General features: G+C 41.3%; 7 protein-coding genes across 10 annotated transcripts; 2 read left to right on the top strand and 5 right to left on the bottom strand.

Annotated features, from left to right (window-relative positions):
- Nucleotides 1–28,922: 28,922 nt before the first annotated feature.
- Nucleotides 28,923–185,653, bottom strand: ptprn2 (protein tyrosine phosphatase receptor type N2). Its single transcript, XM_085362286.1, has 22 exons — nucleotides 185,542–185,653; nucleotides 163,968–164,018; nucleotides 152,085–152,198; nucleotides 145,730–145,986; nucleotides 142,667–143,120; nucleotides 142,255–142,551; nucleotides 141,953–141,993; nucleotides 140,993–141,417; nucleotides 136,794–136,880; nucleotides 129,722–129,801; nucleotides 88,999–89,063; nucleotides 56,404–56,619; nucleotides 53,361–53,564; nucleotides 47,673–47,820; nucleotides 44,609–44,682; nucleotides 40,602–40,679; nucleotides 37,646–37,765; nucleotides 36,653–36,819; nucleotides 34,077–34,130; nucleotides 33,000–33,064; nucleotides 30,985–31,058; nucleotides 28,923–28,994 (listed from the first exon to the last, which is right to left on the bottom strand). The coding sequence occupies exons 1-22, from the start codon at nucleotides 185,651–185,653 to the stop codon at nucleotides 28,923–28,925; spliced, it is 3,255 nt and encodes a 1,084-aa protein (XP_085218412.1).
- Nucleotides 76,558–79,288, bottom strand: LOC146625553 (uncharacterized). Its single transcript, XM_085362558.1, has 5 exons — nucleotides 78,431–79,288; nucleotides 78,125–78,322; nucleotides 77,401–78,028; nucleotides 76,817–76,851; nucleotides 76,558–76,725 (listed from the first exon to the last, which is right to left on the bottom strand). The coding sequence occupies exons 1-5, from the start codon at nucleotides 79,286–79,288 to the stop codon at nucleotides 76,558–76,560; spliced, it is 1,887 nt and encodes a 628-aa protein (XP_085218684.1).
- A 1,556-nt stretch (nucleotides 185,654–187,209) lies between the features above and the next one.
- Nucleotides 187,210–198,319, bottom strand: ncapg2 (non-SMC condensin II complex, subunit G2). Of its 2 annotated transcripts, none has more exons than XM_085362284.1 (26): nucleotides 198,242–198,319; nucleotides 195,633–195,815; nucleotides 195,334–195,445; nucleotides 194,882–195,039; nucleotides 194,614–194,748; nucleotides 194,401–194,495; nucleotides 194,167–194,323; nucleotides 193,973–194,065; nucleotides 193,628–193,753; nucleotides 193,319–193,498; nucleotides 193,005–193,157; nucleotides 192,649–192,871; nucleotides 192,460–192,557; nucleotides 191,550–191,723; nucleotides 191,388–191,458; nucleotides 191,116–191,266; nucleotides 190,488–190,661; nucleotides 190,269–190,385; nucleotides 189,636–189,788; nucleotides 188,763–188,862; nucleotides 188,194–188,396; nucleotides 187,958–188,092; nucleotides 187,729–187,832; nucleotides 187,548–187,648; nucleotides 187,358–187,457; nucleotides 187,210–187,261 (listed from the first exon to the last, which is right to left on the bottom strand). In XM_085362284.1, the coding sequence occupies exons 1-26, from the start codon at nucleotides 198,317–198,319 to the stop codon at nucleotides 187,210–187,212; spliced, it is 3,426 nt and encodes a 1,141-aa protein (XP_085218410.1). The 2 variants fall into 2 exon arrangements, with proteins under 2 accessions (XP_085218410.1, XP_085218411.1); XM_085362285.1 differs by having other exon boundaries at nucleotides 191,550–191,720.
- A 1,646-nt stretch (nucleotides 198,320–199,965) lies between these two features.
- On the bottom strand, nucleotides 199,966–238,800 carry esyt2b (extended synaptotagmin-like protein 2b). 3 transcript variants are annotated; one of them, XM_085362870.1, is made up of 23 exons: nucleotides 238,141–238,800; nucleotides 230,509–230,550; nucleotides 229,862–229,996; nucleotides 229,554–229,630; nucleotides 229,093–229,165; nucleotides 226,718–226,807; nucleotides 221,561–221,616; nucleotides 216,789–216,909; nucleotides 215,287–215,463; nucleotides 214,997–215,079; nucleotides 214,582–214,630; nucleotides 213,509–213,598; nucleotides 213,315–213,410; nucleotides 211,814–211,915; nucleotides 207,730–207,804; nucleotides 206,381–206,467; nucleotides 206,122–206,271; nucleotides 203,407–203,759; nucleotides 203,046–203,144; nucleotides 202,709–202,840; nucleotides 200,587–200,692; nucleotides 200,408–200,457; nucleotides 199,966–200,288 (listed from the first exon to the last, which is right to left on the bottom strand). In XM_085362870.1, exons 1-23 carry the CDS (start codon nucleotides 238,540–238,542, stop codon nucleotides 200,219–200,221), a joined length of 2,715 nt encoding a protein of 904 aa, XP_085218996.1. In that variant the 5' UTR covers nucleotides 238,543–238,800; the 3' UTR covers nucleotides 199,966–200,218. The 3 variants fall into 3 exon arrangements, with proteins under 3 accessions (XP_085218996.1, XP_085218994.1, XP_085218995.1); XM_085362868.1 differs by lacking the exon at nucleotides 211,814–211,915; XM_085362869.1 differs by lacking the exons at nucleotides 199,966–200,288; nucleotides 211,814–211,915 and having other exon boundaries at nucleotides 200,404–200,457.
- Nucleotides 238,801–239,464: 664 nt separating this feature from the next.
- Nucleotides 239,465–250,852, top strand: dync2i1 (dynein 2 intermediate chain 1). The gene is made up of 23 exons (XM_085362282.1): nucleotides 239,465–239,479; nucleotides 239,706–239,759; nucleotides 239,861–240,521; nucleotides 240,598–240,665; nucleotides 240,762–241,028; nucleotides 241,136–241,201; nucleotides 242,011–242,064; nucleotides 242,309–242,540; nucleotides 242,679–242,781; nucleotides 242,935–243,064; nucleotides 243,159–243,270; nucleotides 243,353–243,447; nucleotides 243,532–243,661; nucleotides 243,837–244,009; nucleotides 245,321–245,483; nucleotides 246,690–246,803; nucleotides 247,572–247,633; nucleotides 248,131–248,182; nucleotides 248,288–248,348; nucleotides 248,776–248,881; nucleotides 248,985–249,116; nucleotides 250,250–250,473; nucleotides 250,568–250,852. Exons 1-23 carry the CDS (start codon nucleotides 239,465–239,467, stop codon nucleotides 250,740–250,742), a joined length of 3,249 nt encoding a protein of 1,082 aa, XP_085218408.1. The 3' UTR covers nucleotides 250,743–250,852.
- Nucleotides 250,853–253,128: 2,276 nt separating this feature from the next.
- Nucleotides 253,129–257,257, top strand: wdr97 (WD repeat domain 97; the record flags this gene model as incomplete). Its single annotated transcript, XM_085362194.1, is given in 22 exon segments — nucleotides 253,129–253,225; nucleotides 253,328–253,443; nucleotides 253,446–253,563; nucleotides 253,566–253,642; nucleotides 253,645–253,822; nucleotides 253,825–253,921; nucleotides 254,043–254,150; nucleotides 254,243–254,281; nucleotides 254,283–254,386; nucleotides 254,458–254,529; nucleotides 254,532–254,709; nucleotides 254,782–254,868; nucleotides 254,980–255,112; nucleotides 255,426–255,578; nucleotides 255,661–255,831; nucleotides 255,906–256,107; nucleotides 256,179–256,245; nucleotides 256,247–256,285; nucleotides 256,360–256,525; nucleotides 256,707–256,879; nucleotides 256,959–257,017; nucleotides 257,109–257,257. Coding segments are annotated over 22 exon segments (2,583 nt in total), but the record flags the coding sequence as incomplete, so codon positions are not given.
- Nucleotides 256,988–260,798, bottom strand: LOC146625547 (leucine-rich repeat-containing protein 14). Its single transcript, XM_085362281.1, has 3 exons — nucleotides 260,373–260,798; nucleotides 259,448–260,296; nucleotides 256,988–259,136 (listed from the first exon to the last, which is right to left on the bottom strand). Exons 1-3 carry the CDS (start codon nucleotides 260,648–260,650, stop codon nucleotides 258,569–258,571), a joined length of 1,695 nt encoding a protein of 564 aa, XP_085218407.1. The 5' UTR covers nucleotides 260,651–260,798; the 3' UTR covers nucleotides 256,988–258,568.
- Nucleotides 260,799–261,181: the final 383 nt, after the last annotated feature.

The following is a 261,181-nucleotide window of genomic DNA, read 5'->3' as shown; positions in this document are numbered from 1 at the left end:
CTCCCTCCATTGCCTTAAATTTCACAGCTCTCCTCCTCTCCTCCTAAAGTCATCACAAAAAAAACTGTGAAATCCTCCTATCGACTTTCACTCTGAGGACAGCGACGGTAGCGTGACAGCTCACCGTCAAGCTTCCTGTCAGTCACTCCTTTTAAAGGAAAAAGCACCCGTACCAAGCGGAGCACCTATCGACACCCATCTTCAGCAGACAAACGATGTTCAAATGTAAGTATGAACACTCAATAGAGTAGACTGAGGGAGTCTGACTGTGAAACAAGTAGAAAGATAGCTACACAGATGCTATGAATAACATATAAAACAAAACTGTAGCATGACAGGATAAAAGCAATCAAAGTTATAGACTGTATAGCAATCAATACGGTTGAGAAAGGCTCAGAAAAGAGGAAGGCTCCGTATTTGTTTCTCTTTTCTGCTGAAAGGGTAGTCCATAAGCCTTCAGCGGGCACCTTGCAGAAACTAACAATGATTAGAAATGAAATAAATACGCAGAGTATACAGACGATAAAGAGAAAATTGTTATATTTGAAACAGAAACATTATGATGGAGGATCGCAATCAATGAAAATTTTAGCATGGAAACTTAAGAAGAAGATAGCGGAGAATACTGTAACTAAAATCAAACACCCAGAGACGGGGAATATAATGACTCATCCTTGCAAGATACAAAACGCCTTTGAGTCATTTTATAAAACATTATATGCGGGAGTCCCAGGGGGGGCTGAACACGAAATGGACAACTTCCTGAACTCTTTATGCCTACCAAGCTTTAACGAGGAACAAAATAAAACGATGATAGCGGAGGTGACGGAAGCTGAACTTATGAATGCCATCAATAGGCTGAAATCAAATAAGTCACCAGGCTCCGATGGTTACACCGCGGAGTGGTATCGGGAATTCAAACAGGACTTGATCCCTACACTACTTACTACTTTTAACTGTGTGTTAAAAACAGCGCAAATTCCACCGAGTTGGAAGGAGGCAATTATTTCGGCTATTCCGAAAGAAGGGAAAGACAAAATGGAGTGTGGCTCATATAGACCTATTTCTGTCCTTAACATAGATTATAGATTGTTTACTTCGATAATGGCCAGGAGAATGGAAGAATTTTTACCTGACTTAATTAGCAATGATCAAACGGGGTTTATAAGACGACGACAGACCCAGGATAATATACGTAGAACTCTTCATGTAATACATCAGATACAGACATCTAAGAGTACAGCCATGCTTATGAGTATTGATGCAGAAAAAGCCTTTGATTCTGTAAATTGGGACTTTCTATATAAAGTCCTGGATAAATTCGGCTTACATAAGGGAATTGTTGATACGGTGAGGGCACTATACACTAACCCCACCGCAAGAATTAAAGTTAATGGTTCTCTCTCAAATAGCTTCGTTCTGCAGAGAGGAAATAAACAAGGCTGTGCTTGGTCCCCGCTCCTGTTTGCATTGTACTTAGAACCCTTGGCACAATCAATTAGACAAAATAAAGACATTAAGGGGATCACTATTGCAGGACAGGAACACAAGCTCGCTTGTTATGCGGATGACATATTGATCTATTTAGATCAGCCCACTAACTCCTTGCCTTCGCTGATGAATCTGTGTCAAAAATTTGGGAAACTCTCTGGATATAAAATTAATATGTCTAAAACTCAAATTCTCAGCTATAACTACAACCCCCCAGCTCACATGGTTGTTCAATATCCAATGAATTGGCAAGCACAATCATTGAAATATCTAGGAGTTGTTATTCCCAAGGATTTAACTAAACTATCTGAGGAGAATTTTGGTTCTCTACAAAGGAGAATAGTGGGTGATATTAGGCGATGGAACATGATCCCCTTTCTTTCTTTACACTCACGAGTTGAATCTATTAAAATGAACATCTTGCCAAGAATATTATATTTATTCCAAACACTACCAATATCCATTGATCCAAGTCGTTTCAATGAATGGGATAAAATAATATCGCGGTTTATATGGGGGGGGGGGGGGGGGGGGAGCGGCCGAGGGTTTGTTTTAAAACTTTACAATTACATAAGAAGGTGGGAGGATGGGGGTTGCCATCACTAAAAAATTATTATCGGGCTGCTCAGTTGAAAACGGTGGTTAATTGGTGTGATACAAGCTACCAAGCACACTGGAAGACTATAGAGGAGAATATGTTTTCCTCCCCAATACAAGCTGTCCTGATGGACTCGAATATTCGAAAATATATTGACAAGATTCATAACCCCTGGGTGTCGTGCACACTTAATATATGGAGAAAAGTCGTGAAAGAATTCAAACTTGAACAGGATTTGGCTTTATTCAAATGGTATGCATATGATTCTGACTTTGCCCTGAATAAATTGGACTCACGTTTTAAAAGCTGGCCTGCTAAAGGGTTATCTACATATGATAGTTTGATAAAGGATGGGAACCTTATTAGTTTTGACACGCTGAAACAGAGACACAATCTAGAAAAACAGGATTTTTTTCGATACTTGCAAATAAGACACTATATAAAGACAACAATCGGTCAGATGTCAAATACTAACGTGGAATTGGTAACTTTATTTAGACAGGCGTACAGTGGGGATGTTGACACAAGACTCATTTTTTTTTGGTACAATTTTTTTATGAATAAGCTTCCACACTCAACTGATTATGTGAAGATGTTATGGGAAAAGGAGGGAGGGATGTGTATTTCTAGGGAAGAATGGACTCAGATGTGGGAATGGCAATGGAGGAGTACTTCCTCCAAAAGCTGGAGGGAGTTCGGATGGAAAACTCTGATAAGGTTCTTTATCACTCCATGTCAAAAGGCTCACTATGATGGGAATCCTCCCGTGTGCTGGCGAAACTGTGGATACCAAGGAGCCCATCACACCCATATTATGTGGGACTGTCCTGTGCTACGGACTTACTGGAAAGACATTCATGGTATATTACAAGGCATTTTTAACTGTACATTCCCTCAGGATATGAAGACAATTTTTTTTGGCTGTATACCGCAGAACTGGTCCAAAAATGACATATGTCTGTTAAGAGCTTTATTGGTTGCAAGTAAGAAATGTATAACAAAGAAATGGTCCTCGCAAGACATACCGACTTTGTCATTATGGTGGGAAATTACGTTAGAGATATATAGGATGGAGGAAGTAACAGCTCATGTTAATGACAGGATGGCCTGGTTCCATCTGTGCTGGGATAAGTGGGTCCAATACGTTAATACCTATAAACCGAATTTTCTCTTTAAAGCTTGAAACCACCAATTTAGTTAATTGTTTACTCCCGACAGAGCTTTCTCCTTTTATTTTATATATATATAATTTTTTTTCCTTTTTTTTTTTTCTTTCTCTTTCTTTCTATCTGTCTTTCTTTCTTCTCGTTTTGTTTCGTTTTTCTCTTGTAAACTGTGTTAATTAATGCCTGTAATCATCTTTATGAGGTAATATTGTAGAAATAAAGAATATAAAAAAAAAAAAGAAAAGAAAGGGTAGTCCAAATTTTGAGGGAGAGAGAGGGGGAAAGTTTGATGCCATTTGCCTCTAATACTAACAGAACTGTAAAAAATAAGGAAAAATGTAAAGAGCAGTGAAATATCTTGGTTTAAAACACAAATATATGGATTGAGTCACTTATTGGTCTGCTATGCTCACAGTAAACCTCGCAGTGTGAGTTTTTAGTTCTTACCTTAAAGTTAAACCTTAACTTCTTACCTTAAATAAGATCTTATCTTATCTTAAAGGAAAAGTGATTTTGCTTTGGTGTCCCCTAAATAACAAGATGCTGTTGAGCAGTTTAAAGGTACTCCGTTGGATTGAGATCTTGTGACTGTGGAGGCCGTTTGAGTACAGCGAACTCACTGTTCAACACTGCCGTCTGTGATTATTTGAGCTTTGTGGCATTTTGTGTTATTCGGCTGGAAACAGCCATCAGAAGATAGTTAAACTGTAATCATAAAGGGTTGAACGCGGTCAGAAAGAACACTCAGGTAGGCTGTGGCGTTTAAACGATGTTCAGCTGTTGTTCAGGGTCCTAAAGTGTGCCAGGAGAATATGCCCCACACAACTGTACCTCCACAGGCAGCCTGAACCATTAATACAAAGCAGGATGGATCCATGCTTTCATGCTGTTTACATCAGAGTCTTAACCTGTGTCGTAGCAGAAATCAAGACTCATCAGACCAGGCAACATTTTTCCCAATCTTTAGTTGTACACTTTTAGTAAACCTGTGCAAATTGTCGCCTTAGTTTCAACATTGGAAACCGATATGGTGTTCTGCTGTAGCCCATTGGCTTTGAGGTTGGACATGGAGATGCTCTTCTGCATATCTTTGTTGTAATAGTGCTTATTTGAGTTACTGTTGTCGCCTTCCTATCAGCTCGAAGCATTCAGACTGCTGTCATCAACAAGGCATTTTCACTGAATATTTTCTCTTTTTCTCTGTAAACCCTAGAGATGGATGTGTGGGGAGATCCAGTAGATCATCAGTTCTTTAAATATTCAGACTAGCCTCTCTGTCACAGACTCAGTTGCATGTGACTGGCGAGCAGTTGAGCAGGTGCAGCTAACAAAGTTGCCTATGAGTGTAACTGTCCAAATAACTGCCTGAACACAATATTTCACGATGGGCTTTGAGCAGAAGTTAAGTTTACTTAAGTGTAATTTTAAACAATTCATTTTAAATTAGGCCACATTTTGCTGTCTCTTGTGCATCAGGTTACTGGTTGCTTGATGGATTCAAAGCAGCCTGTTATAAAGTCATCAAGGGCTGCAAGGTGCTTTAGTTCATGAAAGAAAGGGGTTAGTTAGTTAGACAGCAGTGCAGGTTCATTACAATCCAGATTCATTAACATAATGCAACCTTTAACTGATTTATTGGAGATCGTTTTCTTTTCCTTTTAGGAAGGTAAGGTCTTGATTGAGGTGGTGTTGCAGGCCTGCTGCAGCTCTCACGTTGTATTTCGTCGATGCGTTTTGCAGAAGAACTTTCATGGAGGTGGGTGCTACGTGTCAAAGTTACATCAAATCAAATCAAATCAAATCAAATCACTTTTATTGTCACATCACATGTGCAGGCACACTGGCACAGCACATGCGAGTGAAATTCTTGTGTGCGAGCCCCACAAGCAACAGAGATGTGCAAACACAACAACACAAACGAGCAAAATACAAGAATGGCCAACCTGAAACTAATAAATATATGTACAATATATAATAGTGTATGCATTTCTGGATGTGTATACTAAATATTTTCCTACGTGTGTGTGTGTGTGTGTGTGTGTGTGTGTGTGTGTGTGTGTGTGTGTGTGTGTGTGTATACACATTTTTACAAATTAAATAGTAAAAAAAAATAAATAAATAAATAATAATAATAATAATAATAATAATAATAATAATAATAATAATAACTAGAAAGTGCATTTTCTGAAGAAACTGCAGTGTGAATGCTTGAATCTGAATGTATGCACTGAAATGAATTAATTGCTGAATTTTGAGTTAAAAATATTGAATGAGATAAAAAAAAAAGTCCGAATTTAACCTGAAAACAAAGGTGCTGAACTGCTAAAAGCTGAAGGTTACACAGCAGCAGAAGTTGGAAAAAAGCTGAAAATGTTTTAAATGTAAATTAGAAAACCCTAAGAAATGAGAAAAGAACATTTAGAGTCAGAAAACATCTGAATGAATATTAAAAGGTCATATTCTTTGAATCACTGAATGACTCAAATGTGATCCCTCCACTTTGATCCACACAGTTTAAAAAGTTTAAATGCCTGAGCTTTGAAAGATACGGTGTTGGAAAGAGAACAATAATGGCGACAATTTGAGGGTAAAATGATGGCTGTAACACTGTGGACACAGCAGCAGTTGAAAGAGAAGTGCTTAAGATGAATCTTGGTACAGTGGCAGGCAGAGCTCGTTAAGCAGGCAGGTGTGAGCCTGGTTGCTATAGTGACCGCACCCAATGGCTCCATACACACGTACACAGACATGCGCCTCACTTTTGCTGCTTAAAATGAACAGAAAAGTCAGGCCGAAACAAATCGTTCCCAAATGAAAAGTAAAAGTCGTATTGACAAAATTCTTTCACCGTGAGCGACAGCAATGTCTAGTCTACTGAATTCTCAGTTTTCATGCCTGTGGAGTTTATTATATGGACGTGGTGACAGTGGAAAGACACCATGCTCTTCTGATTTTCAAACGAACCTTCTGAGCCATTTTAACATTAGAGTCTATGGAAGAGTTGGAGGGAGGAGGCTGTGCATTGGTGACATTTACGAAAGAACCATAACACCTAGGACAATAGTAAACACATTGGATGAAAGAGGACAGCGATGGCTACGTTTTGAGGGTAAAATCATACCTGTAGAGCAAACGCTGTGGACACAGCAGCAGTTTTAAAAAAGATTTTAAGATTAATTTTTTTGCTCCTCTCACTCTAGCAGTTGAGCTGCCTCACTCTAGCCCCAACATTCCGTCCCATACACACCCATTATAAACTCTGAAACGGGTGAAAAAACATCATGAAACTTAAACTGGAACTGAAGAAAAAGTATAATAGATATTGAAAAGATAAATACAGGTTGAATAGTTGAATGTCTTGTCTTCGTTTTAAAGTTTGAATGGTGGCTCTATGTCAATGTATGTGGAAGTAGTAAGAGTTTAAAAATGAGTAAATTGAATGAGAATTTGAAGGGTCTCCCCATTGAAATACATGGGAAATTTTTGTTGAATAAAGTTGAATAAAATTAAAAATATAAATGTTAAAAATGAGAAAAATAGAAGCAGTGTTGTCCAAAAGAATAGGAATCTAACGGTGTTTGAATGGTTTTTCTAAGTTGAACGGTTTTGAAGGAGTAGGATTACAAAAAACGTACGGAATAGATAAAATATAATAATAATAAAGATTAGAAGAACAATACTGTGAATGCTTTTCAAGCATTCACACTAATAATAAAATATATAAAATATACAGAGTTGAATATGTGCAAAACAAGTGGCATTTATATACAGTGTGGAGTGCATAATGTTGAAGTTCCAATAGTGAAGCTGAGGTGTCTATGACGTGTTCAGCAGTCTGATGGCCTGATGGAAAAAGCTGTCTCTCAGTCTGCTGGTACGGGACCGGATGCTGCAGAACCTCCTTCCTGATGGAAGCAGTCTGAACAGTTTATGGCTGGGGTGACTGGAGTCCTTGATGATCCTCCCCGCTTTCCTCAGGCACCGCTTCCTGTAGATGTCTTGGAGGGAGGGAAGCTCACCTCCAATTATCCGTTCAGAGCACCGCACTACTCGCTGGAGAGCTTTGCAGTTGTAGGCGGTGCTGTTGCCATACCAGGTGGTGATGCATCCAGTGAGGATGCTCTCAATGGCACAGTGATAGAAGGTCCTGAGGATGCGGGGGCTCATGCCGAATCTTTTCAGTCTCCTGAGAAAGAGGAGGCGCTGCTGCGCCTTCTTCACTGTTTTGTTTGTGTGTACTGACCACGTAAGATCCTCAGCCAGGTGTACGCCAAGGAACCGGAAGCTGCTCACTCTCTCCACAGCAGCGCCGTTGATGGTGATGGGGGTGTGTACTTCTCTGCACCTCCGGAAGTCCACTATCAACTCCTTTGTCTTTGCGACGTTGAGGGTGAGATGGTTGTCTTGACACCAGTGGGTCAGGGCGCTGACCTCCTCCCTGTAAGCCGTCTCATCACCGTTGGTGATAAGACCCACCACTGTAGTGTCGTCCGCAAACTTCACAATGATGTTGGAGCTGTTAGTGGCTGTGCAGTCGTAGGTGTAGAGTGAGTACAGGAGAGGGCTCAGTACACACCCCTGTGGAGCACCAGTGTTCAGTGTGATGGGGGATGAGGTGATGCTGCCCAGTCTGACCACCTGGCATCTGTCAGACAGGAAGCTAAGGATCCAGCTGCAGAGGGAGCTGCTCAGTCCTAGATCCTGCAGTTTCCTGTCCAGCTTGCATTCTGCAAGAATGCCAGGGTCCAAGGTTTCAAAGCAGAGCATTGCTTTTCATTTCAAATGCCAGAACAAAAAATGTAGCCAATAAAGAAAGTGGGGTATGTAGAGCAAACTTTTTGATTAAAACTCAGACTTTGTCATCTATGTTGTCAAAGCCTGCATCTTCCATATTAAAAAATCCCAAACAAACAAGAAAACAAAGCAGGGAAGTGTAATGTTCAGCCACTTAGCGTTGATGGCTCTTTATTGTTTTTATAGACTAATAAAAAAATGCTGCAGTCATTCAAACAGGAGGTCATATCTGCAGCAAATGCACAGCGTGGTTAAAATTAATAAATGCAATTCGGTTTATAACGGCTCTTGATTGGATTAAATCAGCATGAAACTGAATTAACCCTGAAACACAGATGTTTCTTAAATTTTATTTGATTTTTTATACCACCGGCGCCTAATTGGTTTGGTGCAGAAATTGCTAATAAATCCTTGTGCATCAAACAAGCTTTGAACAGTCGTCACCGCAGAGAATTTGTTGCTCATCTGCTCGTCAGAGGGCTTTTGTCGCCCCTCAAGGACTCAAGACTTTTAGTGAATAATGACAAAAGAAGCAGGACGCAGGAAGATTTTTTTAAAAACAATTTTCAAAATCTTGCCTAATGGCGCCGGAAGGAGGAAAAAAAACATACAAAAGTGAAACAAACAAAAAAACACGCCACCTGAGTGCAGCTGTCAGACGGGGATTTAGGTGGAGTTTTTTTAGGGGCGTATTCAGCAGCTTATAACGAGCATCCATTTAGTAAAGTGGCAAAGAGAGCAGATTCACACCTCCACCCACGATAACGGCTTTGCACACAATTTGTATAGCATGATACATTTTTTTTCTAAATGTCAAATGAATAACTGTGTCACATAATTTAACTGTAGAAATTTGGCAAGCAGCTTGTTTTCTGAGACTCAGCCAACTGCAGCATAATACATCTCTAAATTCTTCATTGATTGATTCTTTGTGTCTTGTTTGTGTACGTTTGCTTGTGCTGATGATTATTGCATTAGTGGTCTTAATACTGTTTGTCTTGGGAATGGAGAAGGGATTTATGTGAGTCCAAACAAAATCCTCAAGGGTTTGTGTACTACTTGGACCGTAATCACCACAAATCCAGCACGGGTAAGGCAATTTTTATGACTGCAGAGCAGCAAACGACAGCCTGCAAGAACTCTGACTGTGGCAGAGTACAGTTGTCATCTGACTCAGGTGGCATCTTTGTCGACAGCGACAGAAATCTCTCTGGACATTCTTAGTGTCACTTTATCCCAGGATAATGGAGCTCAGTGTGGAACAGGAGGTACAGTATGTACTGTTGGAGGGTCAGAGCTTGGAAGAGATTCAGAAAAAGGAGTTTAGATTTCCTTGAGCTACAATATCAGTTTAAACGAAGAATGAAAGTGCCACCAAAGTACAAGAATTCCTGTTTCCCCCTCCCCTCCAAACAGTTACGGCAGATGGCTGCTCCTCCCTCACTCTGCTTCTGCTGGAGGTTTCTTCCTGTTAAAAGGGAGTTTTTCCTTCCCACTATCGCCAAGTGCTTCCTCATAGGAGGTTATGTAATTCACTAGTTTTCTCTTTAGTATTGAATAATCTATAGCTTTCATATAAAGCACCTTGAGGTGATTTGATGCTATATAAATAAAATTGAATTAAGCTATTTCTCTGAGTCACCACAATAGGAGTGAATTTTATTGTAGTGCATATTTTTGCTGTAGGTTACAACTCACTTTTCTTGGCACCCCTCTGCATCCATAAACTGGCCTCATTAAAATTAATGAAAGGCCTGAGCAAGGGCAGTAGAAGAAAGGGGCAAAGGACTGCTTTAAATCTCTGTTACACATTCCTATTAAGTTGCTATTCACAAGGCACGAGGTCCAAGGTATCAAAAAAAAAAAGATTAAAAAAGCAAAGCAGTGCAGTTCTTTTGTTGATTCGAATTAAAGTTCATGAAATATGTGTCTCATTCTTATTTTATATCTCCGCATTGTTTTGTTTTTGCACCATTAACCAATACGAGATTAAATTACAGCACTGCATTTTTTCTTGAAGGCATTTTGCTCACAATTTAGATATTTCTGTCACAAAACTTTCATTCATTACAGCAGCAGAATACAATACAAGTTTGGCATCTACGATCCCCGTCACTTTCTGCAAATTGGGGAGTGATAGGTAATTATCCCCCTGGGGCTTAGGGGTGGATTGTGGGGTGCCTGAGGTGTTGAAACAGCAGGCAGCGATGCATCACAGCAGCAGCACTGATGTGTTAGAGGGAAAAACCACAAGACTGAAAGGGTGTATTTGGTATGTGACCGGATGAGGATAAGGCATGACAGGATATTCATATAGACCTAAAGGGGTTAAACTTAGGGCGCTGAACTGGTATGATAGTGAATTGGTGTTCATTGCATTGTTAATTTTGGACCTAACCACATGTCTCACATGTAATCCATTGTACATAAACCCCTAAGAGTTCCTTTGTGATGCTAGCCTTGCTCTATAAATCTGTACAGCAGTGAATGCTAATATCAGTGTGCAAGCATGCTCATTGTGACAATGGAATAAGATATGGAAGTAAAACCAATCATTTTAAGCTAATAATAATGTGATAGATTGGTAACCTGTCCAGGATCTTGCCCTTGGACTTTGGGATGGGATCAAGCCTCCCCGTGACTCCAAATTAGATAAGTGCTTAAGAAGATGGATTGATTTTGACCTAATGTTGTACTAAGTTACCAGTTTCATTAGAACGGCTGCTCTACAGACCTTAAATATCTTTAGAAAATCTGAAAGCAATTGTTTTTAATATTTAGTAAGATATTTAACTTCAAGTTCATGGTGGGCATAGATGCAAAGTAAGGATCACCAGTGTTACTGGCATACAAAAATGTTGATACGGAATTTCATGGCAAACTGCCTGAAACTTCAGTAAGAATGTAAAAAATGCAGATTAGAAAACAAAACTTTCATAGATACAATAGTTGCATAGAAAATTAACGCCCACCTCACAGCATTTCCTTCATTTCTTCAGTTTTAAAAAAATATCTATCTACTTTTCCATCCCCCCCAGGGACTGCATGATATCACCTGTTTGTTGATGACATCGATCATCCCATCCCATCTTTAACTCCTTGTCTTCTTCACCGTTATCATCTATCATTTCTTATTTGATGGATTTCCAGAAATGTATCACTCAATGTCATCACAAGGAAAGAAGTGCAGCTTGAAACGAAATCCTACAGCTGACGCTATGAGAAAAGGTATTGGAAGTGCAGTCAAAATCCTTCCTGAAATGCAGCCGGTGTTGCTTTTACCTTCACGCCAGCGAAGAGGAGAGGTCTCTCGTCTCAAATGTTAGATTCTGTTTGAGACAGAGTAAAACAACAGCATGCTGATTGGATCCAGAAAAAGTATAGGTTCAGGCTGTGAGACAAAAATAGAGATGAATACTGTAAAGGCTACTTCAATGACAAAAAACAGTCCCTTCCTGCTGTGCGCAATCAGCACACGCGGTGAGATGATGAAATGAGAAAGGATGTGTAAGTTGCTTTTAGTTACGTCTGAAATAAGGCGGAAATTTACACATTGTATGCAGAGGCTGTTGTTAGAGCTATTGTGTTTAAAATTTCAAAAAAGGAATTATTTATGGCTTTTGGATCCTACAGTTGGAGAATGTACTGAACATCACACAGAATAGACACAGACAGGCTTTTATCTGCAGTTTGTACCTCAAAGGAGTGCTCAGTCTGACAGGCAAAAAATAGCTGTGATGGAGGATTTTGGTTCATAAACCTCACAAGAGTAAAATCCAATATTTTACTCTATAAAAGAAATAAAAATTATTTAAGTATTGAACTTATTGTTCAGTTATATTTATCTCTTCTAGTAAAAAGCAGCCCTTTTATTCAGTGATTCCCAAAGTGTAACTAAGCTACAGGGACTACTTACACATCAGTCAGGATGTATTTGACTGCTGTATTAAAAAAAAAGAGAACTAAGTGCACATAAGTATGTTTACATTGTAAGCAATGGCTAAGAAGTATAAATACAAAGACAATAAATAAGTACTGTTAAAACAGTAGATAAAAATGGTTCAAAGGGCTTGCTAAAAGCATGGTTAACAGATGCAGAAGCTGCTAATTTTAGTGGGTTCAACAGCTAGCTAAAGTTAGGATTGAAAAGTCAGAATTTATTAGCAAATAGTATGGCTAGCAGCTAAATCTGTTAGCTAAAATTATTGACAAAAGACTGGAATAGATAAAGAAAATATGTTCAGGCAAGCCTCGAGATCGACTGCTGACCCCCTGGTATACTTGGGAAAGATGTGCACTCACTAGCTAGCTGGTAAGTGGTTCCTGGAAGTTGCTAGCTGTTGCAGGGTAAAAATATTCACTAATTATCCTCGGGGAGGTAGCAAAAGTTGAAAAAGTACAACAGAAACAATAAATAGAAACTTATTGACTTCAAGGCAAAAGTTGTGCCTTCCCAGATCGCACAGCAATGTATTTCAGACCTACATGCTCTGTGTAGGTAGTGGTAGGTGCTATGTAGCGCAGATGTGTGGGGAGAATACAATCTATCTCTCTTTGCACCATCCACACAGAGAGGGTCTCAGTGGTGTTAATGTAGCTTCCTCACTGTCAAGATGTCAGTGCACCGTTTCTAACTTCTGCTTCACCAATGTTTTTTCACTGTCTGAAGATCCATCGAGGAATAGCAATAGGTAGTGCAGATGTTTTCCTGCCGAAAGATATAGCGTTGATGTAGCTTACTGCAAATATAATACCTGAATATTTCTATAGTTATATGCTAAATTCAGTGCACAACAAACATCTGCACCATATACAACTTTCCAGTGGGTTCACTGACTGCTTTCCAGGCCTGCACTGGGCTTTAGCAACTTATTTCACAAATAATTGCAAGCAACTACTCATCAGTCAGTTCGGGGATACATTTGTCCCATCATGACTGGTGCTGGTTAGATAGTATCCAACCGGAGGGCGTGGAGCAAAAATAATGGATAAAATGTGGTTAATAAATATAATAAGCAGCTGTTAAATTAAGACAGTATAAAAGACACAGAAAATTCAGCTGTCTGGGTTGGGACACCTGTCAATCGTTTTGGCCATACTCCTAACTCCAGTATCCAGGTTGATCAGTTCTAGGATGACATGTATTTTAAAATTTATTCAAACACTTATAAACTTATAAACAAACATATGTTAAATCCATCTGACAGTACTTTTGTGATATGACAGATTAAAAACTTTTGGGATCACTCCATTAGTTATCTGCCAGAACAGAGAACATGTAAAATTGTTTCCTTTATGGATGTTTTAAACATTTTGTGTGTACCTTTCTTCATTTTCTAAAGGAAATGGGATCTCAGCCTTTAGAAAAAATAGTGAGATTACTCAAAAGTGGAGAGGAAGACATCAGCTTGATGTATTATCACACTGAATATTATCAGAGCATTTGGACCTGCTTAGAGTCCCTTTGAAGTGAAGATCAGGCCTATCTGACATCAGATGATGGTGGAAGGTCTCTTTGAAAAATGATGCCTGATTACAGTGAAGCAGGTGAACAAACATCCCACACTTTTGGATCATTTACATGTGAGAGGAGTCATCATCATTATGTTGCATGTGGGCAGCCTAAGAGACATTTGTAACAAAGTAGAAAAGACACAAAGACCTTTTTAAAAACCTTTTGCATGCACTAAATTAAAATAAGAGAGGTCTTTTTCAGCTAATCAAATAAGATCACCTTTTCCTCAGAGACTAACTATATAATCACCACAAAATGTCTGTGGAACAAAGACAATTGTGTGTTTATATGATTACATCGGGCAATTAGCATACAGCCAGTGCATGCACGTTCACATAAGGTTTGTGAACATGGGAGAGACTTGAACTCCTCCACTTGGGGCAGCAACTTGGGCTTGGAGGTGCGATGAGACTGGAATTGAAGGACCAGTGTGAGGAGACTACTTCTCAGTGAAGCCAACAGAATCACATCATCTGCAAAAAGTGAAGACTTGACCCTGAGGCCACTAAACCAGACACCCTCCTCCCTTGGCTACTATAAATTTTGTCAATAAATGTTATTAACAGAACTGGTGGTAGAATCCAGTGATAACTGAGAATATGTCTGAATTACTGATGGTGTTGCAGACCATCACCAAGCAAGAAATATATTATTCTCTGTCAAGATGAAACCGCACTGATTCAGTCTAAGCTCCAGGCTCTGGGGAGGCCAATCCATGACTGATAGTTTTCCATTGTGTGCTTTTCTATCCAGGTATGCGTTTACTGTATTGGTGGTGTGTTTGGAATCCCCGTCGTTCTGAAAAATTAAACCGTTGCCGATCAGATGCTTTACAAAGATCAAAATTAGTGCGGCAAATCTCCGTTAGCGAGTTAACATGGATCGCCGGCACGGCGCTAACACCTTAGCGAACTAACCCTGCTAATGCGTTGACGCCGTACAGTAGGGCTGAACGATTATGGAAAATAATCTAATTGCGATTTTTTGCCCCAATATTGCGATTGCGATGCGATATGCGATTATTTTTTAAGGTCTTTGTCTTCTGTATTATTAAACAAAGACAAGCAATACATCATATAGTATGGCCAATACTATATTACATTAATTTTAAACTGTTCTTTCCTGGAAGACAGACCTCTGTTATGATGACATGAGGTGATGCATGAATTGATGACTGACATTTTTATTTAACTTCTTCAATCACAACAGTATATTTGAACATACACAATAGTTTATTTTTAGCTTACAAACATCTGAACATAAAGTGCTGACAAGGAACCCTGGTGTAAACATTAAAATGAAAGTCAGTACAATGTGCAGATTGCAGAAATATACATAAACAAAATCAGTGGCTTTACCACACTCAGTTTTTCGACATCTGTGAACTACTAGACAGTCATTCAATTAAAAAATAATATTAAATAAATAAAACTAATAAATAAAAAATACACACATCTTACTGATCTCTGCAGTCAGTAACATTACACATAAAGTGCAAACATAATAGCAATTGTATAAACACACACACAAACACGCCTTTAAAGTTTAAAGGCGTGAAATTGGACGGTCTAGCCTTCTGAATCAGAAGGCTAGTTCTGATTAGCGTCACCGCTGTCTCGGTGGAGTTTAATAAACTCGGCCGTCTGCTTCTTGCTATCTAAAATATAACCAGACACTGGTGTAAATTCTCGACTGTCTCATACTTCTGTTTAATAAGTTTTCTGTTTGACGTTTAGTCAGCTGTGTGAAAACCAAGGAGGAACCCACCCGGGGGATTAATAAAGTTTTATTTTATCTAATCTAATAACTTTAATCTCAGCCAAACCGATTTACTCACGAACAAACAAAACACTGAAAAAAGCCCAACAATAACATTTTTAGGTTGTCTAAGTGACTTATATATTACGTTTAACCCGAGCAGCGAAACTCCGCGGTGATCTGAAAATGATGTGCCGGGAGTTGTGCCGTTCTCGGCCGCATCAGTAACCCTCGAGCTCCCGGCTAGCTGTCGAGCTGGTGGGTAGCAGACGCCTCTGAAAACGTCGAAGCACTTTTGCAAATATGGGATATCTTGATAAACCGAGCAGATATTTGATGTTTACACAACTACTTTCTCGCCTGAAAATATGTTAAAAGTTTATTTTGTGACCCAGAAAGATTAGTATGAGTAATTTTAAAACTTAGTAGCGGCTGCCATTGCTGGAAACTGGAGTTTGGCTGGGCCGCGCTATGAATTCTGGGATATGGTAGTAATTTGGACAGCCTTATAATCGCAGTATAATCGCAGCCTTTGCGGTTAGAAAATTGCACTTGATCATGTCGCGATATTATCGCAAATGCGATATATCGTTCAGCCCTACCGTACAGCCCTCGCAACTCGCTAACAGAGATTTGCCGTGTTAATGCGGTTATAGTGTTGACGTCATTTTAGCGAGATTAAGGCTGACAGCACTAATCAAAATATGACTGTACTTTTCTGTGTTCACAATTCCATTAACTTTTATCCCCAACGCCACTGACTAAAATGGAGACCCAAAGCATCACAGAGACTTTATCCTGACCATATATATCAACAATTATTTGAACCAGAAATATCAAACCATAAGACATATTGCCACTGATTTGCAGTCCAGCCTATACCTTAGCCTTTTCGCTCCCTAAGAATTGTTTGATGACAGCCCCCCTTGTTGCTATTACAAAAATACAATTTTATGCCCATCAAATTGTGTTATCTTTGCCAGTGTTCATAGATTGAACTAAAGAAATGGTAACAAATTGTGTTTTTGTGACAGGCTGCTACTATTGCTCAAGTTTGGGTCCTTGGAAGCAAAAAAAAAAAAAAAAAAAAAAGAAACATGAGGTGGCTCAAGAGATTTTGCACAGTACTGTGCTGTAACTGCTACGACTACTGCACAGAAAAATGCTTCTAAAACACCATCACGTAATACTTCACTTTATCAGAAGGATAAAGTGAGGATTTTAGTATTACTTTTTCACACATATACGTTTTACAAACACACCCCAGTCTCACCAGCTGCACAAGGAAATGCATCATCATGCTTTCCCAGTGCCCTCCCCTTTTCATTGGCTAAATTTTGATCAGGCATCAAAGTTCCTGATTGGCTGCTGCGGTGGTGGAGAGTTGTTGCTGTTGCTAGGATCCTGTTGCTAGGACAGTTGCCATCGCAGAGGCTCAGCAGGAAACATGTAATGAATCATGGATGGTTGATTTTTCTCTAAGCGCCCTAATTTGTGATTCAGATGAGCCCAAAGCTTGCCTCCCCCGACTCCACCTCTCAAATGCGTACCCACCCACCCCCGCTCCCCCACCTCTGGTTGGGGTCATAAAAAAAAAAGAAGTTTGGGTTTCAAGGGCTGACATTTGAGGTTGCCATAGTGGGGTTGTGGAATACTGATGTCAATTCTCATGCAAAAACGAAAGGTCAAAGGTCATTACCAGTTTATTTGTTGAAGGAAAGCCAGAAGGGAGACCACTGACGACCCTGCCTGACCCCCGAGATTATTCTCCAAGCTGTGACTTGCTGTGAAGTTTGGACAGGCTCCTGAAAAGGGGGCAGACAGGTGCAAACAGCTGACGTGTTAACTACAACACGCAGAGTGCAACTTGGCCGCTGTATCGATGCAACACATCGTTTTAATTGCAGTCAGAAAGATAAGAGAAACGCAGCTAAAGAGTGCAGCCAAAGACTCCACAGAAAACTGTGATTTACTTTTCTGCTGCTCACATTTTTCACGCGGCTGGTATTATTCTACACTCCACCGTATGTTTTGCTTTTGAAACTCGTGAAAAAGCCTCGTTAAGATTTACCAAAAGGTCATCCATCGTGGTGCAAATGCGCCGCCGTGACTTAACAATCGCTGTGGGCATTTTTAATATCATGCTATTAGACTGTGCAGACGGTATACAGGCCTGTGTTTAGCAGAGAACGCAGGGAGGACATTTCAACCCCCAACTGAACCGTAGCTTGCTTGACTTATTTATTCCTGTCCTTTAAAAAGAGTGCAGCTGTTTCATATAAAGTGGCAAACAGTTAAACTATTCACACGAAACACTTCTCGTATAGACGATGAACATTATCCACAGAGGGTAAGACAGTGTAAAAAGTGGTAATTACCGACAACAGATGACAGACAATATGGGCCTGCTGCTTTAATGGTACACAGCAGAAATGCTGCAATGAGCAGCTACAGTGACTCTGCTGTATGTAAACATCTTGTGTTGTTCACCACTGTGGATTTTCCTTCTACTGGAGCAATATTTTCTTTGATGTAATTATATGTTATATTTCAGGCTCAGCTCCTCATCCTGCATCCTGCTGCTCCGCCACTAAACTTAAGTCCTTCGGGTACTCTCTTCACATCTGACTGCTATTTGTTTTTTGCTTTCTTCCCTTTTTATATTCTTTCTGACAACACTTTTAGCCTCTATGCAGCCTCCTTGTCAAACAACACTTTAAAATACAAAACAACATCACTACCTCTATATTTTCCATCTTTGGCCTTTTAATTAACCCCTTCCCTTTATGCAAAAGTGTCTCCCTTGACAGTCTTGTTCCCAAGACTCCGTTTTTCTACCCTCTGCCCTCATCTTTCCTCACGTCATGTCACTGAAGGGATCCTTTAGAATCTAGTTGTATACTCGATGCTAATACCTTCTGACACATTTGTTCGCCGTCTCTTTATCATTAATAATTATGCAAAGGAGATGCGTCGAGCAAAAGAAAGCAATCTTAGTATGCAAATGGTTAAGGTCCCTGCGGAGTGTGGCGATTAGATGTGTGTTGATAAACTCACTTATGATGAGTGACAGTGAGCAGGATTGAAGTCGTGCTGGTCATCACCGCCGCAGACACTGATAAAAAAAATAAAAAATAAAGCATTGCAGCCAAATGCCATGGTATCCCCAGATGCATGATGGGACAGGGATTAAACTGTGTAAAATGTCATTGTGGCTGCTGTACATTCATTAATAGCCACAGAGAAGGAAGCAATGAGCGCAATAAAAGGAGATTTGCTTCTTGATTGTCTTTGCATTTTCTACTCGGGCAGACGTTGACTGTGACTGCTCACCTTCATCTCAGAACCTTTCCCAAAATCTCTTTAAATGTCACGACTGGACCATGAATCCTTTAAAGCACCCATCTGCCCCTGCTACACCTGGACTGGGTTGCACAAGCAATTTGTGACTCTTTCATTTAACGCATTTGATTTTGGTAACAAATGAAGCCAAACGTGCAAAAGTGCAGAAAACTGTGACCACTTAAAGCTGATGCCAAAAGTGAATCAATCCCTATAGACCCCCATCTTGAAAAGTCTAGATTTACAGTGGAGATAAACATGTTTACAGCCCACCCCTGTCTGCCCATAACAACTATGCAGGGTTGATTTCTTTTTATAACTTACTAGTTCAAGTTTTATTGAGGCCTAAGGATGACTTTAGTGTTTATAGAGACTAGTGTCTATGTAGGTTCCCAGTCATCCACGTCATGGTAGTCATAGTTGCTTGAATTGATGGTAACTGGACTTTTTAACTGGTAATTTTGGGAGAATTTCTGGAGAAACCAGGGACAAGGCTGAAAATCTATATTGGCTGATGATCTCTTGACCCTCATGTGGCACTGCACTAAAAACAGGCAGATTTCTGTCATGGAAATCACCGCAGGGGCTCAGAAACACTTAAAGAAATGCAGGTTAAAGCTCTATCATGCAAGAAGGTGTGAAGGTGAAATATCTTCTTTAAGCCAAACCTCATTTAAAATGGACTGAGGCAAAGTGGAAAACCGTTCCTTGGTCTGATGATCTGAAATTCTTTTTGGGAAAACATGGACCTCTGGACTAAACCACCGGGCTTGTTATTCATGCGTCATACTACATACAAAAGTCTCTGATGTATGAGGGTGCATTAGTGCCTGAAAAGGCATCATCATTACAGAAAGATATATGCAGATGTTAGAGCAATATATGCTCCCATTAGAAGATGGTTTCAGGTGAGGCCTTGCATATTTCAGCAACAAAATGCTAAACTATTACAGCATGATAATAAGTATAGTAGGAGAAAATTGGCTTTCATGCAGTTTACCAACTGTAAACTGTCCCAACGTTTTTTAATATGCATTACTACCATTAAATTCAAAATGAGCTCATAATTTTCATTAAATAGCATCATTTCACTGATTATTCATTAGATATTTTCTCTCTTCTCTTGTGAATAAAATATGGATTTATGAAATCACTGAGTTCTGTTTTTGTTTATTTTATTTGCATTTTACAAAACGTCCAAACTTCATGCAGTTACTGAAGTTTACCTCTCAAATGCGTTTGTGGCGTAGCTTCTTCTTTAACATTTGTAATGCAATTATCTGACAAACAAAATCACTCGCGCTGCGGTTATTTCACTAACAGCACATTCAAGAAGCCTGCGCTCCATTTTTGGCACGTGAGTGATACTTGGCATGTGTGTGGATGCATCTTGCTAATCAAGTTTGCCAGTACTACCTGATAATTTAAGCTCCTTTTCCATTAGTACCTACTTGGATTGACTCACCACTGATCACCACGATTCGACTCGGATCAACTGGTTTTCCATTGCAATCCAGTACTACCTGCTCGGATCGCTTGGAACCGTGCAAAGTCGATCCGAGTAGCACTCCTAGTAAATTAACGAGTCATTGCACAGTCTCACAGTAACCCTGATAACATATGTGGTTAAGAAAACAGATGGATGACATTTAATAATTCAGATTGCATCATTATAACCTAATAAAGAAAGAGGAGTTAAAGACAGAACAAAACATATTTCTTTAAAGATTTAGCCTGAAGCTACAGCACACTACTGCAGTGTTAAGATGTAATAAAATCAGATCTGTTTCCATCTCACTTTATGCGCATTGCTGCCAAACATCACACTTAATAAGGTTTTTAACATTCATATACACTAAAAAAAAAAGAAGCTTGTGTGACTCGGCGGGGGTCCATATTTTAGACCACAATTTCGTGCATGCGTTAACTATGAGTGTTAAAGAAGATGAGTTTTCTTAGGATCAGCAATTTGAGGAGCAGCAAAAGTAGAAGAGGAGAGTCGCTAGCCGGCAGTGCCAAGTTAAAAAGCTTGTTTGTTTCTTAAGAAGATCAAAGGTATTGAGGCCTTGGACAGACATGAGAAGAACAGCCTCTGCAATCTGCTCTCCATTCACTCCCAACAACACCAGCAAAGAAAAACAAGGCTTTTCTCTTTGGAAAAATCCTGGAAATCATCCCAGACAGTGTTTTAAACAAGCAAACGCTCTGGGACTTCCCAACCCCTCTCCACGGGGAAATGACATGTTGGTCAGCATGTTGTTTGCTATCACTCAAAAGTCCAGTAATCTGCAGGTGTAGTTTTTGCAGACAGGAATGCTAAATTAGCTTCCAAGCCTTGCACCCCAAAACCGATATTTTAAAAAATATGCTGCCTCAATATCCATTTGTCCATTGAGCCTATCAGAGCTAATAAAACAAGTCTGAATTTCAAAGCATCCGATGCAGCTGTTCCCAATACATTTCTGTAACCTCTGAGTTTGGATTTGCATCACTACCACTTAGGCTGGCAAGTACTTAATTTCATAGGTTCATACAATATGCCCATTTTTATGCAGTCATCAGCTTTACTCTTAAAAAATAAAGAAGCATCTTGATGCACGTGGTAGAGGTGGAGATCGATGCAGATATCAATGCCAACGCATGTAATGGTACTGGATCGATACTTTCTCTCCTCTTAGTTCGGTATGTAGCTCCCTAAATTGTGTTAAATTAATTATTATTATGGAAATGAAAAAATATACCACAAACATGCACTGTGACAGTCATGCTGACTTTATTTACAGCCTATAGCACACTTAAACAACAAGAGCCGACCCAAAGTGCTTCAGAGACAGACACATTTACGTTTCAGTTTCAAAATATGCAAAAAGCTGAAAGGTGTGTTTTGCTGTATTAAGTCATTATTGTGGAAAGTAAATATTACAGTGATTTAGTCGTCATTAAAAAGTGTTCAGAATTTGCAAAAAGACGACGATTCATCTTATAAATCATGACACAAACACACATAAGCTGCACTTATGAGTAAATGTAAGTATCAGCAATACTGGCCCTGTATTTACTTGGTATCATAGGAAGACCAAAATTTGCAGCATCAAAGAGGACTAGCATGCGGGGCGCCAAACTCGCTGATCTTCACTTTTAAAAACAATATTCATATATATATATATATTTTTAGCCACTTGGGGCAACAATCAAGTAAATCACGTGAAGAAGCACCCCATCCTGGGAAATAGACAGCACACAGAAATATTCCTTTTTTTAATTAGCGAGAATGGTACCAAAATAAGAAAAATAACTGAAAAAAACTCATGGACAGCTAAAAATATAGCTACACAGACAACATATTAGCATATTTTTACCTTTTATGGCAGCCTGTTAAAACAGCTATTGATCAATTGGCTGTAATTTTGTTCTTCACCATCTTGAAAAAAAACTATTTGACTTTGTGCTGTTAATCTGCTCGTTTCTAACCTAAATTTGATGGCAGGTACATAATTGTTTCATACTAGTTGTGATGTGTTAAAATGAAATACTTAAGCCTTTGAATTATGACAAGTAGAAAGATGCTTTCAAAGCTCTTCAAAGCTGAGGGAAAATCCAGTTCAAAATAATTTGTAAGACTTTAATGTAAATAAAACAGCTAATTAAGGCCTCACATTTAACTGACGCTATGAGAGGCAACATATTGACTAAGAAATGTTTTTGTTTATGTGCTCACTTTGAATTTGACACGAGCAACTCATAAGTTTGAGACAGAGACAACAGAAGACTGGAAGACTTTATAATGATTTAAAAAAAAAAAGCACAACTACTGGAACAGATCAGAGCTAATTAGTGTAACTGGAAACAGGTCAGTAACATGATCGGATGGAGGGTTCACCATAAGCATTTTAAAAATACCTTTTTGTCCTCATCATCAGATTGGTAAGAGTTGGTTTTCAGTAGTACCTGTTTTTTGCTATTTGTTTTGAAATAATACATTTGTCCCGTTACAAAATACGTCCATCTCACTTGAAACATTTTGTTATTTATTGACATTTGACACACCAGCTGCCCGTGTGTCTCAGTGCTTACGCGCTACAATATTAATTACTGTTAGGATATTATTGGTTATAAAACTACAGTGTTGGACGTGTTTGTTTACTGTCAATAGCTTCGTGATAAGTACTTTCTGAGTAACTGGTGCAAAAATGCTTAAAAGTTTAAATGTTAAAAAAAACACTCAGTGAAAAAAAGCTTGTTGGACAACAGTCTACTGTCTGTCCCCCACTCCAGATTTAAACTCAGAGGAGATTGTGCACTCTCTGTAACTGTGAAGCAACACAGTCAAATTTGATCCTTTAAAACTAGAATATACTTAAAACTTAAAATGTATTTTTATTCATTGGCACATTGGTCTGATTTGCTTACCGTGTCTCCTTCTTTTTTGACCATGACTGTACATGTTTAGTACTTACTTTCATGTACTTTCCTTATTTCTTAAGTATTCCCTTATTTATTTATTTACTCGACTTCTTATACATTGATGACAGATAAGCTAAAGTTAGCTACAGGTCCTGCGCTAGATTTAGCTTTCAGGACATCAAATGGAGACCATGGCACTGTGACATCTGTGAAGGGACCATTAGGATGAACAAACTTGCTGGCAATATTTCCCCCCACCCAAAATGATGTCTTTGTTCCAGTGAAAATACATCTATACATCCACCCATTGGTTTTCTTCCACTTATCCCACTCATCCTGACCCTATCTCTAAAGAAGAGGCTAGCCACCCTTTGGAGAAATTATCATAATTTGTATCCACAATCTCGTTCTTTTGGTCACTACCCAGAGTTCGTGAGCTCAGGTGAGGGTAGGGGCGTAGATCGACCGGTAAATCGAGAGCTTCGCTTTTACACTCAACTCGCTTTTCAACACAGCAGAGGAGGAATTTAAGTATCTCGGGGTCAATGACTATCTGGGTCATTTAACAAAGACAATTCCAAACTACAAGGATTGGTGGTAAGAGTCCAGGTAGAAAAGTGCTTCCTGCAGTCCAAACCCATCCAGACCCATCCAGACCCATCGTCCACTGAGAACATTTAGTACAATAACAAATGTAAATCCAACAAAGGAGGCGCTGAACTCTTTAGAATCTGTTTTGTCTTTGCAGGTTGTTCCAGCGTTTTGGGAAACAGGGACCTATAAAAATGTTAATTATGGCCATTTCTGTGTCTGTAGGAAATAGAAAAGTGAGCCAGGCTTGTTGCTTATTCTTACCACAATCATACCGCCCTTGTGTAATCCTTTTTTGTATAATTATTTTGTGACTGAACATAATGTATGCATATCTAATATATCAATTATGTATAAAAGTCCCACAAAAAAGTAGCTCTGTGTTGGGAATACAGCTATCCAAAGAGAAACTGATGGTAGGACTTGCATTTTCTTCTAAAACGCCATGAAGTGTGTCAGAAGCACTGAGAGCCAGCAGTGATTACAATAAACCACAGAGACATCATCAAAGAGTGGGCAGGAGCTGTAAGACTCGCTGAGGTCCGTGGCTGAAAAGGCCTACTCGACGTTGTTGGCGGTGTAGAGGCCTCTCCGAGGGACCGGCGCTCTGTTTTAATCTGCTCGTTTCAGGACTGAGTGATTCATCGGCTTTGAGATGGCTTCACTTCAAAAGTCTCTCCTACAATATGTGTTTCCTCATTTCATGCCTGTGACTTTTCACTTTTGTGTCATTCCTGCAGTTCGCCTTACATCTTTTCTCTTTGGTGGCAGGAATTTAGCGTCTTGCCAGGGCTGGTATGCGAGTATTTTCTGGTGGCATCATGATTACACAGTCGTTTGCCTACTTTACATACATTTATATCCCTGTGATATGCCAGCACTCTTTTACAACAGCCAGATATGCTGATTTTGACGGCTCTCACTCCAAAGACTTATCCGAGCTTAAGCAGCAATTTAGAAATCCCTAAATTAAAAATCACTTTGAGTTAAACCGAGCATCCAAAGAGGCGATGCACAGTATCTAATTTTGACTTTTTCAGAACGCATTAATCCTCCCAAATGGGAGCTGACAGGATATCACAAGCTATTGTAGCACACCAGATACCTCAGGAAGCAATTACCATGAATACATTTTCTAATAAACTTGTACCCATCGGATGATAAGCAATTAAACATGCGTAATTATGGCTTCCATACAGTAATTTCTAAGCTGATTAGGTTTGTGTGCTTTACAACCTGAATGGGAGAATATTAATAGTGCTTTGGTTTGGGGTTGCTGGTTAGTGGTGGCAGCTCATCAGCGAATCATATGCAAATGAGGCCTCAGGAAGTGCATGAAGCCTCATTCCCGGCTATTAGAACTGTCAGGGGAGGGAGGGACATGTCAACGGGCAACGCACGCATGCTTGAATATCCATTCACACTTAAAGAACCCCACGCACCCATTGTTGAAAGGCAGGAAATTATATATTCTCTTTGCATGCTTCTCTATACTTTTTGTAGACTAATATAATCCTTATTGTACTTTCTGCCCAAGTCCTCTAGTTTTACAGTTTTTAATGGGCTGATAAGCAGCCAGTGTGTTGGCTGATTTATTATAAGCAGCATATGGATACTTCTTGTTTTGTTTTGATATTTATTTAGGTATCAGTTTCTAATAAAGTAACTTTAACATAAAGTTCGTAAACCGTGAGCAATGACTTTATTTGGATCAGTTATAAACCCTTAAGGATCCTGATCTTTGGATCATCACTTGATGCATGATTACTTATGCCCCACCCACTTCCTGTTCAAATCTCCTCTTTGAGAGGGGCAGCAAATCAAATGACAGTTGACTTAAAGTGGACATGAGACACTACATGTGCTAAGCATGGATTCCCACCCTAAAAATGTATGACAGCTTTAACACTGTCTTTAAACTGGGTTAAAAAAGTAATTGCAGTTACATCTTTTGGAGGAAGTATACCATCACCTCATGCAAGTACAGAATATGACGGCACTGTGTTGGTTAGCTGCTGTTTATAGTCCTAATGGTAAATGGACTAATAGTGTCTTGTACTCAATTTGAGTTTGAATTTCTACTACAAGTCTCATTTACCCACACATATTGATATGGTGCTTTTATCTATATCTAAACACTTTTGTCTAACATTTACACACCGCACTCCGATTGGTGCAACAATAAACTACTAGGTGTTCAGTATGTTCCCCAAGGATACTTTGACACATGGACAGGAGGAGCTGGGGATCCATTCACCGATCTTCAAATTGGTAGACAGCCCACTCTATCACCTGACCCTGCCACAGTGGTTTGTATTAAGCCTCAGTCACATCAGCCTAGTGACTGGTCGTTGACACCACTGGTGACCTCAGGTGGTTAAGGAAAATGTGTATTCTCCGTCTGGCTCGTTTGCTGGAGGTTACCGACTGTTTCCGAGTGAAATCAGCCCTTCTTGTAAGTGCTTTGGTTGAGAGCAGATTAGCACAGTCGTCTTTGGATTTTATCTACACTTGCTAACACTTGCTAACTAACCAGCGAGTGGCAGTTAACCTTCCTCAAGTGTTCATCATTGGGCAGCTGCACTGAAATGATAGAACAGCTCAAATGTTTGTCATGATGGGTGATCAGAGGGCCTGTGTTAAAAAGGTTTTCTATGGGGACGTGTTAGGCAACCTTAGCTTGATAAAAATCATATTAATCAGACCTCTGATAGACCAGTATCAGCTAAATCCTTTGAGAGGGGCAACCAATCAAATGAGAGTTGGGGTTTAGTTAAAATTGATCCATAAAGCATTTTTTAAACTATGAAACCAATCATAGTCACCCCTAGTCAACATTGCCTTTTTAGAAAGAAAGACTTTTATCTTATATTACTATTATTTAATTAAAGACTCATGAGGTATACATGCTACTCATGTGTACTACGTATCACACTCTCTGTGACTTGTAACATAACACTGTTGCTGCCTCTTTAAACACACTTGTATTATTGTCCCTGTATCACTGTTTATTGTCAAAATTCAAGATGAATTCAAATGCAGTAAACAATCATTTGTAATCACATGTACTTAAGCTACACAATAATGGATAAAGTTAGCTCTTTGGTGTGTATCAATTGACTGGGGATCTCTGGGAGATGTGGCCAAAAGCTTCTGAGAACCAAGTAAGTGGAGATTTTAAAGATTTTTAATCCAGTCTGTGTCCTTTAGTTTGGCATCAAATGATTCTTGAAGGGCTCCCTTAAAGATTTAGCGTGTCACCAATTTGCGTTAATATAAGAAAGAAAACACAAATGATTGAAAATACCCCGAAAGGCACACTTACGATTGTGTGACTGTCGTATATTAGGAGCAAATTTGTCTTCACAAAAGACTCTTTGAGACAGTTTTATCAGCCATTGTTTGCAGGTGCAGCTGTTTGCAGCGATTATGGTCTAATAACAGATTGTACTCCACCTCCCATTTCTAACAGCAGACAGACAAACCCCTGCAACAAGAGAAACTGCAGACAAAACACACAAAAATAAGAAAAGAGGCTGTCTGTTGTCAATTAGCTGAACGTGGCATCCTCCAGTAAACACTGATTGAGGTGGACTCTGACTGACTGAACTTTCTCCTCTCTGTAATATTGCAGGAGGACCTCCGTGGGTGAAATACATGACTGATTTCATTTCAAATCCCAGCCACTTTCTCCGCTGACAGAGCTGGTGAACCAAACATTTCATCTGTACAAACCTGCGACTCTCTCCCAGATACAAACCCTCGGGGAGCACCGTATAGCTTTTTCTCTGTGACTTTACCAAGGCCGCCATTCAATCAAGTGACTCTGGCTGTGAGGGCGGCCTTCTCGCTGCCGTTTGTGCGTGCGCGAGTGTAGCAGACGTAACATCACACACGAGGCGGCAGAGCGGTATGGTCCGTTCGGATTTATTATCAATCTGAATATTACTTCTCACACAAAATATATAGTTCTCATCTTCAATAGCACTATGTAAGTTTTCATAAAGTCATTCGTGGTCTATACATGGAGGGATTAATCGCTCATGTTGCACAAAATGTCACAATATACCATACCAGTGATGGAGGGACAAAGAAATTTAGCAACAATCCCAATATAAGGTCTTCTTAAATATATTATTACTATCCATACAGCATGACAGTATTTCTAAATAGAAGCAATAACTATCTCAGTTAGTATATTTCACATTTACTGTTAACAGAGATGTTTATGCAACAAACAGTTGGTGGCGTCCGATGTAAAAACAATACAATGAGGAATAAGAGAACAGCTGATGTGTTTCACAACAATCATGACGTGTGGGGGGCTCGGAGTCGGATAACCTGCGGTTTAGAACGACAGTGAGATGTCTCGACCCAAAGTACAACAACGCACACGCTTCAACGTCTGTACACACGATGTAGTAGCTGATTCAGATCACAGAGGAGAAACGTGTGAGGAGCTACATCGATTCATTTAGAGGGTATAATCTGTACAATAATACGGGTTTTACAGGCAGGAAGTTCATTTAGTTTACATAGCACTATAGTTTAGAGCTGCAGTGATTAGTTGGGGGAGAAAGCAAAAAAAAGAAGAAGAAGAAAAGAAATGCCAATAAAACCTTTCTCTGATAAAACAATGGTTTATATCTCAAGATTTCAGACTGTTAGTCATATTAAAAAAATACATTTTCTTTTTTTTATCAACATTTCCTAAACTGAACGATTAACTGGGAAAATAACTGTTAGTTGCAGCCTTACCGTAGCATGTTTTAATTGTGCCGGAGATCATTTTCTAAGCTTTTTGCATCAGTTTTTTTCTTTTTTTTTGCTCATTTTGGAACAAAAATCTTCACTTGACATCACGTAAACATCTCGTCAGTGGCACTAGGATGGTATGTTCAAAAAAACAACGTCACAGTTAAAGAGGACCGGGGTTCATACTGACAAAAAAAATCTCCCAGCGCAGCCGCTGATCGGACAGCACCGACTGACCGCGGATCAGCGGCCGTACGCTGAGGGAAATTTTGTGTATATGGATCCAGCTGAGATATCTGGCACGACATTCATAAGTATACAGTATATATAGAGGTGAAGAGGAGGCAGAGGGAGAAGAGGGAGAAACAGAGCGAGGAGAAGGCAGGCCAGAGAGAGATGTCAGTCTTGAGTGGGCAGAGGAAACCGGTGCTCAGCGAGCGAGAGGAAAGCATGTGTGTGTGTGTGTGTGTTGGGTGTGAGGTGGTGGGGGGAGTGGGTTGCGATGCCTTCACTGAGGAAGTGCTTTCAGGATGGCGTTCACCTCTTCTGCCACGGCTGTCAGCGCGAACTCAAACTGCTCCTGAGGAGGAGGAGGGGGAAGGAGGATGAGGAGGAGGGGGAGGAGGAAAGGACGCAGGGAAGGAAAAGGAAGGATAAAAGTTTTACTGTGTGACCAAGTGGAATGGCATTTCAGAATGACTGGCAGCTCCCGACCCTGCCCCTGATGTGCTTGGCCACAGTCTAGAGGTGAAGGTGAGCCTCTCTCCGAGCTTTCAACTTAAAGTGTGTGAGCAGCTGGGACCAGCATCGATCCAGCCAGGTGTGTCTTAAAATGGAGCTTTTGAGTCAAGCTGTCTCTCAGCTTTCTCTGCTTGCCTGTGTGTATGTGCGCGCGCTCGTTTGAGTGTGCATTTGTTTGTGAAACCGACTCATAGTTTTCCCCGAGGAGCGCAAAAGAGGCCGATTGATGTTTGCCCCATGGACCTGGTGTTTTTATATTCCTCTCCTCTCTCCAGGCTGAGGGGCCACGGGGTCCTCTCACAGAGAAAAGGTACGTAGGAGTTTGGAGGGAACAGCCTTTAGATGTGTCAACACACAGGCTGCCATAGTCTGGCCTGAGGATAGGCTAAATCAATACAGAGGAGTCACTGGTGACCGTGCCTCTCGCTTTGCAGTGGAGATTATCTGGAGTGCTGATGTTTTCTATTTTTATGTGTCTTCTGAAGTTGTGATGGGGCCAGAAAATATGTAAGTACATCCATGTTTATCTCCATCGCAGTTACAGGTGCCCACATCTATTCCCAAGTTAGGTTTAAAGTTTTGTGCATTGGAAGAGAAAAAAACTAAGATACTTCTAAATATGAGGGTTTGTGCACGCTGTTCACCTTTACGCCACTGGGGGGAGATCAATCTCTGCTCGACAGATCACAAACGGATGTTAGTGAGGAAGGGGAAAAAAACAAAACGGTCACACATGTTGTAATTACTGCGTGTTGATGTCTGTCAAAAATTAGTAACCAGAGAAAGGGGAGAAATTAATGCCCCTTTTGTGAGCTTTGTCCAAAAATAAAACGGCAGCATCACGAAGAGGAGGGAAAAACAAAAAAGAACACGACTGGTTGCTCAATCGTCGAAACCTAACTGTGAATTTCATACCTCATTACAATGTAATTTCTGTGTAGACCCAGTATGAAGCCACAAAGTGGAATCAACAATAGTCTGATATAATTTCACTTAGACTCTTTTGAAGAAAAGAAAAAGCAGAGAGTGCCCGGAAAGCTTTCCTGCGCTGAGCAGAGCAGGGCCGTAAAAGCAGCATTAATGAACCATCGAGGAACACTCGAGTCTGTTAGCATAGCACCGGAGTCCATAAATATTATCACCCGGCTCTGCGTGGAGGTTCGCCTTTATTATTTTTATTATTATTATTCCTTTCCAATTACAAGAGAGAAACAAAAGACCCTTCCTCCCTATTATTTGCATTAGTGGATAAGAGGAAACGCTTTGTTCACACCCTAAACTGCTCCACATAATAGTGAGAGGTGAACGACCCGCTGTGTTAGGAACTGTTTGGACTAGACAGACAGATGCTGTATGAGACGAAGAGAATCTAAGAGAACATTTTTGATTACTTTGTTGCCATTTTTTTTGCAATATCAGCTGATTCCTCCTAAAAACTGACTCAATATCTTCTCATGTCTATTTAATTTGGTTGTATATTCTCCATGTTCTGGTTTTGGACTTTGTCACACTTTCTGATGGACATTTCTTTTGACATTTGAGATGTTACATGCTCAAGTCATGAATCTTACGATGCTGCAGTTTGAAAAATATTTCCGTGAGACATCTTGGCCATCCTTTTATTTTTGCAGCTCGTGAAATGTGGACTGTTGTTCTAATCCTGACGCGGTTATCAGTTACCCCATCGTTTCCCCAGAAATGATCCCATGTGCACGTGAAGCAGACAATCCTTGGTGTTGAATGGCTGCAAACCCTCCTCCCGCTCTCCTTTCTCTCTGCCCCCCCTCCCCCCCACACACACTTCTCTAACTCAAAGCCGGGGACCTTACCTTTGTCTGGACCATGCCAGCTCTCTGGTCTCTCAAGTGCTCCAGGGTAGCGGCAATATCAATCTCTTTAGCACCTGCAACAGACCGAAAATTGGACTGAGTTCAAAGCAGTGGAGTAATCCAGCTCACATCTGTCAATCTCTCTTTATACTGGGCTCCCTTTGGAAGAGCGCAGCAATTGAAAATTATTACATTCATCCCTCGAAAGACTTGGACAAGAGCCACTGACTGTTTCTCGATAAAATATGCAAGAGGATATTTTTGGGCCCTGGTGCAATAATGCATTCAAACACACCACACACTGGCTTCCATGTGAGAGTCGTGTTCAAAAACTGGTTTAGATGATGTCCATGTAGGCAGTCCACTAATATCCAAGAGTGTGCACGTGCACATATCAGCAAATTAATTACAATGATTTATAGCAGATCTGCAGCAGTCATTCTGATGATTAACCCATGCAACAGTTGCCTGCCTTCAGCAGGGATCAGCTGCTGTTGAGCCTGTTTTGGCTTCACGAGTCTGTGAAGTTAATCTGGAAATCTTATTCCACTTTCAGATTTATGGATTGCGAGCAGCATGCCAGAGCTCATTTGAGGAAACTGACATAGAGAGATGTAGAGAGCAAAACCCGAAGAGAGAAAAAGGGAGAGAGCCCCTGAACTCTCAAGATGGTTTTCAAAGTGAGGCAAAGAAAGGAAGCAAAGGAGATGGAGCAAGAGCGTGAATGTATGTATGCGTGTGGGTGAGCGAGAAAGAGACAGAAAAAGCGGGATTTAATGCGGCTGGACTTAGTACTCAAAGTGCTCCAGTGCTTTGACAAGACTTTCATGTCTTAGATGGGCTGAATTCCAAAGTTAGGCTGGAGAGAGGCTCTCAGAGAAAAAAAAAAAGCTTTGGAGAGCGAGATTATGTATATTTTATATATCTGGTTCAAGAGCAGAAAAGAAAGGGTTAAAAGAGACCAAGTGGCACCTTTCATCAGCACGGACAACAGCGAATTCATCACCGAACTACATGAACATAGTGCTGTTTTCCAGAGACGTGAGGGGAAGGTCTGCGTCCGCCTAACCTGCTCTAATGGAGCTGGATTGCAGGGGGAGGGCGAGCAGGCAGCGAGGGCAGAGGTCAAAGGATAAAGGGCAGGCTAACCTACGGGGGGGGGGGGCTTAAGGTGCACAACAATAGATGTTTATGTCTCAAAAGAACTCAATAGACAAAGCTAACTGAGCATTTTTTTTATTCATGAACACTCTCTGGTCGACTCTTCTTATGCTGGCGTAAAGATTCAACTAAAAACTAAAGTTTTCTTTGTCACAGCGAGATTAAAAAAACAAATCCATCCTCAGACTCTTCCTGTTTTACATGTAATGACACATCCACACCACAAGGGTCATTTTCCTGTTGTTTTTTTTTGGCCGTTTTTAATATAAAGTACTAAAATTTGTGATTATATTAGAGACAACAAACACAGCCTGAAGTCCAAATGACTGACACTGATGATGTTCACAGTTTGTGGTTCACATCGGTATCAAGCGGGAACAAATGTCAACAATTCTCAGAGTGAAATTAGAGCGAAAGCCGCAGACCGCTAAGAATAAATCAAATCAAATTCAATAAGCACAATGCTGCCATTAAATATTAAATATTGATTCAAACCACTGGAGCAAATTGCAGATTCTGATTTAAAATGTATTTTGCCTTTAAACATTTTATTTCCATGCATGTGCTATCTAAATTCATGTCGCAGCTGCTGAAGCAGGTCAGCGTGGCGTGGAGGTAGCTTAAATAGATAATTACTAATGTGGGTTCCTTTCTCATTTCCCTTTTCTCTGTTTTCTCTTTGTTCTGCTCTCTCCACTCCTCTCCACGGCTTCGGTCTTCGCTGCCTTTCCAGGCCTCAGAAAAAGTCACCCTCTAATGCATCCCCAAGACCCTCTGTGGAAAATGAGAGGCTTTAGTGTTGCCGGGGCAACACTTCAAGCAGAAAGAGTGAAAGGGAAGCCATTGATCGTTACCTTTAGCCATCCTATTGAGGACCATGTCAATCAGAATGTAAGTCCCACTCCTGCCAGCTCCATCACTGCAGAGAGTCACAGAGAGAGAGAGAGAGATCATTAAGGCGGCAGAGTGAGATGCTTTAATCTCAGAGTGTTTTTCTTATAAGGAAACAAATTGCTCATTTACATCTGCATCTGCGCAAAGACTGTCGAGTATGTTTAAGCACAAATTAGCCCGAGCACACAGACGTGCGTTTCTCCGTTCGCGCGTCACGTGGTGGATAAAAATCTAAAAGGCAAAAATCAATAATCACACTTAACATTCCTGCGAAAATACCTGAGCAGATCTGAATATTTGATGATGCAATGAATGTGATTATGTTAAACCTTTGCACACAAGCGTACATGTGGTCTTGAGAGCTGCATGGCAATTGGAGAGAGGGGATTGGGTTTTCTAAGGCACACTGGGGACAAAGGCTTTTAAATGCATGCACCTCAGGAGCAGAGGAGAGGTTGAGAGGCCAGGGGCGGTTCGAGAACAGCTTTTTGGAGAGCCTTGCTTTTCCATTACTCCAGAGATAGCCCCATGAAAAGGCTTCCTTTGTGCCCACCGGCCATTCAGCGGCTCTGCATGTTAATTGCAAACAAGGCGTGGACATCGCTCTAATAAAGGCAAAGCCAATAAAACAGGAGAGCGGCCCGAGCGCCACAGCTTCATTAATCCACTGCTAGACACTCAGTCCATACAGCTCCTTCAGAGGGAGAGCAGGCTTACTGGCCCCACACATGACTTAACAGGATGTGACTATTAAAAGTGACCAGACAGATACCTGGTGTTTAATACGAACCAATCAAGGCCAGTTAACTAACTCAACCAAATGGGAAATGGGAGTGTATTCGGCTGTGCCATGTTATTTACATAAGAACACAGTGAGCGGAATAAACAGCAGCTCCGGTGGAACCAGACAGAGTGAATGGACTGAGCGGGTTTAAGTAAACAGCCTCTCTCCTCCAACACATAGGCCACGACAAACACTCTCTGTCCCAAAGCAGCAGGGTCAGCCGCTGTCACAGGGTTCAAACGGTTATACTTGCCTGCAGTGGACAATTATCGGGCAAGATCGACCTCTGTAGCACTTGTTAACCTTTCTGAAATAAAAAAAAAAGAGAGAAAAGTTATTGTCATTGCAAGCTTGGCATTAAGCTGTCTTAAGTGCACAGGCTGCTACATCGATTCAGGAAACAATTCTTTTATTTATTTCTTTTTCTTGAATAATAACAATAATAATCAAAACAAATGTGACTCCTGAGGGACTTGGGGCGCTGTGGCCTGGACGAAATTAATGACGGCAATAATCAAAGGGCCAAACACAACCACGAAAGACGCTCCCTCATGTCAATCAATCCCGTTAATTTGAGCGCAGAGAGAGAGAAATCTGTGTCGCACCCTCGTAAATAAATTGAGCATCATTTCAGGCGGCGTTATTGTGACATGTGGGTGATGGATGTGGTGGTGCGATGTTGTGATTTGCCGACCGCCGACGCATTAACCCGAGCCAATTACGAATGTTATACACCACGGCGAAGGCCAACGAGCCTTTTCACACCCCGCCGTTGCCATGGAAACTGACTACACCGAGAGCTTCCGCGTCTTTCCATTTCCTCTCGTTTCCCACCTTTCGGTGACAAAATGAGAAGTATCTCATGGTATCTATAGCTGATCTAAGCTTGCGTGCACTAATATGTTACATATAGTAAGTATAATGTTTTGCATGAATAGAAATATTGATAGCTTGTGCTATATTTTTGTAGTTTTGCCATCTGAATGCTGTATTTGTGACCAAAATTCTTAATAGCACTTAACATGTTTACCAGTATTGAAAAGCACAGGTGTGTTTGACGTAACATCATTGTGAGCTGTGCTGTTTATCTGTGAAGGTTCCAATTATAGAGGACCAAAGCAGCCAAAATTACAGCCCCCCCCCCCCCCCCCCCCCAAAAAAAAATAAAAAAAAATAAAATTAAAATAAATAAATAAATAAATATTCATTATTTCTGATGCCCTCTTTGCCAAAACAGTGATTTATGGAAATCTGATGAAGATTATCAACGAGTTAATATCTGAGAATAAGTCAAAATTTATCAAAAAACAAAATATTTAATAAAATACATAAAATAACACAAATATGTGAATAAATATGGATATTAATACAAAGGTAAAAAAAAATGCCCAAGAAAAGTAAAAATCTTATAGGTTTATTTTGGTGCATTTAATGGCATATTTTGTTTGTTTTACCATATTTGGTCCTCCATACTTGGTGACTTAAAGTTTATTAAAATACATGTGCTAAAAAACTGGACATGATAGAACTCTTTGCAATATAATTCGATGCTTATTTGGGAGTAGAAGTGTTTTCTTTTTGATGCTTTTTTTCTTTGCACTTTTATGTGAAATCACATTGCATACTAATGCATACATTTTAATAATCTTGTTTGATATCGGAAGCATGACTAAATCAGAACACGCCTTCAGTGTAACAGCATACAGAGACGGTTGGAGTTCCCATGCAAGCCAGAGGAAGGAACAGTGTGAGGCAGAGTAGGAGGAGGAGGAGGAGGTGGAGGAGGGAGACTTAGAGTGGAGTGAGAGAAAGACAGTTTGTGCACAGGCCTGGCTGAGGAGACACAGTTTCCAATGATCACTTTTGTGACTATGCAACTGGGCTCATATTACTAGCTGCAACATCACAAAAATGACACTGGCAACCGCAAAATACAGAGTTGGCCAAAACCACAAAACCGTGAGTGTTGAGTGCATCGTGCGGATCTGAGACCTCTGAATCGCCAGAGAGCTCTAGATTCCCAATAACCTTCAGCAGCATTATCGGAGTTCACGGCAATTTAAGCGTGAGGGAGATCTCAACAGCAGGGCAAACAGTGTATATGTAATCAAAACACAAGAGAAACCATTACAGTAGTGTCTTAAACGTAGCTGACTGCAAGCAGATTAATTTGGAAGAATGGCAGCAACTCTGTCGAGAGAGGATGACACGATAAAACTACAGCTCCTCTTTTTCTTTCATCTGCATAACAAACCAGAGGGACAGGTTTCCATCTACAAATCAGATGCATCTATTCTTGCGTGGAGGGCTTTTCCTATCCCTCCTGGGTATTCCCAGAGGTGCTACTGCCGCTTTTCTGCCAGAACATATTATATGGAAAACATAGTAAGGTTATTCAGTCACTAGCTTTCCCCCTCTCCCATGTTTTTAGTGAGACAGCTCTCGTTTAATTGGGTGTTTGAATTAGGTGGTGTTTTTTTTTTTCTTTCTTTCTTTCTTTTCTTCCCAAGCCAAGCCAGGCAGTGCGGGGCTGTTAATTTGCTGCATCACATGTGCTGGAGGGAGGTGAGGGAAATAGGCCCAAGATGAAAGGGATAGTACAGAAACACAGTCCTTATTAGAACAGCCATTCTCTAGGACACCAAAAGGCAGTGGGGCAAAAGGGAGAGGGACCAGAGAGGCGCTGACAGAATACAGAATATAAGGGAGGGTGATTAAGAACAAGCTCGGGACAAAGGCTGCTTAGAAAAAAAAAGGTGGAAATCTGTCTGAAAATCTGCTGAGCTGCAGTGTTTGTTTGAGGACCAACCGGCTGGATCTCCACTCTACCTGCGGAAGTCTAAGAGGGTCCTGGCTGAGCTGGGGATCCCACGGTCCATCCAGGACAGGAAGTGGAACTGAGTGACGGTGCGGGTCTCGTTAGTCTGCAGGTTCTTCAGGTAGAAGCTCCGTACCAGGAAGTCCTCACACCAGATGTGCTCAGACACCAAATTCACCTAAACGCAGACAAACAGAAAATCAGGTTAAGGAAGGAAATGAGGAACATGGACACCTTCTTATAGAAATGTCAGGGTTTGTTTTATGCCAAATATTTCAGTTTTCATTCACTTTTTAAAGAAATTAGAGGTGCACCGGTGTAACTCACAGACATAATAATGACCTCAGCCTGTCAGCAAATGGGATGGTTTTGGTGTCAGTGGGCGATTTGTCATCTATTGCATCACATCGCTTCCACCCAGGCTAAATATTCAAAGATGGTGTAACGATTGATGAAGGCGGGGTTGTGACTGTGAAACATCAGTATTGGTGTCATCCCAGAATTTCCCTAATAGAAAATAATACAGGAATCACAGTTTTGTGTGCTTCCTGCTATTAAATTAGAAACATTTTGTGGTGAAATGAGATGTGACTAAGACACCAAAGCACGTGGGAATAATTTGGCCATTTTGATTGAACTGGGGCGTTGTTATTGTCGGTATTATTATGATAAAATAAGAGATTATTATGTTTTATAACCCTTTATGATTTTAAGTCTAAGATCCTGGAGGGACAGGCTCTCATACTGCTACCACAGTTTATAAATGCTACCGCTTAGCATGGAGTTTTAAGAATAGTATGAATAGATTTGTCTTATTTTTTAATGCTTCTCTTTACTTTTGGAGATTTACCCCCATAGCTTGCTCTTTTTCGCCCTTTTTTGATTGCTACTCTTCACACAAATTTCAGCACGTAAAATCCAAACCTAACTGCGTGGTTAGACACCAGCTGAAGTGGGAAAACATGTCTTTCGTGACCTTTCTGTTTAACCGCTTTCTCAATCACCTCGTATATGTGGTAGACGTCGGATCCCTCGTCGGGCCAGTAGTGGTGGCACTGCTTCACTCCATTCTCCGACAGCGGGGTCAGCATGACGATGACGACGCAGCCGCTCTCCCACACCATCTACACGCCAGAAAAGAGACACCCATCAGTCACACCCTGAGATGACAAACCCTTTCATATGCAACGTTCCAGTGGTCCTAACCCGCAGCGCCGAGAGCAGCGCGTCGAGCGTTACTGATACACGGCAGCGTTGTATTACAGAGAAATTGATTTCTTAATCTTCATCCAGGAAGTATGAATAAATGTCACCTCTCCGTGTGTGACAAATGATAAATGTTGGGCTCGAGCAGCAGGAGGGCGCGTCATGTGTCGCCCTCTCTCTCACGCTCTCAGTCGTCTGAGCGAGATCACAACATCTACTGCTCTGATGCTCCATTTCATCTTATCACAACCTAATGTGTCCTTGGGGAAAAAAAAAAAAAAAAAAAAACAGGCCCACGGCAGCCATTAGGAAAATGAGGAGGAAACGTGGGTTTTATGATTGCTATAAAAACACAATGGCCTTGACTATACACTAATCACAAGCTTCTGTGATCCAGCCCAGTGGACACATTACACGCCAACTGTGCCAACTGTGCCAGGATGTGATGAGATTAGGCAAGGTGATAATGTGTGTGTGTGTGTGTGTGTGGGGGGGGGGGGGGGGGGGGGGGGGGGGGTTATTATCCATTTAGTCTTGTACAATTTAGCAAATATTTGATGGTAGTATTCATATTTTCCACCTCCTATCTTCCTTTTTTTGTTTTTGTAATGGGATTAGCAATTTACAGGCTCCAAAAAAGACATACACCAGCTACACTTGATTTGCATAGACAAAAAACAAACTGAAAATGACCTGAGTTGTGCCTCTGTGAACTCATGCATGGCTTCTTTTTTTTTTTTTGCATTCTGAGAAGGAGGGGAGGAAGGCCCAGCAGAGCTAAGGTAATAGCCAGGGAGGTGGAGATAGATGGAGGGGCAACGGATGAAGGGATGGAGGAATGAGGAGTGGAGGATTAGAGCAGAGCTGCCTTTCAGAGCACTGCCTGGGGCCGGTGTGGATTAGATAGGACACAGCAAAAGATTTGCACTGAGAGTTGCCAGTGTTACCCCTGTTTGTTTACTTTTAATGGGGTAAAGAGTGTGTTTTTCCCTCATGCCACAATCCAAGGTTAACCATACTGAATAATGAATGGCTGCTAAGCATTCCCAGACACAGAGCTGATGTTCAGCGTGTCAACGTGTGGCTAATTTTCTATTATTTTTGCTTAATTGGGAAAGATTTAAAGATGAGTTAATGGCTAAGTAGCATTAGATAATGGAAATGGATTTATTCACCTGTACGGGAAAAAAAACAAGCAAACAAACAAACTAGCAGGCATATGAGAAAAAAAACGAAATTATATATATTATATAACGCCTTATTCATTTGAGGCACATTTTATTCCTATTTCAGCTGATGTGGCAATTAATGTACAATTTTCAGATAAAAGCCTTTGAGTTTTTCCTTTTTAATTAGTTTAAACACCACATGAGGGCAAAGCGTGTATGCGTCTACATTTTGTGGGGAGGTTTAAGAAGTCATTTTACAACAAGTAAATATTCTCTGTTTGGTGTACAGCACCAGACCATGCTAAGCTTGGCTTCTCCACCCACCGCACAAATCGCGAGCAGCCTCCAACGTCTGTGCAAACACAAAGTCAGCACTATCATAATGATTCAAAATGAGTATCCGCTCAGTACAAGATGCAGAGTGCAGAGTGCAGGGCCAGCTGGTCTGTCAGGATTTATGCGCCACACTTTTACATCCTGGTCACGGCTAGCTGGAGTTACTTCACCATATGGAGGTGATGGGCCCACTAATTACAACAGTGCTGTCCTATTAACACATAAGACTGCCATTTGGCAACCATGCATCATTTAAGGCACACTTCCGCACAAGTTGACACGTTTTACAATAGCCTAGATCTGCTGATTGATTACAGGTCCCGCTGACATTTATGGACATGGAAAAGAATGCAAAATAGGCTTGAGGGGGAAAAGCCCCACTAATATGAGCAAATATCAGGATTATTTTAAATAACATTAGGTCTCCTGAGGCGTGTACAACTAGATCCTTATATAAAACTAAAAAGCTTCAGGTCTTTTCAGCTGCTGACACTTTTTGATTGATGAGTAGGAGCAGCAGCAGCACCATTACTTCTCTACCAAGTTTGTGCCTCTCATGAAATAACATTACATTTGAATGTAAGCATGCATTTTTCCTAAAAATATACAATTACCCTTCATCTTACCTCTGTTTGAGGGCTGATTATGCTGTGCTGGAGCCACGGCTCCTATCACTCTTTTCAGTGTGTAAAGTTTGTTTCCGCAGACTGAGTGGGGTGAGAAGTGACTATGGGCTACAATTTCAAGAGTTTTCTCACCTTTGCTTGCTTACATTTGGGGCAAAGTGACACCATTAAAAAGACATCAAATTAGGGATCACACTTGGATCACTTGGATACAGATAGAAATCTGGCAAATCCAAGGAAAAACGGGAATACAACGACCTCTTTTGCACCAACGTGGTGCCAATTCTGCACACATTTCTGCAGGTCTGAGACCCGTGGTTTACAGAATCTGCGAGCTGAATATGCCAATTATTGTTGGATTTCTTGTGGCAGACCCTCACGTAGCCAGCTTTTTGGCACCAGCACTGGTCTTTTAATAGTAAAAATGAGTGGGACCAGTTCTAGATTGAGCTCTGGCATTGTGCCAGTGGAAAGAGCAAAGGAGCATCTTTTATGATTTCTAAATAAACTTAAGGATTCTGAATTATTAACAGAAACTGAGTACCTCTGCTGTGGTTCTTCCCTCACAGCTGTAGACACAAACAAATAAAAAGATGAAGGATGGACAGTTAATAGAGTTTTACCTGCCAGAAGTCTGCCACGGTGGAAGCTAGGGGACCCTGCGACGCGATGTAAGTAGGGTTGCGAGGGTCATGGTCCATCTGGGAGAGAGGGAACAGAGTGTGACGTAGTGTGTGGTTGGTGACTGGTGGATGAAAACATATTGTCTGGTTAAGACTTCCATGAAATCGTCCATCTGGATGCAGAAACGAAATGAGATCAGCATCTATTGATGTAAACACTTGGCTTTCATTCCTCCTGCAAACCCTGTCGTATTCAGGATGCGAGTATTTTTACGGGGGTGATTAGAGGAAACTGGGACATGGAAGTAACTGCATGCTGTTCGCTGGAAAAATGTGGATGTTAACACAAGCTGAACACATATTTGAAGGATAGGTTTGTAGCTAAAAAATGCTTTTAAAAAATCACTCTTTTAAATAGATTTGGACCTTGAACTTTCCTCTTTATCTGCTAGGCAACAGGCACCTCTAATGTTGAACACAACCCATATTCAACGATTTTCTATGCGAGCAAATAACTGAACCTCTCTTTTTAAAAGCTATATATGTTATGAAGAAAGATTCTGTAGCTTCTCAAGGGGATTAGTAAAAAAATCTTATTTCCAACTAACCTGAAATTTGCAAAATAACTTCAATTCACTGTCGTTATTTTTCACTCTTACAATATCTTTGTGCCCTCAAAGACTTGATGAACTGCTTTCAGAGCTCTTTCTTTTTCATGCTTAGCTGTGTTTCTACATGAAACACGACACTGCCGTGGACTTTAACGCCTGGAGTCTCCTAACACGAGGGCGCTGAATGCCCAGGTGGGGTGATGGACACAGTTTGAGGGATGTGATTGAGATTTGAATGAAAATAAAATCAGCAATCAGATTTTACTGAATTAAGTTTCTATGGTTAACCTCTCGTGTCAGGCATACCAGTGGGGAACATGGTGACTTATTTTGAAGGGAAAGATTCACAACAATGCATTCTTAATGTATGTTTGACATCATAACGATAGATGACTCAAACAGTGCTGTATTTTTTGCACATGCAGAATAATATCAAATGTTGCAGACTTTCTAAAGAGTGCAGGAGTTTTTCAAAATTGACGCTGGTGCTCAGCACTGCCTCCCTTAAGTAAGAAAGTTTTGGGTTCGAACTTCTTCTTGGTTAGCTGGCTGAAGGTTTAAATGTGAGCATGAATGGCCTATTTCTCTCTGTTAGCCCAGACTGGTGACCAATTTAGGGTGTATCCCATCAAGCTACCCTGCTGGGATCGTCTCCTGCCCCCCTGAATTGGATAGGCGGGCGAATGGATGGTATAATTGAGTCATTGCTTAATTAATCTTCCACTGACTGACATCCACCAATGGAACTGAGTGCTTTTTTTTGCAGCACCGCCCTTAAATCTAACTGGGAGAGAGGGAGACACCTTCAAGCTGAACATCACGGTGACAGCAAGCGACAGGGTCGACTTTAATGGCGTTTTGATTTTTTTATGAAATCCCTTTTTTATGTTGAAGAACAAATTGTCAAGGACACTTGACATGGCCTTAAATGTTAAAGATCTAGTTTTCTCATTTCACATCTTTGCAAATTTCTTAAGCTCATTTGTCTCGCTCATGGACCTTGACACACACCCTTAAAAGGAAAAATAATTATGGAGGATTTCGCCATGGCTCTAATACTACCATGACACTTCTCTCATGCTTAATATCCTGAACGACAGGATTAATTCCTAATGCTTTGAAAAGCTGATAAAAAAAACAAGCACGCAAGTTTAGTTGAATTGTTAAGAAAAATCAACTTCTTTGTTATTAAGAGTTTGGAATCTATTTTTTGTACTTTTTCGGAGGATTAAATGCGTTAAATTGTTTTGTTTATTTAAATCTACTCCCAGGCAGTGACGTAAATGTAACTCAACCTCAACAGAAGCAGCATTGTCAGACGCCAGCTGTTGAAAATCATTCGTTGTGTAAATGATTATTTTGGAGATTTTGGTTTTTTGGAGTAGTGAAATGCTTAACGCAGCAGATTCTCCCGGGATTCACAGTCGATGTTTATTTATGATTTATAGTTTTTATCTGTATAAGATGTCAGGCAAGGTGTCAGTTTTCATTGTATATGTAAGAAAACAACCACTGGGGAGCAGAAACGAAGCTCGGAGCGGAACATGCTCGCCAACGCACGCACACGGACCGGCTGAAATTGAAAAATGTTGATAAAAAGGACTCATCGGTGAAAGAAAAGCTGCATTCATTACCTGCTGTTACACGTCAATTAGCCATGTCCGCTTTCTTTTTGTCTCTTTTTTAAATTCCTCACATGGTTTGGTTGAAACAAAACAAAGTAAAAAACAAATCTCACCCGCAGAAATAAAAGGGTGATGTCAAAAGCTATTTCCTGCACTCCGTTTAGCCAATCTCAAGGACACAGACATGCTGTAGCTGTGTGCTGACATCCCTGCATGAATACTAAAGCGCTAACATGAAAGAAAAGTCCTGCATTTCAGCTGTAGTCTCCCTGCCATTGTGGCAAGAAGATAGACTACAGTAAGAAAAAAAAAGAACCAACGAAAGAAAGCAAAAAATGCAAAGAAGTGCTCTTTGGTTTGAAGTAAAATAGCTTGTTTGAAAATAGCTCGCACAAATATGTGCTCACCGTGAAGCTTCAGCTTTCAACACCTCGCTGTAGTGTCTTGATCCCTTTTTTAAAAAATATAAGATTGAGAGCTCAGAAGCTAACTGCCAGCTCGAGCTCATCTGAGTCTGAAAACAAAAGCGAGAACATGCAGGAAATCGGGAAAAGCCAGAAAAGGCCAGACGAGACAAAGACGAGCGGCCTTTGACCACTTCTTGCCGCTGCGCATTCCTGCAAACCATTCCTCGCGCTAATGATGATGTACATCTGGGAGCGCTGGCACCGTTTGTGGTCAACCATTAACCATTAGCCGAGCTTTTCACCGAGTGTGCGTGTCACCCGGTGCTTCGCAGGGAGCTCAGATCGCCCCCTTCCCTTTGCCTCTCTGACCCCGGATTCCCAGAAAGAAGCGACAGATTATTTACTCGTAGGCCGCTGCCCCTGAAGCTAATGAGGAGGAAGAAGCCGCATTGACAGACATAATTATCACAGTTTTGCTGGGCTCAGCCAGGGGTCCCTTTTGTGGTGTAATTACTGTCCTTTCATCCACACACCACTGCATCTGCCATTACTGTATTTCACCCATCTTCAACATCCGCCTGCATTTCTGCTTTAAGCCGCACCAAAACAGTCTTGCAGAACTTTTTTTAATCGAAAATCTTTCCCTACCTTCTTCCTCTGATTGATCGACGTTATTGCGACATTATTCTATAAGACGTTGCACTTCAGTGCTGTTTAAATAAGCTAAAAACCTCTATGAATATGCCATTAGTGAATATGGAGAAATAAATAGACCACCTAAAAGTCTCCATTGTTTGTTTCTGAAGAGTAATAGGCTTTTAGCGCAGCTGCGTGCACCCCGCCCCTCCCTCATCTATCTCCTCGGAAATTTTGGCACTGTATTTGAAATGCATAGTTTCCTGTTTCCCTTTGATGGAATCCCTTTTCAGCAGCCTCGGGGGAAATCATGACTGGCAATGTTTTGGGGGAGAGATATTTAAAAAAAACATAACCATAGCCCTCTCCAGTAGTCAGATCTTTCTGGATTTGTATGGGATACCTTTGCTTAGTCAAAAAAAATGCATAATTCTTTTTAGTGTGAATGAAAAAAAAGAAAAAGAAAGATAGGTATCTCCAGGGAGCAGCCATTTTGAAAGCAGTAAAAGTAGCAAGGCAGTTCAGCAAGACACAAGAAACCCACTGAGGTTCTCAGCATGGAGAACAAAGTTAAAAAAAAGATCAATGGGCTTGGATCAATCACTACTTTTCTCTCAGAGTAAAATCCAACCACAACGGGTGCTCTTGATACTAAAAAAGGGGTGGGGGGGCTTCAGAGAAAACATATTAGCCAAACTCTAGAACCATAATGAATAAAGAATACTCACAATTGGACTGGCATTGATGTAATCAGAGTTGCTGTGGTTGTTCTCCGCTTTCAAGGTGATCCTGGAATGATCGTCTGTAATGGAGATGCATAATTCATCGGTAAATATTTCCCCCCCTTTTACTCCCTGCACAATAACAGAGTTTTGAGCAGCAACACAGGAATATGAAGCTGAAATGGCTGCGGGGACTGCAATTTCACCAGACTTTCATCATGCGCACGCACGCTGTTCTAAAGTCCTGGATTGCTTCACCTTAACCGAGGAATGTTCCAAGTGAAATAATAATAAACTGTTTCATCTTAAGAAGTGTGCGAGTTCTGAACTTTCAAATCCTGTTCGTTCTTTTTTCTTTTCTTTTTTTCCTAAACAAGTGAAGCTGTTGCAAGAGTCATATAATGTATATGTAATGGCCCGGAACCCACTTTGATTTGCTTGGAATTAAAGTTCATGATTTAAAATATTTTCATATATTTATGAACAAAAAGGCGAAATCAAGGAAAATAAAACATCTTTATGTGTTATTTAAAAAGAGTTTAACACTTTAGGCTCGTGAGACCTGCCCAGGTGAGGTCAAATTTGACAGTAACCAAGCAACACGCCGCCTGTCATCAGATTGCAGTTCAAATGTAGCTAAATCCTGATTGGTGCATGACACCGTGTGATACATAGCTACTGTTGCTATGCCCTGAGCCCTCTACAGAGTGGGTTTCCTTCCTATTTATCCCACTGCACTGAAATTGGCAGAAAGTCACCTGGAGGGTGTTTGTGAGAGATTCCCAGATATATATATATATATATATATATATATATATATATATATATATATATATATATGTGTGTGTGTGTGTGTGTGTGTATTTAAAAAAGGCACTTGGAGAATCCTGAATGGAAATTTATGGGACAGTTGTGCAACAAGTAAGACGGTGTCAGAAATAAAGCTTTCTCACACCCAGAACCTTATTTTGGGTCAAAGTCAGGAAGATTTTTCAGTGTTTAGCATCACATTTGAATGGTGGGTGTGTACATGCAGGTTTTATGTTCTGGTGATTATTAGAATATATATGACTCATAATAGATTAACTTTAACTAACTGGGAAATCCCAGCAAAGCGAGCTGTGACACAACTTTCACTGCTCTGATTTCACTCTTCAAATAAGGAGGCGTCACTGATGCTACTTATTCACATGTTAACCTCCTGTTTTGACTGAGATTCCCAGTGTTCGTAGTAGTTGTCGTTTCTCTGGCTCTCTTTCACAGTGTGTCTGTTTTTTCCCAGTCTCACTCCCCTCACTCCTACCCTACCACCAAATGGCCGAGCCTGGTTCTTCCAAAGGTTTCTTCCTATTAAAAGCGAGTTTTTCCTTACCACCGTCGCCAAGTGCTTGCTCCGGTTTGCTCTGTATTATTGTAGGGTCTTTAACTTAAAATATAAAGTGCCATGAGGTGAATGTTGTTGTGAGTTGGCACTATATAAGTAAAATTGAATTGAATTTCAAAACTGTGCTGTCAAGGACGGACATCGAGCTGTAAATCCTTAACTGCCATAATTGCCATACATCAGCACACTGCTCACAACTTATGGGCCAACTCAGCTCCCACGTAAGATAAACAAACAGACATAAGTATAATGTAATTTCAGTTTGTCTAGAAGGAGGCGTAAACAGTTAATTTTGCTGTTTGGCTCCATTCACCTTTATCTCAGGAGCTTCATTTGGGTGAATTACAGCAAATTTTGGTGCAGGTCTGCTTGTGTTCATTTATTTTGGTGGTCACATTTTAAAGCATGATTTACATTTACTTCAATAAAATTATAGGCTTTTGTACAACTGTTACAAATACTATAAAGGGCCAAAGTTTCAAAAAATGACATCGCTTTACGTGCATGTGACCCCTCTAATCCAGAAGCCCAGACTTCAGACTGCTCTGAGCATTTTCTTTCTAGTCTTGGAGCCTATGTTTTCAAAGAGAGAGGATATCCCTAATATGGTCATCTAAGGCACACACAGCTGTGAACAGAGGTTATTTGTGAGGTGCAGCCAATCAGAAGAAAGCTGGCTTAAAGCGAAAGGAGCTAAAATGACTTGTTGCAGACTGAGATGCTGCATCAAAGCACCGCATAAGATAATACTTAATATTCATTTTGAACTGTGAATCATCCAAAAAATCTAGAGTTTAAAAAGTAAGCAGAGCAGCTCGGCTTTAAAGAAAGACTTATTCACCCTCCAGTGTTACGTTTTTGGGTCCCAGTTCATTCTGAACTAACTGAAAATCACAGTTCAGTGAGTGGAATTTCTCCACTAATGAGAAATTCTCAGCTCTGCCTAACAAACCTTTTGTCGTGTTATTGCGTCTCTCTCTTCTTTAAAATGTGTGAACTAATGCTAAAATGTAGTGGTGGGCTGAAATAAAGCAAAACATTCTCATGAAATAATGTTTTTGTCCTTCATGGTAACGCTAGCTAGTAATAATACTTTAATTACAAGGGATCAATGTTCATTTCAACCTTTGGATGGTTTTGATGCGTCCTTTGGATACACTTGCAAGAATTAGCCAAGAAAGCAGTTATAGTCACATTCAAACTGCTTTAAAATCATAAAAACATCACTTCATCCAAATTTTTTGGAGATGCCCAGTCCCAGTACAACTTTTAACTTTGATATTCGGTGACTCTCAAACAGGTATGCATTTGTCCCCATTGAAAATCCTCTTTGGCTTTAATCGAGAGGATGCGAGAGATGCAGCAGGGAGTCTCCTCTCACTACACTGACAGACACTTATGGGGTTTCTGGAAAAAACAGTTTAAATATCGCTCTTTGGCTAGATTACTAATTACTAATTATTTGTTCATGTTTGAAGCATATTTTCCACAGTGTTGTTTTGGCATGTTTACCCAAATGGTTTTATGTTCCTCTTTGGAGCATCTGTTCACAAATACATCAACAACATTTATGAAGCTACATGACCCTGCCTGGACTGTTCCAGACTTGAGGATCGTACTAACATTCCTGCAGAAAAAAACACTAAAGCAGACAACAAACAAACCAAACAACCTGAATGGACTCACATGCGACCACGGCGTCAGAGCGGTTCCTCTTGGAGTTCTGCTCGCCTTGGCCCACGCTGCAGGCGCTGGGCTCTGCCTGGTAGGAGCACAGCGCCTCCCACTCACGCTCCAGACGGTTCTTGTTCTTCAAGTGGTCCTCCATGTATGACTAGAGGAAAACAGACACCACCTCAGCCACCACTTCAAACGACAAGCCAGAACCGTGCAAGAGTTCAGCTCGAGATATGGCTGCAACAAAGAAATCTGATTTGTTTTTGCACTGAATTTGGTTTAATTAAGTAAAAATAACAAAAAAAAAACCCCACTTCACCTTTACCTCACTGGAGGTTTCTGGTTAATGCTCGATGTTAATGCTTCATTGTATTTTCTAACCCATAAATAAACTAGAGCAAAAACACTAAACCTTAAACAACAGCATCCTCCTTCAAGCATTGATCAGCTGTCATGTCGCATTATTATTCTAAGCTGCTGTACAGCACGGCAGCTAAATGAAGAGGAGGCTGCTGAAGATCTAGGTGGGGAAGGTGTGCTAATGCTGGCATCTTTGTGTGTTTGTGTGTTTGACCGAGAAGAAACAAAAAACACACACAATTAAGACTCCCTGAAAGGTTCGTCTGCATTGGAAATACTTCAGGGGTGTTTCAATCACGTCCCTCACTGCTTGCACAGCCGCTGATAAGATTGTCTGCATTTAAGCTGTCGCTTGGAGAAGACAAAATTGAATTCGCTAGAGAGACAAAGATGGAAAAAGAGAAGGGGGAGGGGTATAGGCCTCTGTATGTGCGTGTGTGTGTATGTATTCACCCAAACCAGGGCAAGTCTTAGGGAGCTTAGAGGCTGTAGCTGGCAAGAAGAGTCTTTTTTAGCATAGCACAGTGTTGCACTTTCTCTCCTGTATCATGGCTCCCCTCTCGGCGGGGTTAAATGGTTTAGTCCACTATTGTGTGAGACAGAAGATTACAGACTCATAAACTGATGTCAGGGATCAGCTGGCTAATACAATGAAAGTGATACCCAGATGTGCCGGGTTTTCATCCCGTATTAAAAGCAGTATAGGTAGGCCGAGCAGAGAGGCGACGCTCCATTGTCACAAATCCGACTTATTCACTTCTGCCTGTCATCGAGAATCCAAGTCTTTGCAGCATAGTATACATTAATATATATATATTCATAGATGATAATCACAAATAAGCTTGTCCAAAAACACAATAGCCAATTATTCTGGTGATGAATTCAGAAGTCCTCTGCATGCCTGAGAAGGATATTAGCGCTTAAAAGAAAATTACAAATCCTGCACACAATGGAAATCAGAGTTTATTGTTGGCCACAGAAGCAAAAGGTGTTACACACGACCAGGCTGAGAACAATAAAAAAAAGCAGCTTTTGTGGTTAATGCAGCTGCATAATGAGAGAAAACGGTGGCACAGTATGCCCTATCTGAACCCATTAATGACAAGAAGTGATCGTCCTAAAATACTGCAGTAAATTTCTACTCTTCTACTTCCCAGTCTGAATCTGCTGTTTTATGCATGCAAAAAAATTCAATTATTAAAAAAAGTCAGTTCTAACACATGTATATTTGCATGTGCTGAGATGTGCATCGCCTAGAACACACACACACACATATACACATATACAGCGCTGTCTTCCCAGGAAAATGACAGCATGCCATTATGGCCACTTGACAGAGCCTGTCACCACTATGCTCTTGTCACCCTGTACAAGTACTCTCTGCTTGCCAGCCTGACAGCATTCCACCTCCCCTACCAATATTACATCTCCATGTACTTGATATATCCACTCTGAATTGCATCCCATTCTATTCAAACGATGCCCTGAATCGATTGCATTCCAAATTCATATTTTCGCAACTTAATGCAATACAGCCAGCAGGCCCTTATCGAGGCCTCCTGCTTCTAGGAGGAGGCAGTGGACCACGGCGTATTCCAGAGACAGGGTAACGAAGGTTTAGTGAATGGGGGGATTATGTCTGCCAATCAGAGGGCTGGGATGGGAGGCCTGGGTGTCAGGGAAACAATGTCTAATCCTTCCTAAGCAGTCTCCTCAGCAGCAGAGGGTGCTGGGTGAAATCAGGATGAAGGGACGACCAGGGGAGCCAGACACAACAGGTAACACATTACTGTCAGGCTCTGCTGTCAAATTAAAACAAACAATGGTGGGAACAGTTTGTGCAGGGACCTTTATGATATGTCGAACAGCTGCGAGACGTGAAAAAGAGCATTAACGTGTACTGTGATTTGTGTGACTAATATTAGCTACATGAAAAGAACTCATTGTGTTGCTTTAAATGAGGCAGCAAATTGCCCCCCCCCAACTAAATATAAAATTGCAAAGAAAAAAAACCCACAAAAACGCTGAGGGCAGAACATGTTGCACAAGTCAGTGGCTATTTTTCCTTTGCCTGAGTCTATTATCCTGTTGAGCAAATAATTTATCATTTAAAAAAAATGAACAATAACAACTCAACACAATAATGAAAAAGGGCCTCCAGCTACTTAATTATTGATTTCTTTCCCCTCTTTTTTCTTTTTTCAGTTTTTTTTTAAGAGAGAGGTGATTAAGCCAAGGGAAAACTACAACAACAGCAACGGCATCAACATTTTGACCCTGTTCCTGCACAGCAGGAGAACCTGCTGAGGGGTGTTTTGCTTTGCAAGGCCGGAAAACAAGTTTGGTGCCTGTGAACCCCTGTCCGTGGTGCTGAAAAGCTGCAGAATCACAGAGTGGCACATGCTTCCTTTTTACACATCTCTTAATTATTTTACATACATAAAATGTAGAGGTTATGGCATCACAGTGTAGCTGAAACAGAAGAAAAAAAACAAGTGTAAGACACCAGAGGTGTGCCAAAGCTCTGGAAAGCATAGCAGATGACTCAGCACACAGAGGCATCCAATTTTGGTTTTGAAGTTGGAAGTCGTTATGCAAGTCTTAAGGTGGGCCACACAGTGGGACACAACATCGTAGTTCATTTATCCTGACGGCACTCTCGCAGAAGTGGTGTGTGTGCGTGTGTGTGTGTGTGTGTGTGAGGTGTTTGGGGCTCAAGAAGGAAAAAAAAAGAACCCCCAGCATGTGTGCTTTGGAAAGCTGGGTATTCATCATCCTTCTCCACACGGTGTGAGCTCCAAAGAGCGGGAGCGGCGAGATGAGAGGAGAGCAGAGATCGGAAAATATAGGTCTGAGATCAGTGATAACAAGGCAATCTCACACATGGTTTCATGTGAGATGGTGGAGGAATTTTAAAGAAGAGGCCCCTATAGGACATCTCCATGTCAATCACGGCCATGAAAGAGAAGTAAAGGCCCCAGAGTGTTTTACCTTTCCACAGCGAAGCGCTTGCGTTGCTGCTGCGAAGAAACTAGGGCTAATAATAACAGCTCCTAGAAATGATTCACAGTGGCTCTTTTGTTATTTGCAAGGCTAAATGCTTTTCTATTGTCAATGTTTTCAAAAGAGGCTTCACAAACAAGCCTTGACGAGTGCAACAAAACCCATCTATTACCAGCAATACAAGGCATTACTCAGATTCACTCTCATTCATTATAGCCTCCCAATATAAAAGCTAGACATGCAGTGTGATGAATGCTCTCTCCATTAATGGAAACACTGCAAGGCATCTATCCATCTCTTTTATCAAGCTTGTTTCAAATGAATGAAGCAAAAGTTGTGCAAAATCAAACCATGCATTGTGTGTTTGTGGAAGTATTGGCAACCAAGAGCTTTTTCAATCAAACGAAAAAAAAAAAAAAAGAACAATATTTCTAAAACATCCAAATGACAATCAGATGGGTAATGATATTTCACTTTTGTGCCGCTCTCATCACGCGAAACATTGTCTACCTTATTTTGCTGCGGCGGTAAGAGAAAACGGAGGCGGTAAGAGATGAAAATGACAGAGAGGAGAGAGAACCAGGACGGAATGATGAAGAGGGAAAATGAGACAGAAGTAGGAAGAAAAAGTTGGAGGAGGAGGAGAAAAAAATATATAAAGACGCCAGAGCCGAGATAAAAGCAGGAGGGAGAAAACAGCAGGAAGAGTAATGAAAAAAACAAAAAACAAAGATAACAGGGTTCTGAAGGGAATGAGGTGAGAGAGGGATGAAAAACACCATCCAGACAGATAAACAGAGAGAAATAAAGCTGTTGGTATTCATACAGGACGTCTTAAAATCAGACACTAGCATACAAATTCATCAAACAAATAAAAGGAAGTGACAGCAAACATTTTTCTATACTGGATTGGCTCCAGTATGCCAGAATATTCCAAATTAGGTGTAGTACAAAATACATTACACTGGCAATCTTCATTTAACCATGCAGGCACTCTAAGCGGCGTGACGTATAACAGACATTACCTCATGGCTCCTCAAGGTGGAGCTAAAAAGCGAATGAGTGCAAGGGTCTTAACTGGCTTGCAGCAATAAATGCATAGCTGAGAAGCAGCAGGCAGCCAGAGAAAGCAAATCAGGGTGCTAACCGATTGAAGCAACACACAATGCCAACACTTGTATATTAATCCCACAATGCAGTGAGTAAATTCTCTCTTCTGTGCGAATATCGCGATGTATCGTAAATGACTTTATGGCCATTTATCGAGTATCGCAGAATCACATACATATGACATCATAAGGTACTTGAGTCAGTGTTCATTTTTTAACATTAAAATTAGATTTTTAAACCTATTAATTATATAAAAGTAGATATTTCAGTCACTGATCACTCATTTTTGTTGTTCTTTCAAAGAATTTTAAACAATTTCTTTAGTGTCAACGTATTTATTTACTTGAAAATATCATCGGACTTCTTCCCACCACTATTAGCTGTCGATTTGTCTATTTAATGACCCGTAACAGTATTTTCCCAAGCATTCATTAGGTACCACTAACCCTAACCCACTGGCTCTCAAACTGTGGTGAGGGACAGAAACAGGTGGATAGAGTTTGCTGATGCTATTGCACTTTCAGCTTGGATCTTTTTTATTTTTTATGACTGTTAAAAACTGTGGGGTGTGTGTGTGTGCGTGTGAACGTCCTTCTGAAGTGGGGTATGCCAGGAAAAACTTGAGAACTGCAGCCTGAAACCATCACTCTCAGCTAACAATTTTCACCTCTCAAGTTCTCTTGCTAGTTTTCACAACAGTCTGCGTTCTGCATTTGATCACAGTTATTTCATTAGACAGACATTACTAAACGATCACTCAGATCTCATTAAAGACATCCCGCGTGCACTGTTGGAGCAGGTATTTGTGGATGCCATCTTTTTCGTGCTTTATGGATATCCTGATTTGTACTTTTATGATTAATGTAGCAACTCAACACTCACCATCCTCTGGTGAAGTGCAATACCAAAGGCTGGGAATGTCTGATGTAGACTTGTGACTGTCTACTGAAAGCTGACCCTACTTACATAGCTTAGGAGTCTCACACACTCGACTAAACCCACCCTGGCAGGTTAAGTGCATATTTATGAGACATGAAGGGATGTTTGTGCTTGTTCAGTTGAAACAGTCAGACGCTAAGAACCACAAATGCTCTCTGAGGGCTGGACAACAAGCCATGTTACCAGCCAACCTCCATTTAATAACTCATCTCCTTCTTTACCCCCTTTTTCCACCTCATGAATCATTACTTAAATTATTTCTGGAGTCAAGGCAAAGCTTCTTACCAGTATCATGTGACCAGTGGAGATGTCCATGTTGGATGGGACTGGCTCTTCACACCAGGAGGAGGTGCTGCTGCGGGTCGACGGGCTGGCTGCGGGGCCATCGCTGAACTGAGATGACACGCTGTTGAGCCGAGAGTGGCGCAACGTCTCCGGCCGCTCGACGCGCTCCGATGTTCGTATCGCCATCCGCTGACGACACAACTCCTGGGGATTACAGGAGACGACGATGGTGAAGAAGTGGATAATGAAGAGCGCAGTTCTTCCTCTTTGCAAGCTCTTGTGCATTTATCTTCTTTTCATGCACGTAACAATAGCTTTATGTGCTTATCCTTGCTGTGAGGGGCTGGTTTCTGTAAATGCACCTTGTGAAATCCTGCATCTCGGCTGAGTTGATCTGTCCTCACTTAACTGTAGATTAATGGCTTATCCTCGTGGATTATGGAGCTTATACTAATTATGTCAAAAATACATGGTTGAGGAACCCTTACAGAATAAATTCAGTATGTCACACCTTGCTGCCACACAAACAACTCCCTTCAACGCTAAAGAATGGATCTTTCACAGCATAATCACCCCACATCCACACGGTGAACTCAAACTGCACAGCAAAAAGTGCTCTACTTAAAAAAGAAGAATCTTTTTTTAAAGGATTTTTTTTTTTGCAGAGAAGCAAAGGAGATACAAAATGAAGTTCCACTATTGCAAAATAAATGAATAAACATTTCCTGTCGCTTACAAAGCCACTTCTATTAAGACCACACATCTTTGTAGTCTTAATGAGTCAGTTTTTCTCCAATCATGCCTCAGTGCAGAGACAGAGGATTAACCCTCTGAGATCTAATTTGTCATCCTAGCCCCCAACACTTAGCCTAACTGTACCCTGATGTTATAGTGACAAAATTCAATTAAATGAGTTTTAATGCATGTCAGTTAGAATAATTATTATAATAATAACAATTATTCGTGTTATTTCCCTTATTTTGTTTTCTAAAATGACATATTCTGATGGTTAGGACCATCACTATTGGTTACTTAGACCTCAGGGGGTTAAACAGTTCAAGACTGAGCATTAACTACTAAAATGACCAGCACAGGGTTGTATACCTCGGCCAACAAGTTACATTGGAGTTTATATTCATGCCTGTTTAGACCCATGGAAGACTTTTAAAGGTGGATGCCAAAGATCAATTCTGCATCAGTAAATTCCAGAAATACAGTCACAGTCTCTTCCTCCTTTTCCCGAGTTATGGCTGGAAAACCTGGCTGGTTATAAAATGTTGCTGCATTATGTATTTGTTAGACATTTGTGTGAAATTCTGTCCCTAAAAGTCTCTTGTGATGTAACCTTGATCTTTGACATACGACCATCAAACTCTCACAACTTCACCCTCTACCGCACGTTTGCGCCACATGTAATGAAACTCCACCCCGTGACGACGCTCTATCTCACTCAAAACACTCCGATGATAGTTTATCAAATTTGAAGAAATTCGCCAAGAGCGTTCCTGAGCTATTGTGTTCACCCAAAAAAAGATGTATGAATAAATGGGCAACGAGAAATGATAACGCCTCTGGCCATGCATGTTGACAGCGCTGAAGCATAATAAAAAAATATATAAATATATATATTAGAAAGAAAATCTGCTGAATTTATGCAAGCTTACATATTACATCTGCTTCCCCACAATAAGGTGTGGCTTCACTGGATATTTCCACGTTAAATTTATAATCTGTAAGCCCCACCGTGTTTAAATTTGGGAGGCAAAGCAGTCAGCTCCACAGAATTCATTTCCATACTCAATTAATAACAGTCAGGGCAGGCGGGCCAGTGAAAATGCCTCGTGAAAGCACATGCTATCTCATGATGAATCATAGCGATATTTCCCTCTGGAGCACAGGCCTCTCTAAGCTCTGGTCTTGGATCAGCTTTTCTGCCATCGGACTTTAATGATTAGAGGCATGAAGCAGTGCCCTGGGCCTTGGCCCCAGGGCACAGTCCAGGTCCACCTCATAATTCATCCTACTTCTCAACATCTCTGCAAAGCCCTGTGCTGTACCAGCGCTGAGAAATGGTCCCATAAGAAGGGAGTGGGATGCAGTTAGTGCCAGAGGAGAGAGACACACGGAGCCCAGGGAGAAGCACAGGTCGTGAGATTACACTCTCCCCGTTAGCCCCTTCTTTCAGACAACTAATCAGAATGAAAACAGGGCCAAGGGGAAACAAAATCTACAGTCCGTGCTGCCATTTTACAATAACACCCTCCCACTGCAGACAGCTCTCCCCAAACAACTCTGTATGTTAAGCATAGAGTACACACCCACAAGACAGCAGAGTGGCTAGCAGAGGACGAACAGGTACCGGATTTCACCTTAAATTTGCACCGATTTTCATTAATTTATGATAATCAAAGAGTGGAATTTCAGAAAGAATATTTTTGCATCTATTCTTAATTTGAATATTTTTTTATTTGATATCTTTTTTAATGGTCATCACCATAACACCTCAGCCTTTGGAAATCAGCCTCGTGAAAACCTGATAAAATATTGAAAATGTTAACGTGACATGCAGATAAATGTGTTCTGAGTGCCACGCTGGGCACAGCTGAGCCCCAACTCTGAAAATCAATACAGCCCAGGCTGCCTGTTGCCCTGGAGGAACTGAGGGAATAGGTCACAGTGGCGGTCTGCTCCCTTTCTCCTACGCAGACACACACAATTCACATGAAAGGGTAAGCATATCTATTGGAAAAATGCTACTGGCAAAGAAAAAGGAAAGATTTAAATACACATGACAATATTTTCCTGTTAAACTACTAAAACATTTAATAGCACATAAAATAAAACAAAACAACAAAATCGCTGCATCAAAAAATGGTCCCGAAAAGCAGGTGGAACAAGAGTCACTCAAACATGAGCAGACAAACTCTCACAAACCAATTGGATGATCGGCCGTATTTGAACAGAGGGTGCTTCCCTCCAATAGCAAAGCACAGGATAAGAATCCCGGCCTCTGACTGGCTCATAGCAAGGAGGCTGGTCTTACCTGATAGGTTGCAGTGGCATCAGTACTGGTGTCAGTCCCCAGACTGGCTAGCTTCTCCTTCATGTGTAGGTGCGAGCGCTGGCGCACGCAGAAGAAAGTGGCCGACACTGCCACGGCCACCAGGATGAAGAGCATGCAGAGGACGGAGAGCAGCAGGAACTGGCCCGACTCCACCCTGGTCTCCTTCACCACGGGGATCTGGGTCAGGCTGCCCCTCTGGAGGACACGCACACAAACAGAGAGAGAAAAACGCTGTCAAGAGCGGTAAATGATGCCAGTCTGTCTTTTTCCCAGACTGATGCAGTCGCTTTTGATTTACAGCAACCTCCATATCAAGTCTGCAGTGCATCAATTTTCACCTGAAGGCTTGTGTTGGGGAAAAAATGTGGATGCAGAAGTGATGCAAGTGCCTTGTCACCTTACCTCCACTTCCTCTCCCACTCTTTCCTTCCACCCACTGCCACTGTCTGACTGGCCATTCTCATTAGAGAGCTCTAACTCTGGCTTGATAATATGCATTCAGACTCAGTCAACCCCTATTACAAGCCCCTGTCCAGTCCTGTCTCCTCACTGTGCCCCACTATAGATATTTACAACCCCATTTAGTGCTGGCATGGCACGGGCTGGCACTGTGCAGCTTCAGGAGGCCTGGATACTAAAAGCTGTTGCTTAATTAGCTCCTTTGGTCCTGAGTTTGGCTGGATTAGGCCCTGGCCCAAGCTGCACAGCTAATGGCTACCAGGACTGGGGAGACACAGGCGGCGCAGACTGGACCCTCACACATACACTACTATCACCAGTTCAGTAAAAAACAAGAAAAAAAAAAAGCTTTTCAAAGATTCACACCAACGCTGCATGTTAATTTAGACAGTAGTTTCTACAGCAGACCAGGTTTAATGTGGTGTAACATCATCTAAGAGATTTTTATCAGTGTAGGTTAAAGAATAGGCCCTATGTGTTGATAATTGGTCCACTTGTGGCCATTTACTATAACAATAAATCCCCTGTAGGCCTCGCTGATACATATTTTGAGAGCATAACAGTGATAATTAGGAGCAATAATGCAGACGGATAATTAAAGATACCTAAAATGTGGCTGCTAATAAGACTGCCTGTGCTGATTGCATAGGCATCCTGTCAATTTGTCTTTGCTTTGAGCTCTGCAAAACAGAGGGGTGCAATTTGGCCCAGCACAATTTGCCTCACATAAATCATCCTCACTGTCCTCTGCGATTGACGTAAAAACATGGCGTTTCTGTAAAAGCCAGATCTCTGCAGATTTTGATCAAATTTTACCAGCTGCACACATGCCAATAGCTATGCATCTGCAAAAGGGCAATATCAATAACAGTGCACGAATACATCAGCAGGCTCCTAATTGTCTGCATGCAATATTGAAAGATTGATGGGTGGAATGAATCAAATCCACACACCCCCCCCCCCCAAAAAAAAAAAGAAATAAAAAAAGCAGCCAGTCGTGCTCTGACATTTAGCCTGAGGGGTCTAATGGGCCGGCTGAAGGATGACTACATCTTGTTATACCATTTTCAAAACAAGACACTTCACCTCACACCAGTAACAATGCGGTTTGACCTTGTGGCTCGTAATTGCCAGTGTTTTAGCTGTTGTGCCGATGCCCGGGTCTTTTCGATTACTGTGTTGGGCCTGACGACAGTTGCTGTTGATTGCAATTGCGGTGACTCGAGCATGTAGTTTCAATCAAGCATTAAGAGGTTGGACAACAACCGAAAGGTTTGAAGAGGCTCATATACGGTTAGAGAGGGGAGAAATGGCCTCCATCCAGTGAATTGTCTCTCGTTTTTAGTGATTGAAATGAATACACGGACAGCAGCAATGTTTTAGAAATGAAAACTATTTTCATTTGCTAGATGCATTCTAACATAAACACGCACACAAAAAATAAAAATATCGAAGCTTAAAAAGCCTCCTTCCACTTTGCATCCAGCATATCTGGCACCATAGGATGCTACACTGATTCAAGCCTCTGAAATCAAAGTGCCTACTGATTCAGATCTGCCTCAACCGATTTCCAGCAGTAGCACAATAATACAACTCTATCTTTTATTTCGAAAAAAAATAAATTAACATTTATTATAAAGTTCATCACGGACGTGGCCCTTCGTAATACGTGGCTTATTCTCGAAAACGATTTACCTGGTCAGCTTGAAATGAATAAAAATGTTTGGGAGCGAACAGACTTGAAATGCAGTGTGATCTTAAAAGAGTGTTTGAAGATGGCAATCGAACTGGAAGGAAACTAGAAGAGAGACAGAAAAGGGGGGGAAAAGGAGGAAAAAAGGGGAGGAGATGTGCCGCGAAGAATTACCTTTTGAGTTTTGTTCCTCAGCTTTTGTTTTTTCAGCTTTTTATAAATTACATTTTGTATTAATTTTTCACCCCATGATTGGAGTCTGGTTCAACTAAAAATTGCATCAAGATTTCCCTCATAACTAAATGAATATTTTTAACCGAGATTATTCTTTTAAAAAAAAATCACAAGCTATCACATTTAGAATTTTACCCCCTTTTGTTTTATGTGCATTTAATAAAAAATATCACCTGGTTGAAGCATCACAGAATAAATCATCAGCTTAGTTTTTTTTATATCTTTTTGGAAATGTATTTGTTAAATCTCTTGAACACACACACACACACAAATGATTTTAACACCATTCCTATCTCTGGTTATAACTCTGCCTCTAACAGGCTCTCTCCCTCTGCTCTCCTCTCTGCTCACATCGCCCCTGTCTGGTGTGGTGAATTAGCCAATCTGAGAGGAGACAAGGGGCAGATGGATTTCGGTGCTCTGGATTATTCACATAATAAGAGGGAAGGTCAGGCAGAGTGGTGCTGTCGGGGCAAATGGCCATCCATTCACTCACGCCACAATACCTTTAAGAAGTACGAGAGGAAAATCCTTCCAAACACCACAACGCCAGACCTTAAATCAAAGTCTTTTCTTTTTGAAGTTGCAGCTACTATTGCAGATTTGAATGGTATGAAATCAGCTCCATGTAAGCTGTATTCATGAGAGAACCTGTGATTAATAAAAGAAAAAAAATCTCCCAAAATAAAAGTGTCTAATGTTGTTTAAATTTGGCAACATTGAAAATAATTTTTAGACTTACTTTTATTCATTCATTTATATATACAATATATGTGATTTTTTTTAAGTCAGCCAGTCCTAAACTAGACTTAAACGATGAAAATAAATCTAGGAATTAAATAGATATTTATGTCACAAAACACATGATTAAAAATGAATATTTGAGCAGTCAAAGAGGGGAATTACCAGTTCTAATTCTCAACATTTAAGAGTTGGAGCTGTCGGCACCAAAGAAGATGAGCCTGCTTCGAAACTTTGTCCGCTGCAGCCAGATGTGCTCCCATCAAAGCAGCAGACTCAACACACCGCTTCCTAGGATTTTTTTAAATCTTTTTTTTTCTTTCTGTAAGATTAGATTTATTTTTCCATACACTGGAAGCCAAATGCTTTCGATTCTCGATCACATTTATGCCATCAGCTTTTCGTGATTCGGTCTTCAGCAAACTATCGCGCAGAAGGAGCGAAATTAAATGTGCTCAGACTGAAACCAGAGCTCCTAAATTATTCTGCATCTCGATGAAAAACCATTTTCGCTCACGGGCTTTCACCGTGATTGTTCGCAAGTTTTTTTTTTCTTTTGTTATTTTTTTTCCCAAAGCCAATCCTTCTCTCTCTCTTTAACCGTTAAAACTTGCACACTGATTACAGCACAAAACAGACACACGCGTTTTCAAGCCAGGAGATAATTACCCAAATCCATGTCGCCGGGCAGAGCACGGAAGCTGATGCTGCGTCTTGTATTCCAGAGAGCACGGATAACCACTGACGCTCGCCGCAGCTCCAAGAAGCGTTTGCGCGTCCCGGCCGCCCACTCAGTCCGCTTCTCCAAAAGTTCCCCTGCGATGGTCCCATGCGTGCCCCCTCCCCAGCGCCAACAAAAGACGTAGATGAAGAAAAAAAAAGAGAAGGGGGCAAAAAAGGGAGAGTCGAAGAGAATAAGAAAAGGGAGAAGAATGTGGGATATGCCCGCCTGATTTTCCGAGCCTCGGAAGAATGTGCAGAAGCCCCACTAGTGAGTCCTTTCAGCGCCTCTGTGCCAATGAAAAGAGATGGGGAGGTGGTGGGGTTGGGTTTTTTTTTTTTTTTTTTGCGATCATTTAGTTAAGGCTGAGCCCCTCCTTATATTCAGCCGCTCAGGAGTCCCCGTCCATTGCACATGTCATATCCACTGGTTGCTATAGCGATGCCTCCACATGTTGTCGACAGTGAATGTTCAAGGAGCGATGCCTGGCTAATAGGCTTGCGGGCCGAGGGGCGATATGAATGGACATAGGGCTAGTCACTCATTTGTTGAGCTACTAGGGGTCTCTGTGTTTGGTGTGTGAATTGCTGTTTTCTCAGGCTCTGCTTTTCCTCTGCTCCCTCTCCCAGGGATTCAGTTATGTGAGCAGAATAAGGGAGATGGGGTAGTCTATTCTTCAAAGTAGGCTTTTGCATTTAAAGCTGAAGTGAGCGCTATTATTGGAGGCTACCACACCGTACAGTAGTTGTAAACTATATGAATGCTGCATCGGAGATAGATTGGGTGCATTCTGGAAAAAAAAAACCCAAACCTCAACCTAAAGTAAAATTGCTTATAATTGGCTGAGTCTTTTCTCCGCTTCCTTCCCAGTGCTGCCAAAATGAAGTGAAAAGGAGGTGGAAATTGCAAGTTTAACAAGTTTTAAGGATAAAACTCAATAAAATGCTATCCTAATTAGCAATCAGTCTGAAAAAAAAAAATCCAATGGAGAGTAACAGCTGCACTTAGCAGGGAGAGAGAGAGCGAGAGAGAAAGGGGGATTATGGAGAGCACAAGCAGAGAAAAGGAGAAAGCAAAAGAAAAGGGGCGGTGAAGAGAGGAGAACGGGGGTCCTGTCAAATGCAGATGACGAGTCGTGGGGAGGGGGGCTGTGTGACGGGGCGCTCTCCAGTTTATTTTTTCCATTCAGAGAGCACCCCCTCCTCTCCTCTATTGTCCCTCAGTGTGACAGCTGGAGTTGGCAATGTGAAGGGGAGAACAAAAACGAGCTTGCTGTCCAGCCTGGGTCTGTGGCCACATCGGACGCCACCACATCTCCCCCCCCCACCCCCCAAAAAAAGCAGGGCCAACCAGACGGGCCCCGCGGGGATGAAACCTGAAGCAGAACACACTCCGATTGACTCGACAATTTTACAGCATCCCCCAAAAACTCTTAAATGCGTAATTGTACCAAGCAGGATTAGCTGCAAAACTAAAACTGTGAGTGCATTTGGCTTTCCCCTTTTCTCATGGCCACAATACGCTTGACACTTCTCACGTCGTGCTCTCTGCACACTTGCATCTGCAAATATCAGAAAATTATTCAGAACCCAGACGCTGTTTTCTCTCCTCCCTGCGAGAGGGCATGCAAATGCTCATGGAGGTAAATTTTTCTAACTTGCAGGATTCTGATTCAGTTTTGAGCAGATTAACTCATTCTTTCTGCAGTGGCTTGCTGTTGCAGCAATGCACGACAGATGCAGAAGTAATGCAAGGTGGGAGACTTTTATTACGACTGCCGGTGTGTGGGTTTTATTACTGGTAAGAAATGAATAGTGGCTCCTGAAGTTAATCCCCAGAAAATCAGTCCCTACATTAAGTCGGCAATCATATCTGTCTTGGTCTCTGGTGGATTGGAAGAGAGACCTGTTCATGCTTTTTCATACAAGACACCCTGGTTACACACCTGTCAGCCCTATCTAAACCCATACTCACCCAAACAAGAGTATTCCCCTGACGCTCAGAGGATGAAACCTTTACCTTTTCTTTGAAGGAAAGCCTGACTTTGGCACATGCCATTTTCCTTTACTTGAACTCTGCGTAAATGGACACATTTTCACACATGCCGTCTGCTACGTGCCGCACAGTGCCATTTGACAACTCGTGTCACATCCCCCCAGTGAGGCCAGCGCTAATGGTTATCTCACCAGGGAGGTCTGACGTGCATCGATTCATTCTTTCTCTCTCTGTCACACACACACACAAAACCCTACAAGCAGTCAAATTCAGGATCGTACTGAAGTAAGTCGCTCTCGTGGTCACTGGTGATAATCGTAGATGCTGTCTCGCCTGCGTGTCCCTCCTGTAAGTACTTCCTCGGGGTAACACATGTTCCAACAGCCGCCTTGAGTCCTGCATGGCTTATCTGTCCTCCTCTACTCTCGCTGCTAGGCTGTTTGCCTCTGTGACACATTTCACATTTCTAATAAAGAAAAAAGACGGAAAAGCAATGAGTGTGTTTAAACAGTGGCAGACAGAGGTATGCGGCACTTCACCATGTCACCAGGAGAGAGGTGGGGATGAGAAATGTTAAACAAATGCCAGGATCAAGTGCGCTACCTGCGATGGCAGAGCAGAGACATCCACTGATGCCTCTGTGTGAGTTCAGAAACGGGTTGAGGAGACAATAACTTGCTCAGGTATTATCTTTGCACCTACAGGCTGCAGACATCTGGGCATATTGACATGTCTGTTGGAAATGTGCAGGTATGCTTCAACAGTCCATCTAACGGTGTAGGAAGACCTTCATCTGGACACACAGACGTCTAAGCTTTTAATATTTCTATTTTAGCAAACAGAATAGAAAGCCACCTTGCAGAGGACAGGGAGGCAGCACATTGGTGGTGCACACATATACCAATCACACTATAATGCTATCAGTGAGAGCCTAATGTCATTTACAGTGCTGCACAAGAAACCAACAGCTGCAATGTGTACCTGCAAACTTAACTAATGTGAGAAAGTGCTACACCAGAAATAGTTAGGGGGATGTTCTGCAAGGCTTTTTGAAACAGGGTGCAATAAATTATTCATAATAATATGTGAGAGAAGTGGTTTCTACTGCTCAATTTGGGAAGGTGTTGGAGGATTAGCTTCAAACTGTAGCGCGGAGAGAAATGTATTCAGTACAAAATACATTTGGGTTTTGTCTTCCTTTTTTTCCCACCCCTCTCCCAGATCCACCAGCTGTTATCGTTATTGCCGAAGTGATATTACACGATACGTGCGAGAGGGAAATCTCGAGGCTCATCTGGGTTTTTAACTCTTCTGTTTTTAAGCGTTTGATTTACACATTTACCCTTATGCTGTTTGTCATGAAACAAAGCTCTCATAAAGGCAGGGGCAGAGATGCGAGGACGAAAAGTTTGGTTTGAAAGTCTGTCTGCTTGTATTCACAGTACACCGATGTCATTCTGGGATATTGTTAGTCGCTACACTGCACTTTGATTTTGCCCCCCAGACATAAAATTATACGTACACAGAGGTAGACTATAAAAGGTGACACTTTGCGCTCTTGTCTAAGCCTCTTTTAAAACATCACTTAAGGTGCAGAAAGTTGACAGCGAGGTGAACGTCTTTAAATGCATTGTGTCTGTGTGTGTGCGAGAGAGAGAGAGTGCGAGAGAGAGACCATGTGTTCCAATGGAAGATGTTCAAAGACCCAAAAAGGTCCCATTTCTGGGTTTTACTTGAAACATTTGAATTGCTGTGTCTCATGCTCATCACTTGCTCAGAGAGGAACCATTCAAAACCCGTGTGTGTGTCAGCCATGTCATTCTGGTATTTTCCCCAGATGAGCTTGTTCAAATAGGCCTCTTTCTTATGTGAATCCCAGCCCAGGCTTTACCAATGCCAAGTAGTTCAAAGCAGTAAACATCAAGGTAAATGCTATGCCTGTCATCCTGACTATATTCAAAGCACAGAGGCAAACCCACACACATGCACGTCAGCGCGCACTTCAAAATGAAATAGTGTTGTGGCGTCACAGCCTGGAGTATGAAATCACAGCACATCTGTGAAATTATAGAAAGTGTTGTAATCTATTATGATATAAGCAGAGTGATACATATTATGTCTTGATTTAAATGGTTTATAAATACTGATCACGTACACATACACTACTGTATGGATTCCAATCGCTACAGGTGAGGGAGAATAAAAAAATCCTGTAACTGTTTTAGTCGAAATAATATAACACAGAACCGTTTCTCGTCAGTCCCCCTGCACTCAGCTTTTTAAGGTACTTGGCAGGTAGGTTATTCTAGACTACTGGACAAGTTGAGACAATATGTGTGGATTTTGGCTGCCTCCCTGTGTCTTTCTAGACATCCCAGACTGACTCCAGGCTCTGAGATCAGGGCTTTGTGTGGGTCGTATGAAGGTTGCAAGACTCCTTGTTCTCCTCACAGATGAAGATGGTCACACCATGGACAGGAGGACACTCTGTAGCTTGTGTTGGCATTGCCATGAGTGGCTACGTATCCTCCTACTGTCTGAAAATTCTTTGGTGGTCTCGCTGCTTTGGCTCCATATAGTACACTAAAAAAACTTCAAAACAAAACAAAAAAATCTACCAAAATAAAAAAATAAATAAAATAATGTCACATTATTAAGGTATTAGTAAGGTGTTAGCGAGTTCTTAATTCATCATTTATACAGGATTACTCCTCCTTAGTATGCCACTTATAAATACAGGCATAATATTATGACTATGAAAATGATTATTACTAGCAGTGATAACATTCTTCTTGAGTCTCTCTATGCTGTCTGTTATGTCTCATAATGGATGGCTGCCTCTTTCTGAGTTTGTTCTGTTGTGAAGGACTTCCTGTTAACTGGGAGTTCTTCCTTCCCATTGTTGCCAATTGTTGCCAAGTTATTGCTTATAAAGGATAATCTAATTGTTGGGGGTTTCCATTCTGTAGTGTAGGATCTTTACTTCACAAATTAACCTCCTAGGACCTGGCGTCCACATATGTGGACATCACATTTTGGGTTATTTAGACCAAAATATTCAATTTTGCTCTACAAGGGCCTGATATCCACTTACGAGGAAATTATACTGCTACTATTCTATTGAAATTTTAAACGAATATCCTCATATGTGGCTCTCATTTTTCTTAGAAACAAAAATCAGGTTAAAAAACCCCAAATCTGGTAATTCTTTGCTTTTACGGGTCGCAATCAGCCCAAATATAAAAGAGAAATTAAAAATGCATGCCGTGGAAGAGTTCGGGTCTTAGGAGGTTAAAGAACAATGAGGCTACTTTTTTTTGAATAAATGAAATTAAAATGAACTGCACATAATTGGAAATGGTAACTATTAAGGTAACTAGTGTACTCATTTATTAGTGTATAGAAAAGCATGATTTCAGATGCAGTCTGAAGCTCTGTGTTTTGGCTTGTTCGCTTGCACTGTTTGTTCAATCAGCATTTAAATCTAATATTCATTAAACCTTTTGTATGTCGAGCGAAAGGCAAGTCAACATTGTGGATAATCACGATCTGATGGCACTAACTGTTTATCATACAAGTCAGATGGCAGATTACCTAAAATTGTCAGTAATCTTTGAGAAAATTGTCATTGATTTTAGAAAATGGTAAACAGAAGCAGTTTCTCCTTTCAAGGCTGCAGTCATTGATTTGTCTGCTGCAAGGACATGTGTTAATATCAGAGTTTGATTGCTGTAGTAAGCTAATTCAACTTACTATATTTTAATTATTGTATCACTAACACTGCTCTTTACAGTGTTCATATGAAAATGAAGACTCTGCAAGAGTTGCAAGTAACTGTTTTCTTTATATTTTTGTTCCAAGGAGCCAGACTCTTGTAATTAAAAAAGAGAGTAATAGTTCTTCAGGCTTTCAGGGGTCTGTCAAAGCTTTTCTTTCCTTCCTCTAACCATTTTCAGAGGATTTTGTTGTTGTTGTTTTTTGTTAAACTACTTAACACTGACCTATGGATCATTCAAGCATAAAATAAGCACCTACCCCAAGAGCTGAACCAGTGTTGTATTTACACATCACATACAACATACAGCTGGATATACTACTTAAAGAAATTACAAGAAAGCGTGCCTAAGAGAGTTCAGGCTGAGTTGAATACTAAACGTGTTCATACCAAATATTGAGTTACAGAATTGCTAAAACTTGTTTTTGTGTTTATGTACTGCATTTGTACATGTCTCAGTTTAAATCACTGCACATATTTCCCATTTTCCTAGCAAAATATAAATGAATAAAGGGTGGGCCAAGACTACACAGTAATGTGTATTGTATTCTTAAAAATCTGTGCTAAAGCTGCATATCATAGTTAGCATTCTAATTATTTAATGGCACTGAAGTAATAATACAGCTTGGTTCTTGTATGATGTTAGCTTCAAAGCTAGTTAGCCTTAGAGCTACATGCTAATGATTACAGCTTACATTAAAGCACATACCACTATCAAATACTTTTGTTTAACTTTTGACCTTGTTTTTAGGTTTTTAAAAAAGGCTCCTCTCTAAGCTCTAAAGTTACAATATTTTTGTTTGTACACCAGTTTATTTGAATAGCTAGTTACTGCTAAGCTATGACTAGCTAAATCTGTCTGAATGGTCTCTTAAACTGAAGTGCAGCTTTACATTTAAGCTCTGATCTTCTTTTAAAAAGCTGGCTTGTTAATTCCAGACAAGACAAAGCTGTCAAGTGTCTGAGAAAGTTGAGCTGATTTATTTTAACTTTCTATTTTTTTTTTTATTTGGTCAAGGTGCAGCTTTAATTCCCAACTGGTTGTAGCTGACAATAATGATCCTTTCTCCCTGCAGCTGTGATGACAATAGCAATATGTCTGACAAGGATGATTGTGTTTGCTAAAATGCCAGCCAGAATTAATTAAACAAGGTCACCAAATGGTGCTTGTTGCTAAAACTTACAAAAGTCTGCTTGGTATCAGTAAAGATGTTTGCACTGTGGCCCGAGACAAAGTAAATTATGCTCAGATTTGCATTAATCACAACGACAAGAATTATTTTCAAGATGTAATGAGCTTCTGACAGGGGATATTATAATACAGTAGGTGAAAAGTCATTAGACACCAAATAAAATGGCCATGCCCAGAGTGTGATCTGAGTTTGCTAAAACAGAAGCCAATCAGGAAAAGTAATTGAAGGTAATACTTCATTCTCTTGTGGCAAAAGATAAAAGAAGAGCCACCACTAAAAATCATCCGCAGTCAAAAAACAGTGAGGAAAAAACACTGTGGTTTTAATTGTTTTGTTTGAATAGAATCCACACTACTTTTAGACTATTGTGTTCTCAGCAGGCTTTTTTTTTTTTTATCTTGGAGGGAGATAAAACTGCAATTAATTTTGAAAGGGGCGAAAACAGTGAGACAATACATCAAGTCACACATGAGTGGTGGCAGGCAGGGATATGTGGGCTGCAGCGGAATAACAGAGGTAGTCAAAGGTAGCATTCATAATTGAAACCCCTGTCACAAGAGACTTAGTGGGCTGGGAACCTCTGATACTGAGACTGACAGTAAAGGGACAAAGGGAAGTGTTCAGAGGAGAGCACTGAGTGACTTCATAGGTTCAACAGGATGGGTTTCCTCCACACCTGAGTCCACCTACTATCTTAAAGCCCCTGAAACATTTTACTGCTCTATAGCTGCTGCACCATTGCACAGTGGTGCTCAGTTTCATAGTCCAAAGAGTTAAAATTCACCCACAATCTAAAAATAAGTTGAATTGTACTTTTCAGTAGATCACCCTTGAGCCAAAACCTGCACAACTAAACTTACTTTTCAGCTGAAATGTGTTTTCTCCCGGTAAGGTAGCATTATCGTGACTTTTGCAGTATGATGCAGTTTAAAAAGAAAGCTTACATTTGAAACACGAGGGAAATGCTGGATTTTCACAAAGTTCACTGGGGGTCAAGTCCTGTGTGGGATAGTTACTTTAAGAATGTTGTTTGGGCCAGAGGTCTTGAACATTTATCTGTTTTCAGGCTTGAGGAGACCTTGACAAAAAAAGAAAAAGAAAAAACAGATGAACAGGTTTTTAAATGATCTATCCTTGGAGTAAGCAATTCTTTGGATTCTTTAGAGGTGCCTGGTGCCTTTATCCTCTTAATTTCGCTGCAGGTGGTTAGCACGGATTTATACCGGTTAGTGCCGAGTAGTATAGATTTAAAATCCCAAAAAGAAGGAACGTTGTGGAGAAAAACGAAGAATTTAACAGTGTGTGAAAATTACTGATATGCCTGTTCCAAAACCAGCCTATTTCTTTTACTCTTTTTAAAGTTATTAGGGTGCTCAATACTTTTAAAAAATTTCTTATCAAAGAGAGCTACTTTCACTTTGATTCATTTGCACAAACACCCTTAGGACTCAAAGTGGCCTTCGAAGCTTTAAAGTTACTGTTTCCTAATAGTGCCCAAGGTACAAAGTAACAATATGCTCAGCTCCAAATCTTTGAAGGCGTACAGGGTGCCTGGTTTTAAAGAAACAAAGAAGGGAGAGAAAGTACCACTACTCTCTGATGAATGTATCTCACTATATTTGTTAAAGGCCAAGCTTAATAGTTTCCTAAAAGACCTAAACATGCTAATAGATATTTTAGATTTTAGATAGATGTGTTTTGCAGCTTTTTTAAGGTCAAATATTACTCATAATTTGGTGTGACACAAGAAGATGACAGGGATAGGGTGAGATGGAGGCAGTCAATCAGAGATCAACATAAGCGACAACTGTTTTTGCAGTCAACAACAAAGTGTTAGCAAGAACCATCGGAAATATGATGGCATAATTTGACATAATAACCATTTTTAGTTCATTTTCCCTAGTTTCTGTATAAATCTAACTTTACTTGAGGCTGACATGCACAAAGTGGTACCATAAACTATCAGAAACTACATTTATATATACATTTATACTGAAGAGTATTTGACTGTGTAAATGACCGCACTATACCCATAGTTAAACAAATGTTCACACTGTGGCCATCAGTGCACTTCAAACGAATCAAATCTGGCATGGTCTCAAACGCTACTGGGCCGCTCTTGAATATGGCGTCCCGAGCAAATGCCAGCACACTCAATGAAACCCTGGGCCTGTTTGTTTAATGGCATCCACGCCTGATAGAGCACAGACAGAGCAAACAAAGCAAGAAATAAACCAGGACAAGCATCCCAAAGTGAATAACCAGCCTTGACACTATTGGTCAGTTGAAGTGCAGGGCGTACTGGCAGGTGGTGAGAACGAGATCGGCCACCCACCCGGCCTGTGCACGTTGTGGCAATCGGCGCTTTTTTATGGTCACATTTCTGCCGTTTTGCCTGTCTGAAAGCAACAAAATAAATATTGTTTATAGTAAGCAGCCTCCCTAATACAATTAGATTTTAAATTGGCCCTTTGAGAATGCCTCTCAAGACTTTAGTAGACAATTATTCCTCTAGTTTAAATCGAATGAAAACAACGCACATTTCTGATCACGTTTGATTACGTTTATTGGACAACCAAAGCCTCGTGTCGCCGCCTGAGCTGGTGCTGGTGGACCCGCAGCATATTGAGGCCGCCTGCCTGAGCATACGCCCCGATGATCAGCTACAACTTGTATAAGTGAAGATATAGATGTAGAACCACAGGAGGCAGCGCGTGATGGGCTAAGGGTCATATCCCTGTAAATGCACAGAGCCACAGCCTCATAAATTCTCATCAGTGTCTTCATTAAACATTTTCCCCTGTTATCACCATGACAACAGCGGGCCAGCGTGTGCCCGCAGGGAGAGGCGTGTGTGTCTGTGTAACCCCGGGGGTGACTTTGGGGGGTAACTTGGCACAGACACCAACAGCCCATGCCTCTCCTCTGGACTCGCTAGTATAGGGACCGGGGGGGGGGGGATTGTGGAGTGGCAGACAGCCAGGAAGGCTAGAGCTGTTCCACAGCGATCACACTTGACAGGCACTGGCTGTGTCTGGACTGGAGGCAAGCGCTCTGATTTCTCTCTTTAATTACTGCTAATCGGAGGAGCCACAGCCCATGCTAATGAAGCCACACCAATCAGCTGGGGGAAGAGTCATGGGCCTGGCGCTGCAAAACAATCCTCTGCACGGAGAGAGCTGACACTGCCTGCCCAGCACCGCAGCGTCCCTGTGTGTCTCGCTGTCTGTCTGTCTCGCAGCTCCGGCAGCTTTATACGAGGTGTCTGCCCTCGAGCCAAACCAAGCAGCACCGCTCGGCAAAAGAAACCTCTGTGAATCCCTAATGAGAGCACTGCCACAGCTGTAGTACGGTATCAGCCGCCTGTTTTCAGCTCACGTCTCCCACAGCTTCACACCAAAACCTCTGACAACAATGCGAAGTATGGCTGATAAGAAATTCTGAAGGCAAAATTAATTATGATTTATGCCAAGATTTTGATGGTTCTGTAACGTAATAATACAATTGACGGCTCATTATTATAAATGCATATAATCAATCTAGCCAATTTTCACCCACAAACATAATTACACTCTATGGCTTTTTTAGCGAGCCAGTGAGGACGTCTTTTTTCTCTTTCTTCAAAAGGAATAAAGTAATGAATAGTGACAGACATGTGATTGCATGTCTTTGCGGACCTGACTTGCAGAGATACTTCTGTCTTTTGTTATTTCCAGCATTAAAATGTAATTCCTTCTATTTGTCCTTCATATTGTTTAAGCTGTGAAAAATTACTTTGTCCTATATTGTTTTTTTTTTTAAATTTGTTGTCCAAATGTCAGATAAAATACACAGAAATATACAGATATTAGATTAAACTCTAAGTATCTGTTATGAAAATCAAACTAGTATATCGTAATTATTATTAACTGCACATTACTGTTTGACATACTATATATTTTTCAGTTGTGAGCATGTAACTATTTTCATGTGTTACATGAATTATTTTGATATTTGGTATCAAACATACAGCCCGTAGACTAGAACAAGTCCCAAAGGATAGCTCGGAAAAAACAACAATAAAAGAAAATGTACTGCTCTTTCTGGTGTGATGCTGCCAGCACAAAACAGGAATGAAAATGTATAGAAAGTTTAAAGTAGCTCTACTACTACTTAAAGTAGTTTCGCTCGAGAGCAGTAAGATAACATTGTTACCTCTATTATTACCTCAGTTTACAGGCTCAGTCTTTGTGCCTTAGCACAGTTAGGTCTTTAGGTTTTTGGACACTGATTTCATGTTTGTACACCATCACAGTGGCTTTTTTTAATCAAACAATCAATTATCTTGTTTTGTAAATAGATGGCTGATTGCACAGGGGCATACTTATAATATATTTTTAGTTATTAACACAAAAACTAGAAAGAAGAATATATATTGTATAGTTGTGGTCAGAAGTTTACATACGCTCATCGAGGGCAGGGATGTCATGGTAATTTAAGGATTTCTTTGAGCTGTTTTTTTTTTTTTTTGCAAGGTGGAATGATTGCACAGCACACATTTTAATGGCTTTAGCAAAACAAGAATTGGGTGCAGAAGTTTATTTTGGATTTTCTCTTACAGCTGCACTAAAACCTGGTTAAGTTAAATGTCAACCAGTTGCCTTTGGACATCTGCAAGCTTCTGTAATAACTCTGGCTAGATATTTGATCACTCTACTTGGCATAATTGGTTCATTTAAACTGGTTTGTTTCCTGTCACAGAAATGGGATTTTGAGCACACTGCACAAATTTCCGATAGGATCTGAGGTCAGGGTTTGGGAATGACCATTTCAGAAGCTTAAGGGAGCGCTTCTAAACAACTGCAGATTTCACGATCAGTTCAAAGACTTGAACACAGATATTCTGATGTTATTCTGATATGCCACTACTTTGCCAAGGTCTGGAAGAAGACCACAAGTGTTATGCTAAGAGGAAATTGATTAGGATTTTCAGGAACTACCAAGGGTCAAGCTCGCCGTGAACTGGAAACTGTCGGAACACTGGCAAAGTCCACAGTGAAGCAAGTTTTCAGCATGGCCGTGAACTGAGAGGGTGCCGACCAAAAAAGAAGCCCCTGCTCCAAAATCAGCACCTTCAAGCTTGACTGAAATTTTCACCTGCCCACATGGACAAGCCAAATGCCTTCCAAAGAAAATATTTTTGGACAGATGAGACAAAGATTGAGATATTTGGCCACAACAAGATAAGAGGTATGTTTTGGAGTAAAGGTAAGGTTCTCAAACCTAAGAACACTGTACCTGGTGTCGAGCACGGTGGTAGTAGCATCATGCTCTGGAAATGTTTTGGTGCCAGTAGTACTGGTACACTGCAAAGAAGATGAAATAATGAAGGAGGACTAACTGCAAATTCTTTAACTTCAACTCAAATCAACAGTTAGATGGTTGAACCTTGGCCACGATTGGGTATTCAAACAGGAGAATAATCCCAAACACATATCAACATTGTTTTTGTAAAGCAGGCTAACATTAAGCTTCAGCAATGACCTTCCCAAAGTCCCAACCTCAACCCTTTTTGTGGACAATGCTTAAAAGCCAGTGCGTGCCAGGAAACCAACCAGTTAAATCAATTCGACCAATTCTGTCAACAACAGTGGTCAAATATTCAACCAGAAATGTTCCAGAAACTTGTTGATGACTACCAAAAGCAGGTACAACTTGCTAAGGGACATTTAACCGAATATTAGTGGGGGCAAGTCATAGCATAGATTACACAGACACGGAAGGAGACGGAGGTTTTAACAGAAAGCGACCCCTTTATTGAGCCAGTAACTGAAGGCTGACCTAAACACACATGACGTAAATGAAACCATGAAACCAAGAAACACAGAATATTCAAACACTATAAAGTCCAGAAATCTCGAAACACTGGGTCAGTGATCCAGAACAACGACTGGGTGCATGTATGCATTTGAGCCTGTGTCGATTAGAGAAAATCCAAAATAAATTAAAACTTGTTCACGCAATTCTTGCTTTTGCCCAAATTACCTTGATATTCGTGCCCATGATGAATGTTTGTAAACTTCTTACAGCAACTGTTGGCCACTGTGGTCTGGTCGAGTTTAGTTCGACTATAAATGGCCCAGTTTAATTCTTCCGTTGTTGCCCATATGACAAAGGCTTTATAGATGAAATACTTGCTGCAGGTATCTACCACAACCTGCTGTGTATTTTCCTCCAGCACCTGACAGGACGAGCCTGCACGTAAATGTAAACAGGCATCTTGGCAGCCATATACAGACGAACATGGCTGCCAACAAGCCAACTGTGATATGTAAAGCAAAAATCCCATCACAGCAGGACTCTTCTTGAGTTCACAGACGACTCTCAGCATCTGATCTTTGCCGCTGCCTTTTACCTACACGTGTCTGCTGTGCAATGATTGCATCACATATTTGGATGAAAGATAACATATATTACTCCAAACACATTAAAGAAAGGCCTTCAGTTTGTGGCTAAAGGGCCTAATTAGACTCAGATATTGAATGCTATCAGATTAATATTTATTCATGAAAATTAAATAGCTGGCAGAGATCAAGCAAGAAAAAAAATGCATGCAGGTACAGTCTTAATTTAAATTATGTAAATTGTTATTGGCCCAAGAAAACCACGCCTCAGAATTATTTAGAATTTTCATTAAAAACAACAAAAACAATAAAAACAATGTAAGGATTAAGGAGAATATTTATTATCTCAACTTAAAACCTATACACCTCTCTAAACATTGCTTTAAACAAGGCTTTGTATTATTATGATTATTGTACATTACTTTAAATTCAGAATTTCAGACATGTCCAAACATAGAATATTCATAATTTAAACATTTATCATTATGTCTGAACACTGCAAGGTCAATGCAGCATACTCTTTTTGAGCAGTGAGCAGAACTGGTAGATGTTGTGAAGCCACTCTGCACCAGACTGGTCTAGTTTCATTTCATGGTTTATCACCACAGATGGAAGATATTCATACATCCTCCCAAGTCAAGGTCATCATATAAAAGACCATAACAGCTCATCAAGCAATTTAGTTGACCTTGCCATGCAGAAAGCAACTAGCAGTTACAGCAGGATTCACAATTACACTCAATTAAAGTCAATAAAAGATGATATGACAGTTGATTGCATTTAATTTACTGAGAGCAATGCGGTTTTCGTGTTTTGCGCCCACTGAGCAATAATTATTCGACCGCACAGCTATCATAAATTGTGGTGTTTGCTAAAAACATGCCACATTAATGTTTTAAGATGAAACTATATTCATGAAACTATATGCACATATTTATATCTTTAAGATATTATATTTTAATGTTACTTACAGTCCTGTAACTGGAACTTTTATCTTCCTTTTTGGACAACTAGAGACTGTAAGACCAAAAAAACTCCAATACTGTGAAACAAATACTGCAGCCCTAATTTTGCTGTAATGTTAAAGAGATTACCACGGGCCACTGGTTAGCCTGCAGCAAGGGCCTTTCCTGCTGCTGTCAGTGCTAAGGTGCCAGATGCGTTAGGCAAGTAACCACATGATAAATGGCAGAAGGTGAGAGCTCTGTGGCCGGGACCTGGAGCACCCTCTCCCTGCATCCTGCTGCCAGTCCCTTGGCATGCGGCTTGTCAGGCCAAATGGCAGCCACATCCTCCTTTCAATGTTGACATTTAAAACCTCTGCCATGCTATCCAGCTGTGGACACCGCAGGCCTAACCCCCCATGTCTCCTCAGCCTCTCCCAGGCACCCAGCCCTCAACCCAACAGTTGCCGCTCCCAGACAGCAGTCAACTAATTTCCATAAACGGTCAAAGCGTTGGTTCAAATAACTGGAATTTTTAAAAAATTAAAGGGAAGAATGTTCTCATAGTGAAAGATGCAGATTATTTTCCTTGTGCTTTAAAACGTGCAGAATATTATTTTGGTTCTCAGGTATGCTGCAGGAGTCCTTTTTAATGTCACCTGTGTGTTGTTTGTGAAACATTGTTAAGCTTCTAATTATGCTGTGTAGTACAACTAACTTGGTTTGAGCTTCATAACATAGAGAACGAAACATATAAAACATCTTCAAGATGGAAATATAGTGAAGATGGTATGGCTTTTGTCATGAATCGCTGTGCGGCAGGCAGGAGTTGGACCCAAAGTGCAGGACTCAGACTCAGGGAGGTGAACTCAAAACTCAGCTTTATTTGCTGGCAGGGAAAAAACATACAAACTAATCTAAACTGGGAACTTGGAAAACTCACAGAGAGACACACAGGGAGATCCACACAGCAAGAGGGACGACGCGACACTGACTCAGAGAAACACAGGGTTTAAATACACTGGGAAGTAACGAGGGGAATGAGACACAGAAGGAGGGCACAGCTGGGAGAAATCAGGACTGATGAGACAAGCAAAGCAGGACGCATTCACATGAGACACGGACCATCAAAGTAAAACAGGAAGTATCACACAGAGACGCGAACTTGACACAGTGGAGACAGCAACTAAGAAATACAGAGACATAAACCATAAGGCAGAGGTCTAAGAACCAAAATACACAGGGAAATACTCAGCTGGGAACACAAGAGACTAGACTAGAGAGAGTAACAAAAAACCAACCATGAGAACATAATGCACAATGCAGAGTGACAGAAAACAAGAAACTCAAACATGCAAAGACACAATTACACAGAACAGAGGGGACACAGAGAGACATGAAGGGCAAGGGATCAAAACTAGAAGCCATAGAATAAATCACACACAAGTACAATAATACAAAAATCACAAAGAACTAAAAACGCTGGGTCAGGAGACCCAGGACCGTGACAGTACCCCCCCCCTCAAGGGCTGGCTCCAGACAGCCCAAACACAGAAAGACAAAACCAAACAGAAAACAACCCAGGGCGGGCGGCGGGGGCCCAGGACGGAGGGCTCGGAACAGAAAACAAAAGAAGAGCACGGCAAACACCGGAGCCCAAGAAAACAACCCAAACACAGAGCAGTTCAGGGGGCCGACCATGCGGAAGGCAACGGCGGAGACGTGGAAACAGTTCAGGAGGCCGGCCGTGCGCAAGGCAATGGCGGCGACGTGGAAACAGTTCAGGAGGCCGGCCGTGCGCAAGGCAACGGCGGCGGCGAAGGAGACAACGGAGCAGTTCAGGAGGCCGACTGCGCGGAAGGCAGCGGCGGCGGCGAAGGAGACAACGGAGCAGTTCAGGGGGCCGACCGCGCGGAAGGCAGCGGCGGCGGCGAAGGAGACGACGGAGCAGTTCAGGGGGCCGACCGCGCGGAAGGCAGCGGCGGCCCCCCAGTCTCAGGCGTGCTGGCCATGGCCTGGTGGGCACAGGACCAGACGAGGCAGGACCAGACGAGGCAGGACCAGACGGTGGCGATGCGGGGGCCGGACCAGGCGAAGCACAGGCTGAGGCTGGACCAGACGAGGACGAAGACTCGGAGGCCGGACCAGGCGGAGCTGCAGAGGCTGAGGCCGGACCAGGCGGAGCTGCAGAGGCTGAGGCTGGACCAGGGGGAGCACAGGCTGAAGCCGAGGCTGGACCAGGGGGAGCACAGGCTGAAGCCGAAGCTGGGCCAGGCGGAGCAGAAGCAGAAGCCAAAGCTGGACCAGAAGCAGAGGCTGAGACCGGACCAGGCGTAGCAGAAGCAGAGGCTGAGACCGGACCAGGCGTAGCAGAAGCAGAGGCTGGGATCGGACCAGGCGTAGCAGAAGCAGAGGCCGGACCAGGCGACGCTGAAGCAGAGGCAGGACCAGGCGACGCTGAAGCAGAAGCACAGGCTGGCCCAGGCGTAGCAGAAGCACAGGCTGGCCCAGGCGTAGCAGAAGCACAGGCTGGCCCAGGCGTAGCAGAAGCACAGGCTGGCCCAGGCGTAGCAGAAGCACAGGCTGGCCCAGGCGTAGCAGAAGCACAGGCAGAGGCTGGCCCAGGCGTAACAGAAGCACAGGCAGAGGCTGGACCAGGCGATGACGAGGCGGTCGCAGGTGGCGGCTGGACAGGCTCCTCGGGCCCTCCAGCTGATGCGGCGTGAGGCTGAACGGGCCCCTCGGACCCTCCAGCGGAGACAGGAGGCTGAACGGGCCCCTCGGACCCTCCAGCGGAGACAGGAGGCTGAACGGGCCCCTCGGACCCTCCAGCGGAGACAGGAGGCTGAACGGGCCCCTCGGACCCTCCAGCGGAGACAGGAGGCTGAACGGGCCCCTCGGACCCTCCAGCGGAGACAGGAGGCTGAACGGGCCCCTCGGACCCTCCAGCGGAGACAGGAGGCTGAACGGGCCCCTCGGACCCTCCAGCGGAGACAGGAGGCTGAACGGGCCCCTCGGACCCTCCAGCGGAGACAGGAGGCTGAACGGGCCCCTCGGACCCTCCAGCGGAGACAGGTGGCTGAACGGGCCCCTCGGACCCTCCAGCGGAGACAGGTGGCTGAACGGGCCCCTCGGACCCTCCAGCGGGGACGGGCGGCTGAACGGGCCCCTCGGACCCTCCAGCGGAGACGAGGAGGTGCTGGCTGGGCTCACTGGAACCCCCAGCGGACGAGGTAGATGGCGGCACGGGAGCCGCGGAGTGCTGGATGAGCTCATCCGAGCTTCCAGCAGGAGCCGATGTAGAGCCAGAGAGAATTGGGACCCCGGGCTCAACGTTAAGCTGGCTAGAAAACTGCACTGCTACGGGGAACTGGGCCAAAGGTTCAGGTGCGAGCTGAGCTGCTGGACACACGGGGACCTGAGCTGCTGGACACACGGGGACCTGAGCTGCTGGACACACGGGGACCTGAGCTGCTGGACACACGGGGACCTGAGCTGCTGGACACATGGGGACCTGAGCTGCTGGACACACGGGGACCTGAGCTGCTGGACACACGGGGACCTGAGCTGCTAACGGTGGAGAAGTAAATGACTGCACAGGGGACTGAACTGATGTCTGTAGTAACGGTGGTGGTGAGAGTGGAGTAGGTGGTGGAGTTAATGACTTCACAGGGGAATGAACTAGAGGTAGTGACGGTTGTGGTGCTGGTGGTTGAGTGGGTGACTGTGCTAAAGGAGGCTGCACTGGGGACACTGGAGACTGCACTGGGGAAAGCAGGGCTGCAGGAGGCTGCACTGGGGACACTGGAGACTGCACTGGGGACACTGGAGACTGCACTGGGGACACTGGAGACTGCACTGGGGACACTGGAGACTGCACTGGGGAAAGCAGAGCTGCAGGAGACTGCGCTAGAGACTGCAGTGATGGTTGTAGTGGAGGTGTGACGGGTGGAGGAGTGGCTGAAGTGGCTGCGGGTCGGGCGGCTAGTGGCTCAGCTACAGAGCATATTAACGGCAGGGCTATGGGTTGAATGTCTGACTGAGTAGCAGCCTGAATGGCTGGGTGTAGTGATGGTGGTGGTGGAAGGGAAACAGGTGGTAGTGTGGATGACGGAACTAAGGGCGACTGAGTGGCAGACCGAACTGATGACTGAAGCGATGGTAGAGGTGAAAATGGAGCGTGTGGTGGAGTTAATGGCTGTGCTAGCGGGGACACAGGAGACGCAGCTTGTAGCTGGGCAGCTAAGAGAGCTTCAGGAGGCTGGGCAGCTGATAAACTGTTCACATTACCATCCGTAGCACAAAACACAGCCCCTGAACGAATAGTCCCACGGTTCGACACAGAAAAAGAGTCCTTACTCACCACAGCCGGCGATGTACAAGTCTGAATGTCCGGCTGTGGGGTGGCGCGCTGGCGGCGTGATCGTCGTTTCTTTTTTGATGATGGCTCTGACGGGCCGAGCGGCTCCACATCCGGCCCTTCAGGCAGGTGGGTAGTAGCAGCTGGAGGATGAAGGTGGAGCTCGTTGTGGATTAAATCCTGTTCGAGTGGGTGGAGCGCACTGAGTAGCCAGGGAAGACCAGAGATTAAACGCTGTAGTTTGGTTTCCACAGCACGGCGAAATTCCTTCCCCTCATGTTCGAGCCACAGATGCAGGAGTCTTTCCACGGAGTAGATAATGTCCAGACGCAGTTCTTCTGGTGGGTTGAGTGCTGCTGGGTCCATATCTGGTCGCGTCGTACTGTCATGAATCGCTGTGCGGCAGGCAGGAGTTGGACCCAAAGTGCAGGACTCACAGACTCAGGGAGGTGAACTCAAAACTCAGCTTTATTTGCTGGCAGGGAAAAAACATACAAACTAATCTAAACTGGGAACTTGGAAAACTCACAGAGAGACACACAGGGAGATCCACACAGCAAGAGGGACGACGCGACACTGACTCAGAGAAACACAGGGTTTAAATACACTGGGAAGTAACGAGGGGAATGAGACACAGAAGGAGGGCACAGCTGGGAGAAATCAGGACTGACGAGACAAGCAAAGCAGGACGCATTCACATGAGACACGGACCATCAAAGTAAAACAGGAAGTATCACACAGAGACGCGAACTTGACACAGTGGAGACAGCAACTAAGAAATACAGAGACATAAACCATAAGGCAGAGGTCTAAGAACCAAAATACACAGGGAAATACTCAGCTGGGAACACAAGAGACTAGACTAGAGAGAGTAACAAAAAACCAACCATGAGAACATAATGCACAATGCAGAGTGACAGAAAACAAGAAACTCAAACATGCAAAGACACAATTACACAGAACAGAGGGGACACAGAGAGACATGAAGGGCAAGGGATCAAAACTAGAAGCCATAGAATAAATCACACACAAGTACAATAATACAAAAATCACAAAGAACTAAAAACGCTGGGTCAGGAGACCCAGGACCGTGACAGCTTTGCCTTGGGCATGCAGGTAGCACGCTAACATTAGCATCTTTAAAACAACCCCATCTGACATATTAAAAAGTCTTCCAGTCACATTTTTAAAACCAAAGTTGGCTGCAAGAGGAATAAAAGTACTCACAGAAGCAGCCTTTAGAAATTAATTCACAAGCACCAGGCCTCTCCTTTAGTAAGATCTAGGAGGGTAGTTGAGCGTAATCACCACCATATTGGGAATAAACTGTAGTGAAGCGGCAGGGCGTACAGTGATTATTGCTTCTTAAAATCTGCATCTGCGTGGATACCAATGTAAGAGTTGTAGGGGCATCTATCAGCTGAGGTCTCGATATAATTTTCAACTTTTTAGGTGGAAACAGTCAAAAGATACCAACAACAGTTTTAGTCTTTTGGTGGAGATTATTAATTCTGGTTCTTATTTAAAGGAGAAGAAACACAACTCTGTGGTGGTTATATTTTATTATTAATAACGTGCCCTATTCCTCCTGTGCTTCTAGTCTGTAGGAAACTGTCCAGGAGTAGGTACTGTCCATGCTCCTAAAGGTACGCTTTAGGAGCATGTATACCTTTGAGGTAACCGAATGCACTCCAGTGATCAGATTCAGATAGATTTGCATTAGGGCATAATAAAAGAAATCAGGTTGTAAAATAAGTAAAAATGAACTCAGATGAAGAATAAAACATACCATAATAAATTTTGATTAAATATATTTAGGAAAAAATAAGTCAAAAATACAGTACCAGTGTGTGAAAAACTAAGTATAGTGGAACCCCCGACTTATAAAATTAATTCGTTCGCGAGGGTCTTTCGTAAGTCGAAAATTTTCATAAGTCGAAGCACCTATTGCACGTTTTGAGTGAGGCGAGGCTGAATGATAGGCTATAGGCCAATTGCTAACTAGAACAACAATACATCGTTCAAGTGAAACAGCGAAGCGCAAGTACGGAAGCCAAGGGGTTGTCACATGATTCAGAAGGCATTGTGGGCATTGTAGGCTCAGCCAAACAGAGCCGGCAGATTTCATTACTTGGGCATTTTGCTGTAACACGGACAGAAATATTGCCGTTCAGCGCCTTCGTAACTTGAATTTTTCATGAAACGGGGTATTCGTAAGTCGGTGTTCCACTGTACACCCCATTATTTGATAGCTTTTACCTTCTGGATGACTATATTAGTCTCTTACATCATTTGGCCTCTTGCTTCTGTTCATTTGTTTATTCAAAGCATCCTTGTGGTCTCATCACATCATTTTTATTAGGTTGAGGTCTGGACTTCAACACACTGAAGTCATTGCAACAGCTTGATTCTTTATTTTTCAGTCGTTCTATTCTAGATTTGCTGCTGTTTGGACCAAGCATTAGCTGTTGGATAGATTTCCACACATTTGACTCAGAGGAGTTTATGTTGGACTCAATGACTCCAAGGTGTCAAGGTCCTGTAGCAGCAAACAAGTCAAAATCATAACCCCTCTACCACCGTGCTTTACAGTTTGTAAAGGTGTTTGTGGTGATATAAACACTAAACATGGGACTGTGCATTATGGCTGAACATCTTCATTTTGTTCTGATCTAGCAGCAAACTAACACAAATTTCAGATTTTATAGGGATGCTCACACTTGCTGATGATAAATTAATCAAGCGAATTTAATTAGCAGCACCAGTAATTCCTGTGAATGCAGTACTTTAAATTATTTTTCACACACTGCTTCTGCATTTGACTTGATTATTGTTAAATAAATAATGGCATGCCATAATATATAATGTGTCATTGTTCATCATCTAGGTAGTTTTTTACTTGTTTTATTACATGGTAAGGACACGACACATAAAACCTTAGAAATGAAAGAGGGCGTACTTTCTTTTTCTCTCAACTGCATGGGTTTTACGAGTATGATTATACGTTTTTTTATGTTCAGTGTATCATCATATATGTAAACAGGTTTTTGTGTTTATTCAGGGCTGGCAAAAGTAGCAGACGTCACTGCACGGTGGTGAAAACGATGGCAGTATGATCTGTGAAAACGTAAGAAAATCAGTAAAATTTGTGAAATAAGGTGAATCACTCACACTCAAAGTACAAGTGCTGTAAAATTAATTAGTAGCACTCCATGAAAGAAACTGGAACTGAAACAGTGCCAGGGCTAATGGTTGTGAAGCAGCAGTGTTACTGAGTGAACAATTCCTAACAGTGTAAGGTTTTTCATGAGTGCATTTTTTCCCTTTAATTTTATCTAAACCCTCATAATACCTCCAAGGCCACCCCGACCTTGTTATTTCTCTTCCAAGAAGAGATGAGTACACCAGAAAAAAAATCTCTTATTTAATACCTTACCTAAGGTGAAAGAATTGCCCTTCAACAAGCAGAGTAAAAATACCACTGTCAACTACACACAGTAACCGTGCCTCTCTTTAACAAAGGCAGCAGAACATAAAAGAAGTGAAAGGTAGGAGAGTAAATACTTTACATTCTGATACTCATTAAAAACAGACAAGTCTACCCTTACCCGAGGGAGAGCACACGTCATGATATAGAGAGAGGCAAATACCAAACTGCATGGCTTGGTATCAAAGGCATTTCTGCAGTCCAAAGGTCAGGTGATGGTAAAAGGTTGCCGGGAAACGGGGCTGCTGGACGGGCTTTCATCAGTGGGAGGCAGCTGGAGTCTCCAAAGAGGCAGTGCTACACGGGGCTGCAGGCTCAGTGGGGCTGCTCCGATATGACATTTCACATCCAGATCTGCCACAGTAATGGCATTTTAGCCACTTTTAAAACAGCCAGATTGGCCTTCCTGCACTGTTGAAATTTTTATAGGCAGCAATTTTTGATTGTTTGGGTTTATTACAGTCTCTAAAGAAGATAGGATAGGTTGTCAATGTAGAAAAAGGCAATTGAAGGCCAATGTGGAATTGATTGGCTGATGGAAAGACATACTTACAGGCCACACAATATGCACACTATACAAGACGTGCATAGGCACAGCATGTACTCCAAAGTGCAACTTAGCCACTCTCATTTCCCTGGAGGAGCTACAGTCATGCTTAAATAAGAATAAAAGATCCCAAAATTAACATAAAAATGTATTTTCCCCATCTTGTGATTTTTACAGCTCGAAAAACCAACGTGGGAAAATATGTTTTGAAGTAAAGCATATTCCCATGAAATTGCAGTCACTGCTGGTTGCACATGGTATTTGTTGTTAAGTGGAATGTGCTACAATATTCAAGCTTTGTTAGATTAAAGGAAAGCAAAATGCACAGATTTTCCTTCATATCAAAAAACATGGGAATAAATATTCATGTGGAAAGAGAGTTCCTTTTTTTTTTTTTTTTTTTTTTTTAAATGACATCAGAAACAGCAGTATGCGAAAGAGAGTTCCGCCAAAACAAAATGCAAATTTACAGTGATTATCTCTGAGCTAAGAAGTTATTGGAGCCAGTTGAGTGCATTAAGATGTAGTGTTTGCTGCTCAAGTTTCAGCTGTCTTGTATCTGGATGTAACAGTGATGCATTAAATCAAACGTCATTTATAAGACATGAAGATTAACACAAGACTTAAGTTACCCTGTAAGTGTGTAGATGCTAACTGCTGACCTGAACATGCTAACATGCTCATGTTATCCAGGCTACTTCTGTACTTGCAATCAATTTTAAATAAAAAAAAATGTCTTATGCATTACCATGTTACCTTTTGATAACCTAAAAAGTTTAAGTATTTACTCTGTATATTTTTCTGTATAACGCAGGGACCATCACCGAACTATTAACTAAGTGGTTAAGTATACATTGTCAGCACATGATGCTAATGCTAGCAAGCTAGCCAAGAGCTGGTAATTTTTTACGCACTAATGTTAAATTTCCTGTTCTGTTGTCTTGCTGCCTTTACTAAAGTTCAGATTATTAGGCTAGTATGAGTGTTCAGAGTATATGTAAGCTAATAAAATAATATTTATTTATAGACTTGTGACTAGATAGTGGTAGGTCTAGTCTTAGACCCAGATAAATCGTAGGAAAGACTTGGAAATCTGTCAAAAACCTTTTTTTTTTTTAAACAAAAAAAAAAAACACAAACAATATTGTTATTTTTAGGTAAATAAAAAACTTTTGTTTATACCCAAATTTGGGTATAACACTAGGCTTCTCTGATAAGCAAGAAATTAATCAAGCATAACATTCACTAAAACTAATTTTTCTGTTTAGGTATGCAAGCAAATAACTGTCATTTAATCTTAATTAAAAATTATAATTTTATTATTATTATTATTATTATTGTAGCTTTTTTGTGAAATAGCAATTTGGAAAATAAATCATGCAAAATAACAATAATCATATTTTTGGAAGTAAAACTTTAATTATTTAAGATATTTAAAGCTTTTAAAGAGCTTGCATATACTAGTGGTTATGACAGAAACAAAAAATAATAATTTTTGTTAAATAAAATATTTTTGTTAGAACCACTACAGTTAATTTAGGTCAGCTGTGGCACAAACCTTACATTTTGGGGTTGGCAAGCCAGTGCAAAAGTTGCAAAAGTTAGTTTAGTTTAGTGTCATAAAATGTATTGATAAGAACAAATGACCTTCAAGACTGACAAGGTTGTGAAAGGTTTTGCAGGTTTGTGGTGCGATTTTCTGGTGGTTACACAGAGAAAGCTGCAAACATGCCGCCATGTCTGAATTATGATAAAGATAAGCTAAGTAGCCAATAAAAAAATGCCACTGTAAGCTATTTTGCCATTGTTAAGCTGAATTTCAGCACAAATTATGTTGCGTGATCAGTTGCAGTTCTTTTATTTTCCATTTCCTCAACTCCAAATGGATTGTTGTCTTTTAACACTAAATGTTTGAACACTATAACAATAATTTAAAGTTCCAGTCTATTGCTTAACTTGTATGATTAACTTGTAAGACTGTTTAATAGGGTTGCACGACTAGGTCCATATCTGACTAATGGTACTATTCAACCACACATTCAAAGAGATGTCGAAAATTTAAAAGAAAAAGACTGAAACTGAAACAACAACACAAACATGAATAATTTAAAATATTCAGCCGTGGCACAATAATCTATTTGTTAAGGAAAATTATAAATTAATTTAATAATAAAACTATCAAACCCATTCAAACTGATCAAAGAAGTTACATCGATGCTGCTGACTGGCCAAACTTGAACTCGAAATTACACATTCAGCTGTTAATGGTGACTATCCAAAGTATCATATAGTATTTTTCCTTTTTCTTTTCTTTTTCTTTTTTTTTTTTTTTACAGGAAGTCTGTCAGAAAATTCTCATGTAGCATTAATTATGGTTCAGGATATTGGAAGGAAAGCCTTCAACTCCATTGTGAGGGGTCATCATTACACATGACCTTTCTCTGAAATGAGTTTTGCCTCTGTGCCTTAGCACTTATTCATTTCATTAGAAATATATCGTGGTCTCTCAGACATCATACGATGATGGCATTCTCCCGCTGGGCGTCTAGACTGACACGAGAGGATATAACCTCTTAATATCTACTTATTAAATAAAAACAAAATGGAAAAACATGTAAAAACACAGGTGCAAATAAAGAGTCAGACATCTGAAGAGTATGCAGAAAAAAAGTGCAGAATTGAGCCCTAAACAGTGGTGAGAGGTTGTGTAAGGCCACTTCATTAATACACCCCTTTACTGTAAAAAACACATAAACAACACACACATCCTCGGCGCAGAGACTCCCTGTCTGCCATATGTGATTTACATTTAGTGGTTGAATAATCAGTTGACACGTAGCTCAGGGAATTCTCTGCTTAATGAGCACCTCTTCACATAAGCAGTTTGCCAGAGTTATTTGGAACATGAGACCGCTGTCAAAATGTCAATGAATCTCAATTTAACTACCAACTTAATCACATGGGGATCATCTAATGCAGGCAGGATGAATGTGGAGCTACGTCCTTGGTGCGTTTTCTTATAAACACTGGCACAAGTAGAACAGAAAACTGGGAAAACATGATTAGAACGTTTCACATGTCATTAGGCATTAATTGCGAATGATTGTTTTGAGAAATTTCTAATTAAGCAGGTATACTGGGGATATTTAACTTTATTTAAGAAAATGTTGATATGGAGCCCTGTGCTGCATTTTTTCTCAGCTCCTCTTTGGATGGGTGTTAATTATGTCAGCTGTCAGAACTGTTATTTCCTCGCAATTTTTAAAAAAATATTATTTTTTTCTTGATGAAAGCTTCTGCATACTCGTATCATATGATGCGAACTCTTTAATTGCGATTTACGTTTTTGATCAGATCCTAATTGACTGAGAAATACTTCTTACAGGGAACCCTTAAAAAATTAACTAATGCCTGACAAGCAGTAAGATTTAGTCATCGTTCGCTCAATTTTTCAAAAGACTGGAAGTTACTATTTTCAAGCCTTAGATTTGTATTTTGACCTTACATCTGGCAAGCAATCGCTTCTAAAAAACATTCTCAGCCTCCCTTTTATTCCCCTGCCTCTCCCTACTGGTACCAGTCATGCTGTGTCTACGGCTGTCAGCAAAAGCAACCCCTTTTCATGGTGTCTGGTCGCTGCCAGCTTTGGGTGTGACTCACCTCCTGCGCAGAGGAAGAAGATACGAGGAGGCGGGTGGTGATGGGGGGATGGATGGTCACACAGCTCTGTGTGCCTTCTAGGAACGATGATGTTAGCGGAGCCAGTACGTGGTACGATCTGTCGGGGTTTATTTTCTACACTTAGAGTAGTAAGAGTCTGAAAATAACGTGGATGTGTTCGCTCTGTATGGTTTCAGCGTGGCATGAATATAGACGGCGGAGTCGGTACGAGCTCGACCACGTCAACCGTGAATTTTTTTCCACTTTGCTTCTTTTCTTCCTTTCAGTTTTTCACACATTTACAGGCTCATAAATTGCTGTGAGGAAACCTCTATTTGCCTGTTGGGTTTTCACGAGCGTGCATCTCCCACTCGGGAAACAGCTGTTAATAAGAAAGATACTCAGAAAAGAATACACTTGCATACACTGTGTAAGAAAACCAAGGTAATCATTTCCTGCCCCCCCCCCCCGCCTTCCTTGGTAAGCCAACTTCTATGCGATCTATAATGCAGTAGATATTGCTCGGCCTATTGATTGATGTCTCCTTCCTCCACTTTGACATTTGCTTATCCTCGTCCGCATCTACTGCTATTGACGTTCGCGCTATCTGGACATCTTCCTAAGCTGTTTTGTCATTTGTCACCTCTTAAATAAAAACGGAGGCGGGTGGGAGTTGTCAGTGATAAGACTTAATGATACCAACCGCTGTGATGGGTTTATACAAGCTGAAGGAAAGAATATCGTGGAGACGAGTGGTACCGCTTAATTTTCAGCTCTATACCTCTTATGGTTTCACGGAGCAATTTTACCCAGCCTGTTTCTATTTCTGTCACTAATAAGCAGACTAAAGACGACCCTCTTTGCAACCTCTAGCACACATTCACTCATAACTGTGGTCAATTTAGTGCAAATTTACTGAAAGCGGGCTTTCGGTTTAACACCTTTTCAACTAATGTATTTGAAGGGCCCACTCCACAGGCTCTCCTGTCAAAAGCTACTATTTTCCCCAACTTACCCTCAACTCTCCACTTCCAGGATGCAAACTGGTGAGATCAACACATCCACATTAGAGCATCACTGATAAAAAAAAACCCCCAAAAACACCCTCTGAGTGAGTTTTCAGGATTTATACTTTGCCAAATCACGATTTGTATTAAATGCTGTGCTTCCTTTACCTGAATTTCAAACAGTCTTGCGCTGATTTTCTCCCCATGAGGTGGAAGACAGATCCTTCCTTTCCTCCCTCCCTCTTTCCATCCTTCCCTCCCTCACCCTGGCTCCTGCGGAGAGGCTATTATTGCAGCTAATTATCTACAAATAGGCCCAATATGACAAACACAGCCCTGTACCAGTGCTAGCCGAGTGCAGGAATCAGTCTAAGTGAGAATAAGAATAAAAAGGAGGCGAGGAGAGGCGGACAATGAATAGGACAAAAGTTACGGAGAAGAAAAAAAAATAGCAAAAAAAATAATAAAAAATGAATCAGACATAATTGAGATGAACATGATGAAGACACAATGTGGAATGAGATGAGAGAAATTGTGGTCCTAAAAAAGATATAAGTGGGAGGCAGATGGGCGAAGAAAGGCAGTGACACCAAAAGAGAGACAGCGCAGAGAGAGACTAACGCAGGAAAATGATCTTGTCTATACAGTGTGTTGTTGCCATTGGCAACTGTCCTGCTATGCACAGACCACATCCAGTTAACTCCCAGCATGCCTTATGATCAGGGCAGCTCAGGGGTCTGAGGCTGTCGGTCTCATTTTCATAGAGAAACTCATTTACCAGGCAAACATGGAGGGCTATGACACATCAATAGGTGCTTGATTAGATCCTTACCTTTGATACATATGAATATTTATCACTGTTGAGTAAATACACATTTGCTCTCCTTTCATCTGGATCATCCAGAGAGTCCTCCTGCTCTCCTCTTAATTTCTTCCAATGAATATGTCACAGGAGCTTCAGTGCTCCCTACAAAGCGACAGCACTCAAGATAATCTGGTTATTGTTGCTCAGAGACGTGATCAACACTCACTTTAAGTTTCATAAAATGCACTGGGGCTTTTGTCTTGGTTTTTTTTTTCCATGGTGACAACAGCTCTTAGAGACCTAAAGGAAATGAGTAAGGGGGCAATAATCACTGGAGCGGGCTCAAAAAGATGTGTTTGGAATTCGTTGCTGCAAAAGATTAGTGTTTGGCTGCACGACTGAAGCTGCAGGTGTGATACGGATGCCAAGACAAGTTGAAATCAGAGTTATTCCTGTTTGATGAGCCCCAGCACAGAGAAGGCACACGATCACTTAAGCACACCCACTCTCTCACTCTCTTTTTAAACACACATAGCTGGATAGCAGATATTTTTAGTGAGTTTTACTTACATCACTAACTCCAGCCTCCACTATCTTCAGGCCCGTCTCCTTCTCCAGCTGCTGCTTCTGTTGGACTGCATGGGGAGACAAAAGCAGAGGAGGTGTTGAATATGAGCAGTGGATGACAAAGTAGCAGATTTTTCAGTTCCTGCAGCAGAACAAGTGGACAGTGAAAGTGAGAATGATGCAATGGATGTATCAGGCTGAGTCAGATGTCAAACTGGTCATAGAAAATGTACAGCCCACACATAGAGCCAGACAATCTTCATCGAGAGCGAAGGGAAAACAATCTCTGGGGTAAGACAGCAGTAGCCAGCAGTCTATTGTGGTACTTTGGCAGGAATGAATTATTAGTAGGCCTTTAACAGGTAACAACAGGTTAGGGTTAGGTAAAAGGTACATTTCCACACCTGAACTTTGGGATACTTTCCACGGTCTTTGGATTTCACATGTAGCACAGAGCACCATAAAGTGCATTGCAAACTATTGCATTGATGAAATACTTGATGTGGTTTAACATTGAATACAGCATGCAGGATGCACAACACCTAGTTTCTAGTGCTAAATGTACTGGAGTATTGGCTGTATTGTTATACAGTAAATTTACATTTATTTATATAGTGTCAAGTCACAACAAGTCGCCGCAAGACACCTTTTACAGCAAGGTAAAAACACCCTGAGGAAAAAAAAACCAGCAATCAAGTGACCCTCTTACAATTGAGCACTTTGCGACAGTGGGAAGGAAAAACTCCCTTTTAACAGGAAGAAACCTCTGGCAGAACTAGGGTCAAGGAGGGACGGCCATCTGCTTGGGGGTGAAGGGAAAAGAAAAAGTAGACCATAAGAAGAAAGGACAAAACACAGAGTTAGGGCCTGGTCATTGCTCTAAATATAGCTTAAAGGTTTTACAGTTTTACTACTGATTCAATCACTGCTGCCATCTTGGATTGCTAACTTGGAGTTGGTGGGTCTGCTGTGTCTCACGGAGTAGGAAATCCGAGTTGAGGGAGCATGAGACTGGACTTGGACACAGTAATTGTATAAGCTAATACTAATAGTTCCAGCATGCTAACAGTGATGTGCAATGATATTTAAGATTAATACAAAATGTGAACAGACATCCTGTTTATAATGATAGCACTCACCATGCAATGCCTCATTTGATTACTTGGTCTGTAGAGCTGTTATCTGCTGTGAGTCTATGATTTTTGGGAGGATATGGCAGCATAATGTAGCTGAAAGGCTTATGCATATTGCATGCACTGCATAAAATGAAGCTGTGGCATGCATAATGTTCAATATCCTATTTTGGTGTGTATGTTAACCATAGATTGCATATAAAAGGCGGCACTTCTGGTTGTGCAAATCTGCATTGTTTTTAATGGCCACCAGGGGGCGACTCTTTAGATCAGAAAATTTGTTTGCATAGAAATCTGTGAGAAACTTTTTACTTGACATGTGATCTGTATAAATATTTTGGTCTTAATTGCTGGTTTCAGGTTTTCTTGCATGTTTACAAGAAAAATGTTGCGTGTGCATGTTTGAGGGCTACACTGTGTGAGAGCGAATGTGTCGTCAGGGTCAAAATACTCAAGACAGGAAAACACAAACTGACAGGTGATGTCACTGAGGCAGTCTGTTATTTACAGTCAGTGATGCTAACATTTGCTAATTGACGCACCTGTCGCACCATTTTTACACCACTGGGAAAACTCAGTGATGATGATGTAACATGGTAGACTAATGTGCCTGTGTTAATTCAGCTCCATATTATTGTGTGAAGTTGCACTGGGTTGGGAGTGGTTTTGTGTGTGTGTGTCACATTTTTGGTGAGCCAATGGCTGGAATGGGGTTGGACTAATTAGAGGCAGGTGTACTTGATTGCACTGATACACTGGTCTACTTATAGCCCACACTACAAACACTGCTGTGTCGTTTTGTCTCTCTGTGCAGGCCAGGGCCTATTATATGCCACAGCCTAAAGGCAGCAGAGTTGCAGAGGCTGGAGTGACCACTGGCTATATGCTTGCAGGGTGGTGGGTCTCCAAGGACAACTTCTAACCCTGTTAAAGGCAACACGTGGAGTGCAACTGGCCGTGTGGCACAGCGGGCTCTGGCCTTGGGACTGTGTGTTTTTATATGATTCATAAATGGGACACTGGACTGTTTTATCTTTTATCTCTTGATATTTTTTTGTCAATAAATTATCTTTTAGAATTTTATTGACTGTCATCTTTTTGCCCACGACTGAGACGGTTGGTCAGACCTAGAATCTTTCTTTGGGTGTGTTACAATGACGCCAGACGTTTTTATGTATGTTACGTTTTTATTAAGTTTTCAATGCATCCATAGTCACACTAGAGCTGAAGTCAACTCTGTAATTTTTGAGAAACCCCAAATATAAAAGTAAAAATATCAAGGCTATCAGTTTTATAATGGGGAAAAGTGATGAACAGCTAGCAAGGCTAAAACGATTGTACCGCTATCCTCAAACATATCATGCCAGACCTACTGAAGATTATCAGACAGCACATGAAGTGCTTGTGGATTCGCAGCACACAATAACTTGAGCTCCTGCCTTTGTTCTTCCAGTAATTAATACACCACCCGAGTTTGATCCTCAGATCTACTGATCTAATCAAATATGGCATGCTATTTCCAAAGCTTTGTTCGCCAAGGATATTCTCATGCAAATCAAACTAAAGTGAGGCAATCTTAAATATCCATCATCCAAGATCACACGTTCTGCCGACTTTTTCCGCCTCCCTGTGCTTAACACCCCTTCCTCACTTTGATAGAAACATTTATATTGGAAAACAAAATCAAAGGGGACCTTAATAGATTATGCCAAATTATAGAGTGAAAGGGAAAATAGAGCATAATATTAATTGAGTTGGTTAGCATGTGAATGTGATTGGTAATGGGAGGGGGAAAGGAAAAAGAGTGCAGTTAAAGGGAGAAAGAGAGCAGGTCCTTTAAATCCCATTTCCCCAGATGAAGGCTATGCAAATGACCCTGAAGAGCTGAACCCCACCTCACACTCCAAATTTGGCAAGGGCCTGTTTAATTAGTATTTTAATCTATCCCAGTGATTCCACTCAGTCCACAATGTATGCAGAATTCTATCTAATTAAGGATGCTACTTTTAGGATAATCATCCATCTCCCTGGCTCTTCCTCTGTCGCCTTTTCACTGTCTGGTTATTAAGGATCCTGCAAACATTGATCATCCTATCATCTCATCAACATGGCAGCGAAGGGGGCATCTTATATTTTAGTTGTCAGCCGGGGTTTTCTGAAAGATGGCTAAAAAGGAGCATAAAGAAGGCTGAGAGAGAGCCGGAAAGGTCAAATATACATTCAAAGTCTCTGAAGAAGAGTGCCACATAAAAGAAGACAAAAAGGAGGGGAAGAAAATCTCCTGCCATTAGTGAGAGGAGAAAAGTCTTCAGCTGGCATGTCTCCAAGATGGAACTCATTTTCATTTCATGCTGCCACCCCTGTATTTAGTCACAGACATATTGGCTCTCCATAGATAGCGACAGTACCTGCTCAGTCCCGGTGCTGTTTAGAAGGGGGGTAATGAGCAAGGTAATTGGGCCCAGCTGGGTGAGGGCGTAGGTGGCGGAGGGAGGTGAAGCTGCTTAAAGGTCATGCAGCGTTTTGGTCCTAATGAGGACCCCTCTGAGGGTCACAACACATCATGAGTCAAACTACGAAAGATTATCCAGGAATCAACACGTGTCACAGAGTCTGCAGCTCAAGGTTTGACTGACAAGCTGACATTAAGCGTCTTCCAATGAAACCAAAGAAGCCTGAAGGTCAGTATACTTGTGAATCAAAGCTAAAACCTCTCCAATCAACCTGAGGGGAAGGACAGTCCAACAACAGCCACTTTAAATATAAATACAATGTACTTGCCAAGCTAATTAGCTGGCACCTGGATGGATTTGGGCTGCAGAGAGAATCCAGCCAAGAGGTAGCTTGTTCTCTCGCCGACTGCACCGATAACAGCCAACCGGATCTCTTTCTGGTCACCCCTTATATTAACCTCCCACTGGAGCTCACTCTCTTTTTCTTTTTCTCAAAGATATACACACACACACGCTGATTTTGTAGACTTCAAATTAGCCACCAAATAGTCCTGACAGACTGTGGAAAAGAGATGTCAGGTCTCATTTCAGAGAGCCTCCTCCAGCCATTTTAATAGACATTGTCTGAGTCTATTTAGTCAGATCTCTAATACTGAGATCTGATCCCTGCTGTGCATTTGATCTTTTTGGTTTCCAAGTCATATTAGCCAAATCATCTCATGTTCTGCAGTTTTCATATGTGTTTGAATGTGTTCCATTTTCAAGTGGCTTTGAGAGAAATTATGTACAAGGACAATAGTTTCAAGAGAAAATATTAAAAAGACTAGAAATACTGAAAAAAGACTGAAATACTGGCTGCAAACCTTGTTTTCTGCCTTTTTCTTCAAACTCTGGTCACCAAATGGAGTAGCGTAGGATTTTCAGTACTATTCATTAGTATTGCAATATACAACTCAACAAAAAATGAAAAATGAATTGCAAATTAGTGTACCAGTACTTCGTATGCACTCAGTTATCCTAAAAAAAAATCCTATCAAAGGGAGCCCAAGTCTTGTCATGCAGTCACTTGATGGTGGGAATTATGAAAGCAAGACACATCAAGATCAAGGCCCAAACTTTTGCCTTTTGCTGAAAATGGGGGGGGGGGGGGGGGTTAATAGCCTTCACCATGAAGGCATCCTGTGCTGGGAGAAGCTAGCTAATGCTAACAAGACTGAGCAAGGGAAGGAAACCAACTTGCTGCAAAAAAATGCTGTATCTGAGTCAGAGGCGTCAAGGCTGTGTGAAAATCTCAAAGAAGACAAAGAAAGAAAGCAAAACTGTATTACACTATAGTATTATAGTAAGTCCAGATGCTGCAAATGACCCGTGTTACAACTTCTGTTGTATTTAATTTAAGATCTGCATAGTGTGGGTAAGGTGGGTATGTGGTTGGTGCAGCCAGTGCACAGCTTACAGCTGATTGGCTTCATCCTGAGGTCTATCCGGTCTTTAAGTGATGACGTGTTGAATCCTGCTCCCGACCCAAATTACTCTGCGCTTAATAAGGTTCTTGTGTTTTTAACATGTTTTAATGCTTTGTATCTTGTTCTATTTAATCTCAACAAGCCCCTAAAAACAGTCTGTGATCACTGTCGGTCTCGCTCCATTTTCATTGCCGCTATTCGTTTTAAAGCTCATTTTTAAAGCCTTAGGATGTAACTATCCGGTTGTTCAGTCTGACGTCACTAGTCGTGTCTGGACCTAAACTCCGCTGCAGGTCCATTTATCAAACGATCACTATGGCATTACTGAGAGTTGAAAAACTGTCTAAAGTCTTTCATCTTTAATAAAATGATCAGCGTTCTGCTCTACCAGGTGTAACAATTGAGTTTAACATCCAGGCATCCATGAAAACGGAATTTATGACATTTAACGGAGTTAGAAGTTAGCAGGGAGTTAGCTCGCTAGCTTCTATCTAAATACAATATAGCATGTCCTGACTGCGGGGTTTTGGAAACAAATTAAAACGTACAGCTCTGCTATCACTTCCAGCATAAATGAAGACAGAAAACTGAAGTTGGGCTAGCTGGTATATAATGATGTGCTACGTGACCGCTAGCGACACAGCTATGTTAGCATAATATAAACAAGCTAACTTTTTCTCCACTCAATAAAAGTTAACGTGAGTGTTCTCGGTGGTCAGGAACAAATGTAATCGCCTGGCAGGATGCTGTAAAAGGACCAAACTTCAGCCAGGAGAACAACTGAGATAATCCATCCACAATATGAGGTTAGTCATTCATATACTGCTGCATGGGCTGGGCTGTAGTTACATCCTAAGGTTTTAAAAACTGAGCTTAAATAAATGATTAGTGGTAATAAAAGCCGAGGGAGGTCAACAGTGATCACTGACTGTTTTAGGAGCTTTTTGAGATTAAATAGAAGAAAATGCATAACATTAAACATGTTAACAACACAAAAGCCATATTAAACGCAGACTACTTTAGGCCCGGAAGTAGGATTCGTCACATCATCACTTAACAATCGGATAGCCCAGCCTTGCAGCAGTATATTAATGACTAACCTCGTAGATGGATTATCTCAGTTGTTCTCCCGAATGAAGTTTGGTCCGTTTACAGCATCCCGACATGGGATTGCATTTGTCCCGAACCACTGAGTGGAAAAAAGTTAGCATTCATTCTCCAGCTTCACTGTTTATATTATGCCAATAAAGCTGTGTAGCTAGCGATCATGTAGCACATCATTGTATAAGATAATAAGATAAGATAACCTTTATTAGTCCCACACGTGGGAAATTAGTTTTGTCACAGGAAGTGGACAGTGCAAAAGTTATGACGCAAAAATTAGAATACAATAAGAATAAATACAGTACACAACTGTACAGAATAGAATAAAATAATATACTATATACAGTAGAATAAAATAGAATAAAAATATACAATAAGATAAAAATAGAATACGAATGCTATATACAACTGAGTAAAAATACAACGATGCCAGAAAGGATTATTGCACTTAGTGTTATTGCACATGTGTGGATGTGTGTGTTTGTTCAGTTAAAGTCTTATATACCAGCTAGTCCAACTTCAGTAACCCTACAGAAGTCACTGCTGTTTACTTTCCTGTCTTCATTTATGTTGGAAGTGATAGCAGAGCTGTACGTTTAAATTTTTTCCAGAAATCTCTCAGTCAGAACATGGTATGTCATGTTTAGGTGAACCTAGCGAGCTAACTTCCTGCTAACTCTGTTAAATTTAATAAATTCTGTTTTAATGGATGCCTGGATGTTAAACTTAACTGTTACACCTGATAGAGGAGCTGATCATTTTATTACAGATGAAAGAATTTAGACAGTTTTTAACTCTCAGTAATGCTGCAGTGATCGTTTGACTTTGGGACCTGCAGCGGAGTTTGGGCCCAGACACGGCTAATGACGTCAGACTTAACGACCGAATAAGAAGCTAAACCAAAATGACTGCCACCTGCAGCAAAAGAGCATTCACTTCCCCATCTCTCAACCAGCCACACTGATGCTGATTTGTAACCTGCCACTGAAGGATTAAGTAGACCTGAACTGCCCTTCCTTTATTTTTGGAACAGTTTTCTCTTGTTTATGTTCACTTTTGTATTTTGGTTTGTTTCTATTAGTTAAGTTAGCTTAATTCATGTAGTGCTAATTTATATTTGTGCATCTCTAAGACTGCTGATGAATAAATACAGCTTTTATTGTATGTTAATAAGTTGCTTTTGTGGCTGCTTGGGGCTTGGGTAAATGGATGCTTTTCATGTTTTTGTCACGGCCCCCCTTGACAGGATGTAAGAGGCTGTCAAAAGTGCCTTCATCTGACAATACAACCCACAGAAGGACTGACGACATGTCAGATGACACTGTCTTGAAATTTTGTCTTGCCCTTTGATGTCCCTTTTTGCATAAAATGCCTGAAAATCACCGATCTGTGTAGCAGCCTTAGCTACTACTCTACAACTGTAATGTGGGTACGGGAAAGCAAAGGAAATTTTTAATTTTTGCGAGGGAGTAAAAGAAGGAGGATAAAGGAAGCTTTCCCTGTAAGGTAATAATTTTTCAGTGCCCCACTGCTGAGTGGAAAACTCCACGCGCCATATGGAACATGAAATCCGATCACAGCTGCAGTTAATAACAACTGCAGGTTAGTTTGGCCGTTCTGTAAACTGAGACACCAGTTTTTCTGACATATTTGCTGTTCAAGAAGTGCTTTAAAAAAATACATGAAGTGTATTTGAAATTGTTTTAGTCTCCACATGAGAAGGAACATTTTCTATTTTCAGCATTGTCCTTGTCCCTGTAAGTATAATAAATAAGAGAGAAGGCCGCAGTTAAAATACACAAAGGTCAAAACTGAAGATGTTTCGCTAGAAAACTTGACACAACACAATGGATTTCATATAACGTGTCAAATTTGCTGGATTGTGTGGAAAATCCATTGAAAATTAGAGTTGGTTGTAAAAGTACTCTAGGACACGTGCTTTGATTTAAACCCTCGTGTTAAAAATCGCACAGTTCAGCTAAGTAAATAGAAAGAGTGAAGAAATGCTCAAATTAAAGTTGCCAAGGACTTGTTAAAGAAAAGGAAAAGGCCAACTCAATCAAAAGAATTGGTTCATTTTCTCGAAAAGCACGCCGAAAGAAAGATATATATTAAGAAAAAAAAGAGGCAAGCAAACATTTACGCTTGATTTTATGTGACCTTTAAATCTTTAAATTGCTCCGTAGCACATGTGCTCGACAAAAATTATCCAGTGGCGAGATTTAATTTGATTAAAACGTTGCTTTTCTACACCATATGCTGAAAACTGGAGCAATTGTGCTTCCTCATCATAGATTCTAATAGCGATTCAGAAATGATTATCATGAAGTCATCAGAGCTTAAAGTCATGAATATACATATATATATTCATTTTCCTGATTTACGACAGGGTTGTTATTGTTAGAAGCAATATAAATTCAGCATCAGGAGACAAATCACCCACTGGAGGCTGTAAGTATTTTGTATTTCAACACAGCACAGCAGCCGGCACTGTCACATGATCGTTATGTTGCCTCTTTGGCCAAATGGGGGTATACAGTTGACAAAATGCATATTTCACTAGCCCCTGATTGATCTGTTAATATTGAATAACATCCACAGCCGTTCCATCTATCTATCCGCCCCTCCTCCCTCCTCTGTTCCTCAGGTCGTCCATATTCACCACTTCCATCACTCCATCCGTCACTCCAACCAAACAAAATGAAAGTGTTTATTGCAGGGGAGGGCTGACGCTCACGCCTCTCCACAGCCGTTAGCCTTATCAGCAGGCAATCGCTCCGATATTAAAGCTGCCATTCCGCCCATCACTTTCCCCCCGCACATATGATGACTGTCTCTACCTATCAGAGGTAGAGACTGAAGAAAGGAGGAGAGGGGTGGGAGGGAGAGGGAGGGGAGATGCACCTGATCCCCCTGACAGATAAGATGCATGGCAACCCATTTTTCAGTCAAAAACCTGGGCGGAGAAACAAAAACAATAATATTCCTTCATAGCTCGGTGTACGACGAGCCGTGGCGCTGATTTCCGTGCGGCAGCATATTCATTACACGTATCATATGTAACATGCATGTGACCCCTTTACATCGGTACGCAGATGCTTATCAAAATGTAAATCAGCTCACGGATATTGCTGTTGCGTTTAGAAAGCTTATTTGTTCATCCTGTCTCTCGCGCTCTCTATTTTTCTTCTTTTTTTTTAACCTTCTGTGAAATTTATCAAAGGGAATATTGCGCAGGAGACACAAACATCCTGTAAATAACTGAATAAATACGAGTATTTGAGCGCAGGCACAATTTCTCTTTAGAGAAACCCACAGAGAAACTCTGCTCTGCCATTCCTCGTTCGTGAGTGCCGATTGTTATTCTTCTCCTCGGCTTATAAAAAATCAAGACGCCAAATCAAAGCACCTGCACCTCTGAGGAAAGCTACAAATGAAAGAGAGGAACAAGGCAGGAGAAGAAAAGAGTGCGTCGATAAAAACAAGACACTTTAATGCCACCGCTGAGTGACATTACGAGCTAACAGATTAACTCACGAGCGTTACATCAAAACTAAAACACAGAAAATCAAAGCAAGTGTGCTGAAGATCGCACGGTCAAAAAACTGTAACGTAACACAGTAATCCCAGAGTAATTAAGTAAACGAAGTAGTTGACTTTTGCATTACTAAAAGCTGAATTAACATTACCAACTTCTAACTTTGCTCCACTTAAAAGTACGTCCAGAGTACATTTATTTTGTTGTGTGCATCCACTCTAGTCCGCACTTGTTTATTAACACTGTTGTAATTTTAACGTATTTTAATATAATTAAGTATAATTACTGACCTGCATCTGCCTAAAACTTGGGTCAGCAGCCTTCACTAACAAAAGAGCCATTTCTGACCTAAAGAATCTGAATGAAACCATCACTTCACATAGAAACAGAGTCTATTAAACATAAGTTAGCTGATCAACATTACTAATAGATGCAAAGAATAAAGATTTTAGTACATTGTTTGGAGCTTTAACTTTGCAATTTCATTACAATAATATGATTTTTTTGTGGAATTTAGAAAATCGTGGAACATAAATGTCTAAAACATTTTACTTTCCATTGCCTCAAAGCAACAAGCTCAAAGCTCGAACCCACTGGCCCACTTGGGCCCAAGTGTGACGTTAGATTGAATGAGTGGAAGAAAATGAATGAATGGATAGCATACAGTGGTCCCTCGTTTACTGAGGGAGTTACGTTCCAAAAATAACCCGCGATAGGTGAAATCCGCGAAGTAGCCAGCTGTATTTTTTAAAAAAAATTATTTTAGATGTTTTAAGGCTGTAAAACTCCTCACTCTTCTTTAAACTCTCAAAGTTCAAACCTTCGTAGAAAAATAAGTCCAGTATTGTATAATGAAACCCGCGGTTGCCTTAGACCACAGGTGTCGAACTCCAGGCCTCGAGGGCCGGTGTCCTGCAGGTTTTAGATGTGTCCTTGAGCCAACACAGCTGATTTAAATGGCTAAATTACCTCCTCAAAATGTCTTGAAGTTCTCCAGAGGCCTGGTAATGAACTGATCACTTGATTCAGGTGTGTTGACCCAGGGTGATATCTAAAACCTGCAGGACACTGGCCCTCGAGGCCTGGAGTTCGACACCCCTGCCTTAGACGGTGCAAAACATTTCATTGACACTGTTGTGTTTGTTGGGGAGAAAACTTACAAACATACAGTGCAGCACTTCAGCGTGACGCTGCTACCGATCCAAGATTTATGTCAATTTGACAAGCGGAACGCATTCTGTACTGTACAGGAGACACGGCACGAGATTGATTGATTGACAGTGGTCTACAGGCAATCAGGATGCAGAACACAATGTGCTGAAAAAAAAAAAGAAAGAAAAAAAATGGAAAATTGCACCAAAGAAAATCAGCGAAACAGCGAGGCCGCGAAAGGTGAACTGCGTTATAGCGAGGGACCACTGTACCTTCAAAATTTGTACTGCCAGGAGAAAATATCTAAGAGCAAGTATAGTCTTACTTTGAAGCAGAGTAGCCATGAAGCTACGAAGGACACTTTGAGTCCTGCCTTTGTCTGGCTGAATCAAATTAAAAGGACCCCAATAGAAACATAACCAAAACATATAGCAACTGAGTAATGCCAGAGTTGAACTGATGTCCTTGATTTGCTGTCTGGTTGTGCTCTCTTTCATCCCCAGATGGATACTTTTTAGCAAATGGAGCATGAATCTAAATGTAGATTTACAGTGAATATGAACCGATATATACCATACACATTGTTATAGTTGGAAATAAAACAATGAACATGTAAATATTAAAAAACGAACTATTTTTCATCTTCAGATTTATATTTATTCTTTTTTTTATTTGGTTAAAGCCACGGGCAGCTAACTTTTATCTTTGCCGTAAAATGTTGTAATTCCTTCTTTTGTATAATCAAAAAAATAAACAATCAACTAAGTCTTGTAAAACTGTTTACAATGTGTTAAGAAGCAGCTTGTAATCAGAATATTACAATTGACTTTTAAGTTCATCAACTTTTAGGACTGTTTATCAATTCAGCCAACTTTTGGACGTTTACAGTGTACCTTTTTCCCCCCAGTTTTAATCAAAGACTTGATTAATTGTTCAGTTTATTAAAAACATTGAAATCAGACTTTCCAAGAACCAAGATGTCTTCAAACTGCTTGTTTAGTCAGACAATCAGAAAAACATGAAATGATTAATCCCATTATTCTGGCGATCAGCAGGAAAGCAAAAATCTTTGTCGGATGCTTTTCAAATGTGAATATCTGTTGATTTTTTAATTTCATCATTTTATGAACCAAACACATAAGAGAGATTCGGAATCATCGAAAACATGTGAAAGGAGAATTTTTATTTAATGTAAGACATTTATTTATTTATTAAAAGTATTATTAAATTTTCAAACAGACTCACTCTATCCACTCACTCTAACACTATGATCCAAATAATGATCATATAGACTACTAACACTAAATAATATAGCAGATAATCCCTCAGACGTAAATATGGAGTTACACAGAGCTGAAAAGAAAAATCTTCCTTCCAAGCAAACCCAACATGGCGATACCTATGACATCATTAAACTCTAATGTCCAATAAGGAGTGCCAATCATATACCACCATGCCTGTCACATGGTAGGACCATACTGTTACTAGCAGGGGTCCTGGCTCGCTCGCTGTTTATTCACCCCGATCGATCGCTTCCTGCGGATAAGCCAACAGTGCTCCTAAACAAACCAACTGCTGTTATTCAGCCTAAACCAACACACCGGGAACCTTTGATATCTAGCTGAATTCAGCTCATGAACTCTGCCGCAAAATATTGCAAATCACGGAAAACCAAAGCCGAAGTCAAACCCTGTTTTCCGGTTAACACATTGCAGGTGATGTTAATAAAGGAAATGTAGTTTGCTGCCTGTTTTCAGTCGTGCAATCAGCAGGCACTTTGTGTCTGCTACGGACCCTGCTGCGGCCTTTGCTATCAAATACTCTACAGGCCCTTTCCTTTTTACAAACTGAGCACATGACACCTTTATAATTGCATCCACTCTTATTAGAGACCCTTTTCAAAGATGGTTGAATAATACACCGAGATGAGTGCAGATGTATGAGCGCCCACAGACACGCTTAAACACAAATACACACTATCTGTTTCTTTGCCGGCTGGTTGATTAATAGATTGTGGCTGCTCTGACACTCTGTGTAGAATAGGCATTTTGCCTTTGATAGGTGCTGACATCAATTCTTCACGGACTGCAGGAGACCAGCGAACAGAAGCAGTACTGGCAAATGACTTGGATGGCAGACACCTCCAGATGTGGGAGAAACCCCACGGATGTCACTCCGCATTCTCCTTGGGTACACGTTTAGATCGTTTACGCCGCCTTTCAGAAATGACAATCTGCAGATGTGTGACATATGCGATGCAAATCACATCTGACAATCACTCAAAAACAGCCGATAGGTTTGTGGATCACAGTGAGCGATGTGGTAAACAATGCGCATCTGAAGCAATCATGGTCATCAGAAGTCCAGCCTGCTTCAGAGCCACGCTGCTGAATCTTTGGGTGACCTTTTCCAAAAGCACAAGCTGGCAACCCTTCTGCATAAAAACCATTTACTGCGATCTTTAGGGAAACCTCAACAACTGAATAGTGTTTACACATCTAGCGCCAGACTGCTCCCGATATAGAGCACTGCATATACTCATGCAATATGTGACATACAGCTAAAAGCTGGAGGATTACTAGGAGCTCTTTTCTGGGGTTAAAAATATCCAAATGATTAAATGATGCTTGATGTATTTCCTCGGATGTTTATGTGATACAAGATGAAAACATCTGGAAGGCTGCCACTGTCTGAAGGGAGCCTACTGGGGAAATGCTTATTGGAGGAAAGAATGGTGAAGCTGACACACACGCACGCACAGACTGACGAACTCGCTCCTTCCCCAGCTTCCCCACTGAGGGAACTCTGACAGAGGCAGCCCTACCTGTCACTGTGGCAGCAATTATCCTGCAGGCTCTCTCCACGGACTGTCTCCTGCAGGTCTCCACATTACTAACCACATCACTGAGCACACACACTTATTGAGTATGCACACTGACGCACAGGAGGGCACACTGCACACCCACGAGTACACATACTGTACATATTCACACACACACGCACATATGGCTGTATGTGCGGTTGTGCTTTTCATCCACAATTCGCTCTGCACAGGCTAATGGCTCGAACGAATTGTAATGATGTGTTGGTGCAGACATCCTGCTCAAGCCAGGAGAAACACACAACATTGTGTGGATGTGAGTGCTCATGCAAGCATGTGCACATATCTCTTATGGGTTCTGCTAAAGATAAATATGTTATCAAAGGTGAGACGGGTAAGAAGTCTGCAAATACACACATACATGAGAAAAACTAACAAAATAAGTAAATACGCTCAAGCCATCATAAGGTTTAAAAATGAGAGGTGGAATTAATATCAGACCAGGATATAAGCTCTAGTGAGTCAAGAAATAATTCGTGGATATTGGAAGGGGGGTAAACAGACATGCTCAAGAGAGCAGGGTGTCCATTTTGGCTGCAGGGAGGTCTTCTGGAGGAAGCTTGTTTCACGCCGGTTCACTGGAGCTCAAATGCAGAGCTCAGTCTGAGTTTGAGAAACAGGTTGACTGTACAGAGCTGTGAAGGGTGATTTCAGCGAAAGGGAAGGGAAAAAAAGGAACCTAATGTGACCTCATTACTGTAGATTTGTTCCGACTGTCATTAGGAATCACAAACGCCATCACTCAAGTCAGCAATATGAAGGAGAGGATGATGGAGGGGGTGGAGTGAGCAGGGGTGGGCGGATGGGTTGATAGTAATCAAGTGGATTCAATCTTAAAACAAGATCTATCATCAAACAATCTATAGATGACAGTGAACATCAACACATGTGGTACGATCGCCCAGGCGAACGCATGTGGCCCAAGGAAGCAGATGCGTGAGCAATAAAGGACAATTAACACCACGACCATGACACATTAAACCGCATTATTACGCTTGAGCCACTAGAAGATGATGCCCAGCTGCTCAGGCGCAAGAAACCTGGGTTATTTACAAATGAAGGAAATATTACAGTGATGTGCACTCTATTTAATGTTAAACTGTCCTCATAAAAAGGACAGTAGCTCAATTATCCACTGGCAACAAGAAACAACGTTATTATAGAGGAGCAAAGTCCACTAGGTGAGGGGGCAAGGTGTGTTATAGATTCGTTTGTGCTAATCTATAGATACACAACTGTTTCCTGCACATAACCAAGTGGCTATTGTAACTTGATTAACTGTAACTGAAACCATGAGCTCCAAGCAGCTTCCTTTTTATGCTTTAAGATAAATAAACACGTACTCACTGTTGTTACTCGCGGTGGTTCTAGCTCCTTTGGAGTGACACTGAAGCATACAGGGTTAATGGATAAAGAGCTATATTTTGAGCTAAACCCAGCTCTTTTCCTAAAGCTAACCGATCAGCTCGTGTCAAAGAAAAGGCAAAAAGCATGCGAAGAGGAAACTAATCAGTGAGTGAAAAACACAAATATCCCAACCACAAAACACCAGAATCTCCAGGCTGAGAAAAAAGATTTATCGCCACCCGGCCTGCCCTCCTTATATGGACTTCAGTGCTCTTTAAATCAGGGCCATTAACTCTCAGAGTCCAATGCTGCCCCGGCAACTCCATGAGAACATAGAAAAACAAAAGAGAAGCTACAGGACCACTTAAAATGAGCAACTTTGGATTTCTAAGCTGTGTCCAAAATTACTCTCTTTAATTAATTTACTTCTTTTTAAGGCTAAAGTCACACTAGGAAATTTGCTGGATGATCAAAATGATTACAACAGTGTTCAATCAACTCGTGATCTCTGATCCCTTTGAAATTCATGCTTCTAAGACGAGAACTAGGTGCCATCTTCAAACCAACTTTGATCCATTAAGACAGTTAAATAAACTCTGCTATCAGTTTTTGATTGGATAGAGTGAGGTTTGCAATAACATGCAATCTGTTTGTGATAATAATGCAGTTAATTGTGATAAATGTCAAATATGTTGCTATTTACACCTGAAGTGTAACGCTGTACCAGAGATAGAGCAGACAGCCACCGGTGGACTGTGAAGAATCCACACATCAGGCTCAACCGTCTCTCACTTATAAACTATAAATTTATAAACAACAGAGATAGCTAGACTAGTTGTAATCATCACAGCTATGACTGATTGCAACATATTGGCAGTCTGTCTGCATTTATAGATTAAATTAGATCGCAGTTAATTGCAGACCTCCGTCAGCCTGTCTGAGAGTGACTGCCTGCAGTCTAAGTCAGACCAATAGAGGTTGTGTCCCATCAGGCAAACTGTGAAATCGCCTTGTAACGAAAAGTGGTCGCTCATAGATTGAGCGTGCAGCACTCTCATCATCTGGGCCACCAGTTGACAACTACTTGCAACTAACCAGATAGCAATAAAATGAAATTAAATAAAATCATTTAAAAATTCAGTGCAATCACTCATTAACTACCAGCTTTTCCTGGTTGCTATCTTATTTTTATTCTAGTGTAATCGAGGTCTACCACACCCCTATTTTGAGGTGAGCATTAAAGTGAGATTTCAGACTGTTTCATGCTGTTATCATCGCTTAGTTACTTCCTATCTGTGCAGATTTTTAACAACCAGCGCTTTCTTGTTTTCTGGTAAGGCTACAGAGAGAAAAATAAAGGCACATGCTGAACTGTTGTGCTTTTTCACTCCACTCCACTCTTAAAATGCCACTAAGAAGTTAGCACGGCTTTGCACTATAGGGTCACCTTAAAATGACACATTGGTCTCTAATGACTGGTTAGGGAAAACTGAACACCCTCCCACGTGGAGGTTGGTCAGAGTACAGAGCAGAGCTACTGTTAGGCTGAAGATGGAACGAGTGTAATGACTTCACAATTATGTCTGATATCAGGCTACGGGCTGAAAATTTTAGACTCAGTTCAGACACAAACACACTAGACACTTTATTAGGTACGCCACGCTCAGACATGGTCCATATTGACACGACAGGATCGGCAACAGCTGCTATAGATTTGTCAGCAACACATTCATGACGTGTGTCTCTCGTTCCACCACGTCCCAAAGATGCTGTTTGAGTACACTGAACGTGTTGTCATGTTCAAGAAACCAGTTTGAGATGATCTGAGGTTAGTGACATTATCCTGTTAGTGAAGCTACACTGTGGTCATCAAAGGATGGACATGGTCAGAAGCAATAATCAGGTAGGCTGTGGCATTTATGATCCTTAATTAGTACTAATTAATATTTGGCACTACTACTGAAGTGTGTCAATATCCTAAATTCATTACACCCCCAGCACCACCTTAACTGTTGATACATTGCAGGATGGATCCATGTTTTCATGTTGTTTATGTCAAATTTGTAGCTTCAGTTTCCTGTTCTTAGCTGACAGGAGGGGCACAAGGTATGGGCTTCTGCTGCTGGAGCTCATCTGCTTCAACGTTCAACATGTTTTTTTTGTGATGCTCTTCTGCATACCTTGGTTGTTAACAGTGGGTATTTGAGTTACTGCGGCCTTCCAATCAGCTTGTAACAGTCTGGCTATTTTCCTCAGACCTCTGGCATCAACAAGGCATTTTTACCCAGAGAACGGCTGCTCACTGGATAGTTTCTCTTTTTCAGACCATTTTCTAGAAACCATCCTACATTCAAAGTCACTTAAATCACCTTTCGTCTTCATGATGCTCGGGTTGAACTTCAGAAGATGAAGCGGGCACGAAGAGCTCATTACACGTGTATTATCATGCTTGTCAATCCTGTGTATACGTATATGCTGAAATCCCATCACTGATGTGTTGATTGATAGCTGATTATGGTTGCAGCTAATGAGTATCTCTATCATTAATTACTCTGATGGTTACATTGTTAGATAATCACTTAATCATTTAATTTATAAGATGCCAAAAATAAGAGGTAAATGTCCATCTCAGTTCTCAGGGTGAACTTTTAAAAAAAGATGAGCTCTATCGTTTCTTAAATTAAAAACAAAATAAAAACTCAAAACGAGTCCAAACAAAGCAAAGAGAAGCAGGGAAATCTCACAATTTATGTGAAAGTAAGAAAAAGACAAAACCAAAAAAACAGCGGCGAAGGAACAAAAGAGCAATAGTTTAAAATGATTTTTTCTGCCTGAAGGTTTTCTTGTAAGGCCCGCACTCTCACTGAATACATGTGCCAGTATGAGACTGTTAAAAGTTGCCACCATCTTCCAAAAAGGATGCTAAATCAGGATGAAATATATGTTGAGCTGCTAATGTTGGTCTTACAGTAAGTCCAGATTCATCAAATGAACAATATAAGAATACAGAGCTTCTGTTTACTCTAGCTCCCCCCATTTCCATCTAATGCACTGTCTGAGCACCTAGATTAGATTTGCGAGGCTTCTTTTATTATTTGAGAGAGTCGAGATGCTTTCAGCTCGGGGAGGTTAATGTCAAAGCGAAAACATTTGCTGCCAGCGGCCTTTAAGCAAATCCCTCCAACCACCGGTACAGATGTTAGCGGACATCTCTCCTCAGAGAGTGGATAAAGCGGCCGAGCGCCGCGTACGTCCGTCCGCCCGCCTCTCTTCGTCCACGTGATGCACCCTGGCTGCTCGTCAGATCGCCCCGTTAATCTCGCCGCGCTGCCTTCCCGCGTACAGCTGGGAGTGGGGGGTGCAAAATGAAAGTGTAACACAACGGCCTCATGCCAGGTGTCAAAATGAGAAATATGACATTTCCCTTTTGAGATTTTATTAGTTGTGATATCATTTTGCATTCAGCCTGCCTGACGTGTCACCGAGCCCTCGCTCTCTCTTTTTTAAAAAATTTTTTTATTATTATTTTGCTTCGGGATAAAATGTGATAATCATTATTATATGTCTAAAGCAGAGCAGCTGTGGCTGCAAAGAGGAAAAGAAAAACGCAAAATGCATTCAGGATGGGGCACAATTGGAAAATCAAAATACACAGTTTGACTAGTGTGTTTGCTCTCGCATAATTCTCCCCACTCTGAATCAATCATCTTACTGCAGAGTTTCTCAAACAATTGCTTTTAAAAGTGAGGCAGCACAGCATGATGATTAAATCTATACACCACAGCAGCGCCGGCATGCAGTTTTTTTTTTGTTTTTTTTTTCAGGATTAATTTCATAAATAACTGCACAAATCTCTCTATATGTTTCAAGCTCTCCTGTGACTGAACTTTCAAGTAGTTGGAGAGGGAAAGACAAGGCTGTGTAAGCACACCTCGCTGCCTTTTTAAGGACACCTGTTGGGCTGCATGGCTCATCTCCTCCTCATTTAGCCGTCTGTCTGGGCTCCGTGGGGCTGATTACCAGGAAGAGCTGATTTCAGTTGCAGTGCTTATCAGTCTAATTAGAGCCCCTGGCAGGTGACTTGAAGGAAGTTGTATGTCTCACGGATGTTCAGGCGGAGCAATTTGTACAGGGATGGGGGCTGGCACATGACAAAAATGCAATATCAAAATCATAAGACGGAAGGGTATGAAATTGTGTTTTGAGAATTGCGGTGACAGATCAGTCTTGGTAAAGGTGATTCAGTGCGGGGGATATATTTTCAGGGCTTTTTCTGGGGAGCAGAGGGGCGCCTGGAGGAAGTTAAATAGAGTCTTTTGCATCACTTTTATCATGCAAAATTTCAAGCGGTGACAACAAGTCAAGAGAAAGAGGTGACATCTTGAGTAACATCTTCTGGTGAAAGTATCAACTGTCAAAAAAAGAAACAACACAGAGAGACAAACTCAGACAGGCTGTGTTTCCACAGAAGAGAAAATGGGAGATGGAAAAAAAAGATTTAGAAAAGAATATAAAACACCAGAGAAAGAAAGACACGAAAAAGGGCAAACAAAGTGAAAGACAGGGGCGGAAAGACAGTGAGAAAAGTTGAGGACAGCGTGCAGGAGGAGAAGAGTTATCCAGGTAGTGTATCAGTCACCGGTAAAAGGTCAGTAGTCTGCTGTTCGCACATCCAGGTGCTAATGCAACACCTCTCACACCTTCCGCAGCTGCTGGTGTCTGTCTGCCTGCAGGTTGGTGGGTAGAAAGACTGTTTGTGCTAGAATAATATGCTGTAATCCCCCATCTCAGATGTAGCCTTAACACAGGTAATTGGACTTGGAGTGTGAGGAAGCCTGTGGCTAGACACACACACACACACAAACACACACCGCTGTGTAGTCTGATTTGAAATATGAACAGAATTGCTCATTTTCTCAAGAGAGATAAGCCCTCTTTTATTTTGTTTGTTTGTGAAGCAGAGCTGCTTTAGTTGTGATGTTACACTGTCCTGTTGAGCTCTGAATGTGTTTTGAGAATGTTGTATACAGTAAGACTAAGACTAGAAGATCATGGCTTCTTTATTATCCTATTTCTTAAACCAAAAACCAGAAGAGCAAAAACTAAAGGAATGTTTTTAATCTGTTTTTTTGTTTGTTTTTAAGCTTTAATGTAAGCTGCAGATATTAGCATTTCCAGCTAATTTAGAGCTAATACAGTCCGAGTCATAATTTGTCATACTTTGGTAGTTTTGCCTGTTTTATAGCCTGTTTTCTACATAGTCCCTTATTTTCAGAAGCTCAAAATGAAGACATAACATCTGAAGTTGATTCAAAATGTTAAATTTGCATTCTAATCAAGTCAAGGATACTCTGAAGGAGATAAGCGTATCATTGTCAAGGTCTACAATCAAGCGGTGCCTTCATAAAAACAGATACAGGGGGTTTACAGCAAAATGCAAACTGTTTACACTCGAGAACAAGAAGGCCAGATTAGAATTTGAAAGAAAGTGTCTAAAAGACTCTGCACGCTTCTGGAGAAAAACTCTTTGGACAGATGAAAGCAAGATTAACTTGGACCAGAACGATGGGATGAGAAAGGTATGGAGAAGGAGAGAAAGAGCTCGTGATCTGAAGCACACCCCATTATCTATCAAACATGGCGGGGGCGATGTTATGGCATGGGCTTGTGTGTTACAGGGCTATACTCTCTGCTCAGATTCAGCCAAACGCTGCAAAACTGATCAGACAGTGCTTCACAGTGCAGATAATGTTTCTGAAGGCAAAGCAATGTGATGGTCTTAGAGCAGCTTTTCATTTAATGATTACAAAACTAAGGCTCACATTGCAGGCGAAAGCGCATCAAATCTGACTTTTTTTGACCCTATGCGACCCATATCCGATCATGGTATGACAGTGTGAACGGCACAAATCCGATATTTTCAAATCCGACCTCACTTTCTTATGTGGTACTGAATCCGATACATATCTGATGTTTTAGAAAGCGACTGCTGTTTGAACGGTCATGTCGCATTAAATCCATCTTTTACGTCACTGACACAAGACAGACGCCAATCATCAGCGCCCGAGAAGACATCATGAACGCTTCCTGGCCATCCAGTGAAGATGTTAGTGAAACTGTTGGGAAGACAACGTTGGAGAAATGTGAACATTTTATTTGTACTGTGTAATCTGTAGATTCTGACAGAAATCTGCAACTATCCTTTGAAGCACCGCTCCTCTCTAAAACAGCAATAAGGATAATTATTAGGCCATATGTAAATAACAAAATAACTTTATAACTTAAAGCAAAATTGGGAAACGTAAAGTCCGAAACAAGTCTTTATATTAAGGGCCATCAGTCAAACAGTACTGTTTGGTCTGGGTCTAAACAGAGCACGTTGCGTGTGACATCTTCTTTTGCGCATGCAGGTCGCTTTGAGGGTTCACACTAGAGCGCGTTTGCTGTTGCATTTTATTTGTAGTGTGAACAAGCAGACAAAAAAATCAGATTTGATCAAAAAATCGGAATTGAGCATTAAGACCTGCAGTGTGGACGTAGTCTAAACGCTGAGATACCCACAAACAAGCAGCAACTGATGGTGGCTGCAGTAGACCTAGCAGAGCATCTCAAAGAAGAAACAGATCATTCGGTGATGTCATGACTTCTGGCCTTTCTGAATTTACCATTATTAAACTTAAAAAAAAAACAAAAAAACATTACATTAGGCTTGAGTTTGTTAGTTTAGCCTGACCATAGTTGGACTTTGAAGTTATTATATACTGTTAGATTGCTTGATCAGAAGGTGTAATTATAGCAGAGGTGGGACCAAGTCATTGTTTTGCAAGTCTCAAGTAAGTCTCAAGTCTTTATCCTCAAGTCTCAAGTCAAGTCTCAAGTAATGTCAGGCAAGTCAGAGTCGAGTCTCAAGTCACTGGTGTAAAAGTCCGAGTCAAGTCACAAGTCTGAAACTTTGAATTTCAAGTCCTTTCGAGTCTTTAAAAAAAAAAAAACGAAAAAATAATGTTGCAGTTATATGCTAAATGTAAATATTAGACCATGTAATTTTAAAATCTGTGTTTTTCTCAACACATACAAAATAGTGAACTTAGAAAATATACACAAATTGTGAAATTGCACCTCTTTAAAATGCAGCTCAATTAAACCTAGCTCCAAGAATAATTTTCACCAACAGTTCTGAGATACGCTGCATGTTATTCTTGGATGCGGTTGTAGGACCAGCTTTAAAATCGCATGACAAAAATATCATACACATTAAAAAAAACTGTATCACCAACGTAGCCTGGACAACATTTGCTAGTTAGATGAAGTCAGCTATCTCATCTTAGCATATTTATATGCATATTTATAATCATACGGTTCTTGGAGTGAGTGCATACACTCATGAAGTTTAGTAACTTCAGGTCACTGCAACAAGCCCAGGTACAGTTTACCGACGGATGGGTGCAGGACCTTGAAATGCACCGTGTAGAACGAAAGACCATCGTACGTATCATAAGTTTACCAGTCTCACAAATCGTCGTCATAAATACACATTCCTTAACCGTTTATTAATAGGACCTTTGAGCTCAACGGTAATTAATTAGCAGTGGAAATAATTTCTGGTAGCATTACAGAAATGTAGCAGTGACAACAATATTGTATGCTGTAATCGTACTGGGCAATTAGTGATACAAAAAACCTGTTTTATCCTGTGAATAAAAGTATATGTTTTTGTCAGTGTACCATAATAACAGAAGCGAAACGCAATATTGTGTCAGGACAATTCACTATTTATGCACAATAAATAAAGGAGCATAGCGCCACAATTTCTGTTCAGCGCCAGACTTGCTTGTAACCTATATCACTAATTATGTTATGAAAATGACGTATTAACTACTAAAAAACACTGACCTTCGTGTAAATGCTTGGAGCAGACTAACCTGTGAGCTGGAGTGTTCTGGGACGTTATATTTGATCTTTGAATGGCTGCAATCCAGGCCATCCGTCGCGTCTTTGTTACTTCGGAAACATGGCTCGAACAATTTCTCCTCAATGACGTAATCCGATAACAACCGATCTCTTTACCCGTCGGCTTCCCGTGGCTGTCATGCGACCGGCTATTGCAGTTAATAATACAACGGCTTCTTGACATTTTTGTGTTTCTTTTTATCGCTGTATAACTGATTTTAATTGAAAGCCTGCGTGCGCTAGTACCGCTTGCCACGAGTTCCCAGAATCCTTTGCGGTTCTACCCGTGAATGACGTCACATTTTCAATCTCTATATAATATGCATGTTAAATTTTATATTTGGGGTAAAATATCAAGTCTTTTCAAGTAAACCGGTTCAAGTCCAATTCAAGTCCCAAGTCATTGGTGTAAAAGTCCAAGTCAAGTCACAAGTCTTAGAACATTTTTTAAGGTCAGGTCTAAAGTCATAAAATTAATGACTCGAGTCTGACTCGAGTCCAAGTCATGTGACTCGAGTCCACACCTCTGAATTATAGTAGTAATATTAAATGGTTACTAAGACTGATTAGCAAAAAAGGTGTTTTAAAACAAAACATACAAAGCAGAGAATTCCTCTAAATATGCCAAACTTTGCAGAATTAATTCTGGATTAACGAATGACTGAGTCATCCCTATTTAAAAATCTGCTAATATGAGGGTAAAACTGAGGAGCAATACTAGATTTTTGAACCGGTAACCCTCTTTATTTCTGGTGTGAAACAGGACACGTTAACATGGGAATCCATGCAGACTGGCGTAGAGGTCGCTGTTTCAGTGAATGATGTATTAAACACAGATTTTTCAATGGTCAATCAACAACTAACATCTCCGCTGTAAAACTGGTGAAACTTGTCATATCAGAGGTTTTACCTTTAGCAATCATAATTATTGTTGTGATGTCAAACTAGCATTAAGCAAAAACAAACTGCCTAGAAGATACAAAAAAGTAACATCTGTCATGTATGTAAGCTAAGCGGCACAACATTTTTAATACTCATTTTCAAACAAGTCACACATGAGGCTAGCATTAGCTTAACTAGCAGAGTTTTGCGAAATTTGCTAGCAAGCTGTTTTAACTGACAAAAATCAGCAACTGGCTACTAAAACACTACATCTTTATGATATTAAACTTCAAAGAAAGGATTTCAATTGAAATAAACCTTTTATAGAAGCTGGAACATTAAACATTTTACATTATCTTTTTTGGTAAGATGTTATTACAAATTGCAAAGATACCGTATAGCTGCAGGTATTTAGGCATGCTCAATTTCTTCTAGAAGAAATGCTGATCACACATCTATATATTCCTTTCCTTTGTGTCATCCCAAGTCAATCTGAGGAGGATATTGGAGTTCAATTGAAAGCGGGTGTGCCTTAAAGAGAGGTTTGAGATAGGAACGAGTTATCACCTCCAAAGAGAGCTCTGGGAGACACTGTGCTCCTCTGTAGCAGTCCAGCCTGATGCGTACAGGCCACTGACCCATGACAGTGAGCCCGTATCGATTTAAGAGGAGGCAGAGGACATAGAGGAAAAGAGAAAGATGGCTGGGGGGAGGAAAAAATGAAAAACAGTGAGGAGGCCAGGGAGCAATATCCCTCTTAAAACTTATCCATAATTCATTGTCTATTCCTTCTTTTTTGCTTTCTTCTATATTGCGTATATATTCTGTCTTTTTCAAATGGGTGCACGCTAGAGGAATGCTTATTTTCACAGGGGATTAGCGACAACCTATTTTGAAATACATTCCCAACCCAGACACACACAGAAACAGCCATGGCTACACAGCCAGACAGCTAGAAGAGATGTACACAGAAGATACAGTAAAGAAGCTAATTTTTAATACTCATAATGTAAAAGAAATATTAATAATTTTATGTATTTGATATATTAACACCAACAACATCTATTTTATTCACAGTGGGTCGTTCCATTTTTCATTTAAATTGTAATGTGAGAGGAGACGGTATCTATCTTCTGAATCCAAACTGGGGTCTGGGTCTGGGGTCACAGGAGAAAGGTCTGAAGCTGCTGAAGCCTCTGCCTCCCATGCTACTGTTAGAACCACAAGCCCGCAGTTTGAGAGCAAAGTCCTTTCGGGAAAATATGGTACTATGAGACCTTTCAGATGTGACGGTTCCTGATTATTCAAGACTTTTTAAGTGAGGAAAAGAATTTCAAATTTAAGTCTGGATTTAACGAGGAGCCAATAAAGAGACTAACATAGGAGAAATATGGTCTCTCTTCCTTGTCCCTGAGAGTAGTCTCGCTGCATCATTTTGGGTTAAATGAAGGGAACTTTCAGAACAACCTGATATTAATGAATTACAAGAGTCAGACGCAGTGTTGGTCAAGTTACTTGAAAATAGTGATTAGTAACTAATTACTGATTACGTCTCCAAGGAAGTAATCTCATTAATTTATTGATTACTTACTTAAAGAAGTAGTTAGTTACTTTATTACTTAGTTACTTTTTAAAAACATGATACACAACCAGAATACGTGATAAAGAAATAGACCTCTCAGCCCAATTCTATTTTTTCTGCATAACCCATCATATAAAGTTGAATCAAATGGAAAAGTCTCTTTTTAAAAATAATAATAATAATGGATTGGATTTTATATAGCGCTTTTCAAGGCACCCAAAGCGCTTTACAATACCACTATTCATTCACTGTCACATTCATACACTGGTGGAGGCAGCTACAGTTGTAGCCACAGCTGCCCTGGGGCAGACTGACAGAAGCGAGGCTGCCATATCGCGCCATCGGCCCCTCTGGCCAACACCAGTAGGCAAGTAGGGTAAAGTGTCTTGCCCAGGGACACAACGACCAGGACAGAGAGCCCAGGGATCGAACCGGCGACCTTCCGGTTACAGATGCGATTCCCAACCCCCTGAGCCACGGTAAATAGTTTTAATCTTTTAACTTTATGCACATTGCATCAAGCAAAAACTAAATTATAAGCAATAGTCTTTGACTGGAAGAAATTTGTTTAACATTTAAACCTATTTTCTGCATATTCCAGCATATAAAATAAAATAATACACTTACTCTTTCAAATAGATGCAAGTAAAACACAGTAAGAAGAAACAAGTTCTGTTGCTCTTAAATCTATTTTCACCTGTTTAGCAGGAGTGGGGCCTGTGGAGGTTTGCCCAGTGCTGTAGAGGTCATGTCAGTGGGGGGATCTGGGGGTTCTCTGTGAATTTCACAATCCTGTGGCAGTTGCTAGGTGCTTGCTCAGATTTGAAGTTTAATTTTTTGGTACAGTGGATGATGTTTTTGTCACTTTTTATGGATTCATACTCAAAGTAATGTCAGTATTTCCCAGCTTTAAACACTGCATGGTCGTACTCTCTCCTGCGCTCCATATTATCCATTGTTGATGTACACATGTCTGCACCACCATGTTTCTAAGATTTTTAGGACCAAATATAATAGCTTCAGTTTTTGCCTGATTAAAGCTGGGTATCATCTGCATAAAAATCAAAATTTTGCCAGTGATTTTATAGTAATATTGCCCAAGGGAAGTATGTATAATGTAACTAATGTTGGTCCCAGCACAGAACCCTGTGGAACTCCACGACTAACTTTCATGTGTGAAGAAGAGAAAGACATTTGCATGGATGAATTTGGAGTGCAACACCTTTTATACCAACAGTGTATTTTAATCTCTGTAATAAAATATTGTGATCAACTGTAATGACTGCTGGACTGAGGTCTAACAGGACAAACACAGAGATGAGTCCACAGCCAGGCAATAAGAAGATCATTTGTCACCTTCACTGGTGCTGTTTCTGTGGTATGATGAACTCTGTATACTGACTGAAACTCCTCAAGTAGACCATTCCTCTGCAAATAGACAGTTAGGTGTTTGACAACTAACCTTTCAAGAATTTTTGCAATAAGAGGAAGGCTGGATATTTGTGTGTCTAAACTAAGATAACTCAAGTGAAAACTTTTAAAGCTGTGATTAAATCACAGCCACCTTGAAAGCCTGTGGTAAGTTTCCTGTTGGCAGAGATTCTAGTAAAGCTTATGATAGTATGAAAACATAGGTTGTTAACACTACAACCTCTGCTAATGGTTTCCCTGTCAGTTAGCCTTGACATGTTAACATCTCCTCTGCAACACCTCCTTATTTATTCATAGAAATCCAGTGTAAGTGCTGTTAGAATAATGCAGAAAACCCTCCACAAAAAATCTTCTTAACCTCTTATCCAGTTCAGACTAGCAGGGGGGCACATTGAGAATCTCTAACACAATAATTTTCCACCTGATATTGATAAAATAATTCCTTCTTTGCCTTTGATTTCACCCTACAGACTTCGAGGCCAGTGCGTCCTTCATTAAAGCCCAGCCTGAAGTGCTTCAGCTGCCTCGTCTTAACTACAGCTTACCTATGACATATCATGCGTAAAATGTAATCACTGAATGTAATTAGAAGAATGTGCGATACACTCTGAAGTGCTGGCATTGCTGAATACTTTTTTTTTTTTTACCTTACTAGTTTTGGATTTAACGGCATATGAGCAACTAATTATTAGTTAATAAAGTCTGATGCAGTTCAACATTATGTAAATAATTCTCACATACATCCATGACACTAAAACCAGCTGCCACATATTGGGGTCTGGTGATATTAAATTGGCCGCAGTTGTGAATGGTTGTTTTGTCTTGTTCTGTGTTAGCTCTGGGATAGACTGACAACCCGTCCAGAGCACTAATCTTGCACTAAGGTCTTGTATGCACAATAATCAGGCGCGTTAGCATCAAGTAGCATCAATTGCGCTCAGCTTTTAGAATTGGAACCAAAGTAAATGATTTTCTATCATCACCGTGCATTATGTCATTATCTTAGCCCAAGTCCAGAATCTTTCCAGCCGCAAAATTTTCACTACACAGTACTTGTCATTTTGCAATATAGATATCCACCTGCAGAGTTCAGTCGCTCCCACAACTCTGCTGTCAGTGGGGGGCTCATGTGTTTTGTATGACAAGCTGTACAGAAGCTGCATGTAAATACAGCTGTGCTGTGGGCAGGTCTTGGCATTCATGCTTCTCACGCGTCTCATGATGACTGCAGGACTGAAATATCTGGCTCTTTGCAACCAACATCCCCAGAAAACACTAGAATGCTTCATTATGGTTCATTATTTGCAGAGTTCTTTTTTTTTTTCCTGGGTAAAGCTTTCTGTATTGTTTCCTATTTAAAATGCTGCACTCAACAGCAACTACAAACACTTCACTCTGACCATATGCAAACCGAAACACGCACATCAACACGAAGCTGCACCCGATGGTTAGTCATGCCCGTGACTAGCTTTAATTACTGCTGCTGCTGAACTGCAGGGACATCGCAATCTGCATTACAGGTAAAAGGGGGCAAAAGTGGCCCGTGGACACACAAACACATATAAAGAGATGCACAAAGGAAGTGAAAATTGAACATCTGTCTTTTTTTTCCCTTTCAAGCCCCCTGCCAAAGAAAGCTGGTGCTGCACCTGGACATGAATTATAGAGAGGCACTTGGATGAGGTGGGTGGAAGAAAGAGAGAAGAGAAAGAGAGGTGAATGAAAATGAGGGGACAGGGTGGATTTCATGTCTCCCCCATCTGGAGACACTCACCAAGGGAGCTCAATGGGTCAATGATCAATTCACTGCCAATAGCTGCCAATAAGGACTGACACAGTGATATAGTATATGCTGCATAAAAAGTTGCTTTAAATTATGCATAATAGCAAATAATAGTGGCACAGACACATTTAAAAAAATAATAATACAAAAACAGACAGCTCATTGTGCACCCTCTATTGAAAATGTTATGAAATGGCCCTCAAATACTACTCTATGTTTTCAGACAGCTGTAATCCTTTAGAAAAAAAAATTATACTCAAAGAGGAACTACAAAAGCAAATAGTGCTTTGAAGATGGAAAGCCCGAAATGTCACCCACCCGCTTTGAAGCTCCCTGGCTCTCTTTGTTTCTCTACACTGCATTCAGGGGCCAATTTAGAGCGGATGTACCATTAAGGGAGAAAACACACACACACACACACACACACACACACACACACACACACACACACACACACACACACATAGAAACACATGCTCATGAGCTCAGACAGTGATATACTGTATAGGCCGAAAGAGACAAGCGCGCACAAACACAGGTGAACACACACCTGGAAAGGCGACATTGTACAGCATACGTATGGCCATCTCCCTTTGTTTTGTACCGTCTCTTTGTAGTTTCGAGCACTTTAAGTGTCATTTGCCGCCTCTTTGATACACACGTACCTTCTGGTTAGTCCATTAACAGCCACATCCAACAGTGACGATTTATGTTGCTTCAGTATACTCAAATTCAACATTTTTGCAACTCACCCTTGACGCAGTTTTGAATCTTGTAGAGCTTATTTAGGGGACACGGAGTGAGGGTGAAAAGCAAGCACGGTGAAATCAGTCAAAATGAATGACAGTAAAAATGTAAATGATCTTTTTCCCATTATTTTCTAAACAAAGCATTGCTTATTTGGAGATGAGTAGCACAAAATAATCAATACCAATTACCTCTTTAGTAGATTTTGATTTGTGCCTGTTCGTCTCTTTAGTCAGCTTAGTCATGTTTACCTTTTTTAAGGCTCGCCATCTTTAGACAGAGCAGAAGCAGGAAGGAAACAAGTAAAGAAAGGAAGAAGGTAACGTTCTTATTGCAATATACATAGTCTATTGATAGAAATTATTAGTCTATTAGCAGCATGACATGTAAAGCCGCTGAATGAACCAATTTTTGTTATTTTAATTTTTGGATATTACAAATAAGTCTGATGATGATGAGAAGTTTTTTAAAGCACGGGATGGCAGCATACATCAAACACTTCTGGAAATTTCCTGAAGAAGCAGAAACCACTTAACAGTTACAAAGAGTAAAAACATCATTTGTAAAATATTCTTTAGCTTCTTTATTTTGTTGATATAGAAGAAAAGGTTGCTTTTTAAATTTGCTCAACGACCGAGTTTAAATCCAGTTTACTTAAACCAGACTGATTGTTCATATTTTTTACTTGTTTTGCTTAATTTGCAGATTATTTATTTTATGCTGGACCTTATTGCCGGGCCTCAGTTTATTCACTGTCTGAAACAAGCTGTTTGAATTCTTCTCCTTTAATTGTTCAGTCACACTAGGGGACGAATAAGGTGACCTTCTCTCTGTAAGTAGGAAAAATGGGTGGTTGGCCAGCAATTGCATTGAATTTTATTTGTTGTCAGACACCGACTGAAAGCAGGAGCGATGACCAGAGGTTGAGAGTGTTTGAAGGACCACCTTCAAACACAAGGCGATTACATCTGTTCACCTGTTGAGAGGCAACTTACCACCTCACAATTTGCGGTCTGACTCATACTGACTGAAATCACTCTCAGACAGATTGCTTAAGGTTTGCAAATAATTGCCATCTAATTTACAAATGCAGACAGACTGCCAAGACATTGCAATCAACCTGAGTCAGTCTGCACTGATGAGCACAATTTGTCTGTGAAACATCTCTTTGCAATAAGAGACTCAACTTAAATAGTTGCCAACTGGTTGTATTCTGGTTACACGCCTATATAAAAGCAAGGTCGACCCCTGCCTATTTCATGTAGCATTTAAATCTGAATTTGAATTTTAGTTCTAGCGGGATTTTGAAGTAAATATTTAATTGAATTTCTGTGTATGCAGACAACAACAGAGTTGCAGTTTTTGCTGCTTTATCACAGTTAATCGCTGTATTATCTCAAACGGATTGAATGTAATTGCCAACTTGACCCCATTCATCAGAATCAGAATAAGAATACTTTATTAATCCCTAAGGAAAATTTTCAACCACAAACTATGTCTTATTGCTGTTTTATCACCGTCTTGATGCACTAAAGTTGCTATGAAGATGGCAACTGACTGAAAGTGGTTGCAAGCGTCCTCATCTTCAAAGGTCACAAGTTCATCGCACATGGTTGCACCAATTGGGCTGTGTCACAGTCTCCAGCCACTGTTTTCCCTGTGTGACTGTAGCATAAGCTAACTTTCCTTTGATTGGCTGCCTCTCACAAACACAAGCTCTGAACTGCAGGTGGTGAGATTTGCCCTTGTGCCTTAAAAGGAATCCCCCCACCCCCACAAATAAATAAAATAAAAACATAATGTAAATGCTACAACTAAACTTTTCTCTCAGTAAAACATTCACAACTGCATGATGGGAGTGATTAAAAAACTAAAATACTTTGATTTAATTATGGTTCATAGCAGGAGCTGGAAAGAAGCTCATTTCCGTAGCTGTTTGTGTCTGCTGCTTCATAAAGTGGCATCCATCGAGTATACCGACTGCTGTGCGTACAACAAACACAATACACGAGTACCCGCTGATCTTGACATTAGGGCCATCGGCACACGGACTCTCTCGTGGAGTAGCATTTACTGCGGGCAGACATGGAAGATGAAGGGATGAGGGAATATAGAGATGGGGGTGGAGAGGTCGAGATGAACCAAAGGGAGAATAAAAGTGTTGCTGATGGCAGGACTGAAGAGGAGGCTGGATTTTCTGCTCAACATGGTGCTTAAACCCACAGCACCAAACATGTACCCACCATCTATATGGCCAGACTGCCTGTGTATATAGAGTAGTGGGAAAACTCTACATCTCTGCTGGGTTTAGTTGGTATTTTTCTGGCGTTTGTGAACAACACTGATGGAAAAGATACTGCACTGACAATTACGTCCCTTTCACTTTGGCACAATCTGTTTAGACAGAAGACTGCGACGACTAATCGTCTTTACGACTTTGTGGCAAAACAAGCCATTTTGTCAGTTCATAAAACATGAAGCTAGTGAGCCATTCTGTTATTATGCTCACCACCATGTGTGAGAAAATGTGCTGTTGCCAGCCGTCCTGTGTGGCTCAGCTGGAAATTAGATCACGGAAAAGTACTTGGTTAAATAAAAAAATTGCATCATCAACTCTGGCTGAAATCCAAATGAGATCAATTATAAAATTTGGTGTCACTTAATAGCAACAACCTGCAAACTGGAACAAGCTAATACACAAATAAAACGCCATATTCATTAGTCGTGTCTGCACACCTGATGTGACTGCAAATCTCCAGAGAAACAAAGTGGCGGATTATTATCTCCAGAATCATATTTGGCATTAATAATATATTTTGCAACACGGTAAGTTTCCTATTAATCAAGATGAGACGGTTTGATATCGGCAAATCCGTTTAAATGAACATGAAGCTGGAGCAAAACACAGATGTGGCAGAAGTTCTGCAAGGCTGACTATGTTCACTGTCCTTAAAGGGACATTCAGTCTTACTTTGGAAAGTTGCCCCACCCCCAGCTTCGCACACACCGTTAATCATGTTGGATTTTGAGGCTGCTTCCAACCATTCCTGTAACTTTCCCCAAAAAACGACAACCTGACATTTACACCCACGTTATGCTGTGATTGTCCTGAAAGAGCAGTGGGTTTTAACTATTTTTTCATGTGAAGAATCAGGAACGCTTTTCTGACTAATTAAGGTCTGCCTCATATTTCATATTTCCTTATGTTGACCACTGTTCTCTGCAATGATGACAAAAGAAGGTACTGGAAGTGGAAAGATGCAGAGCAATAAAGTCAATGCTATATCCTGCTTAGAAAACTGGCTGAAAATCCTGGTTATATAAAGTTATACACTCGTTACACATCTAGATTACCCTTAAGTCTATGTATTTCATGCCTCTTGTTCAAGTCCAGGTCTCACGGGAAGCGGTGCAAGCTGAGAAGCCCTGATGTCCCTCTTTCCAGGGTCTCCTCCCAGATGGTATTGTATGAACCAGCTCAAGTAGCTCCTTTCGGTTAGTTACTCTCCAGCTCTCCATCCATCTTCCAGTGGCACCTCATCCAGTTTGGCGGGTGTGTGTCGATGCTTTGTGCACACCACATCAGATGTTTTGGGAACCAGTGCAACCATGTTCACTTTTTTCACTACCAAAGAGACTAAAGCAACCAATTTCTCTTCTTTCGTCACATATGAAGCAGCTTATATTGCTGCATCAGAGCATTTAAAAGACTAAAAAGCAGGAAGACAAAATCTGTTTTTGTCTGGTTTAAATAGATTTATGTGGACGGATATTTTTTCTCCAAATACAAATTAAAGGGTTTAGATCCATGAGATTGTTATCCATTTATACTATACGTTAAGACAGAAGATATGTCGATTCAGTCTAAAAATGCTAAAAGCTGATGATTTGCAGAGAGGCGGCACCTTAATGCCTCAGCGTCATGCCCTGACACACTTCACATTCAAACGTATCGCTGTACATCCTTCTTGATCCATGTCCGTTTCCCGATTCAAAGCTTTGCTTCCCACCACCGAAACAATGCATATTCAATTTTTGTTTACGAACTCAGGGTCTCTGCGGGTGTCTGAGAAAGGTTGCTCCGTCGTTCCAATTTGCGTTGCGTTTCACCCCCTACTCATTAATCTCCCTCCATTCGCTGATAGCTTCGTTTGGTCCACTAGAAATCGCTTTCAATTATTCATGCCTATTTACCACAAATACCTTGGAGATGGAATTAGCAAACAAACAATGCCAGGCGACACTAATCCTCGTCTACAGCAAAGATCCTTTAATGCACTGGAGATCAGGCCGGCTGTTGACAGGCACCTGTTACTGTCTTCAGCTGCTTCGCAACAGCAATGTTGACACAGTAAATGTGTTTACGGGAGCAGCGCAGCCCTGACCTTACGCTAAAGGTGCAGGGATAATGCAAAGGAGAGAAGAATAAGTAAGAGGAGGAGAGCATGGAGAAAGGACAGGCGAACGACTGGCAAGGATATACAGGATAAAGACAAGTGTAAGACTCGGCCCGATTCGTGGGCTGGAACACTCTCGGCTCTTCAACGCAGTAGCAAATGTTGTACCTGACACCTTTTTTTGTATGAGATGAACACAAAAGTCAGCGATGATGAAAGCTCGCTCTTTGGGCCAGGGACGTGGATAAAAACTAGATGTTTCAAACCGATTTATAGACACCAAAATGCTCTGATAAAGCATTTGTAATAGCTGTCTTTGACAATTTGAGTGCTTTTTTTTTTTTTTTTTTTTTACTGGAGGCAGTTGAGGCGGCAGGAAAAGAAAAAAAAAAGAGGAAGAGAAAATATTTAGCAGCTTACAGTGAGTAACACAACTCTGGTTATCTAGTGCCCTGCAGCTAGCAGGCACACAGGCGCGCGCGCACACGAGCGCTGTGTGGAGTGAATAAATTTCGGTTTACCTAGTGTAACAGACAGCGGCCGTTTCTGAGATCAACAATGCATAAACGTTAAGACAGAAAAGTGAGATATGTCATATCGAATGAGCATCACTGTGGATTTATGTTTGTACAGGCGCATGTGTGTGTGTGTGTGTGCCCTCTAGCAGACAGGGAGATGATGCAAGGGAGCCTGGAAAGGTACTACTAAGACTGAAAGCAGATAGTGAGAGTGACGGTTTAGATGACTGAGTGCTGGGCTCGTAGCTGAATGACACACACACATTTTCTCACACACGCATGCACAGAGCCAGGGGCAATGCAGGAGAAGAGACTGAGGAAGACTTTGATCACCGAACTGAGCACATTCAAGCACTCAACCAGAGAGGGCAGCCAGTGATGAGGAGGAGAGAAGAGAGCGCCCAGGGAGGGAGGGAAGGAAGGAGGGAGGGAAAGAGGGAAGAAGGGGGTAGGGTGGGTGGGGGAAGAGAGGGATCGGGTTGTTTTCTGACCTCTACGCTCATTGATACAGATGTTAAGGCATGAACACACAGACAATCAGGCATCCGACATGGATTCTACCAAGCAAAAAAAAAAAAAGACAGCTTTTCTTGACGTGTTTCTTGATAGTGGAAACCCATGCTGACAAAACTAATTTCATTCCAGCTGTATGTGCCTGGACATGAGCACACCAAAGTGGAGGAAACGTTCGGAAAATTAAATTCACACTTATTTCTTTAGCCTCTGGCGGCTTGCTGACTTCTGAATGGTAAATATTACAATATCAAGCAGAAACCAGATACACAAACGTGTCGCTCTGGAATCCCTGCGGCTTATGTTACCTTTGCTGGCGGCGTGTGACCGAAAAAAAACACCAAAAAAAAACAGGCGGCTGTAGCACTACGGAGCCGTCCTGCACGCCTGAGATGCAGGTGGATAAACCATTGTGCTGTTTGCGAAGAGAGCAGGTAATTATCGCTGGCATTTTGACAAGTGTTTGCCAGAGTGAAGGTCAACTCTGTCTGCGTGGGAGATCTATGCTAATCTGCTCAGCTGGAAAAGACTACCACTCACCACTCGAACGGTAGCTAGCACTATTATGCAGCCACAGCTACTATGTTTTCACTTCAGAGTTGTCTGCAAGGGTGTGTGTGTGCAGAAGAGTATGTGTTTGTGTGTGTGTGCCTGCAAGCAGAGCGGAGAGAAGAAAAAAAGGAAAGAGAAAAGACAGACAGAATCAGACAGGAAGACAGACAAGTGGAGTGAGATGGAAAAGGAACCCGGTTAAATTTAGGCTGGCTCTCTTATGGTTTTAGAAAAAACACCAGTCAGTGTGGTTCATTTCATATCGTGTAAAAATCTCTTTCTTTTAAGGTAAATGGCTCAGATTTCCATCCAAATGAAGACAGAAAAGTGAAAAATAAGAATCCAAACTAGTGTACGTCGCTGCTCTTTAGCCTTTTTTTGGTGAAAAATAGAGTTGGGTGCATACAGGATAAACAGCTGGGCGCCTTTTTTCCAATAGGATGTCATTAAAGTCTTGCAGAAGAAGGAAGCGCAGTGAGATGGCGTAACTGAAAACACATCAGGCGAATCTCAAACAGTGGAAAACAGTGATGAAATTATGCCACATTCTATTTGTTTCACGTATTAATCTGAATGTTTTCTGCTCCACACAGAAAACATCTGATGCCTTTTTTTTTTTTTACGAATAACCATTTATGAAAATATAGAAGGGGCCGCTCATAAAGTCGCCTACGGGGGAATTATGAGCTGAATCTGCAGCTCTTCCTGGTTTTTTATGGCTCTTCACAGTGAGATTGCACTCTTTCTTTAGCTGTTGGGCTCCTAGAGAATCGTTTTCATCTGCAGAAGGCAGCTGTATTCAGTAAAAAAATAGCAACTTAAAACAACTGTATACTATCTGCTCGCCCCTGGCAGTTTTTTGCTTTTGAGAATTAGGCCCCTGAAGAGTTCTGATGTTTTCCTCAGGAGATGGTAGAGACCAAAAACAGAGACCGCTGGCCTTTCATTGGGAAGACTGATCATAATGTTGGCGGTTTAATGGTTTATCATACCAGCATACATGACAATAGTCTGCTTAGAACCTGTCTTCATATTAAAAAAGCAAGTCTACTTACTGTTTTTCAACTTTTCTGCCCCATCAAGGGGCAAGCACTTTATTTTGGGAAGGATTTTTAGGTGCATAGCAATTCAGTTTTCCTCCTGGTAAAATCCTCAGGAGTTTTCTCACCATCATCTTCCGTTTGACTCAGCAATCTCCATTCTGCTGTCACTTACATGTGAGTGAAAGAGTGTGTGTGTCAGATAGACAGAAGCGGAGGCAGAAACACGGGGGCAGACTTTGTCTATGTCCACATCTCTGCGTGTCTGCCTCGGGTGACAGCCGTGTGTCAGGGTCTCTGCTCTCTGCTCCAGATGGCCCAGCAAGTTGCTCCCGGGGTCCCCAGACTCTCAGTGCTCATTGACCAAGGCTGGGGTTCTCACGGCCTGGGGGCCTGTGGACTCATTGCTTCGGCCTGGCCTCTGGGGCCTTTGAGGCCTCCGAGGGGCTCCGGGGTCGCCCAACCGTGACAGCCAAGACAATAGGAGTGTCCTCACCCTGCTCCCCACCCACCACCTACAGCCCCTCTCAACACACAGTCACACACCCCGGTGTTTGGCCTGGACATCCTCGATCCCCGCAGGCAGACAGTTGCCGTGTCATCCAGCATTAGTTTTCCTCCCAGCTAATCAATAAAATACTTTAACGTGTAGGTATGATAACTGTGTTGCAAAAATGCATCGTATCTCATCTTTATCAATTTAAAAATATATATAAAATAAGTCATAATTATAGAAGCTTTATAAAACACCCTTCCTACACATAAATCCACCTCCTCACCGTGAAGAGCGCAAACATGTAAGTGGATCAAATCCATCACCAGCTACAAAACGTCGCTTTTCGGTGAGCAGAAGCAGTTCTGACAGATCTATTTCCCACTGACTGAAGGTGATTTACATGTTTAGAAATCACTGAGAGGAAACAAGAAGGCAAAAAAGAGAAAGAAAGTGGAGTTCTAAACAACACATCTCAACACTGGTTTTAACAGCTTGGCTGCCACTTCATCAAATATTGAATAAATCATTTTCTTGGCACAGTATAAACACAGCTGCAAAAAAAAGAGAGAGAGAGAAAAAAAAAGAACAAAATCACACACACCAACACGCACACGTCCACACGCACATGCTAACACGGACACACAGAATGCCTTGTAGTTTTGATAAAGCAGCAGCTTTCTCTTTTGTTTTGCAGCCGAGCAGGGATTAGGCAGTGCGGGCCTTTGTCCTGCGGTTTTCCAGTTGAGCAGAACACAAGAGCCTCTACCTCCACTAATACAGTCGGACCTCCCAGCAGGCCTTTCACCACACAGCCGCTAAGAACCTGCTGCCTAAAAGATGCTTTTCAATGAGTTATCAAATCTCCTCTATACTGTCCATGCCTTTCAACCGAGTCTCTTTGTCTATTCTTTTCAATGGAGCATTGAACACATCAAATAGAACTGATGGGCAGATAGATGGACAGCAGAATGTAGCAGAGCCATATTAACCTCTTTCAGACACTGCCGAGTACAGTAAAGGTACTCGGTTTAACGTATAACAAACCTGACTGAGAACTTGCTAAATTGGAGTCGTTTTACCATTTTTATTTAGCCACACAGGACAGTGAACAATTTACTTGTTAATCTAAAATAATAAGGAAAAGATTTATTGACAGTGAAAATGATAACTTGTTGCAGCTCCGACAGTAAGCAAACATTTTTCTGAACAGCATTAAAACAATATTTTAGTCCACAGGAAGATTAATCGCAAGTCATTTTCAAAGCAAACACTCTCAACGCTTATTCAAGCGCCTGAAATATGAGTATTTGCATCTTTTTCAGTTTGTTTCATTACTCTAATTTCTTTATTGCTCTCCACTCTTGGAGCATGTGAGTCACATTTTAACTTCTTCCTTTTGGGACCAAACTCTATACCGAATAATCAATAATGGAAATATAGTAATTGTTAGTGGAAGCCCTCAAAACCAGTCTACAACACAAGTAGTGCTAAAACCGTCAGATGTTAGTCGACGGGAAAATTAGATGGCAACAGCTTCTCTTCATGCAAAATATCAAAAGCAGTGCATGAAAGCCGTCATTTAGTCAACAGTGAAATTGAATAAAAATGATTCTGATTGCCACTGAAGTCATTTACCGAGAGTGATCCTGAACATTTATGTTTATTCGCTCCTCAGTTGTAAAGATTTGCTTCTTTTTCTATCATTTTAAAGTGAAAATCTTCTTGTTACTGGTGCATTTGAAAGAGTCTCCTGCAATCATCGCTTGCAGCAAATTTATTGAGGAAAATTGACTTGTCTTTACGGGCATCTCTGTTTTCTCTCATGTTGGTGGCAAATGACTAATTAGACCTGTTTAATGGTTATTGATCTGCTTCAAAGAAAGATGATTTTGTTACATTCTCACCATCGTTCTTGGGTTTTGTAGTTTCACGACTGCCATCAGGCTGGATGTGGAGGCTCTCAGCGGCAGGTTGGGCACAGAGTACAGCAGGGGTTTCGATGAGTTCATTAGGAGGCCACGTCATTTATGCACAGTCACACATAAGGCAAAGGTCAGCCAGGATTACCCAGGTGGCCACTGCATGTGGGTGTCAGTTTGATTTTTAGACTGCACTTTAACCATGCTGTTGCTCCACAACCTGGTAACCGCTTTGAAATCACCACGCCTTTGCTGCACTGCATTGAATTCGGTGTCACGCATGCTCATTTGGAGCTGGGAAACAGCTACAAAGCGACAGTTTGTGCATGCACTTCAGATTGCTTTTAATATCGGGAGGCGAGTGGGAAGTCCACTCCACTTCACACTGTGGTGGAAACAGAGGGTGGGCAACAAGGTAGGAGGGGGCGCAGGGAATAAAGCTCTGGTAGGATTTAATCTAAGGTCACCGGGGGGACACACGGAGAGAGGATCCAACCAGTCAGCTATCTCTAAGTGCTATTTCTATACTTTTTATACATTTCCGAGCTGAAACTCTTCGGTCTACTGGGATAAAAGAACAATGCATCCAAGGGGAAGTAGCTTGATAAGCTCCGTCTGTTCACTTTTACAAATTGCTATTCAGGTGGGCTGTATTCATAATTCATCAACATGGGTCAGGCTCATGATCATGTTGACTTAACATTTTGTCTGACATTTCAGCCCTGCTCACGCCTGTCATTAGCTCTCGCCACACGCTACCTCATCAAAGTCAGTCACACAAGCGAGGAGGGGAGGGAGGAGATGAAGAAGAAAAACAAAACGTTAACACAGAATAAAAAAAACCCAAAACGATACAGTTTAAAAATAATACCTCGTGCATACAACGCCCGCGATATTTGTTCAGTTGATTGTTTTGTTAAACAAACACTGCAAAAGTGGGATGACGGCGCGGGATAAAGATAGACACACACCGTAATCCGGCAAACACACGCGCGTGCGAAAACGCACCCTTAAACCCGCTGAACCGAAGCTCAGCCCCCAGCTCAGGCTTTCTTGCGGTAAGTCTGTATCATCAGCCATCATCCAGCGCTTCCCTAATGGGAAACGAGTTGGTGCCAAAAAAATGTCGCCGCGCAGAAAAACTGGAGCAGCAACACATTTCTGCCAATAACAACACCACCATGTTGATTCCAGTGGGGTGATATTGGATGATATTGACTGTTGGGAGTATTGCTGTGCTTCTCAAAGTCATTTCCGACCAAAGCAAGGACATCGACACACATCCAACACATAGGCGCACTTGCTGCACGCACTAACACCAACGCCGGGCTAATCGGAGTGCAGACATCGAACAGGAGAGTGGAGGCAGCGCATACTGACAACCTCCTTTCTGTGGGTGACAGCTCTCCATCAGTCTACATCAAACAAGTGCATACATGCAGGCACACTCACACACAAGTGTACACTCCGTCTGATTGGCCGTTGCAAACCTGTTTCAACCTGCCACCAAATAAACTGTGCTGTGTACTATATATGTGTGTGTGTGTGTGTGTGTTTGCAGAAATAGCAGGTGTGCACGCTGAGCTCATCATCTCTGTAACTGATGGTCATCTGTCATCGCCCGGTGTTGATAATCTTCTTAGGGACGGGGGTTTGTCCGAACAAGATGAACACCAGCCTATCTACTGTATCGGGAGAAACTAATCTGTGCTCTCATTTACTGGAGCCCAGACTGTCACAGAGTGGTCCGGCTGGTAAAAATTAGATGAATCGCAGTGAAGGTTGTCAATGGGACGATTGCGTGAGGGCGACATGTGAGGAAATACGGACCGCTGCTCTTACCTGCAACTTGAACTAGATCTGCAGTGGTGACGTTCTTGGGGTTCGGACCGACTCTGAACGTCAAGGCAGGGCCAAGGACGCTGCAGATAAACAGCAAAGGAGAAACAGAATGAGCAGGTTTTTGGAAAAATGTGAAGACGCTCAACAGCTCAGGTCCATGATCTGTGAAGATCGAACTACGGGTGAGCTTAGCATAAAGACTGGAAGCAAGTAGAATCAGCCATTCGAGCTCGATGTTTACAAAATCTCTAACAACTACTGATTACTGTAATATTACACAAATAAGAAATGTCATATGAAACGCCTGTACAGCTGCTGGCAGGTTAGATTTTTACACTTCTAAATGATATTTTGATAGTTACCTTAATAAGGAAGTAGGAATAGAAAGTAACAACTTCTCAAAAAATATAGAAACATGCAACTGTAAAACCAAACTATAAAATGCACAGAATAAAACGTTGAAATTACTTCCACCCTGTGACATGTAAACCACTCTTCTATGGGGCCACCTGTTCAAGTGAGAGTCACAATATGAAGCCCCCTAGTGGACGGTGAAGTCACACACATTTTCATAAAGTAATCAGATTAAATTTTTCGCTGTAGAAAGAAGTTTTCGTCCCACGCAGAGTGTACAGTGGACGCTAATGTTTATGTCACTTTTGAAACTTAAAGTAATGTAAGTACTTCCACGCATTAAATGCTGTATGGTCATACTTTCCCCCACGCCACGCTCCATATTATCCGTTGTTGATCTACACACGTCTGTTGAGATCTACAATGGATAATATGGAGCGCGGTTGTACGTCATTGTCATGGGACACTCTCACAAACAAAATCACGGTTTAGTAACGCAGTATTGCAGTAACGCAGCGTGCTTACGGGAAAGGAACAGTAATCTAATTACTTTTTGCAACAGTAATCCCTTACTTTACTTGTTACTTGAAAAAAGTATTCCGATTACAGGAACGCATTCTCTGGTCTGATCAAAACATGTGAATCCATCCACATGAGTAATAAAGGAACAGCCAAAATTACCAAGTGTTAAAAGCAATGTTGTATGTAGGAATATGTTTAAAAATATGTATGTTAAACAGAGATGTGATTAAGTGTTTGGGAAAGCAGAACATTTTGGGGGAAATGACTCCTATAAGCAGCACAGCAAAGGATCATAAAGATGCTAAATATTGACTCAGAAGCCCTCAGGCATATGTTTCACCAACAGATCAGAAATATTAAGAAGAGAAACTGTAAATTACCCAAAAAACAAACAAAACCTCCCCCAGAAAATATGTGGAGTGATCATGATTTCTGTTTTCCTTTCAAGCCTGAAATTGGCCAAAGAGCAAAGTACAGTCATGAGCGGTGCGCCTTGTTTTCCCTTCACCTGCGGTAACCTGCCTGTACTCTCTGCACCCATTTTCCTCTGTGTGGTCAGGAGTCAGCAACAGACTTCTCCCCCTGGAGGAGAATAAATGTTGAAGGTCCCCGAGGTTAGCCATAAAATAAAATCTAACAACCCTAGCAGACTCGGCGAGACCGCCCAGCAATGGTCAAGGGAAAAGAAAACCTGTGAAGCAATGTGTAAAGAAAAAAATCCTACTCATGTTTAGTGTAACCTCTTAAGATCCCAAATGAAATGATTTTTTCTAGAAGCAAGGAGACCATTTTTAACAACTAAGAGAGCAAACACACATCGACTGCACAGCAGTGAGTGTGGCTCGCTTTTAAACACGGACCAGCAAAGCAAAAGTGGGAAAAGGTAACCAATGTAGCAATGAGGTCATTTTCCTCAAGACTCAACATTAATATTAAAGCAGTGACGACTGAGACGCCGACAATGAACAAACAAACGATCATCACTTCCCAAATTTAGTAAAAACATGAAAAGGCCAGAATGAGCAATCAGCTTATTATCAAGTACTTTTATTATTTCATTCAGTCACAAATGGCTCTTTTTTTTAAGCAAGTGAAAATTTAACCACCGAGGTGCGAAAATTTGCACCTGTCTCTAATACAAATCTGCTTATTTGAACAATTTGTACAATAAAGACCAATTTTCTTTGCTTCTAGCGTAGTGCTAGGCTTTATTCTGTCTTCTTTAAGATATTATTACCGTCACATAAAATTGTTCTATTTCTTCTTTCTTTATGAGTACATTTTGTCACTTGTTTAAAGGAAACAAGACTTCTGGAATAATGAAGTAATTTAACACTGGTACACAGAGGAACCTGTTACAGATTATTTCTGTGTTAGAAGTTTGTCCATGCAGTGCAGATTTGTCCATGATGTGAATCTCCTTTTCCACCACATGCCAAAGCTGCTGCACTGAGATCTGCTTACTGTGGAGGGCATGTTCAAGAAACCAGTTTGAGATGTTTGAACTTTGTGACACGGCACTGATGGAAGCAGCCAACAGAAGACCTGTACGCTGTGGTGATAATGGGATGGACAACAATTCTCAGGTAGGCTGTGGTGTTTAAACAATGCTCAGTTAGTAATAAGGTGCTGAAAGTGTGCCAAGAAAATATCCCCTACACCATTACACCACCACCAGAAACTTGAATGTTTGGTACAAGGCAGGGTGGAAGCACGCTTTCATGTTGTTTATCCCATATTGTGATCATACCCTATCCGAATGTCATGGCAAAAATTAAGACTCATCAGATTAGGCAACGTTTCTCCAGTCTCCTGTTGTCCAATATTGGTGATCCTCTGTTGACTGTGCCCTCAGTTTCCTGTTCTTAGCTAACAAGAGGGACACCAGGGGTGGTCTTCTGCTACTTCTACTGCTAATTCTGCTACATCTTGTGCATTCAGGGATGCTCTTCTGCATACCTTGATTGTAATGAGTTTTAATTTGCGTTGGTGTTGCCTCCTATCAGCTAAAAGCCATTCCTCTCTGAGCTCTGACATCAACAACGTAGTGGTTGGTGTGCCTCATTTTAGGACTATTCTCCGAAACCTCTAGAGATGGTTCTGTTGGGAAATCTCAGCAGTTTCTGAAATACTCAGACCATGACACATTCAACTCACCTAAATCACCCGTCTTCCCCATTCTGATGCTTAGTTCAGACTTCCGTATGTTGTCTTGGCCACGTATACATGTTTACATCCGTTGAGTTGCTGCCATGAGATTGGCTGTTTAGCTATCTGTGCTAAAGAACAGTTGAATGTTGAACTTAATGGAGGTATTAAGTTCTTAATAAAGTGATTGCTGAGTGTATAGTAAAAGTGATAAAACCATAGACTTATTTAGTTGCATTCAGACTGTATGAGCTGTATGTGGCTGTACTTTTCTTCTCCCCAGTTTTTATGCTAAGCGGAGTTAAGCTAACCAGTTGGCAATGCTTATCTTACTCTCTAAGTAAGTGAAGAGAGTGGAGACAGCTTTAAAGAAGTCCAATGAGTCTGAAAGAGCTAAAATTAAGGAGATAAAATGTGTTTAGTGTATATGACTTATATAACAGCACATGTATAGATGTTTTGTCCATAATTTACTGACAGACGACAATAAGTAACACTGAAAAGAGAGCGTGTGGGGGTCCCATTTTTGGCATTTCAGTACATCATCATGTCGGAATAGTTATGTCCAGGAAAGTGCACGTACATTTCTAGTGTACTTCCTGCCAGACTGTACAACAGAGAGCGAGATTCATCAGACTGCCAGAGTGCTGTGACCCAGACCCACTCACCATCAGTCAGCCTGGTACAGAGGCAGCAACGCTCACTCGGCCAGGAGCAATAACACGGGCAAATACCGCCAGACAGACGGACCCAGCCGTGCACTGATGCATTTGTGATCAGGCACACACACACACACACACACACACACACACACACACACACACACACACACACACACACAGAGGTCTGAAGGAAATATGTCCTTCTCTAACGCCTTCACCTGGCCTCTGTTTGCTCTCGTAAATGTCAATGTTTCCACAATCTTTACCCCTGCCTTCGTCCTCCTTGGCCGAGGCTGTTCTGCCTGAGATCTCAATGCATCTCAAATTGAACTGACGTGATTTCTTTTTCCCTTTTTTTTTCAAACCGCACAAACCCTATTTAAATATACTGGGAGGCGGGGGGAGACTGCCACAGTTGGGAGATGAAGTTAAGATAGATAAGTTATCTAGAGGACTTCGCACTGCCTCCTGTGTTATCGGATGTGTGAGCTTGGACTTCATATTAGCTCTGCTGGTGGGACACGAGGAGTATGTACGTGCAGAGCGCTTGGCGGGATATTGGCAGGATGTGTTTGTGTGTGTGTGTTCTTGCACAGACTGTGTGTGAGGATGGACCAGTGAGTGTGTGTCCCACTCCCCCTAGTGTTTCTAAAGAGTAAAACCCTTACGTCATCTGAAAAAGGAACATTTCATCCCCTGCCCATCATCATCCAGCTATTTCAAGTCTCTTTCAAAAGGGGAATATTTTATGCTGATTATCGTAGGAACAAGCTCAAACATAATTGTGTTCGGCATCTCAAAATCTTAACGGCGCCCAGGCCTCCTCTTCTCATACTCTCTGTCTGAAAGTCTTTTCTGCCTGCCTGTTGTCGTATTTGAGTATCTCTCCTCCTCCTCTCTTACCATCAGAGCTCATCAGAACGAGTGTGAAAGAGAGACCCCCCGAAGCAGGGCGGCGTGCTCCGACCCAGCTCTTGTACTCCAGCCGACTCATATTCAGACAGAGGCTTTCAAACACTCACCTGTCGAGGCCGCACAGCACAAGGCACAATAAGCTTGCATCATGTCCTTCGCCTCGGCTATTTCTACATGAATGCGCTTTCATTACTTTGTAAAAAGGAAAAAAAAGGACGCAGATAAACAAGTCAGACAAAGAGGAAATTTGCTGTATTCTTTCTTCCATATCAGAATGACGTGATGTGTTTCGGAAAGCTTTATTTCAAGCAACTGTGTGGTTTTCACACTGGCTAAATGACTATAATGAGCAGGCACCATTGACACTGTACACTCACAGAAATGCTGAACCATATAACATTTAATTCTCTTTTATGAATATTATGAATTAGTTATTAGTTGCAATGAACTCACGTACATGCAGAGAAATACTGCTGGGTAAGTTTTATAGTGTAAAAAACAATGATGATGGTTTTTCAAGCATCTGTGGCAACATTCGTGGGGATATTGATTGTCAAAGGACACTGGGGACAAAGGTATGTGTGGTTTATTCCCACTGATTCTAAAAACACGTGTATTATTTCTCTGTGTTATCATTATGACTCCAAAGAAGAGGACACATCGTCATTTGTACATCTTTGTATGAACCCCCCACCCCCACTTCACTATTGTGACGTAAGAAAAAATTCACTGCTTGTTCAAATATAGTGAAAACTTGAGTTTTATGAACTCATGTCTATGCCTGTTGTTACGTTACGTTTAAATCAAACCACAGCAACCAATCTGATAGTTTGTCTTCAAATTAATCAAAGAAGGTTTTTATTCCCTTTGTAAGTTGAACTTTTGTAAACATTATATATTGTAAATATTGTATACTTCTTTAAATTCTGTAAACAGATTAAACTCAGTGTAATCCTAATTCATACTACATTTTGTGGTGCTCATATTCAACTCCATATTTCTATTCCTGGACTCTACTAGAGTAGCTGTGCATGAATCACAGTTTATAATCATGTGTATTCATTTTTATACTGAGCCTTAATTGGTGCAGTCAGCTTAGTGAGTGTTTGAAACAAACTGTTTTGGCTCCTCTCACTTCTTCTTATTGGCTGCCCCTCACAAACCAAAGATCTGACCAGCAGGTACGTCTGCGCTCACTGCCAGAGATAACCATATTAAGCATTATTAATCATCTCTGTGACAAGATGAAGGTAGAACTGTGTAAAATTGGGTGTTTAGACCAGCCTGAAAGCATGTGGCTACATGTAATGTGATTACTTCCTATTGTAATGGTATAGATATGACAGGAAATAAAGAAAAGCATAATAATTGCACCTTAAGTAGCACTTTAAATGCAGGTACCTGTGCTGTACTATCCTGTAGTCAACTTTCACTCAGGTCTTTCACCCCTTTCTAAACGAATAATAGCCCACAGCAATAATACCCTCTAATTCGGTTTGAGTGTCAGGAGTTGATTCTGAGTGATATGAAATGACAGGTATAATAACAAAATGAACGAAATCAGCGCCGGCACTATGCTACGTCCTCCTCGTCCTCCTAAACCCAAAGGTTGGATTTAAAGATCGAGATCAGAACGCCTCCTTGGCTACATTTATTTTAAGGCCCCTGTGCGCATTTTCGATGCTTAACAGTAGATACAGAACGCTCTGATAGTTTCACCCTCTCAGGAACTATTATCTGAGCCCGAATACTCTGTATCTACAGTTTCAGTGCAGCCTCACGCTGCACTGCACCGGCTTTGGTGTTCATATGCTGCGAGTGTTACTGAACCACCCAGATTTTACTCCTCCTGCAGGAGTGTCTTGAAAGGCTTGTCAGATCTTCGGCGAACATGTCTCCTCTGCCTCCTACATGGTCTGACACCAAGTGTACAGCAGAACCATGGTACAAGCACAAAACAGCCTGGGTTCAAGGACAGTTAGCCTGCTCATTAATATATTAACCGCCTCCTGCTGACTACTTTCTCGTTTTCCAGCTCTCTATTCACTGCTTGCTTCCCTTTCGTTCGCTTCCTCTCTTTGCTTCTAACGAAAAATCGTTTGATGGCTTGACTGCTCTCTTTTTTTGACAAGGCGCACAGTGACAATAGCGGCTAGGCAGTGTTTTGAATACAATGGAGACATCAGTATGTGTCTGGAGGTAATTAGGCCTGATTTTGCTCCCCGCGAGAAGTCAAACACTCCGAAAGGTCAAAAAAACAACAAACGCCTACAGTTTGTGGCAGTGTAGCAGAGCATTTTCACAATGCTCAGAGCAACTGGACAACCTTCATTCTGCTTCCTCATCCTCAAAGGCACAAAACAAAACATTTCAAATGAGGCCAATTATCCTCTGTTTGATGTATGGTTTGTAAACGGCACGGTAAATCATTATTTGCAACAATGTGGGATGTTTTTTGTGTCTGTACATACGAGAGCTGGGTGAGGTCTGCAACATGGAGGCTCAATCTCTGGGTCAGATGCTCCATCAGGTCCGTGCCCTGGTCAGTGGTGAGGGAGCTGGGGGTAAACACACACACACATACACGGAGAGGCGTCAAATTTTTAGGTTCACACCCATACAACATACAACCGTTTAGCCATTAAAATGTAATTTTTTTTAGGGAGATACTGTCACAATTCATACCCACAATTGGGTCATTGCACACAAGCGAATGCTACGGTCGTCTGAATGGATGTGCTGCACGCATTTGCAGACACATACAAACACAAACAAACACACAAAGCACCGTGCCGAGGGAAAAGGGATCAGCTGCCTCTTCAGGCTTGGTAAATCACCTGCTTTTTTCCAGCAATGAGACAAACAATAAGGTGCAAATGGAACCTGCATGAGGTGTAATGGCTGTATCATATGGACGCTCCTTTCTCTCCCTTTCCTTCTCTCATCTTTCTTCTTCTTCTTCGCCTACATTGGCGTTCTCTCACCGACGCGCACGCACACTCAAAAGTAAAACACGATAACACAGAGAACACAAACAGCCGGGCACGCACGCGCCCTCACGGTGAGATGAGAATAATAAGGTGCAAATGGAATGGAGGTGAAGTGTAATGGTGGTCTGATAAAGCCATGCCTCATCTCAGCTCAGTCCACGGCTGCTCTCTCACTGGGAGAGTAAATCGGCAAGGAAATAGACCAAACAAAGGCAATCTGCTGGCCAGCGCGTCGTATGAAGAAATGAGGAGGGCATCCACACAGACCCACTCAGAAAGCCACTTTATTGTTGACAGCTTAACCTGGAATCACCGAGACTGCCGAGTAACTGCAAGGTGACATGCAGGACCAAAAAAAAAAAGTCATGGATCATAATGAGACATCGTTCAAATTTTGTTACCACCTCATTGCGGAGAAATGTGAAATAAACTGGGAAACAATTTCATGCTGCACTGGATATTGAGTGCAATATCACTTATGTGTTTTTTTGTGTTTTTTTTAAGATACTCGGCATCATCTTGAAGTTTAAAAAAAAAAATTTTTTTTCCTTTGGACATACTCTAGTCAGAATTATGCTGACATATTTTGTTTAGCCTGCATTTGACACCACATTACAGAAGCTTTTCTTCAGCAGAACAGTGTGCCGTGCATGAGCGGCTGATTCACTCCACCTTTGAGAGAGTGGGAGGTTCTTTCTTTTTTTTTTCCCTACACTTTTCGAGGGGTTTTGAAAGTTAAAGATTCAACCAAGCAATTCCAGACACGTCTGCATCCCTCTGTGGTAATTCTAGCAACAGGAGTGACTTGGTTGTTGATGCTAGCACTTTTCCCCTTGGGTTTCTCTCTGTCTCCTTCTCTTCTATCCATACCTTTCCATTTCCCCCTCCACATTCACCATCCCATCCTCTTGCTATTCCCCAAACCCCCCACTACCACCGCCACAATGTCAGGAGCTGTCAGATAAGCAGGTTTGCGTAGCGTCACTGCAGGGTGCAAAGAAGCCGGGGATAACAACTGTGCAATCATGAGGTCTGCAGCAAAAGCACAGACACCTGTACAGGCCAACTATAGGCATGCACTAGGTGGGCTGAGGATAGACAAGAAGGAGGAGGGGCAGACATTTCACTCAGAAGGTGACCTGTTTCTTTCCCCTGGCACACACTCGCCTACTAAATTGTGTGTTGACGTCTTAATCTGCTACTCCTATTTGTGTGGCAATAAGGTGACAAAGACTGTACCCAGTGGACCTTTATGAGAGTACGTGTGTTGAACAGGTGAAGGACAACCCTCTGACACTGGACTTGATAACGCTATAAAGGGATTTGAGAAAGGGCCAGGGGCGAAGACAGAGTCGATAGGAACTTATCTTTGCTGAGCTTGAGAGGTAAGAGAGAAGGAGAGAGAACTTGGCTGCCTTTGCTGACAAAGTATCATCATTAAAGCTGTAATACAACACAGTAATACCTACACACTGAGGGATCTATCAGCCCTGCTTTTCTAATCAGGTACAACACACAAAAAGGATTTCTAACTACAGTATCCTGTAGCATAGAGAAGTTCACATGTGGGTGGTTTTGATAGAGGATGCATGCAGTTTAAGGTAAGCTAACAAAGAAGACATTTGCTGAGTATCAAGCTCTGTTAAACAAGTCTGTCTTGAAAGAAGTGCGTCACTGTATCACCAGTAAATGGAGGCAGCTGTAAAGTTATAATTATAAGAGCCCAATGAGGAATAAGACAGGGACTCGTGCTGTTGCTGATGTTAAACACAAATGTTATTGATGATGGCTGTACTGACATACAAAGTATTTCTGAAATTTATGGGTCTGCATTGCACTGCATTGTCAGGGACAATCATGTCATCCCTTTACATACTACAGCTCAATGTTTTCAATCCTATACTGCAATTTATTTTTGTGGAGATGCAAACTGCAACATCCAGTGTCTCATCCCATGACATTTGTCTCCAGGTTGGTATAAAAACACCACAAAATACAAAACACATCATGCATTAGAATTTAATTTAAATTCTAATAAAGGCTTCTAGTTTTTTTATGGCTAGTCAGATTATATATATAGTAATGTGGAGTAGCATGAGGCACTGGTGCTTACCCTAACATTAGAAAGAAAAGAATTAAAACTGAACAATTAATAAAGACTGAACAAGTATAGCCTGTTTGGAAGGGATACCAAGAGAAATCATCTAAAAAGAACATGGCAGCATGGCTTAAGTTTGAAAAGTTGCATCTTCTGGAACAATGTCCTCTGGACAGACCCACAGTGGAAATGTTTGACTGTAATACACAGCACCATGTTTGACGAAACCAAACACAGCATATCAGATGTCAACCGGTGGCTGAAGGGTATTGATTTGGGCTTGTTTTGCAGCCACAGCAGCTGGGCACCTCTGAGTGAGTGAGTTGACCATGAACTTTGTATAACAAAATATTCTTGAGTCAAATGTGAGGCCATCTGATCCACAATTAAACCTCAGCCCAAGCACAGCAGCAAATCTACAACAGAATGGCTAAAAAAAGAGAAGAATGAAGGTGTTACAATGGTCCAAACTGCAACCCTCAGCCTGATTGAATTGCTGTGCTGGGTTATTAAGAAAGCTCTGTAAAGAAGAGTGGCGAAAATTCCTCCACGGTGAAAGCGAGCACTGCTAAAGGTGGTACTAAAAACTATTGAATTTCATATTACTGTAAAGTAAAAGTTATCCGTGCACTCAAATTTCATCAGTCACATCCAGCCTACAAGTTTTCTAGATAAGAATCCTTCATTTTCTATACAATCTTAATTGTTATTATTTATATCATTATTTATGTTTAGAAGCATCAAATGGACTTTTCCACATGTGTGGGTTTCACAACCATGATCAGTGTGTGTGAATGATGATCATTTATCTAAAACAGGAATCCCACTGGGCTTTGTTCTTGGCCCACTTCTCTTTAGTTTATGCTTAAATGACTTACGCAGAAAAGATTTTCTCAGCATTTGCAGTCCATCACAGCAGGATTTAAAAAGCTCCTGTCTTACACTTAACATCCCATTCAAGAAAACAGCACTAGTTTGGTTCTCTTTGTTTTAGAGATGTCAACTATTCCAACCTAAAATTTAGAAAGATATTAAAATTGTTCCAAAAAGTGGGAGAAACTTTTTGGGATTTCCTTACCTGGATGATTGAGCATGCATCAAGACATTAAAAATGTGCACTTTGTTGCAAAAGCAGATTCAGTTATTAGTCATTAGGGTGATATCTGGCTCCCAAGCAGCATCTCTGTATCAAGCAAGCTTAATTTAGTGATATGTAATTGAGCAACTAATAATATGAATAGGAAGTTGATAAGATAAGGCTGCAGTCATGTTGTTAAGGAAATTACATTTGCTTTAACAATATAAACTCAACTATCTGTCTAAATAATCACATCTAAGGTGTTCAGTGACCTGGTGGCTCTTATCAGGGCATCTGGCTCAGTAAAACATGGAGCCCCTCATCCATAAATCCTAATTTAGACAAACAGGTTTTTCTGGTCAACAGCATTACTGTGATCTTCAGAAGGCTTAGGGTTTAGTTTGGATTTCATTTCACCAAAAAACTTTTGTCAAGTTTAGGAAAATATGAGAGGTAGTAATTTCTTATATATGTATAAACATCATATGTTTGAATCATACTTACTCTGTGCCGGTGATGATGTAGCCAAAGTGTCTGTCCTTCCCTCTGCTGGAAAACTCCTTCACTCCCACGTGGACCAGCTGGGTTTTGACTTTCATGTCCTTCTTCTGTGGCTCCTCCAGCTGCTTCCTTCCTTCTGGGCCTTGAATCCTCTGCATCCACTTGTCAATGTCAGAATCGACCTGAACGTCAGGGTCCTCTGCCCCACCGGTCAGCCGCAAAGTGGACCCTTCCTTCGCAGGTGCTGTCATGGTCTTCTCCTCCCAGCGGTGGGGGACGGGAACTTGGTCTTGCGTTGTGCGGCTATGCACGTTCTCCAGTCCTACCATTTTCTGGAGCGGGGCTGGTTGCCCACTGTTGACCTCTGGAGCGTTACCAAAGGGCTCCATGTTGAGGTAGTCCAGCAGCTTGGAGAAGAAGGCGGTATGCTGTTGTGAATCAAGAATGAATTCTCTTTAGAATAGTGGAGACATTTTCCTTTTAGGTCTACCTACACATTACTTTTGTCTCCTTACAAAAGAGAATTAATCAAGAGAAAGTCTGTTATCAGCAACTGAAAAGATATGAATTTGTTCTGCATTCACCAGCGTTTCTCAGTGTAACTGCCAGTCCAAGGTCTAATAACATCTTTTTATTTTACCAATTTTAAAGGCTGCTTAGTAGATTTACTCATTTACCATTGTTAAACAAGAGTTTTGTGACATTGTGCAAAATAATTCTGATTTCAAAACGTTCCATCCAGCGAAAACGCTGGGGTCAGACAACAATCAAGGAATTTTCTACGTTTCTGCAGCTGCAAATTTGCTTTCAAGTTCTAATAATGCCAAAGTAAATGGTAGTCTGCACAACTTTCAAATCATCCCCGTTTGAAAAGTGTTCAAAAGAAAAGAAAATGCAAGTTTGGACATGTCTCACTCCCTGAGAAACCAATTTGTTGGTTGGGCAGATTAATTTTACATTCACCTTGTCAACGGGCTCTTTGTCTGCGCCGTCTATTTTCTGGCCTGGAAACAAACACAATATATGTGAGCAGATTGTGTGAAAACTGAAGTACTCTTTTGTATTTAGCAAGGAAAAACAGTTATGACTCAAAATGAAAGACTCAAAAATACCTCTGGCAGCACTTTGAACAGAAATTACATAAACAAAGCCTTACTAAAGCATCTTCAGCTTACAATGTCTTATTCTGTCTTACATTTATATGCTCATCACTACCATGAATGCTGCAAGCTTTTATTCTCTCTTTCACCAGTAGACATACGGACCTTGCTGTTTCATTCTCAGTGTGTTTTTCTGGTTTAGATCCTGCTCTTTATCTGATTTCAGGTCCTGGTCCTGATTCAAATGCATTGCTGCCTGGGGCTCCCTGTTACCCTCCATGTTCCCCCTGGAGTCAGTGGCTCCTGGTCCTGGCTGAGCTTCAAGCGCAGGGCGCTCCACATCCACCTCCCGCAGAGCTCCTGTGATGACTTCAGCCAGCTGGTCCAAATCTTTGCCCATCAAAGCATCCATGTTGATGCTGTGCCTCCCCAGTTGGTTTACCAGATTCTGGATGAATCGCTCTGGACAGGAAAAGAAGGGTTGCTAGAGCATTTATAAATGCATTAAAAAAAGCACCAAAATGCTAAATTTTCCTGAAAATGTAGAGGAGAAAAAAGCAACTATAATTGATCGTACCATCCATGGCCCTAAGAGGCTGTTTTGCGGTGAGTCGGTTCGAGTCAGCCTTGAATAGCAGTTGGTCTAGATTAGGCTTTTGGGCTTTGGAGCCAAAAGCAACCCGAGTCTGTGGCTCTGTGTGGTCGTTTAAAGCTGGTCGCACGTAGCTGAGGTAGTGGAGCTTTCCTTTGGGCCACATCGCCTCGCCACCTGGACTGCCCTGCTGAGTGCCTGGTGCCCCGGAAAGAAGCCGTTCCATATGGCTGGAAAGCAGCGTGCTCTTTCCTGGGTTCTGGTTGGAGTAAGCTTTACTGAGCTTGGGATGCCTGCCCTCTCCACTCTGTGTAACGACTTTGGTGATTGGAGGCTGGCCGGCTCCTTTCTGAAGACTATAGAGTGTGGTCTCCTTCCAGCCCTGCTTGGGCTTTGGCTGGCTGGGCTCTGAACGGTCATCGGATTTGATGTCTTCTTTCTACACACAACACAATATACTCAGTATACCACATTTAGACAATTGTCAATATGTCACACATTTTCACCAAGCTAGCCTATAATGGATCGGCCTGTTAGTAAGTTGTAACTATGACAGAGTGAAGAAAACTAACCTCTAAGTAATATCATCCACCAGATCCACCCTGGTCCATCTAAGAGTAGGCTTAGGCTTAGGAGTAGGGTTTGGGTGCTATTAACATTGCACCCAAACCCTACATGCAAGCAACAATGAATGGATATGTACTATTGGGTCTATAATTGGTTAGGCAAAGACACTATTTTTGTAGTTTTGCCTCTGTTCCTCGCTGTGAAACTGCTTCTCAACTGAATTTTTAGCGCCTAAAATTGTGGGACTGTGTGTAAAAATAGCTGTCATTCCTTAACATTCCTTCATCCATTTTGTGCAAAAGGTTTTGTTCAAAAAACAAAAAACTTAAAGTCTACCTCCTGAGCCACAGCCACCCCATAGTGGAAGGGAAAATAATTAACGCCTTATGTGAAGGTGCCTCTTTGTCAGCTGTGTCAAATACCTAAAAGCATCCTTGTGCTGAGAGGCGCTAACAGGGTAAATTATCCAGAATTATTTATTGTACAAGCTGAAAAAGTTTTTCAAACTGAAAAACTTTAAGGAGACAAAACTGGATAGCCTGCAGCAGACAAACTATAACTTCCAAATGTCGGCTGTAGGGTTATATATTTCTCGAAGTTAAGCTAAAGCTAAGACCATGTAGCTTTTTAAGGTTAAAGATGGATAATAACAAGCTTTAAGCAATATTTCTGTAGGGCTGTATGTAATTAGAAAAGTGTCTTTTTAATGCTAGTTATGTGTTAGCTTAACTAGCATTATCTTCGTACTAGCTAACCTACACACTGGGAGTTAAAATAGTGCTTAGACATAAAGAATTATAAATCTTTTCATCTTGCTAAAAGTATTATTAGCTTTAGCCCTTAATGTATGGAGTATGATGATTTGAAGCCATGTCACTATGCTATCACTGTTAGCATGCTTAAATACAAGCTTGTGAAACTGCTAGCATGGCTGTAGAGTTTGTTGCGACATATCAGTCATATGATAAGTATAACCTAGTATTTTTTTCTTTGTGACAACATTGAAATGGGTTGTACTGGGTCAGCATTGTTGTGACAGGCTTCAGTATAAAAAGAGAAGCAACCTTAGCTCGACGAGACGGAACAGGATATGAATGTGGAATCCAGATCAAAGACAACTGCTCTTGGAAATTGCATTATGGAAATCATAGATGAGATAGTGTCACTCAAAGAGTAATTTCATGCATTTCCACAGCACACAACAAACTTTAAAAAATATAACCCCTCTATCTGAGAGGTAGCAGCAATGCCTTATCTAAACAGAGAGAGAAAACTGAGTCATCTGATTTAAAAGTTCGTCATATGAGTATATATTTGACACATGATGAATAATGTATTTACATTAAAATGATACAAAGATGTTTAGAGGCATTTTAACCATTTGGTATTGTAGCTGTTATTAATATTGGCACCAAAATGTGTGATTGTGCTCTAAGAGAGGAAGAAAAATAATTCCTCTCGTGTGAATCATAAGAGCCCACACTTCAATTCAGCATACAGTATATCCATTCCACTGAACAGCATCATTATCCATGTTGCTTTTGCACTAATACTAGCTATCTCCCTTGCCATTTTCCGTCCTTCAAATGTATATAGAGAAAATGTCAGTCTTTCCAACCCCGCCGTACTGAGAGGTTATAATGGCATTAGCACAGCAAGATGGGGGCTGCTCTGCCATTCATGCTAACCATGTTTGCCTTTTTCCATCACACCACACAACAAAGGAGCTCATTTCATCAATAAGGAAGGTCCTGAACTCTTCAACTTTGCATTATGGCTGCACTGACACAGCAGCAGGAAGCAGCTCGGCTATGAAGGATGCGGAGCACATTTCACACAAAGCCCGGGTTCCACCCGAAATATAAGGACTGAATAATGTAAAGAGGTGATGGAAGATCTTTGTATAAAAAGGCTCCCAGCTCAGTGGGAGAGGAAGCGAAGACAGAAAGCAAGAAACAAAGGCAAAGTAAAGACAAGAGGGCGACCCCAGCAGAAGGAGAATACTGACACTTTGTCAAAAGAAGTGGGAAGAGGCCCTTCTATAATTTAGCCAAGAATATGTGACGCTTTATGTTTACTTGGACGATATGGATTCCTAAATCCTAACCTTAATGTTGCACCTACTTTTACATGAGCCATTAAAGCATATTTCAGTTTAGTATGTCCCTGCCATAAAGTTGAAGGACTAGATTGAAACACATTAAATGGCAGACAACCTGACCTTTAGTCCTGACACTACTTCCTTCTTCATCATTTTTCAATCATTTAGATCCAGTTGCTTCTTAAATGCCTTTCCCACCATACGTTATCAACCTGTCATGTAAGGTTCTGCAAAATGTTACAATTAACTTTAACATTATCCTACCACAAGCCTTTTTTCAGCCCTTCTGCTTTTTTGGGTCATTTTTATGTGTTTGTTACTGTTCATTTCACTTAGATGCCCAGCGGCTCCTACACATTTACTCAGTGCTGGATTCTCACTTGAATATTGGCCACCTCATGTTGGACTCCAGGTTGTCCATCTATTTCAGCCCGAGGCAGGAAGCCCAGTCCCGTCAGGTACTTATGAAGGTTTCTAGTCAACTCATCTTGTCCAGGCCTCAGTTTCCTGTCTCTGGAGCTGCTGTAGGTGGTCAGGAGGCTTGGAGGGGTGGCTTGATGGTGGAGGGGGATGTTTTTCAATTTGGAGAGCTCTCTGGAGATGACCTGCTGAGTGATGTCATCCTGCCATGTCAAACCTGTAGAAAAAAAAAGAAAAACAAAAAAGAAGTAATATTAAAATATGATAGTTTTATTATATTGTTGCTTACACTGTTCTGCTGTTCAGCACGGAGAACTATTCAACTGTACAAGACTTCAGAGAAAGTGTTATACTGTAGTTCTCTCAGCATTGCAGAGTAAACATTATGGTACAAAACAGCAAGGATAAAGGATGAAAGAACAGAGGAAGTCCAAAATTATGACAAGCTAAACTGAAGACATGACTACACGTGCACACATGTAGGGACACATGTCTGCACATACATGTACGGACACGCACACACACATATGCGCGCACAGCACAGCCCATCAACAAGCACGGGGAGAATGTCACACAGTGGCCTGACGCCGTGCCAACATCCTTGCTAATTGCCAACACATAGTTGGGATGCAGAACTCCTGGGCAGGGGCAAAGCACAGTGGTGCCAAGACCAGATGGAGCTACCCAAGCAAAAAAGATACCCAAAACATGGCCCCATTCCCAATGAGCCAAGAGACACAGGATTCCACTGGCGGAGAGCGACGAAACACCAACCATATTATATTTTAAAAACAAGAACACACAGACGACATGGCGATTGCAGAGTAAGAGTGTTTTACAATGAGAATCAATTAATTGCTGCCACACAGCTAACTTTTTTTTTACCAGACTCTAAAGAGGTTTCTACCTAAAGAATCCAATGCTGCTCTTGGGTTTAATAAGGAAACAGACTGTGAAGTAGAAATCTGTGAAGGAATGAGCGTTTCAACACTGCAGAATGTCTTCATTAGCCGGGTTTCTCACCCATACACGCTGGATATTCTCATAGATATTCATAAGCACCAGATGAGGATCTGAGCAATGCAGAGTAGCTACAGATGCCTCTAGTCATTCTTGGCAGCAGTGAATGGAGCACAAAGCAGCGTATGTTGTCACTGTTCTGGAACGCAGCTCAGCCATCCATCCGTACAACAATGACAGTTAACTACCCGTGGCTTACGCAGTGTGGTGTATACTTGCTATATATTACAGTGGTGATCATCATTTATGCCACCATCAGCGGGCAATGGGAGGATCGGGCCTGGCTTCAGCCCTAAAGGATCCATATGGCACCTGCAGTTTACTGTAGCCGGTTAAATAGGTTCAAGTGGTAAATGCGCAATGGCGCCGCAACGGGATGAGGCCGGCTTCATCGACTGTGACACCTCTATCCCCTCTGTCTCCTGGGTAATGCGTTCATTTCCATACATACCAATGTTTTGTCTGCGTGCGATGGGCCCCACTTGAGGAAAAAAGTATGCCGGCACAAATTACAGAATCAAAATGAGCCATTTTATAAAAGAAAAAAAGTCAGGGAGAAAAGTGGTGGGGCCTTTACGGTTGGGCTCCTCTCAATCAACCTCTCCGCTGATTATCCTGGCACTGAGGAGCTAAATGTCATGCAAATTCATCTGTAAGTCCAGAGAAAGAGCAGGTTCCATCATCAAGTGCTGCCGCTTTTCGCCTGTTAAGGATAGCATCCCGTCTCAGGCAAATGCCTCAGTTAATTAACGCCTTGCCATTAGTGCAACAGCTTTCAAACAAGCAAGATATTTCTGTTGGCCTCCTGTCTGTTTTCTGTGTGACAGAGGGAGAGGGAGTGTGTGGGGGGCTCCTAAATATTCAAAGCCTATTAGATGGGATCCTGTCTACATGACTTGTTGTTTCATGTGGTGTTTTTTCTTTTTTTGAAATGCAGATTTTTCCCTTTCCTTCACTTCTTTGCACTAACTGATTTAAAGGCATTCATGGAAAAGAGCTTGAATTACTTAGCAGCAAGTTCTGTTTAATTAGTCGAAATGTGAAATGTGTCAATCTGAATTTGACAAGTGCATTAAATCAATGTAGGCTCTGTTATATGAATGCACATGCTGTATGAGTGCCATTTGTAACATACTGCTGCATTTGCTGTGGGGTTCATGTTAGTACTCAGAACTCAGTACTCTCACACCTCAATAAATAAAATTTAATGAAAGCGTAAAAGCTCCAGCCCCACCTAGATTTAGCTATTCTCGTCCCAGTTAAATGCTAATATATGTTTATATGGTGCATAGAACATCTACAGTACAAGAGTGCAAAGACGTGTAGTTAAACTGGAGCAAATAATTTGCTCTGAGTCAAAGCCTGCAGCAGAAAGTAGCCAGAGTCACACTGAATGATTGAGTAGATCCCCCGTGTTTTCCTTATAACAACTCCAGTTTTCATGCAGCACATTAGCCTGTAAGTGTATCTTTTCTCCCCGCTGCTATCTAGCTAGGCTGTGAAGGAACAGACAGAGTGGAACATGGTGAACAACAACAGCAGTTTTAGTTGCTTGTTTGTCAAGGAAAGCAGGTTTGCGCAGGATCCGAAGCAGGACCACGAGTAACCTGTTGTTTCCGTACCGCTGGAGGGACACGATGTCAGTTTATGGTCACTGAGTCTCCCTGACCGATGATTCTTGTCAATAGAACTAATGCAACTGTCACAGTGCATCATCTTATTTGACTTGTCTGTATGAGACTATGTGCTGCTCTACAGAGGGTCACGAAATCAATCAACTTTAGGTTACTGCAGTTTGATATGCTCCATCAACTTTATGTTACCAGTCTTGCATTCTGACATAATTCTTTCTGATGTTTAACTTGTGGCGCTCGAAAGCATAAAAACTGATCTGGACCTAGTATGAACTGTACTCACCTTCTAGGAGCACAACTGCTTGCTAAGTCCCTCCTCCTCCATAGCTACGGTTGCTATGTCTGTAAATGAATGAGGTAAACGTAGAGCTACACTCGCTCTAGCCAGGGCTAGTAGCTCGCTATCGACACTGAGCTTCTAGCATCTTCAGGAATTTCGGTAGACTCAGGCAGAGATTGTTTAAAAGACCCAGGTATGAGTTGCAGTCAAAATTTTTGTAACAGCACCTTTAATAACAAAGCAAAACCTTCTCCGCCCTTCAAGGTCCTGTGCTCCTTGGAGAACTCCTCCTTTGTTCTTTAGCTAGCTCCTTGGTCCAGTTTTGGCCTCACTTGCACATGTGCGCGTATTCATAATACCATGGCCTACAAACTTGTATCAACTTTTATGTTAAACTAACCCATGTTTTATGCCACGGATTATCGTAGGTGATGATAGCTGGGCCTTGGGACAGAAAGCAAACAGAAGTCATGAAGAATGAGCATCAGGTAAGGAGCACAACCAGGAGATTGCTTGTTGTTTTTCCCAGATTAAATGGATTCCCCCACCATTACACTGGCAATGTGGACATCTCAAAACATCTGAGTACAAACAACCTGAACTTCGACGCATTTGTGCGCCCGCTCACAGCATAGTTAAAAGGCATGAGTTTTTCTGGCCACAGCAACACAGTCATCACCCACCATCTGCTCTACTGCCCAGATTTGGCTCTCTACAACGTCTTCCTCCTTTCCAAAATATAACTGAAATTTCAGCATTGGAGGAGATGTGGATTACAAAAGCAGTATATGTGGCGAGGGCAGAAGCACTGCGAGCAGTGTAGCGGTTAATGGGGAAATTATGGTCCAGTGATGGTAGCGCGTGGGCAGATAGATGGGCAGTTTTGGACTGCCTATCTGTCTGCAGTGGTTGAAAACTCCTCTCTGTAGACTCTCCGCAGACAAATACCTTTGTAAACGACAGGACACATCTGCAGTGGCATAAATCAGGCATCAAAAGCAGACGACCACAAAAGAGATAGTGGTCAAGTTTATGGGTTGAGTTCTAGAAGTTGTCCGATGCACCTAATTTTGCTAATTTATTTCTCTTAACTTCTCCTGGGAGAACTCTCTCTGTGACCTTACCTTCAGTTCATCTGCTTTGTTAGCCACTCCCATCACCCGGTGAAACAGAGACCAGAGGAGAGGACAGAATATAACATGACACAAAAAACACAGGAGAACCCACTGCCCTCCACAAAGTAGGGAAAGCACTGCTGTGATTGGAAAATTGCTGTTCCAGTGAGGGCTTTAGAGAACGGTCAATTAAATACTTCATCATTTGAATATATTGAACATCAAATTCAAATCGCTGCAGTAACTGAATTAGCTCCTGTGTGTATAGTCACACAATCCAAGGCTACAGCAGCACACATATTTAGCAGAGCCGTAATGATCCCAAAGCTGTTTGACAGCAGTCTAGCTATATGAAATGTGTAGGAAGACTGCAGCTGTGCACGGTGAATACTAACTAAGCTTTAGATGACGTGTAATATAAAAGTCATTTGCAGCTGGAGGACAGCGTCTTGCATTCAAGAGGTATTGTGGTGAAAATTTAATACCAGACAATGTGCTCTGCCAATGGGGGCACATCCAGACAACCCAAGCCCTTTTGTACAAGGGTCAGTTTCTATTGATCTGAATGACATTGGTGTTGTGCATTGAGCAGAGATTGTGTGATTTCTACCTGCAAGATAAAGAGGATTGTAAATCGATTCCATTGATGTTTTTTTTCCTCCCCTTCATCTCTTCAATTTGGGTTACAGTACAATGGTCTCTATAACCCCGTCTAGCCTCAAAAAGGGTCCCCGATGTCTCAAAGATGACACTTCAATAGCTGTTGAGCTGATAAGAATAACGTGCCACCGAGCATTAACAGTGCATTGTGGACTCATCCGAAGATAATGCTTCGTGTCTGTGGATGTAATTCTACGAGACAGAATGGGCGAGCATGTTTCAAAGTGATGATGTCATGTTTGTGGTGTCGGGAGTCTTAAAATACAAGGTCACCGAAGAAGTCTCATAATGAAAACCATCTGAAGAGTTAAACACCTCTTAAAACAGAGCAGAAAAAAAAAAACCATTTACACACCGGATCTCTTCTCATCTACCTCGCTCTCATTTGTTTATTTCTAAGCAGTAATTAGAATAAATGTGTGGTCTCGCCTAGCTTAATATTCATCACTCCATTTTCTCCCTCTTTTTTTTCTTTCTTTTTTTGATTTTCTCTGGCCGGCTGCTTACTCTTAATGATTTTCAACACTGGTTTACGCCTGTTAAAAGATATTAAGCTCAGAGTGGCCTGCAAAGCCAATTACGCTTGGAGGGCTGAGCGGCCGGTCACGGTCTGTGTTAAAGGTGTCTACTGCCCCCTGGTGGGTCATAGCTGCAGTTACAAACATGTATTTTCTTGGTACCTATTCATTTTAACGAGTTTATAATGAACGTTCCCGTCTATGCTGAATTGTAGACATGTTTCCTCTTTTTGCATGTTCATCTGACCTGCTGTGCACACGCTCAGGCATTTAATTGGATGTAATTAATTAGGAACGTACTGCCTGAACATGTTGTGTCTACATTTATACTTATAATGAGTACCAAATTACATATTTGCTTCCAGGAAACATGCTATTAAATTATTAAATCACAGGCCCATGAAATGAAATACTATCGTTTGCTTCATATTTTCCATTGTACACAGAATTTAAGCTATTTTTTCCCCTCTGATTCATGCTTCCTAATTAGCGCTGGCGTTCACACTGTATCAGCAAGAGAAGACTTTGTTCCCCACAACTAGTATAAGACATGAATATCAATTTTCCCACATTAGATGCACTGATTATACAAAATCCAAAGGAATGGTGGCATGTCTCCATGTTAGGAAACAAGAAACAGATATTTGCAATTCCTACTGATTTCCATCTAAATTAGATGCACATATAGTTAGTTCTTATGTAATATATCTCTGAAGATGTATAGCCATGAAAAAAAAATATATATAAAAAAAATCACTGCCAGCTGCCAGTGAGTGAGCAGTACACACTGTCTGAAGTGATTACACTGCACACCTCACAGCCTTTCATCCACAAAATTAGCTTTAAATGTCTGAGCGGCATACGTGCTGGTCTGATTGGCTGCCAGAGTTAGGCGATGGGGGCACAACAATAGCCTGATATGAGTCAAATGACCTGTTCTAGCTCTCTGGTGGTACGCTGCGCCTAGCCAAAGAGACAGCTTGGCTTATTTGGCTTGCGTTGCACCATGGCAGTTGACAGGCATTTGCTGCGACTGATGCTGAAGAGACAAAAAGAAAGTTGGACAAAGATGGACAGGCTGTTTGTACCTCTGTGAGCCAGTTTCTGGAGGAGGATCCTGAGACGTTGCAGAGCAGACGAAGAAATATCATACGTGTGCAGGTCTGCACCAGCCAGTTCTTGGCACCTTCCAAACACTCCATCTACAGAGGAAAATGGTGAAAACAGGTTCATGAGTGTTTTTTCTTTTTACAGCTTAAAGTGAGAAATAAACGCACACACACAATTTTACAGCCCCTTTTTTGTGGCTTTGATGATGTAAAGGTGAAATGTTATATTTATGTGAAGCACCTGCCGTGCCTCATACCTCTGATTTCCTGTTTTTGGGGAGCTAATAGCTGACATTTTTTCCTCCGACAGCACCACGATAAGCCGGCGTTCATGGCAGGAAGGACTTTATCGGGAACCCCAGTAATCTCCCTATCAGCAGGCCTCCTGCCTCACTCAATACAAGTTGCTAGGCAACCCACGCTACAGAGCCCCTATCAGCCCCATAATTCAATGGATGGTGTAGACCTCTGAAAGATGCCGAGGCTCCGGGGGTCAGGAGGGAGTGTGTAGATGCAAGGCCTAGAATATAAATGACCCGTGTTGTCACCTTCTCTCAGCTTGGAAGATAAATCCATGCGTCTTGTTTGCTAAACTCACTAAATGAAAGTCTAAGAAGATCTCTGGAGATGAATCCTGCAGTTTCAATCTGAGCTACTTCCTCCACGAGCGTGCACTCATATGTGTGCAATCATCTATGCTGCCACGTGAGAGTATGTGTAAGGGATGCCGCTGTGATTAGCTGTGATTTAATGATGTGAATCAGCACTTGGCCATGCACCACAGCTTCCCATTAATTAGCCCCAAGATGTCGGACAATGACAGCAAACATCAATGCTATGAGTGATATTTATTAATGACACATTGGGAAACAAAGAATACGCAAAAACTGATGTCCACTACATACTGCAACTTTCTGCCTAGGGTTCTGAAAACAGACAAGTGCAAATCAAACGATTTATGATATATTTTTCAATCACAGACGGTAGTCAGAAGTTTCCTTAGCTTTTTCTTTTTCCAGGGTGGAATAATTGTACATTTAATGACTTTAGAAACAAGAACTGGGTGCACAAATTTGAATTTATTTTGGATTTCCTGTAACCTACACTGGGACACATATGGTCAGACGAGACAAAGATTGAGCTACTGTACGCAGGAAACAGAAGAAATCACAAGAAATCATTAAAAGCCGAAATGACCATGATCAGTGGATGTCTCTCTGCATTAAGAGTGAAACATCTCTTTTGGAGATCAAGCTTAATGTTAATTCAGGTAAATAAGTTATGCTCAGGGGCAATCATTTGATACCGTTCTACACGTCCAATTAGCAATCCAGTCTTATATGAGGCTCAATATTTTGAGCTGTATGGGCCTGTCTGAAGTTACTGCATAACTGCAAGCCACTTTACAACCCACCTCCAGTCTATAACCTCCTTTTCACTTCTTTTCATGCCTTCTCTGGCTTAATCAGATGTTTAGTATTCTGTGTCGGTTCTCCCGACTCCGTCTTTCTCCATATACAAGTGGATAGTGATTGGGTGTGTCCTACAGCACAGCCATACCACCAAATATAAATGGCTGCAAATGGAAACAGCAGTTTTCTTTTGGCTACAGTGATTCTGCGTGAAAGATAATAATGTGATGTCTAACGATGCTCTAAATTGAATTCTTAGTTTTAACGAGATGCGGGTGTGTCCCTCTCCAGCTTCCCCCCCCTCTTCCCTGTGAATCATTAAATGACAGCTCTGTACAGGAATAAGCCTGTGGGAGGAGGTGAATTAGCATAGACAGCACGGTGCAACGCTCCGGAGTTATTTCGAGAACTCCAACGGCGCAGAGGAAAACTTCCCACCTACAGACTCAGATCATCACAGACGTGTGTGCATCACAGAACGTCAACTGTCTCCTTCCTCTTTGCCAACAATCCCTCTTCTTTTTTTTTTCCGGGTGTCGCAGTTGATATGATCCCAAAATAAGAGTGTTTTGTGATATATTTTTATAAGTTATTACACTATCAGTGACTATTATGTAAGAAATAAAGGGAGGCTGGTGACATAACAAGTGACGGAAAACTGTTCAATGTTTGATGCTCTGCATCCTTCACTGGTTTCCATAGTGATGGCACATGTTACTTCCTTCTCTGTTGTCAGGGACATTCCCGATGGCAACCAGATATGAAAACACACACACACACACTGTGATTTAGTGCATTAAATATAGAAGTCAGGTGTTTAACAACAAAGAAATCCTTGTTTGGCAAATATAACAGTTGACTGGTCTATCGAGGTGGTGCCGAGCCATTCAGAGCCACATGCACAATGAATCACAAAGCATTATCCTGTCACTTTAGTGAGTATATTTACAATATTGAGGAGATCAAAACAAGCAGGAATGGTTATTGTAGCTGACAGCTTGGAGGAAAACACATTTTTCTTTCCTTCTATTTTTTTGACAGATAAAAACAACATTTTAATTCCAGGCCTGGAGGTTCCCAGCATGTGTTTGGTATGCAGAGGGTTGACACGTGGGAATCAGTCAAACGGCAAAATAATTTTCCTAAAATATGTCACTATGAGTGGAACAGATCTATGAATGTCCGAACCGTCCAGCTGAAGTCTATTTGCAGTGATTTTCTGATCATCTCCTGCGAGGCTTAAGGGAGCATTAAGCTGACGATACATCAGTATGTGCTGTCTTGCAGTGGCAAGACTGCAGCGCAATTAAAGCTCAATCAAGTCCAATCCATAATACATAAAGTAGGTCACAGAATCAATCAATTGATCAGCCCTCAAATGCACCATCCCATAAATCAGTGATGTTCAAGAGAAGCTGTGACTGGATAAGCAGCACGTTGGCAGGAATAAAGAAGATTTTCAGCTGAAAAAGGTAAAGCGCTCTAAATCCAGGCACGTCTCTCCTCTCGCTGTGACAGACAGAGAGACGCCCGGCTGCTGCTAAAGCTATTTAAACTGTGAAAGCTAATGCTCTTGGATAACATGAGGAAACACTAAAGCTGACAGTCAGCAAAGCATTTCCAAAAGACTGTACATTCAGAAGATGAGGCAGACGGATCCAGGAGACAAATTAAGATTTATTGGAACAGGTGTATTAGCGCCGCAACTCATGTTATGAAAATAAATAGACTCAGATCAACGCACCGAGTCCGGCCAGATGTAGTCTGCAAATAAGGAACAATGTATGGGAACAAAAGCTAAAGTGATCAGGATATGATTAATGAAGTGTTTACAGGTTATTCTGGGCTTCCTGTGTGGCAGTTGTGGCTTTGAAATGATAATTATATTTATGCATGCTCTGTAATGCACATGGAAATACAGAAATGAATAAAGATAAATCAGACTTTCAGATCAAAACATACCGCCTGTTGAATATGGCTGTGGGGCATAAATCATCTCTATTATTACATTTTTCCTTCCCCTGAAGAGCTCGCGTCTTTTGTTAAACCCGCTGTAGCATCTTTTGATACTTACAGTTACTTTACTCGGCACTTCATACATGATTATTCCTGGATTTGCCTCCTGAGCTCTGGCGCTCTTTCTCTGTCCTTGCAGATTTTTTTTTGTATTGTTTTGATATGATGGATTTTGTAGTGGTTACTTAAGGTGTTTATGCTGCAGTTGCACTTGTTGCTGATCAATAGAAGCATCACCTAAATAGCTTAAATCTGAAATAAAGTCTGGATGTTTCAGACAATATTGGCCCGAGTGGAGGAAAGATAACCGCCAATCGATACCACACTGTTGGTTAAGTGTTTAATAGTGTGCCCCGAGGGAAACATGTAGCACTTATCCGCTGTACTTTAGCCTAGCTTGTGATAGCAGTAAGCCACAGACTTTGGAGAGCTGCATCAAATTAAAATGCATTTCCCGGGTAATCATATATGCTTTTAGAACAACGTCTAGAAAAGCATTCCCTGAAGACGAGGGTAAAGATTTGAAGCATTGCATTAAAAATGAGACATGACGGCAGGAAGTCAGATGGTATGTGTAAGGATATTAAATGATCTACCTAATCTACAGTTCATGAAGCATCTTTGTTCAAAATCAAAATCAAAAAAGACGGGAAGATTAGCTAGTGAGCATGCTGATACCTGTCGCAGTCTTTTATTATATCATATTTTTACAAACAATTAAAAAAAAATTAAAGTCTCATCACATATTAGCTCATTCTCGCTAGCTACAGTTAATAAAATCTGCAAGGAAGCAGTTAATTGTGATTTTAGCTGACAAATTAATGTTAAATTATAAAATATTGTCATGCTAAAGCTCAGTGTGATCAAAGAAAGCGTAGCTGAAACGTTTAGACAATCATTTGCACCAGTGGTTTAGGTTTGGCTTAAAAGGGGGTGAATATGTTGCTATGGATGCGGTAAATTTTGGGTCTTATGTTCGTGATGAATAGAGATTGATTAGTAAAGAGCTGTTTTCATGCTTTTGAGTGCAAAAATAAGAATGTGTTTTCATAAGCACTGAAAACGATAGTCAGTCACATATAAAATGATGCAACCCTTCCCTGCCCTCAGCCACCCTGCATGGCAACAAGCCGGGTGAAGAACGGTTGGCCCAGCCCAGAATAAACCAGGTTACTCCTTCGGGGACCTGAGGAAGAGTTGATGTGGCAGACCTAGTTACTCCCACACATAGGGTTGCCAACTCCCTGAAAAATAAATAAGGGACACCTCGTGGCCAGGGCCGGGCGACCCAGTTGTCTTCACCCTTCCCAGTGTGGTGAATTTTCTAGCTCTTTTTTTGTGTGTGAAATTATTTTTTTAACCCTTTGACTTGAATTTGATTTAAGTAGATGTGTATTCTTTGTGATATGAACACATGTGAAACAAATGATCATTTAGCCATTTATTTTTAGCTCACAATGACAACATTAACACAGTAAAACAGGTCTCCTTCTTAAACAGAAGCCTGTCATGCTTAACTTTTGAGAATATAAGTAAATCTTTCTTTAAAAGAACTCTGTCCTGCTTAACTTAAAATAATAGAAAACAATAGAAAGAAAAACATTCTTGTAACAGTGCACATTTAGTGCATTTAGTACAATTGGCTTCAGTTGAGGTATTATTTCAGCTTTTCTAAAGCTAATCAGCTGCTCCTGTTTGTAAACCCGCTTGTTCCCATGATTACGCATCTTAACTCATCATCATTATTCATCTATGTATTACTTTTATGTATTAGTCATCTATTTGTTGTAATCATCTATCCTTGCAGTTGTTTATTACACAAAATAAATTATATTATTACACTTCTGGCCACATAGCCCTGATATTCACTGCACATGCCCATATTAACCTTAACCAGAGGGTTTAAAAAAAACAAACCAGTGTTTACATACCATATCTGCTTCTGCCATGGCCTGGCGGACAAAAAATTGGTAAAGGGTTCCCCGAGCTTTCACGCCCCTCATGTTCTTCATGTGCCCACCAATAGAAGCATGCCTATGGAAAAAGTGCGCCAGCACACAGTGCAGTGCGCTTTATAGTGCACTTTTCCAGCCAGGTGTTTTCCATTTCCCATTATGTATTACTTTTATGTATTAGTCATCTATTTGTTGTAATCATCTATTCTTGCAGTTGTTTATTACACAAAATAAATTATATTATCACACTTCTGGCCACATAGCGCTGATATTCACTGCACATGCCCATATTAACGTTTTCCAGCCAGGTGTTTTCCTTTTCCCATTCTTCCCTTTCTCTGAGGGGAACAAACATTGCTGCTCTAATGCTGGGCTCACACTGTGCAGTTTTAGGCCCATTTTGAGCCGATTTTTTGAGTGATCGGACCGATTTTGGCCTTCATCGTGCATCGTGTAGTATACGTGGGGTAACGAGAAGTGATTAACACCTCACGACCAGCTCCCGATCATCAATCGCTCGTGAGGGTCTCATCACAGCCGCTCACACTGCTCGCGCGCAAACACGTAAACGTTGGTGTAAAAGATGGAGCAGCACGGCTGTGCAGCGTGTGATCTGGACACAAGCGATGGAGGCACAACTTGTAGAACTTTGGAAAGCTCATCCGAGCCTTTTCGATGTGGCATCACAAAATTATCACGACCACAACAACCGTGAAAATAGTTGGATTTACACTGCTGCTCAATCACAGCTGCCTGATCAATGTTTTTCATTAGCAATTTAGCAAAGTTGATGGTGGTGGTGTGTCTGTGTGAGTGTAAGACGGAGAGAGAGAGAGCGCGACAGATTTTCTGTTATAACCTTCATGTTATGGAGGCACAGTGTGAGCACTCAGGTCGCATCAGAGCATCGGGCGGTATAGTGTGAGACCTGCATCGTGACCTACCAACTTCTAACCCCTGCGAGTCAATCGTGCAGTTTGAGCAGGAGCTGAATAACGTGACTGAAAAAATCGCACAGTGTCTGCCCAGCTTTAGGTGTACTGTCGTCCGAGACTTGCACCGCAGTGTCTGCGTTTGTTTCCCTGTTGGCCATGCTTCTTGTTGTGGTCATCTGTTGTCTTCCGGTATTTTCTCCGTAAGCGACCTTTCCTCGACCAATGAGATGAGCGGTAATCTGAATTGTCATACTCGAATTGTCATAAGTGTGCTGTCAGCTCATTGGTCACAAAGCAGGAGAGGGGCTGGGAATTATGTTTTCAAACAAAGTGTTAATTCCATTAACATTTATAGACTACTTTTGATTCTCACTGTATTACGGGACAAAGTGCGTCCCTTATTAGCTCAATACGGGACGTGTACTTTTGTTTCGAAATACGGGACGATTCCGTATTTTAAGGGACGGTTGGCAACCCTACCCACACATCATGTGTCTGTGCAGTAGATGCTGCTCATCAGGAGTCCAATGGAGAATGACAGAGCAAGACTGAGTGTGCCGATGAGGCAACTAAATAATGTTTCATTACTTGCATATTAGGTACAACATTAATCTAACATTGGTCTTTTTTGCCTGTATATATTTTCCTACAGTGAACAAGCACAGCGCAGTAATTGCATTTCGGTTGGAGACGGATTCTGTGAGCACGGCAAAATAAATAAATAAAAGCTAAAATGAAAATACGACTAGAGGCCAATCTTGCATGGGGATCACACCGGCTACATGCTGACGCTCTAGCCTGTGAGTACCCAGTTTATTACTAAACTGTTACGTGATAAGATGAGTACTCGGTACCCGTGGGCTGAATTTGGTCTTCATTTTGAACTCACACGCCTGGTAAATTTTGCGTATCCGGTCACAAATCTGTCCACTTCCATACAAACAAACACACGAACACCTGCCAAAGTACTCAAAAACATATTTAGATGTTCCTGCCTCGAGGTGTCTCGGGGATCATATTCTGCCATGATGACGCTCTCACACACAGACTCACAAGCTGTGCTGCGGCTGATGCAAACAGACAAATCTCCAAAGAAATGATCATCCACATTACATTCTTCATGAGTCTTCATGTTCTTATGTATCCACACTAAGACACTCTTGTCTACCTCGGGGTATTTTATTGTGAAGGTGTCAGCAGTTTTTTTTCTATTTTTCTTCCTTTTAGCAAAGCAGGCCGTGTAATTAAAGGTTTTTTTTAAATATATTATTTTCTGTACTCTCTGCTTTTTCCCCATTTCCTCTGAAACTGGGTTAATATGGAAATCAAGGAGGAGGTCTCCCAATTTGTGCTAACTTCCAAAGTCTACCCACTCCCTCTCAATAGAAGATAATCCCAATCCTTTAAAAAAAACACACACACACACACACACACATCTCAGAACAGTGTTTCAGCATTTCTAGAAATAACTTTATCTAGTTTTTTTTTTTCACTTCAGTGCAGAGTCAACACAATCAGCCAACTAGTATTTCCAACCCTTTAAAGATTTCGGGTATTCATGGCCTCGAAGATTGAAGCAGTAGTAGCCATCAGTTTAACATTGTATTAAATAAAGTCATGTTTTGTTTTGTTTTTTATGGAAGCCATGTTAGCGTAGATGGGACTGATGACGAGAGCAGGAAGTCAAAAACAGGAGCACCCTAGAGAAACTGGTGGTGGATTTTCAAAATAAAAGATCTTTTGCAGATTCTGCTTTTAAGCAGTGTGGAGTTCTGCGAGGGTCATTGCCGGAGGCATGAGATCACAGACACCCACCCAATTATGTGGCATTTTAGGTGTAGTTTTGTGCTAAAGTAAGCTAACTATAGATGCTAGTTGTTGCTTGATATTTATAGTGCAGGCATGAGTGGCATCAATGGTCTCATCTTTGTAAAATGTTGAACAAATCTGTAATGATACGTCTCTGTTCTCCAGGTATGTGGTTACTGCAGCCACAATTATTAATTTTGAACCCTTGTAGTGTTGCCACAGAGTGCAAAAACCAGTTGATTAATTGATTAGTTAGCTGACAGAAAAGTAAAGCAAAAACAATTAGGATGCATTTTATCTGTTACTTGGATAAAACCAGCCACTGGATGACTCACTGGGCTGGAAAATGTCTCAGTAATCAATAATGACAACAGCAATTAGTCGCAGGCCCAATAAAGTGTCCTGACCTGTGTATCAAAGCATTAAAAGTCATTCTTTACTTAAACAAGAGGTGTTATGTCACAGCATGATGTCCATTTTTGAGGGCCAGCTGTGGATATGGAGGTAGGGTGTTCTAGCTCCTCGAGCCAGCATGTCAAAGTATTCTTGGGCCAGACATTGAAACCGGTATTGTCCCTGATGCATAGTCAAAGTTAGATTAAAAGCACTTAATACTAGAAAAAAGAGCTTGCATGAATGTATGTGTGAATTGGTGAATTAGACTTGTAGTAAGAAAGCAGTTTGAGTACTCAAACAGAGTAGAAAAAACTACCAGTCCATTTATTACCGCGATAAAAGACCACATATTGTGACTTTACAGTACTAGTGGTTTATTGTCATTAATCAGATTGTTTACTGTCAATATGCAATAGTTCCCATGTACAGTATCACTCTTATAGGACGTTGTTCACAGGCAAAAAAAATCAGCTTCGTTACAAGTAAACTGTAAATTCAGTTGTTTTCCATGCTAAATTATTTGGTATCATTTTGTTCTTGGTAGCTTCAAGTGTGAAGGAGTTTTGGCATCAGTTTCAAATCAGTGTTCCTTCAACAGTATGCAAAACTATGCAGGAAGGTTTTTTCAAAATGTAATCAGATCATGCACGAGTTATCTATGATGCACGCTGGCTTCGTAATCATGTTTACAAAAATCTGAGGACATACACAAAGTTCAAAATCGAATGTTAACTCGGGTCATTCTCATCCTCTTCCTCTTATTAGCATATTAATAGTCAGTTTGATACTTTGTGTTCTGTTAGCTGTAGTTCATGTTTTGCATATAATTCTGCTGCCTGAGAAAGTGCTCGTCTTCCTCTCGTTGCCTTCATCTTGTTTGTGATACAGATTTCAGGATGAGTCTGCAGAAAGTAATTGAAAGGTGCAGACAAACAAACAGGCTCAAAGCACAGGCATTTAATCATTATGCCTGCAAGGACAAAAACAAACACGTGGACATGAAACCGCTCCATACACGTTTGACCCTTCCCTGACTTCCTGCTGCTGCTGTGTTGAATACATTAACCTTTCCCGACGACTTTCCGCGGAGACGATCCTCAATATCGACACGCTATCAATCCCCTTTAAAATTACAGCCCGCTGCGTGAGCCGCCTGAATGCCACACAGTGAAAAGCTATGACATTTCCCCTCTGTTCATCCGGTGATGCATTGTCATGGCAACCACTGAGACAGATAGGTCCGTGCTCCATGGCGAGAAGGTTTGCAGATGAGGTCGAGATCATGTGTGGTTTGGAGAAACCTCGGAATCGAAAGGGGGGAAAGCAAGACGCCGGCATCAATCATTAGATGAATGAGATCAGAGAGCTTCTGTGTGTTTATATTGTGTGGTATTATTGTTGCAGCCTGACTCACATTCAATTTTGAAGCTTTTCTTAAGTATGACTCATGCTGTATGTCTAAACTAAGAAGAATGCTGTGAGCGGGACCTTCAGTCTCCATCTATCTATATATAAATCTGTGAGCGATTAAAAATAGCTTAAGGCTTTATCTGCAGGTTCGGAGATGTTGAGACTTTAACTCCACTTTGGTGAACCTCACATTTACAAAATTTAAAACACAAGCACTTACAGCAATGACTCCAAAATTTCACTTGGTGCACAACTCCAGTTTCATGATCAGCACCAACATTAAAACAGCTGACAGGTGGACCCAATAGCATTTTGTTCCCATGCGACGTTTCGCTTGAATATCTTGGATGTGGACATTCACGTCAATGTTATGCTGACAGATACCAGTAACTTAAACATTGCATTGCAAGCAGATAAATTGACATTTTACCACAGTAAAGAGTGTAAGGCATTGACCCGGCATCCCAATGCGATCGCCATACGAGGATTTGCTGGCACAAGTTTGACTCATGGAGGCTCCACTCCATCAGGATTTTCATGACCCAAGGGATTCACGGCCAGTGTCAGTGTGTCCAACACCCCGGGCCACCCCCAAGAGAGCAAGCGTCCATGTCTACAGGCCAATTCTGTTTTGGTTTATGAAGGAAACTACAGTGTTGGATTTTATTGTTGCAGCTAATTGGTGTAGATACAGCACCGTCGTACTGAGAGCTTTATAGTTAGCAGACTGCATTTCCTATAATATTGTGTACCACAGACAACCAGCTAATATTATAAGAAACCAGGGGTCTGAATTCCTTCCTCCTCCTCTGAAACAGAGTCCAATTTGCAACACAGACACGCACAATACTGTACTAGCTTCATATGGAGCATGCTTGCCTAGAGAAAGCTGCTTTTAATAAGGAAAGCCGAAACACATCAGAATACCAGAGTATTATTTTTGTTCGTGATTCAGTTATGATCAAGTGACCAGACCTTTGTTTTCTGGTACTCATTCCCTGTAAAGAAAAAATTAGGCTTAAAGAGAAATCATGGAGGAAAAGCTGTGATATAAAAGTCAAAATAATTTCTCACACACAGTTTAAAACAAAGTTTAGTGAGCTATGACTATTTGTTGACCTTTTGTATATCGAATCTCCCACAACCAACCTAAAGTGACATTACCAAAAACCAATAAAAAGATAAATATCCAGCCGATTATTGAGGTGTCTGTTCTGTCTGCAACCACGCCTCCCTCCCACAATTTGTTTGATTAGATGTGAGAAACCCAAATGAGCATTTTTTTAAAGACCTTTTTTAATGATTGGTTTCAGAGCTTTATGGTCATTTTTAATGATAATTACAGTCTCAGTCATATAGGCCTATAGACTGGTTGGCAACCCTCTGGCAACCTCCAGTCATTAGGGATGAAATGTCTATTTCCTCACTGAATGCCGGGTTAAATTGGTCGCAAAGTGGATGCTGCATCAAAACCCTCTTTGTGATTGCGTTCCACACTTTGCATGGAAGATGCCAACTTGTCTGCAAACATTTGCCAACTGCTCACTAAGAGAGCATTTGCCTTTAAAGTAAAGTTACCCGTATTGCTTTTTTGCTTGAACCAACATGTTTCAAAAGGTGCAACCTTTACTTTGACGGCCTCTGATTCCAGTTTGTATTGCTTTCTTCACAGTTTTACTAACCAGTTTGCAAGCACTCTTGACAAGTGAGCATCTTCCATGCAAACTGCACGTCACCACAGCAAGTCTCCACCAACCACTTCCCAACATGTTGGGTAATACACAACTTTCCTTAGCAGTTGGTAGTCTCCAGCGAGTCTTTATGCCTGTGTGACTGGACTAAGGACTTCATTTTGGATAAACTTGATAAAACTTTTCAAGTGTCCTGTATATGATAAAAAGAGGTATGTGTACATGAAGGTGGACTTACCGTTGACGCAGAACTCATAGGGTGTACAGAGCTCATCTTCAAACAGGCAACCTGGAGGTCAGAGAAGGTGAAACAAAGAGGAGACAAGAAATGAAAGCAGCTCAAGTCGTTAAAGTGTTTGTCTTTGCTGCGGAGAAAATGCAATGCCAAATTAGCTACATTTTCTAAATATGTGGCAGAGCTATAAAAGTGCAGCTTAGGACTACATTAACTCTAGCCCTAGGCTTTGCCGCTAATGGCAGAGCCATCAATCATCAATTAGTGTGACTTCCCCTATCCTGTCTCTGACACTGACACCCCAAATCCATGGGCAGCGCTTCCATTTATGAATGTTGCATGAATATTAATGAGCTTTAATGCTTGGACTAAGAATGGGTGTTCCAGACTAATAAATGAACAGATGGCAGAAGCATTATGAGTAGCTGTTCCCTGTGTTCATATCTCTCTCATGTGGGAGTTGCGGCGAACAGAGGACTGATTGTTCTGCTCGCCGATCTGCACAGGTGATCCTCTACATTTACACATTTCCAGGAAAAGGCTGAGGCGTGAAAAAAAACAAAAAAAAAACAAAATAAAAAAAAGTGTAATTTTCTGTCTTGTACGGAGGAGGTGTTCGCACATTCAGGATCAAAATTAACTACACCGAGCACAAGATTTAGGCTAGTTCATTGAGCTCATGATACACCACTTCATGGCGTTTGCAGTGCTGGTAACACACGGAGAGTCTGCAAACAACTAGGCTGAGCCTCAGTCCTGTTTCTCCAACTCTTTTATCTTTGTTTTTCCCCTCCCTCCGCTCATCATGCAGAGTGACGGAATTGGATGCACCCTCTTGGCCCGGTGGCCTCGATGGACAGCAACGAGCAGCTTGTGACCGTGAATGAAGAACAGGCTGAGTAGGAGGAGAGGTGTCTGTCAGACTTCTTTAATAACGAGAAGAGATAGTTGCGGGATGTCGGATAATCAATTGGCACAGAAAGGGCAGATAATAAGGACAGGTGTGGAAGAGAGAGGAACTTTTCAGGCTTTACTTATCCAAAGTTTGTTCAAGTTTCTTCTCTCCCAGTTGGACGTGCAGGTCATTATTCTGTTGCATTATTAAAGGCTAATCTGCGTGGGAACTGGAACTTACAGGCACAGTGCGCAGCCATTTTGTTTAGGAGTCGAGGGCACATTTTATGAAATTACTCTTTTGCAAGGTAATGGCTTCAATGTGTCAGCAAAATTGCTATTTAACGATGTAGAGTGGGGCATCAACACAGAGCTGTAAGGTCGCTCAGCTCTCTGGAACAAAACTAAAAGGCAGAATGTCCCAAACTGAAGAAAAGGAACTTACTGCTCTAAAACCAAGACCATGAATTGCTTTTCCAACTCATTGTACCTGAATATTATTCTGCATCATAACGAGTATATACCTCATTTTAATGGACACATTATAGGCTAAAGGATGCCTGTATATGCACCAATATATTTTTGGAAGAGTCATTTTCAGTTATATTTGCAATTTACAAATAACTAAAACCACAACTCTAATGCTCATGGTTTAAAACCTGGGTTTCTGTCTTATATCAGAAGGTTTGCGGCAGAAAATAAACAGATGATAAACTTTCTGTGTGCTCCCTGACGGATCTGACGGATAAAAAGCCAAATATTTCCACATTTGGTGGAGTTGGTGGAGACCAAAAACAGAGTGACAAGTAGAGTGAATCATCCAGACTAGAGGCCTGAAACAAAAATCCATATGAATGTTAATGGTAAACTTCATACAGTTTTATCAATTTTAATATGGCAGGGTTGTACTTGTACTTGTACAGAAATGCAAGTGAACACTGGGTCTAATCATATCCAGGCTAACACTTTCCAATCATTGCTTACTATCAACACAGATACATTTAAAGAGGCTAACAAAAATCTAAAAAAGCCCCAAACAGTTACACTTTTGCTCAAGTTACTCTTTATCGTGCAGGCGGTCAATACTCATCGGATTACAAATGTTGTCCTTTGCAAACATATTCTTCACATTCATGCTTTATTATATATGAAACGTTTATGGAGATTTGGTTATCATGTACAAAGAAAAACTCAACAAATGCCCGTCGAGCAGAATTAGGCAGATACTTGCTCAAAATTAACATTCAAAGGAGCTCCATCCCCCCAAGACACCCTCAATCCCTCAAGAGCCACTTATGCCAGCTGGTGTTGAGACTGTGTCCACACAAACACGCCCCAACAAGTCTCACAACAGCACTGCTTACCAAACACAAGTCAGAGTGAACCAAATCATCACACAATGTGAATAAATCTATCAGAAAGACTGGAGAGAATGGACTAAAAGCCAAAACAAATTAGAGAGATTATGAAATGGCAGAAAATCCGTTGACTGTCAGAGGCAGAAATCAGAAACATTCTAACCAGGCATAAGGTCAGTGACCATAAACCGGCAATGGAAGATACAAACAGAAACAAAACTGTGACAGGTGAGGTTGAAACAGAGATGCATTTCCTCTTAAGATGTAAATTACTCAGTGACGTGAGGACCACTTACTTCAACCAATTCAGATCTGTATTTCAGTGAGCTAAACAACATGACAAAATTAGAAGCAGTCCAAGGAGAAGGACACGGGGCCTATCTGGCTGCCCAGCATATATCAAAATGACACAACCTGAGTGAGGACCAGGACTGACGTACACCTGCACGTGTTGTACTGTACAGCTGTTTGTTGAACTGAGTAGAAATTAAATGAACCGATACTGATACTGTTTTTTCTGTTGATATCTTTTGATATATTTCAAAACTTTATGTATACTGTGAGTGAATGAATATTGAATGTTGTCATGTTCCTTTTCTTAACGGTGCTATCACTTGGTTTAGCTACATCTGTCGCTATGGCTGTCTTCCCACTGCTATGTCCACTGTGTTAGCCATCAACAGTTTGTCCAGCTCTATCCTCTATGGAAGTGCCACAGCATCTGGGCTCGGTCATTCTCAACCAACCAATGGGGCGTGGCCTATTTTGACCTTGGGATCTCCAGGCCATACCCAGCACGGATGTTCAATTTCCAGTACCATGTATGCCCTCCCTGCTAGCGTGTTGCACCCTGCTAATATGTGCTGGATCGTGTCAGTAGCCTGCACCTGTTGTATCACCATATTAACCTCTAGCTCTCTTCCACAGGGTGTCTTTTATGTTGTTATTCTCCCCTCACCCCCATCCAGTCTGGGCAGATGACTGAGCCAGGCTCTGCTGGTGGTTTCTTCCTTAAAAGCTTAAAATTTAGTTTTTCTTTCCCACTGTCGCCGAGTGCTTGCTGGAGAAGCATGGGCCATTACCACTCTCGACTGAGTCATTTGACTTTCTGATGATGAACATTAATTAGAGTTCAATTAATTTCTTGGTTAATCAATCAACAGAAAAAATTAACTAAAACATTTTGGATAGTTGATTAACGATTACAGTTAAAGCTTCTAAACTGAGAGGATTTTTGCTTTTTCTAATTAGGCATCACTTCCTGTCAGTTTGTTGTTTCCACAAATGAAACAATTTTAAGACGTCACCTTGGGCTTGAGAAAAAATGAAGTTCTGACATTTTATAGACCGTGCAAACAATATTCACCTGCCAGCCCTAATTTTCGCACGACTTTGTTTAACTTACCAAGACTTTCCCATTTAGCTTGAAGGTAAGTGAAAGAAGAATTTACACCAAACTTATAAAGCAGTCACTTAGAGCTGGAAGAGTCAATCCCTCTTGACCATGCACATCTCAGCACTCCGCAATTAGTGTCAGTCCATTCAACTTTACTTCCTCATCACTTCCCTGTTTAATTCATGGGGTTCTCTGGGAAGCCTTGTCAGCTCTCAATATTAATTACAACTTTCCACTAATAACGCGTCCAGTCGAGCATAGTTAGTCAGACAGTATGTGTGTGTGTGTCTGCGTGTGAGATAGGCAGGGACATAGAATTGATAACAGCACAGCCCCTTTCTCCAACACCGTGCGAGATGATTAAAATGGCGCCTTTTAATTAAAATGCAATCACAGTGGATGCTGCTGATTACCCCAGGCAGAAAAAAGGACTTGTCGATGCTGAGGGAGAAAAAAAAAAGGAGTCCTTGCTATATCTTGATGACGCATCCTGACAAAGAACAGCCGCGCTCTTTTATTCAACCCAAGGCCTACAAGATAATTTCACAAACACAATGACCTTTATGAAAAAGTGTTACGTTTGGTATTAAGTACTGAGGCCGTGTCAGCCTCGTCACAGATCAATCATGGCTTATCTGTAGCCGTTCTTCAAGTCAAGTAAGTGCAGTTACAGACGGATTTAAAGGGAAATGATTTGTGCTTTTTAGACGATTTTTAACTTAAGCATGTGACTTTTTTCCTTCGACCCATGTGAGCAATGCAGTAAAAACATGTCATATATGCTCACCTTTCACACTGTTATCACTTATCTTAGTTATGCCGGTTATAACAATGATCTAAAACATACCAGCAATTGTGTTTTCAATCAAAATTAAGGTTTTGGAGCGCCCCAGTCGAAGTCCAGACTCATATCTGATTGAGATGCTTTGGAGCCCGTTCATACCCAAAACCCTCCAATGTGGGGGAATTTTAAACAATCCCCCCAACAGTGATATAAAAGACTCACAGCCACAAACGTTTGATTAGCTTTAGGTTTTACACAGGATCAGGTGCATTTTGTATTACTCAGGTTATCTTTGTTGATGATTTATAAGATTTAGTGTGACAAATATGCAAAAAACCAAGAAATCAGGACTCTTTAGAAACTAATATTAATATTTAAAGATAATGAAAGTAATTGTTAGTAGCTGCACTAGATGAGAGCCGACTACAACTGCTGTAAATATGCAGAAGTTTCTGCTCCCAAAATAGATGCTTTGTGACCTAATTTATAAATGCTGTATGAAGGGAGACTCCAGAAGGTCACAGGAGTTACTTCACAGTTTTTTAACAAGATGCAGCGGTAGTTAGAGGTCTGTATTCTCAAGAGACGGTAAAATAGGAGGTGTATCAGACAGAAGTGCATAACTACATGTGCTACAGTCACTGTTTGTCTCTGTCTGCCTTTCAAAATGACATTAAAACATGCTGTGCAGACTTTGCATAAATGACACCTTCAGAAAAGCATGCAACAATGGGAACTTGGACGGGATCTATTACCCTTTCTGAGACCTCTACATGCAGCACAGAAACACTTTACGAGGATGTGTCCTGTCTACTTTGTTACAAGTAACTGCTATTTAGGGCAGCAAGTGCACCGACCGTGTAAGTAAACAAGGAGCAGCACAGGCACATGCAAAAAAACTATTCACCTATAACTAAAACCACCTGCGTGTTGGGACACAGCAGCGTGCGTATCTCCCCTTGGGAGTGTGAAATCAGAGAGGAGTGAAAGGCTTGTTTGAGGAAAAGCAATTACATACGTTTCTCATTAGAAAACAATATAACCACATTATCCGACAGTCAATCTCCACCTGAGCATTATAATGCTATTAAGTACACATCCCAGTGCACATTTAGGTCTCTAAACGTTTGGCTGTGATTGGCTGACCTTGCCCGGAACATTAACTATGTCCCTATGAGGCAAAACCCTAAGCTCAACAAGAAGTCAGAGGCCTGATCATCCACTTTCCCTCACAGGTGGTTGGCCGGTGCTCGGGTACCATCTGCGATGTCTGAGGGGCCAAGGAGAACGCTGGGAGCCTGGCAGCGAGAACAGCCAATCCCGAGGCCTGCTGCAGTTAAGGGCATATTTCATTCACTCTCTGGGGCCACCAAAGTATCTTTTATTATAGATATAAGGTGCAACCAAGGACACCTGGCTCATTTTTTGTAAATCACAGACAACTGTACCGTCAGCCAAAAAAGCCATTTTAGAACAGCGCGGCGGGTGACAACTGCAATAAAAGTGCAAGTGAATTGAAAAGGGAGCGTGGCTGGAGCGGGGACAGCAGAGAAGAACATCACCTGCAAGCAAATTAGCATCAGCTTGACACCATGTCCGCAGATTTAAACAGCTTGTGTCATTAAGGCGCTCTCCTGCTAAAATTAAAGATGGCTCCAAGCTTTTCTCTGCTCCAGAAGGTCTGTTCTTGTCAAAAGCTGCATGCTATGTGTCAGCAACTGAGCTCTGGTTACCTTATCACGATCCTCGATGTTTTTTATACATTCCCCCCCCCCACACGTTTTCATCTGAACATGGCAGGACGCTGCTATAACAGTTGTTTAAATAAGACAGTGACATTTTGTTCACCCATATTTCATCAGGAAACTATTTTCTCTGGGGTGAAGGACAAAATGAATAATTCACTTTAACACCACAAGAAAATACAGTAATTCTACCATTGAGGCTTCACTTCTATCACTGCATTAGAGAAAAAAAAAACCTTTTTATGTTTAAAGGAACAGTTTTCTTCTCAAGGCTAAGGTGAGAGCTTTCTTGTGTGCCCAATGTTTGTGAAGCAGCCAGTTAGCTTAGCGTAGCTTAGCTTAGCATGTTTAGTTATCACAGAGCTAGCTGTTTGCCCTTGTTTACAGATTTTGTGCGAAGCTAATTAGCTTTTAGCCGTAGCTTTTTTAACCTGTAGCGTAATTATCTTTTTTTTTATTGTGTTTTGGTAAAATATTTCCTTTTAGCAAGATGGCACATATAGATATTGTGGGACTTTTTCTTTAGTTCAAAGCATTTAACAGAAACTAAATCTAAAAGTTTTTAACCTGAATTAGGAGCTTGGGGGTCAAAGTGAGGGGACTCTGGGGTCACTTTGACTGAAGAGAGATCCTGATGTGAAACCACCTGGCATCCAGAGGAGTGTAACCAGACACAATTCCCTCAGAATTCCCAGGCAGGCAGGTCACTCTCAGTCACTCAGCTGCCAGCTCCAGGCGACAGCCCAGACAACGGCTATGAATTAAAGATGGCAGCATCACTGCGGCAACAGAGGACCCAGAAATAGGCCGGGTTGACCTTTTTCCCGACCTGCACTGAGTGATTCAGACATTTGATTTTCTCCCTTCTCTTGAGGTGTGATTGAGTGTTGAAAAGCAGAAGTGGAGCGAGTGAAACAGCTAAGCCTCTTCTTTCTTATGTTCCAAAGAGCTCGAAGTGAACCAGCACAAACTGCCCTGAGGGGAATATCTAATCCTGCAGGTGAGGACAAAGGTTTAACTCTTGAGTGCCAGCTGAACCTCGATTAAAGTGCAGGTCAGTACCACGCCTCGGTGTTTGGACTTTCCTGTCCTGCAGATGTGACATCGATGACATGCAAATGGGAGTGAAATGACATCTTTGTTGGCCTCAAGTCATTTATGTGCCTGAGTGGTAATTTCACAGCTTAAAATGAAACTACTCAGCTGTACCACCTGTGGAATTAAACGCCTTAAGATGCAGATGAGATGAGAGGAAATTGATATGAAACTGTCTCCATGCCGCTCCCTGGTCAGAACACCTCTCATCACTGAGGGATTGGATTTTTATGGCTGCAGTTGGTGCAGACACCCAAAGGCATCACATTTCTGACTCAGTGAAAACACTGTGGCAGTGGGGTGTGGTTTTCTGGCTCAGCTGTGAAGAGAGGAAGGAAAGTGATTCGTTTGAGGAGGGTGGCACACCTGGTGTGCATCTGCTGATTAACCTCTCCTCTTATATATAGTAGGGCATGAGCACAGCAGGCGCTGAGAGAACCTTTGAAAAGAATGACGACATAAAGCGGAGCGGGCATTGATGTGTATGAGTGCGTAACAAAGGGCAAAATAAACAGGGTGTGTGTATAAATTGGGACTGGCCAGGCCTCTTTACACTGAGGAGAGCCCTTAGTGGCAAGGCTACAAACACACATAATCACACATACAAAAACACATAAAGCCCTTCTCTTAGCTGACTTTAAGTTTGGAAAAACCAAGTAAATATAACGCAACATAAACTGAACAAATAGCATTCCTCCTCTAATATTTTACCTTACGTGCTTCTGCATAATCACCCCCATTGCAAGATGAATATCAATATTAGGCTATTGAGAAGGAAAGGCAGTCTATATTCAGGTGGATTTTAAATGCTGAGGTATTCAGCGGTATCCAAGTCCCATTATTTAAATTTGTGGCCCCCAGGGTGACCGCAAAGGGGGTTAAAACACATTCATTTTAAACTATTTATGCTACCAACTAGTGCCATAAACAGAAATACGGATGTTTATGTCCTGTTAGAAAAAACGTTTTTCTCTCGATGGATGGTTGTGGTTTAAAGGAGCCAGTTGAGGTGGTTTATGTATCTGACTGGGATGTCTCCTTGATGGGTTTCAGGGAAGGTGACTGGGAGGAGGCTACGGGGCATACTCCAGACTCAGTCGAGAGATTGTATCTTTCAGCAGGTTTGGGAAAGCCTCGGTGTTTCCCCTGATGAGCTGGAGGTAGTAGCCTGGAGAGGGAGGCCTTGACGTCTCTGCTGAGTGTTAACATCGTAACCTGATCCCAGAGAAGTGGCAGAAGATGGAGGGATGCACGTACGAACAGTCGTTTTTTCTCATTAGTCCCCTATTTAAACTGTATTAAGCTTTAAAGTCATGATATACTGAGCTAGCTTATGATAGCTGTTAACTTAGCACTACAGCTTCTTATCAAAACACGACCACTTCTGACACCAACAAAACACCAAGGTGGTGACCAAAATGCCAAATTCTTGGCCCTAAACAGAAAGTAGTCCATCAGCCAGGAGGCAACTTGGCTGATCATTAGCATTCATTAGGATTTGTGTTTCTGGTGACCTGATGAAAGGAAGCACTCTAATCCTGGGCCTTCTTTAAACCTCAGTTTTCTGTTAAATGCTCCACCTGCTTGCTGCTAATTGTACGTGCCATGTTGTTCTTTGTCTTTGCCTCAAAAGACGCTAAAAACCTGCCGATGAAAGAGCTTAGCAGGATGCTACCCAAACTTCCTAAGAGATGGTAGAACTAGCTACTGAATTTAGACCTCATCCACAAAAAGTAGGTGAAGTTGTGCACCTTCTTTGTTGTAGACATCATCTTGGGGGTTTTACAAATAATGCTCAAGGATCCTTTTTCAAGAGCTGAAGGAGATATATCAGAATCAGAATACTTTATTGATCCCTGGGGGAAATTATTTTTTGTTACAGTGCTCCATTTTAAACCAACATTAAGACAAGACAGACAATACACTAACTAAGAATAGTACAATATATACATATATATACATACATACATACATACATACATACATACATACATACATACATACATACATACATAAGTCACTCATAAATAAATAGTTGGAAAAGAAACATGTGTAGTTGTAGCAGCAAACAGTGTGTTAAGTGGATGCGTTGTACAGGGAGATGGCCACAGGCAGGAATGATTTCCTGTGTCGTTCAGTGGTGCTTTTCGGTAATCTCAGTCTCTCACTGAACGAGCTCCTGTGACTGACCAGCATGTCATGGAGTGGGTGGGAGGTGTTATCCAACATTGTCTTTATCTTGGACAGCATCCGCCTCTCCGACACCACCTTGAGGGAGTCCAGCTCCATCCCCACAACATTGCTGGCCTTACGGATTAGTTTATTAAGTCTGTTGGCATCTGCGACCCTCAGCCTGCTCCCCCAGCATGCAACAGCATAGAGGATCGCACTGGCCACAACAGACTCATAGAAAATCCTCAGCATTTTCTGGCAGATGTTGAAGGACCTCAGTCGCCTCAAAAAATAGAGACGACTCTGGCCCTTCCTGTAAAGTGCTGTGGTGTTTTTAGCCCAGTCCAGTTTATTGTCAATGTGTACTCCAAGGTATTTATAGTCCTCCACAATGTCAACACTGACCCCCTGAATTGAAACAGGGGTCAAGTGTTTCCTGGTCTTCCTGAAGTCCACGATCAGTTCCTTGGTCTTTGCCACGTTGAGCTGCAGATGATTCTGCTCACACCACGTGACAAAGGAGTCGACCACAGCCCGGTACTCTGTCTCATCATCCCTGCTGATGCATCCAACCACCGCAGAGTCATCAGAAAACTTCTGAAGATGGCATGTCTCTGTGCAGTGGCTGAAGTCTGTGGTGTAGAGGGTGAAGAGGAAGGGGGAGAGGACAGTCCCCTGTGGTGCCCCTGTGTTGCTGATCACCTTGTCAGACACACACTGTGGGAGACGTACATATTGTGGTCTTCCTGTCAGGTAATCAACAATCCAGGACACCAGAGAAGCATCCACCTGCATCGCTGCTAACTTATCACCCAGGAGGGTCGGCCTGATGGTGTTGAAAGCACTGGAAAAGTCAAAAAACATGACCCTCACAGTGCTCGCCGGCTGGTCCAGATGGGTGTAGACACGATTGAGCAGGTAGATGATGGCGTCCTCAGTTCCGAGACGAGGCTGATAAGCGAACTGAAGGGGATCCAGGTGTGGTCTTACTATGGGTCGCAGCTGGTCCAGGATGAGCCTTTCCAGGGTCTTCATGATGTGGGAGGTCAATGCCACGGGCCTGTAATCCTGGGGGCCACTGGGACGTGGCGTCTTTGGTACAGGGACGAGGCATGATGTCTTCCACATCACCGGGACCCTCTGCAGACTCAGACTCAGCATAAACAGTTTATGAAAGACTCCACACAGCTGGGGGGCACAGGTCTTGAGGACAAGGGGACTCACTCCGTCTGGTCCAGCAGACTTGCCTGAGTGAAGTCTCCTCATTTGCATCTCAACCTGGTATTGAGTGAAGGTGATGGGTGGGGGAGGGGTGTCAGGAATCTCACAGGAGGCAACAGCACCATGTGAAGAGAGAGGCTGGCACAGTGGTGTGGCTCTGGATTCCAGGCTGACTACAGGTGAGGTTGTGGGGGTAGGAGCAGACACTGTGGTGTCGAATCTATTGAAAAACAGATTCAACTCATTGGCTCTATTCTCACCTCCCTCAGTTCCCCTGCTGTTGGTTGGCCTGAATCCAGTGATGGTCTTCATGCCCCTCCACACCTCTCTCATGCTGTTCTGCTGGAGTTTCCACTCCAGCTTCCTCCTGTAATTGTCCTTAGCCTCTCTGATCTTGTCCTTTAGTAACACCTGGATCTTCCTCACCTCCTCTTTGTTGCCCCCTCTGAAAGCCCTCTTCTTGTTGTTGAGGAGGGCTTTGATGTCCTTAGTCACCCACGGCTTGTTATTTGGGTAACAATGAACAGTCTGAGCTGGAACAATGGAGTCGGTGCAGAAAGTTATGTAGTCTGTGATACACTCAGTAAGCCCATTGATGTCCTCGGCGTGAGGCTCACAGAGTGTTTCCCAGTCGGTCACCTCGAAACAGCCCTGTAGTTCTGCTAAGGCCTCCTCTGACCACCTCCTGACAGTCCTGGTGGTCACAGGTTCCCTCCTCACAATTGGCACATAGCGGGGGGGGAGGTGAATCAGGTTATGATCTGACCTACCAAGTGGGGGGAGGGAGGAGGAGCTGTATGCATCCTTGACGTTAGCATACAGTAAGTCTAAAGTTTTCTCTCCCCTGGTGGGACAGTCCACATATTGTTTGAATGTTGGTAGTGTATTGTCCAGTGATACATGGTTGAAGTCACCCGAGATCACAATAAAGGCACTCGGGTGCTGAGTCTGTAGCCGAGCTATGGCAGAGTGGATAGTGTCACATGCAGCTGTGGGGTTAGCAGAGGGGGGTACATAAACAGCCACCAAGATGACGTGAGAGAATTCCCTGGGTAAATAATACGGCCTGAGTCCAACAGCACACAGTTCAGTGTCCGGGCAACAAATCCTTTCTTTGATTGTTATGTTGGCAGGGTTACACCACCGGTTGTTAACTAAAACAGCAAGCCCACCTCCTTTCCGCTTACCGCTAGCGATGCTGTCCCTGTCCGCCCGAACAGTGTGGAAGCCTTCCACGGAAGCATTCTCATCGGGAATGTCCTGGTGCATCCATGATTCGGTGAAACACATCAGGCTACACTCTCGGTATTCCCTCTGACTCCGTACCAGTGCTGAGAGCTCGTCGATTTTAATTGCCAACGATCGCACATTACCCATCACGATAGACTGCAGACACGGTTTAAACCTCCTCCTCGCTTCGAGCCTCCGCTGTCTCACCGTCACCTTTTTTCTTCTCTTCATATATGTTACTAATGTACTTCAAATGAGACAGTTGGTCACAAATATAGGAAAACACCCATCTTTCTGTTGCTTTTTTCCCTTCAAACAGTCATTTTCCTTTCCTGCTGCACTGAGAAATGGCCCAGAGTATTAATCAGCATCCCCCAAAGGCGAAACCGGAACGTTACTGCTTTAATCACAGCTGAGATAGTATAGATTAATTCCTGTGCTCAGCTCACAGCTTTCAGAATCCTCATTACTGTGTTATTGTCCTCATTATAAATCTTAGCTCCGCCACACAGAGGTGACCTTCACTCTGACCCCTTTACCAACACCAGTTAATTTGAACCTTGAGAAACGCCGTCCACTCCTCCTTGTAAAAACCGATGACGTTTTTAACACTCGCCGTGTCAGGTGTGTGCAGAGGAGAGAGAGTGCAAAAAGGAGCACGTTCTTTGCACTGTTGTTGGCACGCAAGCGGGAAAACACCTTCTTTGTTTGTGTTTTTAATCAACGTAAAGGTCCAAATGCGTCATGTTCTTACACCTGACAAGTCTCAGAGGAAGAAAGAGCCTCTACTGAACTATAAACTAATTTTAGCGTCTAAAAGAAAAGCAGACTTCCCCTGGAACATGTCGCCTTCCTCGCTTCTCTGGCGGCACTCCTCCTCCTTGACCCAGAATATCTTCAAGGTTCACCTTGAACTGAAGAGAGCCTAACGAGATGTATCGTCTCGACACGTCTATCTTGACACAATTCTGACTTCATTCCTCTCATAAGCTGCCGACATTTGTCTGGAAAGACACAGGAACAGCCAGCCGCCGTGCTCCCAACACACTCCTCTGAGCATCTGTTGAATCACAAAGAAAATCCACCCTCCGCCTGTTATCACACCAGCCGTGGAAGCAACCCAAGCCATGGATACACAGCCTGCTTTGTTTTACGTTTTTTTCCTTGCACTTTCAAGGGTACAATTGTGAAATCAACTAAAAACTCAAAAATACCAGTTTCCCAGACTATCTGAAAAACAGCGTCGCTCGAATAGCTTATCAGTCTGCGATTCATGTCATCCTGAAAACAAGACTTCCAGCAGCTGTGTGGCTGAGAAGAGGTCCTTTACAACACCGTATGCGCTTTATTAGCGAGAATCAATAGATATATATTATATTCAGCAACAGATGATGGCAGAACTGTTAATGTCAGATCAGTTACACTCGTACTGAATGCTGCAGCTGTTGAGTTTATTAATTTGGAAAAACAGGCTTTGCAAATAGCACACCAAATGCTTATTTAACCATCATGTGCTGCCATGTGCACGAAGAGGGGGATGTACTGCACAATGAAAACTCATCCAATAAATGGTTTGCCATTTATTAGATGAGTCAAAGCCCTTAGTGAATTGTAGAAGGGCTCCTCATACGAAGTGTCAATAAAGGCTGAGCTGAAGGCCGGCGCTTCGGCCTGACCCTCCACCAGACCAGTCAAGATGACTCAGACATCCTGAGAGAAACGAAAAATGCACTGTGACCTTTACTGAGAGTAGGAGAGCCATCAAAGCCGGGTTTTTATTAGTCTGGCAGTCATATTAGTTCTCGTCCTTATATGAGTTTTAACTTAATTAGCAATTTTGGTGGCAGAGGAGTTTTCATTACTAGAAAACTCATATACATACATGCATGAGGTGTTTGACTATACCTTCTTCTGCTTTGGCCCAGAGTAAAATATCTTACAGTGAAAATCTGTTGCAGATATGTTTGTGCAGAAGAAGGTCTTTGATCACTTGTTTGCTCCCTTAATGTGTTATCTAGTAGCTTAACACCTGTAAACATAACTGCCCACACTGGCACTATGAACTTGTTGTGGTTTAATTCAAAGCACCAAAGAGAACCTCCCAACTCCTCTTCTTCATACTTTTTTGTCAGCAGCAGATATTTCTGCATCAAATTTACATTTTCTTCGTCCATGTATTTATGGAAGTATTGCCTACTTGGCATATCCAAAAGGAGTAAAAGGTTGTAACAGAACAATTTTAGGGTCAAGATGAATGAATGAACTTTATCCACATTCATTTTCAAAAATGCGCACGTCAATTTCAGGGGCATTCCCACTTTATCTGACGGGTGGCTGCTGTGTGCGAGCTAATTCGAACTACTGACAAGGACCTCTGGGGTGGGTGTCGGAAGTTGTACTGGTGTTTTTCAAGGAATTATCCAATAAATAATATGACTTTCTGTGTAGTTAATTGTACTGACAGCTAGGGGTGGAGGCTGTAGCCCCAAAATTATATCACAAAATTTCAAGGAAATTTGCAATGATGATAATTATGGTGAATGCAGTTTGCAGGCAGCAGCATTTATTAGTGCAAATAAAATAAAGGGCGTTTTCCATCCTTCATTTCCAATGAGCTGCTGTCAGTGATGACAGACTACCTCATCTGAACTCGCATCTATTGCCACAAGCAGCAGCAGTATTATAGTGCAATAGTAGTGACACACCATTATTTATAGTGATAAAGGATACGTCAAAAGCAGAAATGTAGCCCAGGTAGTGTTTTCTCTGGAAATTTGTAAGTATAAAACAACAGCTTAACACTTTAGTGTAGAGTAATTAAAGTCACTGAACTTTGCAACTCTTATATTGTCACATAATGCTGCTTTTCCATCATTTAACTGCATCAGTAATTCCCATCCATCGTTTGGTCTTTCTGTCATATTGAGTGCAGTGAGTGAGCGCTCCGGTGACACTCTGCTGAGTCATTTGTTTACTTTTGGGTCGCACATCACCGTCTGCTAGCACCTCCTCGTGTGTCTTCATAGCTTAGTGGTACTCCTGGTGTTTTTTGTTTTTTTCAAGTGGTGAAACGAGTTTGTTGTTTCCACCTTTATCAGGAACAGGTTTTTTTTTTAATAGTGTACAAAGTGTAGCCTACTTTGTTGGAGGTTGATGAAGCAGTACCGCTCAAGACTGGCACCCGCTCTCGCTCTCAGATGTTCTCGGGCTTGTGTCATTGTGTGGGCTATGAAACAAACTTGTGGTCTTGATAAACCACTGATATCATAATATTACACTTTTTTGTGACCATGTAAAAATGTATTTATACCAGTATGTCTGGGGACAATATGGTACGGCACAGGACGCTCTAGTTTTTAAGTGAAATTTCTGTAAATTCTAAATAAAATTGTCCCCAAAAATTAAATGAAAGCAGCCAAATTATTAAAATTGAGGCTTAAAAACGTCCAAAGCGTTTCTACTGTGTGATGACTGGGTTGATCTTTCATATACAGTCTATGGCAGGGGTGGGGGAACTCCAGGCGTCGAGGGCCGGTGTCCTGCAGGTTTTATATGTGTCCTTGATCCAACACAGCTGATTTAAATGGCTAAATTACCTCCTCAACATGTCTTGAAGTTCTTCAGAGGCCTGGTTATGAACTAATCGTTTGATTCAGATCTGCTGACCCAGGGTGATATCTAAAACCTGCAGGACACCGGCACTTGAGGCCTGGAGTTCCCCACCCCTGGTTTATGGTAACGGCTTCAAATACATTGCACCTGCTTCTATAGAGGTTTTGCATACTGCACTGGTGGACAAGTTAATGTGGCATTAACTTCATGGCAGTCACTGCTGAAGTCCCAGTCACGCAGACCTACAGACTTGTCAGTGATCACCCCCTGGCAACCACCTGTTGCTATGGAATGATGTGTTTTCCCCAACTGGTGGCAAAAACATCCTTGTGTTTGCTTTGGTCGCTAGCACGTTGCTGACGTCATAGTTTGAATGGAAGTGACTTGTCTACTAACCCTGTCCAGCTACTCTCCGAACTATAGCAAAACAGTGAAAAGCGAGAGTGGAAATGGCGAGTCAAAGTTGTGCCGACCTGTTTCAAAATTCATTTGACACTTTTTTGAGTTTTTAGTTAGCAAGTATTTGCAGAGAAACTAAGAGAGAACTACAGACAACCACAGCATTCTGCAACCAAAGCAATGTCAAGAGGTTTTTGCTGATTTGCATTGTTTGCCACCCAGTTCACCCAGTGACACCGAGCAGCCTCCAGAAACCGCTGCCAACAGGTTGGGGGAATGCACATTTTGTGCCCTAGTGCCACAAAAAAGAAGACATCCTAAACCACGCAGCATAAAGGATGAAAAAAGACAACTTCCACTGAAGCAAGATGTCCTGCTTGTGGATGCAGACTTCACCATGTTCATAATCTGTGCTGTAGTAAAATATCAATCCTAATACTGCTGCACATTTCGATCGCCTCTGTTGATTTATTACCACTATGAGATTCTTGATTACCACTCAGTCCTGATATCTATTGGATGACAGAGGGCTGTGGCAAAATACATACAGCTCAGCAGCCAGTTAATCAAATCCCACTTGTCTGGGTATGTTAGGTGGTGGCTGCTGAGAGCCAGCTGTAAAGAAAAAAACAACAGACAGACAGTGCAGCCTTAAAGCACATCTCCAATGTACACATTGGAGAAAGGTCACATATCAATCAATATATCCTCTAACACTCCTTAATTTGTGTGTAAAAAGTGTGTTGAAGGGGGGAGTGGAACAGATTTGCTCAGAGGCTGTCACAAGCCCCGCGTGTCCATGTTAAACTCTGCTCAGTCTGATCTCAGTGTTCCTGCTAGATTTGTGTGTGCATTATTAGAATCGTAACAACACCTCGATAGCAGCTAGACTGCTCTGCTTTCCCTTTATTAAATCCTCGGAGCTGCTCATAACCTTTAAAGGATTAATATTTCTTTCTTTTATTATTTACATATAGCAAATGTTGCTGAAAGTACATTTTTTTCTCATAAACAGCACCTGCAAGCTGGAGAAAAGCTACCTGCGTAGCTAACAAACACTGGGATTTTTTCAGTAGTTGTATTGGGATTCTTGTCACTGCCAAACCTCTGCAAACAAAGCAGAGATGCTGAACAGAATTTTAACAACAATCCTGATGGAAATACTGATCGCAAGGCACTAGAGTGTTTCTGCTAATTTTCTATTGGCTACAATCTGTGCTGGAGTCAATAAATTCATTATTTAAATTATGTTTTTTCTAACTTTGTGTAAACAAGGCATTAACCTTTCAGCACTCTTCAAATAAAGATGAATAGTTGCCAATCCTTTGATAAAAATCTTTCTGCCTCTTTCATCAATTACGAGCACAGCAGGCCTTCGCGTACACTGAGGCAAAATTAAAGTGTAAGAGTGCTGTTAAGCTTTTTAAATGCCGCTGCCTTTTGGTTAATTTACAAGTGCTGTGCTTTTGAATTACATCTCACTTTCAAGGCGGCAGACTCAAGGCTGGTTAGTGAGTCACCTTGGTGGGAACAAGTTGGAAACGCGTTAACCAGTCCATGACCTCTCCCAGTCTTTGGAAGACCAGAGCGTCCTCCCAGAAGAAGCCGCTCAGACGTCAGCAGCTGGGTCAAGGCAACAAAATGGCACGCCGTGTGAGCGAATCTAAACCAATCGAAAATTTTAGTGCACCACAGAGACGACGAACAGCAAATACAGGAGGAATAAAGGGTTTAAAGTTTCAATAGTGGTGGGTAATGGTGGCATGTTTTAGGCTATTTTAGGCATTGTAGCTGCCAGGAGAAAACAACATTTAACTTTGGGGAAGTTTACTTTTATCTTCTTTAGGATTCAGGTTTTGCAGCCAAAATAGTTCAGGTTAGAAAACAGAATTGCTGTAATTTAGTTTAGCGTTCTGCCTTTAAGCTGATTAATTTAGTAAATTACTACAACACGAACCCACAAAACATCAGTTAAAATGCTTCCTAGAGTTGGCTTTATACTTTCTTTAAAGTATTTGGGGAAAAGTCCATCTACCAACAAAGCTGTTAGATGGATTAACTAAATTTTTCTTATTTACATTTCATTTACATTTGTAGTCATTCAATTTTTATGCTAGATGCATTTCTGACTCCACAGTTATGTTGCAACCAATTCGTTAAGGCTTAATAATTATGATTGTAAACCCTCCACAAGTTAAAATGCGATTTAAAACCACTAATATTTACTAGATATTGCTTCTCTTCCTATCTGTAGACAGTATAAAACATGGATGTAGCTCCTCAGTTCAGAACAGCCACAAACCTGCTGATGGCAATAGCTGTGGTTGTAAAAACACTTCTAGTCTGTTGGAAAACAGCTTTCAATCTTGACATCTAAAACACTTTTCTGCTAAGTTCATGGGCCCAGTCACTCGTTTCAGGACATAATGAAAAGAAAAATTGTCTTTGTTATAAATCTTGGCCATAGTATGTTGCAAAACGGATGATTACCTGTGCATCGAGCGAAGCAGCAAAGAATGAGTTTATTCTAATCTTGTGTTTCTGTTTTGCTGTTGTTATATTATTACCAGTGGTGGGAATCCAGAATCAGTTTAAGTAGGTTCAGAGGTGTCCAACCATCAAAATCCTCTGCTTCCAAGCTTATCAGGCCCTTATTACAATGCTGGCATGTTTTTCTGCCAGTTGCATTGATTCATTGATTAAGCCACAGAGTGTACAAAAAAGGTGCTTTCAGCCAATAATGATGCGACCTATATGGACAAACATACTGGGGCACCTGCACATTTCACCTGCTGGAGCTGCTCCGTCATTGAAACCCATGTAATGAAGTTCCCAACACACAGTTTTGGTGCTGATGTTAAAGATTATATTATTGTCTCTATTTTCTGTTTGAACTCTAGAATCTGGTTAGATTTTAGTTCTTGCTACTTTTCTAATCCATTGCCCTGTAAATTTTTTTCTAGATTACTTTATATTTGATTCCCTGCATTTTAGTTCAAATTAGCCTTCCTGGTGTCATCGCATACATCGCTGTCAAGTGTTTGTCTCTGTTATGCAGTTACTCTGTTTTACTGGTCCTCTTGAGTCATTACTTTCATTTCCTTCAATATTGCCAGAATCACTTTCAGCTGTGTCTTGTTACCCCGATGTTTCCAGTCTCCCCGATTACCTCCAATATTTAATTAAAGCCCCCGTTTTCCTTAGAATCTAGAATCGTAAGGCGTTCTTGTCCATCCATCTTTGTGCGTGGGAAATGAAATAACATAAATTCTGTGGTACTTTTATTTATTTATTTTTTTCTACTTTGTTTTGTTTTTTGTTTATGAAGTCTGCATTCGGGTCTACAACCTGCAAACCTTGACAACGTGATCTGCCACTTTGTGGCTCAGTTGTTGTGCTTCCTAAACACTCCTACTTTGCAAGAATATCTCTTACAGCTGATTGTGAAACATCAAATCTCTAGAGATGCAACGTTGGCCTCCTACCACAGCACCATACTCAAATTCAGTGGGCTCTCTACAAAAACACATTCTTTCACAATGTTTGTAGAGGCAGACTTCATGGCTTGGTACTTGATTTTATACACCTGTGATAACGGGACTGAAAACACCTGAATTCAAAGATTAGGTGATGTTAGCCAGATACTTTCCCCCCCACATAATGCAGCTTAAACCTGCATTCTTTCTAATAGCTAGCAGTGGGGGACTTGTACAGCTTTACTTGATCTATGACCTCAGTAACACTCCCCCGATAAGTCAATGGTCTCGTCACCAGTTTTAAGTCTTCTTCTTTGATGTATTAAACATTTTTGTCCTATTTATTGAAAAACAACCAAACAGGCTGTGCCTACCTAGTGATGTCATAGTGCCATATCAGTCTTTTATATACAGTCTTTGGCGTGCGTCTTCTTTTCATTCTACAAAGAACATTTATCAGGAATCAGTAGTTGAGTTGACCTGTATGCAGAATCGATGAAAACACTAATGATCACTAATGCTCATCTCTTTATTCCCACACAGCAAATAATAGGTTTGGATAACTGCTGAAGTGTCTCAGGGGTGGAGTCTTTGAGCCAATGTGGAAAATGTTGTGCGTATGGACATAAATTCACACCACTACTTAAATATCACAGCCATTAACTGCATTTTCAGAGCTTGTAGCTGCAGACTTATTTTCTCCGTCTGGCTTTCATGTGCTCTCAGACATGCAGGATGTATACACCCACACACAGCGTGCTCTCACCGTCTCTCCCACACAAACACAACGATGTGGTTATTTTTAGATCAAGACACACATATATTTTTATATATATATATATATATATATATATATATATATACACACACACATATGGAGAGAGCTTTACATATGCTATATAAATAGAGTCACATCATGAGTGCACTTTGATCCAAATCTTCCCTATGACATGGCATAATCCGCAGTGGGGCTCATTAAAAACAATAACCATCCCCAACTCTCAGCCACACTCTGACAATGGAGACCTCATTCACACACACAGAAAAACACTCTGAGAATTCAATGAGAGAAATGCACTCGGGGAATATGAGCACTGACTCATTCACAAGAATTTGAAGAATAAATTAGCCAACTTGCAGAGAGAAAAACCCAGTGAACAAAAGGGTAAGTTCTGGGCTTTCCATATTATTGTATTTGTTAATCTGATCACTTAGAATATATGTGTTTATATGAGAAAATAAGACAACAGGTTACCAAAGGGCTTCCTCCTGTTCTAAATATACAGAATATGATGCAGCTCAGTGTCTGTATGAATCATCAGAGCAGAAGAGGCGACCAGAGACCTATATTCGCCTCTAGCTCATGATAAAGTTTATGAAAATATGTGCTCCGCCTCCTGATGCTGGATCAGTACATCTGATTTTTTTTTTCAGTGTAAATGAGCTCACACACTACTGAAGCAGGAAAATGAATCATTTAATCTCTCATATGTCTCATTAAACGGACACAATTATCACTGCGGCTGCTCCAATACATCACTCTTTGGACATCTGCCACTCTTTTCTTTCAAATCACAGAGCAGTGTCTGAGGCAGGGCTGGAAGAACAAATCAAGGGTAATGAAAATTTACCTCAGCCAAGTCTGAATATGAAACATAGCAATATGAAATATGCCCTCTTTTCCCGGGGAGCATATAGGATGTCATCAAATATTTAACTGAGTTTAAAATTGCATGCTCCTTAAGGGAACGTGTGAGTAATTTTTATGTGCTGGGAAACTGTTAAAGGAATATGAAATGGGATGCATTGCTAGAGGTGAAGGAGGTAAAAGGTGGTCACACATACAAAAAGTGTGCAGGAAAGATTGTGTCCATGAGGCCTGAGAGGTTATGTAACTTTTCCCTGTTCAGGTTTCATCCAGTCTTGCCCACGGCACAGGTAAGTTTGCACCAAGACGGTGATACACTGTTTGCAAATACCGACATTATGAGTCTCAGCATGCATTAGGAACTTTTCTGCAAAGAGAGCAACTGTTTATATTAGAGATCGAGCCAAAAGAGGGCAACTCGGGAGGATTTAGCACCACGGACAGAGCCTGTGAGCGTACATACAAAAGAAAAACAACTAAAAACCTAAAACACATGATATGTTACAAAAAAAAAAGCAATAACAGAAAGTGGAGCACAGCTGCTTACCAAATTTTCTGTCGGCGAGGGCAGGTGAGGAGCAAAGGCTGACAGCCAATGCCGCGAAGAGGACGGGACACCAGACTGAATCCATACCGCTCCTGCCTATACTCCAATCCATCGCTCACCTCCGCTAAAACAGCATGTTGTTTAACCCCAAACTCAAAGTGTCGGCCGCTCGGAGGAGACTCACAGAGAGAGCATGTCGGAGGGCTCAGATAATAATAATAACAATACGGAAAAAACGGGTAGAAACTGGAGCCGAAGTGGCTAAACGGCAACACAATACAGGCGTTGTTTCAGCACCACAAACAGCTACCAGCCTCACGGAGGAGCCCCTCCTAAGTTTCTGACGTCAAACACACATGGTGAGGAGGGATGATGCGTGCAGCATGCAACCGAGCCGGGAGGGGTGCATGGATGGAAAGGAGAGATGTGAATGATCACTGCCCGAAAGGCTTGCAGCCAACATACAGAAACCGGGGTGGGGGGTGAAAACCCCCACATGTCCAGATTGATTGATAGGACTGATTTAGATGACTGGGGGAAACAAATGACGCGCACTGCAGGGGAGTTACAGAAATACTGCACATGAATATCAATGAATGAGCTGCTACTACATTTCTAGAGTACAGGTGCATTAAAATAATACAATATAAATTTATTATTTATATGATATTTATAATAAAATAAATACAGGGCTAATATTAACAAAATATATATACATATATTTCATTTTATTTAATTTACTTAAATTTTTTAGCTTTAAACTTTTATATAGTACATTTTTTAATGTCTCCATTTGTGTTCATCATAGTTGTATTCGTTTTCTTTATCCACATCAGATTCTCTAAAACAACCCGGTAGAAACTAAATTTAGTAAAACTTAAAGTGAATTATGTATTACAATCTGCTACGTTCGTTTTAACCCTGGAATTTAGATGAACTGGTGACATCAACAAAATATGGCAAAAGCATATAGTTTGTTCCTTTGTGTTGGACAAAAGATGAAGCGGTGAATCTAACCACTTCATCAGGTGATGTTACCTCGTGCCACTTTTTGAGACTAGAAGCTTTGCTGTCTGCAGTGTTAACAAATATTTAAGAACCGTATGTAAAGTCTGAAAATGGAAGCGGTTCCCTCTTTGAGAATGAAAGGAAGTGAGAGGATGATTTACGGCTTGTTTTCTCTGTTATTACTCTGCAAAGCGCCGCACGGGCAAGAAAACATCTGAGGAGGAAATAAACATCAAATTTAGGCTGATTGATACTGTTTGTTTTATTCTGATTAGCAGCAAACTGCAAGCTGACAGAGCAGCAGACACATAAACAGACACACGATGAAGATATGCATTTCAAATTGTTTTCAAAAAATATATGGCGAGTGAAAGCTTAAAAGAAAAGTCCCACCATATCTCTTAAGTCAAGTTCTCAATCTGTATTTGTTAACATAAATATAGAAAGTTTGAGACATGAACTGAGTATTGTATGCCATCAAGAAATAAATACAATGCAGGAGTTTAGCGAGCCTTGGAAAACTTTGTATTCCTGGTATTAATCCAAACCCTTAAAACAAAGGTGGCTGGGGAAAATCGACCTTCAGGAAAGCAGACCAAACAAAACAAAACAAAGCAGAAAATACATCACATCGAAACTTTTGTCTTTTAAAGTTGGAACTCATAAATGCAGAATCTCATTCAAAGTCGTCACAGAAGATTCATAAATAACCCTGTTGGGGAAAAAAAAAAAAAGATGATTAGCCAAATTTAGTTATTATTATTCACAAGTCATCAAAACAAAATCATCAGATTTCCTCCTCGCTTACCTCTGGACGTCTGTGCTGTCTGCAAAGGTGACTGCATGTTTGTAAAGCTGCTGCTGGACGGACACAGCTGCGCTCTTCAAGCCCGCTTTAGACTGTCCGGCTAACAGGCGGCAAGTGAAATGTGTCGTTAGGACCAGAAGGAAAAATGTTCAGTTTTAAAGTTTTCCGTTTTTTGGAAGTGGAAGCTCACCGTGTTTGATGACCGCCAAGACGTGCAGGACGGCTGCGAGTTCAACGAGATTGCCGATGGCCTCGGAATCCACAGATGTGCAGACCTCTGCCAGAAATGCCCTAAAAGAAGCAACAGCAAACCATTAGACTCTGGAATACTCATTCATGGAAGTTAATGAAAAGAAACTTTCAATACTGACCTGGTAACAGGCTGTGACTTGAGGAGGACAGACAGCAAGATCCTGGACAAAGGAGGCATGTCGTCCACTGACTCTGGGATGATCACCGCCTCAGGATGCTCAATCTTTAAAAAAAAACACGAACGTTAATATTTCCAAAAAGTCCCACATCAGTCTCAGAAAATGCAGGATAACTGTTTATAATCTGAGTGCGTCCATTGTGCTGCTACCCTCCTCTGTCAGCTCACACCTTCTGAAGCAAATGTCTCTTCTCCACAACGATAACCGCAAATAAAGTAGAGAAGACCCCGCTGAGAGGTGCTCGGTCCCAGAGTTGGGCCACCTGAAGGAAGTCCGACAGACCGGGAACAGCTGACTGACAGAGCTGCATCAGAGCAGGAAGAGAACATTTTATGGAGGTTAAAGCTCAGTTACCGGAACAGCCAGGTCCATCAGAGACTTTAATAAATAAAAATTTTGAAAAACCTGCTTTCCTTCCTCTGGATCCTTCCTAAGGCGACGGGCCAAGAGCTCTATAATCTTCTGGAAAATGTTAGACACCACACCTAAAATAACAGTGGTTGGATCCTCCTGATTCTCTTCAGGCTCCTTGCTGTCCTCAGGTGCATAGCTGTTTGCCACCTCCTTCAAAATTGGCAACACTGCAGGGATGCACAGGTAGCCCGCTTCTGAAAACACAAAGCAGCGTTATCTTCAAATTTCATCAGTTTTTCTCAACAACCTTTTTTTCTTCTGACAAAAAAGATTGATAACTAAAAAAAGGAATGCACTATTAAGTTGTGTAGAACTGCTCCGGGGAAAACAGTGCAACGCTTTACGTCCCATTCTCCTCGTTTTCCATGAAAACGCGATGGGAGGAAGAGAAGAGTAGACATGTGGATACATTTTGCATTTGATCTCATTAAAAATAAGATGCTTTGTAAACCATGTGGAGCAACTCTCTACTTTGGGTGAAGTAGGCTATTTTCAGAAAAACAAAAGTCCTGGCATTTCTCGGCGTAAATACAGACATGCAGACCATCTGAAACGCTCACCTGAGAGGAGGATGAGCGAGCACAGGTGTAGGATTTGACCCTTGAATGTCTCATCGCCCAAACCCACGAGCAAAACGTCACGGCATACTGTCAGGAAGCTCTGTGAAGAAAACAAAACAAAAACAACAAATAGGGATTACACCCACTCTACATGTTAGCATAACGCTCATTTTTATGTCCAACACAAGCAGGTTTATTTTCAACACTCAAAGTGACAGGCTAATAAAAAAAAAAATGGAAACAAACAGATAATGCTAAAATGAGATAATAAAGCTATTTCACCACGGCAGTATTAACCGGAGGAGGCATGTACAGAGTGTGTGTGGACTGAGGCAGAACAATCAATGAAGAGTCTAAATTTACCAAGCAGAACAGAAAGTCCTGGGAGCAGGAGGAAAAAAGGCTCCACAAAAACCTAATGTTCTGGATAACAACATAACTCAGCCTCGGCGCTGTGTGCCCGGGTGAAAATGAGTGAGTTAACAATCGAAAGTGGCAATTTATGCACGAGGAGATGTGATTTAATTGGCCTGTGAGAGAAATCTTTTGCTTGGATTGACTTTACTGGTCAGATAAACCAGAACCATTCGTCACAAACCGACCTCGCATCTGAATTTATCTTTGCTCTTCTTTGAAATAGCTAATCGGTATTTCTTTAAACAGACAGGCTGATGACCCATCATGTGAGCCTAAATCACACATTTGTGCTGAATTGGAAACCAGAGCCTCGTCTCCTTTTAATGGAAACCGCACACATTTTCCTTGTTTGACCAAATTAAATGCCTCAATATTTTCAAACCCCTGCTTAAAAAAAGAAAAAAAGAGTAGCTCTTGATACAAACACATGTTCACAAAATGAACTGTGGAGCTCACCTCGGTTATCTCTGCAGCCAGCGGCTGTGGCTGAGATTTCTCAGAGTCCTCGCTGTCATCATCGCTACGTTTCGCTAGAAAGGGCAGCACCCTGTCGGCTACCCACGCAGCCACATGCTCCAGAGAGAGCAGGTAGTCACGGCCATCTGACAGCTGAAAGAGAGAGAAAAGCTTTCATTTTCTTTTTTTAATTCTTTTTTCACAATTAACAAGAGGGGGGGTAGGGGAATTTAAAAAAAAACAAATCAACCCATGGCCACATTTAGCTCACAAATCTAATGGTGTTTTCACACCTGCGCCTTTGAAATCAAACTCTGGCTCCTTTTCCCCTTTGGCGTAGGTCATTCCTGCGGATGCGAACATGGTAATTACACTCAGGTGTAGAACAAAACACCTGAGCTGAGACCGTTTGAAGGAGTCCAGCTCCTAACAAACTCCAGAGCAGTTTGTGAGAACTTGATCCAACATAACAACAAAATATCTGCTGCTAATCTGAGCTAAAAGCCTTCCCGTGAAGCTTTGCATTCTGGGATACAACGGCAAACTACAGATGTGTTACTACAGTCCAGTGTTGCCTGAAATATTAACTATTAAGGTGGAGAGTCTAATGACAGAAAGTGCTATAAGCCTCACGTTATGTTGCAGATGTGCGCCGAGGCGGCCGTGGTGCTTGAAGGCGTTCAGTGCCGTCTCCACGCTGGCATGTTTGGGGTCTTCTGTGGTGGAGCTGAGATGACTGTAGAGCACCAACTATGGAGACACAAATGACAGAAAACACACTTCTTATGGAGGAACCGTTCACACTTTTCTGTCATTCGGTTCAAATATCGTACTGAATGACATGCATAATACCTTCCAGTTCCCCAGAACTGTATGCAGCTGCTTCAGTGGTTTCGCACCGAGAGCCAGGACCTTCTCACGTGTTGAAGTGTGGCTGAAAATGTGCTCCAGGTAAGCCAGCGCCAGGTCGGGTTTGGTCTCCACCGTCTCCATGATGCATACCTTTCGACCACTGGTCGCCTTGTCCTTAAGATGACCACAAAAAAAGAGAATTTTTTTTTTAAAAGAATAGAAAATCTAACTTTTTTTTTCATGAAAAGTGCCAATTTCTACAATAGTACAGAGAGAACCCAACAATGCTGTGAGCAAAGATTTGGTGACAGTGGTGAGGAAGAACACTCTTGACAGAAAGTTAAATCGTCATCTGTCATGAAAGGAAAGAAAAGACGAAAGAAGAGGAGCACAGAGAGACCACAAACAAACGAGACATAACACAAACTTTGTGAGAAAGTGGTCAAAAGTTAGAGGCAGTCGTTGTAGATAATGCCAGAGGAGTGAAAGAGCAGTATATCTAAGGGCCACCTGATCCAGCTGTAATCATAAGCTTTATTAAAAAGTTTAAGGCTAATCTTAAACTTTTGTGTTCTGGAGACAGACAAAGAAGACTGCAAAGATGTCAGGCATTGCATAAAGCGAGTACCTTTTTGGGCAGGGACTCTGTGAGCCAGTCAGTGATGAGCTCCAGGATGTCAGCAGCCTGGCCCCAGCTACAGAGGCAGTCGAGCAGCTGGCTGTACTGTGCTGGAGCAGCTCCCGAGTCCATCCTCCTTAGTCTAGACATGACTCCACAGCTAGGAGTAAGAAAGCAGGATGAAGGAGAGGATTATCCAGGATGTTTTTGGTAAAAGAAAAAGCAACAAAAACATAAAAATCTGAGTCAGGAAAAAAAAAAGAAAAAAAAAAGCTGCTCACCTGAACATCGGCACTGCAGTCGGGGGCATAAACGAGGCCAGCTGTATGAGAGGAACAGTAGCTCGCTCATCCTGGAAAACAAATCATGACTGCTTACATTTATTCAGGGGACAAAAATAAATATATAAAAAATACAACAGCACCACACTGCAGTGGATGTACCTCAAAGGCCTGGAAATACTTGGACATGACAGAGCCAAACTTGGCACACGTATACTTCTGGGCCTCTTCATTTTGTTTCAGGGCTTTCGAGACACTTCTCCACAGGATGACCACGACCTCCAGCAAACTGGACACGATGGTCATGTCTTTCCCCAACAAGGCAGGTGCCGCCTGCTGAGATGAACAGACACACAGAGGACACAGCCTGAGCTCGTGTTTCAGCACATTTTCTTCTTATCTCTGCAGTTCCACTAGTGGCCACACGAGGCTGGATTTAACCCTTTACAGCAGAAATAAACATGTTTACACCCTGGAACCAAAAGAATTTCACCTCTGTGAAATCCTGATATCGGTGGTTATTTTTACACATCTCCGGCGGCTGTAGGCACTACCTGTTTGCTAGGCTTCCTCCACTAATTTAAGTCAATGATGTGAACTTAGAGACACGTTTGTGCCATTTGTGGCTTTCGAAGTGTTTTCATGTAATTATGTGACTAATAATAATGCTTCCTGTGGAGTTAATGGCACAGCTGGCCCAAGAAGTTTCTGCTCAGGTTTTTTTTGTTTTGTTTTTGAGTAAATCTTTACTATTTTTTAAAATATATTAATACTCATGTGAAGGTGTCTGTGTGAGGCACTCATTCAGTTTGTGAATGCAGCTTCTTCTTTTTTTTTAAGCAGTACACTTTCTATTCTAATTATGGACACTTTACACTCTGAAAAACAAAAACAGCAAGAGCCAATTTGCTGAAACAGGAAACAAACAGTGGGTGGCAACGAGGTAGGATATTATTTTTTTATATACATACTTCCATGGTGTACTGTTTCAATCAATCAAAAAGTCATCTAAATAAATTCAGATTTGACTTAATGCGCGCACATTAAGTCAGTCTGTGTGTTTCCGTCTTACTGCGCTGTTCTCTTTGTTGCTGTCATTGATGTCAGTCATGTCACAGTCAACCTGGATGCAGCTGTTCAGGACACGACGAATGGCCAACATCAGCTTTACTGGAGGAGAAGATAAAACGGTACAAGCATATTTAAAATATCCAAAACACAGCATGCAAAAATAAATCAGGTTTTGTTGCTGTGCATTTACTTAAGTTAGTGGGTGCTGTGTGTCTATAAGCAAACTGGTAGAATTTCCTGGCAGCCATGGGGTTCATCTGGATGAGGGTGATGCAGCGGTTACACCACTCCTTCTCCGACTCGTTGACCGGGAAGAACGACTTGAACAGCAAGTCGACGATACGCTTGGAAACCGAGTGTGAGTCAATGGCAAGGCGGGCCAGCAGGTGGTCCATGTTGCACACGTCCCAGAACTGGAGATTGGTAGATAGAGGAGATAAATGACAAGTAAAATTTGTGTTAACAGGCGTCTTTGGATTCCTCTGTTTCAATGAGGGACAGCGACAGCCTGTTAAAGCTTTTAAAAAAAACCTACACATACATTACCTTTGCAGCACGCACTGCTTTGACCTTCATAAGCATGTCGAGGAAAGCTATCCGGACTTTCTCTGAGTTATCATGAAGGCTGTATTTGAGGGTAGGTAAGAGTTTCTCCAGAAGTGGATGGCTGAGAGCGTTGTCCAGGACAATAGTCAGACACTGGAGAAGGAGGGTAATTACACAAACCACAAGTCATTAAATAAATTATCCATGACTCATGCAAATCCAACGATAGTTATTCCGCATAATTAACTGGCAAAATGTCAGGACAGCGATTTCTTTCTCTTCTTTCAGGAAGGGAAAGAAGCCACATTTTCCACCTTGAACACTGAGCAGCGGACATCAGGGGAGCTACTGTCAGCCGCCAGCTCCGCCACCAGCTTCTTCACGAAGTCTGTGATGATTGTAGGTGGGAGGAGCTCCCAGCATTTAGCCAGGATCTTGCAGACACCCAGGGTGGCGTTGGAGCGCACTGTCGGGTGAGGATCATCAAGGAGGTTCTGGGATGACAACAGGTGACATTTACGATTCTGTCTGCGCTCAGACAACGCTAGTTTAGAAATGCTTTGTGCTACTGAGATACACCGAATATTCCCTTAATGCCTGGCGGGGGTTTGAAAGGTTCTCACCATTGCTGTGTCCAGTTGCTTTTGAATGTTCTCGTCTATCTTCTCGTTGCTTTCACTCGGGTCGTAAAATGGGAAAGCCTCGGTGAAAAGCAAAGTGGAATTTGCACGCACCTCAAAGTTAGGAGCCTGAATAAATCAAACAGAAACACATTAGATTAGAATTAAATGTCAAAAATTCAGGGTTCAGCTGGCTCACGATGGGCCTTTTGAGGGTTGACTGTGCACATAATCTCAACTGGTCTGTATATACTTAAATGTGTGGATCGTCCTCTCATTAATTAATAATATTCTACTTGGTTTTTTTTGCTTGAAAGCGAGGCTAAAACTTGTATGAAATACGCGTACACTGAGAGCTTTCCAAAGTATGGGCCTGTAGAGATTATAGAGCATCTTGTCCACGTTGCGGCAGTCCTTCCTCATGTGGAAATAGCTCACAATCTGAATATGAGACAAAGAGAGCAGAGAATGACACTCCATACAATGAATATGAGGACTAAAAACATCTTTAAAACATGCACATTTTTTATTTTACAGTCTACCTGTCGGACTTTGGAATGCACAGGAGAAGCTCTATGAAGGAAGATCGCATTCTGCATGAAATCCTGAATGCATAAGCTCTCGATCTTCTCCAAGAACTCCCCACTAGCCTTCTTCCATGCTCTGAAGTAGATCTCTGCAATATGAGCAGTGATGGGCCTGAATGGAAGAGTTTAGTTGTTATTAACATGAAAAGAAAAGTGAGCGTGTCGGCGAGAAAAGACTGGGGTTCTTACTTGCTGTAAAACTCCAGCTGGTTTTTGATTGTGCCGTGAATAACCCAGATGAAGTTGACGTTCCAGCTGAAAAGAAACACCAGGAATCGCTTTCCCTGTGACAATATACACATCATCAGACTGACAGCTCGAGAGGGAAGCCACGACGATAAAAATAAATAAAGCAGGGAGTGAATCGTGAAAACAAGCACGCAGCGGCTGAGCATAACTCACATCATCGTTTCTAATGTGAGCAGGGCGGTGAAAGCACTGAAGCAACAAGTCGATTATCTGCTTGTTTTCTTCTGATGTGTAGTCAAGACTCAAAAGCACGTCATGGAGCCTCCACACTCTCTGGATCTCAGCTCCCTGACAAGAGATCACAAAGGTTACCAGTTATCAGCAGACTGCTGTGAGACGCACTGGATACTGATGGAAAACATTTCTTTCAGAGTGAAAACCTGCTGAAAGAGCTGACATGTGACTGAGGGGTTACACTCACTGGTTTCTTGAGAATGAAGCTCTTCTGAAGAGACACAAAGAAAGCAGTGCGCCCAAACCGTTCTTTCTCCTGCAGCCCTTTCTTCCACCAGGCCTCACACAGCGCGTGGATGTGGTTCTGCAGAGGTGCCTCTGAGACAGGAAGCGACACCAGTACATCTGAAGGACACCGACACACACAGATGCTCATTATTATTTAAGCTTTCTGAAAACGTCCACGATTCATCTCATAAACTGAGCAATTATGATGGTTTCTCAGGTTGTTTTTTCATAGCTGGTAAAAGAATTGGTACTTATAACAGCTGGTTTCTACTCTTACAGGATAATCAAAGCTCTATAATGTATATATTTATAAGTTAGGTATAAATATCTATCCATCTATCTATCTGAATGGGAAGAGCATCATATGCAACTCATTTGCTGTAAAAATGTGCAAAAAACACAAACACTCACCGTGAAGACGTCGGGTAACTTCCAGAAGGGGGCTATAGGGGTCGTCTTGTAAAACCCGCAGAGACACTGTAGAGACGAGCGTCACGCCGTCCACAACAGCCACAGCGTGTTTCTGGGAAAAAAGTTAATGAACCAGATGTTAAAAAATACAATTAAGCAAAATGTGAAAAAGCTTAAAAGCAATGTGATATTACAAAAATCAACATAGGAGTGCTTTGCATACATCTAGTCCTTAATATTTGAATAATATCACTGACAAAGACTAAGCATGGGGTCAGTGAGCTGATCCTTTTACTCACAGAGTCTGCAGTGGGCTCCTCCTGCATGCCCTCCTCCTCCCTCCTGCCCTCCCAGCGCTCTGTGGGAAACTCCAGCAGGACGTCCTGAAGCAGAGATGCCAGTCTTCTCCACAGGGCCTCCCTCTGCTCTCTGGGCATCTCCTGCAACACCTCCTCCACATCGAAGGGCTCGGCTTTGTCCTTCTGCTCAGATTTATAGACAGACAGGCGCAGCTTTGACTGGACAGCCATGTGTTATGCACATTTAATAAAAATATAATAACTGAAGAAATGATTTTTGTCTGTAATTCCAATGTCAATTGTGACCGCCACATTAAAAAAAGATATTTGAGAGAAAAGGATGATCATGCATTTTTTTCTCACTTCACCTTTCAGCACATCCATTTTTTCTCCATAAAAATCCACAATTTACTTCTCACCAGGCTGAGTCAGACTTAGTTTAGGTCACATTTATTTATTTTTATTTGAAATATAATTAAAAGTTCAAGTCTGCCTTAATGACAAACCACACAAAGGACAAATTTCTTCCTTTTTTACCCCACCGGATGCTAAAACTACCCTGATATTAATATTTTGAATTTGTCACAGCTAACTCTTACATACTGTTCAGGTCAAACCTAATTTAACATTTCTTTTATTTTCATTTCTTTCTTTTTTTTAATGGGGCATGGGTGACAGAGTTGTAGGGGGACCTGTCTATGTTCCCACCATGCTCGGGTTCCTGCAGACACCTGCTGGTCTATGAACGGTCATGGGGGGAATCTCCATACATGAGGGTTAAACAGGCTTATCATCAATAAATTATGCTGGGTGGTTTTGCCTTGTCTCTCTGTAACACTTGTGGACTTATGTGCTGTGATTGCTTAATATCCATCTGTGACATAACTCTGAGAAAAGCCTCAGCTCGGGCTGCAGTGTGAGTACTGACAGGAAGTAGAAAGAAAGGTCATGTTTCTCTCATTTTGGCTTCTCTCCATTGACTCCCTGTTAAACCAAAGGCAGAATTTAAAATTGTCCTCCTCACATTCAAAACCCTTTAATCACTGAGCTCCATCACATTTTAAAGACCTCACAGTGTAAAACTGAGCACTTTTATTTCAGAGTACAGGCCTCCTACGGCTATAAAAGAGTACATTTGCAGAGCATTCAGCTGGATTCAGGAAGGGCAGAGCCTCTCTGCTTTAAAGTTGGGCTTAAATTATATTTATACACAACTTTGTATCCTGCAGTTTGGGAGTTTTCCTCCCTGTACCTTTTTCCAGGCTCGTCTCCATCTGCTCAGTCTAAGATTTTGGAGGGTGAAGCAACCAATTACATGACAGCAACTCAGTGCATTTAGACATGTAGACACACAACTGAAGTTCAAATGTAGCATGAGCATGTAGAATAAAGGTGATTTAAAATACTTTGAATCTGGCGTTGTTGTCTGTGCCACACGGGCTGGTCTGAGTATTTCAGAAACTGCTGATCTGCTGAGATTTTACCACACAGCCATCTCTAGGCTTTACAGTGAGCTGCATTTCTCTGGGTGAAAATGCCTTGGTCACGGGAGAATGGCCAGACTGCTTTAAGCTGATAGGAAGGCAACAGTAAGTAAAATAGCCACTCATTACAACCAAGGTATGCAGAAGAGCATCTCTGAATGCACCACACGTCATACCGTAAGCAGATGGGCTACAGCAGGAAAAGACCACACCAGCTGCCAGGCCTTTCAGCCGAAAACAAGAAACTGAGGCTACAATCTGCACAAGCTCACCAAAATTGGACAGTAAAAGATCAGAAAAACCTTGCCTGGTCTGATGAGTCCCGATTTCTGCTGTGACATTCAGATGGCAGGGTCAGAATTTAGCATAAAAAACATGAAAGCATTGATCCATCCTGCCTTGCATCGATGGTTCAGGCTGCTGTGATGTAATGGCCTGGAGGATATATTCTTGGCACACTTTGGACCCATCAGCTTCAGTTGAGTATGGTTTAAATGTCACAGCTACTGGATTCGTGTTGATGACCACCTCCATCCAATTATGAAAACAGCGTCCCCATCTTCTGATGGCTGCTTGCAATGCCACAAAGCTCAAATCATCTCACACTGCTTTCTTGAACATGGCAGTGAGTTCACTGCACTCAAATGTCCCAAACCGTCACCAGATCGAGATCATGGATGTGCTGCTGACAAATCTAAAGCAACTGTGCATTGCTGTCATGTCAATATGGAGCAAAATCTCTGAGGAATATTTCCATCATCTTCTTAAATCTCTGCCACAAATAATTAAAGCATTTCTGAAGGCAAAAGCAAGGTGTACCTAATAATAACAGGACTTAACACGATGAGCCTGTCTTAGCTTATTGAACAGGAGTGCATGCATTTTCTTGATATTTCTGATTTATTTTATGCTTGAGTAAATCAAAGCCTATTAAAAAAATAGTCTGAAAGATTTTTATTATCGTCTTGGTGACTTTTCCTTTGGTTATAGGCCAAAACCTCTTTGGTGAGTATTAAAAAAACATGTAGGAGGGAAAAATGTTTACTTTACAACAGACAGTAAAAGTTTGTCAAAGTTGGGATCGAAACCAGCATTGTCAAATAGTTAGTTGAGTTAGCTACTTACGTGAAGCTGAATAAAGCGAAGAAAGTCCTCCACATTTTCTTTACAGACTGCTTCTAAAAATGCCTCTCGCTTGGACATGGTTCCTGCTTCCACAGTGATCCGAGGTAACCGTAAGTTTTCCTGTAATGCTGCTATGAAGCCACTATAGCGTTAGCTTGTCTCGCTGTAACAACTCCACAACAACAAATATGGCAGTCCGTTTGTTGTTACCGTCAAAAGTGCTAATTGCAGACTCAGGGTTGGCTGGTATTAAGGCTCACAATGATGCGCATCTGAATTAAGCAGCATTTCCTTCGTCTGTTACCTTTTTATTAAGGATTTTGTGAAAGGAAACAGTGAAATGACAGCGAGCCATAACAACAGTAAACCCGCGCAAATTTGGATAAAGTCGGTTCCACACGTCATCACGTTTGTTTCGACGCCGACGTACAGTTGCAATTCCCGCTTTTGCCACTGGATGGCGGCAAACCACTACAGATGTTCTGTGTCTCAAAAAGCGTAAACGAGTAACATTATCGCGTTTTCGTATTACTTTTTCTGTGGATGATTCATATTATGGATTACACCCCAGTCAAGAGACATTTATTTGCAAGGCGCACACCAAGCCTCACATAATATATCGTAATTCAAAGTGTTTATTATTCAGTCTTTGCTAGATTTACTATGCATTCAAGTGATTTCAGAATAATCGGAAAAAGGACAACTCGAAAAAAATCACGTCAATGCCAACCGAAGATTAAAAAAACAATTAGGAAATTCCCTTAATTGCTTTTTAGGTACGCAGAAAACGACAGGTCACTGGTCCTTGTTAACCTTCCCATATGACCTGCTCGACCTCCTGAGCTTCAGCCAACCTGAAACTTAGCAAATATATCTTGTTGTTCAAACGAGACCAAAATACAAGACATCATCCGTTTGATTTTCATATTCCAAATTTAAGCACAACTTTAAGCACAACAAAGTTGCAAAATTTGGGGAACATCACAGAAGCACATGATAATGGGGTATTAAAAAAAGCACACCAACGTTCACAAGATAAAACATGTATTCATCAAAAGCCATCCAAAATAATAACAATAAGAAGGCAAGTAAATTATATTTCTGTGAGTTTTTTAAGGCACAGGATAGATAACCAGAAATGTATTTAACAGCTCCCATGAAACTCATAACTGCAAGGCAAAAACATACACAAGCATGACTAGGATGCATCATCTTGACACAGACTCTGGCAGCCCTGCTCATAAAATGCAAAAACTGTTGTCCCTGTTCATGTTTTTCAGTTTTTTCAACTTACATTTAGTTTGAAAACAGTCAAACCCTTATTCAAGTATCCTTTGCATAATGCACAGAGCTTGCTCATAGCCCTAAAATGTCCCCAAGTCTCATTCAGAATCAACCACCATTGCACAAATCTCCTAAAATATACACAGCACAGCAGTCGTTTTATTCTTTGCATATCGGCATTCCATGTTTGTAATCAAGCATTAATAACGAGAGGTAAGCGATCAATCAACACTGCGTGCCAAAGGAAAATCAAAATCTCAAATCAGGACTGCTACTTAAGCATATATTTGTGTGCATCAGTTCCTTTGGTTAGTTTTCTCAGACAACAAATGAAAATTCTTCACATTTTAACAAACCGGATACAAAGTCATAAGAATCGTGACAGATTTCAACACGACTCCTCCAAGGTAAGTATAATGCCATGAAAACCCCTGCAAATTCTTATAACTATATATATTTACATTAAAACACTGAAAACAGAGACAAGGCAGTAAGTGTGTTTGAACAAATTAAAATATGTTACAACATCTTCCAATCAGGCTCATGAACGATTAACAGGAAATTTTGACAAAAATAAAACTAAACATGATGAAATTATTCCTGTTAACTAAATGGAAATTATATATGAATACAACAGAAGGATGTGCCCTTAGGTTAACAAGATAACTATGTTACAGAAGAGAGGTGGTGCCACTACGTGACGACGGGGTCTTGAATACTTTTTGTGGCTTGAGACGACAAACCGTCTTCACTTAGATAATACCTGCAACAGAAAATGATGAAATTAGATATTTAAGGACAGAAATTTGCTTCTTTTTTTTTTTTTTTACCCCCAAGAATCAACTCAATGTTGTACAGGAAACACATAAAATGCTAGTTTACCACTGTGTGATTCCTTTTGCTATGTCATCTCCACTTAAATCCACCAGAACCTGTAATTTTAGGCAAAAAACAAAGAAAAAGAACAAGAAATGTTTAGAATCAGCACCTGCATTGATGGCTCAAAAAGCGATAAAAACGTCAGTGCGTAAGCCACTACAGGGAAAACCTGCAGGAGATACCTTTCCCAGAAGCCCTTTGTGTTTGGACAGGATGCTCCCTCCATTCTTCACAGCAACATCCAGAGTTCTCCTGTAGAGCTCCACAATAGATACACTAAACTCAAACCTGCAAACACACACACACGCACACAAACATAAGCATACGCTTTTTATGTTTAGCATAAAATCCAGATTGTGCGTGGTCTTTGTCTGGGCCTTCTCTACGTATCCCTTTTGTCCCTCTGCATTTTCTTGCAGGGTCCTGGTGGGTGAAGTGAATCAGTGTAAATGGGACCACCCGGCCGGTCTGCCTGGATGCATTTAAGAGCTGCTTGTCTCAGGCTTTGCTCTACCTTGTTCTCCATCCACTTAGCACCATGCAATTTCTACGGCTGCCTAAAGATTCAGACAGTGCTGACTAAAAAGAGTGGGGACTAACAGCGATGTGATGAACAGAAACAAAGACATTTAGGAACTTTGTAGCTGGCAGCGCAAAGTGGACGGGCCCCAAGTTAAACTTTTTCTCAAATTTGGGGCAAGCCATTAAAGTAACCACCAATGAGAGGATACTATCGACTGATATAAGACAAGGTGGTGAATACAGTACAGGGATGCCAAGGAAACTGGAGCCGGGGATGTCCACTAGTGACCAACTGTCAACAAACAAACTGATGTGTGACAAATGAATTGTTTTACATGTGGACAGGACTTAACTCAGTCACGTATGGTCACAAGCTTTTCTGTAATGACTGAAAGAAAGAGATCACAGATACAAGCTTTCTCCGGTGTCTGGCTCAGCCTTTGGCTCATTTGAGGTAAGGGGGTAGAGTAAAGCTGCCACTCCTCCACACAAAAAGAAGGTAGATGAGATAGTTCAACTATCGGACTGGGATGCATCATGGATGAGGTGTACTGTCCTACTGGGTGGAGGCAATGGGGCAGATCCAGGACATGCTGCAGAGATCTGGAAGAGCTGGAGAGGGAGGCCTGGTTATCACTGCTTTGACTAACAGAGTAGCAGAAAACGGATGGATGGATAAACAGGCGATTGAGTGCGTTGAAACTGGGTCTTTGTCATGGCTTAGTGGCCAGACTATGACAAATATGGGGATTGTTCTGGTCCTTTAAACAAAAGCTAAGGCAAAGAAATTTGCCTTAGCTTTTGCAAACTGTAGAAAATTATTTGACTTTGAATTCACAACAAAGCAGCATACACTAGTGTAAACTTGAGGCCTTGCATGGTTTGTTTGGCTTGCTAACCACATTGTGGAGAGACAGATAAGTTGGTTTAAGTTGGTATTTGTGATTTGTGATTTCAACATGGTGCCAGTGGGGTTTAAGTAAGTGCCAGCAGGTGCTTAAGTGTTTGTGTGAGTCCATAATCTCTTTCTCTTTGACCTCAAGTCTTCTGTTCTAGCCCCTCCACAGCTATTGTTAACAATTTCATCAGCCTCCCCTGCTAATAGTTAAACTGCAAACCAGCATCAAGTGTTTCTGACATGGGCATATTGCCTCTCTAAGTTTGCACTAAGTCATCAAAACTTTGAAAACCCCTGCAGGCTCAAGATGGCTGATAATCAATACAACTGCATCAATAGCCAGCGGGACTAGGAAAGCACCGACGTGCTAACTCCAGCCTACACGAAGGAGCTGAATGATGCGATCGGCTTTCATCCCTGAGGCTAAAAGATTTAGTCTGAGCACTGAAGCTCAACTGCAAACAAAAGTGTCCAAAACAAACAGAAACTCGAGGTGATGGATCCACAGCGGCCACATGTGATACGAATCTCAGCTCAGCAGGGTCATATTGTCTGTGCAAGCTCTTTTCTTCAGTAATAAAAAAGCTCTGTTGCTAGAAAAAATTAAATATTCCACAACTGCACCCTTGCTGTCGGTCTGAATTCAAGAAGGACCCTGAAAATATAACTGAACATTAAAACTGGAAATAAAAGGAAAGCTTTGAAGGACTCTCAAAACACAGCCAGTTATCCAATTAGTACAGCGGCACAACTGCAGCTAAAGGCAGAAATATTCTCAGAGCTTATAACAATCGGACACAGGTGAAGCAAAACAACAGATCCCCAATAGTCACATTACGTTACAAATCTGCAAGGAATCTCAGCAAGTACTGATGCAAACCCACGTCTGATCGTAAACAGGATTAAGAGTCCTCTTCATTGTGCTTGTCTTCCTCTTCCCCGTCCGGCTCTTGTCAGGCAGCAAATAGAGGCGTATGAAGGGGTCCGAGCCATCTTTGGTGAAGGCTATCAAGTTGCTGAGGACACACAGGACAAAGGTGTTTTCACTCACATGTTGCCAGGCACGTGTTGCTTGTTAAATCTTTACAGTTAGCAGCTCCACAGGAAAGAAAGTGATTTGAATACCACAAACTCAAGTTAATGGCACAAAGAGCCCAAAAACAAAAAGTCCTTCGAACCACTTTGTGTAAATTCAGTGTATTGTAGTAGTTTGGAGCTCACCGGCAGGCGTGCACCACCACAATGAGTTTATTCCTCTGGGAGCTGTGTCGAACAGTCAGCTGGATCTCACCCAGGGGGTACTGGCTGGGGGCCGAGCCGCTATAAACACACCAAAGTCAGTCAGTGTCACGTCCAGGTGCTGCGGTCGAATTTACAAAGTGCATGCATACAGGGACTGATTAATTGTTTGACAGGTAGGCTGATAAAATATTTATAAAGATGAATATTCAAAAATCACGATGACATTTAGATGGAGGCCAGAATTTAAATGAAGTTGATGGAAAAACAATAAGAAACCCTGAGATGAGCCAAGCTGGAAAATAAACAATAATAAAAGTAATATATCATATCTGCCATTTACTTCTGCAGCTGACGAAGCCTTTGCTGAAGCTCCACGGTGGCAATAGGCAGGGAGATATCCGATGCCAGGCTGGCTGTGGACTTGTTGTGCGGCAGGTGTTTCTGGGAGCTTGACATGGCGGTGGTCAGGTTGGTGGTACTGTAGCGATGGCTGGCTCCGTACGGCTCGCGGTCCCTGTCCTTGAGGTTGAGAGTGGAAGCTTCTATAGGATGCGAATGCGTGGGCGGAGGCAGCGGCGAATCTGAGGCTGATGGTCTCAGGGACGAGGCTGGGGGTGCCTGTGGCACGCCGGACTTGTTGACCTGGACTGAAGAAGGCTGGTCTGGGGACACTTGCTTCTCCAAGGACAGGATCTAGACAAAGACATGAAGATGTTTAGTTGATTGACAATAGAAAATAAGAAGTTAAAGTTAATGTAAGTGCTGTCATTTCACGTGAAAAGTCTCTAAATTTAGCAGACCTTTCTAAACCGTGTTTTTCTTCAATTTTATTATGTTTTTTTTAAGAGTCTGCAAAGTAATTTCTCTTCTAAATGTATGTTGGTTGTGCTTCAATATGGAGAAACTGTTTTAGAGCAGGTCAATATTTTAATGTAGCTGCATTCCTTTTTTTAATTGGATCACAGTCATTCAGTATAATACGCTTCATTTTGGTCTCAAGAAGGGCAATGCAGTTTGTTTGTTATAGCTTCCTGTGTTTCCATGTGGGAACAGGAGAAAATATCCTCATTAGCAGTAAGTAATGGCTTTAGTTAAGGCTGAACTACGCTATGGATGGCAATTAGGCAAACCACCAAAGACTACCTGTCAAATCACTGGATTTAGTGCCTCAGGCAAAGAGATATAATTTTAGTGGTGCATCTCGAAAACGTCTACAGCACAAACAGCAATCAAATCAGAATCTGACTTTAATTTTCACCGCCGAGATGCCGTGACAGCAGAGATGACGCTACGCCTGTTCCAATTTTCATTAAGCCACTAAGCCTCACAGTTTCAGAGTGAAAAATGCTGTTAACTAAATAAAAGAGAAATAAATCAATGTCAGAGTCTCAGATTTTACAGAAGACTCACAAATGAATCCTGGAAATATTCCTCCAGAGTGTCAAACACGCTGACATCACAGTCCCCTATAAATGTGAATCCTGCAGCTTCTTATTTAACGTCCTAGGACCTGGAGTCCATGTATGTGGGCATCACATTTTGGGTTATTTAGACCAAAATACTCAATTTTGCTCTCATTCATTGGGTCCCAGGAGGTTAAACTTGTTGAGCTGCACTTAAACACCAGGGCTGTCTCTGCGTCATCCTGGATCTGCCCCATTCTGAAGGAATGTTACGCACGCGACTTGTTGGCTTTGCAACTGATGGGCTGATAAAGACACACCTGTGTGAAAAGATCAAGCCCAACCTGACTGTCTTTTACTGCATCATTCATAAGTTAGAACCTGCAGACATGTGGAACATGTTACAGAGCCGAGTCATTTTCCTATATGTATCGACTCTCAAACTTCAAAGTCTGCTGCTGAACTGAGTTAATGAGCCGGGTTACTTTGTTCCCTGTAGGGAGAGTTGCAAACTACTAACTAGTAACTGCTACACTGACAGTAGTAATCAATAGCAAATATCCTAACAGGCTTCAGAGTATGCAGGACCGCTCTCTTTCCTGAATTATTATGATAATCATTATCACAGGAAAAAAAATATAATCAGAATATTCCCAAAATTCACACTATATAAGATATATTGTAATGTACTGCAAACAGATTAAACAGTTTATCTTCTCAAACATGACATGCTATAAGCAAATCCATTTACAGTTTTATTTATTTACAGTTGAAGCTAGCCAGGGGCACATTGTTAACTAGATTAACTAACTACAGTCGGTTTCCAGGTTGCCACTTCAGTAAAAATCTATTTGCAAGAACAGCCACTGTTTTGTGTTTCCACACTTTGTGAAAGTCGGGCTTTCAGGGCAGTGAGGCGGCTCTTTTCTGCTCTTAACTGGGAGTTAAGTACACTCCAGCAACTGCAGTAAAGACAGTGTTGCTGAAAGACATTAGTCTTCGTCCCAAAAAGCCCGGCATTACAATATACTGCGTTAAATATAAATACTCAGAGGAGCCGCAGAGGTTAGGTTAGGGTCTGATTTTTTCTCTTTTTATTTTTTTAAAATCTGATGATTATTAACCAAACCTTTGCCGCTAATGTTTCTCTGCTTAGTCTAAAATGCGTCAGATAAAACGTTTTCAACCAACCTCATGACATGGCTGGATTAATCGGCTAACTAACCAGCTCCAACTGATTAAATCTGCCAGGGAAGGTGAGGATTACTCCGTGAAAAATCAGTGAGCACCACTTAAAAATAACTTTATATTAACACTATAAAAATTGCCGGGCCTTTAAAGTGTCCAGTATTTGGATTCAGCTGGGAGCTTTTCTCAGATTTGACTGACTTCCTATGGAATGAACCAAGCCGTTACTTCACCTGGTTGTGGACTAGAAATGAAATGTTTATAGAGGTAAATCTATCACTATTGTAAGCTTTTTCAATTTATTACATACTCAGTGTGCTGTATCTTTAATTTAGACATACTGTATCAGTCAGTTCTATTTGAATTAACAGATTGTGAACATCTGTTCTGGTCTCCTAAGCCTGAAATGAATAACCCATCCATCCTCAACGCAGCTGCAGAGAAGAGATGCAGCCTGTTTTTACCCTCAGAGCCATCTTAAGTTTGATGGTGGAGCTGGGCCCAGAATTCTTGAGGGGAAAACGCTGATTCAGCGTCATGTCCTTCTCCACCAGCAGGCTACTCAAAGGCACCGTCAAGTTACCCAGAGTGCATTTGTTCTTGTCGTCTTTTACCTGTGCAAAAAGCAAAGATCTCCTTTTAGAAATGTCAGTTACTTAATCTGCGTCAGCGTACGATCTTATAAAGAAAACAGATGTTGTCCGTGACATTTTGAAGAGTTACCTCCACCTCGAGCTCCTGCCTCCTCGGGTTATGGACCAGGAATGAAAAACAGTCTTCCCACAGGGGCTCCTTAGTCTTGTACCGGATCTTTATGGGCAGATAAGTAGCCATTTGCTGGTTGTTAATACAATGACAAATCTGATCTTATATCTCATATAACATTTATCCTCTGCTTGGTCTTCTACTCTCCACTCCAGCAGTTCTGCATCTTCTTTTAAACCCCTAACAGTACTTGATTTACACCTTGAGGTTTCTAAAAAGCCTGATTATTCAGCTTTACATGCATTTAACCCCAGACAACCAAACTCCTCACACTAAGTGAGGAGAGATTATTTTTATGGCTAAACCACCAACTTTACCACTGTACTGTATCAGTCATGTGACATAAGCTGAAGATGTAAGATGATCTGATAAAGAGATCTAAAAGTGCAAATCCATCAAACACTTCTTTGGCTTGGACTGGAAGTTTGTGAATCTAAAAATGTGGCTGAGTTTCTTTATGAATCATGTGTCAACAATCATGCAATCACAGAGTTAAAATTAAGATTACACAGTGCCACGGGGTTCGTTTTACACAAAAGCAATAACTCGGGTGTCCCGCTTTCATCCCAAATGTAATGACAAACTTTTGAATTTGATTTAATTTTTCTCACCTCTGTCTAAATTAGGGTCTAATGAGTAATTTAACAGCTCTCATCCAATTACTTCCTCTCAAAAAGTGAAACAGCAGTCATTCCTGCAGCCTCATACTGAAGCTGAGGATGGGCTCATGGTTTCATTGCTTCATTTTAAATCCAAAGTCCTGGAGCACAGAGCCAGTTTGAATATGAACACAGGACTGTGTTCATACTCAAACACTTTCATAAGTGCAAACAGGCTCCATCGCAGTAAACCTCCAACAGCTCACGCCTGCAATAAAATCAGCCCAGCAGATCTTCCTCGTTTACATTTCCCTTCTGAATGCTAGGATAGAAATTTCCCGTGAGAAACAGCCAATCATCGTGTCAGACTGAAAGCTCTTAAGCTGTGCAGTTAACTGGGTGTTGGTGGTAGCAATTCCTCATTTAACGTTCTTTATTTTACAACAACAATTTCATTTCATCTCTTTTTTAATGCTACAGTCAGAAGGAAGTATATCGCTAAAAGAACGCCTCAAATAGTTATATGTAATTACATATAACAGCTTGATTGCCCAGAAGTCTTTTTTATGACTTACTAAGTGACACATTATTCTACGAATAAAATGCACAATTGCAAAAAAAAAAATAATCGACACAACATTCCAGGAATACAGAGCTACGATACAATGACACAGCATAATAACTTTAATGGATACTTCCACGACTCACCTTACTTTCAAGAGTTTTATGTCCAACTCTGAAATGAACATAAGGGCTGGGGTCGCTGGTATTCTTCTTAGCAGACTAATAGAGAATCAGACAGAAGAGTGTTAGCGCCATGTACCCCACTGTGGCACAAAAATCAACTGAGGGACAACATAATTGCACTCAAACATTCAAACAGCAGCTCAAGTGGAGACTCAATCAAGCACACAACGGTGAGAGAGCCTGTAGTTCAAACAGGAAGGAGCATTACCGTACATTCTGACAAGCAGGGCTGCAGGCAGAGCGGCAACCAAGGAGACAGCCGAGCTTTGTCTCCTCTGCGGGCTAAATTTAGCATGCTCGGCTTTGACAGCTACGTATTATTCAGTATTCCTCTCAGAATAATAATACCCTACATATCTACAGGCCAAAGTCTGTGACAACAGAGGAAAAGCCTTCATTTTCTCATCATCTAATCCATTCTCTTGAGGATGTCGCTTGAGTTTGACAAATGTTTCTCACCAGCATTACAATTAAGCCTCCCATTGAACATGCAGGCTGATAATAAAGACACTTTAACGCACCACGTATTGAACAGAAATACACAGAAATACTTTCACAAGTTTTTACATAATTCATACAATATCTGTTTTTAACTTGTTTAAACTACATGTCCAAAAGAATTGGGACACGCCTCCTAATCTTTGTATTCAGGTGTTTTTAGTCCCCAGAGCCACAGGTGATTAAAATCAAGCATGCAGTCTATCTTTACAAGCGTTTGTGAAAGAACGAGTCGTTCTACAGAGCTCGCTTAGTTCAAGGGTGGTGCTGTAACAACATGCCACCACTGCAACAATTTTCCTTCCTCAGATCAACTCTGTAGGAGTATTGTGCAAAGTGGAAGTTTTTAGGAATCACAGCAAGTCAGCCAGTCATAAAATGAGCATGTAAAGTTACAGAGCAGGGTCTCTGACTGCTGAGGAGGATCGTTGCAAATGCTCTGCTGGCTCTATAAGAGTCCAAATCCTCCTCTGGCATTAATATCAGCATATAAACTGTATGCCGGGAGCTTCATTTCATGGGTTTCTATGATCAAGCAGCTCCTCTAGGTGTAAAGTGTAGGCACCCTAGTACTTTTATCTGTATAGTAGAGATTCTGTGTTCTATGTATAAAGTGAACTGTGAACAAAATAAATTCTTTCTGTGAAGGTAGAATCTCTGCTGTTCCTCTATATCCATTTTCATTTGTTTTTCCTTCATCACGCATGAGTTTAAATGTGTGATTAGAGAAAATCTCTTCTCCTCTGCTGGATTACAGTTTGCATCTTTTCAGTTATAACTGACTGATTCTGTTTCCTTTTTTGACGTTATCGGAGGAGGAAACAGTTTCCTGTGACTGATGCGGTATCAGACAGTGGAAGATGCAGCAATGCCTGACATGCATTGTTTGATTTTGTATGAAGTATTTTTGTTTTGCTGTTTATTATTGCTCTGTTATTAATAAATGAGAATCAGAATTTTGTGTGTATCATTTTCAGACTGTGACACGATGCTCATAGTGATTCTATTATGCACTAACAGAACCAGTAAGAGATTTTACATTCTGTCTATTATAAAAACTTTTACAGCCTACAATGATACATATTAACTTATAACCAAATCATATATATGTTTCTACATTTTTTTTTCAAATTAAATAATAACTAAGAATAAAATAAAATCTTTTTTTTTAAATAATATGAAACATATGAGCCAATCAGCACGGGGTTTGTGCATTAGGGAGTCCCATTACACTCATGCTATACTTGATGCACACATGAGGACATAAAGGTCTTCATCTCATAGATTTTATAATCACAGTGTGCAGATAAAACTATACCCACTATTTTTTTAGGACCCGTCCGCACAGACTCTACACTGCAAGGGCACCAACTGTGCATATGTTCTCTGAGCAGTCAAGAAAGTAGTATAATAAAAACAGCTAAGTATCCCTGGTGTCCTCAGCTGTCCACGATCACAAGGGAGCATAACCCGGGGCCTCAGACTCTCACTGAAGTGCAAATGTAAATAAGTCAGGTATGAAATGTGCCCTAGAACAGTTGCCCCTTTTCTTGTTTGTCTTAAACACACATGTGAAAATAGTGCAGACATTTTTGGCACTTGCTGCTCTTTCCTCCTGTTTTCTGCATGCATTACAAACATGTGAAGACGTGCCCATTAAGATTTAACACATGACCTACTACACAGAGGCAGCATGGTGTATTAGCTCTATTTTTCAGCAACCTTGCTGTCCGGACTGGCTGGTGAAGCTATGTGTGTTTGGCAGTTTACAAAAAAAAATCCCACAGCTTCCAATGCTTTAAGCTCTAAGTCACTATATGGGTAACGCACCCACAAAAACAATTTCACTTGAATAGATTTTTATCTCAGCATGGACAGGCTGAAGGAAACAACACGTAAAATGGTGTCAGACTCACAGTGGTTTGAAATTCATTAGTAAGAAAATAAGATGCAGCAGCTCAGTCTACCATCCAGCTAGCAGCCGGCCCTGCTGCCACGGTGACACAGACTGAACGACTGAGTGCAACAACAAAACATTTGTACTCCTGCTGCCCTCCAGCACAATGCTTCAGTGAGTTTCACTGGCTCATATCAAACAAAGGGAGTGTCACAGTCAGTGCGATACAATAGGAGGCTTTAAACTTCCTAGAAGTAGGAAGGTAAATAAAAGGAAACGACTCGTGCTAACTAGAATTATGCAACACTGATTTTTGGAATGGTGCAACCTGAAACGTATCTTTTGTAACACACTAGATCATCTGTTCTGATCACTGGTAAACAAGATAATGAAAGCCGGTTTCTACTTCTACCAGTCTCCTCACAGCTGCATTCACATAACATTTACTTAGACTAATCTGTGTCACTACCTAGTGTCTACTTTATCTGTGTATTTGTCTGGCAAATATGAGCTACAGAAGAAGAAATGTGGAAATGCTGGCCCAACAAGCATCAAGTCCTTATCCTGAATTCCTGAGCTTTAACATGATCGGGTTCTTCAACACAAAGGCACAAAAGGTGTTCTCAGAACTGTATTGTTCTATAGATGTGCCATTGTTAACTGCCTTTTTAAAGCAATCAAGTGACCCATCATTTCACTTTAGAAAAACCTGAAACCAATATTGTACTTCTGCATGCAAAAGTAGGGAAAATATGACAACAATTCAGGACGGCACAACAAAGGCTCAGACAGTCAGTGCGATCATCCATCTTCATGCACATTTTTTCAAAAACCACAGTTCACTTTGCACGTCTGATAGCCATCACGATCACATGACTGGATGGTGCACTTGAGGACCGGCACAGGTGAGACACAGGGTGTACGTTCTGTACATGCAGTCCATTTTTCCCACATTACCTTCAGCGCCTTAAAGACTGAGACTTGCTTCAACCCGTCATAGGTGAAATCTGACAGGTTGCTCTTTAAGCCACAAGGAGATTTGGGGGAGAAAATCACACCCACAGTTAGTAGGACGGGAATGACTCGGCATGGGTAAGAGACATGAGGGGGGGGGGAAAGGCCCACAAAAAACGTGTTGAAATTTGTGCTGAAATATGAATAGCATGGATAACTGTTAGATAAATCAGACGCAGCAGATATTGGGCTGATATTGGAGCAGGGCATACAGCTAACAATGAAAACATATGTCAAAATAATGAGGATGTTCCCTATAGGGGAGACTTAAAGGTGCTGGATCTTTTTTAACAAGCTACAGACTTTCTGTATCTGTACAGCTATACACTAATGTGAAACATCATTATGAGCTCTGCCAGCGAGCTCTTTCTACGCCTGACATTTTATACTTGGGCCTTGAACTGAGCAACTGATTAAGAAGAATATGCTGCAGGCTAACTAGCAGGCACAGTATAGCTGAGTCCTTGAAGTGAAGTGTCTGCCTCATGTTACTGGTTATTTTTCAGTAAACATTCCTTCACAACCATGCAGCTAACGCATGCTTTAAGATTCATGTTTGCACGGGCTCAACCCAACCCAACATTGCATACCGCTACTGCTAGCACTATAAAGATGGAAAAGTACCGGGGAACTCACACATATTGTTTTATACTCTGAAGTATTGCTCTCACAAAAGACTAGGCCAGAAGCTCTCCTCTCACTTAAGTTTCCACAGCCTAAACTGCCTGAGAAGACGCTCTTGGGTGAAGAGGAAAGAAAATTAAGAGGAAACGGGGAAGTTATGAGAACTGAAAGAGCTAAAGTATTTATATAATAAAGGTAAAAAAACAAACAAACAAACAAACTAATATCAGACAAGAGGTCAATTTGACCAATTTGGGTATTATAAAACATTTTCTAATCTCATTACATAAACGTCAAAAATGCATTTAGTCAGCAATTTGAAGGTTCAAGTTTATCCTCTAACAAAAGCAAAACAATATTGCCCAATATAGCCCTAACACAGAATCCTTGAGCTTTACCGACACTTTATTAGGTATACCTTGTGAGTACCAAGTTAGACCTCATTTTGGCTTCAGGAAAGCGTTAATTGATGGAAACAGTCCTCTGATTTTTGGTAAATACTGACATGATATTATCACACAGTCGCTGAAGACCGGCTGACTGAACACCGATCATGGAAATCTTCTGTTCCACTACACAAAAAAAGCTGCTCTATTGGACTGATATCTGGTGACTGTGGAGACCATTTGAGTATAGTTAACTCATTGTCATTTTCAAGGAACCAGTTTGAGATGATCTGAGCTTTGTGACATGGTGTGTTATCATCTAGGAAGCAGCCATCTGAAGATGGGTACGCTATGGTCATAAAGAGATGGACATAGTCAGCAACAATACTCAGGTAGGCTGTGGAGTTTAAATGATGCTCACTTGGTACTAAGGAACCCAAAGTGTGTCAAGAAAATCTTGGTTTCCTTTTTTTTAGGTCACAGGAGTGGCACTCAGTGCATTCAGAGATGCTGTTCTGAACACCTTGGTTGTAACAAGTGGTTATTTGAGTTATTATTACCTTCCTACCAGTTTTAAGCAGTCTGGTCATTCTCATCTGACCTTTGGCATCAACTAGGGATTTTCACCCAGAGAACTGCAGCTCACTGGATATTTTCTCTTTTTCAGACCATTCTCTGCAAACCCAGGAGACGGCTGTGTGGGAAAATCCCAGTAAATCAGCACATTCTGAAATACTCAGACAACCCTGCCTAGCATCTTTCTTCCCCATTCTGATGCTCAGTTTGAATTTGACAAGGTCAACTTGACCATGTGCACTTGCCTATATACACTGACCTGCTGCCATGTGATTGGCTGATATAAATGAGTTAAACAAGTGTACCCAATAAAGTGTCTGGTAAGTATATAATGTCCTGGAAAAAATATGAAAATGCTTTTTGTAGTAGACTAATGCAATCACTTCAGTCACAAATAAAAAAAAAACTATAGTAAAAGTATGTGAATCTTTACTACACAGACCACTAATCTTTACTGTTTTGGGTAAAGAACAAGAAGCCTGTGTAAGCCTAAAGCTATATTTTTGCACAAGCTACAGCGTCAAACTAAAGTGAGCATTGCATCATCTTACTGGCAGGTTCTTTGCCGAGTCCAGATAGACCACCAGCAGCGCAGATGACAGTCCGTTGTTGGCAAGGCTTCTGTCTGCACGCACGCTTTGCAGAACCTAAACATGAAGGACAAGTTAGACATGTTTTACAGCTGCAAATGCAGAGAACACGTCCTTGTGTTAAAGCGATGAAGCCTTATTGTTACATGCAGTACCTGGTCCAATTTCTCAGAAGTGGAGAGCAGCGATAGCCACTCCAGTTTCAGGTGGAGTTTCCCAGTAGTTGCTTCTTCAAGATCAAACCACTGCAACAATGTGGCCAAACAAGTACGTCAATATTTCCATTCAGTCGATGACAGGAACAAACCAGGCTTAAAAATCATTTGTAAAGCTTTTAGGAGCTGTGCTAAAACAGAACAATTTGGTGGTTTAGTTTACTGCGAAGATTTAGATGATCAGATCAGTGCCTATCTCAAATCTGCATGGACTCTCAAACACCTTAAATCCAAAGGTAACAAACTCATAATTACCTAATCATTTCTATCATTACTATATATCAGTCAACATATCCAGTGTTATTATAGTTAGCTAAACATAAACTAAAAAGTAAAACTAGAAGTGAAAATAAAACATTTAAGTACTACAATAAAAATAGAAACAGACTCTTGGTAAAAAAGTAACTGAAACACTTTTGTGAACTTTGAAAAGCAACTAATGGAAGTTAAAAAAAATATAGTGGAAGTTTTAATATTTGTTACTTTAGTAAAACTTTATCAGAAATTGCCTGATTAGGCTTTGATGGACGTTTTTACTCATCAGACTCCAGATGTCTACAAGGCTGTGAGTCAACTGCTTTCAAAAGGTTCTGCCTCTGACATATGGCTACCATACCATAGTGATTAAAAAACTAAAAACTAAAACTCAACTTAATAAAAGCTGAAGTAAAACTAACAAAATAAACTCAAACAAGCAAAGTTGCTGTGCTCACCAACTGAAACTAAGCCGGCGTACTCTCCAATAATCCCAGTTTTTACAGGGATTATGTGTCACCAAAGTAACTTCGTTTAAGGCTGGCAGAGGTGAGTTGACATATAAAGTGTTAACGAGTGAACTTTAGAGTTGCTGGTGGGTGTCATTCATGGCTAAAGTCTGGTTAGCTGTTTACCTGTCACATCTTACTCCTTACAAGAAAGCAATATGACTGAGCCTGACGGTTACTTTAAGATGTATAATTTATACGCTTTAAAGTAATTAAACTGATAATATTATTGTGAACAAAGCAGCTTACCATATCAACTTTCTGTTCTTTGTGCAGCTCTGTCATATCAATCATGAGGCTGTAAATAAGGACAAATAATTATGGAAATTGGGACAGCAAACAGTAAAATCGCACCAATTAATCTAAACACAGGGGGTCCAGATATCGATTGACTGCTTTGTGTTAATAGCACTGGGTGTAGCATTACAGCCTTGGGGTAAAAATCAATGAAATTTGCCCTTGGGCCGGTAACTGGGGATAACACTTCTACACTTCCATTATGAGTAAACATAGCTGTATTTATCTTAATTTTGTTGACTATATGTCCCGCAATACATCAAAGATTGCTCTTACCAGTTATCAGCGCTGGTACACCAGAGCTTTGTTTTAAATGAAATAAGTGCAATAACATCTCAGCGGGTTAGGAAATGACAAAGACACTCACCTCCCCAGGAAGTCATCTTGGTCTGGATCCTCATCAAATAGCTCAATCTCAAGATGCTGACCTGAGTGCTCATACACCAGTGCCTGATGAACACAAGAACAAACTGAAGCTCATTCAAACTGGCACAGGAGGTCAATAAATAGATTACCTGTCATGCAAACCAGCAGGAGGTATAAATAAGACAAGTGGAAAACAATGGCACATAACAATGGGAAACAGACTAGCTTTTTCGGTGGCAACAAACGACCGTAAAAGCTCTTCCTGCTCTAAAAGACATCCCCAACTCTCACCTCGTACACTTCGTTCCACTTGGGATTAAGGCTTTCCTTAATTGTCTTGCTCTGAAACAGCTGGTTGCCGATCTGCAGGATACCATAGGGGTCAGACTTGCCTTTGATCAACCCTCCCAGAAATGTATCCTTCCCTTCTAGATCTTGAGCCTCCAGGAAGTGAATCCTTAGGACTCCCTGTGGAGCCATGCAGACACATGTGTTAAAGTCTGAAAAAGCTTATAGAGTTTATAAGACGTGAAGATTTCTGTAATGGGAGGACATTAGTAGTATAAGAGGAAACATGACTCATTACCACAATAAAGTAATAACAAAAATACTAATTCATTTCACAATTCATAATTTAGCAGACTTTATTTAAATGTGTGGTTTGTAAAAAACGCACCACAATAAAACATAACAGCTACTTTAATATTTAAGAAAAAGAAATGCAAATTTATGTAAATTTAATAAGCTAACCTTTACTTACATACACATACATATACCTAGAATGTATTAGCATATATGTATGTGTATATATATATATATATATCCCATGATTACCTGGATAAATAGAGGACTAATCTAGACTTTCTACTGCAGAATAGGGCTTTTATTTTGTTTAATTTTTCCATTGTCAAATGTTTTTCCTTTCTTTAATATTTAATAAAAACATTTGCCTGAAAGAAAGCAGTAAGAATTGCCACTGATATATAAAATCAGACCTGCGTTTATTTTCTTATTTTCTTGCCTAAGTATTGTGCGGCACATTATCTACTTTTAATTTTCCTACTGAGTTTTTAATGGATTAACATATTAAATGTCTTTATTTTAAAATACAAGGCCTTATTAACCTAAAAGTGATGGTGGATATAACAAGGCTACATTGTTATCATGGAAATCATTCCATCACATATGCTTCCTTGCCAGATGAAAGTCTAGTAAATAAAGATGACCATTAAAGTCAAGGAGGTAGGACCTGTTGCTCAAGGCTCCTTGGAAGTAAAATATAAAGAAATGAGGGGTGACTCAGAGTTTATCAAAGTACTGTATATGTGACGCATAGTACTGTATGTTGGCAAAACATCCTGCCGTCTGATATCAGAAAGACAAGTTCTTTGTTATCTTTTCAATGTCTCCTTTTTTTCCAAAGGCTGTAATGAATATATGATGTGTGGTAAGATTTTAGTTGTTTCTTTTTTACTCCTGTTTTGAACCCTTGAAACCTTTTTAAATATAATAAGGATGTGGCCTGCAGTGAAACTTTTTTCATTTTGTTGCCATGGATACAAGTTCCAGGAATACAACCTTTGCTGCATTTTTTATTGTTATGGTTCTTTAGTTTTATTCTGCGTTAGCACTGAGAATTAACTACAAAACCCTGGGAGATATTTTTTACTACTGACGAGCTTTAACGTACTAACCATGAGCTCCTCGTGTGAAACTGTCTGCTTACGAACTATTAAAACACTTAGAAGAGCAGCTCATCCTTATTGGATGTATTGTAACAAGTGCATTTGTACCTTTGGCATTGGAAAGCGCAGCTTGGCCAGCTCCACCGTTCCGACCAGTGGGATAGTGATTCGGTTGGGCAATACCAAATAACTGCAGATAATGTCTTGAATCAGACTGTCAGAGAAGCCACTGTAAATACAAGGGAGGAGGTGGGGATGATGAGAGAGGGGAGAAAAAAAAGAAAATAAACAGAATGAAGCGATAAATTATTTAAAAGACAATAAGGGTGCCCTTGGGTTATAAATGTTCTCTTTTAATCTAAGCATAGTTTAGCATGTTTCTGTTTAACATGCGCGACGACAGCAGGAAAATTGGAGTGAGTTCAAGCATGCTGCTGCTGTTAGCCAACAAACGTCTGAATGTCTGTCTGATCCACTAATGATTCAATGGTGAATGACAACAATGACAGTGAGGTCACAGGATGACATTTCCATCAGACGTTTCCTTTATTCATTTACTTACTGTGGCACAGCTGGAAAATTGCAATCATGGCTAGCAAAAAAAATCAAATTACAATAAAACTTATCGTGCTGGGTTATTGCTCAGCATGTCCCTCGAAGAATGGTTATTATTATTATGGGCCAGATGTCCATATATATTATAATGTGACCATTGTAATCAGGGGCATTTGTAAATTGTCTAAGACATCACCTGGAAGTGGATGTTTTCTGAGGACACCTATAAACACAATCTTTAAAATAGTCTGCAAAGAAAGAAAAGTACAAAAATGTAAGCTGATGAAAAGTGGGTGAATTTTTTTTAAACTAGACATTTGCTAACACACACCTGATGTACTTGTGCTCTGTGCTTTCTAGGTGCCCACCAGTGAATACGTACAGCAGCTGAGTAACAGCCTCTATGTAATTGGTCTTATAAATTTAGGAAACTTGCATCATTGGTGTCTTACTGAATTAGGCCCAAGATATTTTCAGGTCTTCAATGAAATGTTATTGTGTGATAAAATTTCAGTTTTAACAGTAAAACTCTACTTGCTACAGTGATCACTGCATGGAGAAACTACAGTAAACTCCATATTTAGTCAAAGTTTAACCTTTGGTTTTGTCATATAGAAATAACAACACAGAAATGTGTAATCTTTAACAATTAACAGTGTGTGTAATTTTAGACAAACAGAAACATAAAGTCCAAAAACTGCAGTGACAAGCTATCAAACTATAGCTAGCTTGCCACAGCATTATCCGTTTCCTGTTTATTGTAACTTAATATTTAGGTGTACTGCACTAATTAAATTTTATTTAAAGTAAGTTCTACCACTTAAACAAAGTCAATCTTGAAACAATCAAGAAAATAATGTAAAGTTATCACTGGGGATAAATGATAAATTCTAGCTGGTGAAAGCTAGGCTAAGGCTAGCTAAGGCTAAGGCTTAGCTAAGGCTAATTCACCTACTTTTCTCTTGTGTAATTAAAAACTTTAACCTATTGCTCAAACAGCCTAGGTGGTCATACCACATAAATAAGGCATTAGTTAAATGAATTTATAATTAACATAAAGTTATAAAATAAAATAAAAATGGTTTTCTTAACGTACTGAAAAACCACATTTGTATTTAATGCATTTTTAGGCTCTTCATTTTGCTTCTTCTAAAGGCTTTGATGATTATTAATTGCTCTATATTAGCTAGGTTAACTCCTTTCCTTGCTTTTCAAAGGTGCCACACAATTTAATTTCCATGATTATTAGACTCACAACCCCTCTATAACACTCTAACTCCTAACTCCTGTGACAGCACACCTAACCCTAACAAGCATCACCAAACACAGGCTAAAGGCCAAATGATCCATCAACTGAAAACATCGGTCAGCACAAAGCCCAAAATCCATAGCAAACGCTGGGCTCAATTACTTTTTTGTATCAGCCATAGGCTGCACATTGATTAAGCAAAAGATTCAAATACCAAGAAGTAAATTAAACTACTTTCTAAATATCGCACAACTCAGGTTTCAGAAAATTATACATCGTCACGAGCTATTTGCCATTTGAGTAAAAAGAGCACCCAAGTTTGCTGGATTGTCATGTAATTAACAATGCGAAGGTTATGAACAGATTACATTAGAGGACAGTTAAAGCTCATTTATAAATATCTGTAATTCATTATAACCTTGCAGGAATACATGTAATGTGTCAGGAATCTCAGGCTGTCCTGCAAAACCAATAAAGACCTTCAAAGGAAAAAAAAACTCTGGTGTGATACTAAAGCTGCACAGACACCAGATGAAAAAACAAAACATAATTTTAGCTTTCATTCATTTGATCAATCCTCAGCTTCTCTTTAGGTGAAAAACACGCATTGACTTTAGGATTCAGTGGCAGGGTGCTGATCAGAGCTGGAGCTTTTCTCCATCTAAGAGCTGAGGGTGTAAAGGGATTCCTGCCACATCAGCACTATTTCTGCTGCTCCCTCAGCGCAAACACTGGAACACCCCCCTGTCCCTGCCTTTGTGTTTATCTATTCACTTTAGCACTCTCAACACTCAAGACTGCACACTCAACACTTATAATGCTCACATAATGCACACTGGTAATGTGTTTTACCTTCCACTGACTCACATCGACAGCAAATATCCATCACTGCGATGTACAGCAATGCTTCAGCCATGTTAACTTTGTTCTGGCTGATTGCAGAAGCAAATGACCATTAAACAGATTGCCATTAAATTCTACACAAGCATTTGTGATCCCTAAGAAATGAATCCTAACAACTGTAGTGATTCCCTGCCTTTTTCTCTTGCTCAATTAGCTGGCAAAGGATTTCACTGATCCAGTAAACTATTACCACATCTTCTAAAGAGATTAGCACTTTAGACTCTACAAATATTCATGGTCCCCAGAGTAAGACTTTAATGACTTTAATGATCAGTGACTTTCCCTCCACAATGAGGTTGAAATTTGGAGTAATGTGCCAGCAGCTACTGGATAGATCGACACAGTGATTGTCACAGACGTTAACTGCAAATCACTTCACCAGAAGTTTATACTACTCTATACTGTGACAGCAAAACAACTGACTGTGTATTAATGATGGATGGATACTGTGTTTGATTACAACCCACAGTGAAGTCTCAAACTGTCTCGAGTTGTCTTGGTGTTTTGAAAATGGACGATCTGACCGAGAAACCTTTAATTACAACGTTGGCATCGCGAGAGCACCAAATTGAATATTTCCTTTCAAATACAAGTTGAGATATGAGATGAGTTCAGGATCAAAAAATAAGGTCAGAAAACAAAAATAAACAAAGACAATATTACCCACCTTTGAAAAATGAAGCCCTCGTGGAAATGCCTTAGACCTCCATTTTATCTGAACACCACCAGATGCAATACTTGTGGTTACAAAAAGACTTCCAGTCTTATAGAAATCTATGGGTATCACTTTGGGAATCACTGCACTAGCAACCTGTAAACTCTCAGTTATGCCTGCTGTTAATGATATCCCAGGTTATCCTTTTTTCCCCCTCTAACTGGGAGCATAATTTATGAGGCTAGCACTGCGTTGTATTAAATTATACTTGAGGGTACAGATGAAGGGAGCAAAGCTAATCACATTTCCATTAGCCTCAGCTTTGTTTTGTGCTAATACAAAACATTAAGAAGTTGATTATGGTTAATACTGACTCCACTAAACAACAACATGTTATCACAGCTACTAATTAATGACAGTCTTAATATTATTAACAAGGTTTAAAAGAGGCCCACTGGGCAAGTCTTCAAGTGGACGGCTGACGCTGCGTGCGCTGTAGCTGTGATTTGGACCACGAAGACCCAGCTAACCCCTCACCCACATCAACACCCAGACTAACACGCCCACGTCTAGGCACACAAGCTCTGTGGATCCATTTCACCCCCACAGAGAACTCAACAGAAGAGAGTCCACTGAGCTCTGCCTGTGTCAACATGTCTGGCAGCGTCAGGGGGGCGTTCAACAGGCAGCTGTAATCCCAGAAAACTACATTCAATATTCATGCATCTGTCAGCTTCTTTTTCAGCTGTAAAAAAAAAAAAGTACCACTCAAGATGGCAGCGTGTAATTGCGTCGGGCTGTTAGCAGCTCTTAATCAGCTCTCATTTATTTTCTGCTCAGCCCACACAACAACTCGAGGGAAAAAGACACTTAATACAAACAAAACAAAACGGGTGAGGATAAGGAAAACGGCGGTGACAAACACCACTGAGCCGGCCTGTTTTATCCCAGTACGAGCATTAAACTGTTGTGTTAATCCTGTTTTTCGTGATGTGTGTGCAAACAGACATGCTGGATCGTTTCACTTGATCTCATTGTTTGCTTCCAAATGTTTGAAAGAGATATGTTAATCTAAATCAGCTCAGTCTAGCAAAACTCTGCGATAAACTACAGCAGTAACGAGGACAGGAACACCCGAGGCTTCGTGCACGTAAGGAAACCTCATTAGTGGAAAATACTTTCTCTACAGCTGGTGAGATTTAGCTTTCCAGAAACTGAACAATAAGACAATATTGTCTTTAAATATAACAGTGGAGACAGATACTACTGTATGCATAATACTTTTGGTTTCATCAATGCTGAAGATATTAATAAATTAAATGCGAATGAAACTCTGAAAATTAAGCTTTTTTTTTTTTAACATAAAATGTGTTTAAATGAGAAAAACAAAACCCTGAAATTATACAGCAAACATCTAGGCACGTGTTAACTTCACTTAAACTAGAAGTCCTCAAATCCTTTAAAATCTAAGCTTTGTTTCTTGAGGGAAAAGAAAAGTTGAAGTTTGAATTGACTTACTTGAGCCCAGGAATATCCAGTATATTGGAGAGGCCGGTCCAGTTTATGTCCACAAGCTGAAAAGGAAGTAAAAATGAGAGCGTGGCCATGGGTTAGACGGTAAGAATAGAAAGTGTGAATGACTTTAAATGGAGTCAGAACACTTGATGTTATTGTTTCCTGCTCCTCTATTATGCTGCAACACTGCACTGGTTATTTAGGATGGCGTCACACTGCTACTTAAAGTATAAAACAAACATTTCCTGTCATATATTAAAGCTAATTGTTTTTACCTTTTAGTTTTCAATTTGGGGTCCACTGACCTGTAAGTGTTTAAATGCATGCACGGTGTGCACAATTAGTTTATGAGTCACAACGGAAGCACAGAAAGCAGTGATCCTTGAATGGGAATGAATACAAAAGCACCTGCTTCCTGAAAGATTTATTAAAGCAGCAGCATCTGTCTGGGGTCTTGTTAGTTTACAGAATAATGAGGCTGGAAACACTGCACCTTATAGTTTTGTGCACTGTGAAAATCTAGCAGCAGGTCAAATCTTGATGAGGTGCCGCGGTCAAAGTAAATCAAAGAGACCTGAGACGGAGGCATATCCTGCTCCGCTCAGTGGGCTTTGATCAGCTCTTTCCTCCAAGCTCAGGGACTTTTTTTTCTAATGAGCCTTTCCCACCCTACTTTTTTGTCCAACCTGCTCACACTGCAGCAGATGCACGGAGCTCTGCAGGGACGAGGAAAGCACTGCAGGGCTGTAAACCCTCAGACACTGTGCAAACGAGCTGGCCCCAGTGTTTTCTGGCATCTTCAACTCCTCACTGCAGGCATGTCATGTGCCTGCCTGCTTCAAGTCCTCTACCATAATCCCTGTCCCCAAGAAACCTAGGATCACTGGACTAAATGACTACAGACCCGTGGCTCTGACATCTGTGGTCATGAAGTCATTTGAGCGCCTAGTTCTCTCCCATCTCAAGACCCTCACGGCCCCCCTCCTGGACCCCCTGCAGTTTGCATATAGAGCCAACAGGTCTGTAGACGACGCCATCAACATGGCCCTACACTTCATCCTGCAGCATCTGGACTCCCCAGGAACCTACGCAAGGATCCTGTTTGTGGACTTCAGCTCTGCCTTCAACACCATCCTTCCAGACCATCTCCGAGGCAAGCTTTCCCAGATGAATGTGCCTGATCCCATCTGCCGGTGGATCACTGACTTCCTGACGGACAGGAAGCAGCACGTGAGGCTGGGAAAGAATGTCTCAGACTCCCGGACCATCAGCACCGGCTCCCCTCAGGGCTGTGTTCTTTCTCCTCTGCTCTTCTCCCTGTACACCAACTGCTGCACCTCCACCCACCAGTCTGTCAAGCTAATCAAGTTCGCAGATGACACCACCGTCATTGGGCTCATCTCTGATGGGGATGAGTCTGCCTACAGGAGGGAGGTTGAACGTCTGGTGTCTTGGTGCAGCCACAACAACCTGGTGCTGAATGCCCAGAAGACAGTGGAGATTATTGTGGACTTCAGGAAGCACACAGCCCCACTCCCCCCCATCATCCTGACTGACACCCCCATCACCTCTGTGGACTCATTCCGCTTCCTGGGTACCACCATCACCCAGGACCTGAAGTGGGAGCCCACCATCACCTCCGTCATCAAGAAAGCCCAGCAGAGGATGTACTTCCTGAGGCAGCTGAAGAAATTCAACCTGCCAACACGGACGATGATGCAATTCTACACTGCAATCATCGAGTCCATCCTCACCTCCTCCATCACCGTGTGGTACGCTGGAGCCACTATCAGGGACAAACAGAGACTGCAGCGTGTTGTGCGCTCTGCTGAGAAGGTGATTGGCTGCAGACTCCCATCTCTGCAGGACCTGTACACCTCCAGGACTCTGCGGCGTGCAGCCCGGATCTCAGCTGACCCTTCTCACCCTGGACACAGTCTGTTTGACCTGCTCCCCTCAGGCAGGAGGCTCCGGTCCATTCGCACCAGAACCTCTCGCCATAAGAACAGTTTCTTCCCCTCTGCTGTGGGACACATGAACAATAACCACATGACTGTCCCCGCCACTAACACATGACCCTACGCTGTGTCACTGCATCATTTCATGTCTGGCACTGATCACCACCTGCACTCATGTATATATCTTTCTACGTAGCACTCATAATTCTTACTCTCATGTATATATTTCATGTATATCTCATGCACATATCTTTCTTTCTACATAGCACTTTAATTCTTATTGTCTGCACTGAAGCACCGCAGAAATTTCCTAATGTTGTAAACCTCAACATCTGGCAATAAACCCATTCTGATTCTGATTCTGATTCTGATTCTGATTCTAAATGATGTAGGGGATGGTGTGGAAGGACACACCTATCCCTGCATATTGTGTTCAAAGAGTCATCAAGAGACTGTTGATGTATATATGAATAACAAAACTGTTGATAAGGGCACTGTCTTTAATCTAAGTGAAACGATTAAATGATAAAATAATATCTGCTTTGAAAAGCTTCTCAAGTGGGAGTATTTCCTGTTTTCCTCCCCTTCGTACATTATCATTTTAATGCCTTTGGGGTGTAAGACTATTGAAAAGTGAGAAAACTGCACAGAATAAGCCAGTTTTCTTGAGCTGCTCTTACACTCGCAGTGCAACCCTGAACTCTTCTAACACTACCCAGCAGAGCAGTATGCAAAAACGAAAACACAGTAAATAGAAGCATTGTGGATTGGACAAAAAAAAAGATTTTAACCATGTGAGACAATGTAAGACAAGAGCAGGTAACCTCATGTGTCATGTGTTCTGCATGCTCATGCATCATCCAGCTATGGAAGAGGATTAGGGCCACCGAAAAAAAAAGTGGGTACGTCTTTTTTTTCTTCTTTTCCAGAATTCTGAGATTAATCTCCCAATTCTGAGATTAGGTCAGGTCTGAGAAAAAAGTCAGAATTCTGAGGAAAAAGTCATAAATCTTAGGAAAAAGTCAGGATTTTGACTTTAATCTCAGAATTCTGAGAAAAAAGTCAGAATTCTGCTTAAAAAAAAAAGTCAGAATTCTGAGAAAAAATAATTTTGAGAAAAAAAAATTAGAATTCTGACTTTAATCCCAGAATTCTGAGAAAAAATAATTCTGGAAAAAAAAGACTGAATTCTGACTTGAATTTCAGAATATTGAGAAAAAAGTCAGAATTCTGTAAAGGAAGAAAAAAAAAGACATGCCCATTTTTTTCCCAGTGGCCCTAATCCTCTTCCATATCCAACTGGACCTCCTTGCTGAAACCAAATATATATTTTGCAAAGTAAATCTAAAGCAAACCCTCTCCTTATATATGCTACATGTGATAAAAGAGCAACTGCAGACAATGTCAGGACTCGATTTTACAGCTTTTTTAAAAATTTTTTTTATCAGGGTTCGATGGATGGGCTGGGTTTGGTTGCCTGCCCCCTTTTCTCTATTTACAGGTGAAGCTGCTGCTCTGCTCGGGTTTGGCATCACTGCTCGACCCTGAAGACGAGTTGTTCTGATGCAGCTATTCTTCACACACCTCTGGGATTAAGCAGACAGACAATGAGTATATCTGGGTGGATTGGTGGACTGGTGCCACAGTTCCTCACCTGTTCGCCACTGCCTCTATCCTTGCCTAGAATCTCCCTTGGAAACCTGTCTATTCGAACCGTTACTCCTCTCTGGGCTGGGACGTCACCAGCAACGCTCTGTTGCATTTATGTGCTGAGCCCTGCACAGGAAGGACTCTGGCGCTTTGCCTGTGCCACCTCGCAACCTCTGGAAAATCCCCTAAATCTGCTCAGTAAGTCCAATTTAAGTTTAATCATGACACTTTCAAGCTTTCAAAAGTGCTCAATAATAACAGTGTTTGCGATTCAGTCAGGTCATCGTTCATTCATTACATAAAAGTATAAAACTGTCATCTGAGTTGGAGTAGATGAATATCTTCTGCCTCACTGCAGAATGTGGTGCATCTTTTTATTTAGGCTGTGCTGAGTTGCATCAGTGCAATCACACCGTCCAGACATGGCCAAGACCTCTTATGGTCTGGAAATGTGTCTGTTATGTTTGGCACCCAGCCTCAGATCTTGTATAACACAAAGGGGCAAAAGAACATGACTTACTTGAAGTCCAGAGAACACAATGTTAATATGTCAATGTCAATAATTTGCTTTATTAATTCTTTTTCTTTTTCCTCCAGGAACCCAATGTGATGTTGCTGGTGTAGGAGCTGAAAGAAGACTAAAGCACCTAAATGCATGTGCGGATATCTTTGCATGTGGGGAATTTACTGAGTGGAAGCTGCTTCTTCCTTCAGTCTCCAACAGTAATGTCTCCACCTTGAGCTTTAGTTCAGTGCCTGGGGTAAAAAAAAAAAAATATGCCAAAGTAGGTCTGGCTTGATCTGCAGCTATTTAAAGCACCGCTACAGCTCCACTGGGCCCTCGCATTTGATATAAATCGGTCAAACGTTTTTAAGCTGTGCAGCAGTGGCTCTGTCTAGGGGTTGAACCAGGAGAATAATGGAGCCTCAACTGGAAAATAATCGATGCGTAAGCAACTGGAAATGTAAATGCAAATCATGTGAACACTGCTTGCACCGCAAGAGCACAAACAATGTCCGACGGTAAGCACAGTGAAGTAAAAGAGACTGAAATTACGCTGGAAATTAATGCTGCAAATAATAAGAAACACGTCCTACTGTGATCCAGTCGTGACTTTGACTCAAATGACCCTTTTTAGCTTTAATTTATGTCCATTGTATCTGCATTAAAAGGCAAGGGAATAAGTAAAGCACAAAAACAAGATGCTTTATGAGGTGAAATGTTAGGCATAGTAAGAACGGTGAAATACTCAGAGGAGCATTTTAAATATTCAGGACAGCAGGATAATCATGCCAACCTTGGCCAGTGTAGTATTATTATATGTAATAACACAAAGTTGTCATTCTTTCTGAATGTCAATTGAGAGTATAACCCTGAATTAGTAATGTGCTGAACTGTGATGCCATCTTGGCTTTGTGGTTAAACAGCCTCCACTCTATTCATGCTGCATTTCATCAAACTGCAGTGTCATTATAACCTCAGCTGCTCCTCTGTTAAGTTAGTCTGACTGATAAAGTTACTCAGTTCAACATTATTAGCTTATGCACTTACTGGCTTCTTCAAGAAGAACAAAGACAGAGCTCCGACGAGAGGTATATCACCCAGCAACGGCTCCATCACCACTCTCAACACACCGTGGATCTATGGAAACATAAGAGGAACAACACGTTGATATCCACAAACACAAACAGAAAGCTACAGGGAACTCACACCCTGCTGACCCCTGACATTCGTCAGCAGCAGTGCCGCTGGAGCTCTAGCGCATGACAGGTTGGAAACTCTATCGCTGCCTGACTTCACACCTGCCCTGTGTGATCCTCCACCTTCTTCAAAACATATTATGACAATTATGAGGATTATGGTTTAGTGCTTTAGATGTATCATGTGGAACACCACACAGCTGCTCTAATCCTGCAGAATGGGAACAAAGGAGGTTTGAATTCTAGCACCAGTATATTTGTTGTGGAGTTATATTCCTTTTTTGGAGGAATGACAGTCAGAAAATGTTGTCCGAATGGAAAGTGAATTACGCCAGTAAATCCGATACTAATGACTAAAGCCCCTGTGAAACTAAAAACCAATAGTACTCTTGTTTTTGTGTTTGCAGGCAGTTCTTTAGACTTAAATGTATTTCTCTATTTCCTCTCTCGCTCTGTTAACTGTGAGATTGAATCAGCTCCTTAGAACATAAAACTTACACAAAGCCAGAACGGTAAAATCAAGTCCTAGAACGTCAAAGAGAACAGGTAGAAAAAGTTAAGCTTCATTTAGGTGCAATAACTTGTGCAAAGATCACACCAAAAGTAAGTGGTGGTGTATTTCACACAGAGCCGTGGCAGTTTCTTGCTGGACTCTGGAGTATTTATAGCAATATTGACAAAACTGTCCAAAGGAATAATAATGGCTTAAAGGCATGGTGACCTAGGCTGCCAGGAGACTGGCAGGGGAAACAACAAAATATGAACATTTAAAATAATGGACCTGCTAAAAAATACTGCAATTTAATACAACACGTGATTTATTTGCAGGTTTAATGGGCTATTAGTGTAAAGCAGCAGTGGTTAAAAAGTTTAATCCAACCCATCTAAGCTTAATATGAAGCCAAACCCACCTTTGTAATTTTTGTAATATAATCCAGCTCAAATGTTGACTAATGTATTAGTGGATGATTATAGTCTACAGAGATACAGTATGTCTGGGTTTCATAACAGGGCCAGGGACAGACCTGACGGCACTGGGTCTCCAAGGAGGAGCACAGATTGCCTTTTTTCTGCCTGCTGCTACTCGACAGCAATACACAAAGGGGAGAAAGGAGCAGCAAGAATAACAACAACACACAGACACAAAATACTTCAGAGTAATTGGGCTGTGTAGTCAAAGGCAATCTTCCAAAGCAACATAATTAAGGTTTAGCTGTTTTAGTTTGTTTAAAACTTTGTTTAAGAGACACTTTTTAAAAATAAAGGTCCTCGTGACCAAATCAGAACAAACAGTAAAGCTTTTGAAAACACTATTTGTCTGTTCAAAGTCTGAGAATGTCTCCTTTGAATTATGATCTGTGTTTCTCTTGTTGGGATTTGTGATAGCTTCATTTTTTCCCACTGATCTTTCCTTGAGTTTGTTAGTATCTTCTCCACATATGTCTGGTATGCTGATTGTTTCTTATTATGTCTTGTCTTTGTGGTAGCGCCTGCAGTTTTCTGGATTGCTTTATTTACGTTGTTTTGTTACTGGACTTTGATAAGAAACAATCGGCTTCCATTATAAGTCATTTTCCTTTTTTCCAGCACAACACTAGTAGTTCTCAACATCAGAAACCCCTGATAGGTGTTGATATATATATATATAAGAAAAGCAGGATTATTAATCCTGTAATAATAAAAACAAGAGCATGGACATTTACTTGACAGCTGAATGACTGGAAACTGGGGAGAAACTGTGGTAATGGTGGTGACACACAGTAAATTCACCAGCTTTTTTCTTTTGGGAGATATACCTGTCATGGTTCTAGGTTTCTGTATGTTATTTGTATGAGTTTTAGTTTCTATTTCACTTTTATTATTTCTTTGTTGTGCATCTAGTGTCCCCAGTGTTTCCCTTTGTCCTCTCTGCCTTGTCTCTTTGGTTGGGTTATCTGTGTTAATCACAGAGACATGAAAACTTCCTGTTTTGATTTGATAGTATTCTGATTTCCCCTGTTTTCCTTCCTCCTGTCTTACCTGCTGTTTTTCTGATTGTCTTCACCTTCACCAGTCTAGTGAAACTGAACACTTAGACCTGACAAGATCACCTCTTACTTGAGTTAACAGCCTTTTTGTGCATTGCTTCCTGCTGTGTTTCTGTTTCCAGTGTGCAGTCCTTATTTCTTACCAAGGGAAAGTACCTCTATGAGGATATGAAACAAAAAAAAAAAGGGATTTCCTCACCTGGATGCTCTTGATGCCAGCTTTGCAGTAGTAGCGTTTGATGTCTACTTCGATCTCAGTGTTGCCAACAAAGCTGGGTGATAAAAAGCAAAAGTATGTCTTGTAAAAACCCTCTATCAGGGTTCCATCACTTTTTAAGACTTTGATTCAGGCCTTTGAAGTTCCAATCCTTTCCAGGAAATGTGAATTTAATGCTGTTTGCTGTGTATGCTATTCCTACAATGGATTCTCGTGTGCACAAAGCAGAAGATATTAACTTGCACAGACCTAAGTGGAAAGAGGCTATTTACATACTGACCTCTGCATGAAAGCAATGTGAGTTTCTTTAGCTGCATTGAAAACAGATACTCCAGTTGTTCTCGTGTTGTATTTTTAACAAAAGAGCCAAGCAAGTAGTGTCTATAACTATAATGGCAGGAGAGAACGCTAGACGATAAACATTTTTAGACAGGTTGGCTCACCTGATCTGCAGATCCATAATGATCTGTCGCTTATCCACGTTTTCCGTGTAAACCTTGACCCCGTTGATCCTCAGCGGCTGCAACATAACATAAGGAAGCATTACGGCCACTCCGTCACCCCTCCCAACCCCCACGTGGTTAGCACAAGGTCGACCCCTCTGCAGACCCCCGCACGGAAACTATTTGTGCAACGAGAGCATATGTCAGCGACATGCATGCACGTTCGTGTTCTAGCCACGGCGCACCCTCATCAGCTGACCCACGGCACCTGCTGCTAGCAGCTTGTTTTATCACATCGAGATGCTCACTTTGTCTCCCATGTCGAACTTGGTGAAGGAGAAGGTGCTGAGGTGGGCGTTGGACTCCTTCACCGCCGGCTCGATCACATCGTGGAACAGTTTTTCCACAAACTGGCAGATGTAGGGCCACATCTGTTTCACAGTCTAAGGGGATACAGAAAGAGAGAAATCAAAGAGTTTTGGAACAAATCAAAGAAAAATATTCATTATATGATTATTCTAAAAGGATATAAAAATGTATTTGCTCCAGGACTTTAAACATTGAGGGGTACATCCTTTACAGTAAAATATTCAAAGTGTAGTTCTATTTAAGTCTAGTTCTATTTGTCAAACCCATGCACATCAAGCAAAAAGACTAACACATGAATGTTTTAAATCTCCAGCTTGCTCAGTTTAATGTATACTCAGGAGTGACTCCAAATTTACATCCTGGTTGCTATCATGGGATTCGCAAGGGTTAATGCATTTCACAGCATTGCAGGAACGGGCCTGCATGTTAAGTCAGATGTGCTGCAGTGTGGCAACAGACAGCAAGAAGAGGAGAGTTAGCAGATGGCAACAGACATCCCATTTCCCACAGTTTTTACAAGGCATGAAAAACGAGGAGGGCTTCACTCAAGCAGGCAAATTCAAGAGGCAGCTGCTCGATTCGTTACCTTGTTCAGCCACTCCACCCGCTCTACATCTGGAAAGTGGACCTGCAATGGAGAAAACAGAACAGATCATCTCCTGGTTGGTTTCAGAAAGCCTTTTAAAGAAAAGACGGAACATGCTGTTTGTTAATAGAGCATAGGCGCATAGACAGATAGCAGGGTTGCCTAAAACTGTCATCCATCCATCCAACTTTTACCCATGTATGCAGTTTCAGGGTTGCTGTGGACCTTGAGCCAAACCCAGCAATCACAGGGCGAGAGGAACCTTCTTGCTTTGAGACGAAAGCGCATCCAAGTGCATAAAATGACCATAATCATAACTAACATGATGACTGCCCAAAGGCCTAATGACTGGCAGCTGAAGCTGTTTCCAGTTGTTGTCTGTTGATGTGTTTTTACAGTTTTTGGTTTTTTTCTTTTTCCTATATTTAGTTTTTGGATTTAGGAAGTAAAAACCACGCTCAGTGTGTGATCTGTCATTTCTAAACCTATCTCATGTTAAAGATGAGAGTCTTCACCCCATGTGCATTATATAACAGCAGCACGTAATTAAAACTAATCAGCCAAACACTTTCGATTACGATTTGTTAACATTTTTGTGAACCCAAGTAGATGTCAGACTTCCTGACGTTAACCATCTTTAGAGCCATGCTGCTATTTCAGCACAGCTAAATTTACCAGTGTAAAAGATTATGGTCTAGATACTTATTTATTATTAATGTTTGCACTGAAGCTAAGAGTAAAGAGCACCCATCTCCTCCAGTAAAAGCTGTTCAAAATATTTGTATCTAATGGCAATTTAGTGGCTGTGGCTAATGTCATATTTCATTTTAAGACCTTTTAGGCTGTAATATCACATCAAACGAGAAGCAATAGCTTGACTATCAGAAATTTAAAATGTTGTTTTTGTGTTTTCAGGCAGTTTAATTGTTTATAACCTCACTACTAAAAGTTTCCAAAGGAGGAGGAGGAGGATGGAGTAACGTGTTCCTATTCTGATGCATGAGATTTACTATGGTTCGATTTTTGCTTTGCAGTCACTGCTGTAGGTGAAGAAAAAAGATGAAGATGCTCTTCAAAGATCAATTGTTTTGCAATCCATGTTTTCTTCTCTACCTAAAGAATGTTTCCATCATATGCCCTTCCCTTTATCATCATGCAGCCATGCTACATTTCTAAACACACATTTCTAACTAAACTTACACTCACGGATACGCAGCTGAGGATTGAAATAAATCAAACATGACTGATAGTATTTCCATCCTTCTCTAGTCAAACATTTTACATAATTTGTGGTCTGAGTCTGCTCTGCAGTTTAACTAATCTTACTGAATGACAAACGTAAATCACTGACTTAACAGGAGCTAAAGCAGAAACAAAGTCAATACGATGCATAATGGTGTTCAGCACTGCAGACACCAGCATAATAGAAAACAAATGAACCACGTCCTCTTCATCATTTTAATTTAAGGTGTTTATACCCTAACTTCAACAGAAGCCCTAATTAAGGCTCTTGTGGTGATACATACTGATGGCCACTTCATTAGGTTTACCTTTGAAACTGTTTCTTAATGTAAATATTGAATCTAATCTAATCACATTGCAGCGATTTAATGCATTTAGGCATCCAGACATGGTCAAGGTGACCGGCTGTCTGGGTAAAAATGCCTTGTTGATGTCACAGCTCAGAGGAGAATGGCCAGACTGCTTAGAGCAGATGGGAAGGGGCCGCTTGTTACAACCAACGTATGCAGATGAGCATCTCTGAATGCACAAGATACCGAACCTTGGAAGTAGGGCTGCCACGATTAGTCGACTAGTCACGATTACGTCGACTATCAAAATCGTCGATGACCGATTTAATAGTCGACGCGTCGTTTGAAGCTTTGTAAGATCCCAAAAGACGCAGGAATAAATAGCAGGATTTAAGAGTGTAATAACGGACTGAAACAGAAGATGGCAGCACTGCATGTACAAGGATGCCAGCTGCCGTTAAACCCCGAAGAAGAAGAAGCAGCTGTGTCCCAGAAGCGGCAGCTTATTATTCTTTCTGGGTCACAAAATAAACGTTTAGCATATTTTCAGGCGAGAATGTAGCTGTGTAAACCTCAAATATCTGCTCAGTTTATCAAGACACCACATATTTTCAAATAACAGACGTTTTCGGAGACATCTGTTACCCACTAGCTCGATAGCTAGCCGGGGGCAAGGCTCACTAGAGCCGTGAGAACACCGGACTCCCGGCAAATCGTTTTCAAACCCACGGCTGTCTTTTGCTACTCAGGTCAAACATATATAAGTCACTTAGATCAGTAGTCCCCAACCCCTGGGTCTCGGACCGGTACCGGTCCGTGAGTCGTTTGGTACCGGGCCGCGAGAGTTGAGGCTCAGGTGTGAAATGTATGGTTTTCAGGGTTTTTATCGGTTTTCAGCGTTATTTTGTTATCGTTTTTATCGTTTACTCGGTTTTCCTTGGTCTTTTCACGTGTGTTATGAATAAATTTTCTTTTTGTCGGTACCGGTACTAGTTTTATTTTGTTGTACTTATCTGCGACACCTTAAAGGCCGGTCCATGAAAATATTGTCGGGCATAAACCGGTCCGTGGCGCAAAAAAGGTTGGAGACCGCTGACTTACATAACTTAAAAATGTTATTGTTTGGCTTTTTTTCAGTATTTTATTTGTTCCTGAGTAAATCAGTTTGTCTGAGATTAAAGTTATAGTTTTTACACAGCTGAATAAAAGTCAAGCAGACAACTGATTATCAGAAGTGTGAGATGCTGGAGAATATACTCCAGTGTCCTGTTATATCTTAGATAGCAAGGAGTTTATTAAACCGAAACAATCTGCAAATTTCATTAAAATTTAATAAACTATCATCTTGTCTTTATTTTTAGTTAGCAAATACCTTAAACACTTAAAGCTGTAAGCTAATGATAGTCATATAAGAGCAGATGCTGCTGGTGCAATAAGCTGTACGTCCAATGGATGCATGATCTGATTAGTCGACTAATCGCAAAAATAATCGGTGACTAGTCGACTATCAAAATAATCGGTTGTGGCAGCCCTACTTGGAAGCAGCATAGGTGGAACGGCAGATTGACATTATGGATGTGCAGCAGCAGCTCAGTCAGTTTTCAAAGAGGGGTCAGTCATGCTTTCATGAATATTTCCCTACTTCCTGTTTCCCTGGTGCTTCATTAAACTGCAGTTTGTGCCTCGTGTTGGGCTGTCTCTCTATATTTTGCTGTGTTTCGAGTTTTGTGCTTCTTAACATTTATAGTATCGATTGTGTTTCTTATTGCCTTTTATGTTTCAAAATCCCATCTAGGAAAGTACACTACAAACTAGCTCAAGGTATAAATGCTGTGATGCATGGCATGGTTCATATTACATATTTGCACTATAAAGATGTAAAAAATAAAATAAAGATGAAGTGAGGCAACTGGCTGGACCTATGGTGAGACACGATGTGTGAAGAGACAGCATCATTTCTCATGGATTCAGCAAAAGTGCTTATCCGGCGTTTATGTCAGAGTGTGAGAAAAGCAGTGACATGAGCAGGGCGACAGAGAAGAAAATGTCACAGCTATCATAAAAGATTCCAGAAATAATATAATCCTGTGGAGGAGATGCTGGAAAAAACCTCATTAATACCCCTGACACAGTGACCTCATTCACAAATGTAGGTGAGGTAATGATGAGTCACTTCGCAGCAAATGTTTCCTTTTAAGCGCTGAGCAAGAATCAGGGAAACATATCTTAATTATTTCGTGTTATGCCGAAGAGTCGCTGAGCCCTGCCTCTTAAAGACATAATTAACAATTTGCCTGGGTTTTGAATAAAAGATGGTTATTCTCACTGTCTTCAGACTGCTTATCATGGCTCGCTGAGTCCACGTCCTGCAGCTAATAACACAGGAAAATATTAAAGTCTAAACACAATGTCAGCAGCAGAAGCAGCAGAAATGGGGTTTAATTCAGCTGATATTGTATCAGGATTTCAGCCAAGTAATGCCGTCCTCTGGCAGAAGGTGCATGTTAACCCTTTAAAGCCGATCCGATCAGCTGTTCGTAACACTTCCTACCTCCATCAGCGCGAACTATCGCATGTCCGCCATGACCTGCGTGAAACCGGAAGTGACGTCATTTTGCGGAAATGTAGTTTTTTACCTTCAGGGCCTTATGAGCCTATACTGGTGTTTTTAATAGTTATGTTTGACTTTAAGACTTTCTGTATCATTTCTGGGATGCTTAGGACTCAAAGTGCACTGCTGGAAATAGTTTATATTTTTTTTTGCAAATTTGCATCATAATATTTATTTTCGTTTTTCCTGCAGTATATAAAAATTGGTGTATTTCAAAAACAAAACTATAAAGACACTCAAAATAAATTTCCTGTGATGGAAAACTATTTTGTGCAACTTTTTTGTATTTGCAGTTTTGAGGGATAAGCTTCTTAAATTTCTCTAACTAGAAATATATGTTAAAAAAAACAAAACGATTTTCAATTTTTTTGTAGTTTATTGCACTTTTTTGCAATTTATGTAATTACTATGCACTTAATGCATACATATTATTAAAATTTGGGCTATAATGGTTGTATTGATGTATAGCAACTTGAAATGCTCCCAAAAATGGCACTACAGCATGTAAAAATATAATATAAGCTCTGGCGGACTTGGTTCTATGGTAGGTCTTAAAGGGTTAAGGTCTCATATAATGCAGACAATCTGAGCCCTCTGAACGACACCTCCACACACCTAAGGTCCATCTCAGTTTGTACAGCACATATTGCTCTTTCACTGCTGCTATGTAAGATCAGAGAAAACAAAATGTACAAATAAACTGTGACCACAGGGTTCAAGGAAAACACGACTATATCTACTGCAGCTGTAGTACAGTTCTGTGCCTGTAATATTCACTGGCCAACTTCAACAATGCAATAAATATGTTTGCATTTTCTAATTTACAGCTTATATTCCCTTCATATAAACTGTACGGGTGATAACTTTTCTTTAATAACTCCCTCATTTGTTGAAAACACACACTAATTATTTCAACTTGTGGGTCTTAATATAGTTTAAATACGCTCTGCTACTAAACAACATCATGAAAAACACATGATATACTGGAATTGTTATAAAAAACCCTCAATTTTAAAAGGATAATTTGATTTAAAAAGGCATAAGCAATGCATTCAAGGTCAGTGATGTAAACCGGTGGCAGTTCAGAGCTACGTTACTTTCTCTAACAAGCTAAAGTATTCTAAGCATGAAATAAATGCCACAGCGTGCTGCTTTTGTTGTTTTCCACTGCAAGAGAAACAAGGCAGGCGATAATAGTCTTCACGGTATTCCTGCTGACAAAAAGAGGTGCAGAACATGCTTGTGGAAATCAACAACTTTCAAAATCCCGAGATCTGTGTTCTTTGCACTCCTGATGCATTAAGTCCATTTAAAAGAACAAACCAAAGCACCGTGTCACCCATTTTCTCCCATAAGTAGCCTGATAGCAAGTCAAAATTGCTTTGAGAAATCCAGCTGGGCAGCAAGCCATCTTCTCCGACACTGAACCAAGGTGACTATCTGCCAGTTCAATCAGCTCAGCAGTGCACACGTGTTCAGTGTTTTCAAATTAAATCTGATTCCGTGGCTCAGACAGATAGAGACACATCGCATGTCAGCAGGTGCGCGCAAGCTAGGAATAATGGCCATTGTTTACAACAATGAGAATGAAACTACCTTGGAGAAAAAAGCAAGGACTATATAATGGCAGTTGATGCTAATCTCTATAAAGAAGTAGAAGAAGACAGGGCGATCTATTTGTTGACCTCTAACAGCTGATGCTCTTGCTTTTTTATCTTCATCTTGATATAAAGTTTTGATTCATGTCTGGTATGTTTTCCTCATTATGCTCTATTACAAAATGAAATAGCTGAACAGATACATCAACGCAATGACATCACCACCCTGAATGGCGGTCTACGTGTGAAAAGATTTTTTCATTATTCCTAAAAACTAAGACAGAGCATTCAATGTTGTTTATATCAGATATTAATGACTAATGCCAATAATAATGAGCTCTACATGAAGGCTAAAATATTCAGCTCCAGGTGCCATAACGGTCCATCTTTTATGTACAGTCCTCGGGCCTCACCAAATATGAATGCATTTACCTTTCATTTTATAACCATTTTCTTCATCTAGCAAAATGCTTTTTAAACAAGAAGAGCCATTTTCACCTGAATGCTCAAGGTTTTTCATTCGAAGTCTGTGCCGCTCAGACTGTAAAATTTAGCCAAGAGCTATGTGCAAAACTGTTGTGACGCTTCCACCGACACTTTTAGTGTCAGTAGCTGCCACACCAGCTGACTACTGAGTCACTCTGGACAAATGCAGGTCAGGACATAAACTAAACTGGAGAAACTGGAACTGGCAGAAGTGCATTTTAGCAATTGTTTTGGGGTGTGGACGCACAAAAAACCCAACAGTGTGAAAGAAATGTCATCTTTATATGTGTAGTGGGGAGAAATCTGCAGCAGCCAAGATTTAAGAGCTATAACTGGAAACAGCTGAAGCCAATTAATAATTTCTCTTTCCTTTAAGTGGGATGCTTTCCCTCGATCCCATCTAATTCCTCCGCCCCCCTTTAATGGCATCAATGCATCCTCAGCCGTGTGTCAGCAGAATAGGCTTTTAACTTTTAGCGAGGCTGTGCCGCAAACTTCCTCTGAGTCGGATACAGAAAGTCTCCGTTTTGAAGACCTACAAGTTATTCAGTCATTTCATTTAAAGTTTATTTGAGTTTCATTTTTTTGCTGAGAGAATACGGCTCAAATTCACTCAAAACTAATTACATGAATGGTCTGGACCACCCAGACTCTCTGGGGTCCTATAGGAGGGTTCAGTAAAGCAAATTTCTCTTCCCCTTTTGAGTTTTATGGAAGATACAAAGTTTACTCACATATATGATCTTTTACAGTCACATTATTTCTCTCAAGTGACCCCAACCTTTAATGTTGAGACTTTCTAACCCTAAAAGCACTAGTCGTGAGAAAATCCATGTGTGAAAAAAATTAGCCCTCTTCCAAAGCCTGGAATTAACCTGTGAATTTTTTTTCTAAATATAAATTATAACTGTGGAATTATCCACTTTTCATTTGAATTTAGACTGATTAAGTGGGACCCAAAGTATAGCTTCTTACTGGTTTATAAACTGGTTTGCCAAATTAAACCCTAAATTGTTAAACCCAAGGATGGACCTCTGCTCTGTCTTAACATTTTGCCAAGATAACGTGCTGCAGAAATAGACTGACTTACTACAAGTGACATAGCCAGTCTGAATCCCAAAATAACAGAGACCCCGTGGGCATGTTTCCTTCCCAGCGTGGTGTCTCGTTTACCATTGTACCCTGCTGTATTTAGACTGGGGCTCTGGTCTAATGTCACTGCTGCGGAGACAGCTGCCCCATCACAGCTTTACAGCTCAACTCTGCTCTGCTGATCCTGTCAGCTGATTGTGTTTTCTTGGAAGCTCAAAAATATTGTTCACAACAATACTACACGCCCTATTCAGAGAAGTGGCTCAGTTGGGATAAACAGCTCCGTCCTGCTCTGATTCAAATTGTGCCTTACCCATGGTGGTAAATCAGAGGTGGTGAGAGCACATTTGGCACTTTGCTCCTCTTGCTCAAAGAAAGCTATTGCTCGGCTCAGTCGGCTTTGCTTTCCTCCTGTGTTCCTCCTCCACCAGAAAAAGATCACAAGTCCAATAAGCAGCCAGCTGAAACTGAACTCAAAATAACCAAGTGCGTAAATGGGGAAAATGAGCACAAATGTCTTAGCAAAGTGGACCCAGGTCTGGGTCAGCTCGCTGGTGGATGACGCTGGGGTATCGTCGGGTATGGTCGTCTCTGAGGGATGGGGAAAGTTGGGTTGAGGTGGACTCGGCGCAGTGTGCCCGTTCTCTTTGGGTAGAGCTGGGCTAGCATTTTGTGAATGGCTTCCTCGTACATCTGTCATGCTGTCTCTTGACATGTCTCTGTGGCCTCCTCAGGAGAGTGTCCTTAAAATCTGAAAATGCGGAGTGTCACAGCTCCCATGTGCCAGCGGACCAAAGCAGTCTTCATACGGGGATCCTGCTCTCACGTTGGTTCACCTGCACACCAGCCCATCGCCCCGGGAGGAACCGCTGTCGTTCACCGTCTTAGTTTCCACTCTGAAGAGCAGCTCGCGAAGACATTCCGCTGATTAAATCGGTCTGCTTGAGATAGTCCAGTCCACAGCTCTACTTACTCTGCCCACACAGGGTGGGTATGACCATTTCCAAAAACGCACAGGCATCCAGTTGTGTGCGATCCCAGCGGCGTCTCTAGCGCTATGTATAAAGCTAAGACATCGCCATCTGGTGTTTACTAGAGGCAACTACATTGTTATCACTTAGAAAGCGTCAAAGTCCAGTGAAACAGATATTCTTAAAAGTAAATGTTTAAATAGCATCCTGCATTGGCTATATTTGAAAAAGAAATATTGCATTTAATAGTGCCTCGCTAGCTTGTTAGTACAGTATTACCCTTAAACCCGAAATGATGAGCACTGATAAATCGCTACTCAGTCTTTATTGATAGAAATATGAACTCACATACAACTAGACATAACAGGGCGAAACAACTAACGGTTATAATCGTTTAAAGCCCAAAACTTAAGATATTTCGCTAAAACAAAAATGTATGGACAGTATCTTCAGCCGCTGCCATGGCAACTGGCTGTTGATTTCAGCGATTTCTCTGCTGCGGATTGATACGGCTGTTGTCAAGCCGAGGTGACGCGTTCTCCTTGGATTCGGCAAACTGCGCCTGCGCGCTGGGTCTTAACCATCATGGCGGTGTCTCTACAAAAATAAGAGCTAATATTCGGTGATTGAAGACAACCAAGAAAAAAAACAAGCGCCGATGAGAACATGTACACAGATAAGGTACGTGCTTCAGCTCTGACTTTACCGTGTGTGAGCCAAAACTGAGAAGCGTTTATTTTTAGTAGAAAAAGTCGTGTTCGCTATGAATGTTGTCAAACGTTATCTCAAAGAGTGAATATATCCCGCTGACTTACATGGGTCTGGTTCGATATCATACAAGTTATATAAAATGGTGTCTTTCAATTAAAATGTCATCAAATGAACCTTAAGAAACGTGTTTGTTTAGAAAATAACAAAGGAAGACACATGGAGACCTGCAGACCTGAGGAGACACATCAGGGTAAGTTGCAGAATTTTCTGATTCAAGCTCGATTTGTAGCAATTAAATGCAACGGTAGATGATTTAATCGTATTTTTATTGGTTGTATTTATTTATTCTAGGAGGAAGAACGCGGTGGTGACGATGCCAGGAGGCGCGATGGCTATGATAGAAGGTACCGTGGTGGGGAATCCGCTGAGAGACGCCATAGGGACCAAGAAAAGGAGTCTAGACGCGAAAAGGAGAGGCTCAGGGAAAGAGAGAGCACAGGGAGAGAGAGAAGAGATGAAGGGAGAAGAGACAGAAGGAAAGAGGGCTCACAAGATAGGAGAGCTGAGAGAGGAAATGAAAGGGAGAAGACAAGGGAAAGGGAGAGATTTGTAGATGTAAGGAAGTATGGTGATGACTACAGAGAAAATAAGGAGACGAGAAGAGACTTAGAGGAAAAACAGGACAGGGAGAGGGATAAGGAAAGACACAGAGATAAGGAGAAAGAGAGGATAAGGGACAGAGATAGACACAGGGAGGAAGACCGTAGTAAAAGAAGGGATGACGTAAATAAGGAAAGAAAAAGAGAGGAGCAGGACAGAGAGCTTAGGAATGATGGGGAGAGAAGAAGACACAAGGAAAGCAGGGAAGGAAGAGGAGCGCAGATAGAACAGCACCACAGGGAGGAGAAAGATCAGCATTGGGAGAGACACCAAAATGAATATGAAGATACAAGGAATGCCAAGGAAGAGAGACAAAGAGACATGAAGCATTTGGAACAGAAAGAGGACAGAGGTAAACATACAGGAGTGTGCCTATTTAGAGTAGCATGTCCATGAGATGTTTAATGTTTGAATGTCTTTGATTTCAGAGTATAAAGAAGAACATAGAAAACGTAAAGAGGAGAGAGAACGGAGGCACAGAGAGAGAGGACATCATGTAAGCTTCCACAGTAATATTAATGTTCACGTATTTGAATTTTTAAGGAATGGCTTTGATTACATACATTCTTACTGGGATTTTCCTGCTATTTAGGAGGAGAAACAGAAGCACGATAGTGAATACAGAGAGCATCGAGGGGAAGAGATCAGACATCATCGTGCTGACAGAGAGTTGGCTGAGAGGGACAAACCCAAAGACAGAAGGTACAAAGAGGGAGAAGACCCAGAAAACAAACACAGGGAGAGAAGGCACAAACATGAAGCTGACGTGGAAAGGAAACACAAAGAGAGAAAGCACAGGGAGGAAGACGATCACAGAGACAAGAGATCATCATCTGGCAAGAGTCATGAGAGGAATGTGGTTAGTTTGCGTGTAAATTTCCCTCATAGCTCTCACAACGCTGATCCAATACTATGGATTATCTGATTGTAAACCCTTTCCTTGCATTATATCCTTTCACAATATAGGAAGTTGACTTGGTTTCTGAGCAGTGGATACCTGCTGTGAAACATGAAGCAGACACAGAGGAGCCTGTAAGATGCTCAGTTTGGTTATAGCCTTCAAAGGCAACAAATGCACTCTTGCATGTCTTTAAACTTCTTTTTTTTTTTAGCATGGGGGTGTGTTTCTACTTATTCCATTTATTTCATAAGTCACTGAGCCTAAGGAATATTGTGTCTTGGCACCCTTTGTGGAGGGCCTTTCTGTGCTTGCATGAGAACAAACCAGGTTTAAGCTCAGTCTGCAGCTGGTTTGTCTGTAATGCTCACAGTGAGCATTAGAGAGAAGCAGACACAGGGACCTGTTTCCCACTATGTTGCATCATTTCTCCTAATAAGCATAAAATATACTAAGCAGAATTTCCCATTTGTAGCTATGTAACACAGACACATAGATATCACTCTATTTTTTCTTCATACGTGTGTTTTCATTTCTGTTGTTAAATTGTTGACCTGTATTGTATGCCCACACACAGGGTAGCTATTTGGACTCCTGAAACACTTTCTGTGATGCTGGTTTTATATCCAGTACTGACCTTTTGCCAGACAACGTGATCAGTTGTGAAATGTGTCACTATCCCTCTTATCACATGTTTCCCGCTCCCAGCCTTTTTCAAACATGTTGCTGACATCAAATTCAAAACGAATCTGCATTTTTTTTGATTGGGCTTAACTTTGAATGTTTTCTAACCGAACTACCTTTAATTACATTAACGATTTGGAAATTATTAGTATTGCATTCAAGTGTTTGGGAAATTGGAGTTAAAGCAACACGAGTCTGTGCACAAATAATCAAAGTTTCTTAAACGATTTTCCCACTTTATGCTTTCTGATCACTTCAGCAAGTTGTCGATGATGAAGATTTGGCTGATCAGGATTATGAAGATGATTTTGAGGTAATTACAGAGGCTGCTCTTACAAAATATGCCAGTTTTGATTTTAATTTCAGTGTTGTTTACACATTTCTTTTTGTGTTACTTTGGCATGCTCTAATCGATTTACATTGTAAGAAAATGGTGAGTGGTCGCTTCACGTTTCTTCTTTTAGGATCTAGTTTTTGTTCATCGTGGTTATTTTTCTTGTTTCAAATAAAAACGCGTTGCATGTGCTCAGTGATGAATGGGAATGCTCTATTTAAAGGACTATGAAGAGGATTTTGAGGAACTGAATGAGAGCACTAATGAAGATGAGGACGAGAAGGAGCCATTGCATCCACAGTCGGGTGAAGCAAAGGAGGAGCTTTCAGCACAGCGGAGAAAGGAGATTGAAGCTATTCGGAGAGCCATGGATGAAGAGAATGAGAGAATTGGAACAACAAAGTCCAGACAAAGTACAAGCAAAGAAGAGGAGGAGAGGCCTAAATGGTCCAGAGGTATATTCTTACCAACAATAAATGTTTTAAGCGTGCTTCTTTCTTTGTGTATAACTGAAAGGCACACTCCTGTTAAATCCAGGGTGTTTTGTGCAGGATTATCCTGGATTTAAAGCATCATTACTGCCCTGTTTACAGACACTGAAAAGATCCAGAGCAGAGCCTCCCAACGCGGAAAGTTTATCGACTTTGTAGCTGCAAAGCAACGCGAAGTCAGCAAGAAAGTTGCCAGTAAGCAAAAGTACGTTTATTTGCAGAAAACATATTATATTAAATGGACACTTGTGGTCACTTAAGTAATACTTTTCACATAAGCATAAAGCAACCTCAGGCAACCTGACAGTGTGTTTATTATTTAATTAAACCTTGAATGTATATTTGTTGCTGACAACAGGAAGAGAAGTACAGAGCTGCTTCGTTTAATCGATCTGGATTTTTCCATGACTTTCTCCCTTTTGGATCTGCCGCCGGTCAATGAGTATGACATGTACATCAGAAACTTTGGAAATGCAAACACTAAACAGGTTAGCGATTATTTCTGTTGTCTACTTCTTAATCCAAATTATAAAGAGAAACTGCATATGTATTTATAACACGTGAGATCGTCTTCTCTTCTAGGCTTACGTTCAGTGTAATGAGGATAACACAGATCGAGACATCCAGACAGAGGAAATAGAGATGTCTGAGAAGTGGACGCAGCATCCTCCGGAGCGCAGTGGAGCATGTGGGGGTAATAAAACAATAAGCTTCTGATAAGTTAAGTGTGTAGGCTATATGGTGAGTTTATTAATAGAATTTCCCTGCACTGACAGATCCAAACCTCTCTAAGGAAGCACGAGACAAACAAAGAAGTGAAATGAACTATGATTCACAGCGTCTGGCATCATTTCTTCGCTCAGCCTCACAGGTCTTTAAACTATTTCTTAGAAGTGTATGCATGAAGAACTTTTTGTCTTGTTGTTAGTTCTCACTGCTGTCATTCCAAATCAAGGTCATGGTTGTCCTGCTGGAAGAGGATCAAGCTGAGAGAAAATCCCTGGAGAAACTGAGCACTCAGTCAGACACGTTGTCTTTCAGCGATGGAAGTTTACAGCTCATCACTGAGTTGCCTTTTCTTTATGGTACAAAGTCCAACCAGAGAAACTCATTTTGTTTGTTTTTTTGACTTGTATCTTGCTCTATTCTCATTGCTAGTTTGTTAGTTGTTACTTGTCCTCTGTGGCAGCAGTAGCAGCCTCTCAAAAACTCAGACAGTTCTTCCTATTAGATGTTCATGTTTTGTCTTGTCAATTGCAGATCGCCAGATTAGCATGCTGCACTTTTCTCAGGTCCAAAAGCATACCATGCTGTCAGTTCACATGCCCACGACTAAACCCAACGCCAAGCATCTTGACAGCTGTACCATCATCTGCATCTGGAACATCTGGGAGCCATCCAGGCCTCAGAAGATCCTTGTTTATGAGTCTGAGGTGACATTTACAACTTCTAGTATTCAGTTTTATACAATTTCTAGAGTTTGGTATCAGCCGATTATTAGCCAATTGCAAAGTGGATATTTAAAAAGTAATATCAGACATGAGAGAAACACCATTCAGCCATGTAAGGAGTTTTGATATTGTTTGTACACTAAAGGGCACTCTTCAACTTCCCTGTTGGCTGCACATTTGTCACAAACAATAACCACCAGTCAGGCAGAGCACGAATGAGTAGCAAAATAAATACACATGACAAATATCAGTGAAACTTACGGAAGCTTGTTTCTGCCAATGAATAAAACAATTTTTGCCAGCCGAAAGAAAAAATTTGGGGGTTTTCATCTCAAGATTTCCCCTTATTAACTCAAACCTCTGAAAAAAATAATGTACAATTGAGAAAATAACCTGAAATTTTAAATTAAAAAAAAATTCAGTGGCAGAAAAACAATGGTTCATGTTTTATGTCTCTGAAAGAAAGGAAAAAATATCATATTATATATGGGAATATCAGATTTGGAATCAACAAATCGGTATCAGTCTTAAAAATCCTGTGTCAGTCAGGCTCTATTTATTTACTCTCCAGAGCATTATTGTTTATCATGAATAAAAATTAAGCTGTGTTAAACTGTAGCTTTTTTCTGCATCACTTAATCAGAGGAGCCTAATCAGTCTTGAAATTCAGTGAGAAGCATCAGTGCTTTGTTTGCCCTCCAGAAATCAGCAATCAAATCAGGCTTGTCTTACATGTTGGTCACATCAGAAGGGTAATTGCTTGTTGTAATTGTTCCTCCTTCTTGGGTGACCCACATACGGACAGCAGTCCCGTTACCTTCGTCCCACTACGTTCAAAAGTTAACACTGCATGACCTTTACTTTTCTAATAGATGTGAGGAAACCTAACCTATAACTCTCTTTTGTCTGCACGTTGTCCCACAAAAACATCTGTCTCACATTAACTTCAAATTTGGTTAAACTTCCTCAGCATGTACAATCTTGTTGTAAATGATCAAACACAAACCCCATAGTTGTTTAACATGATACTTTTTCATTAGAAAAATCTGTAAAGCCTCCATCAAACATTATTTGCAATATTATGAAAAGACCGTAAGGATGGAAAATAAACATTTGATTTGTCCTTACGTGTCTAAATGGCGATATTTACTTCAGCTCTAATGAGGAATGTGAATCTGTCCTTCTAAGTGCAGCTGATGTTATTTGTGGACTTGGCATATCGCTTCTTAGTGAAACCAAAGCCACTGAACCTCTAACATCTACACTAATCCCCTGTCGTTTTCTTTGTTCCAGATCCAGTGTTGCTGTTTCAGCCCTGGAAAGGTCACGCTGGTGTTTGCAGGCACATCAGTCGGCTCTGTGGTGCTGTGGGACCTTAGGGAGCATTCTAGTAACCACTATAGCTTAAAGATGGGGGAGGAAGAGTGGACATTCAGGCAGCCTACCTTCTCCACTGGTATGTCAGCAGGGAATTAAATTCCAGCTGTGCCAAATAGGGCTGCCACAAGCATTATTTTGATAGTCGACTAATCAGATCATGTATCCATTAGATGTACAACGTACAGCTTATTGCACCAGCAGCATCTGCTCTTATATAACTATCATTAGCTTACAGCTTTTAGTGTTTAAGGTAGGTGCTAACTAAAAATAAAGACAAAATGATAGTTTATTAAATTTAAATGAAATTTGCAGATTGTTTCGGTGAAGTTTAATAAACTCCTTGCTATCTAAAATATAACAGGACACCGGAGTATTTTCTCCAGCATCTCACACTTCTGATAATCAGCTGTCTGCTTGATGTTTATTCAGCTGTGTAAAAACTATAACTTTAATCTCAGCCAAACCGATTTACTCAGGAACAAATAAATACTGAAAAAAGACAAACAATAACATTTTTAAGTTATCTAAGTGACTTATATATGTTTAACCTGAGTAGTGAAAGACGGCGGTGGGTTTGAAAACGATTTGCTGGGAGTCCGGTGTTCTCACGGGCTCCAGTGAGCCTTGCCCCCGGCTAGCTATCGAGCTAGTGGGTAACAGACGTCTCCGAAAACGTCGGAGCGCTTTTGAAAATATGTGGTGTCTTGATAAACTGAGCAGATATTTGAGGTTTACACAGCTACATTCTCGCTTGAAAATATGTTAAACGTTTATTTTGTGACCCAGAAAGAATAATAAGAGTAATATTAAAACTAACTAGCTGCCGCCATTGTTGGAAACTGAGCTGGGCTGCGCTATAAATTCTGGGACAGAGCTACTTCTTCTTCGGGGTTTAATCCTACTACTTATTCCTGTGTCTTTTGGGATCTTACAAAGCTTCAAACAACGCGTCGACTATTAAATTAGTCGTCGACGAATTTGATAGTCGACGTAATCGTGGCAGCCCTAGTGCCAAATATATAAAAAAGCATTTTTATTTCTTTCCTCTTACACCTAACATTTGTTTCCAGACTGTTATTCATCTTTTTATTTTAAGAATATAAATCCCTTTGAACTTACACAGTGACACAAATTTCACTCTTTGCACCCGACCTAAGGAAAAATGAATGTCAGCACTCCCCTGCCCTCTCTCACATAAACTTGAGAGGCTGATTGTTTTTTGCTTTGGTTTTTGAACTCGAGTTTTGCAGCTATCTTCTTATTTGTCACCTTTTCAACACAGATGCAGTGTTGGCCGCCTCAGGCCATTTGTCATCTGTGACCTCTGTAGAAGTTGTCCCCTCTGCACTAGCAGGGGAGCTGAGGGCAGACGTTCCACTGTTGGCATCCGAGGAAGGTATGAAATGATTAACCAGAGGTGTGAATGTTGCTATATGTTTTCTGCCATTCATGTTTCTTCATATTTTGCCAGGAAAATGGGAAATAGTTGCAGCGATTAGCACAATTCTAATGAGCTTAAAAGTCAATATTCATATGAATATTCACTCAGAGACAAGGCATACCCCAGCCATGTATCCATGTTTCTCTTCCTTAAGAATGGCTTCTTGATAGCAGCTTTGCTTAGACCATTTCTAATGAAGCTACAGCAATCACCTTATTGATCACTTTGTTGGTGGAAAAATACTATTTTATACCTGTCAAACTGTGTTATCTTTAGAATTTTTCATAGATTCGGCTAGAGAAATGGGGACACTATGTGTTTTTCTGACAGGCAGCTACTAACAAAGTAACTAATTAACAATTAAAAATGGTTCTTTGCTAAGTTGTCTGTTATGTGTAGACACAAGGCCAGTTGATCCATTGAGTTCGGAGCCTTTTTATGCTTCTGTGATTCATAGGTCAGTGCTAAGTGGCTAAGCAAGCAAAAGAAAAATCCTCTGAAAAGGGTCAGTACTGGGACAAGTACTGGACTGAAAATGAGTGAGAAAGCAGCCATTAACCAAAGAAAAGCTGTCCTTCAGAAAAACCTGGAGCTTATTGCACTTTAAAAACATTACAACAAAGTGTGGCTCCTTGGAAGCAAGACATACAGAAATGGAGAGTGTCCTGAGACTTTTGCACAGTACTGTTTATTTAATTAAATGATGTTCTTTTCCAATTGTAGAGTCATCAGGACTGTCATTCCAGCTGGCTTCTTTGGATGAAAGTGGAGTTTTAAATTTTTGGGTAGGTTGAGCAACTAAGTAGATTGTACATATTTTACATGTATGTTTTTTTTTTCTTTACAAGGAGCAGGAGTTGGGAGTGGATTTTATTAGAGAGGTCATGGAGAGAGATACATGAATTGGAAAGTTTGGAAAGCCCACTGAGGATTACTGATGTTATTTTAGATTCATTGTGACTTGCATTCCTCCAGGATATAAAATATGTCCATAAGTATTCATTGTTCCAACGATTCTACATCTGTTTTATACTCTTAAAAGAGTCACTGCAGGGCAGATGGGTGGTACAATGACCAAAAGAAAACGTGCTAAACTAAGTGTAATTAATGAGATTTTTGTGGGGAAAATAGTTTTTGTTGTTTCTATTGTTTCTTATCTTCAGTTCACTAAAATTCCTATCATTTTAACTCAGTGGTAGGGGGATCGGTTTCTGAAGTTTGGGGACAGCTGCACCGTAAAAATGTGAATTGCCTGTCATGATTTCTCCCATGTGTCCTGTAGGTGGTGGTAGAGCTCCCAAAAGGCAACGAGGCAGGCTCTCCAACAGATCTGGGTAACGCAGTCACAGTATTTCTTTGAGTGGGCTCACCTTTCTCACACATGTGGCATTGCTTTCAGCCCCGCTTCTTTCTTTTTTTTCCCCTCTCCCCTCTTGCAGGCCTCCGGCCTGGCGGCAAAGTGAAGTTGCTTCACAGCTCGTCCGTCCTCGCTGCTGAGAGGTGAGATTGATAAATGGCTCATGACGATCATCTGTCACTGGCAGCCGCAGGGCTTAAAATACACCGCAGAGTCTTGGCCCAGTGGAACACAGCTGTTATGTTGTTGCCACTCAATCCTGTTTGTTACATGCTGCATGCTCTTGATTTTGTCACCTCAACATTTGATGGAAACATACCTGCGCTCTTATACATGTGTTACGCAGAGAGGTGTGGTGAGGAAAACCTCAGACATCACTCTGTCTTAACTGAAGTATTTACTTTATTGTCTCTTTCCAATCTCTTGCACATACAGACAGCAACTTCCCCATATGGCCCACCAATGTGATGCAGTGTTGTCTTCCAGTTTGTTCCGTTGTTGTTTGTTTGGGAGTAATCTAACTTCTGACCTGTTGTTTTATTTTTCCTCCCTCTATGCCTCTTTTCAAAGTCTCAGGGGGTCACCGCGAGATGTAGTTAAAACAGGGCCGCTGCACACGCTGCTTTTAAAATTCCTTCCAACAGACTCCAATCATTTCTTTATTGGCACCAACATGGTGAGCTTAATTCATGTAATTTCAAATGAATCCTCTCAAATATTAAAAAAAAAATTATACTCCTGTAATTTAGTGAAAGTGTACTAATGTGACTTGTGTGTAGGGGCTGGTCCACCATGGAACGAGTCACGGTTTGAAAGCACCCCCCAAATTTTACAGGTTTCAGGAGGTTGAAGTGCAGCCTGTCGATGTCACCTCAATCCACTTTTCTCCCTTCAGACCACACTTGTTCTTGGTGAGAGTCATGCTTATTTACATCACATCTATTTTGGGAAATATGCAGACCGCTTAGATTAGCTTAGATAAAATGAGTAGGGACAAGAAATGTACCTGCAGCTCTTAAGCTCAAAAATGAACACATCCTGTTATTGTAGTGTCTTTACGTTACAATATAAAGCACCTTGAAGCTACTCTGGTTGTGATTTAGTGCTATATATACTAGGGCTGTTCGATATAACGATATATATGGGATGACGATATAAAAACGTCTATCGTTTCATTTTACACTATCGTTTGTTTCGTGGTGTCACAAAATAAACTGTTTACGGCAATATTTTTTTCATCGTTTTGATGGTCACTGTAGTGGCGATATTAATTTCTTAAAGTTCTCTCTTTCTCTTATATTTTATATAACCACACTACAGACGGACAGGCGCCTGTTTTTATGCGTTGTGGTTAGCAACAACGACGGTAACAGCATCGCGTGTCTGCTTGTTTATGTTCCACATAAACCTTTCACAATAAAGCTCAAGATCCTGTTGAGACTTTTCAAAATAAACTGAATCACGTGAAAGAGCAGATTATTTACGGATGAGAAGTAAAAAAAGAGCCGCCAGGTGCTAAAAAAAATAAACCTTAGACTCAAACGTTAGAACAGGCTTTCCCCCGCCGCACGCCGTGTAATAAATACTCACGAAGAAAACGGCGGCCGTTACAACTTATGCCTAAAAACGTATAGTTTCATCATGCATCGGTTAAAACACTCGACTCCAGCTACATGACGCAGCAGGAAACACTTCCCGCAAGTCGAGCTGCCTGAGATTCACAGAATTTACAGAAAATGTTACATTTTTGTGATTTATATCGTTATTGGACGATAGAATTCTTATATCGGGATATGAGATTTTGGTCATATTGCACAGCCCTAATATATACATAAAACTGACTAGAACTGTAAATTCAGTTTGTATAAAGAAAAAAAGGTGGGTGAGTAACTGAATATGTTGAGTGACTAGTTTTTATAGAGAAAAGAAAAGTTTGGAGTTTCAAAGGAATGGCATGCAAAGACTCAAGAAACAAAACCATGGAGATTTATACCACTGTAGCCTCGAAAGGGTATATTTCAAATATTCGCTGTCCTTGTTTCAGGTGGGTTGTGGCAATGGCAGCATCAGGCTGCATGCAGTCAGCCATGAGCAGCCTGTGGCACAGTGGAAGAACAGTACAGCTGGCGAACCGGTGGTCTCCCTGCAGTGGGCCCAGACCAGAGCGACGGTCTTCTGCGTACTCGATGCTGCATGTAACCTCCACATATGGGACCTGTTGAAAGATGACACACAGCCTGTGGTCACTGAGAGAATGAGTGCTGACAGGTAATGTCACACACACGCAAGTGATAATTAAGCAAATTAGTTTATATTTGTCTTATATGGTTTTTTTTTTTTTCTTCATTTTTTCCATTGTCAGGGTGACAGACATGGCTTTGTTTGGACAATCTGGAAAACAAAACACATATTCAGGAGTAGCACTGGCACATGAGTCAGGGAAAATCGAAATGCAGTATTTCAAAAGAAGTTTAACTGTGTCCAGCACTGCAGAAGAGGAGAAGCTGTTGGAGAGAATGACGACTGAAGCCTTTTGAAATGTGCTGTTCGTGAGAGCAAATACATCATTTCATAACCCTGTTTTCTGTTGCAGTTACTTTCTATAATAGAAGTCCTATTTTTTTGTTTTGTTTTATTTGAGCCAATGTCACCACGCACTGAAACAAAATTAACATAGTTGTGAGAAGGATGTAATTAAATACCAAGGATCTTCCACATTCATTACCATAAATATAGTATATAAAACATATGCACATTTGCTGGTGTAAATATTTGTACTTTTTGTTTACATGGAATATTTCTATGATGTTTCGTTTTATATAATAAACTATATATAGCTGTGCTTGTTTTGTTGAATGGTTTGGTGAATTTTTCCCATGGAGAGTGAAGTGCTTAAACTCCTGCAAACACAAACAAAACCAACAAATAATTTCAGTTTGATTGTATTTTATCTTAAAAAAATTAAAATTGGCTAAGAAGCAAAATTTAGAAGAATTAATAATAAAAGTTTCTTTTGCTTTTGAAAGGGTCCCAGAGGAAATGTAAAAAAAAAAAAATCACAATATTTTGATTTGGTTGTAAATTTTCTGTTGAAAATATTATTTCTAAAATATCAACTTAAAAGTAGTAAAAATGATCATAGCTAAGTCTAAAAACTGCTGCTGCGATCAATAAAATTAGAAGTCACCAAGTCCTGATGGGAGACACCACACAGTGTTTGAGAACAACAGGGTTAAGGTTGTCTGGGACAAACAGCTTCCGGTTAATCAGCATGATATAGTGGCATCATAGACTGAAGGTCAGTTGGATCCGATTTCTAAGGTAAAGTTCAGCGTGGTTGCAGTGGTAATAGAAACATTAGTGGCTGTAACCCCCAAACTGGAAAAGTGACTCCCACAAATTCCAGGCACAACATCAGAGGTCTTTTTCTCGAAGTGTGCAGTCTAGGAACAGCTAAGATACTGCACAGGACCTCTAAAAAAACACACCACAGAGCACCACACTTTCTACGCTACTTATTTAATTATACGTTAGGATTTTAACAATATTGGCAGCTATGCTCTGCAAATACCAGACTTTTTAATTAGTAAATATCTGTATAAGCAGTATTAGTCTGGCTCTACAAGTGAAAGCAGCGTATGTTTTGACATCTTTTCGGACTGCATGCTTTAGGGGTCGCTATAGTGCATCATCTGCCTCTTTCTCACCCTACCCTCAGCCTCCCCGTCTGTCACACCAGCCCCTCTGCATGTCCTCCTTCACTACATCCACAAATCTTCTCTGCAGTCTTCCTCTTTTCTACAATCTCCTCCATATTCAAGATTCTTTGCCCAGTATGTCTGCTATCCCTAGTCTGCAGATGTCCAAACCATCTCACCCTTGCCTTTCTGACTTTGTCTCCAAACTGCTGGCCTGTTCTAAAGTTGTATGAGTGGAAAACAGTCTTGTGTAGAAGAAGATCGTGATGGAGTGCCCAAGAGCAACAAACACAAGTACTGTGCTCTTTCCCAACCTGAGGCTGCTGTCCCAAAGGTCTGGCACTCTGATGTAAGTAAATAGAGACAACAAACCTTTAAACACCTGTCAACATAATGTAGTCCCTTGCAACAGTAACTCAAATTAAGTCATTTTTATGTATATAGTTCTAACTCATAACAAGATGCTTTACACTGTGAGTTAAAGATCCTACAATGTTAGAAGGGAAAAAATCCAACAACAACAAAACTGAACATTTTGATGTGAGCAAAGATGAAATTTCGTGAACACCTGTGTTATTTTGCAGTAGATTGCTGAGGTGTGCTTAATAAAATAGCCCAAGGAGAGTAAGAGGTAGGAGACTGATATCTTTCAAACTTTCATGATGAATTTGTCCATGTGGCGGGGCGTGGCCTGCGGTGCCGTGCAGAGGAGGCGGACGCACCTGCACGGCATCCGCAATCATGCCCCGTCGAATTAAATATTGTACTGGGTCCTGTGGTTGGGTTGTTGTTGTGATAATGTTGAGCGGGCAGCGGGAGAGCTGCAGCTCTGTGAGCATTATGAACATTGTGAACAGCAACCGTGTGAGTCAATAAAGTATGCTGCAAAGCATGGATTTGCACCCGGGTCTGCCGTGGTCGTTTACAGTCCACTCCCCACCTGATGCGACAGATGACTGCCCCTTCCTGAGGCTGGTTCTGCTAGAGGTTTGTGCCTAGTAAAACAGTTTCTCCTTCCCACCGTAACCAAAGTGCTTGCTTCAAAAGGGGTCATCTGATTGTTGGGGTTTTCTCTGTTTCATTGTAGGATCTTTACCCTACAATATAAATCCCCATGATGCAACTGTTGTTGTGATTTGGTGCTATATAAATTCAACTAAAATGAACGGAATTGAATTTTTGAACATAAATATTGACAAATTATGTTTTACAGTGATGTCACTGCATTCAGCTGGACTGTTTGATGATTGCTCTCCGTGACCTGTCCATCAAGGTATGGATTTTAAACTGGTGGCCACATAGGACCCTTTTAGGCCATAAAGGTATATTATGACTGAACTGCTCCATATATCTACTTCTGCCTGTCTCTGATTGGTTATCACCTTAATTTTCTTACATTTCTTGTCTGTTGTTTTTGTCTTTACATGTGGTAAAGTCCTTGTTTTACCGCTCTGGATTAAGGATGCTAATGTCTTCCTCAGTGGATGGTACCATCTGCCGCTGGGATCTGGATAAGTGTAATGAAACTGACTGCATCCATATAGATCAGATCAGAAAAGCCCTCTATTGTGAATAGCAAGTACTAGAAAAGAAGACACCTTCATCTCTTTTTCAAAGCAGGGGCTGCACTTCTGGACCATCAGAAGACTGTACACCATCCACTCAGAGGTGATGAAGGCTCCCCATTGAGACAAATTAAAGTCCCGTCAGTTGCTGCTCCTTACCCTATGCAAGTCCTTCTGCATCAAGGGGGGACAGAAATATCACTCTGGTGGCTGCAGAAACTGGAGCAGTGTTGACCTCTTTCAAGGCAAGGAACAGGATTTTGTGTGATGACTACTGCCTGCACGAAGAGATTCTGTTGGCCTTGACTGAGGCAGTCACGGTGCTTCAAGCCAACACACTAAGTAATCAAATCACTTGATGGAGGAATGGAAAGGCCAGGGACCCTCGAAGGACATTGAAAGCTTGATAGAAAATGATGATGCAGGTACTCTGACAATCCCTGGCCCAGCTTGGCAATATACAGCTATGTGGTAGACAAATATGTGTAATATATCTATATCACTAAAGCACTTCTGGATGGATGCAAACTGCATTTCGTTGCCCTGTACCCGTGCATGTGCAATGACAATAAAGTTGAATTCTATTCTATTCTAAAGAGAGAGCTTTAGAGCAGTGGAGGTTACAGGAGACGAGGGGTTGCAGTCTCAGAGACGAGGCAGCACTCAATAACCCAAAGAACAAGTGAGCATTGTCAGTACAAAGAAAATACTCGATGGTGCTATAGAAAACTCCGGGATTGCCAGAAATCGAATATATTTCTGTGTCTGAGACAGGTTTTTGATCTTTCTTGGTAAAAGGGGAGGCTGTGTGAATAATGAATAATGGAAAGGTGTTATGCCGGATGCCAGCATACAATGGTCAGAGAGTCACCACCGTGCAGGTGGATGTCGACAACAAGCAGCTACCTCCCCTCACAAGTATTTACAAATGCAATGCCTTTTTGAATAATTATCACTCATTACCTGATGACTGTATCCCAATCGCCAAGGTGAGGACTTGACATTGGTGGTCTGGAGGGTTAATCCCTACATCCAGAAGTGTCTCACTCGACAACTAAGCACTACAGCCAGCCTCTAGCCCACCTGGCAGCACTGAAGTCCCAACTGGCTGCAACCTTTCAAGAGCCCAATGACAGCTCCTACGGCTTAAAGCATGTCAGTCTGTTGACTCAAAGCCAAACAGATTTTAAGCCTGAAGAAGGAGATTCAGACCACTTAACAGGTCACAGTTTTTATTGCAAGTTAAATGCAGAGTTATGTTGTTGTTGTTGTTTCTGTATGTCTCTATGTGCATGTTTGCTTGTGTCTTGCAGGACTGTGCTTCCCCATCTGAAGGTGTTTGTTTCCAGCAGTCTGGATAAGAAGGGGCAAATGTGGGATGAAGAGAATCGCCTCCTCAGGTTGGTGATTATTACAGATGTGAGGAGCAGCCTTTCAGTCCGAGCCTTTGTGTGTATTTCAGACAGGTACGTCTATGTTCTTCAACCTCTTTGTGGGTGTTGCTCCTCCAGGACGCTCCAGCTGAATGCGGTGCCTGAACGCTTGGCGTACAGCGTGTTTGGAGGAGATGTGTTCCTGGGCATCAGAGAGGGCCTGTACGTGATGAGCTGTACAAAGTTCCTGCCACCCAACTACCAGCAAACAGTAAGACATTCACCTGGAGAGCTGGCTGTGTGGCTGTGGCTATAATGGAGTGTAATTTGGACTTTTTCATAGCTAACTAATAGTAAGACTCAGATATTTCATATTAAAGATAATGCAAAACAGTGGCCTTATTATCTGTGAGCATTGTTGGTGGAAACAGGACTTCTAGCAGAGATAAAGACGAGGAAGCCATCAGTGATGGACTGAGGGGAGACATGCAGCAAGAGGTGTGTGTAAATGATAGGACTTGAATGTCTAACAGTTGCATTTTATTTCAGATATCTCAGCTGTTTCCTTTTCACCTTTGTTTTAGTACATATTGGTGACTTTAAATAACAGCCTGGAAGCACTTCTGCAAGATGCAGTAAAGAGCAAAAAAGGGAAACTTCCAAGTACAGCGCAAACCAGGAAGGAAGCATTTCAGCGCTACATGAAACTAATATATGGCCTGCTACTGAATATTAAGGTTCTTTCCTCACTTATCTAGTACTGTAAAGCAAATGCAAAAGCTTACATTTACAGTCAGCAAACTTCAAGCTTTCCACTAGACCAAGATAGTTGCTCTAGTGGAGCAACCCAAACCTAGATCGACTCCATTTCGTGGTCAATTCAGGACCCCATAACCACCTCCACCACGGGAAGCCTCACCTGAACTGCCAACGTTCCTTAAAGAGTTCGTAGAGATGGAATGGTTTTGTGATTTGTACCCTGACAAAAAGGTAGTGCAACAAAAATGGACTGCCATGCACAGTAATAACATTTTTATACTGAGGTGTGCATGTGTGTGTCTGAGAGAATCCCAAGCACGCTGTTTCCAGAGAACTCCTTAGATCTGCTCAAATATCTGCAAATCTGCAGCATCTCATTCAAGATATTGATCCTCGCATCAACAAAGGCCCTGCACAGCCGGGACTCTTACAGAACAGACGAGCTATACCAAGGCCTCACTGACTGCGTGCACACATTTGTGAAGCCTCATATGGCACAGCAAGAACCAGACTTTGCAGTTTACAAGTAGAGGATTATTAGGTTGTGATTAATTTTATGTGTGTTTGAGTCAGCTGTGGAGCTGTGCTTACTGAGATCTTAAATCTGTTGATGCATCTGAAACCTGCAGGCTGTGAGCTGATAAATTCTTTTAACTCTTCTAGCCTATAAAGAACTAGGGGTTGGGTGAGTTTTCACTGCTAAAACAAGTAGTTTTTGTTTGTATAGCTAAAATCTTTTTTTTTCTGATTTTAACATAGGAAGACAGTAATGCGCGTGCTGACAGAACTGAACGTGGAGGTCTAGCAGTGGCTGTGGCCCAAGGTGGACACTTGGGACTCGGAGCTGGAGGAACAGTGTGACACCTGGAAGAGTCTCCACAGTAAAGCAGAATGATGGCTGGACTTGTGGTTCTCAACATACAAAGTAATTTATTGATTTGAAATGTTTCTGTCTTTGGTTAGAGCTGACATATTTTCAGTATTTCAGTGTGACAAAAGATCAGATCAGTTCTGAGGTCATTTACTGTGACCTCAATTGCTTTAATGTTTTTGACTGCTAGTGTAAGCGGTTAACTACATTCCCACTTTCATTTCCAAACCACCAGGAGCATAGCAGGTATCTCTACCTGAGCAGTAACACCAAGTGGACACCCCCGGCATGCAGTGTGGTTGAAGTGATCAATTATTTCTGCTGTGTGCAAAAGGACGAGCACAACAAACCCAGAAATGCCACACCTCCTGGTCACAAAAACACAGTGCTTTTGCCTATTTATCACAGGTATGTGAAATTAGTGCACATATTAGTTTCACTTCTTCACTGTAAGCTAAAACATTTCATTTCTGATATTTTATTTTAGTAGATTTCAACCAATTCTTCGCCTAGAAACATTCAGCATGTTCAGAATACAGAGAATGCCAGCGGAGTTGTTACTGAACTGTAACAAAAAATTCTCATTAAATGGGGTGATTTACATTCAGAAAATAACCGTCTAATGTTGATCGTCATTCAGGTTGAATTCTGCCTCCCGTGCGACACCGTCCCTTCCTCATGCAGTTCCCCAATTTCATCACTTTGCCGTTAGAAGAAGACTGGTGGAAGGTCTTGACTCAGTCCTATTTTATTCAAGAGCAGTCTTGGGTAGAGTACTACAGATGATGCCTTTCAATCTGTAACAGACTGTAACAACCCCATTAGGCTCAGTAACCCACCTTTGTTGTAAATCAATTTCCAACAGCCGAATAATATCCTTGGCTTCATAAGTGATTTATTCTGTGACTTTCAATGTATAAGTGCATCTGTGATGCACATAAAGCTGATTTGGCGCACTTATTTCTTAATGCTGGTGACTGAAAAGATTTGATTATAAATATTTTTAAACAAGCATTCAAGGAACACAGTAATGCGGCTTCGAACAGCAGAGACGCAAGACAGCATGACTTAGTGACTACAAAAGGTACAAACATGATGATATAACAGGATAGTAAGCAGTAACTATCCTGTAGTTTTGGTTGCACATACATCTGCTGATCAGACACTATGTGAATGAATTGTATACAAAAGTATTTTGCTGCATCCCAGCTGTAACCTGATTATTAAAACGCCAGTGATCACCAGTACGAATCCTGCACTGACTTATGCTGTACTAACACTTATAAAGTCAACAAGCAAATCAATTAAATTAGTGCAGCATGTTCTGACTGAATGACAGATTAGTGTCTGTCACTTTTCAGCAGAGATTATCACCTCATCCTGTACATTTATTTAGAACAACCAAAAGTCAAGAGGAGCGAAATTCATCTGAAGACCTGCACTTGTTGATCTGGTGGCTGAGAAATCTGGAAAACCATCAGCTAACCTGCTGACTTGAGCAGCAACATCCAATTTTCTGATGTAACCAGAAGATATGTGAGGAAAGACTTCCATTTCAGTCTGCTGGTCATCGTTTATGATTGTAGCTAAATGTTGGTTTTTTTTTTAATTAACAAAAAGTGTGCCGTTTGTTTGACAACAAATGGATTTCAAAAATACAGTCCCTCTTCTGCTGTCTACATGGACTCTTTACCTGCACTGAATCAAAGACTCGTCAAATGCCACTGATCAGAAAGCTACTAAAAATTTTGACCCTTGCCACAGAGTCAGCATTTTTATGTCCATATCTGTTTAGAGAAAGTGGCTGAGTGGCAACAATGCGATCCCTTCTCTCAAACCCAGACACTTAAAGATTACTGGGCCTTGGTGGATATCTGTATTTTACTGAGTAATGTCTTGCTACCTTCATTTGCCTGTTTTGGACTGTAAAAGCTTAAATGCATTACATTTACCATAAGACTAAGTGACAAGGAAAAGGCTATTTAAATTTTTTTTTTAAAAAGAATACCCAACCATTTCTCAGGTGACAGTTTGATTGTAAGGCTTCAGTACATTGCTATCGTTTGTCGATGAATGAGCTTAAGAAGCATCTCTGCTTTATGCCACCATGTCTTTATCATAATTCAGCAAGTCACAGGTCAGAAAGATGTCAGAGCGTCCATTGTCGATCAGAACCCCGTTGAGCTTGTTGCTGGTCAGGTTGATGTCTGAGGTTTCATCTAGAGGCCAGTCTAAGAGCTGAGCACTGGAGGGCAGGTCGGGAAGGCCTGGCTGGTAGTCCTCCAGGGGGTTGGGGTACAGTAGCTGTCGTAGGGAGGGCATTCTTACAGCCATCTTCACCAAGTCCATGAGACCAGCCATGGAGAGCGGGTTCAATGCCAGAGCCAAGCTCTTGAGGGCCCGGCAACCTCCTAGTGAGGGCAACAAGAGCCCCAGCAGGCCATCAGTCAGACCACAACCGCTTAAAGACAGGTGCTGCAGGCTGCCCGAAGCCTGGGAGAGGAGGCGGCGAATGGAAGGCAGAGTGTTTTCATCCAGACGGTTTTCGCTTAGATCCAGCTGCTGTAGCGTGGAAGTGTGATGACTGCAGGACAGATAGGCAAAGTCAGCTGGACTCAGGGACAAATAGGGGAGCTCCAAGATCTCCAGAGGCTGAGGCAGAGAGCTGTATCAACAGACAATAGAAGAAAACATTTAAATAATGTCACCTCATCAAACACTTTAGGTTTCATTGTTTGTGTTCTAGCTTTAACAGCATTATTTTAAAGATGTCTGCTCATTTTCTTTGAAATAGTGACTTATTACATAGGCAAAATGCTGATCTTGAACTGGTCAACTTAGTTAATCTGTTATAAGTTTAGTTTTTAAACTGTAACGAAATTTAGAAAAGAGCCAATGGCATTTTGAAAAATCCCTGACTTTGTGTTTGTCAGTGGGTTAAATGCAAAATAATGTAATGAGGTAAACAGGCCATACCTGAGCAACACACGGAGCTGACCAGGCAGGCGCAGTGCAGTGAGGCTGAGGTGTCGCAGTTCCTGCAGGCGTGCCAGACCCTGCGACAGCTCCCCCAGTGCCTCTGACTGGCTGGGATGGACTCTGCGAAAATCCAGGTTACAGTAGTGCAGGCGAAGGGATTTTAGTGCAGGAAATGTGGAGAGCAGAGGCAGCAGTTCAGCCAAGCCAGCCACCCCAAGGCTGCTGTAGCGTATGTCGACGCCCAGAAGTCCTCTGCGGGGGAGCAGATCTAGCAGAATACTGATACTTGGCACTGAAATCTCTTCCACACGCAGGTATCTGCACTGAAGCTTTAGAGGTCCAGATGTGCTCAGAGCTGAGTGAACACGCTCCCAAGAGCGGCCATTAACAAAAAGATCAGCTCTCACATGCACCACCACATCACGATCCATCTCTTTTTCTTCAGCGTCCCTCTCACTGCTCCCTAATACTGTCCTCTCTCTTTTCCTCTCAATCTCCATCCTCCTCCTGACTCCTTTACTTAGGTCTTCTTCACTCACAGACCCTGAAGATTCAGTCCTCTCACCAACATTGGTTGACTCATTACTGTTTAGTTCCCCATCTCTTTTCTTCTGTCCCCTCTCTCTTTTTAAATCCCTCTCCCTTTCCAGAGCTGAGATCCGTTTTCTCTCCTGGTCTCTTTCTTTCTTCTGTTCCCTTCGTGTCCTCTGTGGCCTTCTTGTCCTAACTCTGGCCTTAAGGACCATGGTGCAAAGAGCTACTGTCAGAGACCAGCCTCCCATCGGGTCCCCCATTCCTCCTTCATCTCCTTGCACTCCACAGAGGTCCAAGACTTCCAGTGCACACCTAGATGACAGTTGATATGTTACTCCCAGAAACAATGCTGATATTAGACATCGTGATTCAAACTACTACTACTCACCTGTGGTCTGTCAGTCCTCTAACCACACCAAGCAACATAGACTGAATACAGAGTCGATTTGGCGCAGTTTGTCCCGGTTTCCTCCGACCTCCGACCCGCAGTGTGAGCTCAGGCCACCGCTGCACCAGCTCTCCCACAGCCAGCGGTCTGCAGGTGGAGAAGGCGGCCTCCAGCAGTGCTCTGTACAGATCTTTGGGCATCCACCTCAGCCAGGAATGCGACGAGCTGTGGTCACGAACCACCTCCTTGGCACAAAGGCTCAACAAGGAAAGCACCATTTCAGCACAAAGCACCTTTAGGCTTCAAAGAAGTAAGAGATAACTGGTGCGAAGCAGACTTGCATCTTAGAGTCAACTAGCTTATTTAGCTCCAACGCTAGGATTAGCTTTATGACAGGAACTTGACGCCGTCTAATAAAGCCTCAAAAAAAGATTTTACAACATCACTTGACAGCTACCGTTACCCTTACTGATAGTAAAAACTTGCCGGGACGACTGAAAGCTCCCCGCAGCTGACAAACTGAACGCTGGGATGTAAGGTTAGCTAAAACTGCTGCTAACTGTTTACAATTACAGTTGAGCCTGACGCAGGCTTGTGACGTGGCACGCACAGGAGAAACGTCAGTGCTGTAGAGTTTTAAGTGATGACTGTAGACAGACCTTTATCAGCAGACTTACTACAGTGGCAAACTGCAAATAATATTGAATAAAAATAAGAGAACAGGCGAGGAGGTTAAAATTCATTTAAAAACAAAAAAGGTTACAACTCGATTAAAGTTCTAATTTTCTTGGGCAAAAATCTAAAAAAAA

Source organism: Diplotaxodon limnothrissa, linkage group LG9, assembly GCF_057381915.1.
Source record: "Diplotaxodon limnothrissa isolate DT_005_m linkage group LG9, D_limnothrissa_male_GT1.1, whole genome shotgun sequence".
Classification (NCBI taxonomy): Eukaryota; Metazoa; Chordata; class Actinopteri; order Cichliformes; family Cichlidae; genus Diplotaxodon; species Diplotaxodon limnothrissa.
Note: the sequence above shows the minus strand (reverse complement) of the source record. Positions and strands in the feature narration are given on the sequence as shown.

Bases quoted from the DNA above. Each gene is read 5' to 3' on its own strand.
- esyt2b (XM_085362870.1), bottom strand. From the start codon at position 238,542: ATGTCAAGAGACAGCATGACAGATGTACGAGGAAGCCATTCACAAAAT. The intron at 211,916-213,314 runs GTAAGATGATGC...TCTTCACCCAAG, and splicing joins ACTCGGCAAAGAACCTGCCA to AGCGTCTTCTCAGGCAGTTT. The intron at 203,760-206,121 runs GTAAAAACAGGC...GTCTTTGTCTAG, and splicing joins AACTTAAGATGGCTCTGAGG to ATCCTGTCCTTGGAGAAGCA.
- dync2i1 (XM_085362282.1), top strand. The intron at 240,666-240,761 runs GTAAGCTTCCAC...CCTGCTATTTAG, and splicing joins ACAGAGAGAGAGGACATCAT to GAGGAGAAACAGAAGCACGA. The intron at 243,662-243,836 runs GTACAAAGTCCA...TGTCAATTGCAG, and splicing joins TGAGTTGCCTTTTCTTTATG to ATCGCCAGATTAGCATGCTG.
- ptprn2 (XM_085362286.1), bottom strand. From the start codon at position 185,653: ATGGATTGGAGTATAGGCAGGAGCGGTATGGATTCAGTCTGGTGTCCC. The intron at 142,552-142,666 runs GTACGATCAATT...TTTCCTGTCCAG, and splicing joins GCCTCTTAGGGCCATGGATG to AGCGATTCATCCAGAATCTG. The intron at 129,802-136,793 runs GTATGTACAGAC...GTTTATCTGCAG, and splicing joins GCAGACCTCACCCAGCTCTC to CGTCCTTGGCCCTGCCTTGA.
- LOC146625547 (XM_085362281.1), bottom strand. From the start codon at position 260,650: ATGGTGCTTTCCTTGTTGAGCCTTTGTGCCAAGGAGGTGGTTCGTGAC. The intron at 260,297-260,372 runs GTGAGTAGTAGT...ACTGTCATCTAG, and splicing joins AGAGGACTGACAGACCACAG to GTGTGCACTGGAAGTCTTGG. The intron at 259,137-259,447 runs GTATGGCCTGTT...CTGTTGATACAG, and splicing joins CAGCTCCGTGTGTTGCTCAG to CTCTCTGCCTCAGCCTCTGG.
- LOC146625553 (XM_085362558.1), bottom strand. From the start codon at position 79,288: ATGGACCCAGCAGCACTCAACCCACCAGAAGAACTGCGTCTGGACATT. The intron at 78,029-78,124 runs GTCCCCGTGTGT...CCAGCAGCTCAG, and splicing joins CTCCACCGTTAGCAGCTCAG to GTCCCCGTGTGTCCAGCAGC. The intron at 76,852-77,400 runs TCTCCGCTGGAG...CAGCTTTGGCTT, and splicing joins GGGGCCCGTTCAGCCTCCTG to CTGCTTCTGCTCCGCCTGGC.
- ncapg2 (XM_085362284.1), bottom strand. From the start codon at position 198,319: ATGTCCAAGCGAGAGGCATTTTTAGAAGCAGTCTGTAAAGAAAATGTG. The intron at 192,872-193,004 runs GTAATGTATGTG...ACCAATCTCCAG, and splicing joins AAGCAGTGCGTGCTGCAAAG to TTCTGGGACGTGTGCAACAT. The intron at 189,789-190,268 runs GTGAGGCTTATA...TCTCTCTTTCAG, and splicing joins GCGCACATCTGCAACATAAC to CTGTCAGATGGCCGTGACTA.